We start from the raw sequence: 250,142 nt of genomic DNA, 5'->3' as shown, positions 1-250,142 counted from the left end.
ATTAATAGAAAACATCAAGCATAATAAAGACACAAAGAAAAAACTAATAAGAAAAAATTACATATATATGTATAAAATACATGTGTATATATGTATACAAATGCACATTTACAACCCAAATAAATGTGTTTTCGGTTAGACTTTCAGTTCCCTAAGACTTATGCACAGTTCAGTACTTTAGGTCACCATACCAGTCCATTTAGGGAAACCGTTGATTGTTAGCAATGAAGCTAGATTGCACCAGAGATCTGAAGTTCATCCATCAGTTATTACTGTAAATTTGGTGTGGGTCTGGCTAGATGACAGACATTCCTTAGAAATGCTGGTGAGGGTGTGTGTCTGAATAGTGACAGGTTCCCAGCACTTCACTTTGTCTCGGTAGGTTATCGACATCAGTGGCAGTTCCCATCATGGTTGGGACCTTGTGACCTTTCCAGTCAGCTGGCCCAAATGGTTATCTAACCTGTAATGTGGGACGCCCTTCAGGACCCCATTGGATGACTATGAGCCTGTAAACAGAAATCTGTAGAGCTAAACCACCTCCTCCAGGGTCTCTGCTTCTCTAGTCTCGCTGTCCATACAAGGGGGGTATAGTTGTAATGATCCTTCTTGAAAAAGCTGCTTTATTTACACTTAGTTTGCTTGCTACTAGTTAGTGGTGTGATGTGTCACCAGAAAGGGTTTGTCATGTCCCAAATGTTTTTAACAATGCTTTACAAAATAAAGCAACTGTGAATTAAATACCATATTGACAAATGTTGCTCTTTTAGGTGAATACCTCTTAGATTAGCTTTTTCTTCAGTACCCTCCCCTAGTTCTGTGAAATAAGCTATCACATATTTTATGAACTACTGTTATTTTGACGCTTATCGAAATAATTGGAAACAGCAATAATACGAGGGGACAGTAGAGGGCGACGAGCTGATATCTGCCACCCCAATCTCAAAAGAAGAGCTGGTAGTAGACAAACCGAGCTCAACAGTGAAACACAAATATTAAAGCTATCAGTTATTACACGCCGTTTGGGGCTTTGGGTTTCAGAATTAAGAAGTTAAACAACAGTATTTAACGCAAAAATACATTTAATGAATAGGTCAATACAAACTTCAATACGAACATCGACATAAACAAAGAATGTACACGTTAAAGAATTTTATGTAGTGGTTACAATAGACAAAAAAACAGTGGTTATACGATCACTTGTAATGCATGTCACTGGTACCTCTGCTATTATGTAGGACTGCTGACCAAAGAAAACACCTAAAAACTAGCTGGAAGTAAACAATGTTCTCCCCTACAAAAAGGGCCTTTAATAATTTCCTGGACAGCGCCTGTGTAGCTAGGAAAGCTGGCCAGAAAAAAAAAGCTAGCAGATGGATGCAAAGGATGTACTTCACTTACAACAAATGTAATGAATGATTGAGTATCCAAAGACTTCACAGCATTCAAGGTAAGACAGATATTCAAAACATCCCTATAAAAACGTATGTCTTATATTTGAACAGATAAATGCATAGTCATCCAAAATGTAACGTGACGGTTGAATACAAATAGTTGACATCCTATAGGTCTTATCATAAGACTTGTGACAACCTTTGAACACAATGATCTGTTTAAACATATATACAAGGGGACTTGGGGGGCTGTCTGTGTGTGCTCTTGTTGTTCTATCTCCCTCCCCACTAGCTACCCCCCCTCTCACTCTTGCTGTAGTTGGTGGGACAGATTTTTGATTGGGCTGGGGGCGTGGGAGGTTGTGTGGTCGGTTGCTTTGTCAGCTGTATTCTTTTCTGGGTAGGAGGTTCTGCGTGTGGATCTGCTGGAGTGTGGGGTTGGTCTCGTGGCAATGGCGGCTGCTCTAATGGTCCTTTAGGATGTAGTAGACCGACGTCCTATGGCCACATCTTTCAATGTCTTTGTCAAGGTGGGGGCTACCTATTTGTGTTCATAGAGGCAGTCCAGGTTTAGGGTAGGATGGTGGGCCAGGTGTACAGGTGCTGGTCATATAATAAGAACATCATCAAAAAGTTGATTTATGCCAGTAATTCCATTCAAAAAGTGAAACTTGTATATTATATTCATTCGCTGCACACAGACTGATGTATTTCAAATGTTTATTTATTTTAATTGTGATGATTATGATTATAACTGACAACTAATGAAAATCCCATATTCATTATCTCCGAAAATTAGAATATTACTTAAGAATGTTGGCCAACTGAAAAGTCTGAACATGAAAAGTATGTACAGCACTCAATACTTCAGCAGGGGCTAGCTCAATTTGCGGCATCGGCAGCTCGCAGTGGCATTTCCGGTGGCAGGTTGAGATGCCACGGCATCTTCCCCGTTAGCAGTGGCATTTTTGGTGGCAGGTTGAGATAGCAGTGGCATGTTGAGATGCCACGGCATCTTCCCCGTTAGCAGTGGCATTTATAGTGGCAGGTTGAGATGCCAACGATTTTTCCTGAAATGCCACGGCATCTTTTGCCGTTTATATGGTATTTCAGGTGGCAGCCTGAGATGCCACAAATTTACTAGACCGATTATGGGGCAGAACGGTGGCAAACAAGGGCTGCGTCCAAAATCACCCACTACTCAACATATACAACCAAACCAGTAGCCTGTCGTACTGTAGAGGAAAGAGCATATCCGACTGCAACTGCTGGTGTTTGTAGCATTTGCTAGTGAGATACCTTATAGTTTATAATTGTTAACATTTGCCAATATTACACTTGGTAGCATTTCCATGACCCTATTTCTTCATTTTTTTTCAACGTTTCTTTGATTATTTATAACATTTTATTTGTATTACAGTCTGTTATGTTGCAGTGCTAAGGAAAGAAATACCTTATAAACTATAAGGTATCTCACTAGCAAATGCTACAAACACCAGCAGTTGCAGTCGGATATGCTCTTTCCTCTACAGTACGACAGGCTACTGGTTTGGTTGTATATGTTGAGCAGTGGGTGATTTCAGACGCAGCCCTTGTTTGCCACCGTTCCACCGGATCAGATGCAAAATCAACAATTGTACTTGGATAAAGACGGTTAATGTTCATCAAGAGGAACGAGTGGATCTTGCCATCGGATTAGTTGAATAATTACATCAGACCTTTAGGCCAATAGCTGCAAAACTGTTAAGTCACCACAAGATGGAGGCATTTGATAATATTGATTCTGGCACTTCATGTGTTTAGATATAACCTTCTCATTATAATTTAAGCGAAATGGGAAATAGGTAACTGTACAGTTGTAGGACTGAGCAAAATATTAATATCGAGGTGTTGTCTCCTAGCACAGCGTTGTGGTCAAATTACTTCCTCTGTGTGACTTCTTAACTGACAGAAAAGCTAGTCTCTATGGCATTTTCTCTATTCGGTCTCTGTTGGTTTAAGTCAGTACTCCTATGCATTATGTTAAGCTTACTTTTATTACATCTCATGGCTATATAATCACAATTCCCCTATACATGTAAAACAAATAATCATAATCATGTGGATAAAACTATCGAAAAAGAAAGTTAAGATCCAATTCCTAATTAATAGAAAACATCAAGCATAATAAAGACACAAAGAAAAAACTAATAAGAAAAAATTACATATATATGTATAAAATACATGTGTATATATGTATACAAATGCACATTTACAACCCAAATAAATGTGTTTTCGGTTAGACTTTCAGTTCCCTAAGACTTATGCACAGTTCAGTACTTTAGGTCACCATACCAGTCCATTTAGGGAAACCGTTGATTGTTAGCAATGAAGCTAGATTGCACCAGAGATCTGAAGTTCATCCATCAGTTATTACTGTAAATTTGGTGTGGGTCTGGCTAGATGACAGACATTCCTTAGAAATGCTGGTGAGGGTGTGTGTCTGAATAGTGACAGGTTCCCAGCACTTCACTTTGTCTCGGTAGGTTATCGACATCAGTGGCAGTTCCCATCATGGTTGGGACCTTGTGACCTTTCCAGTCAGCTGGCCCAAATGGTTATCTAACCTGTAATGTGGGACGCCCTTCAGGACCCCATTGGATGACTATGAGCCTGTAAACAGAAATCTGTAGAGCTAAACCACCTCCTCCAGGGTCTCTGCTTCTCTAGTCTCGCTGTCCATACAAGGGGGGTATAGTTGTAATGATCCTTCTTGAAAAAGCTGCTTTATTTACACTTAGTTTGCTTGCTACTAGTTAGTGGTGTGATGTGTCACCAGAAAGGGTTTGTCATGTCCCAAATGTTTTTAACAATGCTTTACAAAATAAAGCAACTGTGAATTAAATACCATATTGACAAATGTTGCTCTTTTAGGTGAATACCTCTTAGATTAGCTTTTTCTTCAGTACCCTCCCCTAGTTCTGTGAAATAAGCTATCACATATTTTATGAACTACTGTTATTTTGACGCTTATCGAAATAATTGGAAACAGCAATAATACGAGGGGACAGTAGAGGGCGACGAGCTGATATCTGCCACCCCAATCTCAAAAGAAGAGCTGGTAGTAGACAAACCGAGCTCAACAGTGAAACACAAATATTAAAGCTATCAGTTATTACACGCCGTTTGGGGCTTTGGGTTTCAGAATTAAGAAGTTAAACAACAGTATTTAACGCAAAAATACATTTAATGAATAGGTCAATACAAACTTCAATACGAACATCGACATAAACAAAGAATGTACACGTTAAAGAATTTTATGTAGTGGTTACAATAGACAAAAAAACAGTGGTTATACGATCACTTGTAATGCATGTCACTGGTACCTCTGCTATTATGTAGGACTGCTGACCAAAGAAAACACCTAAAAACTAGCTGGAAGTAAACAATGTTCTCCCCTACAAAAAGGGCCTTTAATAATTTCCTGGACAGCGCCTGTGTAGCTAGGAAAGCTGGCCAGAAAAAAAAAGCTAGCAGATGGATGCAAAGGATGTACTTCACTTACAACAAATGTAATGAATGATTGAGTATCCAAAGACTTCACAGCATTCAAGGTAAGACAGATATTCAAAACATCCCTATAAAAACGTATGTCTTATATTTGAACAGATAAATGCATAGTCATCCAAAATGTAACGTGACGGTTGAATACAAATAGTTGACATCCTATAGGTCTTATCATAAGACTTGTGACAACCTTTGAACACAATGATCTGTTTAAACATATATACAAGGGGACTTGGGGGGCTGTCTGTGTGTGCTCTTGTTGTTCTATCTCCCTCCCCACTAGCTACCCCCCCTCTCACTCTTGCTGTAGTTGGTGGGACAGATTTTTGATTGGGCTGGGGGCGTGGGAGGTTGTGTGGTCGGTTGCTTTGTCAGCTGTATTCTTTTCTGGGTAGGAGGTTCTGCGTGTGGATCTGCTGGAGTGTGGGGTTGGTCTCGTGGCAATGGCGGCTGCTCTAATGGTCCTTTAGGATGTAGTAGACCGACGTCCTATGGCCACATCTTTCAATGTCTTTGTCAAGGTGGGGGCTACCTATTTGTGTTCATAGAGGCAGTCCAGGTTTAGGGTAGGATGGTGGGCCAGGTGTACAGGTGCTGGTCATATAATAAGAACATCATCAAAAAGTTGATTTATGCCAGTAATTCCATTCAAAAAGTGAAACTTGTATATTATATTCATTCGCTGCACACAGACTGATGTATTTCAAATGTTTATTTATTTTAATTGTGATGATTATGATTATAACTGACAACTAATGAAAATCCCATATTCATTATCTCCGAAAATTAGAATATTACTTAAGAATGTTGGCCAACTGAAAAGTCTGAACATGAAAAGTATGTACAGCACTCAATACTTCAGCAGGGGCTAGCTCAATTTGCGGCATCGGCAGCTCGCAGTGGCATTTCCGGTGGCAGGTTGAGATGCCACGGCATCTTCCCCGTTAGCAGTGGCATTTTTGGTGGCAGGTTGAGATAGCAGTGGCATGTTGAGATGCCACGGCATCTTCCCCGTTAGCAGTGGCATTTATAGTGGCAGGTTGAGATGCCAACGATTTTTCCTGAAATGCCACGGCATCTTTTGCCGTTTATATGGTATTTCAGGTGGCAGCCTGAGATGCCACAAATTTACTAGACCGATTATGGGGCAGAACGGTGGCAAACAAGGGCTGCGTCCAAAATCACCCACTACTCAACATATACAACCAAACCAGTAGCCTGTCGTACTGTAGAGGAAAGAGCATATCCGACTGCAACTGCTGGTGTTTGTAGCATTTGCTAGTGAGATACCTTATAGTTTATAATTGTTAACATTTGCCAATATTACACTTGGTAGCATTTCCATGACCCTATTTCTTCATTTTTTTTCAACGTTTCTTTGATTATTTATAACATTTTATTTGTATTACAGTCTGTTATGTTGCAGTGCTAAGGAAAGAAATACCTTATAAACTATAAGGTATCTCACTAGCAAATGCTACAAACACCAGCAGTTGCAGTCGGATATGCTCTTTCCTCTACAGTACGACAGGCTACTGGTTTGGTTGTATATGTTGAGCAGTGGGTGATTTCAGACGCAGCCCTTGTTTGCCACCGTTCTGCCCCATATTCGGTCTAGTAAATTTGTGGCATCTCAGGCTGCCACCAGAAATACCATATAAACGGCGAAAGATGCCGTGGCATCTCAGGAAAAATCGTTGGCATCTAAACCTGCCACCGACATCTCAACATGCCACTAAAAATGCCACTGTTAACACAACCTGCCACTATAAATGCCACTGCTAACGGGGAAGATGCCGTGGCATCTCAACATGCCACTAAAAATGCCACTGCTAACAACATGCCACTACAAATGCCACTGCTAACTCAACATGCCACTACAAATGCCACTGTTAACACAACCTGCCACTATAAATGCCACTGCTAACGGGGAAGATGCCGTGGCATCTCAACATGCCACTAAAAATGCCACTGCTAACAACATGCCACTACAAATGCCACTGCTAACGGGGACGATGCCGTGGCATCTCAACCTGCCACCGGAAATGCCACTGCGAGCTGCCGATGCCGCAAATTGAGCTAGCTGTCACTCCAATACTTAGTTGGGGCTCCTTTTGCCTGAATTACTGCAGTCGATCCGTCTGTGGCACTGCTCAGGTGTTATGAGAGCCCAGGTTGCTCTGATAGTGGCCTTCAGCTCTTCTGCATTGTTGGGTCTGGCGTATCGCATCTTCCTCTTCACAATACCCCATTGATTTTCTATAGGGTTAAGGTCAGGCGAGTTTGCTGGCCAATTAAGAACAGGGATACCATGGTCCTTAGTCCAGGTACTGGTAGCTTTGGCACTGTGTGCAGGTGCTAAGTCCTGTTGGAAAAATAAATCTGCATCTCCATAAAGTTGGTCAGCAGCAGGAAGCATGAAGTGCTCTAAAACTTCCTGGTAGACGGCTGCGTTGACCTTAGACCTCAGAAAACACAGTGGACCAACACCAGCAGAAGACATGGCACCCCAAACCATCACTGACTGTGGAAACTTTACACTGGACTCCAGACTTTGGGACCTTGATTTCCAAAGGAAATGCAAAATTTACTTTCATCAGAAAACATAACTTTGGACCACTCAGCAGCAGTCCAGTCCTTCTTGTCTTTAGCCCAGGCGAGATGCTTCTGACGCTGTGTCTTGTTCAAGAGTGGCTTGACACAAGGAATGCGACAGCTGAAACCCATGTCTTGCATACGTCTGTGCGTGGTGGTTCTTGAAGCACTGACTCCAGCTGCAGTCCACTCTTTGTGGATCTCCCCCACATTTTTGAGTGGGTTTTGTTTCACAATCCTCTCCAGGGTTCGGTTATCCCCATTTTTTCTACCACATCTTTTCCTTCCCTTTGCCTCTCTATTAATGTGCTTGGACACAGAGCTCTGTGAAAAGCCAGCCTCTTTAGCTATGACCTTTTGTGTCTTGCCCTCCTTGTGCAAGGTGTTAACGGTCATCTTTTAGACAGCTATCAAGTCAGCAGTCTTCCCCATGCTTGTGTAGCCTACAGAACTAGACTGAGAGACCATTTAAAAGCCTGATTAGAGTGTGGCACCAGGTGTCTTCAGTATTGAACCTATTCACAATATTCTAATTTTCTCAGATACTGAATTTGGGGTTTTCATTAGTTGTCAGTTATAATTATCAAAAATTAAAAGAAATAAACACTTGAAATATATCAGTCTGTGTGGAATGAATGTAAAACATTATACATGTTTCACTTTTTGAATGGAATTACTGAAATAAATCAACGTTTTGATGATGTTCTAATTATACGACCAGCACCTGTACATTTGGTATCAGGGCCCAGGCTCTGGAGAGGCTGGCGTTCATGCGCTGGATGTGGTTGGGTGGAATTCTGTTCTTAGGAGGAGGGCTGACACCACTATTTTTGTGTTGGGACGCTGGAGGTGGCCACTCTCTCTTGCTGTGCCCGCAGGTCATTGGTCCCAGTGTGTATTATAATGTGGTGATCTCATCTGGGCCGTACTGAGGAGGTCCATTGTACTTCAGTTTGTAGGGCACCACATCTTTTGGTTTTTTGATCAGGGAAGGGTTTCTCTTGAGTAAATTTACCATTGGAATCCATCAGCAGGATGATGTCAGCCTGTCTGTCCTCAGGTCTGGAGGGAGTAGATTTGGGGCTGTTAGATTTTGGGGCTGGGGTAGAGTGGCATTTGTGGTATGGTTGGGGTGTTGTGCGGTGGTGGTGGGAGGTGATGTCTAAGTTCAGATTTGGTTGGTGTTGGCTTCAGGCAGGTCTATAGTGTCCAACTGGGTTTGAAGGCACATCGTTGCCTCTGTCTTACAGTTCTCCATATCGCTCTCCAGCTCTCTCACCTCTGCTGAGAGCTCAGTCAATTCTTTCTTGGGTTTCACAACTGTGCTGTGGGTTCACAGTCATCTTGTCCTCTGTTTGTCTTCAGTCAGATGTCTTGTGTTCACCTTCTCTCTGAGCAGTACCTGTTCTACTTCTATCTGGGCAAACATTTTTGTCAGGTTGTTGATTAAGATGTAGAGGGCCTATTCTGAGATGGGGGGGTCACTCATGCCGCATTTCCACTGGTGCTTTACCCCGATACCAAGGCTGCACCAGTAATTTATGCTAATGTTGACTCTAGACTTGGAGTATACGTTTGGTACCAAGGACTTTAGAAAGGGCTCAGGTGGGGAGGGAAGAGTAAACATTTCAATGCGATTTGGCTTTGCAGTTATAAAAAGCTGAAATTGTTCTGGTAGTAAAATAAAAATAGCACCATGAGTGGCCAATTGGCGCTGTCAATGGACACAGAACACATTCTGAACTTTAAGGTAAAACACGAGTTTGGCACCTGTGGTTTGTTGAGTGTCTGTGGAGGAGCCTGGAGTAATTAGCTCACTCAGGCTGGGGAGGGCTTCTCTTAGACTGGACTTATGTTGGGCTCTCCTGTATTAAAATAAGTCTCAGGTTTCTGTTTGTGCTGTTTGCATGTATTTTTTAGAAATATTAAGTATTTTTAAGAGAGCGAGAGCTCTCCCCCCTCCTGCCCTCAGAGAGGGGGGAGCGAGGGGAGGAGAACAGAGAACATTTTAGAACATTGTTCTAAACTCACTTTACACTCTTATTAACGTGCTGTTCTCTTCAATAATTGAATATCCTTTAACTCCCCACTTCCGAAAAGGTCTGGACTTGCTCAGTGGCCTGACACCAGCAAGACAGTAGAGACAATTAGAGGAAGATTACTACACCTTGAAAACACCCTGCTGGCAAGACTGTCCTCTGTACACAGGTCAGCAGGTGGGCTGTCATCCTGAAGGACCATGGTCCCTGTGAAGACCCACAAAAGGTTTGGGGGTCAACCTTGACACAATGGTGAGTTATTAATACATTTGTGTTTTTTTTTTTATTTGTGGACTTCAGTGCTGGGACTCTTACCTTATTACTGATAAGATGCTCGATGTTTTCACAGGTTTAACACTCATGTCTTCCATTGAGAGGTTGACCGTTCATCGGGAAGTCCAGAGATGGAGTCAGGCCCTTTGCAAGCTGCAGTCAGGAACACAGCGCACAATCAACCAGCAGCACAGAACTCACAGTAGACAGAACATGGCAGGGTACATAATGTGGCAGAGCAGCCACCAATCAGCCATAGCCACCTACACCTCTAACAGCTACCCCACTGAGGGCCACCCCTAGGTTCCTGTCTTTCTACAGAGTAGCATAACATGTGCTTCTCTATAGCTTGTTTTTCTGGGTTTTAGGCTGGATTTCAAAAAGCTTTATAAAATGGATTTATTGAGATTGTATTCAATTAACAATATCATCAGAAGACTAAGTTAATTAAAATGTAAGATTAATTCCATGTATCGTTCCACTGGTCTTGACTCAACGCTTTCACACCAGGACAATACAGGGGGTGGACAAAATAACACTAAAACCTCATTAACATCAAGGACCTAATAAAGATTAGGGCCACAATTTTTTTGTCTTCATGTTAAAGATTTATCTACCAGTATAAAAAAGGCAGAGCCTACATAATGTTGAGTCTTATAGATCATGGCTTCAAGGGAACCACATGGCTCCTTTTCAGGTTTCCACTCATTTCCACACACTATTCTTAGGCCAATGTAAACTACTGTACTTATCAATGGTGGGAATTTCATTATGCATTTTAGCAGGTCATATTGACCTATAGGGGAGAACAAAATAATGGTAATGTCACATGAAAGACTTGAGTAACTATATCACAATTACAAATGCACCTGCAGAGGTCAATAGGTTGATTGTAAATTTTAGCAGTAAGCTAGCTTATCAGTGGGGGACAACATGAACGATATGCAGTCAACATGGGAATGCACTTCACCCTACAACAACCAGATAATGCAGAACTGAATTACCATACCATACCATCTTCTTCCGCTTATCCGGGGCCGGGTCGCGGGGGCAGCAGTCTAAGCAGGGATGCCCAGACTTCCCTCTCCCCAGACACTTCCTCCAGCTCTTCCGGGGGGACACAGAGGCGTTCCCAGGCCAGCCGGGAGACATAGTCCCTCCAGCGTGTCCTAGGTCTTCCCCGGGGTCTCCTCCCGGTGGGACGGGACCGGAACACCTTCCCAGGAAGGCGTTCCGGAGGCATCCGAAAAAGATGCCCAAGCCACCTCAGCTGACCCCTCTCGATGTGGAGGAGCAGCGGCTCTACTCTGAGCTCCTCCCGGGTGACCGAGCTTCTCACCCTATCTCTAAGGGATCGCCCGGCCACCCTGCGGAGAAAGCTCATTTCGGCCGCCTGTATCCGGGATCTTGTCCTTTCGGTCATGACCCAAAGCTCATGACCATAGGTGAGAGTAGGAACGTAGATTGACTGGTAAATCGAAAGCTTCGCCTTGCGGCTCAGCTCTTTCTTCACCACGACAGACAGATACATCGACTGCATTACTGCAGAAGCTGCACCGATCCGTCTGTCAATCTCCCGTTCCATCCTTCCCTCACTCGTGAACAAGACCCCTAGATACTTAAACTCCTCCACTTGAGGCAGGCACTCTCCACCAACCTGAAGTGGGCAAGCCACCCTTTTCCGACTAAGGACCATGGCCTCGGATTTGGAGGTACTGATTTTCATCCCCACCGCTTCACACTCGGCTGCAAACCGTCCCAGTGCATGCTGAAGGTCCTGGTTAGAAGGGGCCAACACGACAACATCATCTGCAAAGAGCAGAGACGAAATTGTGTGGTCCCCAAACCTGACACCCTCCGGCCCCTGGCTGCGCCTAGAAATTCTGTCCATAAAAATTACGAACAGAACCGGTGACAAAGGGCAGCCCTGCCGGAGTCCAACATGCACTGGGAACAAGTCTGACTTACTGCCGGCAATGCGGACCAAGCTCCTGCTTCGGTTGTACAGGGACCTGACAGCCCTTAGCAAAGGACCCAGGACCCCATATTCCCCAAGCACCCTCCACAAGATGCCGCGAGGGACACAGTCGAATGCCTTCTCCAAATCCACAAAACACATGTGGATTGGTTGGGCAAACTCCCATGAACCCTCCAACACCCTGTAGAGGGTATAGAGCTGGTCCAGTGTTCCACGGCCCGGACGAAAACCACACTGTTCCTCCTGAATCCGAGGTTCTACTATCAGAACTGAATTGAATAGCTTAATCTTAGTATTTTTTTAAAGTCACTGCCATAACAGTAACAAAAAAGCTAGCCTGCTAACCCTGTTGCCCCATAGCTAACGTCGATAGTAGCTGAAACGACCTAAAAACACTTGAAACTAACTTCAGTAATCTGTCGAATTTCTTGAATGCCTACTGATGAAGTAGCCGATTGAATTTGGTGACATCAAATTGGCACTACGCAAACTATTTTCTGTAGCCACCACATAGCATCTGTTATCAGGAAACGATGACATCGGTAGCCCAGCGAATGATGAGTAGGTGTTGACTTTTCCACTTCCTGAAAAAAACTATACCATTTGTGAACAAAACATACAGGTAAACATGGGAAGTGTCAGTTTGGTCGAAAATTATTATATCCAAAATGAAAACCTTGTTTGGAGGAATATTACACTGACAAGTTGTTTGAGGTAAACATCACTAGTCTTAGTTTGAAGTATATTTCCGCGTGCAATTCAACTTTGGTGGCTCGGGACGCACTTTCATGAAATTGGACGAAGCTATAGATTCTCAACCAGAAGTTCTGCACTTATCAGTAATTATATTGTAATATATTAAACATTGTGGTCAACAATGTACATTAATAAATCAACGTTTAATTACACGTTTTTCGGTAACTCCTTCCACTGTATTCAAACGGCCTGAACTTAATTACTTAACAGAAGTGAACTACAACGACGCTCATTAAGACACCTTTCTCATCAACGAAGGCATGTGTATAATCCTTATATAATATTTCAACATTGATATTGTTCGTCGCTATCAACATAAGGTGTTTAAAAAAAATCATCAGGCTTTTCATGCGTTTTATTGTCTAATGGACCATTAATTGCATTATTCAAGAGTGGGTCCCGAAATAAATGGCTTTATAACGATGCGTTCCGCGAATTTGTGCGATAAGTCAACTATTCAAAACCTCCCATTTTCAGCGTGGTTTTTAAATGTATGTTGTTCATATCTTCAGTTTCTGTAAGTAGAGCCGCTACAGTATTTCGTTCTACCTCAGTTCGGCATGAAACTTCAAAGCGAGTGGTTTCACATTTTCGCGGCCCGCCATTTTGCTACGGAAGCCAAAAGCGGGCTTTATGGGAATCTCCCCCTTTTAAGCTCTTACAGGGCACGTGCTTGCGAGTTTACTTTCAAAATAAAAGTAATTCTTAAAACAAATACTTCACTTTTACAAGACGTCTTAATTAAATAAAACATACACATACAATATATTCCACGATATATTCTTTAATAGTTTAAAGTTACTTTAACATACACATATTGAAACCTACACACAAAATATATTCCTTGAAAATAATTTACAATTAATTACCTCTTCATTGGACGTTTTCCCGTTAGTAATATCAATAACAATACTACAAACACTGTACCTGTAATAATTAATGCTATTAAGTACTGTAAACTTTAAACAGGTTTTAAGATTTTTTTTTAAATTAAATGTAATTTGGCCCTGCTCAGAGATAGCTTTGGATGGGCTCCCGGTCTCATTATCTCTGCAGTTAATTGTCAGTCTGCCAACATTTAGGCTAGGGCCATTCTGTATCAATATGATAGGATGTCAGGCATGCCATCTCAAATATTCTCTCACTCTCGTTGCCGTTTCTCCATATGTGATCTGCAGTATCAAACTAAATGCATGGCAATAAAAATCCAACTTACATGGACTCGTGTTTAATTATTCACCCTTCTCAAAGTCAAAGTGTTTTTATTTGTCAAATGCACAGAGTAACATCATTCTGAACAGTGAAATTCTTGTGACATGGCACATGACATCTACGGAGTAAGCATTAAGAACGAAATCAAGCAAAAATAATAGCAAAAATATACATAATGTAAACTAGCAGCAATTCCAAAGAGTGTAGAAAGGGGGTATATGGACAATATGGATAGAAATATTAAAAATTATAAATGTAAGTGTTGTAGTGGCTATGAATGAAACATTAAAACATATACATTGAATGTGAATAGAAAGTCATCAGAGCATTTGAAATGTTCATGTGATCAATATGATCATAGATCAGTGTTGCTGGTTGAGAAGCCTTACGGCCTGAGGGGAAAATTTTTTTTGTGAGTCTGGAAGTGCATGCTCTGATTCTCTAGTAAAGTCTCCCAGATGGCAGCAGTGTGAACAGACCATAGCCAGGGGGTCTGTAGTCTTTGATGATGTTCCATGCTTTCCAAAGGCATTGCGTGTGGTAGATGCCTTGCACGGAGGGAAGATGCCAGCCGACGATGCGCTCCTCTGACTTCACCACCCTCTGGAGGGCCTTGCGATCAGCAGCGGAGCAGCTGTCGTACCAGTCAGTCATGAAGCCTGAGAGGATGCTCTCAATGCTGCACCTGTAAAAGTTGGTGAGAGTTTTTGCAGACATTCCAAACTTCTTAAGTCTAGGAAGTATAGGCGCGTTTGGGCAGTTTTTACGGCTTGCCTGGACCAGGTGAGGTAATCTATGATGAACACACTTCAGCTCCATCAATGTGTATGGGGGCATGACCCCCCCCCCCTTCTGCCGCTTCATGAAGTCCACAATCATCTCCTTTCTTTTCATACTGTCCATTTCTACATTCTTTGGAACTGCTGCTAGTCTCTTTTGTTATGTACATTTTACATTTTTACTTTCTATATTTCTTAATGCCTACCGCTTGAATGTTGCTAGACGTGTCACAAGAAATTAATCGTTCAGAATGACGCCGTGTTATTTGCTGCATTTGATAAATAAAAGTATTTGACTTTGCTGAATGAGCAGAGGGCCGTGTTTAGACCCACGCTGCAGCAGGCCTACATCGCTGGACCACCCAAGGCCACATGATATGCAAATTCAACACATTTCTAACATCATCATGTTCCCAACAACACCACGGCAAAGAAGCATCAGGGAAAGACCATGGATTTTCTCATTGGTCCCTCAGCCAATATAGCCCACTGAATATCTTTTTATTTTTGTCAATGCAGTAATGTTCATGGTTATATAGAATGCTAATAAAAAAATGCTAATCGTATTTCATTGCAATGCTAGTTGTGTTTATTGAAGCATACTGATGGGTAGACGTCTTGATTTTACTTTTGTCCTTTCCAATGGTACACATTAAAATGGCTGCCAGTCCACCCCATTGCTGAGTTGAATGGGGATTTTATTCATTTTTATTTCTTAGAGCCTGATAAGCAATAATGATGAGTCAGGCTACAGGGAGAACTAAGCAAACCGGCATCATAGGGTAAAGATAACAACCTCACCCTTAACATGAGCAAAACCAAACAGAGGATTGTTGACTTTAGGATGTAGAGGGAACTCGCCCTGGTCCACATCTTTAGGACCTCAGTAGAGTCAACAATTGTTACGTTCTTTGCATCCACGTTGTCGAGGACCTGTCATGGGTCACCAACACCACCAAGCACTGTCAAGATGTTTGACAAGCCGACTTAGGCTCTCATGAAATACTAAAGTCTCACTCCTGAGAACGTTCCGACTGACTGCATCGCAGTCTGGAAGTGCATGCTCTGATTCTCTAGTAAAGTCTCCCAGATGGCAGCAGTGTGAACAGACCATAGCCAGGGGGTCTGTAGTCTTTGATGATGTTCCATGCTTTCCAAAGGCATTGCGTGTGGTAGATGCCTTGCACGGAGGGAAGATGCCAGCCGACGATGCGCTCCTCTGACTTCACCACCCTCTGGAGGGCCTTGCGATCAGCAGCGGAGCAGCTGTCGTACCAGTCAGTCATGAAGCCTGAGAGGATGCTCTCAATGCTGCACCTGTAAAAGTTGGTGAGAGTTTTTGCAGACATTCCAAACTTCTTAAGTCTAGGAAGTATAGGCGCGTTTGGGCAGTTTTTACGGCTTGCCTGGACCAGGTGAGGTAATCTATGATGAACACACTTCAGCTCCATCAATGTGTATGGGGGCATGACCCCCCCCCCCCTTCTGCCGCTTCATGAAGTCCACAATCATCTCCTTTCTTTTCATACTGTCCATTTCTACATTCTTTGGAACTGCTGCTAGTCTCTTTTGTTATGTACATTTTACATTTTTACTTTCTATATTTCTTAATGCCTACCGCTTGAATGTTGCTAGACGTGACACAAGAAATTAATCGTTCAGAATGACGCCGTGTTATTTGCTGCATTTGATGAATAAAAGTATTTGACTTTGCTGAATGAGCAGAGGGCCGTGTTTAGACCCACGCTGCAGCAGGCCTACATCGCTGGACCACCCAAGGCCACATGATATGCAAATTCAACACATTTCTAACATCATCATGTTCCCAACAACACCACGGCAAAGAAGCATCAGGGAAAGACCATGGATTTTCTCATTGGTCCCTCAGCCAATATAGCCCACTGAATATCTTTTTATTTTTGTCAATGCAGTAATGTTCATGGTTATATAGAATGCTAATAAAAAAATGCTAATCGTATTTCATTGCAATGCTAGTTGTGTTTATTGAAGCATACTGATGGGTAGACGTCTTGATTTTACTTTTGTCCTTTCCAATGGTACACATTAAAATGGCTGCCAGTCCACCCTATTGCTGAGTTGAATGGGGATTTTATTCATTTTTATTTCTTAGAGCCTGATAAGCAATAATGATGAGTCAGGCTACAGGGAGAACTAAGCAAACCGGCATCATAGGGTAAAGATAACAACCTCACCCTTAACATGAGCAAAACCAAACAGAGGATTGTTGACTTTAGGATGTAGAGGGAACTCGCCCTGGTCCACATCTTTAGGACCTCAGTAGAGTCAACAATTGTTACGTTCTTTGCATCCACGTTGTCGAGGACCTGTCATGGGTCACCAACACCACCAAGCACTGTCAAGATGTTTGACAAGCCGACTTAGGCTCTCATGAAATACTAAAGTCTCACTCCTGAGAACGTTCCGACTGACTGCATCGCAGCCAGGCACTGGACCTGCTCTGCATGCAACTACAAGGGCCTCCAGCAGGTGTGGATGACAGCCCGTCTCGTCGTTCAAACTGTGCTCTCACCCAGGATATCGGTGCGTAGCAAATGCCTAAACCAGGACCCGACGCTGCCACGCGCTGATCGTTCACCTGCTGATGGACAGTTGGGAACTGTATAGGAGCATGCGGCCTAATAGAGGTTCAGAGACGGTTTTTACAGCTGAGCACGTGACCTGGTCCGACCGCCTTCGACTCTGCTCAACGTCGAGTATCGAAAACAAACACACACCTCCACACTCCTCTCCCTGTGCAAATATTCATGCACATAAAAAGTATTATTACCATCACTACCTGTCTATTTCATATATTTGGTTCTTGTTGAGTAGAAAGTTGCTAGAAATGCATTGTTCACTTTACCCTGGTATTCTGTGCATCCTGTATATCCTGTATAACCAATATCACCGTCAACTAGAATGACTGAAATCTGAGTAAGATTGCGAAAAAAGACGTCAGCGCCACCATATGGTCCACACTGGTCCTCCTGCAGCCTGCCAGGAAAGTCTAGACAGCAATACCCTGCAAGGTCATTTATACACATTTTAGAGTAACTATTGCAGTTTACTCTTGTACACCTGACACTGTTCCCCTTTTCCTGCTATGAAAGATGTTTAACAATGTTGTTTCCAATGGCACTGTATGTGTGAGGGACAACATCTGCCAAGTTAATTGGCACTTGGTAGCCTAACAATTCTATGGATTAAAGTGTGCGGAGAAACAAAATCCTTGTAAATAACTTAAAAGAAGTATTTGAAGCAGCCAACGTTCAGTTACTATCCCAACACTTCAACTTTTAGACCTTTAAGTTACCAGCCCAACACTTTAACCACTAGGTTTTTCAGTAACTAGACCAACACTATAACCAATAGGTATTTCAGCTACTAGCCCCACACTTTAACCACTAGACCTTTCAGTTACTGGCCCAACACTTTAACCACTAAATCTTTCAGTTACTGGCCCAACACTTTAACCACTAAACCTTTCAGTTACTGGTCCAACACTTGAACCACTAAACCTTTCAACTACTAGCCCAACACTTTAACCACTAGGTTTTTCAGTAACTAGACCAACACTATAACCAATTGGTATTTCAGCTACTAGCCCCACACTTTAACCACTAAACATTTCAGTTACTGGCCCAACACTTTAACCACTGGACCTTTCAATTACTGGCCCAACACTTACAGCACAACAAATTACAGCACTTCTAAAAATGTATTATTGTATTTTGAATATGTGAGATATGTAAAGGAACTGTCTGTTTTGTGATTCTAGTTACAAAACAGACAATGTAGAAATGTTTGGCTAGTTTTTATGGTTTGTGATATCTCTGGACACCAGGAAGGGCAAATACAGCAGGAGCCAATTAAGATCCTTAGGCAGGAGCTAATCAAAACATTTAACAAATGAAATCAACACAACAAAACATGGACATAGTGAAAGGGTATGAACATTTCCGAACGCGCTCTATCTGCCCAGAAATCAGCTCCAAAAGGTTGCTCAAATGGTTCTTTGAGGAAACATGAAAAATGTGTTATTAGAAGAACCATTTCAAATTGTTATTTTAAGAACTAGATGTTCGCCCAACGTTTTAATGTGAAGGGGGTTATATAGGTCCTATATCACAGTATATGCAATTTGGAGAAAAAAAACATTTTGGGTTGGATAAAAAAGACTAAATGTAATCTTTAATTTGCTTCGGTGGATTAATTAACAACGTCGCTCATTTGGACAAGTGTGGACTAATATTCTGAAATATGAGAAGGGAAACACGTACATTCCGGATGTGCAACGTGGAAATTTGTTCGGCCTTATTTTCACTATACATTTGTCTAGGGTTCTTCTGGACACCCAACCCACTAATTTGCGCTCACCTGACGGTCAGTCACCCACATCAATTTCAAAATGACTCCGAAGTTCGAGCTCTGTCCTGGCAGAATGATTGGGGGTTCGAACCCCTGTTTCATTATTGCCGAAATTGGACAGAACCACCAGGGAGATATCAATATCGCCAAGAAAATGATCAAGATGGCCAAGGTAACTTTCGGTTAGCAGCAGTAGTACTGTGTAAATACGCCCATTGCTTGTTGTATTGCGTGTGTTCTGATAGCAAATGAATGGCCGATTGCAGTAAAAGTGCATCTTACCATTTCGACAGAATGAAACCTGACAGTCCCGTACTTTCCTTGCAGTAGCCTACGTTGCTTATTTCTTTGAACGGTATACTTATGACATTGCACATCTGTGTTGGAAAAACTAAATTATCTATTCCAATGCCAAAATGATTGTAAAACTACAGCAGATTTAATTTAAGACAAATGAGACTCGCTATTGCGACGTGACCACGACTATGATGACTGCCGCAATTGACTGGTAATGAGTAAACCTTCATAATAAAATTACTACTTATGATATAATTTCTATTTTATATTCATGTTTATTTAACCATTTATGGAGAACCAATTCTCATTTGCAATGACGACCTGGCCAAAGGTATAACAATTGCAAGACAAGCATTTTAAAACATTGCAATGTGGAAAATGTATGCACAATGTATATCTTAATTATGCAATAAAATATGCAAATGTTGTAATGTTTACAACATTGGACTGTCGTGAAAAAACGTTATGTGCAAAGGTACAAGTCATTCTGAAAATATACATTAGGGTCTGTAGAATATATAAATGTGGTGTCCTTTCTTTGGGTACTGCAGGAAATGCTAATTGGGGTCTGTAGAATTTATATAAGGTGTTAATTTTTACTAGGTTAAAAATAAAATTGTCCTTCAATGGGTAGGGCAAAGGCTGTCTCAGAACCTGTTAGTGTTTGAATGCTCTCAATACATATTTTTAATCGGTTATTGTTAAAGTCCCCTTTTGATTACTTTTGGCAACACAACCTAGAAGCAATGTGACCCTACTCGTTTTGACAATTAATTTACAGGACTGCGGGGCAGACTGTGCCAAGTTTCAGAAAAGTGAGCTGGAGTACAAGTTCAACAAGCGGGCCCTGGAGCGTCCGTACACCTCCAAACAGTCCTGGGGGAAAACGTACGGAGAGCACAAGCGACACCTTGAGTTCAGTCATGAACAATATAGAGAGCTCCAAAAATATGCAAAGGAGGTTGGAATCTTCTTCACCGCTTCTGGAATGGATGAGGTAAGAGATTGATGGTGATTTGATGTAGGCCTGTCAGATGGGCTTGTATTATTAAATGACCTGTATCCACATTTTGTTTTATTGTTCTGATTAGATGGCGGTGGAGTTTCTTCATGAGCTTAATGTGCCTTTCTTTAAAGTTGGTTCAGGGGACACTAACAACTTTCCCTACCTGGAAAAGACCGCAAAAAAAGGTCAGTGATTAAAGTTGAAACACTTAAGCAAATTTGAACGTTTGGCTTCTGAGCTGCTTAGAATGTTTGGTGTACTCGATACAAAAAAATGCTAAACTGTCACGGAAAAGCATAAATCTTTTGTGTGAAATGAATCTCCGGTTTATTTTGGTGTGATTCTAGGACGCCCCATGGTGGTGTCCAGTGGGATGCAGTCGATGGAGACAATGAGACGAGTCTACCAGACTGTCAAGAAACACAACCAGAGTTTCTGCATCCTGCAGTGCACCAGTGCCTACCCTTTAGAGCCCGAAGACGTCAACCTGCGAGTCCTCGCAGTGAGACGTTTTCATTGGTTTACCAAGGAGCAGTCAGACAAAATATGCAAATTACAGGGACTGACATTAAGCTCTGAAAGGCACTCAGGAATATTGTTTTTCTGTTGACTGAAGGTGATGCTCACATACCCCGACATTTAGTAGCTATTTCCACACAGAGGAACCAGGTGTAACACTCCTTTTGACAAAAAACACACACGTATGTACAGGTCATTATCTGTGAAGGGAAGTACAAATTCAAAGTACAAGTACAAAGTACATGAAGCGTCTCAGTTTTGACTGCTCAGTTTACTTGCCCATTGTTCTTTGATTCATTTCAGTCCCCGAAGTTGGCTGTTAACATTGTGTCATCCTAAAAAGGTGCATCTTATTCACCTTGTATGGACCTATTCAACACTGCAATCCATGGAGATTAACAAGACAAGTCTCGATTTTGTGCATGTTGTTGCACTGGTTAGCTGCATCCCTGACCCTGTTCACTTTAGTTTGATATGACGTTTGACTGGCTGGCTCAGCTACATCGTTAGCTAGCATGCTACGTTCCAGGACAGTCAAACTTGGCTAAGAAGCCCATTGGTTCACCTAGCCAGGAAAACGACCTTCCCAACCTTCGCTCACGTTTTCTCTTTCTTTACTCGCACACAGGAATACCAGAAGGAATTTCCTGATATTCCCATCGGATATTCTGGTCACGAGTCTGGGATTCACATCTCCGTGGCAGCAGTTGCGCTTGGGGCAAAGGTCATCGAGCGCCATGTGACCCTGGACAAGAGCTGGAAGGGAAGTGACCATGAAGCGTCTCTGGAACCGTCAGAGTTGACCGAGCTGGTGAAAGCCATCCGACTGGTGGAAAGGTCTCTGGGGACGGGCGTCAAGCAGATGCTGCCCTGTGAGAAGCCGTGCCACGATAAGGTTAGTTCCTGCATCGGCAAAACTCATTGTTTTACCGAGCTTTATTCAAATGCTTTTTCATGCAGAAGGCCATTGCTGTCATGAGTAAAGCAGTGGGTTACTTTTAAGTAATTTCATAATAATCAAGTCGGTTAAGTGTTCAGACTAGGATTGTTTTTCCCCCAGAGTTGGAATATATATTAGTTAAACATGTTTATATGTTTGTAGCCAAAAGCTTGGACCAATATTGGACCGAATATCTGAACCTGTCTAATACATTCATGCTGTTGTTTTCCAGCTGGGGAAATCTGTGGTGGCTAAAGTGGCGATCCCCAAAGGCACATTGCTTACTATGGAGATGTTGGGAGTGAAGGTGTGCGAGCCAAAGGGCGTTCCCCCCGAGGACATCTTCCAGCTGGTGGGCAAGGCCGTCACAGAGGACGTGGAGGAGGACGAGAGCATCACCCCGGACGTTGTAGAAAGCTATGGCAAGAAAATGAAGTGCTGAGATGTCGGCCGGCTAACACCTTGCAGTTGCCGATTATAACCACGTTGTCACGGGAACCACAATGCCAAACAACGAGTTTACAGGCCACGATATGTTGGCTTATGCAATGTACGCTAAGCCAGAGGTTATTGTTTTGAGTTTCAGGAGAGGGAACATTTTATATTTCTGACTTCATATTTCTGCAGGCTAGACTGCAAGTGCCTAATAAAAAAAAGAATATCCCTTCAGTACTGTTTCCGTTCTAATGTAATCTACCAGTGATATTGTTTGTTAAATTGCATAATTGCTTGACTACAAAAATACAAAACAAAAATACAAATGCCAAACATAATTGTCATCTTTACATGTTTTATACAAAATCACACTCCGCAACAGTTATATTAATTGTGCTTTTCCTGTTAAAAATAAGTTATGAAAACATACCTTATATTAGCAGAACAGAAATCCAGGAGAGCGTTGACATTCTTGTAGAATCTACCGTAATTGAATATGTGATTAAAGACAAAATGGGTTTCTTTGACATTAGAGCAGCTCTATTGATGAGATTCTGCAATGCAATGGTCAACAAACTTTGCCAACTCAATGTTGCAGTGGTTGTTTTCAACCACCAGGTAGCGCTATGGCTTATGTACTTCAATTTATGAATGTGCTTACAGCTCTGGAAAAAAATTAAAGAGACCACTGCAGCTTGTTCCTTTCCAAAAAAGTTTGAAAAGGAAGGTTTTGAGTGAGGACAGAAGGGTTAAAAGTAAGACCACTGCACATTGAACCCTTCTGTTCCTCACTTGGAACTTTCCTTTAGAACTTTTTTGGAAAGGGAAGAAAAGGGTGCAGTGGTCTCTTAATTTTTTCCGGAGCAGTATTAACAGAAACAGTGCTCTACATGGGCATTGTATTCCAGATTTTATCATTTACATGTTAGTAAAATACCAATATAATTGTAGAGAACAAATATTTTTCATTTTGTTTTGGGTGATTTGATTCGGAAATTGTCGTTAAAGAGCAAGATAGACCCTTCGATCAAAGTTTAATTTATTATATGACATTTTATACAGAATGACTGATATGATTTTTACATTATACAGGATTGAAGCATACATTATTTTGATTCATATACATGATTCATACTTAAATATGGTGTGTAACAGAAATATAAAAGCACTGCCACTCATTGTTTATGATTAATTAGTTTGACCATATGCCACCCATATGGTTCTGTATATTTACAGCTTTTCTTTACTACTCATCCATACAATAAATGTTACACAGCCATAAGATCCATTGAAAACAAAGATCAAGAAATGACACTAGTTATGGATGTTCTTTGCTACGTTAATGCAAAGTGAATGATAAGATGTTCTCTGTATTCTGAAAGTGTCCTTTGTCAACTTGAAACCTTGAAACAGTGGAAGTAATATTGATTTACAGGATGGAATGATGTCATACTTTGATTTTAAATTACAGAACAAAAGGTAAGAATACATAAAAATCACATTAATAAAGAACCAAACAATGACAGTGACATTGGATTTATCAAAAATGAAGGGGGATACAGTAATAAAATATCTTAAATAGAAAAATCCATTATGTTGGTGTCTTAGATTAGATTGCTCAATTAATCTGCCTATTTTCTCAGAAAGTAAATTATTGTTTCGTATGTGATTGTATAACAACGTTTCAACATTGTTTCAACTGCAACATAAGTTGAAAATGGTGTTTCACCTGCCAAACCGGTCATAAATGTAATTTTTACAATTCTTAAAATCTATACAGTGGAGAAAAACATTGAAATCAGGCTTGTTATATCAATGTTTATAAGAAAATGACTTAAATTTGGTGCTGTGCATATGGTTGGCGTAAAAAGTGTATGCCATTAACAGTCAAAGGTTAAGCACTCTAGAGAAAGGGTAATTCCACAATGCTGAATCAACTAAACAGTTTGATATTACATCATTCTCTGATAGATGTTACAGTGGAAAAGCAACCTAAGTTTTTTTTTTTTTTTTTTACAAAATAGTAGTATTCTGAGTATGTCATTCATGCTAATTTGCTTAATTCAATTTAAACACTTTATACCCCTATTCTTTTTAGCTGATTGAAACAGGATGTATTTCAGATATACCCGTTACTGTTTGCTGTATTATACAGAGAAAACAGAAAAAAATATATATATTAAAACTATTTAGATGTTCCCTATATGATTCTGTAGTATACACATATCAAACATGGAAAACTGATTTTGTGCACAACCTCCTTTAAATGTTTTCCACTAAACATTTTAAAGGGGCTATTGTATACTAAAAGTTTATATAGTGTGTTCCTTTTGTTATACAGCATGCTGAATTTCCCACTCACCAATCTCGTAAAATATTACAAATATTTTCATTACCGGTTTAAATGAAGAATAGACCTTACAAGAGTTGATTACTGTGCGAATTTCTATTGAAAAGAAATTGTGCAGTCACATTTTCAATCATAAAAATGTTCATGCATTTGGAGCAATAGATTTTAAACAAATAACTGCCCAGTGAAAATCTCAAATACAAATAATTTACTTTTCTTATACTTGTATTTGTAACCAATGCTTAAATTAGAGAGCAACAAAACCTAAACTTCAACAGACTTTTTGACATCATCCTCCAGAGGAGTTGAAGTTGCCTAATCAGCAGTCAAGGGAAGGAAGGGCTGGCCAATCAGCAGTCTATTTGCATTCATATTTTTATGACTGGTGTAAACTCCATTTCTACACTGCAAAGTTGCTTTATAACATTGTTTTTGTTGGTCACAGAAATCTGATAACACTGGGCAGGTAAGTGTTGGCCAATATGGGTGGGGATAAGAAACAAAAAATTATCTAACATTAGAAAGACGCTACTATTGCTACCATTTTCACTTTATATACATTTTCAAACTTCCAAACTTTCCATTTGACTTTGAAACTTTACAACCATATACCTGTTTTCCAACAAATCAGAACTGTAGAAATTCTTGATTTAGATTTAAAAATAGAAACCTTCTGGGTTTTGCAATTCGGCAAGTCTCAAACATATACAACTGAAAACTAACTTACAAAAATAAAATTAAAGTCTTCCGCTTGAGCCATGCAACATTCAGACACTTGCAGAAAGGACATGTGCGAACTGAACTCGATTCGCTGAAGCTCCTCAGTAAAAGCTGAGGGAACAAACTGCTGTATGAACTGCCTGTTGATGGATCCAACCATGTTCTTCATGCCTTATTATGCCTCTGACTGGTTCCACTTTTCTGGTCAGGACATGCAGGACCTTTTCCTGTGCTCCACTTCGTACAGCTATCAACATTTCTGAATCCCACTGACAGTTGGGCATTTGACACCCGACTAATTCAAAATAAACGATATTCCCTAATGGTGCCATGAAGTCTTCTGGATTGGAGCATCAGGACCCCCCTTCAATCCGTTATGGAGGGGATTGCCATGGTCAGAGTCAACCAATGGATGCTCTCAGATACGATCATCATGTGACGAGGAGAGAAATCCCTTCCACTGGGCAGTAGAATCATGAACCAGTCACTCAGACAGATCCAAGTTCACAATGTACAATCTGCCGGTTACGCTCAGACATTTGAAATAAATGAATCAGGTCAGTCTCGTTTTCTACCGCTCTTCCCAATGGAATCCCCATTGTAAAAAGGGGGACCATCTGAATGAGTGTGTACAGTGTGCTTGAAAGAATGTGTGTTTGGAGGGAGTTGGGGATGACAAAAGGGCTTCAGATGGAAATGGGACACATCAGGATCTTGTCTTCCAGCATGACGCTAGTTACCAGGAAGAAGATGTAGAGAACAAACATGAGGCCCCCCAGGACCTTGCTCATCTTCCACTTGCAGGCTGCGATGGAGATGATGACGAAGAGCAACATGAGGAAGAGGAGCACGATGGCGCAGAACAAGCCGTTACTGCTCACCTCCACTGGCCTGAAGCTGTTGAACAGGGCGTAGATGAGCCAAGGGAAGGGCAAGCTGGAAAAGGTAGATGGAAGAACAGAGAAACCACATTTAGCATCACTGTCTAGACTCCGCTCCAGAGCTTTTGTATCTTTTCAGCCAGCAGTTTTAAAAAACTCTTGAGGCAAAACATCTATATAATGTTAGAAGCTTTTTTCAATAATTTTATGTGAATGCAGCTTGTAACGACGTTACAAATGTGCCAAATGTTTAGCTTTTATAAAAAAGTAAAAAAAAAAAGGTGACACAGGGTTTTCCACATGCAAAATACTGCATCCATGCAATGGCTATGTAAAAAACACTGTAACATTTGAAATGTGCCACATGCTTTTGAACCAACTTACCCAACAGTTATGTCAAAAATGTTGGAGCCCACAGAGCTGGACACAGCCATGTCACCTAGGCCTTTACGTGCTACAATGACACTGGTGATTAGATCAGGGATTGAGGTGCCAGCTGCTAATATGGTCAATCCCATAATCTCCTCTGTAATCCAGAAGGTCTCTCCGACCTGAAAGTGAAAACCGGGTCAAAAGAGTTTTGAGGTATGATGTCTCGATATTATGGCTAGGGGGTCTGGTTTGGTTTGGCTCTTTTACTCTGCATTAAGATATACAGCGTTGATCTGACTGCGGAGCTAACCAGTGGAATTGCGGGAAGTGGTTGCTTAGCTTTTTAGGATTATGAGTCATGGTCACACATCAGTCAGACAATAGCTGAGGCAATGAGAGACCGACAGAGATTATAGATAGTTTAAATATCAGCAGAAGAGGATATCATTCTTGGCTTTATAGTTGTCTTTCTTCTAGAGCAAATAATAAAGCTCTATTAATGACATTTCTGACCCTATGTATTTGTGGACATTTGAGAGGGTTAGACAGGTGTAAACAATCTGGCAATTGCCCAACCTTGCTTGATAGCCTAGGTTTAAGATTTATCCTACTGCCTGTTCAGCCGGCTATTCAAATAATAAAAATCATAATAAGACTAACAGCCTGGCTGGAAGCAAAAGACCTCCTGGACACAACTCTTTGCACCACTTTGTTTTACTTGGCTAAAAAAACGATTAAAAGTGAGAGGCGTCAGAGTGGGGCTTACCTGATGAGCCCACCACACCATGAGGTAGGAAAATATAGCGATCCAAGAGATGGAACCCAAGAAAGTTATGGGAAAGAACTTTGTGGACGCCTGAAAGGAAAGAAAGTACGAACAACATGGCCGACGCGTTTTACGAAAACATGACATGTCTTTCTAATGCATCACAGATATTTACAAATCAATTAACCAACCAGTCAATCAAGCGACAATGGCTTCAACCCAAACTGTAATGTAGAGAAAAACAGCAGCACCGGTTACCTCTCTTCTGACATCAGGGAGTGTGAGCCACAGTGGGAAGACGATGGGGAAGATAATGAGGTACGTTAATTGTTTGCGGGGCGTCTCAGGCCAGTCCAGACTCAGGGGAGCATCCTCGTCCTCTTCTTCTTCTTCAACCTAGAGAGCAGGGTTGAGGTTGGTTGTTAAAAAGGGAGCCAGGAACAGAAATTCAGAGACTGTATTATATTTAGTCTTGTTAAACCGGGCTCTTCAACCTTTTCTTTCCAACAGACCCACACCCAGGCCATCAATCAAGACAGGGACCCCCACCCAGCCAGGCCATCAATCAAACCAGGGACCCCCATGTTGCACAAAATAAAATGCCACGTACACAAGCCATATTATGTCCATACAAACCATAGGTTTTTATGTACTTCTATTTAAAGCCTAAACATAAAAACAAACACAAATATACAGTGCAATATATCTTTTTTGTTTTGAATCAGTACTCCAGCACATTGGATATGAAATTACTTTGACTAAGATATTAAAGAGCAGGCTGGCAGCTTTAATTTGAGGGACTTTACATCCATAAACCATGAACCTTCTAGGAATTTATAGGAAAGCATGCTCAACTGGATTCAGGTTGAGTTACAGTCTCAGCCGCAAGGTTTCACGCTGATATATTATTGTGCCTGGGATTAGAGTCAGTTCTCCTGTCTCCATTGTAAATCCTTATTAATCTAAGGAATGCGCTCTATCATTTTTGCTTGTCTCCTGCTCCGTTTGATCTTAGGAGGATATGAGGTCTTGGCCCACACCTCAGGAGTACCAGGCTTGAAAGACTCGTAGCTGTCCCAATCCAAAGTCCTCCTGGTTGTGTTGCAGATCAAGACGATACCTGATAATTCCAGCTGCCACTCTGCTGACCATTCCTCCCCTCCCAGATTATCCCTGTCCTTGTCCATCTGGTCATGCTTCTGATCTGTATTATGTTTTGTAGACTCAAGACACAGCCCACATGCATTTATTAATTGCTAAAATGTGTACTCTTAAAATGTTCACCTGGCACAGCCAGAGGACTGGTCACCCCTCCAAGTCTGGTACCTCTCAAGGCTTCTTCCTAAGGTTTGGCCTCTTTTTGGGAGTTCTTCCTAGCCACTGTGCATCAACAATGTTGTTGCATGCTCATTTGGGTTTCAGGCTGGGTGTTTTGTAACTGCTGATGTAAAAAGGGCTTTATAAATACTAATTAATTGATTAATTTGGCCAGTCAAGACCATTACATTATTTGGCTCTGAAAATCTGCTTAGATGCTTTTGCTGTATGTTTCGGGTTATTGTCTTGCTGCAGGTCAGCAGTGTGGTCAGCAGTTAAATCATCAATGCAAACAAGTGAACCAGTCCCAGTGGCATACATAACCAAAACATAGCACCCCCCTGGGGTGGAGTTTGCTTTCACTCCCATGGGTGCAGGGCATGGCCAAGAACCCTCTACCACTGTGTAAAATGTTACGATCAATATCTGATTTCCCATGTCGTAAATATAGGCAATGTTGCTTTGTTATACAATTTGCCAATTATTTAAAGAAATCAACCATGAACCATAAAGCTACTGAAATTATTAACAGCAGTTACGAAGCATTGCTGCTAGCTGCTGTCGGACCTAGATCATCACTGTATTCTGCCCTTTCTACCTTGATGCTGCCATGCCAATGTCATTAGTACACCTACTAATGTTAGGCCTATTCATTGTCTCATACAGCTGCCAAACAGCTTTACTATAGACATTTGTCAAGGGCACATACGACAAATAATTTTTATAATTTACTAGATTTAATTTCTCTTTTGAGCACCAGAACTATCTGCTTTCCATTTTTATGTTATTTTAGGTTAGCTAGCCGACGTCCACAGCTCAGATTCTTCAGAGATAACCAGCCGTCTGTATCTGATGTTCTGCGGTCACAGATTGGTCGATCCTTTAAATACATTATGTAATCATGAAACAAATTCACTAACTATTACCTAAGTACCTATTTTCAAAAATAAATATTTAAAATCAACAAAAAATATTTTTTCTACAATGATATGACTAACATTCTTGTGGGCCTCTCTTACAGGCTACCTTGGATGCCAAACACCCATTTCACCAGCTGAAGCTTCGCCTCTTCCCGTCCATCTTATTTCACAAAGAAGTTGGTATGCCAGTTCCTTTTCTTTCTCCCTAATTTCCTCTTGCCATCACTCTGGTACATATAATATTAATATTAAAACACAAATCTGTGTCATTGTCCAAATACTTATGCATCATCTCGCTGATGTAGATCTGATTATTTCCACTCTAAAAATATTCTCTGATCTAGTTCCACTCTGAACGTTATGTCTCTGATCTAGTTCCACTCTAAACATTGTGTCTCTGATCTAGTTCCACTCTAAACGTTATGTCTCTGATCTAGTTCCACTCTGAACGTTATGTCTCTGATCTAGTTCCACTCTAAACATTATGTCTCTGATCTAGTTCCACTCTAAACATTATGTCTCTGATCTAGTTCCACTCTGAACGTTATGTCTCTGATCTAGTTCCACTCTAAACGTTATGTCTCTGATCTAGTTCCACTCTAAACATCATGTCATTGATTTCAGCTGATTTGGAAGACAATGCCTACCGGTCCGATGTTGCCGTTCGCAGGTGAAGTGACTTCTACTGTTACGTTGGAACTGTTGGGGATGTTTTTGTCTCCTTAAAGTGACAAAGAAAGAAGCCAGTAGTCAGACTTGAAAAAGGGTTATTCTAGCATCATGGACATCTGATGATGTTTCAAAATCTATGCAAATCTAAATGCAAATAAAGCTTTTTGACAAGACTGAAAATGTAACTAAAAGTCTTTAGATAAAACACAAATATCCATTTAGAAAAAGACGCATCACTTTTAAACTACATGTTTCATAATTTTTTGTGTGGATAAACGATTGTTATAAATGGTACACCCTCTGGATTAGTGGATGAGTCTGAAAGAGACAGATATTCATACATTTTCAGTATAAAATTTTAATGAATTAAATTAACTGTATCCCAAAATAAAGGCCTTAATGAAGTACTTTCCATTTGGAAATGAATTAAAACATTTCTTCCACATGATTATGACACATCTATTTTTTTCTTCTTTGTTTGGAATTGTCCAATAGAGGATGCTAGAACCTCTGAAGGATGTAATGCAATATGTAGAATATAATACAGCTTTGGAAAAATGTAAGAGACCACTACACCTTTTTCTTTCCTTTCCAAAAAAGTTAAAAAAAGGAAAGTTTTGAGTGAGGAACAGAAGCGTTCAATTTGCAGTGGTCTCTTAATTTTAACCCTTCTGTTCCTCACTCAAAACCTCCCTTTTCAACTTTTTTGCAGTGGTCTCTTCATTTTTTCCAGAGCTGTATACAATGTGTTTAAAAAACTGTCTTAAAAACGATTGAAAATGTAAAAGCCACCTGCAACACCGTTGGGTTTTTCACCATCCCCACCATCTTGACATTTCTGTTTGGCCATCTTGTGAAGAATGGAAGCCTTCTCTTTGAAGCGCCCTGAAACACATCCGTTGGAACGTAATCTCAGTGATATATCTGACTGATATCAACCTAGCTACTGAATCCCCACCAATGGAAGCTGAAAATAAAACATTTTTAATATTTTACTTTACACTTCCATTGGAGGGAAGTTGGTCAATTTTTACATTTCTTTCTTTTCTTTTCTGAGCTAATAGTTGTTCCCCCGATGTGTTTGTCAAACTGGTTTGTCACACTGTTTGCCATTCTAATTTGTCACTCTAATGTGCCTGGACAGATTTTATAGGGGAACAATTCACTGTCTAGGGCCCAGAAAACACTGAGCAGAAAACATGCAAAAATTGGTAAACTTCTCCTTTAATGGGAAATAATGAAACGCGTCTAAGCACTGAAACAGATTCAAACAAATACATCAGGTAAACATATCGCAAATGTGTCTATATGGAAGGTGTGTCAAAAAACCCTTGTGTTACCCCCCATTCCCTCACCCTCACCCTCACTGAGGGGATCCAGGGTGTGAATCATGAGCTGGAAGATGCTGTTCCTCATCAGGGTGTTGTGGAGAGACGCAGAGGATCCTCCTCTCTGGAGACGGGGCTTGGCCTGCAACAGACCGGAGGGCATAGGCTGCTTTAACATCTCGACACCAACTCATCTGTAGCTTCAATACTAGTTCATTTACAGATCCAACACGTAGCTTGAAACCACGGCTGCAAGGCGGTGGTCAAGTCGTTTTTTTTAAAGGAAGTTAGCTCAAATTCAATGCTTAATAGACACTGGGTATTCAAAAAGGCACAACAAAGTACAGATCAGGATGTCACAACAAGACATAAACATACCGTCAGCTTGTTCTCATCGTCACCAGAGCTTGCCTTCAAAGGAGAGAGAGAAAAAGAAAAAGCATTATAGCACACCAGGTAATGCTAGTTATTGCCAACGCAGTATGTAACATATTAAACAAAAGCAACCAAGACAATAAGTAACATAAGAAAAGCAGCCAAGACCATATGTAACACATTAAAGAAAAGCAGCCATGTCAATAGGCAAGCCAGTTTCCAAATGCTCCATATAGAATGTACAGGTCGTTCTACAGGAGGGAAGACATGGCGGCTCATGGCGTTGCCAACACAAAGCTAATAAACTCTACAGGTGCAGCTCCCCTAATCTAAAGCCAACAGTTCTTCAGAGGACATATACAAGACAACTGTTTGAGAAATTACATTTGGGAAAGCATACTGCTTTGTAATGTCTCATTCGAATAGGGACATGATTATACCCTAGCAAGCAGTAGGTTTCATTGTATAATATAAGAAAGAATAATTATTTAAATTCAATGTATAGATGTATAGTATGGGAAACGTTTTACAACATGCTGGGATAACAAGGTATGTTGGGAATGCACAAAGCCAAATATCAGACTGTATAAGAACATTGGAACCAGTCTTTACCATTTGACATATACAGTATCTATATACACACACACACCATTGTTCCAAAACGGAACATGCCCTTACTGTTAATGTCTTAACAGGATCCTATTATAAGTTCTATGACATTGACTTTATAGTCTTCAATCACTCATATCTGCAGAAGCACTTGTTAGTTTTGAGAGTCAGATGTTGAATAGACTGGCCTTGGGTAATGTTGAAATAGACCATTTCAGTGAATCCATGCTGTGAAATGAACAAATTATTTGAATACCACCCTTTGCAACAACAGGTCCAGTGAAGCTCAGTCGGTACAGAATGGCGATTGCAATGCTTCTGGCTTTGATTTCTATGGGGGGCCGGGTTGAATAAGAATGAATATGTATGTTTAAATACCTCAAAAGCAAATGTAAAAAAAGAAAAAAAGAAAAGAAAGTACAGGCGGTCGTTAACCTTACTGTTCAAAGCTACATGTAACCGTTAGTTAAGATTCCTAATTAAAATACTGAATATCATTTAACCCTGTTCCTTGCCTTGGAGAAACGGGGACATGGGTTACACAACCATTTTGTAACATACAATAGGCCTACTTGTATTAACCTAGTTTGTGCTGTTCGGTTCCCAGGGAGTTGGTTCACGCCTAATACTCACATGGCCCTCCGGGTGGCAGGTTTAAGCATTGAGCCTAATAACCTGCAGAGCATCTGCTACTGGAGCTTAGGGTTTGGAATTGATGGACAGGCGATATGTACCGATGTGTTCTCCTTTATCCCCTTTGACACCACCATGAAACGCATGAAACTCCATTGTGTCCCCGCTTGGTGTGGTTCTCACTTGTCCCGGTATCACCATACCAATCAGTTTACATAAGAGTAGGTCTACTGCGCATTATGTGATCTGAAATGGGCCTCCTTATCGTCACTTCTCAGCCCAGATGTTAACAATTACATCATTGTTACGAAGAAAAACGTACAAATCTATTTTTAGCTGAACTTCCACCTTTCATGGGAGTGCGCTGAAAGGTGAATACATTGAATACATTAATATATTGTGTCATTTTTCACATTTTAAAAGACATTTTGCACATTTGTTGCCTGACCCTAGAAAGGCAAATGGAGGTCAGAGCCTTCAGGTCCCAAGTGTATTAATCCTGTCCTGGGGCTGGTGAGAAAACAGAATTCCTAAATGCTAAATTAATACGCAAATGATGGCTTTTAATTTGAAAAATAAATTCTCATTTAGGGCTGCTATAATATCTTGCTGGTCATCATCCAACGTTCAATCGTGACAGCTAATCTTTCCAGATGTACATTTTTTTTAAGGTACGGCCAATTGGTATGGAACACCCTTAAACTCAAATTAAACTGTAATATGCGTCCGTCAATCATGTTGTCAACAATGCAGTGTGTTACACTGTCCATAAACATTTATTTTTTTTAATACGTTTTCATTTGATAGTAGTTTCATCTGGGAATGTAGATATGAAGGTTTTTTTGTCAAATGAATCGCATTTGCATGTGATAACACAGAATCCTACTTCACCTGCTTAGTTACGTCACTTTTGTTTTATGCAGACTGCGACATGGGCTTTCAGTGGGGCACCTGGCTGGCGTCCAGGAGGCAGACAGGTTCTAAAGCCAATGCAATCAACTTCTACTCTTTGTAAAATACCCAGATTCGTCGAAATCCCTCTGTCTGTCAGTAGATGACGCATTCGATGACGAAGCCTCCAACCATTGGTTGATGCATGCAACCACTGTGCTAAATCAAAGCTCAAACCCTACAGTACATACATTGGGACACAGACTCAATAAGTCTTCCAAGGTGATTTCGACACTGGATGATTGACATTATCCTTTTGACATTTTATATAATATTTTAACATTATCGCAGGACAACACATTTTCTGACTCGATGCCACAAATGTTGTTTTCAGGATAGAAGTTATTATTCCAGTTAATACTCACTTTTTAAATATTTTCTAGGTCCTGAAAGGTGCTGAATTCTTTTTTCTTTCACTATATTTGAATTTTGCATTTACATTTTGAGGACTTTAATAAAAATATGAGCATTTATAATAATAAAAATAATTTTAATAAAGGATTTAAAGAGCATGGCACCGCAAGAGTCCGTCGCCCGGAGAGGACAGCAGCCGAAATACTTAAACATAGCGTGTGTGTGTGTGTGTCTATGTTTGTGTGTGTGTGTGTGTGTGTGTGTGTGTGTGTGTCTATGTCTGTGTGTGTGTGTGTGTGTGTGTGTCTATTTCTGTGTGTGTGTGTTAAGCATAGGGTCCCAAAAAGGGTAGTCAGAATACAAATACAGCAATAATATTTAACAAATCCATCTTTGTTTACCTCAAAAGACATCAGCCGTATATCTGACACAGCAAATAATGAATTATAAACAACTTCTGTATCGCAACCAAAGAGCTAATAATCGTTAGGCAAATTCTGTATCAAGACCAAATGTTTGAGGTGAATTGTGAGACTATATATCCCCTAATATCAACATAATACCACAAATACAGGAGCACAGAATGATATGTGATTACTATAATCATAAAATAAAGGTTTTGTTATTCAAAGTGGAAAATGTGGTCTTTCAAAAATATTGTAACAGTACTTGGGGGGGGAAAAACGACAGAATCTGGCCTTAAGTAAACACTACACTAATTGTGGATCACTTTTAGCCACAACAAGGGTCATTTAAGTTGATCGATTAACAGGGATCAGTGGGTCAATTTCCACTTGGAGTAAGTCATATTCTTCACACTTTTATTTGCAATAGATGCATGTCAAAATATTAGCTATTTAATGTCATATTTGCCAAAATTCTGTGGAATGACCAGTTTTTTATTTTATGCATGCAAACTACAAACTGAACATACACCACCGTTTGTTTTTGAAAGAAAAGCTAATTTTTCGTACATTAAAATAACATCAAAAGAAGGCCAGATGTATTGCTTCTTTAAACAGCACAACAGTTATCAGCGGTAACTAACACAATCATAAAAGGGTTTTGTAATGATCAATTAGCCTTTTAAAATGATTTGGATTAGCCAACACAACGTGCCATTGGAACACAGGAGTGATGGTTCCTGATAACGGGCCTCGGTACGCCGATGTAGATATTCCATTAACAATTAGCCGTGTCCAGCTACAATTTTCATTCACAACAGAAACATTGTCACTGTATTTAACATTGTCACTGTAATACACTGTATTTCTGATCGATTTGATTATAAGGGACAAAAATTTGCTTTTCTTAAAAAAAAGAAAGAGATTTTAAAGTGACCCCGAACAGTAGTGTACAGGCACCCTGTAACACCTATGGAAAAATGAAAATATTCATCATATGAAGTTTATAGTATCGTATTTTAGTACCTCAGTCAATACAGGATATAGATAGGTCTGTAATTCAATTGAGCATACACTGCAAAACGTTACTGCAATGTTGGGAAGTGAATGTTGACTAATGAAAAGGTAATGAACTCAAACTGCCTATGTAAGATGCTCTGAGGTATTCTTTAGGACAGCGTGAAACCTTTCAGAGATATACATTTTGAATAACTGTAAATCCCAGTACCGTATGCTGCCGTTCTAAGTGCCTTAAGGTGAGTAACCAACCCAAGAGTCTCCCTGCAAGGCACCAGTCAACTGTGTCCACCTGACCCACCAAGCTCCCAGACTTACAGAGGATTAATCCACAGAGATAACCGCATTTAGAACAGTAATTTCTAACGCTTCGTGTGAAGACTCACAACAACCTTCACAGGTCACAACGTGATTTTTTGGACTCCCTATTTCTTCACACATATTTTCTATGAAGTTGAATGTTGGTTGTCCATCGGGTGGGGTTAAACAGCTATTAGAACAACGAAGAGTTTTTCCCAAGTGTTAATCAAAATAGAGAACTGCATTCATTGTTTGCTACCGGTAGCATTTCTACATGGCAAATCATTTTACACAAACTCCATACAAATTATACTTTGGTTACAATTCATAATAAAAGACCTGTAGATGTGTCATGATGAAGGGGGGCTAGACCAAATCTCCCCAGGCTAGACGCAGCACTGGCTTCATCACAAGAATAGTTTACAAACCCTCAAAATTAGGATGTTTACATACCGTTACATGCACAACAATGATTAGATGACAAGCTGATTATTAAAGCAGGCCTACTGTCCATTTTCAAGTAAAAACCTTAACTGCTTATGTTCATTAGCATACGTTCCAATTTAAAACTGATCTAAGCTAACCTTCTCAAATATTCTGGTTCATAAATTCAGCAATTAATTATTACCATATCCAATGATGGGTATTTAAAGGAGCAATATGTAGAATATTTACATGATCATTTCCAAAAATCTCTTTAAAATATCTCCAGAAATAGTGTAATTGTAGTGTTTCCAAACTTTTTGCTGGTAAAATAAATATCATTTTAACAAACACCAAAATACATAGTGATATATAGAGTGAAATTTCCCTATAAACACTCATGGACATGGACTAATTGAAGTAGTAAAACACTACTAAAAGAATACTACTCATGTGAGAAACAGGAGATGCTTAGGAGACGTCTGTGTGGGGGACCATAGAGATCACATTAAATTACTGGAGGGGCAATGTCATAATCCAAAGTTCCTGAAGTGGCTGCCATGTCAGTTAGGAAGAAATCTAAGCCAGTCTATTTGGATTCAGTGGCAGTAGACATGCATTTCTGGATTTTACTTACATCTCCAAAAAAGTTGGGATGATGTGTAAAATGCAAATTTAAAAGGAATGTAATTATGTGCGAATACTTAATCCCAATATTTACCTCAATATATTACAAAGACAACATATTAAATGTTGAACCAGAGACAATTAATAGTAAAAACAAAGATTTTGAATTTGATGTCAGCAACATGAGTTAGGACAGGGGCATGTTTATTACTGTGTTGCATCTCCTCTGCTTTTAACAACACCATAAGCATTTGGGAACTGAGGACTCCAATTGCTGTAGTTTTGAAAGTGAAATGAATAGTTTCCCATTCTTGCTTGATATAGGATTTCAGCTGCTCAACAGGTCCGGGCCCCCTAGTCATATTTTTCATTTCATAATATTCCAAATGATATCAATGGTTGACAGGTCCAGTTTAGCACCCAGACTCTTACTACAGAGCCATGCTGTTGTAATACATGCAGAATGTGGTTTGCTGTTGTCTTGCTGAAATAAGCAAGGCCTTCCCTGAAAAAGACGTTGTCTGGATGGCAGCATTTGTTGCTCCAAAACCTGTATATTTTGTTCAGCATTAATGGTGCCTTCACAGATGTGCAAGTCACCCATGCCATGTGCCCTAATGCACCCCCATACCATCATGGATGCTGGCTTTTGAACTGTGTGCTGATAAGAAGCTGGATGGTCCCTTTCTATTTACGGAGGATGTGAGGATGTGGGATCCATGATTCCCCAAAATTATTTCACATTTTGATTTGTCAGACCACAGGACAGTTTTCCACTTCACCTCATTCCATCATAAATGAGCTTGGGCACAGAGAAGGCAATAGCTATCTGGATATTGTTTATATCTGATTACTTCTTTGCATGTTAGAGTTTTAACTAGCATTTGTGGATGCAGCGACATACTGTGTTCACATACAGTGTTTTTCTGAATTAATTCTGAGCCCATGCAGTGATTTTCATTACAGAATCATATACAGTGGGGAGAACAAGTATTTGATACACTGCCGATTTTGCAGGTTTTCCTACTTACAAAGCATGTAGAGGTCTGTCATTTTTATCATATGTACACTTCAACTGTGAGATATGGAATCTAAAACAAAAATCACATTGTATGATTTTTAAATAATTAATTAGCATTTTATTACATGACATAAGTATTTGATCACCTACCAACCAGTAAGAATTCAATCTTTCACAAACCTGTTAGTTTTCTTTAAGAAGCCCTCCTGTTCTCCATTCATTACCTGTATTAACTGTACCTGTTTGAACTTGTTACCTGTATAAAAGACACCTGTCCACACACTCAATCAAACAGACTCCAACCTCTCCACAATGGCCAAGACCAGAGAGCTGTGTAAGGACATTAGGGATAAAATTGTAAACCTGCACAAGGCTGGGATGGCCTACAGGACAATAGGCAAGCAGCTTGGTGAGAACGCAACAACAGTTGGCGCAATTATTAGAAAATAAAAGACGTTCAAGATGACGGTCAATCTCCCTCGGTCTGGGGCTCCATGCAAGATCTCACCTCGTGGTGCATCAATGATCATGAGGAAGGTGAGGGATCAGCCCAGAACTACACGGCAGGACCTGGTCAATGATCTGAAGAGAGCTGGGAGCACAGTCTCAAAGAAAACCATCAGTAACACATTACGCCGTCATGGATTAAAATCATGCAGCACACACAAGGCCCGTCTGAAGTTTGCCAATGACCATCTGGATGATCCATAGGAGGAATGGGAGAAGGTCATGTGGTCTGATGAGACAAAAATAGCTTTTTGGTCTAAATTCCACTCGCCGTGTTTGGAGGAAGAAGAAGGATGAGTACAACCCCAAGAACACCATCCCAACCGTGAAGCATGGAGGTGGAAACATCATTCTTTGGGGATGCTTTTCTGCAAAGGGGACAGGACGACTGCACCGTATTGAGGGGAGGATGGATGGGGCCATGTATCGCAAGATCTTGGCCAACATCCTCCTTCTCTCAGTAAGAGCATTGAAGATGGGTCGTGGCTGGGTCTTCCAGCATGACAATGACCCGAAACACACAGCCAGGGCAACTAAGGAGTGGCTCCGTAAAAAGCATCTCAAGGTCCTGGAGTGGCCTAGCCAGGGTCCAGACCTGAACCCAATAGAAAATCTTTGGAGGGAGCTGAAAGTCCGTACTGCCCAGCGACAGCCCCGAAACCTGAAGAATCTGGAGAAGGTCTGTATTGAGGAGTGGGCCAAAATGTGTGCAAGTGTGTGCAAACCTGGTCAAGAACTACAGGAAATGTATGATCTCTGCAATTGCAAACAAAGGCTTCTGTACCAAATATTAAGTTCTACTTTTCTGATGTATCAAATACTTGTCATGCAATACAATGCTAATTAATTACTTAAAAATCATACAATGTGATTTTCTGGATTTTGTTTTTGATTCCGTCACTCACAGTTGAACAGTACCTATGATAAAAATGACATACTTCGACATGCTTTGTAAGTGGGAAAACCTGCAGAATCATCAGTGTATCAAATACTTGTTCTCCCCACTGTATATTTTTAATACAGCGCCGCCTGAGGCCCCGAAAATCATGGCCATTCAATATTGGTTTTCGGCTTTGTCTCTTGCAAGGCCTTGTTTGAAATTATATTATGTACCGTAAATGATGAGATCCCCAAACCCTTTGCAATTTTAAGTTAAGAAAAAGTATCTTCTTAAAATGTTGCTCTATTTGCCTGCGCAGTCTTTTACAAAGTGGTGAACCCCTCCACATCTTTACTTCTGAAAGACCAATCCTCTCTGGGATTCTCTTTTCCTACCCAATCATGTTACTGACCTGTTCCCAATTAACGTAATTAGTTGTAAGATGTTCCACCTGGTTCTTTTTTGTATTACACAACATTTCCAGTCTATTGTTGCCCCTGTCCCAAATTTTTTGAAATGTGTTACTGGCATAAACATTTAAGTGGGAATATACTTTACAAGGAACAATACATTTTTTTTTATTGTTGTCTTTGTAATATTTCCTATTGAATTTTCTATTGAATATAGATAATATAATATTTAAATGATTTGCACATCTTTGCATTCTGTTTTAATTTCCATTTTACACAGCATCCCACATTTTTGGAAACTGAATTGCCAAAGGAATATAAAATGCATATATTTTTGGAATGGTGTAATTTAATTATTGCGAACAACATTTACTGATGATAGAATTATCATCAACGGATGTTATGTAGAGTAGGACTGTGGATTGATTGTATTTTTTTTTTACAAACATTCTGGGACAGCGAAGGGTGCAGCAGTAACTGTGCAGTATCATGGTGCACCCACCCAGGGCAGAACAAGGCAGTCACTGCTTCATTTTACTCTAACTCATTCGCGTTGATAATGTTACCACAGTAGCTAGGAATATTCCATTAGTTTAGCATCACAAGGTTGTCAGCTTCTCCTTTGTTACGTTACATTGCAGGAAGAGACTGGATGTAATGGACAAGAGTTTGTATACATTATTTTATGTCAGAGAAAAGCTGAATGTGGAGCTCAACCTTGCAGTGATTTGATGCACACAATTGTAATGATTATTAAATGTGTGAGATTGTGCACCACCACAGCTCACATTTGACTGAATATTCCTAATGTTTTCTTCAAAAAAGCTAACTAGTTAATAGTTAAAAGCAAGAAATTTAAAATAATACATGCTTAATTCAAGCCCAAAACTACCACACTGAGAGCTAGCCATTTTCATTTAGTAATAGCTAGCAAACTAAATATTAGCTATCCAAGATGCCAAAAGGCTGTAATGTAACTGTTGTGCTCTTGGGTTTCATTATAAACAATGTAAAGAGAATTAACCTTTACTCAATAAATACAGTTTTTTTAAATATTGTCAGGCGGAACATGTTCCTATCATGGCTTAGTCAAGTTTAACCTCTTCATTAAGTTATTTGCACATTAGTTGTGCTGGTCATTCATGGTAATCACTTACATTTTGAGGTATGGCCTCGTAAGATTAGCGACTATCTAGCCACTACAATTAAGTGAACGCTACAAGGCCGCTCATTTTCCATGCACTCACAATGGCATAACATGATTGGCGGACCAGGAGTCGAATAGTGCACGCAGACATGTCCAGGGAACCGTGCAGAGGGCGACGTAATTGGTTAGCGCCATCCAAGTTTTGGGGTTACTATTGATTGAAATGCGATCTGCGCTGCCCGCTGCACTAACGGACTAGCCATTTCACACCCATTACACTCACCCCCCTTTTTCCTACTTCCTACAGCGACCGCAGCAGCTGTGCAGAGCAAATCAGCACAACCGAGGGCATGGGATTGTGGCACCAACCTGACAGATTCGCTCCAACCACCTGACGCGGGGCTCGAACCAGCGAACCAGCGAACCTCTGAACACAAAAACGACTCCAACAGGCCTAACTGATTGAAATACTATCTGCCGCCGACCGTGGCTCTGACCAACAAGCCATTTTCAACCTAATCAACTCAGTCAAGCTGTGGACAATTTTGGTTGAGCAAGCAGCATGTTAAGAACCATAAAGGCATCAGATGTGTTTCAGAAGACACATACTGTACCTGGCAGTCGAAAGCCTCAGGAATCCGCTGAAGTTGTTGCAATGAAGCATGGCTTTAATAACAAATTGGATATTACAGAAATGTGGATAGAAACTGGGTGAATATTGTGGGGGATAAATGTATTGGCTTTGTTTCCAAGCCAGATTGTTGTTTTAAAAGCAGACATTGGTTTACCACTTACAATCCTTAGATTACCTGCTCTTTAGAAATAGGAAATACTGTAATAAGTGATTGGTTGAACGCTAGTTTAGTTGCCTCAGAGAAACTTCATCAAATAAAGAGCCTGTATGGTTTGTTGCTAGTTCAGCAGACTTTTCTGTAACACTATGTCATAATGACCAGCCCAGGAGTCATTTGCTTTATATTCACTGCCTGTCGTCACAAATGGTAATCAGTTAATAAGGGTTTAAGAAGGATTGAAGTCTCAGAATAATCGAGCATGGTAAGTGTCCCTCTACTTCCAACATCTAACATATGTGCTTATATATAAATATATGTATATACACACACACAATGTATATCTCTGATAACAATGGTGTGTGTTAAAATCATAGACTTCACTTATAAATAAAGGGACACAATTGGTTTAAAACCAATCAGCGATGGAAGAGCTGTGATCTCCAAGCCAGCAGTAGCACCAGTCTATAATTAGCTAAGGTAAGTGGATTGGAGGATTTGTGGAGGGATTACTTATAGAACCACTGACATATGAGGGCAAGCAAGTCATATGTCAAGTACCTGCCTGTTGAGGGGGGGGGGGGAACTCAGAGAAGTCAGTCCAGAACATGAATGAGAGTCCCCCGTGAAAGAAGGAAAGCATAAAAAAAACAGCTTGGTGTTTCTCTATCAACGCCACTCTAAGTTGGGTTTGACAACAGCACTTGCGTCACAACAAGTTTCAAGTTGTAACCTGCCACAGATCAATCCACCGCAGATCCAATAACCGCAGATCGAATGTCTAGTTTGTCTTAAGATGAAGGAGAAAAGTTCACTGTTGTCTACTAATTACTGCTGTCTACTAGAACATTGGGTTTTCTACCAGTTGCACTTGCGTTTTAATCAAGTGCACAGTTTTAATCAGATGCATACAAATAAATGTTTGGCTGGTACTTTAATAATCACAAACTGATTTCCATAAGGATTTTGAAAGTACTGCTTGCTGGAATCACGTATTATACTTCATTTGTAGACAACCCTGATTGCAATTAATTACCACATATGATATACTTTTCTTGTAAATGGCAGATAGAGGTCTATAATCCAGTCCAAATCGCACATTATTATTGTAGTATATGCCCCTGAAGATCTGATATTGGGATGCAAACAGTTTGAAGCTACAGGTAAGCCCTAACAGTCACAGCCAACAGCTAGCTATCGGTTCACCTGCGCTCCATAAGAGTGCGACTCTGAGAAAATAGCATCTGAGAGCAATAAATCAGACTCCAACTGAACATAGAGACAAGAACACAGCAAGTCGGACACATTTAGAAGATATGTCACAACAGTAGATTTGAATTATAGTAATGATATTGCTTTGCTCTATTTACTGTATGCTCAACATTTTTTTGCTGGGTCTTTTAGGCTTGGATATATGTTATCCAGTGAAAATGGTAATTGACAAAATAGAGCAAAAAAGGGAAAGTAAGGAAGTCTTCTCTGGATAAGAGCATCTGCTAAATGAAAAAAAAGTGTAATGAAAGGATGTGCTTCTGCCATGTGTGAAATTAACTTCCTATCATGTACAGGGCTGTGGGTCTGACTACCATTGCTTGTGGAAGAATTGTGTTGCATCCCTCCACTAGATTTCCCAACTCCCAGCAAAGGCCTACTGAAGCTGTTCTGGTGGCTAATGCTAGCATAATGCCCTGTCAAAATACTCCGTTGGTTCAAGGCTTATATCCACATAGACGTGGCTATCCTTTGAAGAAATGTGGCCACACCAAACAACCCCTTAGAGCAATAATAATAACAAATAATTTATAATTGGACACTTGAAAAAAACATAGCTATAGCAGCTATAGTACAACAACAATCTTCCCCAAAATGCGGCCTGTTACAGGTTTCAACAATTCATTGGTTTCCATGTTTAAAACTCCCACAAATTGCCACAGGTCACCAAATTCAGTAAACAAGCTGCCATGTGGCTAATTTCCTATAGATCAATGTGAGTACATTTATCACAATGTTCATGAATGGTGTATTATAACAGAATCTATCAGCCACTGTATAAATTAGTCAAAATATGGATTAGCTTGCCCCAGGCCTATCAAACAGTGATCGCGTAAAAGTGTTGTGTGTGGGTCATTAAAAGAAGCATTAATGGGAAAATAGATTGCATCCGTAAGTTTGTCGACTGACAACGGTAAATCCGGCGTACGGCGCCCCGGCTTGGCAAAGAGCTCAGAGGTCTTGTTTTAAATTGGAGGGAATAGAAAACTGCATGGGGCCACTGGCTTGGTGATTTGACTTAGTCAGCACTAGTAGGCAGTGGCCATGCACAGGTGACATGCAGCTAAACCCAAAGTTAATCCCTGGGAATGCAGAGGTTTGCAATCCGTCTGGCTAGCTGCCCTGCAGGCCAACTTTTTAATGTGCTTCCCTTGTGGGGAAGGAAGAAAGCCTCCTGTCGGAAGGGAATGTGATTTAGAAACAGAGCTGTGGCTGAAAACGTGGCAGCAATACTCACCTTAGGAACAGCCTCCACCTCATCCACCTGGTTCTGGCCCAATTTACTCTTTATAAAGTTCTCTACATTTGCATTGAACTTCATAAATGTCACATAAAAACAGTAGCAAGAGAGCAAGGCCGTACTTTCCCACAGAAAGATTTGGTTATCCAAAAAAAACACAATGAGCATTAGAAGGCCCACGATGTAGAAGGTGACGTCTCTGAAGAGGGGCCACCAGGTCAACTGGAGAACCTCCTTGGAGAACAATGCGCACATCCCAATGACAAACAGGATGTTGAACACGGCCGAACCCACAATGGTCCCTATGCCCACGTTGCTGTGGGAGATGAACACTCCGATGACGGAGGTGAAGAGCTCCGGGGCGGAGCCTCCGGCTGCCATGAAGGTGGCGCCGGCGACGTCGTCCGAGATCTGCAGTTTCTCGGTGATGACGGTAAGCGCCGGGACGAAGAACTCGTCGCACACAATGGCTAAGGCGATGAACATGTACATCATACCGCACATGTGCAGGACTACAGCCCCCTGCCTCCGCTCCTCCAGGCTGAAGAGATCCGTCGGGTAGTCCCCCTGGTTCATCTCGATGTCCGAAGACCTCATGGCCACCGGCATGTCCTCCATCGTGGAACCGTTGAGGCCTCCCTGGTGCTTGGTGGAGAGTAGAGTTCTGATGGGGGCCATGGACATTGTAAGGGAAGGGGAGGAGGAGGACGGGGAGGAGGAGGAAGGTGGATCCCCTTCATTAAGCCCTGTAGTAGTCCACTGGAAGGCACCCAATGAGAAGACTGCGCTGAGGGCCACAATGCTGAGGACGAAGCCTAGAATCCTTATGGGTCTCAGTTTTCTCCGGACGTGGAGGTAAAGGTGCCTCTTGCAACTTCTGCTCAGGGGGAAAGAGTCCTTCTGGGGCCCCATGTCAGTGCCTGGGAGCATCAGTTCCATCACTGTTGCATAGGTGTGGATGCTGTCTGGAAGGTGGCTCCGGCCGGGCTCGTTCACGGCTTACGCTTGCCTTAATGTGTGGACCTGGGAGAGCATAGTCCCCTAAACACACCAGCTGAGTGGCCCCTGAGGTTCTCCGGGGTCTGGGGCATATAATGGCTTCCTCATATTAGTGTCTGGAAAACACATACACAGAAGAGAGGATTATGTCTAGGAAAACCATCTGTGGGAAAATATGTGAGATATATGTTAGGCCTAATGTGTAGCCCAGGTTCAGGCTAACTCATAAGCCTAAATTAACAAGCCCTGTGTCTTAAACTTTTTTGAAGGCCTGCTAAGGTATGCTATGGGCTGCATCTTTACTTCTTTGAGGGCCGCTTAGATGGCTGTTGGCTCGTTACCAAGGGCTAAATCAGTTTCAGGGATTGTTGAGAACTATCTGAAGGACAAGTACTAATCTACAGACCAGAGGTTAAGAAACAATGTTTACTGAAAACCTTTAAATCTAAGGAGCTGTAATCTATATGAATGATGGACCAGATATAAAACATTTTAAAAAGTATTATCCTAGGTGTAGAGATAGCTGCTTGTAATTGTTAAACCAATTATGCTAATTAAGAACCTGCAAGTTTACAGGACGCATTTCAGTTAAACCCATTGCAATTACATTTTTCACTATCAGTGTCACCAACTATAAAACTCATGACTAATGTAAAAAATTGTAAACAGCATGGAAACTGTATCACCATTCTCTTGCATTATTGCATAAACCATACAGAAGCAAGTCAACCAATCATCTGCTCCATCTTGTAAACCAGCATCCAAACCCGTGCAAAATCATTATAAAAATAAATATTGTCCAAACAAAAAAAAGAATCACCACAAAACAAGGTGTACCAAACGAATTAAAGTAATACTTTACCACACTTGCAGTGTCCTGTGGTGCTAAAGAAGTATGGAGGATAGGTGGTGCGGAATTTTCCTGTGAAGCCAATCCTGAGTGACAATGTCCCGTAGGCTCCAACCGTGATCTGTGAATAGCTAATATAAATCTGCTCTCGGATTTCCAAGCACCGAAGGGGTGGAGCTTAGAAACTCTAACAGTCAAGCCTGTGGTGAGATCACTCCTCCCGCTCAGAACAAGCACACCTGCCTACTTCACACAGAACAGAGCCTTACGTAAGGCCTTTATCCGGGTTGAGGTGAAACCGTGAGATCATGAAAGATCAGATCCCTACCTATAGTCAGGTCCTGTCCTACCGGGCAAACACACTGCCACCATTTCTTCAGTCACTGTAAATCTTCTACATTTGTGGCACATTTTCAAAGACATGCGCGTGAAGGAAATGTTTTCGAGCGGTGAGAATGAGATTTTCCCCTTTTATAAATACACACAAGCGAATGTGAGGTAAACAACACAGTAGCGTGAGCCATACTTTGTTCACTAAACTCCTCCAGTTTGATTGGATTTCTGTCAAACGCCTGTCTACAAGGAGGCTCATCGTTACACAGTGTTTTCAAGTCAGCACACTCGAGGGTGGATGTGGGGGGGTGTGGGGGGGGGTTGGGTTGGCGTTGGGTTAGAATCCTTCCAACAGCTTCTTCTTCTTCTTCTGGACATTAAAGCTTGCGGTGGCGAGGTCAGGTTAAACACGTAAGCCGGGAGCTCTGCCGTGCAGAAGCCTGAAGGTGAGTTCAACTTATCTGACCTGCTCTGACTTTCTTCAGGCCTCTCTCTCTCTCTCTCTCTCTCCCGTCTGTTCATGTTCTATATCTTTCTCTCTCTCTACCCCCTCCCACCCCCACATATACCTGATGTTCAGTCCTTTACATAGGAAGGCTTTGACCCGGCCCAGCAGGAAGGCATCGGCGGGAGTGTTAAGTCACAGTTCACTGACGAGCGGTCACATGTCAGAAAGGTAGACTGAGGTAAAGTACATATTGTGCTGCTCTGGGACCTGTTCTTCGACTGTCACCGCGCTGGACGGCGGATGCATTGCATATTGACTGTACATGCAAACAAAGCTAATTTGACACAGACACTTTTCCATTGTAGTACAATTGCATGTGTTCAGTGGGCCCAAAGTCCAGATCATATGTCGGATGCTTTCTTCCAAACACATCCGTGTTGAATTAACCATTTCCCTTTCTCTCTTCCATGTATCCTCCAGACAATACCTTACCCAAAACAAGGCAGGCTATTAACAAAAGGAACCTGTACAGCAGGCTTAAAAAGAATTACAACTGCTGTGTGAAATTATTTTAGGGTATTTTCTTTTTTTATGATTATCATTTTTAAAGGCATACAAGGTCAATGCCATTTGTTCAAAAGTCAACGGTTAAAAAGTCACTGCAGGAAGTAAAGATATTTAGCACATGAACTACCAATCTAGCCCACAGTTGGCCTCTGTTAAAGTATTTGTGTTGACTTCTACACGATCTGAATTGAATCCAAAGCTCTCAAAGAACAGTGTTTTCTATTAATAATCCACATTAAAACTGCTGTAGCCTAGTTCTAATATCCGGGGGAAGAGAGTCTCTATTTCAGTATACTGGTAGGGCACACTGTGATATGCTAAAAGAGCACTAGATTAATGCAACTCTGTGAAAACGAGATTAAGACGGTAATGACTAAAGCTCCTGTCCTGCATTGCTTTAAATAGATGCTAAGCATTGTGCATGGACACCCTTAATGTGTTAATGTGAGAATGTCTCAATGTTGCCGGCTGGGGAAAGTTACCAGATTAGCTCTGGGACTACACCTGATGAGTCTCCGGTATGAAATAGTACAGGGAGGTCATGGTAGAACGGAATAGAATTAGGAATGTCATTATTTCCCGGGGTCTGGGCAGCGTCATCCAGTACACATTTACTGCTGCAGGCATTAATTCAAGTCTAGACTCTGGCATCTGTCTTTCAAAGCTTTGCTGTCAAATACAGCATAAAGATGCCTGTACATGACCAATTCCATAATTTGACTTAATTTAAATTTGCACATTAACATTTGGATCTGTCACTACAACTTTGATGTAGTGTTTCTTTTACATTTTCAGTGGGACTGATTTAAGACCTCAGACATTTACCTGTTTGTTGTGTAAGCCTTGTGCCTGGGATCAGTTTTTTTTGCGGCAGGTAAGAAGCATCCCCACAGCCTGGTGCTTCCACTGCCACTGTAGGGATGGTGGCATGGCAGTGCTAGGTTTGCTCTACACATAGTGCTTTGCACATCTCAACCTTTTCCCATGTGGGAACTGGGTCACTCTCATGCTTTCAGATGTTTTTTTGAGTAACTGCTTCCTTCTTGCTTTCCTTCAACACAGGCCAATGCAGAGCTCTTGATATGGTTGACATTTACCCCACACCCAGCCACTGGAGTCTGTCGCTCCTTCAAAGTGATTGCTGGCCTTTCTGTGGCGATGCGTTCTGAAGGACAGGCTTATCACGGCATTGCCTAGATGGTTTGATGCATCTTCCACTTTCTGATTACTTCTCCAACTGGGATATCCAATTCATGCATGTGTTACTTTATGTTTAACTTCTGTAGAATGCTCTTTGGTCTTCGTATTCTTTCAGATTCACAGCCTGACCAAAGATGCTTCAACAGTGGTATATATTTTTACTTTAATTGATAACAAGCCTAAAACCAAAAAAGCAAGCGATAAGATTTTAAAGAACAGGAGCTAAGAACAACTCCCTAAAAAGTTCAGAACACAAGAAGAAACCTGTAGAGGAGCTGAGCTCTGGGAGTTACCCGTCCCAGAGAGTGCAGAAGTCAGACAGAAAGATCTGTCACTCAACCGACTCAAGAACGGTCAAAAGCCCGACATGATATGATGCAACCTCTTACGGAGAGCAGGGGGCGACACGAGTAAATCAGTGAGTCACCCCCTGTAAGAGCACTGAAGAAAGGGTTTCAATACTATTACGTGATTTGACACAGGGACGTTGGGACTAAAAGTTACAGATTTGGGCACTTTTACAGAAACCAGCAGGGGTCACACCAACGAGTAGAGATGTATATTTAAATTGGGCCATATAATATAACAACCCATACTATAAAATAATTACAAGGGAACTGTAAAACGTCACCCCCACATTACTGATGAGCATATTCAGTGACATTTTTAAATGCAGTTACTCCATGACAAGTCAAATCATTCCCCCAAGCAGTCAAAATCCTGCCAGTGGCATCTGAGACTAATGTTTGGTCAAATAACAAATACATCTTCTAACCATGTCTGTGTACTTTATATATTGAGTTGCCATCACATAATTCGATGTTTGGCTATTTTGTGTTAACAACCAGGTGTAATTAATAAACTGGCTACAGAGCATAGATTATATCAATTTAATGTTGATATACACCAGTGGTGATTGATATAAACCAGTGGTGACTGATATGCGCCAGTGGTGTGATGTATGGAATATTTTTACACAAATATGGAAGGTCATTATCAATACATAAAATCAAACTTTAAACTTCTCCTGCATTCTAACTGCATTTCAAGACACTGTAAATTGAAAAGAAAAGGGTAAACAAAGTTAGCAAATTTTGGATTTCTACTTTATAGCCTTATAATTTATGCTATCTTTAAAAACTATTACATTTAAAGAGAACAATAAGAAAACATGGTTGATCAACCATTGCAGAAAGTAAAAAATTAAAATGAAAACAAAACTTTTTTTTAAAATGATGGTTATTAAGACAACTAGAAAGTGTCCTTTTTGAAAATGTCATCGTTTAGCATGCCCTTAGATTTTGACAGGCTGAAAAGACAGGATCATATTGGCTGAGGCGTGCTTTCACCTTTGTTTTAAGCTTAGTTTGTCCAGTTGGGATGTACTAAGCAGAGATATTGCAACGACATTACATCATATATGGAACATTGCCAGTATATAGAGAGGACTTGGAAGGATGTGTTCAATGAGGAACAGGATAACGCTTCACCGAGAAGGGTGGGTATCGAATCTTCTTGCCTGGTTGTGACACCTTGTGGTCATACAGAGAAGCAGCAGCGGTTTCGTACAGCACTTTTATTTTGAAGGTTTAAAAGCCCGGAAGTTGGTTGTGCATGCAGGGAATGGCAGCCGCCAGCAATTGTTTTTGAAAAATACAAAACCAATTGTGGCAATCCCCCGTTATACTGTTATAATATCTAACAGTTGTTTTTCTGATAAACAAAAACAAATTCCATTCACTGCTATTTCCAAGACGATGGAGTAGTTTACAGACGACATCCAAGTGAGTACAGTAGTAAGAGCCTGTTTTTTCCTATGGATCTGGGAACGCCGGTGAAGAATGCTTCACCTCCGGATTCCAAAGACACGAACTGCGATCTGACCCCCGCTATGAGAGCGAAGATCGAAAGAAACAGACAGCGGGCTTTGATGCTGAGGCAGTCCCGGCTGGCAAGCAGACCATTAACGGGAGATGGGGGCGGATCCTCGGCTAAACTCACAAAGACAATCGACTCTGGTGGAGGGTTCTTCATCGATGAAGAAGAAGGACAGGAGGAGCAAAAGGCAAAGAAAGTGGTGCATCTACCTGGTATGTGGATTTATAATCAATCACTAATTGCAGGGGCGAGCATTTACACTTTTTGCATGGTGTGCCCTGGGCGTCCGGGGCTATAGCCCCGTTTCTCAAATGGGGCGGGAGGATGGGCTAAGCCCCGAATGTATTGAGATCCTTGCGACGCCTCTAGTTTTAACATTATAAGTATACTTATAATAAATAATCTGCAGGTCCGTGCATGTCATGTAGCCTATAATAGATAAGGCTTGATGGTTCAAGCCATAAGCCAGGGGTTTTCAACTCTGACCCTCGAAGCCAGCTCTTCTCCGTGTTTTCATTGCAACCCTCTAATTAGGGACTTATTTAGACCGGGGCCAACCTGGTCTCAGGGTATACGTAAAACGACCATAGAATAGGCTGTGTATATGATACGAATTACGGTTAACGTTTGTTATGTTACTAATTATATTTAGGGGTTAGGCATTATTGTATTGGTGTTAAAGTTAGAAAACGAAATGTTAAGGTAAGGTTAAGGTATGGTTCTACCATGGGCATCATTAGGCCTGGGTGGCCGGGTCTATAGCCCCAGATCTCGAATAATGTGTATAAAAAAATTGCCCTTGATCTATTTATCTATAATTCTGATCATGCATTAAAGCCCTCAATATGATATTGTTGATTAAAAAATACCAATGTTTTGGGACCTCAATTTGTCATTCAAGCAGCAGGTCTGCTTTGCACTATTTGGAATTTGCTTATTTTGTGTGATCCCGCTGAGAGAGAGAGAGAGAGTGAGAGCATCGGATAGAGGGATGATCGTTGATGGCATCTGATTCCGGCAGCAAATTTTAAGAGCAATATAAGAAGTGCAGCTGAAGAGTACGGCTGCACAATTAATCGAAATCATATTGAAATCGCAATTTGAGCATGTGCGATTTTGGCTTTTTGTTTTATTTGTATGCTTAATCAAAGTAAATATTTGTATTGGTGTATTGAAAGCAAGTATTCTCAAAATATCCCAATTCCGAGATGGCTCTATAACTAATGAAAGTAATAGCCACAACCCAATGACAGTAAGTAAAAACACCCACTGGTCTGGGAAACGATATAAGATGGGCAGGCACTCCGAACAGCAAATTCGAACCCAGAAACATGAAGACGCGGCGCAGAGGAGTAGGACATGCTGTTAGGTAGAGGATGAGGATCGATTAAGAAAATGAACCCAGAGGACAATGTGTTAGAGACTTGGGATGATTTGGTGCCGAACAATATTCAATCTTCTGTTGTTTGTGAATATTTCGGGTTCCAGAGAGATGTCACAATGTAATAACTAACCAATGTAGGCCCAATATAAAAAATCTGTAAGACGGTGGTTAATTAAAACACGCAGCATCACAACGAACTTATTTCAACACATGGGACAGCGACTTAGGGACTTCCGTGAGAAATATGTATTGTGATCCTAGCAACGCCTCTGGATACTACGATAACGTTGGGTAACCTCAAACAAAATATCTTACACGTGTCTATCAAAGATTTATGTAAAAATAACTTCTGTATTCTCCATGACTGCAATCATTCAGCCTGCATTGCTAAATCATTCCATCTGTTACAGCCAAGCCGATTATCATCAGTAGCTAGTAGTCATAACACCTTAATTAAGGCATGCTATGGGCGCCTGCCTTTTCTGTTAAAGTGGCGGGTTCAGAATCATTTTCATAGGTTTTTGCCACAATAAGTACAGTTGAAATTTCTTACTAGGTGACCAATCTACCGCCTGACCATCTACTTACCACCTAATGGCCTTTTTGTAGGCTGCTAACGGCTCTAGTGTGCTGCAGAAAGCGTGTACATCAAACCCACAATACTATCTTGCGAACTGGACCCGTTTCAGAAAGACAATTCCACAGGTAGAACTGATCTACTGTTGATCTGCTCTGACTCTGTCCTCCATGCAGCCCCGGTGATAGAGGCAGACTATCTGCTGTGTGATGACTGTGACAAGCCCTTTATGGATTCCTACCTCAGCAATAGCTTCGATCTGGCAGTCTGCGACAGCTGCAGGTAATTCTAGAACATCGTTAAGTACGTTGTTACACATCAGTCCAAAATGGTGCGTTTCTCTTTTAGTGGTCACACATTTGTGGGACAAGTTGGTCAGTAAAAGGTGATTACTGTTACAGTATTCGCTATAAATGGATCACACTGGATTATTACGAGTTTACAAATTACTTTGCGGATTGCTTCAATGGAGGAAAAAAAAATGCTAATCTCTTTTGTCTTTTTGCTCTGAAATGTTTCCCTGCCAGAGACAACGAGGTGAAACACAAGCTGATATCCCGTACCGAGGCTAAGCAGCTTTACCTGCTGAAGGATTGTGACCTCGACAAGAGGGAGCCAGTGCTGAGGTTTGTCCTGAGGAAGAACCCACACAACCCTCGCTGGGGAGACATGAAACTCTACCTCAAGCTACAGGTAGGAGGCGCTGTACCGAGTTCAACAATATCCCTCTTTGCGCTACTTAACATGGGACCGGGTTCTGTGTTTGGAGTGATTGGCAGCAGCCAGCAGCACATAAACATCATAGTGAGAAATAAACACAGTCATAATGGATTTCAGCAAACTAAAAACACAGGATGACTGCTTTACTGTGATTTTATTAAGTTGGGCTTTTAAGAGATATACAGCTCCGGATAAAATTAAGAGACCGCTGCACCTTTTTCTTTCCTTTCCGAAAAATGCCCCAAAGCACACATCCAAATCCATAAACGCATGGCTTCACCAGAAGAAGATTAACGTTTTGGAATGGCCCAGCCAGAGCCCAGACCTGAATCCAATTGAACATCTGTGGGGTGATCTGAAGAGGGCTGTGCACAGGAGATGTCCTCGCAATCTGACAGATTTGGAGCGCTTTTGCAAAGAAGAGTGGGCAAATATTGCCACGTCAAGATGTGCCATGCTAATAGACTCCTACCCAGTGCTGTGATAAAATCAAAAGGTGCTTCAACTAAGTATTAGTTCAAGGGTGTGTACATTTATGCAACCAGGTTATTGTGAATTTTTATTTTTCCCCCTCAAATATTTCAGTTTGTTTTTCAATTGAATTGTTCACATTATGGGTCACATTGAAGGTGGAAAAAGTTCTGACATTATTTATCTTTGTCTCATTCTTTGTCTACCTGGGATTTTAACAGGGGTGTGTAGACTTTTTATATCCACCATAGGTTATCAACGGAAACTTGGTGCTATGTGTTTCCAGGTGGAAAAACGCTCCTTAGAAGTGTGGGGCTCCGAGGAGGCCCTGGAGGAGGCCAAGGAGTCCAGAGAGGAGAACAAAGAGGTGCAGAAGCAGAAGCGCTTCAATAAAAAGGTCAAAGGTCAGTAACACTGTTCATCCTCACTCAAATGATTCTTAGACAAATGTCAACATTTTCTTGATACTACCAGAATGGTATGTTACAATAAAAATGAAACAAAAGCTCTTACTCAATAGGGCAAATTACCTTAAACGCACCAGTGTATTTCTTGTCTCTGTTGATAATTTATTCAATAGTTATTTTCATTGTTGTGTCCAGAGCTGCGTCGTGCAGTCAGGAGCAGCGTGTGGACCAAGGACACCAGCGCTCACCGACACGAGTACGGCCCAGAGGAACTAGTGGACGAAGAGGAGGACCTTTACAGGAAGGTCTGCAACACCTGCGGACACCAACTGACCTACGAGAAGATGTAGCTTAGTGTCTTCAAATCCTCCCAGGGGCCAACAGGATTTGTTTCAGACCACTGGCAGATGTTGGACGCTTAAACTTAGATTCAAATGATTGTTATGTCATAATGACCCTTTGAAGCTGATGTCAAGAATCTGAGCTGTTGTCTCGGCACATGCCACACACAAAGGTGCCACAAGAGGGCACACATTGACCTTTGTTGTACAGCCAGAAAACATCCTGAACTGTTAAAATATCGTCACGTTTAGCATATTAATTTTCCTGTTGTATATCGACCATTGACTTCATATATTGTGTCTGCATGGGCAAAATAAATATTTTTCCATAATGCAATAAATTTTTTTACATCTAGACTAATTTTAGTTCTGTAAAGTAGTTTTTAAAACAGTGCGCCGTTTTGTGCTCTTGGTTTAAAATGAACAGAAACATTTATTTGCTTGTTATTTTAATCCACAATTCAAATTTCCAACATTATGTAGCGAAAATGAAAAGGAGTTTGTGACTTCCTGATGGTTCTAAGAGGCTTGATTTCTGCACAAATCTGGTTCATATTTGGTCCATTGGGCAAAGCTTGAGTTCTGAGAGGCATTACTGGATCCAGCACTGGATTCTGGTGAGGTTGATGACAACCCTGTAGTGGCCAACATATTTTAACAGGGGCATATCCATTCAGGGTTTCAGCCATTGTAACGTACGTACAAGTGATAAAGCAAAAACCAACACAAGGGGCCTCAGCAATCGGGCCAACACGACCTGCTTGAAGAGCTTCATTGCACCTCAGCATAGATTATCCGAGTCTCCGGAATGGCTACTGGAAGGATTGAACACCATTCTTCTATAAAATATTACCTTATTTTGGTGTTTTGATGATGATGGTGGTGGAGAGCGCTCTCTAACGCGTATGTTCCAAAATGTCCCACAGGTGTTTAATAGGTTTGTGATTTGGTAACAGTGATGGCCATAGCATATGATCCCAAACATTTTTATACTCCTCAAAACCATCCAGCGAGTCCTTGTGCCCTGTGGATGGTGCCATTGTCATCCTTGTCATTCAAATCCTTGTCATCTTGATCCAGAGTAGAGGTTTACCGGGCCCGCTCAGCATTTGTCTACATGCCAGAGAGCATGATGGGATGTTAATTTGCTTAATTGTATCACGCAGTACACCTGAATGGAAGCATCTGGATTTATGTTCCTCCAGCTTATTTATTGAGATTTTTCCATGAATTTGTGACACGTCTGTAGTTTGCCGACCAGATAAACAAAGAGAATTACACAGAATGCAAACTCTTAAATAAATAAATACTAAATTACATACAAAAACAATTATTTTTGTTACCAAATCAAATGTACAGCCTTTGCCTAGCAGGATAATAACATGTTTGACATGAACTATTCCATAAGGAATATTTGCAACATCTTTCAGTTGATGTAGACATTAACCAAAACACTTTCAGGACAAGGGTTCCAAAACGCCAGTTAAATTTCTCAAAAATTCTCAAATCTACCAGAAATGTTAGTTGGAGAATTCATTGAACAGGAGCAAATAACCAACCTAGAAAGTCCTTCAGGATGGAGGGATTTCTGGAGAAAAAACTCAAGAAAGTAACCGTAACATCCAGTGATCCGGTACTGTTCTGTCTATAGGCCTATAATGAAAAGATGACGACAGATTTCATACAAAGGAAAGTGAAATACAGACAACAGAAAACTGCCTGTAAGTACATGCAGTAGTGCTGCACGTACAGTCTACATACCATGGTAGGTATACATTCAGATATAGGTCATGTAAGCCCCATTTATACCTGCCTCAAACATGTGTCTTTAAATGTGATCTGGACCTGCTACATACAGACGCATGTTAGAACCAGGTATAAATAGAGCTTGAGAATTATACTAAACAGAGATGACATGGCAAGACACATTTTAAGACGTTAAGATGTTGGTGACAGGAATATACATATATTTCTCACCTGAATTAAAAGGCACCCTTTTTCTACTTTGTGCCCTTGTTTTCACCTGTACTTGCTATACGGATTAGGGGTCATATTTTCCTACTTGGTGCCCTTGTTTTCACCTGTACTTGCTATATGAATTAGGGGTCATATTTTCCTACTTGGTGCCCTTGTTTTCACCTGTACTTGCTATATGAATTAGGGGTCATATTTTCCTACTTGGTGCCCTTGTTTTCACCTGTACTTGCTATATGAGTTAGGGGTCATATTTTCCTACTTGGTGCCCTTGTTTTCACCTGTACTTGCTATATGAATTAGGGGTCATATTTTCCTACTTGGTGCCCTTGTTTTCACCTGTACTTGCTATATGAATTAGGGGTCATATTTTCCTACTTGGTGCCCTTGTTTTCACCTGTACTTGCTATACGGATTAGGGGTCATATTTCAACGTAAACCTATAGATTCAGGATTTGATCTGATGGCTCCACTTTCTCCTCTGAAATAGTCTTATGGAGTGATATTATCCCAGAGTAGCATGTTGCTCTCTCTTTCTTTTCTTCATTTTCTGCAACATTCTTGGCCACCTCCTCTATCTCCTCCGCCTCTTTGTCTTTCTCTGGTTCTCCTCCCTCCCTCTGTTCCTCCACCTCTCCTTCCTCCCTCTGTTCCTCCACCTCTCCTTCCCTCTCCTCGTCTGTTTCTCCTTTCTTTACTTTCCTTCTTCTCCTCTCCCTCAGAGCGCAGGGAAGACAGTTCACAAGGAAGAGGACTGCCGAGAGGCAGAGGAGGGAGAGCATCGCGCCGACCCCCACCTCCAGCTCCCTCTCCGCCTGTTTGCCGTCCTCGTCTCGCTCCACCCCAGGAGCGAAGTACACAGCACTCTCTTCGTGACTGGGGGTCAACACTGCCCTCTCAAGGTCATTGCGGGCTACCATGACGTCGCCGGCCTTGTCGTAGTAGTCCTCGCCGTTGCCATCGGTGACGTTCCCTAGGATGACGCTCGAGTCCGGAAAGTTGCTGTACTGAATGTCCCTGTCTGACTCCACCAACATGTCCGAGATGTCGAGGAGCTCAAAGTCCGCCTCGTCGCTCCCCATTGGTCTCACGCCTGAGTCCAGGTTCACCCGGATCCAGCCGGATCCTTTAGCCAGCCTTCTGGTCCTGCTTCCTTCCCTCGGATTGGACAGGTCTCCGTCGATGGAGTTTGTGGTCGTCTCGCAGGTCGTGACCAGGAGTTCAGCTTTCAGTAAAGGCCCTCCCCCTTCACCCTGAGCGACAACACGCTGAGACTTCCCCGCCGTCACGGCGACCACTGTCTCGGCCAACGAGGAGAGGCGCAGGCTGAACGGAACATGGCTGAAGCTGGAGAGCAACACTGCACTGTCGTCGCTGAACTGGAGCCAGACACTGATCGAAGCTTCCTGGTGGAGAAGAAGACCAAAACACACAGAGCGATAAACACCCGAACTTAAAGGTCCTATTGTGATGAAACAGGCAGAGGTAATGAACAGCGTGGCATTGACTGTGTCAGAAAAGCCCACCCAAGTTGAAATTGATAAATACACTTCAACAAATCAAATCCTTCTTTAAATGTTACAGTGGAGAGAAAAACCCTAACAGAACTGACCTGGCCCGGGCTGTAGAGAATGTTATTGGCAGTCACCGAGGCAGTAATGACCGCAGGATGGGAGGGGCTTGCATTGATTGACATACTAAGTCCGCCCACCACCTGCACAGAGAGGTCACCCGGGGTCACAGGTTCCGAGGTGACGCTGACGTCACAGCTGCCCAGCACGCCATCCCACTGGCTTGATATGACCTTTGGGAAAAAAGAAGGAAGGCCACGCCATTGTTGGCTGATCGTCATGTCTTCAAGGTCAAGTTCTAGGTCACCTTCCACGCACATGTTATATACTGAATTGTACCCTTAAGAATCTTTTTACATTTTTCATCCCGACATCATTGGTTAGGACCGTCCTTCACCTGAAATATACCAGGCTATTGAAAATACCTTCTTTAACAGTTCCAATGATCTAATACTCACATGAACAGCCGTTTTCCCTGGCTGTAGACCAATTAGAATGCTCTGCTTGTCGAGGACAGCCACGCGGGGATTCTCCACTCTCAGCCAGTTACGGACCATCTCTGTGACGTCAACGAGCCACTCGGATGAGCCCAGCAGGTAGGCTAGCTGACCGTGACCCGCCTGGGCACTGAACTGGGTCATAACCTGAACTGTGGACCTTTGGTAAACTGGAGAACAACTGAGGAGAAGGGGGATATTGAGAAGGCAGAACAACATAACATTACTGGTCAGGGGTTTTAATACCTTTGCTGTTCTGTACATTTTTATCGGAGCTCTATATAAAGAATCACTCTCTCTAGGAATAATTGTTGGATTAACAAAGTGACTATAGAGTAGACTTAGTATTTAAGACCGTGTTACTATCCCCATGGACTTTCCTACTCAACGTTTCGGTCTTCTGCTTGGGACCGATACAGATGGATGTCAAAAGGGGATTATGTCATAAAGGAATGTAGCAGGACTCCAGGTCCAACTAGTCCAAACCCAATCATTCTAGCAGCGTCCATAGGAATTTAAGGTTAATGACATAGCCAAGTCTAATCCTGCTTTATGTAATTCCCCATCACTTGTTTCTACATCTTTTTCTAGAGACACACACACACACACACACACTCACCCGTTCTCTGTGTGATGCCTCCAGCCGTCGATGGTGCTCAGCTCATTGTCAGACAGCGACATGCGCAGAGGGACAACAGGAGCCCAGACGGACAGACAAAGGGACCCACTGAGCATGCCCAGGAAAAACTCCACCCCCACACAGGTGCTGCCCACGCCTGATTCGCTACCATCGACGAAGAGGGTGGAGCAATCACCCGATACCTGTTGAATCAAATGACACAGGGTTGAGGGACCGGATGTGTGTGTGTGTGTGTGACTGTGACAGTACGTAGAATCGTGCTTGGTTACCTTGACAATGTCATCGTTAGACGACTGACACTTGACGGCTGAGGTGACATCAGACACCTTCCCGTCATGCCCCACCGCCAGCACGATGACAGGAAGTGACACGGGCTCGTTGGTCAAGATGGCTGTGTTGATGATCATGTCAGTCTGTGAGTTGGAGACAAATTTGGGACAGTTTTCCGCAGAGGAAAGTACTTGGCTGTGTTCACTAAATGAGGGAAGTTCCTAATTTGGACCTCAATTACCAGGCACCACAGGAGTCATTCTGTGAATAATGGAATGTGTGGGTTTTTATTCCTCCTTTTCACGTCATTTATGTCATCGGTTAAGGTCACTGGTTAGTTGTGACCTCCTTTGACCTGGTAATTTTTGTCCCCTCTCACCTGGTGAGCACAGCCATGGATGTTTACTTTGTACCTTTGACAGGCCTTGTTCTGGACTATAAGGCAGCATAAAGGGTCCATTTAGGCAAAAAGGCCTGGGGGGGGTGTTGTGTACACCACAGCTTTCAGGCAATCAGCATTCAGGATTTGAAAAAACTCAGTTTATAATCTTCAATTACTAATTGCATAAACTGTTTACCAAAATAACTATAAGAGAAAATTCTTAATAACCTCAGTTATTGGAGTAATCCCCACAATCTCCCGGTCGGTGAAGGATAAACTGCTCACTACTCCGCCGTGTGGTGGCGGAGGGTTATTACGACCTGAGTACTCCACCCACCAGCTGGCCGACACCGTCATTGCAACACCGAAACTCCTTCGCAAGCCGTCCACTGACAGACAGGCAATCTGCTGCAGAGCAGAGGGACTGAGAGACAGGGAGAGAGGAGAGAGGAGAGGGAGAGGGAGAGGGAGAGGGAGAGGGAGAGGGAGAGGGAGAGGGAGAGGGAGAGGGAGAGGGAGAGGGAGAGGGAGAGGGGAGATGGAGAGAGGAGAGGGAGAGAGGAGAGGGAGAGAGGAGAGGGAGAGGGAGAGGGAGAGGGAGAGAGGAGATGGAGAGAGGAGAGGGAGAGAGGAGAGGGAGAGAGGAGAGAGGAGAGGGAGAGGGAGAGGGAGAGGGAGAGGGAGAGGGAGAGGGAGAGGGAGAGGGGAGATGGAGAGAGGAGAGGGAGAGAGGAGAGGGAGAGAGGAGAGGGAGAGGGAGAGAGGAGATGGAGAGAGGAGAGGGAGAGAGGAGAGGGAGAGAGGAGATGAGGGAGAACGGTGCAAAGGGGTTTGATTAAATAAATCACGTGACGTGGGTCTATTCACAAGAAGAAAGTTCTTTCATTTTGAATCACTTATACTGAATGTCATCTGAAAATGTCCCCAACGTCAGCCTGGTAAAATGAAACTGAAAAATAGGTAACATTGGGCTCTAACTGATGTACATCCCAAACGGCACCTCAATAGAATGTCAAACTTAATAAAAATGTAACCTAAAGAGAACAGAACCCCAACAGAACAACAGCCCAATCAAATGGCACCTGAATCAAATGGTTCCCTAAATAGTATGCCACCCAAATAGCTTGCCATTTAGGACTCTAACAAAATGATAATGTCCAGTAATCAGTTTATTGGAGTAATACCTATCACTGTCCAGAAGTCTGGAGACTTTGTGGCAGGTAATCGAGATCACGTCATGTCTGGAGCCCTGTGTTCTCTCCAGGGTTACGACCCAGAGGTCAGAGTTCGGTGAGCGCTGAGCCACCAGAGACAGCAGGCCTTTTTTCACCTTCAGTCTGAGGCACAGATAAAGTCAGTGAAATTATATTAAGAAAATAATGAAAACAACTTAAAGTCTTTATCAGGGCTTATCTCAGAGTAGACCTATCAATCCTTAAACCGTTTTCCATTTAAATTAGAAAGAGCCACTGTCCAGATGTGACCTTTTCCTAGCACTTCCTTACACTAAGAAAGTTTAGGCCCAAATGTCATGAATGCTTACCTGATAACAACAAACTCTGCACTGAAATTAGCCCTCAGGTTTACCGAAATCCCAATTGGTTGGCCGGTGCGGACTGGTCCTCTGCGATAGCGAATCAGCACATTGGAATCCAAACGCAGCTCCTCCTGTTCTTGTCCGCTGGAACAGCCTGTGTGGTCTCTGGTACCGTTGGCCTCCTTCCCTTTGTTGTAATCCCTCAGAGTGACAGCCCCAATGTAGAACAGCTGTCTCTGAGACTGTTGTAGTTTGCCTTCCACACACCTAGGGGGCACTAACTTAGGGTTTGACACAGTGCCAAACGACGAGTAGTACACCTGGACTCGTTCGCCGGATGGGCTGTATCGGAGGGAGCCCGGGGGTGGGTCCCCGTGCCGACGCCCCCGGTTCCGGACCCGGTAGCGGTTTGTGTGCCTGGCCCGCTGGTTGGGGCCGAGGTAGGCCTTGTTAGTCAGTTCGGACTCAAACCACTCCGTGGGCAGCGTCAATGTCACCACACACAGGCCGAGTGGAGGCTGAGAAAGGGCAGAAAAGTAAACGATGGGACGTGTGATGGCCAATGGTGAGAGAATGCTCTAGGTCCCCTCGGAACATTTCTCGAGTTGCAAATGTAACACCCACACCTGTGTGATACAAGAAGCTTTCTGTTCCTCTGTCTCTTTGAAGGCGTGGAGGGTTACACAGAAGCCTCGGCTTGGGTCCCCTCGCACTCGGAAAAACGCTCGCACTCTGTACCTCGACCTGCCCACTTCGTCTCTCTCTCTCTCCACGTGTTTAGAGATGAGGGACGCAGACAGACGAGGCGAGAGGGGGAGAATGGGCCCAGACACCGGCTGGGAGGAGAGAGACAGCATACGGTGGGGTTACACTTTTAGACACAGGGTAAGAGGAAGATTAAAGCTTTACAGATGATCTTGCAACTTAATCTAAGGACAAGAGGGATATTTTAGCTTGTCATTAATTTACCTGGCTGACAGAGAAAGGCCCGAATGAAGCCTGGACACCCGGTTTGGACGGCGCCCCATCCGGAGGCACCATGAGCAGGGACTGGGAGAAGGCAAAAGGGCTGGAGTTGGAGAAAATTGGGCCCAGATCGGCCTGCGAGAGGGGCAGAGCATGCCAGGGAGGGAGGACTGCAATTTTAGCCGGGAGGGAAAGAGGGAGGGGTGGCTGGGCTTGGGATGGGTGTACTGCTGAATAAGGAAGAAAGGAGAGAAAGAAATGAGAGAACCAGTTGAAATGTAAATGAACCAGTAGAATTGTCAGTGAACCAGTAGAACCAATAGAAATGTCTGTGTTTGTATCTCTTCAGTACGTGACCATTTCACATCCATTCTGAAACGTTCATTTACTATACATCTCAAATGTCCTTATTAACAGATTAAACAAGTACAGTGGATATAAAAAGTCTACACACCTCTGTGAAAATGACAGGTTTTTGTGATGTAAAAGAATGAGACAAAGATCAATCATGTCAGAACTGTTTCCAATTTTCCTCATTATATGTGATCTATAATGTGAACAATTCAAAACAAACAGAAATCTTCGAGGGGGAACATTTTTAAATAAAAACCTTACAATAACCTGGTGCACACCCTCTTATAACTTGGGGATGTGGCTGTGTTCCGAATTAACCAATCACATTCAAACGCATGTTAAATAGAAGTCATTACACACCTGCCATCAGTTAAAGTGACACTGATTAATCACAAATAAAGTTCAGCTGTTCTAGTAGGATTTTCCTGACATTTTCTAGGTTGCATCTCAGAGCAAAAGCCATGGTCCGCAGAGAGCTTCCAAAGCATCAGAGGGATCTCATTGTTGAAAGAAATCAGTCAGGAGAAGGGTACAAAATAATTTCCAAAGCATTAGATATACCATGGAACACAGTGAAGACAGTCATCATCAAGTGGTTATAAAATATGGCACAGCAGAAACATTACCAAGAACTGGACGTCCTTCCAAAATTGATGAAAAGATGAGAAGAAAACTGTTCAGAGAGGCATCCAAGAGGCCTACAGCAACATTAAAGGAACTTCAGGAATTTCTGGCAAGTGCTGGCTATGTGCTACATGTGACAACAATCTCCAGTATTCTTCATATGAATGGGTTATTGGATAGGGTGGCAAGATGGAAGCTTTTTCTTACAAAGAAAAACATCCAAGCCCGTCTGAAGTTTGCAAAAACAAACATCAAGTCCTCAAAAGCATGTGGGAAAATGTGTTATGGTCGGATGAAACCAAGGTTGAAACTTTTGGCCATAATTTCAAAAGGTATTTTTGGTGCAAAAACAACACTGCACATCACCCAAAGGACACCATAACCACAGTGAAGCATGGTGGTGGCAGCATCCTGCTTTGGGGCTGTTTTTCTTCAGCTGGAACCAGGGCCTCAGACAAGGTGGAGGGAATTATGAACAGTTCCACATACCAAGCAATTTTGGCACAAAACCTTCAGGTGTCTGTTAGAAAGCTGAAGATGAAGAGGAAGTTCACCTTTCAGCACGACAACGACCCAAAGATTTGGAGCACTTTTGTAAAGAATAGTCGGCAAATATTGCCACGTCAAGATGTGCCATGCTAATAGACTCTTACCCAAAAATACTGAGTGCTGTAATAAAATCAATAGGTGCTTCAACAAAGTATTCGTGTAAGGATGTGCACACTTATGCAACCAGGTTATTGTTTTTTCTTCTTTATTTTCTCTCAAAGATTTCAGTTTGTTTTTCAATTGAATTGTTCATGTTATTGGTCACATTAAAGGTGAAAAAAATTCTTACATGATTTATCTTTGTCTCATTCTTTTACATCACAAGAACCTGGCATTTTAACAGGGGTGTGTAGACTTGTTATATTCACTGTAGCTGATTTATTGGTATATGCAGTCAGCTCTTTCAAAACTGATGTGGAGGGGGGTGCACTTACCAGCTACCAGAAGCCAATAAAGTACAAGCGACTTTACGCCTACTGTCCCCCAACATGCATTGGGGCAGCTGATCTTACCCATCACTGTACCCCTGTAGGATCACAAAAATCACACAAACTCAAAAGTGTCAAAAAGCATCCTCACAGCTCTTAGAGATTAAGAGGACTTGTTATGATCCTCTAAAACACCCTATGGAAAGTAATGTTTACACAGCCCTCAAACTGTAATTCTAAATTCCTCATGAAATTAATAGATGTAGTATAAAGAATATTTTTGCTCTGTTCTCATCTGGCTAGTGGTTCACTTAACAGCATGCATCCTATAATCTAAACTACATGGACACAGACCTTATATACCTACAGTACCAGTCAAAAGTTGACAATAGATTGACTGATCAACTGTCATGTTTTAAAGGAATGATGGACGGTTGTTTCTCTTTGCTTGTTTGCGCTGTTCTTGCCATAATACAGACTACTACAGTACATACATAATGATGGTCTTCTGTATACCAGCCCTACCTTGTCACAACAATACTAATTGGCTCAAACACATTAAGGAAAGAAATTCCATAAATTAACTTCCAACAAGGCACACATGTTCATTAAAATGCGTCCCAGGTATCTACCTCATGAGGCTGGTTGAAAGTGCAAAGTGTGCCAACTTTGAAGAATCTAAAATACAGATGTATTCAGATTCTTTTGAATGAGCGTCCAAATATTTAACTAGTACTATATTTGACATCCTTCTGTTAAATTGTTATTTCCAAACGTTCCCTACCCGGTGTTCGGAACAGAACTCACCTGGAAGACGTTGTTCTGTCATTGGGAAGGGTGATGATCCAGAAATAAACCAATCTTTCCTCTTGCTTTCCTTCTTTCTCCTACGTCTGTGCACCTATGTCCACGCCGACCTTCTCTTTATTCCAGTGCCGTGACCGTTCTCTCCTTTCCCGTGTTCTGCGACGGTTTGTACGCTCAGGGACACAGTTTCAGGAACCATTCCAAAGTTGATTTTAAAGTAAGGTCTTTTATTTATTTTCTGGTTGTAGCCTACTTCCGAATTCAACGCAGTGAGATTTTGGTTAATAAAAAAATCACTTTTTGCTCTGCTTCCCCTCTCTTGAGGCTGTTGAGCTTTTTATTTTAATGAAATCTCTTTGATCTTTAGGGGTGGTCACTGTGATGTTCTCTCTTGCCCCCCCCCCCGCCCCTCTCTGTCTGCCAGACACACAATACGGATTTATTCATTTCAAACGGTAAATAATCCCCATCTCTCTCTTCCTCTATCTCTCTACCACATCTTTCCCCCTCCCTTCACCTCTTTCCAATCTTTCTTCTTTTCGCGCGCTCTCTTTTCCGTACTCCCCTGTGGTACTGCAAGATTGACTCACCTTTAAAGTTCTAGCTAAGCACTGGCCCTTCCCCACTCTTCATCCTTTCATCCTCTCTTCTCTCTCGCTGTCGTTTCCCTTCTCAGAAAGATTTCAGTACTCTGTTTCGAATCAGATGGTCTATGTATCTGGTGCATTAAGCTGCTAATGTTGCATAGTTTAATAATTTCATGGCTTAATTTTAAATGCAGTGCATTCTGGGTTGAAACCACTCTCCTCTCTCCAGTCAATCCCTTTCAACTTTTCTTTTTAAGCGAGGAACAGATTGTCGTTTATACCCTCTCTCTCTGAGACCTTAACAATTCCACACCTTGGCCACAATGGGAACAGCACCCCGTACCCCCTCTCCGTTTAGTTCACTCTGTAGGGAAGAGGGGGCTATTTTGGACGCAGGTCCTGCGCTCTGCCCACACGTCTCCCACAATCCCTTTCTATTATTTCTGTCAGTCTTGCTTTCAGTCTACCCAAAACAAATTGGACGTTTATCCTTCTTCACTTCCCTCACACGTCCTGTTAGCTCCCTCCCTCTCTCCCTCTCGCCCTCCTTCTGTCCATCCTTTCATAATCACGGTTTGATTAAATGACAGATCTGTAAGCGACCCCGCTAAACCTCTCTCTCTGTGCCTCTCCCACCAACCTCACCTTCTCCCCCCCCCCCCACACACACACACACACGCACACACACGCACACACGCACGCACACCTCTCGCTCTCTGCCGCTTTATCCCCCACGGCAGTTCACACGGCGTCCGCGGATGAGGTCACACTGCAAATCCATAACTGCGACATCCTCGTTCTCTAACGGCGGCCATTACGGGACACTCACTGACCGGACTGTGGGTGGGCCGACACCGTTAGGCTCTGAATAAGATTAAGGAGGTGGAGCACAAGACAGTGAGAGAAATAACTATGGATAGATGGAGAGGTTCAGTCGGGGCTCGGAGGGAGGCAAATGTTTTAATACTGGGTCATTCTGATCCCTGTCTATTCTGTGCAGTGATACATCCATAATAGGCCACCAGAAGGGGCTTAGGGACATGACTGGGTCCTAAAATGATGAAAAAAACCATCCTATTCCCTTCATAGTACACTACTTTTCAATAAGGGTCCATAGTCATGGAAACTTTTACTGAAGTAGAGCATTATATAGGGAATAGGGTGGAATTAGGGAAGGTGTCTCCCACACGGATGGATTACCATAAAACCTATAGCATTAAAATCCACAAAGCATTCCCTACATTAATATCAGTAGTGTATCCCATCTGAACACACTTTACACATATTTCATGACATTATGGTCGCTTTCCCTTTCTGACTCGGGTAAATTTCTTTCTTTTTCTTTCTCTTCCTTTAGTTCTTTTCATCCTCCTTTCTGTTTTAGTCTCACTCGTTCATTGTTGTAGCGGATTACCTCCGCTGCGGTTAGGCATTACATCCACATAAGTTAATCATCTTTATTATACATGAAAGGATTTCCACTGAGAACAGATGTATGCGTGCGTTTGTGTGTGAGTGTCCACTGTTTGAGTGAAGGAGATGTTTTAATTTCTGTACGTGTGGTGAAGCGTGTCAAACGTGTTGCTTACAATCACTCCGTGATGTCGGATCAGTGACTAGATTAACCGTTTTTTTTCCCCGCTTGATCATAATTTCGTCTTTCTATTCTCGCTCCTCTCTTTCCCTGGCTTCCCTCCCCCCTGGCGTCCCCCCCCCCCCTCTCGCCCCTCTCCATCTCTCCCTCTTTCTATTTCGGAGATAATCTCTCTGTTTAATCTGTTGTCATCTGTCATTGTTCCTACAGTGGGACAGATTTAATCCTCTAGTCTACCGTGACCTGACAGACAGGAAGACAAAACCAAAACCAAACACCATCGTTCATAGACAAATGCACACGCTCAGCGTTCCCATAGTTGACTCCACTCTGAAGCTAAGCAGTGTTGGTCCTGGTCACTGGCGTCGGAGGGCCAGTAGGAGGCACTCTTCCCTGTTTTCTGAAACTTAAATCCCAACGCCCCAGGACAGTGAAGGGGACATTACACCTACATGGGGTGTTGCGTATCAGATGGGACGTGGAACAGGTGTCCTGACTCTCTGGGCGTTATATTGTCATGGCGACACAATCTTCCCATCCTTTCAACGGGCGTGTTTATCCTGGCTCCTTCCCCAGTCGCAAAAATACATTTGAAAGTACGAATAAATTCAGACCCCTTCACTTTCGCCACACTTTCTTGTGTTACAGAGTGAACACATTTTAAAATATCTACATATGAAACAATTTAATGACAAAAGCAAAAACATGTTTTCAGAAGGTTTTGCCAATTTATAAGCACAGGTATTCAGAACCTTTGCCAGGACACTCCAAATTTAGCTCAGGTGTATCCCGTGTCCATTCATCAACCTTGAGATGTCTGTAGAACTTCACCTTCGGGAAATTCAACTGATTGGATATGATTTAGAAAGGCCCACGCCTGTCTATAAAAGGTCCCACACTTCACAGAGCATGTCAGCGCACAAACCAAGCAATTTTGTCACTAGGATAAAGAAAGAAATGTAAAAGTTCCCAGGAATGCAGTGAGCTCCATCTTTGTGAGACGGAAGAAGATTTGAACAACCAAGACTCTTCCTAGAGTTGTTCTTCTGGCCAAACTGAGGAACCAGGCAAGAAGGGCCTTGATCAGGGAGGAGACCAAGAACCCAATGGCCACTCTAACAGAGCTTCAGAGTTTCTCTGCAGAGATGAATAAACCTGCCAGAAAGACAACCATCTCTGCAGCACTCCATCAACCAGGCCTATATGGTAGGGAAGACGGGCAGAAGCCACTTCGGAGTAAAAGGCAAATTACATATCGTAATGACATATCGTAATGACATATCGTAATGACATATCGTAATGACATATGGACTCTGAGAGCATTAGAAAAAAGATTATCTGCTTAGATGAGACCAAAATGTAATAATTTGGCCTCAAATACAAATTCTACACCTGCCGAAAACAATGTACCGCCCGTCGTCTGGGTAATATCATCCAATAGTAAAGCATGGTGGTGGGAGCATCATGCCATGGGGTATCAAAATGTGGAGAAAGAGAAGGGGTCTGAATAGTTTCCAAAGGCATTCTTATGTACTTTGGCAGAGGGCTGCTAAATGACTTACATTTTTATATTTTACATTTAATGTAAAATGCCTCACTCTCTTTCTTCCACTGACTCACAAACAGTTGCCGAAAGAAATCCGAAGAGTAACAATCTCCGCCAATGCCGAAACCTAGAAAACACAACTGAAAAGTATCTCAGTGGAAAAGAAGATGGAGGAAAAGAACAGGTTCTAAAGAACGCGACTGATGGAGGAAGTAAGGAAGACAAAAGAATGATGGAGGTCGTTCCGGGATGAGAAGTAAAAAAAAAGGTAAGAAAGGTAAAGATATAGGTAAACATATATTTAGAGCAAGAGTCTGAGTGAATGAACGAGTGCCAGAAATAACACAAACAGGATGCTGGTGTCAACGGCACAGGAAGCTGTATCTCTGCAGAAACATGTGTGTGTGCAAGCGTGTGTGTGTGTGTGCACGCGTGACCACTTACTCACCACTTCCCTCATCTCTACATAATCCAGTTTATCACTCCTTCTTTATCCCCCTTTCACTCAATCTCTTTTATCTTGCAGTTCTTTACCATCCCTGAACCTTTTCTTCACACAGCAGTACAATCTGTCCAAATGTTTTATTCAACCGCATGGTTAAAGTTACACAATAAAAGCAAACGCTTGAATAACATACAAGTACGAAACATTATTATTAGGTATACAAAATTGAACATTTTTGGTAAAAAATATATAACAAAATATAACGAACACATGTACAGTGGTTCATAGTGTGAATGTAAAATATGGCATTGATGACGATGACTATAAGTTATACGAGTCATAGTCACTGTTCCTGTTAGACGAAGGTTCTCGGCTGTTGTTCACCGTCAGTCTCTCCAATCCTGGGAGAACGAAAAGGAATGTGCTGCTTTAGGGTCCAATTCTAACTTACAGGTCAGTGTCACTAAAAGTTGGCTTTAAAGTAACTGAGCAGTGAAACTCGAATCTGAAGTAGATTGTCTATTTCCTTATACAGGATGATGTCATCCTCCTGGAAAGATGAGCCAATCAGTCGTCTGCCCGGGCAATTCAAACACTTTCAAACATACCTAATTCTCATTTAAAGCGAACAACTTCATGATTTTAATTAATTGTCCTATTTTATAGAAATCAGTCTATAAAAGCCATGCATTCGTTGTGTTAGGCAAGGGCTGTGGTCTTTGCAGAGTAGTGTGTGGAGTGTTAGTGACTCACCAGGGAAGGACGTTCTTTTATCTGTTTTGTCGTTAAGTTGGATTCCAGCCTTTCCCCTATGGTAGGAGACTGTGACACAGAGACATGCAGCAGGACAAAGTCGAGGCAGTTATAATCACACAAAGTGTTATCTCTGACATCATACAAAGCATTACCTGTGATATCATACGAAGTGTTATCTCTGATATCATACAAAGCATTATCTGTGATATCATACAAAGCATTATGTGTGATATCATACAAACCGTTATCTGTGATATCATACGAAGTGTTATCTGTGATATCATATGAAGTGTTATCTGTGATATCATATGAAGTGTGATCTCTGATATCATATGATGTGTTATCTGTGATATCATATGACGTATTATCTGTGATATCATATGAAGTGTGATCTCTGATATCATATGATGTGTTATCTGTGATATCATATGACGTGTTATCTGTGATATCATATGAAGTGTTATCTGTGTGGGAACGACAGCAGTCTTTGAGTTATTGACTCACCACTTTGACTCTGTGTAGGCCCGATCCACCGACTCTGTCTCCTGTCTGACACTGAATCACAGACAGTAACATTTCCATTAGAGCTCATGTTTAAATGTGATGCAAGTGCCACAAAATAACACAATAACATGGCACCCCAGCACTGTAGAGACAAAAACTTTTGAGCCACAACGGACACCAAATGAACTGTGTAAATGGCACACGCGCCCAAAACAAATGCCCTGGTAAACCCATATGCTTTTCTTTTCTGCAATAACTGACACATTATTTGCTTAAGTGCTTTTTGGATTATTTTTGGATCGCTCCAAGTGCTTTGGAATGTATTATTAGAACCGCACAGCAGTTCTTGATTCTAATCTTAATGCGAGTTAAAATGTTAAGTTAACATCAGCGCCAGTATCCATAAAGCAGCTCAACAGTGCAGATATAGTTGGCGTTCATATACCAGTATAAATTACGATTTAAGATTTACCCTCCTACTCTGACAACATACTTTTCTTACGGAAGGCCTTAAGGGAGGGCCGTCCAAATCGAAGTATCAGCACCACCAATACCAGGACACAGAAGATGGAAACCACCACCTTGTAACCCACCAGCTCAGGATCTGGGACCACTGGAGAAAGGACAATGAGACATTTGACATAAATAAACAACCATACACATCCACAAGTCCCTAATGTCAAAATGACATCATTTCAATGCTAATGCAAGATGACATCAGGCACCAACATGTTAACCCATTAACATGTGATTAGTGACTGAAAGTAAATATAAATGCATTTGAATAGTACACTATATTAGACCTAACTCTGCCATCTTTATTGATTTACAGGAGTATTTATTATATGTCACGGAAATGTGAAAAATGACGGGTTTCAGAATTGCCAAAAATATTGTTCAGATAGTCAGCACTTAAATGCAAAAATGCTCTGAAAATGTCAAAAAACCCAAAACAACATGTATTAACTTCATTGAAGTTAATATACAAAATTATATTGACCATGTAACTTAAAGAAAATATCTATGTTTGAATGTTGGAACTTCATTCAGTAACAGAATCCATTGTCTCATGCTACAAAGCAAATTATGTGTGGTGCATTTGGGCATTTATATTTTAAAAGCAGACAGTTTCTCAAAACTACATTTTGACACTGACACACTGAACCCAATAACCACTTACGAGACACTTTCTCTTTTATGCAACTTGACGTTTCCTGACTGTGAAATTAACCTTTGAGCCAAGAGAAAATGTAATAAACAATTTAATTTTTTTAAATAGCCATGGCATACTTCAGCTAAATGCAGCCACAGCTAGCTAAAAATCAACAGAAGCGATATTTACTCCAAGTGGTCAATAAAGATGGGAAAAATAAGTCCAACAATTTTGTGTTAATACAAATAAATCTTTTGAATTCTATTTATATTTTCTAACACCAAAATGGACCAATCACATGATGGACTCAAATACATACCAGTACACTGGAAGGCAATGATGTCCATGGGTTGCTCGGTCGCCTCTCCAGAATCTCTGTTGGGACGTTTGGGGATTTTTATCTCTTTCCACTGCAGATTGCCTCCACAACCCTTTCGCTTACACAATCCCGACCATCCAAGACGTTTTACGCTTTCAGAAAAGCCGTTTGGCAAAGGTGTTGATGAGTTCATGTTAAAATAAGTCATCTGTAGGTTCCCCTCGCAGGCTCCATTCCAATTTGCTTTAAGAACCCCCAGTCTGAGTGGGGGAGGCTGAGGCTGAGGCTGGGTTGGAGGGGTCGAGGCAGTAGTGATGGGGCATTTACATGGGGTGGAGGGAATCGTTACATTGGCCTGAGTGCTGTTAGATGATCCAGGGGTCTGGGAGATCTTGGTACCATTGTTCCCTTCCACAGAGTCTAGATAAAAGAAAGGCACAATAAAGAAAGGTTCGGGATTCATTTGACATAAATGGCAGCAAAGAAATCTAGCCAATAATGTCGAGGAGTCTGTTACAACTGAAATCATTCTAATTATTCAGAATTTTTAAGTGTATAATAATAATAATATCAGATATCACAAGGTATTAGTTAATTATAAAGGCAGTATTTCAAATGACTAATGAGGGACCAGGAATCGTATGCTCTATTTCAGGAAACCTCCTCTGTTTGACCCCCTGCAGTGGAGACAGACGTGGACTAGACTAAACTCTCCCATATCCATCAATGAACCCCACAAATGAAGCTAACAGAAACACTGACCTCCTGAGGGATGAGGTTATGAGGGCCATTTTCAGGTCAATGGATGTTCAAAAGGTTTTTCACAGCCAGGGTTGACGTCAATTGCATTTCAATTCCAGTAAATTCCAAATTCTAGTTCCACTTCTTTTTAGTACTTTTTAATTAGAAGAAAATACAGGGATTGAAAAGGAATTGACCCCCAACGTTCCCAGCTACTACCATAACTGTAACTCGTCAACTAATATTGTATTATCCCTAAAATGTCTAGAAATACCAAGAACCATTTAAAAATATTTCCTAAATGTCTCCATGTCCCCTAAGTAGCCTGCCACCAGTAAATTAGTTTGGGATTTAGGCACTGATGCATTTGCTTACTTCCCTGAGGTCTGATGATCAGGTGCATTACATTTTTACTTCTCAGTGCAGTTTAAATTAAGTTTGTATTACAAGTCAGAGCAAATTACTAGAAGTCTACAGGAACAGCTAGCTAGCTGTTCCCAAATACTTTCAGTCATTGTGTTGATTCTATTTAAAGAGATGGCTAGCAAAATGTCTTTATATTAGACACAGATACATACAAATTGAATCAATAAGTCCATCTGACACTGGAAAGTAGATGAACAGTCTAACTGATCGAATCCCTTTAACTAGGGCCTATAGAGGAGACATTTCGGACACAGCCAATGACTACAACTCCACTGCTACAAGTTCAGCTCTCAGTACGGACAACCTACTGTGTATTGTGATGTATTCACAATAACATGAGACCATATTTAAATAAAGACATTGGACTTACCGATGTTTATTATACACAGGGCCAGGATGATCAGCATAAGCCTTCCATCCATTTTGGAAATTGACTGATTTTGAGAAAGACAGCGGGGAGAAGACAGACAGTGTGTGCAGAAGCTACCGGGAGACTGATGATAGAGGAAACAGTGCAGAGGTGTAAACCTAGTTTGTCTCCTTTCTCTTCTCCTCCCCCAGCTTGTTCTATCCCTACATCACATCACTCCAGCTTCAGGTTTTTGCTTTCTTTCTGCAAAGGTTTCTGCAAACTTCCTCCCTTCAAAGGCGTGAACTGTAAAATAAGAAGAAGAAAAAAAGAAAAGAAAAAAATATTGATGGCGTGGAGAATAGGTGGGAGGGAGAGGCAGAAAGAAATAGTAACCCAGTGAAATAAAGGGATTCATATTTTCCGAAGATAATTGAGTGTCTCATAAGTCATGATCGCGATGTCATACCTCTTTTAACCATTGTATGTCAATGTGTGTGTGTGCTAGGTCAAAGTGCATGTCAATGCTAGGTTATGTCACATTAAAGTGTGATTGAAATGAATGTCTTTTTTTTTAAACTGAGAATTGCAAGAGACGCAAGGTTCAACCTTGCACAAATATCTTATTATCACTGAGTTTATTATTATTAAAACTGATACAAATCCCACAGCTTTTAAGTTAGAGTTGTCACTGAAAAAATACAGAGTGGTCATGAATTATGTGATTCTATTCAATTTGTTGATATCTTTTATAACGGCAAAGGCATGATTAGCATCAAATAACCCTAAAACAGTATTTATTGAACCTTTCAAGCTAGACACCAAAGTTACTTTGTTATTCAGGCCCTGTCAACTTACAATTCAAAATATCATTAATCAGTTAAAGATCAAAGCAAACCCCAGATATTTAAGTTAATATTTAATTTGTCAACAAACTACCTTTTCTTTTTCAAAATGGAAGAAATATATATTTTTTAAATTACGGAAAAGCATTCATGTTAGAAGCAACTTAGAAGACCATTAGTCTCGTACAGTAAATTAAAGTATTGTAGTGTGAATCCGTTTATCATTTCGAAAGGTTTTCTGTACTTAAAACGGTGCTATATTTTCCCCAATATTCATTCCAACCCACTGAAAGCTCTATCAAGGTGTTGGGGATAATGGAAATGGTCAATTTGTTGGTGATAATGGAAATGCTCAAGTCTTGCTATAGACAATTCAAACAGATTTAGGTCACTTGCCCACTCAGAAACAGTTAAGTCTTTTTAAACATATTTCGCATATTTCGTCATTGTCCTGATGAGAAGGTGAACTTAAAAGTATACCCACACCATGATGCAGCAGCCATCATGCTTGAGAATAAGGAGGCAGTTGCTCAGTAATGTGCTGTAATGTGCAGTATAGGATACCATTTTATTTGCTATTGTGTATATATTTATAATTATCTTAAATTACATATTGTTTTAGGACATTTTTGTAGATCATTACAATGTGGTCGATTCATCAAGTACTCATTGTCCCTGCGTTTTCTTTCACACCTGCAGCCCAGTTCAGAAGGACGATCATATTGGTCATGCGACTTGGCAGTTTAAAACATGATCCACATCCCCATTTTCATTTTGACCATGCTAAAAGACATACTAAATGCCTGCTTTGTTAGAAGTGCAGTGATCTCCCTTCATGAAACTTCAAAAGAAAAATATCCCTGGTCTCTGTAGTTTAATTGGTGCTTGAAATGTTATACTTGCCTGAGACCGTACAAATGTGGTATATAAGGGTGACAGAGGAACAGGTAATCAATTAAAAACGGCATGTAAGTACCTATTATTTCATACATGATGAGTTCATGTAATATGTGACTTAAATCCTGAATTAATTTATCTTTTCTTAAAGTGAATACTCATGCAACAAAACTTTTGTAATAATTTGTAAACCTTTGTAGAATAGTTTGTGCTGATCAATCACAAAAAAAGCCCAATTACAATGATTTTGTAGTAAAAGACGCCAGTTTGTGTGAATACTTACACAATACACTTACTAACCTCTTAAATTGTTAATATCATCATTTTGAGACAGAATGATATCCATGCGTTTTTATTTTTAACAATTATAATTAGGGCGGATGATAGGCAGTTAACAGTCGGATGCCTGTTAACATTTTTCATCGGTCCTGGTTATAAGAGTCCTGAACGGTCTACTTTTTCAAGATGAAAACAGTATGGCTTGTAAGGCTCATGATCATATACAGTATGTGGCTTTTCTGCAATATCGTATGGCGCAAAACGCCCTGGAGGGCAGGCAGCGCACCCATCGAGGCGCATTTGGGCTGAGCTCATCACCTACATGAGCCTCCTGATCACGGGTGGAGTAGCTGTCTCACCAGGCACTGATGTAACCTGACAGTTGGCCCTCAATGGTGCATCGGCTGAAGTTTGTGGGGGTCCTCTGGGCCATGTCCACGCTTGATTGCATACTAGGAATATAGCACTCAATCCTTAACTTTGGACTACTTTAATACATATATGGGTCCCTTTTAAGAAATGTTATTTTTTTATATCATTATCAAAATGTCCTTTACTAAATTAATTTCATTCATGCATGTTACCAAAATGTCCACATTATTTTTGTAACATTGCTCTCTAATGTAAAGGCCTGAGTTGAACATCACATTGATATTTAAAATATTAAAACATTATAAAATGACTTGCTTATTGAAATTAGACCTTTGACCAATATTAGCTTTTCAGATATTTTAGTAATGGGTTAAAGGGAATGTTTAAAAATTCTGAAGACGTGTTTACACTAATGTTTTTTAGATTATATATTACGTGAGAATATAACTTTATTTGAACTAATTGGAATTCTTAAAAGAACTTTAAATGTTTTACAGTAATTACATTGACATTAATACAGTAATGTCACAAAATGTTTCCATTTAACATTATAGCTTAATGTAAACTTAAATCCATTTACATTTTCAGGATTTATGGATGAAGAGCAACAGTGTATTTTTGTAAAGTAAAATTTTTATTTTCATCAGGAAGCATTTTGGTCATTTGGTGAGAATGTAAACAATTCTGGACTTCTTTCTTTAAACCATTAGTTTATAATAAGTTTCTTTGAAACCAGACATCCTAGTGCTGAGAATAAGATGGTTTTTGCAGATGCGTTATACAGACGATAAAACTGGTTTCTTGAGAATTAATCCATTCATCTCCTAATGCTCAAATTATGTTTTCATCACAAACACCAAATTTTGTAAAATCAAGTTTAAATAAAATAATTAGCTAGGCTGTTTAAATACATATATATGGGACTGCATTTTGTTTTGGAATCTAAAGAAAACATATTTAATATCAATATATTATTAATACTGTATTAATTGTTTCAGGAATGTATTCCCTTTAACGGTTACTTAACACTGAAGTCATGAAGAACAGCATATTAATATAATACGGTAGACTTGATTTAATTAACATATTATGTTGCTCTGGACTCTACGTAACGCTTTGCTTTTCTGAATTACATTAATATTTTCTGTTCGTTCACACTTCACTCTCCCCCTCTCTTGCTCTCGTTTTCTCTCATCTTTCGTCTCTGGTTTACCGAGCCGTAAATGCGTAGAAAGCCCCGTAAACATTCTCCTCCGCCTCCTCCTCCATTCTCTCTCCGAGACTGAATATGCAATTTAGGGCCGTCCCTCTGTGCCAACCTCCTAGTGTGCCTCATGAGGGCCTAACGTAAGCTCTATAACCGGCAATACTGATTACATTGATCGAAATGAACACAGAGTAGGAATTTATGATACCTTACGAGGGAATTTCTTCTCATCTGAAGACACTTCTTTTCTCTCTTTCTTGTACTATCTTCTCAGCCCACATTAGAAACATTTGCTCAGTGATGTTTGAAAGAAGAGGGGGGAGAAAAAAAAAGATCACAAGCACTCAACATCACACAAAGACACCACTGAAGCATAGCCCTCACCTTCCAGAACAAATCAATTCAACTCAAAGTTACATTCGACTTGAATCGTTCGAGGTTGCTGGATTAAGAAGTCAGAAAAAGGACACCTTTAACGCTGTGAATGAACCACCAAAAAACAGACGATCAAATCAAGTGAAGTGGAGTCGACTCACAGCTCGTAGATCAAGTTCAGTGTTTAATATTATTCACATCAAAAGAAAAGAAAAAAGAAACACTTAAAACCAGCTACAGTAGTCATCAAGTCAAATCATATAGTTTTGTACATCCCTCTCGTTAATGCTGCTTAGCCCCTGGCCTTGTGCTTCTAAAACACTACTTTAGACTTCTCTTCTACTCTTTATACAGAGTAATAGGCTGCACCCATAATGCACCCCGTCTCCAACAGTCCACAAATTTTGACCAGCGCTGATAAGGTTGTATCACATAGGGAATAGGGGCAGCGTTTCTCACGCAGCTTTAGTGTGACGACACAAGTAAGACACCGCGTCCCGGTCTTAGACAACACCGGTCGAGACCAGTTAACCTGATAAAGAGGCCCTGTAGGAGCAAACGCCCACGGAGAAGCTTCACAGCGTCTTCATGACCGCTAATGTGATAGTGCATAGCCTGCGCGCTCCATCGAAGACCACTGATAGGGCTTTGTGATCTGCATAGGGGTGACGTGGCGGTGCGAGCACAGCTTCGTGACTTGGCGATGGCGCTGAGGTGTGTGAATGCTTCGCGAGCCATCATGAAGGCGCTGTGAACCTTTGTAGCGCAACCTGCTGGTTCCCGCCTTGCCTAGGTCACAGCCCTCGTTGTCCTAAACAACTATAAAGTCCTATTCTGACCAGAGGCCACGAGGCCCACTGCTAAACTCTCACTTTAATGTCATTTTAGTCGTTATCATCAGGATCTTGTTTAAATCATTTATACAAATCGCACGAGTATCGTCATCGTTGGTGAATTTACAGAAATAAACTATTCTCTCATTGTCAAGCATCAGTTCATTTTTGAACAGGCAGGAGATGGAGGGAGAGCGGGAGGGAAAGCGAGAGGAAGAGCGGGAGGAAGAGGCGAGACGAAAGTGTAGAGGGAGCAGAGAAAGACGAGAGGCGAGTTTCCCACCGACAGAGCCCGGGCGAGGAGGAGCGAAGGAGAGCGAAAGGCGGAGGAGACCAAGAAAGAAAAAGATGAAAGACACACAGGCGGTGTCCTTGACAGGCATTATTCTGTAAACAAGGACATCATTACTAATAGGCATCAGCAAACCTAATCAACCAACCAACTTGAATTCTGTCAGGAAAGAAAGGATTTGTAAGCTAAACACATCACTCATGCACGGCAAGTTAAGGGACTGAGGAGAATTAAGAAAAAGGTCTGTGACGTCTCCAGAACCACCGCAGATCTGGCCCCAGTGTTGGATCTAGGATCTGCTTAGCTCCCTTTATCAATAATGAATACAATAAGAAAGAAATGCCATGGTTTGGTAAGAGTTGCTATTTTTTTTCTGTAGCCTGAAGTGCTCTCTAACCTAAACGAAAAGCAACAGAGTGAGTACAAGAACTGTTATGAGTGAGCCACAAAATTCGACAAGGCTGAACAGACCTGTAAACGTTATGGTTTCAGGCGGGTTTCAAGCAAACCACCCCCCTGTAGTCATGAAGGAACGCATATGATTGATACATGTATCTGGTGCACTGGTAGATTGACATGGATGTTAGAATAAGTCCCAATGTGTATACAGAACACAGTGCCACAAGGGACAAACGCGTACCACAGTGTCCAACATCAGAGTGATAAGGAACACATGTATAGATATATTTTATGTAGAATGTGAACACAGCTCTTTAAAATGTAGAATAAAGAGTCACCTCAGCTCTTTTAGTGACATTTCTATCAGAAAAGGATGTGGCCACGGTCTTGCTGATTGGCTTTGTTCTACGGAGGGAGGGGAAAGTGAGGGGGCTGTCAGCCAATAGAAAGAGACAGGGTGGAGGGAAGGGGCCAACAGGAGAAAGGGAGCAGTGAAAAGATCAACAACCAAAGGGCGGGGTGAAGGAGCCCACACCATACAGGAACGGGGGAGTGAAGGGGCCGACAGCAAATAGGAGTTCTTCTAACAACACCCTCAAACACAAGGTGAAGTCCTGAGACAGCCATGCACGCAAGAACGACAGGGAGTGGAAAAGAGGAGGTGGACGAAGAGGGAGGAGAGAGATAAACATACAAGTAGAAGAGAGGCCGAGACAGAGGGGGGACTAGACTGGGGGTGGGATAAGAGATTTAAAGCAGAGATAAAAGTATAAAAATAAGTGAGGGAGAAAGAGAGCGAGCGAGCGAGAGAGAACGGAGTGGGCTAGAGAAGTGGGGGTGGGCAGGGCAAAGAGAGATTTCAGGAGTAGGGCTGTGGCACTCCAAACCCGGGCCGATACAAAGGCCTCCCTGTTGGAGACTGGGAGTTGGGTAGAGCCGGGACCCCCGGGTAATTATAACCCGCAACGGCGCTGTACGGGTATGGGGAGGGGTACGGGGCAGTATTGGGCCCACTGTACTGCCCGAACGCGGACACCGAGCCCGGCGCGCCGGGGAACGTGGGCTGGGTGGGGTACGGGCAGGTGGGGGCCGGAGGCCCGAAAGCGGGCCGGGCTGCGTAGCCCGCCGCTGGAGTGAATGAGGAGTTGGGGCCGGGATACGGAGGAAATGTGCCCGGGGGGTTGGATGGGCCCGGGCCCGGAGCGGCTGGGGCTGCTGTTGGGTTGGGGGGCGCGGCGGGGTAAGCGGAATAAGGAAGGGGGCAGCCGGGGCCGTTTTGGGAGTCGGGATTTTGGAAGCTAGTGTGGTTGTTGGGTTTGGAACACGGCTGCTGCGCCGCCAGGGGCTGCGGATTCCACTGCGCCGGCTGTGCCGCCGGCGCGTCCTGGCCGGTGCTCCCCTGAGACGGCACGCCGCCGGAGTCGCCCGCCGAGGCCGCCTTCCGTTTCTGGCGCAGGATCTCCTGCAGCTTCTCTATCCGTACTCGTCTCTTGTGTGCGAGGGAGCGTAGGGAGAGGAACCGGTCGAGGAAGGAGTCCAGGGACAGCTGGCCATCCAGAAACTCATCAGCCAGAGACTGAGGGAGAAAGAGAGGAGGAGAAATGTGGGGAATAGACCGAGGAAGAGTTAAAGGGAGAGACGGACCCGGAGGAATACTACTGAAAGAGATCAATTTCCAGTAATAACAACAATATGGAGACAGGGATTTTCTTCCTCTGGACTCCGTCATGGTGCCCTCTTACCTCAGACTCTGTCTCGGTGCTGGCGCCCTCTACCTGCAGCCGGGAGAACAGCCCCTCGGGAGACACCTGTCCTACCATGCCATCTAGAGAGGGAGACCGACGGAGGGAGCGAGACAAGAGGAAAGACAGAGGCAGAAGAGGGGGAGAAACAATGAGAGAGAAAAGAGAGAATAGAAGAAAAGGGGAAAAAAAAAAAGAGAGAAAATATGAAGTGTATGAAAAGTATGTGAAAAAACAGAAAGTGAGAGGATAAACAAGGGGGAGAAGAGAAAGAACAAGAACCTCAATCAGTTGGATAAACATGGACTGAAAGACATCCCTGCCAACCCTCTCAGCCAGGGCGAGCTCCCACCACACACCAGCACGGTGAACAACAAGCAGGACTGGTTTAGGGAGGAAACTACAATGCATTCCACATGACTTCACATTTAGGAATACGTCACTGACTGAAGCAGCAGACGTCATTAAAACACAGAGTTGGTGAAGTCATTGTGAAAAAATGCATGCACCCCCCCCCCCCCCCCACAAGAAAAATGTATCTCTCAGTATCTCATGAAAAGCACAGGGCTGAGGCCCAAACAGATAGACAGGAAACCAGGCAGGTGAAGTCCGAAGCATAGACATGTTTCGACGGGTAGTGAACCATACAGTCAAAAGAGCGCAATTTAGAACTCAACCCTGTATTTGACTACTACAGACCTACTAACCTAGGCTCTGAAGAGGTTAGACATGATTTATCCCAACTGCATCCAGATTTCCAAACCTTTACAAACATTCCTTTACTGTACCAGAGCACGCAGTATTACAGGCAGTTAACACCAGGGCACTACTTATTTCCAATGTTTCATTATTCTTACAAATGGTAACAAAGAGCCTGGTTCCTCTCTAGTTTCATTCCTAATCTCTGACCTGTTTCTGAGTTTTTCCTAGCCACTGTGCATAAACCCTGTTGTTGCTTGGCTTTTTGGGTTTCAGGCAGGGTGTCTGTAAAATCACTTAGTGATTATTGCTGAGGTAAAAAGGGCTTTATAAAATACATCTGATCAGTGGATATAAGCAAATTCCCATGGCTGACACTCGCAAAATGGTAACAGGCCATTATAAACTGAATGCAAGGACTTATAAAACAGCTTAAAACATCAGCCATCAAAATGCTGCTCCAACTTGTCTCTGGTGTAACCAACAAGCTTGAACAAGCTAGCTGTCTACCCTCAGCCAAATATAGCTAAAATGTCAGCAAAACTAATGCAAACCTGGAGCCTTGAGACAGACAAAATGTCGTTGGCTCATCTTAGAAGATATTTCACGGGCAAACATAAGTGAATTTCAAGTGAACGTCAGCATGTTGTGCTGCTCAACAGCGGAATTAAACAGTGGATTAAACTCTACAAGTAATTCGTAAACATTTAGAAACAAATTGGTTCTAACCCAGAATGCTGATTGGCTGTAAGAATGAGACAGTATGACCAAATATTTTTAAAAGGTTCTAATTGGGTCCGTTACCGGTTTATATCACCAATAAATGTATGACCAAATATTTTTAAAAGGTTCTAATTGGGTCCGTTACCGGTTTATATCACCAATAAACCACCTTGGGTGTTAGTGGTATACTGGCAATATACCACTCTACCACCCTAAGGGTTGTATCCAGACATTCTTATGTAAGTTTTTTACTGTACATCACCCAGGCCCATTCATAGATTCTCTCACATCCTCTTTCTGTCATGTGGCTTTCTGTCTCCTGTCAGCCTCTATTACCCATGCATAACAGAGGTGCCAGTACAACTGTCAGGGGCAGTTTGTTCTTCCATTTATTTCATACAATTCCTAGCTGTGAAAATTAGCAATGAAATTGTCCTCCATCTATCCGCTTCAGATTTTGATGAGCTCTGTCCAGCTTACATTTTGGAGATTGTGGATAGAGTCAAGAAAACAGATAAACCTTGGCCTACTGTCATTTATACAACCTTCAATTAGTCTTTCAGTCCGAAACCCATGTATTTATTAAATAAACCCCACGCGGGGCCCATGGGGCCCATTTCACACCTCCCTTCGCGTGCAGACTCAATTCAGATTGTCCCGGGCAACGCAAGTCAACTTCCCTCGTCCAGGGGGATTCCCGAAAAACCAACGTGGCGTAGTGGGACCTATTCTGAGTGTGGATGACTAGAAGTCAGGTTGGCTTTGCCATGCCCACCCACCACTTGTTTACTCCCATGCAGCGTGTCTAATGCAATCCCCAGAAATTGCCCCGCAATCCATTAGGGATCACTGCCCGTTGCCACGGCAACGTTCGGTTAAAACAACTCGCTGAAAGAACTACTGGCGTGTCCGTTCCATCCCCTGCGTGTAGGAAACTCGACTTCGATCGAGAGCTCACTCGAATGACCTCCAATGTCTGTCACATAAAAGGCTGTAAATAAATTGAGCGAGTAACTGGGAATTGCTCCAATTCGGAGCACTGGAACTGAGCCACAGAGTTGCCTAAGTCCACCTGACTTTAGGACATGTCTTCACTAGGTTCCCACCGTCATTTTCATGTGGAGGGCTTCGTCGGCCTAAGAAACCTTTGTTTCAAAGCAGGAAAGGAGAAAAAAAGGACGCTCCTCTCTCGCTCTCCCACCCAGTCAAATCCAACATCGCCCCAGCCCCCTCACCTCTCTGGGCACAGTGTTGTCTGTAGGTGTCTCTAACGGCCTCCAATTGGGAGTACTTTCCCACTAGGTGCTCCCTCTGTCTCTCCAGGCGAGGCTTCATGTCCAGGTTCTGCTCAGCCAGGCTACGGTTGGAGGCCAGGGCCATCTCCCTCTCCAGCTGGATGTTCTGGATCTGTACATGAGGAAGAGAAACAGTCAATAACACGGTCATGCCTGTTTGAGTTCCTTCATGAGGTGGAAGCGGAGTGACTTAGCATGACTGAGTAAAGAGCGGTTGATGTTAGGAAGAGAGGAGATGCATGCAGTGGTCAGAGTTACATTAAGTATAACCCTGAACGGTCTGGAGTAAATTAGCTAATTAATCATCAAACTTATGACTAGGAGGATCGGTTCATGATCATAACAAAAGTGGGAAAGTATAGGAAGGCCTGAGGAGAGGTTATTTGCTTAGGTAATGGCCTTAACAGAGGAATTTTAACAAGAGGCACATCTCTACTAGTAGACAGCTACAGTTATTGTCATGGCAAACATGGCAACAACACTTGGCACGACAGCAGTAGACGGCCATAGGAGTTAGTTACAACACAAACAGATCTGTTTACACAGCTGAGTAACAGCCAAAACATGACAGCTCACCTCATCAGATTCCAATGCCATGGACTCCAACCGCTCTGTGTTGCCCAGCAATTCCTGGAGCTCGGATTGACTGAGGTCCTGAAGCTTGTCCATTGATTTGCCAGGACAGCTGTCAATCAAATAAGGAAATGTGAGCAGTCAATGCTAAATCTCCTTGGAAAAGTCATCTGTCATTTCACATTGTTCCACTTCTTAAAGCTTGAGCTGCCCTTGGCTTAAATGTCTGAGAACTGTGCACTGCATTGTATATAACTAAGAAAATGTAGGTCAATCCACAGACATTACGTTGTACTTGAATGTGGCCCATTATTCCAAATGGTACATGGAGAAAATTGCGCAACGGTTAGTTTTTCCAGAACTTTTTTCCAAATGCTAGTTCTGAATGGAACTAGGAAACTCTGAATCTCCACACAGTAGGGTGGAGTGTATCCAAGACAGCCCTGGAAAGATGTGTACTCTGTTGCACAAAGTTGAATATCAACTTTAGTGCTGTTTTGTACAAATAATTGTCAGCAAATTAATTTGCTTTTACTTCTGTCCCTGTCGCAAAATTCTTCTTTACAATAAAATGTGGCAATATAGTACAGTCATTTAATTCCCTGCTTAATGCAAATCCATAGGCTATATTACTAATCTTGTCTGGAGTTGCCACTAGGTTATTTACGCTGTGCAACAATTAACGAGTAACCAAATATGCCTTTTCACCTTTTCATATTTCCAATTTAGAAATTTAAGTTCACCCAAATTTCTGATATTTTGAGAGAGACCGGAATTAAGATTTTTTTAAACCAAAAATGTTTTACAAATAGCATACTCTAAATGTTTTTTTGCGAAAGATTACAATGTCACTTAAACCCAATTCAAAGCGTGTTGAGAGTGTCTTTAAAAGAGCCCTTAAAACACCACTAATTTTGTCTTCACTTTTCTCTCCACCCTCGTCATGGGTGTTGAATATGTTTAACGGCAGGAAATAAGCTTCACAACACAGAAAACGTTTTTTTTCGGGGGGAAGCCCGGAGCAATGGGTAGAGACAATGACATTCACAATAAGACGTCTCTCTCCAATCCACCTTCAAAAGTTGGTAACACTCCCCTGAACAAACACGCAGGCTATCATCACAAGACAAGGTAGCTACATTACAGTCAGCTAAACAAAATACTTACGTTATGCAGCTAGCAAATCAAGAAATTCGTTGTGAAAGGGCACACAACATTGATGGGCATCAATCTAGTATGTTGTTGACGAATGACGTAAATCGGGCACGGGAGCCCTGACCCCGATTTAGCTACAGTAGAAGAATCAGAAATAAGGGAATCCGATGGTGTTGGGGAGAAAATAACCCGTAAAAGGCAAATACAACGTGATTTAACGAGTTAATTAGCCGGACTGGGTTTCCTGATTTCCGTGTATGGATGACAACATTCGGTTTCGCTATTTCACATTCTATAAAAAGCACACTTGCTAACGTCAACTTTGAGGAAAGCCCACAGCTAGCGACCCAAAAATCCCTAAAGAGCGATGTCAGTCAGTCGCGGTACTCAGCGTCAAATACAACTGCAGTCCAAAAATGATTTCTTCAATATCCCCAAGACGACAATCATCTAAACGTATCAAATAATACCTGTTTTTATTAGCAATATTGGGAAGTTTTACTTCACACTGACAGAAACCGCCGCCATTTTCAGAACTAACCATTTTCCACTTCCGCGGGGTGTTTGTATGCAGTTTCAATATAATAATGACCTTTTAAAAATACAAATGAAGACATATTGACGATCATGTTGCTTTAACCCTATATAAATGTACCCTTTAAAAGTTCATCGTTATACAGCATCAATTGTTTTCGGGGATAGTTTACCCAGTTCCTAGTGCAATGGTTTTGTCCAGGAATCAGCTGATTTGAAGGGAAACCCCTGCGTGACAAGAATATTCCATGAATTAGAATGCCAGGAGGGAGGTAAACCAATAACTCAAGAATGGTTGAAAAAAGTGGACCATAATGGCCGTGTTCGAGAGGATCAATACGACTGTAAGGGAGTGCTGATGAACTGATCTACAAATCACCTTATATAATAAATAAATACCCATTATTATATGTAGATCAGACGGACTCATTGCGTTTTTGATTCTCTCGAACAAAGTTTAAGTCAATGGAAAACGTGTCATTATGAGTACATGCTACTGATAAAGCACATTGGCAGCACTATATGCGTACCACATTAATGATTAACATCAAGTTACATATTCTAACAGTATGGAAAGAACACGTAAGTTTTTCTAATGTTTATAGGTTATTATAACAACACTATTTTCGATCTAAACAATTAAAAAAAAAAACAAGCAAACAACAGAGTTTATGCAAATTAGTTTAATAGGTTTCTAGAAAAAATATTAACTGATCCTATAAAGCTTGAAAGGCACAAATAAACTTAAAAAAAGAACAAACATAAAAAGTTGAAAAATTTAAAGGAAGGGTGACCAACAGGAATGTTCAAATATTATCAACTGGTTCATTGGTTTCATTAATTGATAATTCGGCACAGCCCTACTCTCAGGCCTTTCAATGCAGAAAATGAGAGAAGAGTGTGGAGGATTAGGGCTCCCAGGTCATAAACAATAAGCAGGGCTGTGATACTCCTGAAGAAATCCTAGAGGACAGACAGAAACACAATAAAGGATCAACAAAGACGACACATAGTAACCCAACTAAATGACACTAAGCCAATTTCAGAGAAGACAACAGCCACAACAGTGCAGGACATACAGTTCAAGATATTTGTGAATGTCAAGTGTGATTTGGATAATTCTGTATGACAGTGGTTCTCAAACCTCTCCTGGGGACTCCCAGCTGTTCCAGTTATTAGCTCTATTCCAGAGCTAGCACACCTGAGATGACTAGTCAAGTAATCATCAAGGCCTTAACTACTAGAATCATGTAAGCTTGTTCAGGGCTACAATGAAATTGAGAGTTGTCTTCAGGACCCCAGGAGAGGTTTGAGAACCCCCCCCTGTATAACACACATAAACACACGTTTGTATTACTATCCTTGTGGGGGACCAAAACATGTATTCCTCATCAAAATAATTTCACCCCCCCAAACCCAACCTCTAACCCCAACTGTACGTTTTACCCTAAATCAAACCACTAAGCTGAAAATAGCCACACAACACACACCCACAAATGCCCCCATCCCTCCATAAAAAATGTCTTACCTCCAAGAACTCTCCAGGGCATTTATCATCCAGTGACTCAGCTTTGTACAGAGTGCAAGATTCTGCAGAAGCCTGAACATTATTCAGAGAGACACTATATATACACAGAGCCAATAGCCCCGCCAGCAGGCTCGCCACATTAGTGTAGGCACAGCCTGTCAGCTGAGGAAGACAGTAACATAAAAGACACAGTGAGGGACACAGAAGGTAGAACGGTACCTTATTATAGAACTCCTGGTCTCAAAAAAGTAATTATATTTTGAACTTTATTCTTTCCAAGACTAAATTATATTTTTAATTTTTATATTTGTAACATGTTGTAACATGTTGGGCAGAAGTAATGCTGTTGTATTGAAATTGCCATGCACTGCTGGGATGACACCAGTATAGCAGGTTATATTCCAATGTCCGTTTGATTGATGTAATACAGTATCTTACCAGATGTCTGCTGGGAGTCTTCTCACAGGCAACGGCGAACGATCCTGCCATCACAAACTTGAAAAGAAAATATAAACAATGATGTTCCACGGTTTAGATGCGGGAAAAAATTACATAGTCAATGCATAACATAGTAAAATAGTCATCTGGCATCATGAAAAAATTATTTTACCAGGATGCCTATAAATAATGGAAGTAAAAATTGTGCTTTGGGTAAGCTGATGTCCATGTAGTAAAGAGGGACCGCCAACAACACCTGGAACACTCCTAGGAGAATCGCCACCACCTGGTGGAAAAAAAGAGAAAACAGCATCTAAAATGACTAAGGAACCTAGGACAAACGGTATTATATATTTCGTGATCATGGGTGTTCCATGAGAATAAGGTTTCTGATTGGTGACTATTGACAGACAGCTATTATTAATTCCACGGACAACTGAGTGAATGGTACAACTGTCAGTACAGTGACTGGTCGAAAAGTATTGAAAGTATATAAATGCGTGTTGCAGTGATTCATTTCCATAAACAATGAATTACGCTTACCCCTGTAGCCTCGGGGTCAAATTTGATAAAGAGGCGATGAAGTTTCGGAACGCTTGTTCCGGTCTCAGTGGATGACATCGCCCTGAAGGAGTTTGGCCCAGGTGAGGAGATAGAAAGCATAGACGAGAGATAGGAAAGGAAGACATCCTTATCAGAATAGACATACATATAATATAATAATATAACTGCAAAACGTTAACACGGGCGTTGAAATGCAGAAAAAACAATTAAGTGTTTTAGCAAATGTTTGGTAAAAGCCATGGCTTTTGCATGGCAGTGCATGACTTGAGCCGGAACCTCGTACCGGTACCTTATTAAGGCAGAAGAGCCGCCTGGGACGTCTGGGATAGGCTACATTAATGGAAAAAGCCTTATTAAAAGTTATGTATTGATGAACGTAGTCTAATGTGCGATTTGTCAGTTCTAGCAATGATTTCATCCGAAGTCAAGCGCTGGTAAAAGCTGAATGGTGGTTTAGGCTTCGCATTCCGAAATTATTTCTGAACTCTGCTAATAAAGCACGTTCGTCATTGGGTTAAAACTACTTATTGTAGAGTCAGTAGGCTAGTGTGCTTGGTCCATCTTCAGTTTTCTCCCATCACAAAAATGTAAACCAGTTTCATTTTAAACTCGCATTCTCACTGTAGCCTTGTTTACGCCATTCCTAAACCCTAATCCTTAACTATGCCTAACCTTAGTATATACGACATTTTTTAGATTGGAATTCTTAACATATCGTTTAGCAACTTATAGCTTACTGTAAGATATATATTTTGTACGAATTGCATTTTGTAAAATATATGAATAGTAATGCGTATCATATCATCATTATCAAATTCACAAGTATAATACGAAAACATTATAACATATAGTTAAAAGTCAAATTCAAAGTATTCTATTTATCAAGTGCATCGATTAACATGCGTAATTCTGAGAAATGGTAGGCATGTACCATTCTTGTGAAGTGGTACGCAACATCTACGCAGTAATTTAAAAGCAAAATTAATAGCAGAAAATAAAAATACAAAATCTATACATATTAAATAGTGACTAGAAGCAATTCCAGATAATGCAAAATGGAACATGCAAGACATATCAACACTGAGCAAAAGTTGTATATATGCAAAAATATCAAAGATTTTACTGAGTCGAGTACAGAATGAAGTTAATTTAAATAAAGAAATTAGACCTCAATCTATGGATTTCACATGACTGGGAATCTATTAATCACAGCTACCTTCAATTCAGAGCATCCCAAACACTGCGGCTGACGTGGAAGAAGTGGGACATTTTCATCTTCTAGGAGTTGTGTACAGATCGTTGCAACATGGAGCTGCGGATTATCATGCCGACACACGAGGGGACAAAGGTGGCAGAAAGCAAATGTGGCAACACCTAGTCTGCTTGGACTGTTGTACAGTTGTACTGTCAATTTCTCTAAAAAAGACGTTGGATGCGCCTTAGAGAAATTAACATCTATGGTAGCAGCTCTGGTGGAAATTCCTGCATTCTAAATGCCTTAAAGCTTAAGACGTCTGTGTCATTGTTTTGTATGACTTTTTTTTTAATAGAATGGCCTTTTATAGTCCCTAGCACGTAGCGCACCTGTTCAATCATCATAGAATGTAATCACCTTTTTGATATGCCGCACATTAAGTTGATTTTAACAGGGATGTAACATTTTTGTGCGCTACACTACATTTTAAGAAGAAAGATATAGAGAGAGAGAGAAAGAGGGGGAGGGAGAGAGGGGGAGGGAGGGAGGGAGGGAGGGAGGATGAAAACCACATGTCAGAGTCCCTATTGGGCATGGTGGAATGTCGCTTGTGGATGAAAAACAGATGTGCACAATACACGCGAGGAACTAAGGGAGGTGGGCGGGGGGATTACAATGAAATCAAGATATTGTCGCATGGGAAAATTCCAGTGCCAAACCAGCACCACCAAAAACATTCTTTCAGATCTTAGGCTATAACGCTTTTCAAACACAGTCCTCGCTGCGTGCGCTCTGTCTTCTTTTAAGTGGGTGATGTTTGCTTGTTTAGGCCAAGCAAAATAAAGAAGGGAAAGGGGGAAGAGCAAGCAGAGTAAGAGCAATGAACTACGGTACATTAACAACCAACAGGACTCAACTTTATTGACGCAACACGACAACTAGGAGGGGGATTGGGGGCTTGGCACAACGCCCAAAAGATTGTTATTTAATTTAATGTGCCCAAATTTTGTCAAACATTTATTTAAACAGTTCTTTATTTTAAAAACAAAGGTTGCTTATGCCTATTGTGTTGCTCTGTTCTAAACTATTGTTAAGCCAAACGTTGGAATAATCCTTTTATCATCCCTAAAGTTATTCGCAAGTTCATCATCCTACCATTCATCATCCTATACAAGTTCCAATATTAAAAATCGGACTTACCTTAACAGATAGTGTTCCTCTGTTGTCTGTAAAAAGTCAGTGATTAATGCAAGATGACCAGATCCACAAAACGATTGTTACGACTTTTTATTCTAACATCGTTAAAAAAAAACGGAGGTCCGCTTGAAGGACTGGGCTGGAGTTTTCGCTGCAGTGGAAGTAGGCTGTTGTAGGATACTCATGTTTCGTTCATGCCAAGAACAGGCGGAGACACAGAATGTGAACGGAACGGGCTCGGACAATGTTGTGAAATATATTTGTCTAATTCGCGGAATTTGTGTTTAGAATTTTAACTAACGTGTTTTTGTGCCTGAAAGCTGAAGGTAAGATTTATCGTTAATCATGATACGCTTTTTTATTGTAGGCTCTAGCCTGATGGTCATCCCTGTTGAAGGTTTCGCTAGGGTTTTGTAACTGATAATAACATAATATTTGTTGTTACTTTGTGGCTATCCCATGAAAAGTAGGAAAGGATACTTTATTATTACACCATGGAATCTTCATTTATTTCATATTTTTTCAGAATGTAATTTATAATCATGAGGAGAATATATATTATTTGAATTACAAATATTTTAAATGTTATTCCCGTCAGGCTACGCACGTTGGGTACAGTATTCATTAAGGTTGGAATATGGCTGTGTCTGTCTCGAATGACCTGTCGGTGAGTATTACGACCGATGTCAACGCGGATAAACTGGCAGACAAACGTCAGGCATTACGCGAGAGCATCAGGAAAGGAGAGCCGAAGGCTTTTGGGGTAATGTTACATACTTAACAATGTTAAATACTTAGAGTGACAAATGACTTAACGCACCTTCATTAAAAAAATCACATTTTAGTATCAAATATTTAGCATAGGCTGTTTGTTTAGAATGTTTTTTGCCAAGAATTGTAAATGTATTTACATACCCATTGTTTCCTAAGAAAATAAAGCTCGTTTTACATTAGCAGTGCACACAGGTTATTCATTGTCAACCCGCATGCACTTGCATGGGTAAGGTCCGTTCATCTGCAAGCCTTCATTTGGCTGCATGCAGCCTAGCTGTTAATTACAGCTATGGGCCACTGATAGGTCACCAGTTCAAATCCGGGTCTGATTAAGGTGAATTATCTGTATATGTCCATGTGTGATTAAGTTTGATACTGAACCATGCTAGTTGCCAAGCCAGGTCTTGGTGGTGACGAGTACAGTATGTGTAAAATACATTACAAGTCAAAAGCTTGGACACACCGATTCATCGAAAGATAGGCTACTCTATTTTTGCCACATCATAGAATAATAGTGAACACATCCAAACAATGAAATAACACATACTGTATTCAGTCACATAGGAACCAAAAAACTTTTTAAACAGATGAAAATACATTTAAACCTGTAGATTCATCAAAGTAGCCACCCTTTGCCTTGATTAGCTTTTTACACTATTTGCATTCTCTCAACAGGCTTCATAAGGTAGTCACCTAGAATGCCTCAGAAATTGTCAATTTACTGCACCTCAGATTGCAGCCCAAAATAATGCTTTATAGATTGTAAGCAACAGACACATTGCAACATCAACCGATCAGAGGATCGGTCTGTCAGTTGCTTAAATGACAACTGACAGACCAAAAAATTAAATAAACTTGCTTGCCCCAACAAACTTTATCATGCATCAGATGACCTGCCCTCCACAATCACCCGAACTCAAACCAATTGAGATGGTTTGGGATGAGTTGGACCTCAAAGTAAAAGAAAAGCAGCAAACAAGCGCTCAGCATACGTGGAAACTCCTTCAAGCATTCCAGGTGTCTTAACTCATGAAGCTGGCTTAGAAAATGCAGGTTTTGGTTAGTGCAAGGCTGTCATCAAGGCAAAGGGTTGCTAATTTGAAGAATCTAAAATATAAATGTATTTAAGACTTTTGGTTTCTATATGATTCCATGTGAATTATTTAATAATTGTAATGTCTCACTATTATTCTACAATGTGGAAAATAGTTAAAAAAAATAAAGAAATACTCTTGAATGACTGGTACTGTTTGTCAACTACGTGACCTACCAAATCATGATTGTGATTGTTATTAGTACAAACCCGATTCCAAAAAAGTTGGGACGCTGTACAATTGTGAATAAAAACAGAATGCAATCAAATTTCATTATTATATTCAGAATACAACATAGATGACATATCAAATGTTTAAACTGAGAAAATGTATCACTTTAAGGGAAAAATAAGTTGATTTTAAATTTCATGGCATCAACACATCTCAAAAAAGTTGGGATAAGGCCATGTTTACCACTGTGTGGCATCCCCTCTTCTTTTTATAACAGACTGCAAACGTCTGGGGACTGAGGAGACAAGTTGCTCAAGTTTATGATTAGGAATGTTGTCCCATTCTTGTCTAATACAGGCTTCTAGTTGCTCAACTGTCTTAGGTCTTCTTTGTTGCACCTTCCTCTTTATCATGCACCAATTTTTTTCTATGGGTAAAAGATCTGGACTGCAGGCTGGCCATTTCAGTACCCGGATCCTTCTTCTATGCAGCCATGACATTGTAATTGATGCAGTATGTGATCTGGCATTGTCATGTTGGAAAATGCAAGGTCTTCCCTGAAAGAGACGACGTCTGGATGGGAGCATATGTTGTTCTAGAACTTGGATATAACTGTCAGCATTGATGGTGCCTTTCCAGATGTGTAGGCTGCCCATGCCACAGGCACTCATGCAACCCCATACCATCAGAGATGCAGGCTTCTGAACTGAGCGCTGATAACAACTTGGGTTATCCTTGTCCTCTTTAGTCCGGATGACATGGCGTCCCAGTTTTCCAAAATGAACTTCAGATTTTGATTCGTCTGACCACAGAACACTTTTCCACTTTGCCACTGTCCATTTTAAATGATCCTTGGCCCAGAGAAAACGCCTGCGCTTCTGGATCCTGTTTAGATACGGCTTCTTTTTTGACCTATAGAGTTTTAGCTGGCAACGGCGAATGGCATGGTGGATTGTGTTCACCGACAATGTTTTCTGGAAGTATTCCCTGAGCCCATGTTGTGATTTCCATTACAGTATCATTCCTGTATGTGATGCAGTGCCGTCTGAGGGCCCGAAGATCACAGGCATCCAGTATGGTTCTCCGGCCTTGACCCTTACGCACAGAGATTGTTCCAGATTCTCTGAATCTTTGGATGATATTATGCACTGTAGATGATGATAACTTCAAACTCTTTGCAATTTTTCTCTGAGAAACTCCTTTTTGATATTACTCCACTGTTTTTCGCCGCAGCATTGGGGGAATTGGTGATCCTCTGCCCATCTTGACTTCTGAGAGACACTGCCACTCTGAGAGGCTTTTTTTATACCCAATCATGTTGCCAATTGACATAATAAGTTGCAAATTGGTCCTCCAGCTGTTCCTTATATGTACATTTAACTTTTCCGGCCTCTTATTGCTACCTGTCCCAACTCTTTTGGAATATGTAGCTCTCATGAAATCCAAAATGAGCCAATATTTGGCATGACATTACAAAATGTCTCACTTTCAACATTCGATATGTTATATATATTCTATTGTGAATAAAATATACGTTTATGAGATTGGTAAATTATTCCATTCCTTTTTTAATTTGTACAGTGTCCCAACTTTTTTGGAATCGGGTTTGTATGTATACTCAGTTTGTTTGTGTATACAAGGTCTCCCAGGTGATGCTGGGGTTGCTGGTGATGTCTTTCTCACTCCCCCTCCTTTTCACTGAGTTCACTGAGGTTGTGTCCTTCGGAGTGCCTTGGTGGAGCAGCTTAACGGTAATCTTATAACCTAACTTTCTGCTATACTCACTGTACTGAGTGATGACTGGATCACACCAAATTTGGTTATTCTATCAAAAACAGCTATGTGATCACCAGGATTATTTTCAAATGGTTTCCACCCACTAGAATGATTAGTTTACCAGATAATTTGATCAGATTCGCACATTATTCCTGTAGTTTACTCTTAGCAAGCATATGCTCTTATCGGCTGATTGGGCATTTGTTGTTCATGTTTTGTGTAGTTCATAACGGCAGGAGTCATTGCCATAGTGCTGGAGAAGCGCACCAGTATGAAATCGGTGAGTTTATGAACACCACCACACCTGTGCTCACACTTAAGCAAAAGCAAGTACAGTAAGCACACCCTACAGTACACAGTGATCTCTAAGGTCGGGCATCGCTCTACTTCCCCAGCTGTGTGTGTGCATGGGGATGACACTGGTGGCAGCCTTGGTTTCCTTCCTGGCCTTCATCTTTTACATGATCGACCTCCACAACAACCCAGAGACAGCCTGCAACGAGGATGTGGGGCACAGAAGCTATTTAGAATCAAGCTGTGAAGATCAGCACTTTGCTACGGTCGGTGCCCCTTTAATAATAATCATAATAATAAAGATAAATGTGGTCTAGGGTGGTCGGTTTTCAATCCAAAATTATTTGCATTTTATATTCAAATTATCGGCATAACGCATTACTATAATTTAGTTGGTGAAAAGTGCAATTTGCCAAATGTCATACTTGGGGGTGGTTATGTTGTCCCTTTTTACACAGAGTGAACACATCACATGTTTATTAAATAGACACAAATTTGCTTATTCAAAGTTTGTGACAAAGGCTTATTTTTATGTGTACAGAACACATCTGCACTGAAACAAAAAATATATGCACTAGATACAATCGTTTTGGATGTTCAAAGAAATTAGTGTACAGTACATGTTTTTTCAAATATGACCTAAAGGAAGAAATGTTAGATAACAGTTAAGGGTAAGGTAATGATTAAGGTAAGGATTTTAAGTAGGAACAGGGTCTAAGTTCTCGCTAGCCTGTTCGAAATGCAAGCTCTGCCGTCTTCCTGGTTGAATGCAAGTTGAGTCAACTTATCACATGCCAACATTTGAAGGAAAAAAATAACCTGACCATAAAAACACCTCATTAACAAGCAGTTTGTGTCAGGAAAACCTGTGGTATATGATGACAAACAAATAGAGCCCCACATTGTGAACTGTTGCAAAACACAGTTAGTAGCTGCTAGCTAACATTGTCATGAGTTTTCATGAAGCCAGCTGCCTGCTGGCTGTTGTTGCCATTAAGCTAGCAGACCCCTCTGTCACCTGCTGCTTTGCGTAGCTGATTAAATGTACAAAAATCCCAAAGAAACATTTTCATCTACTACTGACTGATTTCTGAAGCAAAGTTAAGCATGATGTAAGAACAAGCAATACTAACACAGTTTGTTGTTAGCTAGACATCTATGCTTCTTGGAAGTGAAGTCTTAGGTTAATTGTGACATTTATTTTGGTTAGGGCTATGGCGTATAGTGGCACTGTTATTGTTTTGTACGTGGGGGACTTTTGGAAAGCAGCAATATTCCCAGAGGCAACTATGTGTATCAGGCTAGGAAAAGAGATTATGCATAGTGATTTTCTCCATAGTGGAGAAATTATACTACATTGTGTACATTATTTTACTGCAGAACCCCACATGTCCTCTGGGGGACATAGCGGGAATCTTTTACAACCAGAATATTAAGAGTTAAAGAAGCATGAGATATTTCCACATCCAGAAACATAAACAACTTAAACAGATGTACACCATCTATGTGAAAATTAAGGATTTGTTCACCTGATTGAACATTGTGTTCCTGGACCTCAGTCACAATGCTTAACAGTGTAGTGTGTGAAAGTGACGACTTAGCATTGCACTCCATTTACAAAAAGTTTCAGAACTTTGCAGAACTAATCACTCAGTTATTTGCCCAAAAACAATATATGGAATTTGTTGACAACATGTCTTTTGAGTAGAAATAGGGCAAATAATGAATGGCATGGTCAAATTGCAGAGTTTTAGGCTAGGCAAAGATGGCTTGGTTTTCCGTCTAACTATTTAACTCTTCTTGGTCTCTTTCTCAGATGATGAGCTATGGAGTGAAGTCGTCCCTCCTTTTCTTCACCATGATCCAGGTCGTGATCTCGTCATCGCTCTCATACATTCTGTTCAAGGAGAGGAGGAATTATGGACAATATGCAGTAAGACAGACATTAAAACATACAACTTTCAAGGGAAATTCAGTATTTTATTCAGTTGTAGTTACAAGATCATATGTATGTTGAATCTTAATTACAGTTGACACATTATTATGGTTCATTGCTTTTTTGAGGTTAAGAGAACATCTAACATCAAGTAGGAAAGTATTGAAACTGTGGGGAGGTTTTACAGACCAGGGGTTCATTGCTTATCAGTCACGGGCACATGTTTAGGGTGTGGGTGTTTTCATTAATTTATTCATTTAAGTGGCATTACATTACATTAAGTCTAATAAATACCTTTGTTCATCTCTGCCTCTGTCCATCTGTCCATCTCTTTTTCTCTGCTTCTGACTTTCTGTGTTCCAGTCTCTGGGTCAAAGTTTTCCCAGCTAGCCAATCTCAGCTACGGACAGTTGCTCCAAACGTTCCCAGGATTCCCCAATATACTGCACATTTGGCTTTGAATGTGTGACATGAAACTGTGGAATAGGTGTGAGAAGTTGGGTATGTGTCAAAAGTATGCACAATGTTGTAATACAATGCAGTTTTCATTATCGCTTTAGTTTCATCTAAAACCCTCATATACTGTATGTTTTGTGTATTTGTTGCCTAAATAAAATAATTAAAATCAAAAGTGTGGTGTGCCAAATTGCGTTCGTACCATTACTGCTGTGTGTTCGTAGGTTTCATATGGCTAAGTGGTGGAATATAGAGGCAAAACCTCTTTAGCACGTCCCAAATACTTTTGGAGTTCACTATATCGTCAGGCAACAACATGGAGACTCGAGTGGATGGAACTGAAGGAAACATTTGGCCCCAAGTAGAGTATAGTTTCTGCAATCTTTTGAATCAAATTCTACTTGGTCTTTTATTCAAGGCAATTGGCCAAAGATTTTTCCCTCTCCGTCCACAGAAAACCCCCCATACAAAGACCCATACACTGTGTAACCGGTCCAGCTGCTTGACCATTTGAACTCTATGATGTTTTCAGTCTCCTCAAAGGCACCCTATTCTCTTAGATAGTGCACTATTTGAAACGTGGTCACTGTGGGGTCACACTTAGTGCACTATGTAAAGGAATAGGATGGCATTTTGGACACAGCTGAAGTTACAGAGTAGTTCAGCAGCTCAGCAAGCAGCACATTGTTTGTCTGATGGAATCCAGACTTCAGATGACTCCAAAAAATTAACTGTTCCTTTCTTCTCTAGCCCCCTCTACCATTCGCAAACACCGCCCTCTCGCCCCAAAGACACACACGCACACACACACACGACCCCCTTTGTCTTCATCCATTCCATCTATCCTTGTACCATCAAATGATCTTCCTTCAGTCTACTTACATTGCTGAAGCACACAACATCTATGTTGCAACAAATCTATTTTGCGATTGGTTTCTCTATTCCTCTCTGTACTCTGTCCGAATCTTGGCTGTGTCAGAAGCAAATATATATTAATGTGTACCTTGAGTAGCCCTACATAACTCTCTCTTTTGCCAAGGAATTTCTCAGTGCACAGAAAATGACTCATGTTGCCCCATGCGCATAGTAGATTCATGGTTGACAACACACCATTGCTTTTACTCACATACTACTTTGTTTTGTTTAACTGCCTAAGTTAACCAGTGTTGTGATCAATCATGACTTGTACAAATTACATTTCCGGATGAAGTAGATAAAGTACCAAGCCAAAGACTCTTCAATTTCAATACATTGTCATTCTTACCATCCAATGGACATAGTGAGTAGTTATCATCTCAATCTCTCAGGTACTCCTAAAGGCAGTTAGAGGACATAAAGACCATAGCAGTAGACTAGGGGTGTCAATTCTTACTCTCCATTCTCAGCCAGCTGGGCGTAGTCATGGTGTATTTAAGCCAAAATATTCCTGTAGGGTATATTATATCCAGCTCAGTTACTTTTGAAGTTTTTAAGTTGTGGAGAGAATCACTCTGTATGACCCTGCCACTTCCAGATTCCTGCCTTTTTTAAATGTAACTGTTCTTCTCGCCTCATCCTGAGAAGGCTTCAGGGATTCTTTATGATTGGCTTGGGCCAACATTTTGTGAAATTCACAAGGGGATCCATCCAGCCATAGGGTCATACTGTGGCTCACTAATTTATTTGAGTTTTGTCATCAAACTGGAAGTACATTTTTATATGATGAAAGGGTTTTACATATTTTGGCTATTAGAATGTGATTACAATTTTAAGTTACATTTGGTTAAATTACAAGCATTCTCCTCATCCACCATCTATGGATTGGCCAATGACTGATTTTGAATACCAACATGTTGATGGGTATAAATGAGTTGAAGGGGTGTGAGAAAGTATTTTGGCAAAATAGTTTTGTTTACCTTATTTTTTATTTTATTTATACAGGGAAAACAAGCTAAGACCAAGGTCTCATTTACAGTGGTGCCCTGTATTACAACAACAAACAATAAAAACATGAATAAGAAAATATTTTAAAACCGATATAAAACACAATTACACAAACAAGTACAATTTACTGTAAAATGTTCAGTCAGACACTTTTTAAAATGTGATATTGACACGATATCCTTCAACCTAAAGTTATCCTGCAGATTAATCCAGGTTTTAGCGGCACAGAAGGAAAATTATGTTGTACCGTCTTAAACTTGGTCCGGGGTACCTTGAGAACTATCCAGTCTTGTGATCATGTTTGATGAGAGATGTTTTTCAATATAATTTTGGAGGTAAGATAATTTGGTAGTTTCTGAAGGACGGCTTTATAAACAAACAATAAAAAGTGTCTTGCCCTTCTGAAATGCAGGGAATCCCAGCCAACAGCAGAATATAAAAGACAGTGGTGTATATAAAACCTGCCCCAGTAATATAACATAATGCGGCATGATAAACAGAGTCCAGGCTTTTTAAAAAGAGTCATGCATGTATAGTATATCACCATAATCTAACACCGACATAAAAGTGGCCTGAACAATTTAATTTCTCTGTCGAGAAGACAAGCATGCTATAAAAGACCAATGTTTGTCCTGGACAAAACCGACACTTACGTGAGAATGCTTTTCATAGACTTTAGCTCAGCATTCAACACGGTCATCCCTTCTCGGCTGGTCAACAAACTCCATGACCTGGGGATCAGCCCCTCTCTCTGCAAGTGGACTTTGGACTTCCTAACCAACAGGTTAGACAACCAAGTCTGTCAGGTTAGACAACTTCACCTCCTCCACCCTGATCCTGAACACTGGCGTTCCACAAGGCTGTGTGCTGAGCCCCCTCCTGTACTCTCTCTTCACCCACGACTGCGTTCCTGTACACAGTTCCAACACCATCGTCAAGTTCGCAGACGACACCACAGTGGTAGGCCTGATCAGTGACAATGACGAGTCAGCCTACAGGGAGGAGGTCAAGTGTCTGGCGGCATGGTGCGCTGACAACAACCTGGCCCTGAACGCAAAGAAAACCAAGGAGCTCATTGTGGATTACAGGAAGTCTAAAGGCTGCAGTTATGCCCCAGCTCTCACCGGTGGCACTGAGGTGAAGCAAGTGTCCAGCTTCAAATTCCTGGGTGTCCACATCTCCGAGGACCTCTCCTGGACCCTCAACACCTCAACCCTGGTCGAAAAGGCACAGCAGCACCTGTACTTTTTGAAGAGGCTGAAGAAGGCCCTCCTGTCTTCCCAGGTCCTTGTGAACTTCTACCGCTGCACAATCGACAGCATTCTGACAAACTGTGCCACAGTGTGGTTTAGCGGTTGCTCCGTAGACGACCGGAAGGCTCCGGAACGGGTGGTGAAAACCGCCCAGCACATCACTGGTGCCCAGCTCTCAGCCATCGCAGACCTCCACTGCAAGCGGTGTATGTGTGGATCCATCGTCTGACCTTACGCTGCTGCAGTGGGCCCCAGGTTCCTCCTGATTTTCGTTGTGAGTTTGAATCCAGCCCTCAATCGGTTGGTGATTTTGATTTCCAACTAACACAAAGCACAGTAAGGGTTTTGATCTTTAATATATTTAGTTCATCGAGATCTGATGTGTGATTTATGTGTTCCCTTAATTTTTTTGAACAGTGTATTTTTGTTGTGACTGTAGAAAGAGTGATCACTAAATCTGTCCCAGCCATATGGGACAGGCATGAGGGCAAACGCGCACACGTATCTCTTGTCCAAGTGTCATGACCTTTGTTCGGCTTTGTTTACAGTGCGCGCATGGGATTTTTTTTTATCCCTACAACGTAACGCACTTTGAAAGCCCGCTTCGCTATTTATATCCATTGCATATTTGTTCATTTTTAAATATACCAACCAACTTTTTCTAGTGATGCATGTTTAAAATGTTGTTGGGATAAACATTGGCCGGTTTTGCTTTTTTCTATATACATCAAAACTTGTGATGTCGGTTACTTAACATTGGGTGGCGTACGTACCCTTCGTCTCTACATATTACATTGGGTACTGGTATACTTTCAACTTGGAAATCTACTGCGCCTACGTTTATCAACTTCTTTTATTGCAAACTGGAGCAAAATTCCATCAAGGGGTAACGCATGATAGCTCAATTAAATACACGTTGAACCTGCTACTTTCAATTTCTTTTGACACTGCTTTCGGAAACTATGACGCGGACATCCAGAAATGTTGTATTTGCATGTGGCCAGATAATGAGGGCTATATTGTAACCAAGATTCCGCATCCGTAGCGTGGTCAGTATAGGCCTAGACCCAATTTACATTGTACTTTCTCGGTGCTCATTTAAAGTGTTGGAGATGTTCAAGGAAATTCATAACTTTTTCGGTTTGTGTGTGCTGAGCAACTTTGTATTTTCTTGTTCGGGAGAAAACACCAGCTTCGAGAAGTCATCCAGGTATTTCCCGGGAATGATGCATGGTCTCCGTGAGACGCTGGGCGATTTGTCCGAGGAGATACACGGTTACCTGGTCCACCTCATAGGTGCGCGTTCAGTTGAAACGACACAAAAGGTAAGGAAATACAATTGTATCGCACTGCTTAGTAGTTAGAACAGAGATAGTTAAAATAACCCACTCGTTTCGCCCGAGAGGCTTAAAACCGCATTGTATCATGGGTAAATTCTGACAGACACTAATCTATTAAATCCTGTTGTCAAATTAGATACGTGTAACCCTACCAAGCAAGCTAAATGGAAAAATATGTTTTATCTTTGCATTTAATGGCCCGTGAGTTTATGTTAATAACTATAGAACAATACCCTAAACCAGACACTCTATGGTCACGTGTTGCTGACGAAACTCTTGAGGTTGATTTCCAGAGTGGTGAGGGGTCCCTACGCGAAGGACACGGGTGATGCAGTTCATGTTCCATTTTTAAATAATAAAACAAAGATGTAAATTCAAATGGTCGAATCCCTCTTATTGTTATAGAAGAAAGTAACACCAGTAACAGCTCAACATTGAAATTAGGAGGTCCTTCGTTTTGTTCATAATGTGTCAGGAAAAAATGAAATGCATGTCACAGCACTAGGTATGCCTATCCATTGTTTTTGCTGTAGTTATGCAAGCTCAAAAAGAAATTGGTGCCTTCCAGCCACCTTTCATTTCTGCCCACTTGCTGGAAGGGGCTTCTTCAGTCTGATTTATCCATACACCCTTGATCATTTTCACTCCCTCAGCTTTGGGACAGTTGTGCAAATGGAAAAGGGTGAATGGGGTCCAATTTGGGATTTAGTATATCTTGTCCACTCTCCCCAGCCCTCATTTTGCATTTTTAATTGCATTAAAAAAATTATTAAAATAGTGAAATAAACAATCAGAAATGTAAATAAAAATTTCCTTCTCTCTCTCTCAGTGTTTCTTCCTGGGTGTCGGATACTTGGCTGAGGCAGTGGCCAGTGGAGCAAATGTGATTATGTTATATGTCACACAGTTCCTGAAAGCAGCGGGAGTGGATGGTAAAGAGCTTATCAAGGACCTAATAGACAAAACTAAACTGAGACCTGCACTCCTATTCTCACTTATTTCAGCACAGACAAGACCCAGAAACCTGTTATAATACACCAGACAGTTAATGTCAAATTCTGTTTCAGAAATTGAACAGCTGCCTAATTGCAAAACCTAACAATCTATTCATTGCTCCTATAGAACTATTGCGCACAACACAATGCACAGTAGTCTCAGCGATATCACGTTCCCTGTAGACATAATGACTCAGTCTGACATCATATGGTAATATATATTGGCTAACCTCTATTTATACATTGCCAATGGTAGACCTACAGTGAATCAAGAACAGCTAAATAGCCAAATTACTTTGTTATAACTTCCAGCACATAGCAACGTAGTGAGTTTGTTCCATGTCTTAGAGTGGAGAAAACTAAAGAACAGAACATGAACTAAAAGCATGACGCATCTTCCTCTGTTTCTCTTCAGTTGCAATGCCTTTTAACAGTGTCACACCAGAGGCTGTGGTCTACGTCGGTCAGTGGCTTCTATTGGCTCTCATTGGATACTGGCTTCTCTCCCTGGCATTCCGATTGGTGGCGTCCACTCTGAGGCGGGTCCTGTGGCTACTGAAGCTGGGTGTGGTTCTAGGTCTATTTGGCTGGATTCTAAGTGATCACCAAGCCGAAACAGAGACTACTGCGCTGCGATTGGCCGGCCTTGTGGTTGTCTGCGTCCTCTTGGGTATCGGGCCATCCAGGGGCAACAGCACTGAGGACATGGAGGATCACGTGAAGGTGCTGGAAAAACGAGTTAAAGACATGGAGAGGATGATGGGAAAGGTTCGGGACAGACGACCTTAGTTTAATCTAGGAGTTTCAATCTCAACATTTTTGTACATAGTAAAGCAAATTGTATACTGGTACCACTTAACACTATAAAGCATTTCCATTTTTTTCCACCAAGATCTCTTATTTTGTATGTGACAAACATAACTGACTGGAGATAGGATTCTCAATAAAGGTAAATACCAGTGAATAAGTATAGTTCTCTTGTATTTATTGAGTTGTATAAGTGCGTTTCATACATAGTTTACTAGAAACGATCAATATTCATAGAGCATATACACTTGCCTCTCCTGTTATGGAGAGTGACTTACAGTCAATGCATTATTATGCATTATTATTAAGCACCAATAACCACGTTGTTAATTACACAACAGACACTACATACTTCCTATTACCTAAACTGTAATTTACAGATTATAATAGTTTTTTAAAAACAGCATCTCTGTAGATAAGGTACAGGTGAATGAATAAGAGGTAAAATGGTTGAAAGATAATCTATGCCGTAAAGTCATGAGGGTTATGAACAACTGCGGCCCTGAGTTATTCCCGGTCTGGTCCTGAGGAAAATAAATGCTTCTGACACTGAATATTATGTTCAGTCATTTTCATAAAAAAGTTAAAATAAACACCTAGAAATAACCAGTTCCAAAAGTTAAGAGCTAGCTTTAAATGTTCCAAAATGGTTTGCACTGTAAAACAAAATCCTTGGTAGAGGAGGTGAAGGGACTAAAACCGTCAGGAGGATAGGATACATAGGATTTTATCCTATCATTTAATAGGATACATAGGATTTTATCCTATCATTTAATAGGATACATAGGATTTTATCCTATCATTTAATAGGATAAATATGATTTGTTATATCACCAACATTTACCGTCTTATAAACAATTCTACAATGCACAACTTCTGAAGGAGATGCAGTCTCCAATTAATTACTAAGCCGCTAGAAATAACAACAGTTTCATATGTGGTACTACAATTGTAATCAATCATGCAGAAAATAACAAACAGCTATATTTAGTACTTAAAGGCATTGGTGACTATATTTAAATGTTCACTCAGAGACCAATTCATTAGGTACACCAGCCCTTTCTTCAAAATGGACTGTTGCTACAGACAGCGAGTCAAAAGTCCTTGCTGTATAAAGCAGGCATTGAGGCATTCAGTAAATGTTCATGAATGTTAGAATTGGCTAGACAATTGACCTAAGTAGCTTTGGGCATGGTATAATTGATGGTTCCAATTATCTCAGAAATGTTTTTTCCGCCAACCTCTAGAGCAGGGGTGTCAAACCGGTTCCACGGAGGGCCGAGTGTCTGCAGGTCTTTGGGTTTTCCTTTAAATTGGTTCCCAGGTCAGACCTGAACAACCAGGTGGGGGTCGAAATTAACCAATTAGTGAACTCATTAATCAATCAGGTACAAGGTGAGAGCGAAAACCTGCAGACACTCGGCCCTCCGTGGAACCGGTTTGACACCTGTGCTCTAGAGGGTCTAGGGTTTACCTCGCTGGGCACAACAAATGAAAAACCTTTTAGCAAGAGGAAATCCTGAGGTTGAAAACAGCTTGTCAACGACAGAGGTTGCAGGAGAATGACAAGAATCAGGTCAACTAACTGGCAGGACAGAAATTGGGATATTACAAGTGGTGTGAAGACAGGCACCTGTGAAGGCACACGTTCTCTTTCCTTGTCAAGGCTGAGTTATTGCTGTGGATGACCAAACTAGGCTCCGCAAAACAATCACCTAAAACAAGTAGTAGCTCCGTCTGAGTCAAATGCCCCTTCCTGCCTGGTGTCAACAGTATAGGCGAGTGGTGGTCTAATGCTGTGGGGAAAGATTTCCTGTCACACATTAGATCGCTTGATACCAACTCAGAAATGTTTGAATGCTTTTAAATACATGCCTCCAAAGAATTTGAGCTGTTATGGTGGTAAAGGGAAGCGGTGTGCGTGTGTGTATTACTTGTAACTGACACATATTAAAATGAGATTCTGGAATATTGACTTAACCTGATTCTACAGTGGGCTGAATACCACAGTGCTTTTCTGAACCTTGCGGTAACAATTCATAAATGCATTAGTCCCCTTTTGTGACTACCCCACATTTTGTCAACATGTAGCCAAAAAATGGAGCTGGTAAATTGACCCAATCTGGTTTTAGAGTAAAAAAGACCCCTAAAGGTAGTTGTTGGTGGTGTTCTTTCCTGTGTCAACATTAAACTGGTAGGCTTCTCCTGAGCTTTGAAGACCATCATAGTAGGGTGGAGGGACAGGGGCAGGGGGCATTGAAACCTGGGGTAGGAAAACAACATATGAGAGTGTGTTTGTGAGTGTACAAAACTGTATATACGAGCAACATAAGTTGAGGGGGAGGACTGACCTGGGGGGGTTGTGTGGGGAGCAGGGGATCAGCAGGGGTCCTGTTCTCCATCTTCATCTCCTCCCCAGAAGATAGGGCGTTGTATGTCACTGGAGTGTACCCCTGAAACACACAGTTCCATTGACAAACGTAGACACCAGGCATAGAAACAAAGTATGATGTGGAGTAGAGAGTAGATAAGAGAGTAGAATAGAGGTGCGTAAAGAATATGGGAGGGTAGATTAATAAAGTAGGATTGAGTTGACTGGAGTTGTGTAGATGAAGACCATTACAGAGTACAATAAAGGTACAACAGAACAGAGTAGAGAAAGCTAAAATCAAATAAAGTAGGATTGAGTTGACTGGAGTAGTGTACTTGAAGACCATTATAGAGTAGGGTGGAATAAGGTTGTATGGATGGCAATGGAATTGATTAAAAAAAAGGGGAAAAATAAAATAGAAAGCAGTAGTATAAAAGTAGGCTAGAGTAGAATAGAAGTGAGGTAGAAAAAAGTAGATTAGTACATAAAATAGTAAAATTAATCAAGACAGAAGAATAGACTCTGTGCACCAGTAGTGAGGAACTTCCGTTTTTGTCTAGAAGTTGGTATTGCAGTTTCTGGTTTACTTACTAATACTCCGCGTTAGTAAACACCTAAACTCACAACAAGATGAGTGATGCTGTTGTACGGGAAAAAAGAAATATAATGTACGTGACTCATTTAAGTTTCAAGGTACAAGTGGGGCATCATTTTAATCAGGAGAATGTCCTCTTTTTAATAAAATATGGCTTGCTCCATTCAATGACTTCAAACGCTAGACTAGAAATAGTCAGAAAAGGCGATTTTTAATATACTTCCACGTAACGCAGGTTTAAGCGCAATTAATACCATATAGGGCCAGATGTTTACTTCCTATGCCAGTTGTTATTTTTCAGTTACTTTGTGAAATGAGGTTACAGTAGTAAAATAAAAGAGGACACCTGTTTTGGTGCTTTTTTGAGGCTATGGAATTTTAAGCTTCATTCAGGTTAGAAGAGGCTGAACGAAGGTTCGTTTCAATTCACTTGCTATGGGGACACGCTAGCGTTCCAGCTCAGCCAGCGTTCTTTTGCCATTTTTGAGGCTAGGGTGAATTTGTATGCGTTCTATTGTCCTGCCTAATACTACACTAAAAAGGAACACATCGCTAACCAGCTTAGCCGATAGCCGGCCGGCACACCACAGTAAACTACTTACCCTCGTAGTTGTGCAGATAACTCGATACGTAGAGTTTGAATCCCTTGTTCCGCTTGCTTGTTGGAGCAGGGCACCAGGCATCAACAATTCAATGGACATCACTAATGCTTATTTTTGGCAGGTCTTGGAGACATCTACTAAAACTGACATTTTGGGCGACGCGGGTGATCGCCTTAAGTAAACCGGAAACTGATATGCCGACATCTGGCTAAAGCGTAACTTCGTCCATACACTTGTGCACAGAGCCTATAGATTATAATATAATGAGCTAAAATCAAGTACAATCTACACAGGGTAGAGTATAATAAAGTAGAACAGTATAGTAGTAAATAATATTATAATAGTAAAGAAGAATATACTGGAATAAAGTACAGTATGGTGAATTAGGGTGAAGTAGAATATAATAAGGAACAGTAGAATAGTTCTGAGTACAGTAAAACACAATACAAAGTAAAACAGAATGCAGTAGATAAGAACACAATGATGGGATGAAGAGAGGAATAGAAAACAATAAAGTAGATTAAAGCACAATACAGTAGAGTAGAATAGGATAGGATATAAAAGAGAAGAGTAGGGATCCTCTGGGAGCTCTAGATATTTTACCCTAATTTAGAGTAGCCCTGAACTGGAAGTGCTGATTCCATTAGTCAAGGCTTGGTAACATTGCCTCATTTAATTTGGTTCTTCAGTTTAGGGCTACAACCAAAATGTGAAAGGTGGTGATCCCAGAAGAGGATGCTGGGAAGTTCTGGAGTTGCTACACCTACCATAGTAGGTGCATTAGGATTGTGTTGTGGCTGGCTAGGCTGTGGACCGTTCCACTGCTGGGGCTGGGCTGGAGGGTACATGGGGTCCTGGGTGGGGTTGGGTGGTGGTCCATTCCACTGCTGGGGCTGGGCGGGGGGGTACATGGGGTCCTGGGTGGGGTTGGGTGGTGGACCGTTCCACTGCTGGGGCTGAGCGGGGGGGTACATAGGACTGAACCCCTAAAACACATGAAAACAAAACATCTTAACAAAAGTCTTATTTGTTCTTTACATATCTTATAGGTGGACTCATACCAAGATTTCCCAACATTAACCACACACAGACACACCCCCCCCCCACCCACACACCCCCCACCCACACACACACACACACACACACACACACACCTAGTCCAATGAAGAGAAGAAGATAGCAATAGTGAAGAGAAACGTACTGTAGAATAGTGACAGAACCAGAGAGTGAGAGAGCGAGAGAGGAATACAAAGTAGACAAAGAGGAGAGAAAAGAGAGATGGGTGGACTTACTGGTTGAGGTGGGGGTCCGGTCCATTGAGGCTGGCCTGGTACTCCGGGGTTTGGGGGAGGATGTACCTGAGGGTAACCTCCCTGAACATGGAGAACCACAGTTCCCACAGTCAGAGTCATATACACATTGAACTCAGAGCATTTGGGCAGTGAATCTTGTTTCTCCCTCTGTATTCCTTGAACTTGAAATGACACAATGTATGGCGTCAAAGTCAATCTTTGGCTAATTTGTCCATTAGACTTTGTTGCAGAACTCTACAGGGTCTTTGCAGTACTCTTTAGCTCACTGTCCTTAAGGGGTACTGGGGTTTGGAGTGTACCATCTGAAGTTCTGCCTGTACTCGTCTGCATTTGATGACTAATCTTCGACTACCTCGCCAGATTGTGTTCCTGATCTCATCACCATCATCTTCCGCTTATCCGGGGCCGGGTCGCGGGGGCAGCAGTCTAAGCAGGGATGCCCAGACTTCCCTCTCCCCAGACAATTCCTCCAGCTCTTCCGGGGGGACACCGAGGCGTTCCCAGGCCAGCCGGGAGACATAGTCCCTCCAGCGTGTCCTAGGTCTTCCCCGGGGTCTCCTCCCGGTGGGATGGGACCGGAACACCTTCCCAGGAAGGCGTTCCGGAGGCATCCGAAACAGATGCCCAAGCCACCTCAGCTGACCCCTCTCGATGTGGAGGAGCAGCGGCTCTACTCTGAGCTCCTCCCGGGTGACAGAGCTTCTAACCCTATCTCTAAGGGATCGCCCGGCCACCCTGCGGAGAAAGCTCATTTCGGCCGCCTGTATCCGGGATCTTGTCCTTTCGGTCATGACCCAAAGCTCATGACCATAGGTGAGAGTAGGAACGTAGATTGACTGGTAAATCAAGAGCTTCGCCTTGCGGCTCAGCTCTTTCTTCACCACGACAGACCGATACATCGACCGCATTACTGCAGAAGCTGCACCGATCCGTCTGTCAATCTCCCGTTCCATCCTTCCCTCACTCGTGAACAGGACCCCTATATACTTAAACTCCTCCACTTGAGGCAGGCACTCTCCACCAATGTTCCTGATCTGTTAGTTCTTATTTATGTTCTGCTACAAGACTGCCAGCTTGATTTGCAATGACAAATATTTGGTCATCATGCTGTCAGACACCAGCAACGGACGCCAAATGCAAATTAAAAGTCTTGAATTAAAGACTAGACAATAAATGCTCTTGTGCATAGGCCAACCATGCAAATATACACACCTGCTATAAAAGAAACAGCTGTGAAACTAACTGACAAAATACTTCAACCCCATAGAAATTATATCATTTCAAATGTAAAGACTTGGAATACAGATTTTTTTTTCATTACCATCATCCAAATTATTTTGGAGTTATATACAAACTATTGGTGCTGAGTAGCTGGGATTACATATCTGCCCTCCTGCCAACATAATTGCTTTTAAACGCTACATAATTATTATACAGATATGCAAAGTTTCCAAAGTTAGAGATGCTTTAGGACATCCCAAAAATATACTCAAACATAAATGGACAAAAAATACAAATCAGGAACCACGGCCTACACAGACAGAAAAACATCAAATGTCTTTCAGATCAGAGACACCTTGCCTGTGATAAAACACAAAGGACCCGCAATTCGGACAGCGAATAAACAGGGAAATAAACGGAACAGGGAGCAGCAGGGAAACAGGAAGCAACTATCCCTTACTGGTTCACCAGGTCCAGGGTAGACCCCACCTCCGGGCACGTTGTAGCCTGGGGAAGGACCCCCGGGAGGAGGGGGGTGCAGGATCTCGGTGGTCCCCCCCTGAATGACGGTGGTGGTGTGTTGGGCTTTCTTCTGGAAGATCTTCTTCCGGCAACAGCAGCAGATACCAGCGGGGATCCCCAGCAGGAGGAGGAGGGCCATGAGGGGGTTGCCTTCATACTCATGTTTGTCTGGATGGATAGAGGGATGGGGAGGGTAAAGGGGGCAAAGGAGTGGGGCGGCGAGGAGGAGCTTATTTTTAGCAGACGTACCAGGGAGGGGGTGACTGACGGGTGACATGTTCTTCAGTAGGTGCCGAGTATAATATTTCTATTCTAAAAACAGGCCTATTTTTAGTCCGACCTCACAGCCCTCCCTAACTCCTTCCCAATAGCTAATGCTGCTCCCGCAATTAGCGGTAGCGTTCCTATGTCTCTCTTCAACATCTGTGGATAATCTAACCAAGAGTCTAAACATAAGCCTGCATAATAACCAACACGCAGTTGCACTGTTACAAACTATACAACTCCCTTGATACAGGAAATTCCAGAGCCTAAAAGGAAGCTTACAAAAAACACAACAAAGAATGAACTGCAGATATCTTTTGTTCTTCCATGCTTGTATTTCTGCCAGTAGCACTGTAAAAATCAAACACATGGTTTCAGTCACAGTGCGTTTAATGCATTTGTGCCCTACTGACCATGACCCTGGGCACTGTCAGGAAATGCAAACGTTTAAGGCTTCGTCCTGAATGCCAACCTGTCTTTGATCCTGCAGTCCTACTGACCAGGGCCAATATGGACACCATTTTTTAAATAAAAAATAAAACCAAATGCAGAATGAACAAGCCAAATCGGAGAATGTGAGTGCTTCATTCCAAAACGGAATCAGAATTATTGAAGCTATTTGCTACATAATTTCTGCGGTGCAGACTTCCTGTATGTATTTTGCCAACAACAAAATCGATCTATAGTCTAGCCTCAGAATGCTTAGACGCTAACAATAGTTTGAAAGTATACCTATGCGTTTTCTTCCATTTGCAATTCGCCAGAAGGAAGTCTCAATTCTCGCTAACACCTTCGCAGGTATCAGTTACAGACCAACAGAGAGTAACTATGCAATCGAAAACTTAACCTGAGGATAGAAATGTGGAACCTGCCCAAAATGTGGGGTAACTATATATTGTGGGGGAGAACATGAAACCCTCAGACAGTCAATGACCTACGTTCTGCTTTCGAAGAAAATGTCTCTCCGACTTTGAGAAAGTGAGGGTGGCAAACACACAACCACCGCCCAGCCAGCCGCACATACACACGCACACGCATGCACACATGCACGCACGCGCGCGCACACACCTGTAAGTTCCATCTTGACTATGGAGATCACTCTGTTTTTCCTGTCAGTCAGCCTGTAGGTCCCAACGTCCGAGGTGTTGACATTCTGGATTCTGATTTTGTCGGAAAAAGTTTTGACCCTGTTCCAGTAGGCCGGGAGGTCCTGGGCCACCACCGCCCCGTGTTGCACCAGGGTGACGTTGGCTTCAGCGCCCGAGAAGAAGAGATGGGCATCTTCCTTGGCAATGCCAGCCAGTGAGATAGAGAGGTCCTCGCCAGCCACACACTTCTCATATACACGAACGACTGAGTGAAAGAGATAAGAGGAAAACATTAACATTTAAACATTAACATTTAAAGGAGAGAGAGTATGAGTTTGAGTAAAGGGAGAAGTGAGAGTAAAAACATTAGGACTAGAAATCATGAAAAACATAATCTCTCCCACAACCCCTCGTCTTTGTACTTACTGGTCACAGACACTTTCAGCGAGGAGACCACATTTTGCCAGTAGTTTTTCTGGACATAGGTGCCCATATCGTCGAATGTCACCTTTACCGGACAAAAACGGTTAACAGGGATGATCACAGAAAATGAAACATTACCTAAAAGGATAATTCACTGTGGCTCTACTTGCCTATATACAGCACCAGTCAAAGGTTTGGACACACTTGGCCACAAAGGCCCACGATAATTACAAAAATGTAAAATCCCTTCACAGTACAAACAATAACAGCAGCAAACAAGATCGTGTGACTTAAAACAGTAAGCTGCTTCATTTGTGTACCGGTCACACGTGGGAATCAAAGCCACCACCCTGGCACACAACTGCCATGCTATACCAACATAGCCTCAACGGGACACAGTGACAGAGGTTGAATAGTTGCATTGGTTTGGTATGTTTTAGTGTCCCTGAGGGGAAGTGTGACTTTTAAATAGACATTCACTTACCTTCTCCAGAATCCAGCGCCTATCGGATCCTTTCCCAGACACATGTCCTTTGTTGGTCTTGTCAAACACAGAGCCGCGTTTCCAGTAATGATAGGTCTGTAGTGGCTCATTGGCCGGGATGAACTCCAGAGTCTCAGCAGTATTTGGGAGGTTGATCTTCAGTTGACGCCCGTGGGACAAACTCTCGTGCTGGTCGGGCACAAAGTAGCCATCTGAGTGCGAGATGGAGAAAGAAGGCTGATGGTAGCAGAGGGAGAAAGAGCGCTTCGTCGGCTGCCATCTACCCTCCGTGCAAGGCATCTACCATACATGATGACTGAGGTAAGCACGAAACATCATTAAAGATCATCGCCACCCAGGTTATGGTCTGACTCTGTTCACACTGCTGCCGTCATGTTTTCCCCCTCAGACCAATTGGCAACACAGATCCATGATCACACAAACTTTCCAGATGCTCTGAGGTACATTTAATGTACGTTAGAATATTCCTTTGCATGTACCATTCATAAGCATATTACATGCATATGTATCTATAATATTAAAAACCTCTACCATACGGTTCATACTCCCCTTCCTACTCTTTTTCAAAATTGCTGCTAGTTTACATTGTTATGTATATTATTGCCATACCTGCCGTATCTAAAATGCTCAATACTACTTCCCATATTGCTGCTAGTTTTACAGTGCTCCTTTTAAAACTGCTGCTAGTGTACAGTGTTATGTATATTATTGCTTTAATCTTGCTATATTGTTCTTCTTATTTCTCACTACGTATTTGTTGGGTGTCATGTCACAAGAATTTCATTGTGCAGGATGACGCTGTGTTGCTTGGTGCATTTGCAGTTCTCGGACCGCTTCTGTTCAATCTCTATATGCTACCTTTGGGCCAAATTCTATAGAACAACAACATTAACTACCACAGCTATGCCAATGATACTCAAATATAAATGGCTCTCGAACCATATGACAACAGCTCAATAGACTCTCTGTGTCACTGTATAGAGCACATAAATACCTGTATGAACCAAAATTGTCTACAATTATTGTGTTTGGCAACAAAAATAAAAGATCCCTTAAAACCAGGGATCAAATGGGTAATCTTGATATTCTGATAGACTCAGATTTCACATTAAACAGTCATATCAAAGCTGTCACCAAAACAGCATTCTATCATCTAGGAAATATAGCCAGAATAAAAGGCTTGGTGTCCCAAAAAGACCAAGATAAGCTCATCCATGCTTTTATCTCTAGTAGGGTAGACTACTGTAATGGCCTCTTAACTGGACTCCCCAAAAGGACTGTAAAACAGCTGCAGCTCATTCAGAATACTGCTGCTGGAATGTTAACCAGTACCAAGAGAACAGAGCACATCACTCCGGTTCTTAAATCTTTGCATTGGCTTCCAGTCAGTTACAGAATAGATTTCAAAGTGGTGCTTTTACATTATAAATCTCTGAATGCTTTAGGGCCCAAATACTTTTCTGATATGTTTGAAGAATATAAACCGAGCAGGGCTCTTAGATCCATGAACACAGGTCAGCTAGTAGAGCCCAGAGTCCAAACTAAACATGGAGAAGCTGCGTTTAGCAGTTATGGTGTACACAACTGGAATAAGCTACCAGTAGATCTTAGACATGCCCCAAACATATTAATTTTAAAATCCAGGTTAAAAAACACTTCTTTCCACGTGCCTATGACTGAGCACATAACCACACTGTTTAGCCTTATAGCTTCCTGTTTTTATCCCGTTTTTTTAAAATTTTATATTTTCTTATTAAATTTTTTCTTATTATGATGTTTTCATTTGTTCTGATGTTTTCATTTGAGTATTTGTTTTATGTTATTGTATATTTATATAAATATTTCTTTTTTCTTTGTAAAGCACATGGAATTGCTTTGATGTATGAATTGTGCTGTATGAATAAACTCGCTTGCTTGCTTGACAAATAAACCATGAAACTTGAGGAAAGAGTCAGAGAAAAAGAGAATACTTTTTACTCTTGTGGATGGCCAAAAAGACCTATCTGAAAGCCATGCCCCTACTTTGCAATTCCTTAAGTCTTCTGAGCAGACCCAATGAGCTAGATCTAACTAATACTGTATTTTTAAGAAAACAAGTCAACTAAGTGACCCAACCTAGGACACCCTAATTGAAATTCTGTTTATCTATGGAAATTCCCATGTGATTTAAATGTTGACACTCTGTGGACTGATTCCATGTTAATTTGTGTGGGGAAAAGTGCCACTCAATCTCTTCTGTTCATTTCATTACTTCTGTTTTTGTAAAAAAAAATATTTATCATCATTACACTGTGCAAATTCCTCTGTAATTCCACCAACTTTTAGGCAGGCTTGATCTTGCTGGATGAAATGCGTCATTAGAGTTGCGAGAATTTGCTTGTCAAAAAAGAACGTGTTGCTGAACAGTATTTTCTGGTAGGGCAGCAGCCCACACCTTGTGGCACACCCATGTTCACTGTTCTAGATGGGGAGATTGTAGAGGTCAACAACCCTGCTGGCTGAGATGCACAAGGAAAGTACTCATTTTGGTAAATCCTCACCCCCGCTTCCACTTTCCGTTGAATTGCTTGGGTGGTCGAGAAGATGTAAATTATTTAGTGAGTGAAAGTGTCCTCAACACTTTCCTTTATCGAGGATAGTAATGTGTATCGGTAGAGATGAACACACCACCGAGATTGATTGAAGTTGTGTTATCTGGCCGTCAAATTTCCCTCCCAATGAAGCTGGTCCCAATGCACAACTTGACAGTGTGACCGCGGCGCCCATATCACAGATTTGACTGGCACAAGAGAAATGCTAACTGTGGGTGACCTTAATTAAGGTCTGTGCAAAGGAGAAAGATTTTAAAGTGCCTCTACATTTTACATTTAGTGGGTATATATAAAAGGCACCACACCGTTTCAAAATATTTAGCTTTTGTTGCTTTACGGCCTGAAATGAAAGCACATAGAATCAGACTTTTCCCAGCTATATTTACACAGTAACCCAGAAAAACATGAAAATGAATTACACTTAAATCAGTAACATTTATAAATCCTATTTGTATAAGTGAACCCCCCCAGATTTAAAACTTGGTGGGGTCCACCTGTTGCTTGAGTTACAGCCGAGTCTCTTTGAGTATATCTCGAATAACTTTGCACACCCAGACTGTGGTAATATTTGCCCATTCTTCCTTGCAGAATTGTTCAAGCTCAGACAAATTGACTGCTTAAGTCCATTCTGAGGAACAGCAGGGTTAAAATTAAGAGACCACTGCAAATTGAACGATTCTGTTCCTTACTCAAAACGTTCCTTATCAACTTTTTTGGAAAGGAAAGAAAAAGGTGCAGTGGTCTCAAAACAAATTCCGGAGCTGTATATATAGCTCTGGAAAAAGCTCTTAAAATCAGCATCTCTACATGTATGGCAGCCATTTCATTCCAGTGTCTGTTAAATTCCAACACAGCCACAACGCAATTTACTTAATGAGGTACTGATTAGGTGATTACCTGAACCGAATCTAATTTAACGAGGAAAAGCCAGTGCTGTGGTCATCACTATCCTGTTGCAATAGGACTAGCCGGATGGAAAAAACAGTGCAAGAAGTAAAAGGTTATTTGAATTTAAAAAAATACTTTTCAGCATGACAAAAGAGTTGAAAAGAAAAGCTTTGAGTGAGGAAAAGAAGGGTTAAATTCTGGCTTTATTGGTAGAGGGATACAGTGAGCGTCAGGTTGCTTCCATCCTGAAAATTTCAAAGACAGCGGTTCATAAGAACAAAGTCAAGCTACAGACATTGGGGACAAGAATGGCAAACAGCAGCTGGGGTGAAGTGCACGGTGAGGACGGTTCGAAACAGGCTCCTAGGGGCGGGGCTAAAGTCGTGCAAAGCTAGAAAAAAGCCCTTCATCAGAGAGAAGCAAAGAAGAGCCAGGCTGAAGTTTGCAAAAGACCATAAGGATTGGACCATAGAGGAATTGAGTATGGTCATCTTCTCTGACTAGTAAAATGTTCAGCTTTGCCCAACACCTGGTCGTCTAATGGTGAGACGGAGACCTAGAGAGTCCTACAAGCTACAATGTCTCGCACCCACTGTGAAATTTGGTGGAGGATCGGTGATGATCTGGGGATGCTTCAGCGTCTTTGTGAAGGACGCATGAATCAAGTACAATGTTATCCTGGAAAAACACCTGCTTCCTTTTGCTCTGACAATGTTCCCCAACTCTGAGAATTGGTTTTTCCAGCAGGACAATGCTCCATGCCACACAGCCAAGTCAATCAAGGTGTGGATGAAGGACCACCCAGATCAAGACCCTGTCATGGCCAGCCTAATCTCCAGACCTGAACCTCATTGAAAACCTCCTGAATTTGATCAAGAGGAAGATGGATGGACACAAGCCATCAAACAAAGCCAAGCTACTTGAATATTTGTGCCAGGAGTGTCATAAAGTCACCCAACAGCAATGTGACAGAATGGTAGAGACCATGCCAAGACGCATGAAAGCTGTGATTAGAAATCAGGGTTATTCCACCAAATATTGATTTCTGAACTCTAAGTTAAAACATTAGTATTGTGTTGTTGAAAAATGTATATGAATTTGTTTTCTTTGCATTATTTGAGGTCTGAAAACAATGCATCTTTGTTTGGTTATTTTGACCAGTTGTTATTTTACAAATAAATACTGTAAATCACAATACTTTTATTTGGAATTTGGGAGTAATGTTGTCAGTAGTTTATAGAATAAAACAAAACTGTTCATTTAACTGAACACATACCTATGAATAGTAAAACCAGAGAAACTGATAATTTTGCAGTGGTCTCTGCAAAATTATTGTAACAATCACTAACATTAGTGATTGTTACTAATGTCAGATCTTCACAAGTGCATCAGTCCAACGGTTTTTTCACAAGCCCAATACACAGTACACTACAACTCACCCACACTGAGAGCAAATCCCAGCAGCATCCAGAGACTCCACATCATAGGCATGGAAGAGAAAGATTTCTGTAAAAAAAAAAATAACAATCAGGCCACTCAAAAAAACAATATGACATAGAAAATAAGGCCCCAACAAGAAATTATTCATTTCATTTCTTTGTTTGTGATTAATTGAATGAATAATTTCATGTTTTGGGTAGAACACCACTGAAAATAAAAAAACAACAAAGCAACTCAGTGATTAATATATAACTAACCCTTTGTAATCAGTATTACAATTAAACTTTTGGAATGAGTATTACAACTAAATTTGCAGAATGTGTTAAACTAAGTATGTTGCTCTGGATAAGAGCATCGGCTAAATGTCCAGAATGTAAGTTTACTGCAGTCGCTATTTCTGTTTTGCATTATTTTGAATATAATGAACTATTATTATTATGTAAGACATCCTTGAGAGTCCAGAAAGGCATCCACCAAATAAAATATTTTTTCATTATTTTACCACGTATGAACACATCTACTGGGTCAGAGAACATGTGAAATGAACTGAGATCCAAAAACAAGGAACTACTGACTAAAGGCCTTTCATGTATTTGTCCTTTAACTTTTACAATTGAGTCATTTAGCAGACGCTCTTATCTTGAGTAACTTCCAGTAAATGCAGTGATATATACAGTGATTATGCAGTGATTATGCAGTGGCCAGGGATAATGGCGCATTGCAATTTATTTGAAGCTGCAAAACCCTTATGCATCATTGTACTTCATATGCTGGGTTTGGCTGTCCTTCTTTAGTCACCTGTAGTCTCAGTCACTGGTATAATCTTATTTACAAAGCCATTCGGACATGCTACCATATTTTCTGTGTATTATTATTCTTCCGAAATTCTTCTTGGTTCGCAGGACTTTATCTTGCTGACTGTCCCAAATGCCAAACTACATTTGGAAAATGGTCTTGGGTCTTGGGAACACCTTAGAAAATGGTTTTAAATTGGAAGAAGTTGTCCCCCTTTGTGATGAAGGACTGTGAGACTGATTCCTTAACCTGTCAATGTTTTTAATTTGCTGTATTTATGTTGTCTGTAATTATGAAATAATTACTTGCTGTTCCATATCTTGAAAAGGGCAGTCTTGAAAAAGAGATTTCAACCTCAATGATCCTTCTCTGGTTGAATAAAAAAAAAAGAAAATATTGTAACTGAGAGCCGACCACACTTTGCAACACCCGCTGTCATTTACTGTCCTTCATCCTTGTCCCTCACAGCCACAGCTGAAACCGGTGCAAACAACCTGTGTATTTTAGAATGTGAAGTTATCAGTCAGGTTTTAAACCGGAAAGATGTAAAAAGCTGTAGGGTAGTTTGTATGCATACTTCAGACCTGGAATGCTGGAACACATGATGCATCACTTCCATGACCTCTGGCATTCTACCTATCCCACTTTGTGCATAACTAATCTAAAACAATCTCTGTTCTTCTTGTAACACTAAAAAGATTAAAAAAATAATAATTGGTGTTTAGAATGAAACTGATAATTTCCATGATTCAATCAACCACCATTCCACAATATATAATGAACCTCAATTTGAAAAATGTCTACAAATGATTTAGTATTCATGGTGGTTTGTGGTTTACATCATAAATGCTGATTAGCATACCAGTGATGTCATACCAGTGATATATGGTCAAAAAAACCAGGTGTCCTAAACCACGGCTTTCAACCAATCAGCATTCAGAATTCAAACCACCTAAAAGACTATAGACTTTTTTCGCCATCTTGGTTCCATTTGTCACGTGACCTATTCATTTTTATATAAGACGTATCAAAAAAGGACTGGTTATGGACGTTTGGAATGATCAATCAGTCCACAAAGCTGTCAAGTGAATGATTGCCTTAAAACCTCGGAAATCACTATTGCAAAATGTTGATATATTGGAAACAAGTAAAGGATACAAGATTGCGTACCCTTCAGAGTGTGCATGGGAAAATTAACTACTTATCATATCAACCATTTGTTCTGTAGTGTCCAAATCACCAACTAATACAAGTCACCTGGCCTATCTCCTCATAGAGTGCGCATATAAATCTGGTGTGCAACTACTGATGTTGGGAAGGGGGGTGCAGAATGTCAGTGGCCAAGTCGCGTTATATGTTGTATTCTAGGAGAGAGGGGAGTAGGATTGTAGCTAAGGCTGTATGTCGTTTTCTCAGGGCTACAGGTCTGAGCGGGAGGATATAGGAAAGGCAGGCCGTGAGTGGTCTCACACTATACCGTAGCGGTATGTGCACCTTCAATGGATGCGATCAGCCATTACTTTAAGAGAAGAAAAAGAAGAAGATGTTGGGAAGCTACCAGCTAGCATAACTTCGTTTGGTAACTAGCAGTGGTTAATTCTTCCAGATCCTGCTGGGACAGTCTTTTCCCATCCCTGTTTTTGCTTTGCCCTGTAAACATTCCACTAGAAGCAATCAGAGTTCATAAATATTCCTGCAGCCTCAGCACTGCCTGACAAAATTGTGAAAGTTTTAGCTTTTTGTTGTCCGCTGTTTGAACTACCAATGTGCTTTATTCACGTTGATTTGCCCACCAGGTCCATGTCTCTTGCGTGCCCCAATGTGTTCTGGGACCTCCCGGTTTACAAATAATCACTGGTAACTAGCTACAGTGGGGAGAACAAGTATTTGATACACTGCCGATTTTGCAGGTTTTCCTACTTACAAAGCATGTAGAGGTCTGTAATTTTTATCATAGGTACACTTCAACTGTGAGAGATGGAATCTAAAACAAAAATCCAGAAAATCCCATTGTATGATTTTTAAATAATTAATTTGCATTTTATTGCATGACATAAGTATTTGATCATCTACCAACCAGTAAGAATTCCGGCTCTCACAGACCTGTTAGATTTTTGTTTAAGAAGCCCTCCTGTTCTCCACTTATTGCCTATATTAACTGCACCTGTTTGAACTTGTTACCTGTATAAAAGACACCTGTCCACACACTCACTCAATCAAACAGACTCCCACCTCTCCACAATGGCCAAGACCAGAGAGCTGTGTAAGGACATCAGGGATAACATTTTAGACCTGCACAAGGATGGGATGGGCAACAGGACAATAGGCAAGCAGCTTGGTGAGAAGGCAACAACTGTTGGCGCAATTATTAGAAAATGGAAGAAGTTCAAGATGACGGTCAATCTCTCTCTGTGTGGGGCTCCATGCAACATTTCACCTCGTGGGGCATCAATGATCATGAGGAAGGTGAGGGATCAGCCTAGAACTACACGGCAGGACCTGGTCAATGACCTGAAGAGAGGTGGGACCACAGTTTCAAAGAAAACCATTAGTAACACATTACGCTGTCATGGATTAAAATCCTGCAGCGCATGCAAGGTCCCCCTGTTCAAGCCAACGCATGTCCAGGGCCGTCTGAAGTTAGCAAATGACCATCTGGATGATCCAGAGGAGGAATGGGAGAAGGTCATGTGGTCTGATGAGACAAAAATAGAGCTTTTTGGTCGAAACTCCACTTGCCGTGTTTGGAGGAAGAAGAAGGATGAGCACAACCCCAAGAACACCATCCCAACCGTGAAGCATGGAGGTAGAAACATAATTCTTTGGGGATGCTTTTCTGCAAAGGGGACTGGACGACTGCACCGTATTGAGGGGAGGATGGATGGGGCCATGTGTCGCGAGATCTTGGCCAACAACCTCCTTCCCTCAGTAAGAGCATTGAAGATGGGTCATGGCTTGGTCTTCCAGCATGACAACGACCCGAAACCCACAGCCAGGGCAACTAAGGAGTGGCTCCATAAGAAGCATCTCAAGGTCCTCGTGTGGCCTAGCCAGTCTCCAGACCTGAACCCAATAGAAAATCTTTGGAGGGAGCTGAAAGTCTGTATTGCCCAGCAACGGCCCCGAAATCTGAAGGATCTGGAGAAGGTCTATATGGAGGAGTGGGCCAAAATCCCTGCTGCAGTGTGTGCAAACCTGGTCAAGAACTACAGGAAACGTATGATCTCTGTAATTGCAAACAAAAGTTTCTGTACCAAATATTAAGTTCTGCTTTTCTGATGTATCAAATACTTATGTCATGCAATAAAATGCTAATTAATTATTTAAAAATCATACAATGTGTTTTCTGGATTTTTGTTTTAGAATCCGTCACTCACAGTTGAAGAGAACCTATGATAAAAATTAGACTTCTACTTGCTTTGTAAGTGGGGAAAAATCGGCAGTGTATCAAATACTTTTTCTTACCACTGTATATAGTTATATATACACAATGTGCAGCCATGGTTCAGTGTTTTGTACCAGGTTGTTATCATCGCTATTGAGTGAGTAATTGCAAATCATTTTACAGTTTTTTCCAACAACAAAGCTAACACAGCTAAGTTGGATCAGACTGATCAGACTTTCATAAGTTAAAAATATATAGGGTAGAAGGAGGTATCTAGCCCTCTGGGGTAACTTGCCCCCGCATGCAATTCACAAAAATCCCATAAGGTGTGACCACAGTTTTTGCCGAATGCTTTCCCTGGCCCATACTGATCTTGCTTAACTAAAAATGTGTCATCACAACTTTTTGACATATATCCACAAAACGATTCTGATGTAAGTTGATCAAATGTTTAAAGATTTCCAAATATGTTTCAATTAAGTTAGATCTATACATCTTTTTTATGTACAATTAGTAAAGCCTTCAGATAAATATCCACTTGTTAAGATAGAAAATGTTGAATACTTGTTAAATAAAGTAGTAATATGTTTGATGAGAGTGTTGAGGATAACTGGACCCCTTCTACAAGGGGTAACTGGGTAAATTACCCCCTTTATGTTTATGCATGTCATTTGTACAGTCACAAGCTCAGTTTGTGCTTGCTAACTGTAATTGGTATTTATTACAAAAAATGTATGCATAAAACCGATTAAATGGATTTTAATACATGTGTAAAACCTAATTGGGGTAACTATCCCCCCTGTTACTCCAGTACAATTATTTTTTTCTGAAAACAACATTTCATCAAATATCTAAAAAAATATAAGTTGCATCCATTTGGTTCCCCTAATAGCTTGTTCGCCTCAGCCTAATCCTCATCCACATACCTTTTCCCCAAACATTTTAAATCGTGTCCCTAGTAGACAATGTTCTTTTCGGTGGGGTGGGGGGGGGGGGGGGGCTAATTACCCCATCTTAACTCTAATATGCGGAGAAATGTCCACCAACATCCATGTGAGTCTCTCAGACCAACGTCCCCCAGCCTTAACAACATAACTTGTTGATTAAACTATAAGCCTAGATGTGTGGTTGATTTAAAGTCATGTTACATGACTACGGATGCAGAAATTCGGACCAACCGGATGGTTGTGCGAGTAAAGAGGGGGGAAAGCGAGAACAACACCGTACACCCCACCCCTTAACCCCTAGTCGCCCAAGACATCCCAGCGTTGATTGATACGCTCAAATAGGGCGAACAACCTCTATGTAGACAATCAAACATCACCGAACAAGGCGATGCAAGGAAATCATACAAAGAGAAAGTAGGGTCAATAAACTAGTGGCTTCAACAAAGCTGGATCGCTGAGCATCCCTGAATCTAACTGCCCGAGAAACCTATTCGCAATTGATTTTGAGCTGTGAACTGTTATAATCCACACAGATTTTTTTGTTTCAAATATGAGTTACCAATTGTTGGCCTTACATACCTTAATAAAATGATCCAGGTGATTACTTTCCGGTTTTCTCCGTACATCTATGTAAGGCTTCAACTCCAGCCTGTGTTTTTGGACTGCAAACAGTGCCAGAGAAATGTTGAATAGCGCCAGAGTAGTCCGGAAAGATGGCCTCTGGGCGTGTATGGGGCTCAAATTGCGTGTATGAGGCAGGCAGCAGAAATTCTTCGACGGCACACGTGATTTGGAACATTGTATTGCATTAGACTAGATAACCCAACCAAGTAAAAGATACGGAGTGCCCAATTAATTTGCATATAACGTTTTATTAGGATTTTTTATGATATATTAGTATATGTTTAATAAGTTAATTCTCAATTGCTGATTGAGGAAAGCATGCACTTCAGTATATTCCAGTAGTCTACTCAAACAGAATTGAATCTAACCTAATTAGAAGGACATTTTTATAAATCCATAGAAATACTCTAAATGTAAAGTCAGTTTTGGATCTGGTCCTCTTCTCCAGGCTATTTTCTCTAGGTTGCCATAAATGATCAAAGTAGATTCACAAAAATGTTGGTGCTTCCTGTGATCGATTTGTATTATCTAGAGGTGGAAAGTAACAAATTACATTTACTCGCGTTACTGTAATTGAGTCGTTTTTTTGTGTACTTCTACTTTATAAACTATTTTGCCAGCAGAAACTGTTGAAGATAAATGCAAGCTCCAGCTCATCCGCCCAAATCAGACTAGGTGGAACTCTACATACATGGCTGTGGAGAGAATCTTAAGGATCATACAAGACAAAGGCGAAGACGCTATCAGAAATGTCTGTGAAGAATTCAAAGTGAAAATGTGAGTTTTTTTAAAATATAATTTAATCAATATAATCAAATAAGTATAAAATAACAAATTAAAATAATTTCCCAAAGTTCCCCTTCTTATATTTTGTTTATATTTCATCCACACCTATTCCTGCAAGAAATGTCTAAACATTTGCATTTGTTGTATGTCCTACAGGCTGAGTCCAGCTGAAATTGTTTTCCTGACTGAGTATTGCACTGTTATGAAACCTGTTGTGAAGGCATTGAACATTCTTCAGTCTGAGACCAACACACACATGGGGTGGCTCCTGCCGGTGATCTTCCAGTTACAAGCAAAACTCAGCAGATTGGAGACATCCTCCAAAATGTGTCTGCCCCTTATCAGAGCAGTTCAGGATGGTGTCCAAAAGTCTTTTGGTGGGATGATGCAAGATCCTGAACTGATTGCTGCAGCAATCCTTCTGCCAAAGTTCAAGAACACCTGGACTGAGAGGACTGAAATCATAGAAACAGGTATGATTTCATTGTTTTATATCATAGTGTAATCAGTTGCTAATTATCTATCCCAGTTTTGTCTATTTTGTTACTACTCAATAATCCAGTGTTGTGTAAGTACAGTCAAATGAATCTTTGCAGTTTCTGCATTGACAGAAATATTAAATATGCATTGTTGTGTTGTCGTTCAGCAGGTCTGGTCTATGTGAGACAACACATTGACCAGATGGCAGAGGCAGAAGTGGAGCAAGTCGGGCAACATTCATCAGATGAAGAAGATTTCTTCTCCTCAATGAAGTCCAGAAGGTCACAAGGTACAGGGGAGCTAGATGGGTACCTTGCTTGTATCTCAAACAAAATGGATCTGTTGAACTCATTTCCACACATCAAAAACCTCTCTCTCAAACTCAACACTGGTCTTCCTGCCTCGGCTGCCTGTGAGCGTCTATTCAGCAGTGCTGGACTGTTATTCACTGCAAAGCGGGCAAGGATGAAATCTACTAACTTTGAAAACCAACTGCTACTCAAACTTAACAAAAAGTTCATAGTGTAAAGATATACAGAAAAGAATAGACCACGTTGTTCATTTGATGTTTTGTTATTCGACAGGTCTGTTATCTGACAATGGCACAGTTGGGTCTTTAAATACATGAAGGTCCCTGACCCAATTTAGATGTAATGTTTTGTAGTAAGTCTGTCTTTTCTGTTTAAGAAAAGGATGCTCTACTGAATCCACAGTTCATGCCATATTTAGTGGTTTTAGTAATGTTTAAAATGTTTTATTGGATGATCTTTACTAAAATCATCTCTGTTTTATTTTAATTTTATTATTTTTGCTATTACACTAATTTGTAAAGGTCTTCCTTCATTTAAAAACAACTAGATTGAGATTTAGACTGGTAACTTTACTTGTACTTCAGTAAAATTTCACTTAAGTAACAGTACTTTTACTTGAGTATAACATTTTGTTACTCTTTCCACCTCTGGTATTATCATAGTAGGCCAACTCCTATCCATAATTTGTTTTCTCAATCAATATCAAAAGGAACCGAAACGGAATGGATTACAGAACAGGGGGCGGGGTTGTATCCCGTCATGCAAGTGGTAGGCACGCCGCAGCGGAGTAACGTGCGTGAATACAGCTTTTTTTGTTTTGTTGCGTGTACATTTTATTTCGTTACAATCGCTCTATAAACACAATAAAAACGCATATTTTGATAGAGCAGAGCTTCGAATAACATATTTTGTTTCATACTAATACGGTGATATTGGCTGGAACAAACGAACGAGGGTTAAGCTAGCTACTGAAAATGTCACTGTTTTGTGCAAGTAAGTTAACATGAGTTGACTTCTATACAGTACAGTACCTTGCTTATAGCTAGATATCACTATCCCTTTTTCACATTGAGGATCAGTGTCGTAAATTGCTAGCCAGGAAGAGCATCCTAGCGCGTGAATTGAAAGGCTAGCTCGCTGGAACGATAACGGAAACATGGCAGCCAAGCAGCTACTGTAGTTTCCTAACTTGTTGTGATATCAGTTTATATAGATAGCTACTGTAACTACATAGAAAACCTATGCAATATTCCCTTCATTTAAATCATTTGGGGACTTTTCTATTTGAATGTGCATCTCTTAATCTATGTACTCAGTCTCCAATGAGGTCCCGGAGCATCCGTGCGTGTCACCGGTATCAAACCAGGTGTTCGAGCGGCGTCTGATCGAGAAGTACATCGTGGAGAATGGAACAGACCCTATGAATGGACAGCCTCTGTCTGAGGAACAACTAATAGACATTAAAGGTGAGAGAGACGTGACGTTGAGTGTTCAGACGCGTAGCAGCACTACACAGGTAATCCTAGTCTCGTCAAAAAACAGGATTTGTGATTTTTTATGACTACATGACATTAGGCTTAACAATATAATTTCACACCCAACTCTTCCCCCATGTGCATAAATATTGCTTCTGGCCCTGTCCTTGCCCCTGTAAGCACCAGGGAATCTTGAGGACATCAACAACTGTCACCCAGAAAGCATTGTTACCATCACCTCCAGAGAATCTGCAGCCCTTGTAAAGCAATTTGCAGCCCTTGACAATATTCTAAATATAATCACTAAGGTTATTTGGCAATGTAAAATCAATATATTCAAATCAATAAGATTGTGTTAATCGCATCAGGGGTCGCCAGAGAATGGCCTCTCGAGACTGTCAGAAAAAAAATGTATCCCCTCTAAACAAGCTTGAATACCAATGTTCTAGCCATTTCACACCAGTAACACATGATACCCAGTCAGATCTAGGCTAGAGGGCATTCTGACACTTCAGCAACAAGGACACCCAGTAGCCGCTGGTTAAATGATGTCACCCAACAATCAACTCCTCTCCCTCCGTTTCAGTCTCTCACCCCATCAGACCCAAGGCTCCCTCGGCCACCAGTATCCCAGCCATCCTCAAGTCTCTGCAGGACGAGTGGGTGAGTCCGCGGGATGTTCCCGTTTGAGCGCTTCCCGTGACTTCCCTCCTCACCTCATTCTCAGACCCCCCTTTCTCATCCAATGGGATCCTTCCCCCGTTCTCTGCTCTCTCCCAGGATGCTGTGATGCTCCACAGTTTCACCCTGAGACAGCAACTGCAGACCACGCGCCAGGAGCTAAGCCACGCCCTCTACCAGCACGACGCCGCCTGCAGAGTCATCGCCCGTCTCACCAAGGAGGTCACTGCTGCCAGGGAGGGTGAGAGAAGGACACATGGGCGCGCACACTTTTGTACACCCATTATGCACACGTAATACAGTTATAAGGGACATTTTACAGGCACACCCAAGTTCTTTGTGAATATTGTGGCCTCAGTTGTTATTTATTGTCTGCGTTTGACCCTTCTCTCTGCCCGTAGCTCTGGCCACTTTGAAGCCACAGGCGGGTCTGGTGGTGGCCCAGGCAATCAGTGCTCAGCCTTCCGTCACGGTCAGTGATTGGCTCGAAGGCTACTCAATCGCTTTGTTTGACGGTTAATCACTGGTTTGATTGTGTAAACCCATCAGCTCATGTTTATTTTGTGTTTAAATGTTTTTTTCTAATTTATACTGAACAGTTTCTAATTAATCTTCAGTAATGGACTAGCTAATGACCCCTAAATGGCTACAGTAAATGTTTCTGTGTGAAGAATTCAGTATTGTTATTTGTTGGTTCATCTAATTACATAGTAATGTGTTCCTAATTCATAATCAGCACGCATGTTCTTTTCTCCATACAGGCGGGAGGAGCTGCAGACGCCATGGAAGTCAGCGAGCAGGTGGGAATGACGATGGACATCATCCAGAAGGTAAAAGATACACCCGTACATCAATAGCCTACCGGCCAATCGGTCACGCTGTCGTTGGGTCACACGGTGCGACACAGAGTTGCTAACGTCTTGGTGTCCACTCCTCTCCACAGCTCCAAGACAAGGCCACCGTCCTGACCACGGAGAGGAAGAAGGTAACCTATAGCGGTTCTGTTTAGCATGTTCAGTCATAATGTGTTGGTTTCGGTCTTTGCTGAGTATAACGCTAAAGCGTACATATTTGCGATCGAGCCATGCGGTCAGAAATGTTTTTCCTCAATGTTTTTGTTTCCCTCCCCCACCTCTCACCCACAGAGAGGAAAGACCGTTCCGGAAGAGCTTGTCCGATCGGAGGACCTCGGGAAGTACAGACAAGTGGCTACCCATGCTGTGAGTTGCCTGTTCCGTAATGCAGTTCATATTCAAGTGCTATGGAACAATGTATTATTTTTGGTTTTTTGCCATCATTCTGGTACATTTTCTCCCGTAGCGTGTTTCAAGCCCTCTCTCCGTCTACATTTTTCTCCCTGTCTCACTCGGTTTCGGTTTCTCTATCAGGGTCTCCACAGTGCCAGTGTTCCAGGGATCCTGTCTCTAGATCTTTGTCCAGCCGACACCAACAAAGTGCTCACTGGTGAGAGGGACTGTTTTTCCCTGTACAATCGTTTCTCATTCTACACACCCTGGGTTCCCCAATAGTCAGCCAAATTCCCTGACTATAAATCAAATAAAAAAAATAAAAAAAATCAGATTTATTTTCCCCATTTATTTTAGAAAATAATTCCACGCATAAATAGTTCTGATTGTAGCCCAATGTAATCAAGTTTCGAAATGGTAATCTGTCAACTGTGAAGTCTTTTGTCTATATTAGTCTGTTTAGGATTCTTGTCGAAGTATTTAGAACAAAATTGTCCCACCAGATGATTTGCTCATGGAAATGTTTATCTGTGGTGGGATGGAATTAGGGACCCTCTCAGTCTTTCTTCGTCGATCCGTCTCCCTCTACAGGTGGGGCTGATAAGAATGTGGTGGTGTTTGATAAGAAGGAGGAGCAGATTGTTGCCACCCTGAAGGGACACACCAAAAAGGTTACCTCAGTCATCTTTCACCCCTCTCAGGTAACACACACCCCCACCCCCCTATTAAATAGTCAGCAAGTGTCTTGCATTGGCATGACACACTGTGATTCTCTCTCCCCAGTCGGTCGTGTTCTCGGCCTCTCCGGACAGCACCATCCGCGTGTGGTCAGTTACGGGGGGCAACTGTGTCCAGGTGATACGGGCTCACGAGGCCGGCGTTACCGGGCTCTCGCTCCACGCTACCGGAGACTACCTGCTCAGTTCCTCCGAGGACCAGGTAACACACAAACCAGTGTTGGTCACTATACTGCATTTGGACACAGCTCGCTGGTTACAGTAAAACAGTGTCTTCAAAAGTGCAGGAATAGAAGAAGCGTGAATATTTTAGTGGTGTTTTGGCCGCCTGGCACAGGTTTAACACACAAAGAAACTAGTGCTTCCCTAATTAAGACTGTTACATCACAATTTGTTGTTATTATTTTAAATAGCTCTGTTTGCTCTCTCTCAGTACTGGGCCTTCTCTGACATCCAGACGGGTCGTGTCCTCACCAAGGTCACCGACGAGGCAGCGGGATGTGGTCAGTGGTTCTCTTTTTTGTGGTTGTTGTTTATATTGAGAACCTGAGTGGACTCCATAGCGGCGCGGTTTCAGTAGTATGAGGAGGCTTGATGTGCAACCACTCCGGATAGGCAGGATGTGCAGCCATGTCAATCTGGTGTGCATGTGCTGTGGATTATCAAGTCTAGCCAACTCAGGATGTCTTTAGTCACTTTTCTTTCCATTTTCATTCACAACATGTTGCAATAGAAATGCTTCCTTTTATTGTCTTTTAGAAAGTAGGGCTTCCTAAATGGAGCAGAGCCAAAGACCTTTGTGAAGCCCGCCAATTATTTCCCATATAATAGACCCCTAACATGCTAGGTTATCTGTCCTATCTAAATAGATAAATTAACACTGTCAATATTTAACCAACCCTGATCTATTCTAACCTGGCTCTGTTTACCACGAAGCCTCTCAGACTAGCATCAGTCCAAATGATGTTGTTCGTTATGATGTAAAAGACTAAACTGATCTTAGAACAGCAATCCTATTCTAAGAGGCTTTGTGCATTCATTTCGGAACCCCAACCAGAGTTTCCGAAATAAATACAACACCACATTCTTAACCACCCTACCCGCTGAATTCACTGAAGAGCCCACCGTTAACAATGTAAGGGCATATTCACCTTGTTTCCCTCTGCTTCACTGTGCCCCCGTCCAGCTCTGACCTGTGCCCAGTTCCACCCGGACGGTCTGATCTTCGGGACGGGCACGGCTGACTCTCAGATCAAGATCTGGGACCTGAAGGAACGCACCAACGTGGCCAATTTCCCTGGCCACACCGGGCCCGTCACCTCCATCGCCTTCTCTGAGAACGGATACTACCTGGCCACAGGTGAGGCCACTAGATGTCCTACGAACCACAACACAACCACCTAACAATCAGGGGGACGCCCTTACAAGGACGCCCAGCGTGTGCGTCACATTGTTCCACCTGACACGTCCTCCTGTCCTGTCATCCCTCCAGGAGCCCAGGACAGCTCAGTGAAGCTGTGGGATTTGAGGAAACTGAAGAACTTCAAGACCATCACCCTGGACAACAACTATGAAGTGAGAAGACAATGAGTTATTTCCACAGTATTGCACTGTGTAGGAAATGAATAAAATGTGTACCATGTAGCCTGCTAACCATCTTGCCTGGCTCCTGAACATGTCCTTGTGCTCTTGCCAAATGCTCCATTTCTGTAACTGGCCTTACAGATCCATCAGAAATTGTTTTTTAAAAAGTGCAGTAATTGCATACGTGTCGTACACATATTGTAAAACTGTTAATATGTACGACACTGCAGAGTGCCTGGACACAGCACTAAGTCATGGTATATACGAAGGCTTATCAGCATTCAGGGTTTGATTTACCAGGTTTTTTTAAATAATATGCGGACCTCTCCTGTCCATCAGGTGAAGTCTCTGGTGTTCGACCAGAGTGGCACGTACCTGGCTGTCGGTGGCACTGACATTAGGGTCTACATCTGCAAGCAGTGGTCCGAGGTGCTCAACTTTACAGGTAAGAAAAACTGTTAACTCCTGTGAATAGTCAGTAGCCTAGCATTTTGGAGCTGTCGTGGTGAGGAACCCAAAGGTTGCTGGTTTAAATCCCTAAGGTGACAAACTGTGATTGCCTATGAGCAAGGCATTTAACACCTACTAGATGATAACAGCTAGTTAATACCACATATAAACAATCATAATTTTCTCTGGTTTTTCAATTTTACCCAGAACACACCGGGGTGGTGACTGGTGTGGCGTTCGGGGAGCACGCCCAGTTCCTCACCTCCACCGGAATGGACAGGAGCCTGAAGTTCTACAGCCTGTAACAGCAACTGGATTCAAAGGACATACCAGGGGGCTGAGATAGGCCGACCTCAGCCAGGTCACAGTGGCAAAGACGGCAGGGGAAAACACCACGGGCATGTGTAAATGGCACCTCATTGTCTATATAATGCTTGTCTGGCTACCCAGTATCCTTGCCCCAGCCAAGCGCCAAGCCCATGAAGGGGATTTCCACTCCACTGTGAGTCTGAATTACCACCTTCCAGTGGTTTAGGAAGCAGACAAGTTCTAACTGGTCCTAGAACCTGATTTGATGGGCCAGTGCAAGAACACCCACATGCAAATAGGGTTTTGATTGCCGCTACCCTTTTCCCTTATCACCACAAAATACTTTAACAGTGTCACTCGAAGACTGAATTATGTATGGAGCAATGGAGCAGCATAGGAATTCAGTATGTCTGGCAAATATAGTGCCCTGTACACAAGTAATGATCTAAATAGGGAATATGGTGCCATTTGGGACACACAAGTAGTCAATCCAAAGGGTAACAGTCTGATTGGATAATTATCTCAGGCTAAAATGTAAGCCAAGACCAGGGCTGCCCATCCCTGTTCCTGGAGACTTACTCTCCTGTAGGTTTGCTCTCCAACTGATTTAGCACACCTGATTCTTATTATTAGCTGAATGAAAAGCTTAAGTCATGTTAGTCACAAATAGGGTTGAAGAAAAAAACCTACAGGACAGTAGAGTTACAGGAAAAGGGTTGGGCAGCTCTAGCCTAGAGTCGTAATTGATATGCTCTGCTGACAATAGTTCAAACAGGTCAGATCAGTTTAGATTTCAGGCTACTTGGAATGTACATGTTGGGTCTTAGAAGAATCCTGGAGTCGTTCACCCATACATTTAAGTAATTAAGCATATGCTCGTATCTACAGAGACATACAGTGTTTAAGTGCATACATTTTCATATTATTACCAGTCATGGGATATTGTCCATAGTGCATACTATTGTCTAAAGTAAAGTAGTGCAATGTGTAGGGAAATGTGTGCAATTTGGACCTAAACAGCTATGGACAGCTAACACAGATCATATTGTAGATAGGTTTTTAATCAAAATATGAGTAGAACCTTGTGTAACACACAGAGAGGGAGCAGCAAAATCACTGCGCCAACAATGTAGGATGGAGATCAACAATGATTTAACGCTTAGTGACTCATTTTGTTGATTTGTAGTCGCAATGTGGTCCTCATTTTACCGTTTGTGATTTCATGCATTACATTGTCTCCATCCATTTACTGATATACCTTTTTAATTTTTCCCACCGTTTTGGTAAAATGTGAATGATTTTATAAGAGCATTGTTTTCATTTTCAAAGATGATTTACTGTTGAAAAACAAAACATGCTAATTGTCCCTTTCTCCCTCTTAATAAAATGCTTGTTTTATGCATGTTTTTCATTTACCTTATTAGTAATTCAAGTGAAGACTGGTTTTGGATAATAAAACTACAAAACTGTCAAATCCCAGTGCGTGTACTTAGAAATATCTCCTGCCTTATTTTAATTACATTTCAGCAAAATCTTTAATCCGACAGTGACGGAATATAAAATATCTTGGAGACGCCACGTTAGTTTGAGATTGGAACAGTCAACGTAGAAAACGAAACACAAGGAAAAACTGTTTTCAAGTCTAAACTCGTTATCTACCAAATTTAACCTTCGCGTGTACCGCCGACTCCCTTTGTTTACATCTCTGCTAGTGCAGTGGTACTGAGTGCACAAACCTGAAGCGAGGAGGAAAAAAATGCTGGGATAGCAGCAAAAACAACGGATATCTATGCTGCGAGCTAGCTACTACACTAGTAGTTGATCGTTAGCTCTATAACAGTAAGTTTCACCGTTCATATTATTGCCAGTGAAGCCATCTAGTACCTCACGAAGACATTTGTTTGATGAGAGTTCAGAATTGTTGATGTACCCGGCATGAGTACAGACATGTATGCTTGCTGTCTAATGTTAGCATTTAAACTTAGTTGCTAGCTAAAGACAACGTTACGTTAGCTAGCTGATGACAGCCAGAAAGAAGTACACTAATATCTCTGACATCTACGTTAGCTAGCAAGTAGCTTACGTTACTGGACGTTTTGGAACATACATGTAAAGCAGTGACTCATGAGTAACAGTACGTTAGTTAGATATTCGTGTGATGTGTCTAATCGTATCCTAGTTAGTTACTGTACTGTAATATTATTTCTCCCCTATCTGGGCTGCATCTAATTTTGCTAAAGCTAGCCAACACCGCGGTAAATATGGTTTCATTTTCGATATTCGATCTTGGCTTGTCAATAGTTCTCATCTTAAGATTTTAAGCATTATATATCAAGCTTAACATGAGGTAGAGAACAAGGTACACGTGTTTTTGTGTGGATAGTTTGTTTATATTAGCTGGTACTAAGGGAGGGTTTGACTAATGAGGCTTTGCTGCTTTCTAGCGCAGCGGTTGGGTTAGGGACCGTCTTAGAAGTGCGTAAATATGTGTAAAAAACGATGTATTTTTTCTGTAAATAAGTCCTGCTTAATGGATCTTTAAGATGGTCTCACGGCTGTGAGTGCATATCTAATTACTTGAAATGAACATAGTCACTTTTTGAAAATGGAACGAAAAACGACTTTTCCTCTATCTTTCTAGCTAGATATGTCACTCGTTGACAGTTTTTGTTACGAATATCGGAAGTAAAAACTATTTTGCGTCTGAAGTTACCCAGCTAATCACTGCCCCCAGGATTTCGTAAACAAATCACTGTTTGTGATGTTACAACTATCTATTTGTACAACTATTTACACACCATGCAGTTCAATACTTTAAAGTTGACCCCATCCAGGCATCAGCTGACTTTGATTTAGGATTGAGTGAATGTGTTCTCTACTTCTCTCAAACACCCTCTTTATCTCTCCATCCGTTTATGTCCCCTTTCCTGTCTCTCTAGTTGCCATCACATGTGATAGTGTGCTGTTCTCTTCCCCTTATCCTAAACTCAATTACTGTCCCGCCATCTGTGTCATATGAGAAATTAGCTTGTATCTATTCAGTTGGTAGCCACACTGCTTCTGACTGGTTGTAGAATTCCGTACCCATCATCTTCCCCTGGATGCCTACAACTTATTATTAGCTCTAGTTTATTAGCTTCTTAGTTTGAGATTTAATCAGCCGCTTGGTAATATTCAAAACTACTACATTTGCTTTTTAGCCTGGACCCAGCTCATTGTCACTCTCACAGTGCAGTGACTGGAAGTTTGTATGATAGCACGAACAAATTGACACTCAAGCTATTCTCCTTTTAAACAAATGTTACATATCTGTCGTTTTTAACCAGTAGTCTACAATATCTTTTCAAACTCATTGCTTAATTCGCCACTCGTTTCCGCAGGTCACCATGGGCGCGTTCTTTCGGAGCGAGGAGGTTTGTCTCGTTCAGCTGTTCCTCCAGTCGGGCTCTGCCTACAACTGCGTCAGTGAGCTCGGAGAGTTGGGACTGGTCGAATTCCGAGACGTGAGTCTTAATAATAAAGTTGTAAAAGTGCTGAGAAGCCTTTTCAGTAAAAATAAAAGACGATAAGCTTTATTTTCTATGTTGCTTATGAATGTGTAATCAATGTTGATTCTTACCATATATCATCTCTCTCTGATTTTTCCTTATTCTCTGTCTTCTCTAGTTGAACCCCAATGTCAACTCGTTCCAGAGGAAGTTTGTGAATGAGGTGCGGCGATGTGAGGAGATGGAGAAGACCTTCAGTAAGTTCCTCTGACCGTGGCCCCGTTAATGTCAGACCATGTTTGCATATGCAACATTGGCTTACATCAGGCCTCCTCTTCGCGCCGTTGTCTTCCTCTCCCGACCATCCTTCTGTCCATCTCTCCTCTTCTCCTTCCCTTCCTTCCTCTTCTCCTTTAAATCCTTTCTTCCAATTCCCTGCTCGCTCGCCCTCAGCCTACCTGGAGATGGAGATAGCCCGTTCCCTGTCCCCGCCCCTGACCGGTCCGCTGCCCAGCCCTGTACCATATGCCCCCCAGCCACGAGAACTCATGGCCATCGAGGAGGAGAGCGAGAGGTTGGCCAGGGACCTACGAGAGGTGAGGCAGAGGGGAAAGGGAGGAGGGGATAATAGGAGAGAGGGGTTACGACAGAAGTGAAATGCACAAACAGCTGTGGGACTCAATACTAGTGCGTGGCTGGGTATTTCCACTGTGTTTTGAATCTGCTGCTCTCTGACTGGTCCAGGTGTCCAGGAACAGAGACAACTTAAGGAATCAGCTGACCCAGCTCAGTCAATACAGAGGGGTTCTGATCCAGACACACCCCCTCACTGTCTCACAGGTAGGAACTACAGCTCCCTGCATGCTCCTTCAACCTATCATAGATAGGACCTAAAGCTTTAAGCCTACTCTCTTACTATATCATAGGTAAGAACTACATATTCCAGCATGCTCTCGCTGTTTATCTACTAAACACATGTCTCTAAACCAACATTTGAATTGGTAACTATAAACCTGTTCTGTCAGATAAGGTTGGTTCTGATTAAGATTTCCAGGTGAACACCAAGTAAATCTAGAATCGCACAAGGGGTACAACATACATAAAGACTGCTGCTTGAAAGTATGTAAGTATCTATGTACTGTGTGTGTATGTATGAAGCAGTGTTGATATCCGTCGTTCCCCTGTCCTTCTCAGGTTCCCCGGTCCTCTCTGGAGACTGTAGCCTTGCTGGACAGCCGACAAGACATCAGGTTGAGGTGAGAGATGTCCAAATATCCAGAATGTACTAGTTGCAAATGAAGTGCCGTATGTAGGGAATAGGCTGTCCTTCGGGAAGCACTCAGGGCCGCTCTTCTTCACCGGTTTCCCCAGTTTTGTGGCAGGCGTAGTCCACCCGTGGAAGGTTCCGTCGTTTGAGCGGTTGCTATGGCGAGCGTGCCGCGGTTACATCATCGTCGACTTCCGGGAGATGGAGGAGAGACTGGAGCTACCTGATACGGTAAGACATGGAAAAAATTACGATGAACATGGCAGGATGACTACGAGGGAGGGATGGAAAGTAGAGAAGACCAATGAAAGGAAAAAAAGAAGAATGCTACGGGATTCGATTATGAAGAATATAATTTCCTACATTGTTAAAGGGGTACAATATTGTAGCTCAAAATATTCTTTTAATTTCAAAGTATTTTAAACATGGATTTTTTTCCAAAACCTCTTGCCAGTTCTATGCCAAAAATGTAGATTTTTGAATTTGTTTCTAATTCCTACTTCCTCCCTTTTGACCAATCTCAGGGCGAGGTGATACAGTGGACAGTCTTCCTCATCTCTTACTGGGGCGAGCAGATTGGACAGAAAGTCAAGAAGATCTGTGATTGGTTAGCGGGAACAGATCCAATCATCATTATTACTTGGAATTTTGAATTCCTTATCTGATGTCATTATTCTTGGCCTTCTTTTCTCCTCCCTCCCTTTCTCTCTCTCCACCTCTCCTCCACTCAGCTTTCACACCCGCACCTTTGTTTACCCAGAAGGAGCGATGGAGAGAGAAGACATTCTGGACCGGCTGCAGGGAAGAATACTGGAACTCAAAACAGTGAGTGGGACAGATTCAAACAGGAATCCCCTGGGACACCACTCCTCCCTCCTGATTTCCCCCCCGGGCTCATTTTGGAGCAGCAATATTCTGCAGACACGCTCCTAACCCCTCCCGTGGTCTCCTTCAGGTCCTCTCCCAGACGGAGGACTATCTCCAGCAGCTGGTGTATCGCTCAGTGGCAGCCCTCCCACAGTGGAAGGTCAGCGTCCAGAAGTGCAAGGCCGTCCAGGCCGTGCTCAACCAATGCAGCCCGTCCGTCACCGACAAGTGTCTGATCGCCGAGGCCTGGTGTCCCGTCCGGAAGCTACTGCTCCTGCAGAGCGCTCTGATAGAGGGATCGGTAAGATAAGGGGGAGGTCAGGGGAGAATACAGGATTTGGGTTAGGGGGATACATCATTAGACTGCGGATATATAGGTTACAGTTACAATTATTTTATTTTCTAGGTAATTACGAGAATCTCTCTCTCTCTCATTTTCTCTTTCTCAGAGGAAGAATGGTAGCGGCCTGGACTCATTCTATAACCGCCTCCCGGACACCAGCGCTCCACCGCCCACCCTCTTCCACACCAACTCCTTCACATCCGGCTTCCAGAGCATCGTAGACGCATACGGGGTGGCCAGCTACAGAGAGGTCAACCCAGGTACGCACGCGCACGCACACGCGCACACACACACACACACACCAGCTCCTCTCTGTGTTCTGAGCCGTCCCGTGTCTCCACCCGCAGCGCTGTACACCATCATCACCTTCCCTTTCCTGTTTGCCGTGATGTTCGGGGACGTGGGTCATGGCCTCCTCATGACAACGGCCGCCCTGTGGATGGTACTGCAGGAACGTGACCCCAAGCTACGGGCCAGCGATAACGAGGTACGTACACACACACACACACACATACAGGAGAACAGCCTTCTAATGTCAAGACTCGTATCAAAACAATCCCATACAACCATCTCAGTTTTTCGCTACACCCTAGAGACGCTAACCGCTCCGTCAGCCCCCTCTGACCTCAAGTTTCCAGTACAGCTCTAGATAAAAGCGTCTGCTAAATGAACTAAAAATAGAAATAATCCTGAATTACTGCTGAAAGTTACTTCAACCGCCCCAGTCATTCCCTCCGTCCCTGTGCGTCTGTCTCAGATCTTTCAGATGATGTTCGGCGGTCGGTACCTGATCCTGTTGATGGGTCTGTTCTCGGTCTATACGGGAGCAGTCTATAACGAGTGTTTCAGTAAAGGCCTGAGCCCCTTCCCCTCGGGCTGGCACATACAACCTATGTTCCAGCATTACAACTGGAGGTCGGTGGACGCACGCACGCACGTACGCACTCTCTCACACACACACACACACACACTAATATATTCCTCTCCATTGTGTGTCAGTGATGAGACTCTAAAGGGGAACCGGTATCTAACTCTGGATCCCAACGTGACCGGAGTGTTCCTGGGACCGTACCCGTTTGGCATCGACCCGGTAACAGCATCATTTAACATTTCATTCAGACAGGTGATAGGGGCCTGGCGGTAAACCACTGATTTAGCAGGCAGTCTTATCCAGAGGGATTTGCTGGACTGATTGGGTCTTGCTCAGAGTGCGGGCTTCACTCTGGGCCTGTTCCCATGCCGGACTGGACCTCTGTCCTTGAAGCAGGGCTTTGGGTTGGTCAGCAAGGCAAAAGTAGATGCATTGTCAAGTCCAACCTTTTACTAACACATCCAAAGGCTAAATAGCAGTCCAGAAGCAATGCCCTTTTATTGTACTGCGATTCTTTGGATGCTAAAATCAACAAAAAATTATTCTTCCCCATTCTCCATGGTCTTTCCCCCTTTTGACCACAGGAAATCTTGAATTGAACACATTCCAAAATGGCTGTGATTTGTCTTACCTTTGACCTTTAGATCTGGCGGCTAGCCAACAACCATCTGACGTTCCTGAACTCCTACAAGATGAAGATGTCCGTCATCATTGGGGTCATCCACATGACCTTCGGAGTTTGCCTGTCATTCTTCAACTACATGTAAGTTTCGGCTTCCGCTGTGACCGCCAAGTTCTTTCAAAAGACAACCTTTGAATATCGGTGGAAAATACATTTTTGACCCCAAGTATTTCTGCTTCAAAATCTATAGTTTTTGGCTGTCAGTTCATAAAAGGAAACTATTTAAAATAAATATCCGTATCTATGGATTTCTCGTGAGAAATAAGCTTTGGTCTTTATGCATTTTCTGAAGTATTTTTATCAGTTTGTGTGATCCTGAAGTTATTCTCTCCGTCTCCAGTCACTTCAACCAGCTGAGCAGTGTGTTTCTGGTACTAATCCCGGAGCTGCTGTTCCTGCTGTGTCTCTTCGGCTACCTGGTCTTCATGGTGGTGTACAAGTGGCTGGTGTTCGGCCCACGGGTCTCGGACCGGGCTCCCAGCATCCTCATCCACTTCATAGACATGTTCCTCTTCGCCGAGAACAAGGACAACCCGCCTCTCTACAATGGACAGGTATGGAACGCACAGAAACTAACAAACAACTAGTCGAGACACTTAGCAAACATCGTTTTTTTGTTGTCGTCGTAATGCGTGTCTTCTCTTCTGCTGCCCCCAGATGATAGTCCAGAAGGTTCTGGTGGTTGTAGCTCTTGCCTCAGTGCCTGTCCTGTTACTAGGGAAACCACTCTATCTCTACTACAACCACAGAAGAAGAGCTAGCATCAGAGTGGTGAGTGGACTGAAAGAGTATTGGAAGTGTGTAGCTACGTTCTTGCTTGTAAGTAAACAAGTCAAACTGCTACTGTCCAATGACTGTTTTCCCAGCTGAGGTAATGGTTCTAGACTTCAGCCCTCTGACAGGAAGTAACGGAAGCCACATGTCTTGACTAGGGAGAAGCTCGCCAGGGAGAGGAGCGCCCTCTGGTGTCAGAAACCAGCTCCATCAACACACTACAAAGCGACGTTGAGGGAGGAGGAGCGGTAGAGGCAGAGGTGAGAGGAGAAAAAGGAGGAAGGGGGTCGTGGTGGAAAAGGTGGATGAAAGGCAGGGAGGTTTAAGATATTAAACAGGGTGTTCATTAACATACACATGGAAACATTAGACTGGTTGTGTTAGGCCCATCTTGTATTTTATGTGTCTAGTGAAAAGGGGGATATGCAAAACGATGTGAGAGTAAGACAAAACTAGCACATTCCTCCCTCAGGAGTGGGGCCATAAAATCCTGAACCAGACATCCTGAACACTGGTGGTTCTCTGCTATACCTCATAATTGCACCCCCACTGGTGACCGGGGACTGAAATAGTCTGTGATCAGACGGGGAACGTTGTATACTGAACCGAAATATAACGGCGCCCTATAAACAACTCTCCCTGCAGGACTTCGATACGGCGGATGTGTTCATGCACCAGGCGATACACACCATAGAATATTGCCTGGGCTGCATCTCCAACACGGCCTCCTACCTACGACTGTGGGCCCTCAGCCTCGCGCACGCACGTGAGTCACGCACAGACACAAACGTCACCCGTCTTATTTTCTGAATACACGTCTCTGTTCTCCGTCGTCGTGCCGACCTTGTGTGCGCGCGCGCGCGCGTGTTGCAGAGTTGTCCGAGGTGCTGTGGGTGATGGTGATGCGCGTGTCGCTGTCGTGGCAGGGCTACGTGGGTAGCGTAGTTCTCGTCGTAGTCTTCTCCTTCTTCGCCACGCTCACTGTCTCCATCCTGCTCATCATGGAGGGGCTGTCGGCCTTCCTGCACGCGCTCAGACTGCACTGGTAGGTCGTACACGAATCGGTGCCCCCTCAATGACTTGAATCTCTCCCGACCACACAGTGTACAGGAATACAGACCGACAAAGCCAGGTGGCCTCAACCTCTTCACAGACCAGATGCTTGGAGTGGTGTTGGTGGGCCAGTAGGAGGTGCTCCTCTTTCTGGGTCTTAAGATTTGGTGTCTTCTGGATGGGACACTAAACCGGTCTCTCTGACTCGGTGATCTCTCTCTCTCTCACACACTCACACTCACACACACACACACACACACAGTCTCTAATGATCTTCTTTCTTCCCAGGGTGGAGTTCCAGAATAAGTTCTACAGTGGAGCAGGGTACAAGCTCCACCCATTCTCCTTCTCCACAATCCTGAACCCACAGTAGACTGGGGTTTCAACACAGACAAACCTGGACCTCTACAAGCTAGTTTTTTTTACTTGAGTTTTTGTTTTCTACCCTGGACATTGTTACATGGGAAATACCATATTAGGGTGTGTCTGAAATGCCATCCTATTCCAAGGCACCATGGAATGGGTTGACATTTGGGACATAATGCTAATATCAGCTTGCAAGTTGTTTTAGACTTAATCTTTTTTACTTGAATTTTATCTTGAATTTTTGAAATGGGGGATCTAATGTAGAGTTCGCATTTTGGTTGTTGTTTTGCTTGGGAGGGGGCTGGACTTTTAATAAGCACTACAGCAGAGATGGCTACTTCTGAAAAGTACATTTCCCAGGGACCACTGCTATATGTTATAACCACTAATGAATGAATGCCATTAAACAGTTGTTTTATAATTCCTAAAAGCTTATGGAGTGAACGGATTACAATGCCAAGTATATACACTGCACCCCCACAAACATCATAGGTTGTGGAAACTAAGCCTAAATCTGTATTTTAATCAAGACACACCCACTCATTTTAGACTTTTTTTTATTTTCTTGTAAAAACCACAAATGAACAGAAAACAAGTTATTTTCAGAAAATAATATCCTTAAATGCAATACTACAGCATGTACAATCCTACTGAGCAGCTGCAGTAGGGCACCAGGAACAATTCTCCAAGAGAAATATCTCAAATGGCACCCTAATACCCTAGAAAAGGTCTATATAGTGCACAACAGGCTTCCATTTGGGACTCGTCCTCCGGTTCAACACATAACATTTGTGCGGAGGAAGAACAAAACTAAACAGTGTAAAAGGCAACGAGAAGACAATCAAATCTTTAAAATTAAAAGACAAAACACCAGTCTAGGAAAAAACAGGAGGGGGCGGTTAAATGACAGAACACATTCTTTCAAATCAGTTTATTTAAAAGGAACGACTAGGAAGTTTCAAGACCTGCGCTTGCTGGTGGTAGTGATTGAGTTTGTTAAAGAGAATGCATGCACCCCAAATTGCACCCTATTCCTTGTTTAGTACACTATTTTTGACCAGAGCGGTGTACTAAATGGGGGATACAAATAATGACATGGTACAGTTTCATCCAATAAGATTGACAGCAGCATGTTTTCAACAGATGAGGGAAATGCATTTCTGAGGATGAGAGCTGAAAACCAAGGGATCTTATAAAAAAGGGATGGCACTTATCTAAACTCCTAAGTGCATTTGATCATTGTCACCTCTCCTGTGCCTCAAAGTTACAACTATTCAGTTGTTCATGAAATCCACAGATGTATGGGCAGTCAAGTCCTTAACACTGGGCCGGAGTCTCAACTGGCACTACTCTCTACAGGGTGCCTTGTGTTTGACAAAAGCGCTAGGGGCACTACATTGGGCATAGGGGCACTACATTGGGCATAGGGTGGGGTTTATGAAACCCCACCCTCTGGAACGGGAAACCTGATTTACTCGGGGGTGGTAATGCTTGATGTCTCAACAACCTTGAGACCGTTTCACTCAACCTCTTTCACTCATGAACGCACGCACGTTTCCATTTAGCGGCCAGAGGCCACGTGTGTTTTGGACAAGACAGAACAACCCAAATGCGGGGTCGCGAAACACGTGGAATCGTTTGGAAATTAGCAGAAATCTGTGGCCAGGAAATGTTGGGGCACAGCAGACCTACCTGCTAGTCCTTTCCCAGGAGGTCTTCATGGAACCGACGGTTAACACCCCAGTGGTGCGTTGCTAGCCCCCGTTTAACCTTAACATCAGCCTCCTATCTCCCCTTTCAGTCTGGGAGGGCGGTGAGAAAATACCGCCTTTTCTCCGTTCCTGGGGTTTCCAGTTGGAGCGCTTCCTCTCAGTTTCAGGGGAGGGGGGTCCACAGCAACGTCCTGCCTGGTCGGTCTCCACATGCCCCCCAGCCCCCTGGGGTAGAGCGTCTGTATTGGGGTCTGAGCGAGGAGCGGGGGTGGGGTTCTTGTTTTAGGATATCCTTTGTATGAGTTTCTCCTCCATCATGCAGAACAGGGCGCAGTGAGAGAGGTCGGAGATGAAGGCCTCGCAGGCCCGCCGTGTCACGGCCTTACAGCCCCGCAGGTCAAGCAGCTCCAGGCTGGGGGCCCTCTTTAGGTAGGCCAGGCAGGTGTCTGTCAGCTTGTTACAACCTGGGTGGGGGATCAGAATTTGGGGAATAAGAGTGAGCGTCTAACTGCTATACACAAGGATACCAACTCATGGAAAATCATGACTAGTGGTGATTTTACTGGTCTTCTTTAGTTTACGCCACCTATCCACAATAAGTTGAATATGGGTTTTATAACTCCATTAGGATCTGACACTATCATTACTAAGAGCATACTGACTGGTCTGATACAGTGTAAACTGCAACTGTCGATGCTGGAGCAATGAACACACACATTCGTTTTGGATGGGGTCGAAGTTGATGGGTCCGTTCCATAACTTCGGAACACAGAATAAACGAAGTAAACAGCCAAACCAATCAAAACGTCATCGGGACTGTATGTATTGCGTTTCTGAGACTCGTTGAGGGCTTTCTATGGAACATGAAACCCCAATCGGAATCTGGAACAATATCAGCATTTTGACCAGTTTGCACAAGGCTGAATCTAGCTAAAATGCTAAGTAATTGCTTCTTCCAAGCAATAGTCGCTTATGTATTAGGTTTGGTCAAATGCATGCTAGTGTTTTTGTCTTTTGCATAGAACACCAGATTATAACACGATTTTCCAGCAGCAAAAGGAATCATTACTTAGCTAACTAACGTTAGCCTTCCGTCTGGGCCGACTGGAGAAACCTTCCTAAAACGGATTTGCGCTCATACAAATAAACAAGACCATCGATTGCTTTTCTACATCTAATAATTGTTTCTCTGTCATCGTCAATCTAGTAACTGGCACTAATCTTTCCTTGACTATCTAGCCAACTGGCTAAATGAGGTGACGTAACCTGCTTGTCAAGTAGAAACGTAGCCAACTCTGCATCACTGTTCACACAAACTTCAGCTCTCGCCATCTAATAAATGCTAAATTCACCCTAATTTTACCGCTGAAACTGATTAATTTCTGGTGCGCTCTGTGTAGGCCTACCACCACGAACAAAACTTGTCGTGCACGTACCTGCGAGGATGATCTCTGTGAGCGTATTGCGGGTGTGCGTCCCGGCTGAGGTGAGCAGGCACACGGACTGGTCGGTGAGGTCTTTGCAGTGGGCCAGGTCCAGGCTCTCTAAGAGGGGCATGTGTCTCAGGATCAGCCTCAGGGTGGAGTCGCTGATGTCCAGGCCGGCCAGGCGAAGCACCGTGCAGCCACGTAACCGCGACCGACTGTCGGAGCCTGAGGGGAAGGGTCGACGACGTACCGGGTGTTAAACGCACCAGAGCCAGATGTATGACACGCGGTTCAATACAAACGCTTAACCGTCACCCCGAAACACTCGAATCTAACCACTAACCTAACCTACTCACGCCCGATTGGCTCAAACATGTAAAGGCATTGAGTGAATCTCCAATCCTTTGACTCCTTGCATCATGTCTTTATCTGAATAGACCGCCGTCATTGTGGCTCCACTCACCTGGAGGTGTGATAAGGTCCCTGATCTGGGAGTCTTTGACCCCCTCTGCCCAGCGCAGGTCCAGGGAACGGAGGCACGGCAGGCTTGGGGTGGACAGGGCTGACAAGGAGCACCAGGAGCAGCCAATCATCTTTAACTCCTTCAGGCCTGACGGGAGAGAGGGGTCATTGACGGGAGAGAGGGGTCATTGACGGGAGAGAGGGGTCATTGACGGGAGAGAGGGGTCATTGACGGGAGAGAGGGGTCATTGACGGGAGAGAGGGGTCATTGACGGGAGAGAGGGGTCATTGACGGGAGAGAGGGGTCATTGACGGGAGAGAGGGGTCATTGACGGGAGAGAGGGGTCATTGACGGGAGAGAGGGGTCATTGACGGGAGAGAGGGGTCATTGACGGGAGAGAGGGGTCATTGACGGGAGAGAGGGGTCATTGACGGGAGAGAGGGGTCATTGACGGGAGAGAGGGGTCATTGACGGGAGAGAGGGGTCATTGACGGGAGAGAGGGGTCATTGACGGGAGAGAGGGGTCATTGACGGGAGAGAGGGGTCATTGTGGCATAGTGTGTTTACTGTTTTATCTACAGTGAATATTGAAACTTTTTAACGGTGCCTCAACATTTCACACGTTTCATGCACTTTCTTTCTACACACCAACAAGCCACACTCAACACTTGAGGCAAAGGTTTTTTTGTCATTGTAAAATAATTATATTTTATGAATATAAAACTGAAATAATTAAGTCGCCAACCACTAGTAACATCAATCACACACCGAGTTAAGTAGCCTCCACCTGTACATGAGGTCCAAATCAATGCAGTATTTTCTGTCGGTTCCCTCTGCTGGGTGGTGTGACTTAAAGCAAACACTCAACCATGAAAATGTAAGTGTCCTCGAGTGCCCAGCCAATCCAATCCTCCACAAAATATGGAACAGTTCGAGGGGGTTGGAGACTCTCTATAGACGCCATGGATTTGTGGCTGTTTAGTCCTACAGACTAGTGGGTTGAGTGGACGTGCAGCTGTTTAGTCCTACAGACTAGTGGGTTGAGTGGACGTGCAGCTGTTTAGTCCTACAGACTAGTGGGTTGAGTGGACGTGCAGCTGTTTAGTCCCACAGGCTAGTGGGTTGAGTGGACGTGCAGCTGTTTAGTCCTACAGACTAGTGGGTTGAGTCGATGTGTAGTTGTTTAGTCCTACAGACTAGTGAGTTGAGTTTAGAGTTAGGATAGGTTCCTACCTGGCAGACGGTGTGTGAGCAGTGTGATCTGTTTCTTGGACACGGGGGTCCAGGAGAGGTCCAGGGAGGTGGGCTGGCGTTTGATGATGCCCTGCAGGGCCTGGGTGCTGAGACAGGGACGCCGTGACACGTCCACACTGCTCCACAGACGCTTGTCACAGCTCCTGGAGACGGAACGGCTCGTCACGTCAAAAGTCAACACAGTCGCAATACACACTTTCAGGCATTTTATGCCTCACTGACAGGAGCGACGAGGCAGTGGCTGGGACCACGACCCCCGGCTAGGACATAAAACACCAGAAACGGTACAGTGTCGTTGCAAACACACAAAAGCGCGGTCAAACTTGAAAGTCCATCGGTGTAGCAATGACGCACCTGCTGAGAAAGGGGATGAACAGACGCGACAGGCGGTTGGGCCACTCACCATTTGTACCAGGCCTTGCAGACGGTCATACAGCCGGCCAACTCCGCTCTGCTCAGGTATCGGAACACCGCCACCCACACCTCCTTCTCGCCCACTTTCTCATTCCCCGCGTCCTTGAAGGAGGGCAGCGACAGGAGCGAGGAAGGAGACTGGGAGGAGTGGGCCGGAGGGGCGGGCGAGGCAGACGAGTCTGACGAAGAGGAGGCCGTTTCCCTCTCCCTGTCGGCCGTGCCCCCGTGGGGGTTGCTGCCGCGGTGACGAGGGGGCCGGCCGACCGGATTCTTCGCGGGCTGAGCCAGGCCGTTGCCGGCGGCGACCGCGCCATTTTTGTGCCGCGTCTTGCCGAGGGTTTTGCGCTGGACGTAGCCAGGCCCGTGGGCTCTGGGGGACATGGCGGCCTCTAGCTTGGGCACGATGGAGCCGGGGAGGCGTTTAGCCCTGGGGGGGCGCTGGAGGGTCACAGTCAGGTACGAACCGTTTAAGAGGTCGTCATTGAGGTCAGACACCAGCAGGACAGGAGGCTCGGTGTCCTCATCCGACCGGTTCTCATCGTCCTCATCTTCCTCGTCAACGTCCTCCATCTCCTCGTCCTCGCCGTCCAGCTCCCGGGCCGAGCTGTCTTCGTCGTCGTCTTCATCTTCGTCATCTTCCTCGTCCTCCGTTCTCCTCCGCTTGCGCCGGTGGCGCTGGTCTTTGTGGCGCCGGTGATGCTGCTGGTCTTCCTCGCTGTCATCGTCGTCATCGTCTTCGTCGTCGTCGTCATCATCGTCGTCGTCGTCTTCCGACTCATCCCGGCGTCTCTGCATTCTGTTACCGCCCCGGAGGCGTACCCTCCCACCCCTCTCCCTGCGTCCCCCCTCTCGGTCCCCTCGCCCCATTCCCCGCCTCATCTTCAGGGAGGTCAGCCCAACCCCCCGGCTTGTCCCTCCTCCTCTGTGGGAGGAGCCTCTCCACATGCCCCGCCTCCCAGACCCATAGCCTCTCCTGGAGGCGGAGCCACTGCCACGTGGATGGGGTCGGGACATCTTCCTCCCCACGCCGCCTCCAACCCTGGAGCTTTCATCATCGTCATCATCGTTGCTGCCAGAGTCGTCATCGTCGTCGTCGTCTCGGCTGTGACCATGACGACGGTAGCTTTTTGCAATGCGACCGTCTAGGGACGATGAAGACTTGCGTTTCTGGAAGGAGAAACAGGAGTGGAACAACTAAAAAACAACTGATAAAGGATTAAATGCTCTCCTGTTGGTTTGAATAACTGATAAAGGATTAAATCCTGTTGGTTTGAATAACTGATAAAGGATTAAATCCTGTTGGTTTGAATGGGTTTCAGTGTGCCAGTCTTACCGCATGCAGCATCTTATTCTTGTCCACTTTCACCTGGAATTACAGAAGAGAGAAACATCAGAAGCCAAAATCTTTTTACAGGTAAAACACCTCCAACATTTCTGCTGCACTGAAAACAGAGGCTGCCCACAGACATTACAGGCCCTTCCTCTAAACTACAGCATGTATGGGCCACAAAGACGTTCCTCTCCTCACACGTGGTCTCAGAAATGCATGCTGTAGAGACCTGGGTTAAATATATGAAAAATCCTCTCCATTACTTGGAGCAGTGGCTTGAGTCACCCTGGACTGCCTGATGGTCAGGACTGGCAGTTTGATGACTATTACAACCTAGATGAAGTACTGGAAATGACTTGTCAAGTCAATGGGGGATATCAGCCCAAAAGCAAAGGTTAAGGGTTAGGCATCGGACCAGCACACAAAGCCGCCCCCCTTCATTTGTTGAGACCCTTCCCCTCTGCCGCTCAAAGCAGTGAGGGGCATGTAATGATGATGTAGCGTGGAAGGACTCTGACAGTGGAGCGGACAGTTGTGTGTGTGTGTGTATACAGGAGAAGTGTCTACCTCGGAGCTGACGATTCCAAGAACACACTTAGGACACTCCCAGCAGCTGGGCAGATCTTTATTCACCACACCGTCCCCTGTCACCTAGAGACACAGGCAGAGTGAGAGACTAGGCATGTACAGCAGGGCTAGTTACCCCCAGTCCTGGAGGGCCTAAACACTTCCTACAATCACCTATTCCCCCAGCTCTGAATCATCCCCCCCAGCTCTGAATCATCCCCCCCAGCTCTGAATCATCCCCCCCAGCTCTGAATCATCCCCCCCAGCTCTGAATCATCCCCCCCAGCTCTGAATCATCCCCCCCAGCTCTGAATCATCCCCCCCAGCTCTGAATCATCCCCCCCAGCTCTGAATCATTCCCCCCAGCTCTGAATCATTCCCGTGTTGGACGGAAAGAATGAAAACCAGGAGTGTTTTGGCCCGGCAAAACCATAACAAAACAGCCCTGAAGTACAGTAAGCCATTTAATTCAAGACTAATTGCATTCATTCATGGGAATCAAACCCACAACCCTGGTGGCACAATGCTCTGGTTTAAAGCTTCTTCGGTATGAGCGTGGATTAGTTTGTAGAGCCTGGTGCTCACTAAGTCAGAGTTGTGGTTTTGATTCCTATGGAGGATCGGGGCGACGTCGACGCTTTTACGATCAGAGCGTCTCCTAAAATAACACACTGCAAAATGAACTCGAGCTGGGGGTCATCTGTAGAGCCAGCGGTGTGTGATTACCCTGAGGCAGGCGGGGTGGGCTATTTCGGCACAGTTGGAACATTCCATCAGGGTTAGGGCGAAGACGGGCCCCTCTCCAGCCTCCTGGTTGCCTTCTCCACAGATCTCACACACTGCTGACAGGGGCAGGCCCGGCTGGATGGAGGGGGGAGACAAGTTAATACCCACACACCCCAACACACACACCCCGACGCCCGACACACACACACACACACACCCGACCCTCACCGCTAGGCACTGGCGGAGCACGCATGTCTGTTTGAGCTTCCCCGGCCCGCCGAACTTCTTCATGTCCCGGCAGAAGTTACAGTCCCCGCACTCGGTCCTGACGCACGCCTCGCAGCGCTTGCACCGGACCCGGCGCCGCCGCAGCACCGACATGGACGAGGCGGGCTTCTGGGGCCGCGGGGTCACCACCGTGGTGGCCAGCTTGGGACGAGCCGCTGGGGGCGGAGGAGGGGGGGGGCTGGTACCACGACGGCTGGATGGGAAAAGAGGTACCGGTTAAGACGGTTTACATCTTCATCCTAGTGGTCTGATTTGACGACATGCGCGTCCGGGAAACCACCCCTCCGTGGACTCACAACGACACGTTGGTTTAGGAGCGCTCGTTTGAAGGGTTCGAGCTTGTGTCGAAGTCGAGCTATGAGCTGTGCCTCTTAACATGGCATGAGCCAGAGTGTGTTCTGGTTCGTGTGTGTGTGTGTGTGACCGTCTCACCCTCTTGGGCCATTTGACGATGGGCTTCCCGGTGTAGGACAGTTTGGGGATGTCGTTGGCGTGGTCCTTCAGTAGGGCCTGGCGGAGCAGACGAGAGGAGGTTGGACGAATGGGAGGGACACCGGAGGAGTCCGATTAACACGTTGAGAAACAAACCAACAAGGCCTACATTTACAATCTCTCTGTTCTCAGGCACTCGCATGCATTTACATTTCAGATTTAGACGAAACATTACAACCCTAGTGTTAGGTGCCTTTCTTGTTTCAAATGAAACATTTACGGACTGAAACGTATTTCGGACTAATCATGGTACAACAATAACACGACGGACTACTGAAGTAGGGGTCACCTGCATGCCAGCACTCACCCTCATGTCGTGCAGCAGGGCGGGGGCGTTGTGGATCCCGGCCGGTACACATTTCTTCGGCGAGGGCAGAGACTCGAGCTTCCCCAACAGGTTCCACAACCCCTCCAGCTCAAAGGGCGTCAGGTGAACCTTGGGGCCTCGAGACAGTGGAGCCTCCTCTTCGTCGTCCTCTTCCTCTGCCCTGGTGTGGCCGTTGACTGACTCGCTGGTGGTGGGCTCCCTCTTCAAACCTGGCGGGGGGGGGGGGTCCATAATTTAATGCAGGAAATGTACAAGTTATAAATCTTGTGTGGTCTTAAAAGCATAATAAGCTCCTGGGCTGGCTACTGACAGCACAATGCTGATGACAGTGACTGTCTGTCACCTAATGAGAGAACCAACACGCTTCAATCTACAGTCATGCTGAACTGGGAATCTTTTTTTGATAAAAAGGTGGCATGAAAACAAGATGTGCCTGTGAAAGGACATTGTCCACAGACCATTTGTTCACAAATTGTTTCTGTAAAATTATGATTCAACTTGGAATCATGCAATTAATATGATCAGTGGTCTTCACACTTTTTTTCTTGCTTTCCTCTGTTCTTTTCCCTTGAAAACTGACCACTCGCATCAAAACCTCGCCGTCCGGGAGCTGGACGGCGAGGACGAGGAGATGGAGGACGTTGACGAGGAAGATGAGGACGATGAGAACCGGTCGGATGAGGACACCCACCCATCCCACTAGATAAAAACCGAAAATAACCCCTCTAACCATCCATTGTTCAGTCAGTAGTTAATTTAAAATCCCCCCCCACTGTCCACAAATTAGCCTGACTTTCCCAGTATTATCATTTCTAAGGGTATCATTTTGCAATACAATCCTCCAATTTACCATGGTGTTTCAGGAGGGTCTTGGGCTTGAATGAAACTGGTAGATTTTATGGTTTGTTTTAAAAGAAACAGTTTTAACTCCACAGACTTAATCAGCTAATTATTTTTGTATTAACAGAATTTCAGTTTTGCAGTGATGCTTTAACAAGTAGATTATACTTTGGTACTGTACATACTTTAACACAGAAAAATGTCCTGCGAGACATTATTTAACAATTTAAATTTAAAACGCTTTTTTTTTAGCATCTGTTCTGTTCTTACTAGTAGATTGAAAGTGAGACCAAGTTGGTATACTGATTTATATAGAATGGTGGATACGAACAGGGACTCATTTTCAAAATCACTGGATGTACACTGAGCCTAATTTTAATGTATTACATTTTTTAACAGGGTTTAACCAAGAGAGTATGACTGAGAACACTCATTATCAGCAATAACTTGGGAGCATTTTGGTTTACCTGTCTTGCTCAAGGACAGAACGGACCGTCCTCTCCCTGGTTTCAGAATAGCAACCGTTCGGCCATGGGCGGAGATTGAAAGCCAAGCGTTATTTTTATTTTTTTTAAAGACAACTCACACCATTGCCAAGGCTGCCATCTCAATCTTCTGTTCCAATCTCTGTGCTTACCGATGCCCAGGGAGTGTTTCTGGAACTCTGGCGTGAGATAGGAGGTGTTGGTCAGGCTGAACAGGTACCTCTCCAGCACATACCAGCACATCTCGTAGTAGAATGGATAGCGGAACTTAGCTGGCACCTGCAGAGACCACAGACTCAAATGTCAGTTATTTACCATTTAAGTAAGTTCAAGTGCGTACATTAGAAGTGGGTGTACAACATTTAAAAGCGAAGAGTTGTGACCCACTCGTGTTCGGTCCTCAATGCTGCAGATGTTGAGCTGCATGGGGATGTTAAAACTGTGAAGGAAGTTCCCGCCGAAGACCAGGGTGTCCACTGGGGTATAGACAGCATGGATCCAACCTGAAAGCAAATGAGAAGAAGTTCTGACTAAAAGTTGGTTCAAACAAACTTAGAAACAGTTGAAAATCTGTGCGTGTGTGTACCAGAGGGGATCATAAAGGTATAGCCCTGCTTCAGCTCTATCCTCTGACAGTCCTGGGCCTTGTCCCCGAGGAAGATGTCTCCCTGTTTCCCCGACAACACCCAGTCCTCGTACAGCTCCAGGTTCTGAGGTGTGGGCGGGATCAGCCAGAACACCTGACAGGAAGCAAGACGTCGTGTCACTCTCTTATTCGAGTCTCAAGTGGAGGCCAGAGCCGGGATGGGCCGAGGCCATAGGACCGGCGTCTCACCTTGCCTCCACGCAGTATGTGATACCAGACGGAAGAGCCCCCAAAGTCGATGTGGAAGTCCGTGTAGCAGCCTTGAACGCTCATCAGACAGTACCTGGATGCGAGCAAAGGAAAACGCCCCATTATTCAGGTGTGCACGCGTGCTGACACGCCCTACTTAGGGAAAAGGGAACCGTTCAGGACACCGACACCAGCCTTACTTTTGGACTTTGGGATACTGCATGTCGGTGATGGAGTTGGTGGAGTCCCTCTGTCTCTCTTTCAGGTGGCGCGGCCACATGTTGTCCACCCAGTCGATGATGTCCACCTGACCGGACGCAATACACAGGTGGGGGTTTGGGGAGATCCACACACACTCATTACTAACCCACAAGGACAGTAGAAAGAAGACGTGGCCTCGTGGGGGACATTGGGTCGGTCCAACAAGGAATAGGGCTATTAGAATGATGTTTTAAGGAGGATGAGTGTGTGTGTTTGTATGCGTGTGTGTGTGCATGCGTGTGCATCTTGACTGACCGACGTGGGCCTTTGGACCAGGTTCTCCAGCTTGGTGTGGCTGAACTCCAGGCTGATGACGTTGTAGAGCTTGTCCCTCTGGGAGGGCGGCGTCTCGTAGTAACGTCTCCACTGGGCCATGGACATCTCGATGCCTTTCTGAGTGCTCACGTCCATCACATCGATCATACGCCTGCTCCCTGGAGGTAAAGACGAGGGAGAGATGGGGGTCAGCATGTAAAGGGAGGGGGGGGGGGGGTAGAGAAATTGGGGGGGTTCGACGACAACTTACCGACGAATATCTTGACGTCATTGACACTGAAGTCCGGATCTGGCATCCTGTCCAGAACGAACAAACCAATCAACCAGAAACAACCGTTACACAGTAATCTGCAGAGGCTCACTAACAAATAGAATTTCAGTCATCCTGATTGCCCTAGAGAGAATGCAGTGCGCTGTAGAGTGGTAAAAAGGGACGTACTTGATGCCCAGTCCATCTGGCTTCTCAAAAATAATGGGGTCCCTCAGTCCACCTCTCTGGATGTACTCAAACGTGAGGTCTGGAATAACATACAATAAGCAATCAACTTGTGGTCAAGGTCTTGAACATACACAATTAAATGACACCGATTTAGTCACCCCCCACACCGACCTTTGCCCTCCATCCGTTTGACCCTGTCTGAGGTGAACCTCTCGCTCCTCAACTTCTCCTCCAGGTCAAAGGTCCTTCTGCCCTCAATCTCGTCATCCGAGATACCATCGTCATGGTAGCGCCGCCGCGTGCCCGACCGCTGGAGAAAGCAGGAGGAGGGAAGAGAGGAGAAAAAAGGAAAAGATGTGGAAGAAGGAAAAGGATTAGTGGGAGCAAGCAGATTAAACTCCACAAGTTCTGCAGCAGTGCAGTGTTTAGGGTATTTACGGTAGGCTATTTATGGAATATAAAGGTGCCATAGCCCTTCTCTTAGGTTGTTTAGGGTAACTTGCTACTTTAAGACAGTGGATGTTGGCTGTGCTAACAAAGTTCACACACAACAACCCACTCCCTCCTATAAAAAGCCTGCTGTTTTTCCAAGACTAGAACCTATAAAATCTGCTTTTCTGAAAACACAGACAGGCTTGCAGGACCCAGACATTAAAATAAAAACTTTTTTTATTGAACATAATAGGAAATCAGCTAAAAGCTAAATGCACATACACTATAAAACATGACTAGAATGTATCAGTGATGAATATCTCCTCAAATCATCTGAGTGAGAACGAGAATGCCTGCTTTGTTTGTGCATGCAACTACTAATTTGCGCTGCAGTTACTGATTATGCCCAAGACAGCAGTCTTCTTGTAAATAAAGGCTTTCCCGAAAACCATGATTAATTTTAACTTGTCAGATTTGTATCATGTTTACTTCCATCAATCCAGTACTAAAAAAATCCATGCTATAAAAACAAAGCTAAACATCAACGTTTGATAGGTGCAAACTTGAATTAATGAGTAACCACACAAAAGTATTTCCCCCTAGACCTCAAAAAGTGGTCTCCTGGGGTGGTTTAAACGTTGTTGTGGACTAAGAACATTCAACGTTGATGTTTTTCAGTTGAAAATGAGTCAGAAATGTAAAACAAACTGGGAAAATAAATCAATTTGACCTTTTTACATCAGTTGTCACAAAGCACTTTGACAGATACCCCGCCTGAAACCCCAAAGAGCAAGCAACAACAAACAGAGCAAAAACGCTTGAATAGAAACCTATAGCCGCCAGACTCCGGGGCAGACAGTTCTCTTTTGGCTATGCCAGGAGAAGATAATAAAATAAGAACATTTCTTCTTAAGGAATCAAGCAAAAGAATAGACCACATTTTATAGGGCCTAAATGTTTGAGTGTCTATATCCACACCAAGGTATTTGTTATCAAACATCTCTCACATGGCATTCCCTTCCACACACAGGCCTTTCTATAACCTCCTTACCTCATAGTGATGAGGGTAACGAGAAGGTTATAGAAATAGAGTAAATAGATACTATGAGAAAGCTACAGACTCACAGGGTGAGGGACATGTTTATTAGAGCATTTCTTTGCCCAGCACCCTTGAGCAGGACAGATGAAAAAATCCATCCACCTACCTCTGTTTGCCTCTCCCCAACTAGCCCACTCAACACGGGCTGGTTACCCAAAACCACTCTACTTCTCCACCCCAGCCATCTGTCAACCAAAGGCGTGAGGCACCACTGACAGAGGCGCTACTCCGACTGCTCACGCTGGGAGAACTCAGGCTCGACTTCCACGTCAAATGAAACGTTTCAAGCCTAAACGTCTTCGCTCGGATGAAGGATCGGCGACCGATGGCTTCAATAGGTAATTTTTTAAAAAGAAATGTTTTTTTCAGAACGCCTTCAAATCAAATGGGACTTGGTCCTACACAACCCTTGTGGAGGAGGGTGTAAATAGAGGGGGATATGGTCACGCCACTGATCCACCATCCCAAAGTCCACCCGCAAAAATACAAGCAGAGTTATAAATAAAGCCCTCACGACAATCCATTCCTCACCCACTCTGATTTGCCCCGCCGCCTCCATTCAAACTTACCATGCTTTTTCAAAAGGACATCGCTTGTTTTTTGTCTTCAAGAAATGAAGGTGGAATACAACACAGAGAAAAGGCTAGCCAATCCAAGTACGACCAGATGGAGACGGAGTGAAGCAGTCACGTCAATACGCATTCATCACCTCATCCTGTGCACAACACGTCTACGAGCTTAAGTCTCCCTCACGTTGCCAAGTGGACCGGGGTTGCCATAGCGATGCACCAGCTGACCCAGGGAGGGGAGACAGCAGCCCAGAGCTCTGCGATAACAATGAGAGACGGCTGAGGAGCCCTCCCTGCCCGTCTCACAAGCAACCTCTAAACTGCCTCAGCCTGAAGCTGCAGGGAGACAGGCAGACACACACACACACACACACACACACACACACGAAAAACAAAAGAACCTACAACGTCAAAACGGCCTCCAGCCGGTCGCAAGCTGGTGACACTCCACAGCTCTGCGGCGCAGAAATCAATGAGACAAGACGCAGCCGGCAACACACGCCCTACCTCGAATATCCCCCCGCCCATCTAGACAGCCGGCCGCGGCAATCCTCCCTGGCTCCGGGGCAGCCCAGCCCTTCGGAAAAGACAGAACGACTCGCCGGAGAGGGAAGATCCATCCCCCGCCCGCGCGCCAGATTGACAGCCGTCCTCGTCGGGCGGGTGAAACGCGGGGCACTGCGGTGAGCGGTTGCGCCAGTCTACGCCGCGCTTTATTGGGCCGCTGCCCAGCACAGCTTGACAGCGCCTGCGTCCCAAATGACGCCCTGCCCCCTGCACGGTGTCCTCCTTTTGAGCGCCGGCGCACAGCGGCTGGAGTCGTTGGGAGACGCGTGACCGTCCCTCGGCGACCTTTGACGGAGACCGCGTGAACACACCGGCCGGCCCCGAGCACACCGGCACCCAGCCCTGTCTGCCCGCCTGACGAGGGGCGCTACGGAAAGCGACGGGCTGGCGAGACGAGCGGAGGGCGCGGTGCAAGGACACGGCGGGACCCGCATTGACGCCTTCTCGGCCGGGAAGCGGCAGACAGACTGGCCGCCCCGGCTGGACCACGTCTGGAGTCTCCTGGCCACCCGCGGAAGGAAAACGATGAAGTCCAACCACAACAACAGTACGACCAGCGTGGGTAACGGGCAGGTATTCTCCAGTCGCACGGGCCGGGGGTTTTTGTTTTTGCAGGCGGTCGCAGAGAGATGGGGGGGTCGAGACAGAGCCGGAACAAGCGCGACTAGGGGCGGTTACCACTGCAGCAATCCGCTAGTTCGTCTGCTCCACGTCTCCTTGCTCGGTCAACGCGTCCCCTCACTCCTACAGCGCCTTCGGGAACCAACCCTGTGGGAAGGAGCCCGAAGACGTTACGCACCTCGCACCTGCAGTGTCACCGCGGCTTCCCTCCCCATCCACCGCTTCATCCCGCCGGCGTGCGTCTCCCTCCTCCGCTCTTCCCGCGCGCTGCCAACCCCGGCGCGCGGCGGAACAGCCTCCCGCCCGGTCTCCATCCTCCGTTCGCTCTCTCTTGTCAGAGAGAAAGAGAGGCCTGCGGTCCATCATGCGCTTTCATTCCTTCACCCCTGCAGTATCCCCTCCCACCCACTGCGCGCCTCTCCTACACCCCCCCCCCACCCCCTCTACTCGCATGGCCGGCCAACCACTCAGGTAACACCATCTCTTCCAGCAGAGCGCACTCACCAGCGCCTCCCATCACAGGCACGAATGCCCCTGACCCATCCCCCACAGTTTTTATTCATCACATCCACTGGCAGTACAGGCAAAGTAAAAATATACAGTCTCCCCTGAGACTGTGACAGACCACCAGCAGAAATCTCCTCCCATTCATAATAGATAGCTTTTTTCCTGCTTCAGAAGAGCAATTTGGACCACTTCTGCCTTCATACATGTTTGGTGCCAGCTGATGTGACTACTGAGAGACAACTTTTAATGCACACACACACACACACACGTCCATTGCATAGTAACAGCGTGTCACCTCACCGGTAACCATAGAGATTATACGGTTGGCGGACGAGCTGGAGACCCTATTCAGTACTTGTTCAAAATCACTCTGTAATCCTCCAGAAAATGTAGATTATGTCCTCTTTAACTCAATGTCTTTGGCACAGTTTGCTGTTGAGATGTTTTGGAGTGAATGTGACATGCCGAATCCTCAAATGAACCTGAACTCATCTCACAAGGCACCCTGCTCACTTCAGAGCGCTGTACTTAAGACCACAGCCCTGCTCAAAAGTAGAACAGTATGAAGGGAAAGGGGTAGCATTTGGGACGCAAGTTGCTGTACTCAAATTACAGCAAGTTAATCAACTGCGCCAAGCTGCACTTCAAGGCAAACCAGTCATACGTCAGTTTCTCAACCATTTGATTTTCGAAAAACATTACTATAAAATAAATGAAAGACGAGGGGCCGACGCTACACGTTTTTTAACCAGTGTTTTTTTTTTTATAGAACAGACAAAACAGAAATAACGCTGGGGTAAATAGCTACTTACCAGTCGCTTGCTAAATCGATGTGGACGCAGGTCGTCCATTTATGAATCAGTGATTGCAGTGCTTATTTTGTAGGACGCGCATGCACGTGGGGTATTTGACGGCGCTGTCCAGCTGATGGACACCGGTTTAAACTTCCACGGTAGCTAATGTTAGTGAACGTTACTTGGTGGTAAAGCTTTAACCTAGATCATTAAATCCAATATGGCATAAGAGAAAAAATAAAACTTTCGACTAAGTAATATAGTAAGTTCATTAACTTTATATATATATATATATATATATTAAACGTTACATTACACTAAGCTACCACACGTTAATAACCACTAACACTAACAGGTTAGGACACAGCTAACTATCTTGCTAGTTAAAGTTGGAAGTGAAATTATTATGGCTAGCATCTTTTACTAGCTTTGCTAGTTACCCCGCACTAAAGGGAAGCATTGTTGTTTTGACACACAGCCAAAACAAACTCCAACATAGAGAATGAATTAGATAGCTAGCGTCGCTAGCATTAGGGGACGTATTTACCGCCAATCTCTCATTTGGGATAATGTTTTTCATGAATCGTGTTACTACTAACTATTTAACATTAGGTAAAATGAAGAGTAGCTAGCTACTGTGGCTTGATAAAATACTAAGCTATCATTTTTAGACACTGAAGTCTGGCGAGTTTAACAGATGTAACGTACCAGTCGTGGGTTACATTATTACCTACTAACAGCGAAAGTGTTTAACATTTCCTTATTGCTGAATAACAAACTGATAACTACTGTAGCTAAACTGAAAGGAGCAGTCGTATAACGTTTAAGTTAAAAATGCCACCGCAGACAGCGAACAATATTATTTCCAAGGAACTTTCCGCTTTGTCCTTTGGGAAACTGTAATAAACCAAAGATGTGTCTAGAAAATCCTTAAAATCGGTAAATATTAAATAGCATGTAATTCCGTTCAAATCGTCAGAGAGCGCGGAATTAATTCGCAATCTTATACGTATAATATCCGATAAACTTAATGTGGTCAGCCATCCGCCGCCATTTTCGCCTCATCACAAAACACCAATACCTTTTCTCAAGACACGCCTACAACAAAGATCGTCCAATGACAGCAAAGCCGGCGCGGAGCTAATTGGTCAGTAAAAATGTCAGTCATAAATATATTGAGTCGATAAGGATTGGACAAACATACAACAAAAAGTAAAAAAGACATCAATGACCAATTAAATTTCAAGTTATTGAACGAACCCAACTCCAATTTGAGAGCATGTTGCAACTATATTCAAAGCAAAATAATAATTGGTTAACATATATAAAGGGTCAACAAGCAGCCAAAACACAATCGCTCTATTCAGCGACAACGTGTTAACTAACTCAACCTTACAAAATACCAGTCGTGTCATACAACGTATGAACATATAAAATAGAATGTATTTCACTTAACACACCACCATGGTTGAGCGGGACAGTTCAAGGACGGTTAGTAGTCCGAGTCTGCGTAATCTGCCTCCTGGCTTCTGTTGTATCTTGACTACCGGAGCCTTGCATCGCTGAGACACGTTTTCTGGGTAGCTACATCGGTTTCGGGTTGCTATATCAAAGCCCGCCCATTCATGACTATTTCAATCCGGAAGTAGCTGGCTATTGGTCAAAGACTTGGGTGGGTGTCAGCGATTGGAGAATATCATCTGTCAGTTAAACAATTTACAGACGGCGAGAGTAAGATGTCAAAGGCAGTTCGTTTCGTTTTGCTCCGGTTTTTAAAAGCATTTTAAAAACATTGAATGATAAAAACGTACATATTTAACACTTGAAAAGGGTTTTGACATGTCTTTTATTAATTGTAAACAGAGTGGCAAAGCTACAAAACAGGAAATCTGACCTTAAATATTTATCAGATATAATGCCCCATATACAAAATCGTATGCGACAAAAGACACAAACACACAGTTCTTCTATTTATATAATACTGCCTGCCCGGTTACTCATATCGCTACAAAAAGTCACTACAAAAATGCTGGGGTTGAGCTCTTATGACAGTTTTATGACACAGGAACGCCCCCTGGTGGTCCATGCGTCAACACATAAAAAAGAAAAAAAGAAAAACGAATGCAAAATTATGCAATAACTTTAAAAAAACAACAACTAAAATATAATTTAAAAACGGGCATCCATGGTAGGTTTACTGTGATTGCTAGCTGTAAATAGGGCGGTGAGAAATTGTAATCATTGTTTTAATATTATTTCATTTTATTAAGCAATATCATTATGGTATTGTTGCCCTGCCTCATTAAAATAGTTAGAAACCACACTACCAAAACAGATCTAGTCTAGAAACATGATTGACGTGAGAAAGGCAGCTGTTGAGGACAGCATGCCAGATAGAGAGAAAAAAAAGGGAGAAAAGAGGTTGAGAAAAATACCATGTGAGCATCTGCATGCCTGCGTGTAGTTGTGAGCATGTGTGAACACATGCATGCCTATGTGTTTAAGAGCGAGAGCGTGTGAGAGATAAAAACAGAAGACAAAAGAATTGCAGGGCGGAAGGCCTGCAGCCTGACTGGAGATTCTCTCCTCTGATTAGAGCTGCATGAATCTCTGGACAGACAGTGACCACTGCAGGTCCATCCATCCGAGTTAGACTGGGGATAATCTGGGATGCTCCTCTTCAACGTCACCTGAGACCAGAGTCACAAGCGACAAACACCTTAAGAGGCCAATTCAACAGCCTTAGGCTGCTTTTCAAATGACTCCCTTGGGCCGGAGACAAAAAAAAAACTGGATCTAATGTGATCTAACCTGTCTTGAATAAATGAAGCGTCTTAGAGAAGGAGTGATCTAGGACCCTGTTCACAAGATCCTAGATCAGCACTCTTTTAGAGGCGTTAAATAAGGACCATATCTAACGTGGATAGATTTTGCATCGGTCTAGCCTGAGGGCCAGCCTGTTTTGTGTTGTCATGCTGAAAACCCAGTCTTGTTGAAATTGACTGTGTTGGCTCAGTACCACAAACCAATCTGGGACCAGGCATTCTTCATGAATTCAAGATTTTAGCATTTAAGTGGGGAGTTTTGAGCGCATTTCTGACAACAGCTTTTACACAATGACAGTTTTACCCAGCAGCTCCTATTTGATAAAGCTGTAGAGAAAAGAGCCCACGATGACACAGAGAATCAGACAGCAACATGCGATCATCATCTGCTTCTATAGTGCAGAAAACAGAAAAAGGACAGAGGATGCAAAACAGTAAGAGGAAACAGGGAGTGTAGGAAAGGATGGGGAGTGGAAAGAGAGTGAATAGGAGGAAAAACAAACAGGAGGAAAAACAAAGGGAAGTGGATGACAAGAAAAGAGAAGAGAATTCAGAAAAAAGGGAAAATGAAACTGTGCATGTACAGTGATGTCAGGAAATATTTGGACACTGTCAGGATTTTCATAATTCTTTGCTCTGTACGCCACCACAGTGGATTTGAAATAAAACAACCCGAGATGCAATTGAAGTGCAGACTTTCAGCTGTAATTGAAGGGGCTGAACAGAAATATTGTAGGAAACGTTTAGGTATTGCAACCATTTCCATACACAGTCCCTTATGTCAGGGCCTCAAATGTAATTGGACAAATTAACACAATCAAAAATAAAATGTTCATTTTTAATTCTTTGTTGAAAATCCTTTACAGGCAATGACTGCTTGAAGTCTGGAACGCATGAACCTTTGTGATGCTTTGCCAGGCCTTTCTCTGCAGCTGTCTAGAGTTGCTGTTTGTTTGTGGGTCTCTCTGCCTTAAGTTTTGTCTTCAGCAAGTGAAATGCATGCTCGGTCGGGTTAATCAGATCCGATCAGGTGGTTGACTCAGCCACTGCAGAAAATTCCACTTCTTTGACTTAAAAAACTCCTGGGTTGCTTTCACAGTATGTTTTGGGTCATTGTCCATCTGTAACATGAAGTGCCATCCAATCAACTTCACTGTATTTGGCTGAATCTGAGCAGACAATATATCCCTATACACCTCAGAATTCATCCGGCTGCTTCTGTCTTCTGTCAAATAATCAATAAACACCAGTGACCCAGTGCCATTGGAAGCCATGCATGCCATTGTCATCTGGCCTTTCTGTTTGTGAGGCTTATTGCACCTTGTGGTGAACCCTCTTTATTTGCTCTTGTGAAGTATTCTCTTCATGGTAGACTTGGATAATGAAATGCCTACCTCCTGGAGAGTGTTCTTTGCTTGGCTGGATATTGTGAAGGGGTTTTTCTTTACCATGGAAAGGATCCTTACGATCATCCACCACTGTTGTCTTCCGTGGACATCCAGGCCTTTTTGTGTTGCAGGGCTCACCCGTGTGTTATTTTCTTCTCAGAATGAATCAAACTGTTGATTTGGCCACTCCTAATGTTCCTGCTATCTCTCTGATGGATTTTTTTTATTTATTTTGCAGTCTAAGGATGGTCTGTTTCACTTGCATTGAGAGCTCCTTTAAACGCATGTTGTGGGTTCACAGCAACAGCTTCCAAATGTGAATGCCACACCTGGAATCAACTCCAGACCTTTTACCTGCTTAATTGATGAAGAAATAACGAAGGAATAGCCCCCACCTGTCCATGAAACAGCTTTTGAGTAAATTGTCCAATTACTTTTGGTCCCTTGAAAATGAGGGGGCTACATATTAAAGAGCTGTAATTCCTAAACCCTTCCTCCAACTTGGATGTGAATACCCTCAAAATAAAACTGAGGGACTGCACTTTAAGTTTAATACATTCAAGTTACATTATTTAACTGTAACTTGAATATATTTTGGTGAACAGCCCAAATAACAAAACCTGTGTCAACGTCCAGTTATTTCTGGACCTATCCTTATAGCGATGACTGGCAATGAAAATGACCTGTTATGGTGTAATTGGCCTAAATGGAGATGCCCGTTTTACCTGTACCAGTTAAATTCTTCCCAGCCAACTCACCCTGCGAGCCTCCTGTTGAAATTTGGCTGCCTTCTTGGTGTCGGCCACCGCCCGCTCTACAAAGCCCACCGATTGGTCCATGTTGCTCTCAATCCTGTCAATCATACCGCCCTTTGGGGAGGGTTGTTGGGACAGTGACAAGCAGGCCGTGGTGAACCAATTTTATCGCGACATGAAAGCACTATAAAAGGCAAACAGGTGCGAATTGTCATGCAGTCTAAAAGGTCACCTGGTTTTCCACCAGCATAGCGATGTCCACGAACATATCGTGAAGCTCTTTGATGCTGCTCTCCAGCCGAACAATATCTTTGTGCCGTGCCTCGATTTCATTCAGCGCCTGTTTCGATATGCCCGACTCCATGATCTACAGAACAGTGGAGGGGATGACACAAAATGGTTTTCAAGCACATGCTAACACACACACACACAAACGCACACACTCTCACACAGGACCACTCCTGTTGTACACATGCACATAACGCACACACCCCTGCGCTGAAGACAGCTGCGTTCCCTCCTTCCAGCATCTCTTCCAGCTCCTCGTCGGTTGTCGTCTTCCCCGCTGTGGAGGTCAAAGTTCACAGGAAAGGGTTAAGGACATGCAAAGACCGTTAATAACAGGTTTGAATAAGTTAAAAAAATAGTGTGAATGAGTTTATAACACGTATACAATTAAATAACATGCATTATTTGGGGGTTAGTGCATTATTTGGGGGTAAGTTAATAACGTCTATCAAAATGGTTAATAACATGTATGGAAGGATGTAATAGTAGGTACATACAGGTTAATAACATGTGCAGTAATAAAGGGTTTAATCATGAAGTGAAATAACAGATGAGAAAAGGTTAAGGGTATGTATGAAAGGGTTTGATACAAAGCTAAGCTTTGTAATGAAAGTTTATCTAAATGTGTATGTTACTTACGAGTAACCCAAAGTAAGTCAACTTAATTCTCTGCATGTCCACAATGTTGTAAAAAATCTAAAACATGAGACAATAAGCAGATCTTTCTCAATATTGTACCTGATTTAGATGTATATTACAATGCTGTTGTATGGTATTTCATGACTGCTGGAAACACATTCGCAATCCCTTTGCTTTTGATGAAAACAATCTTTTGAAATTCTGTGAATAAAACCCTTTGCACTGATGTTTCATTTTTGACAATTGTACTAAAATGTTTGCAAAGCTGAGTCTAAGATAACCTACCCAGAAAAAGGCAAGAAAACAAACTGAAACACAGACCACTGAGTCCGGTGCACATGTACTGCTGCAGCATGGGTTTGAATCTGGCCCACTGGTCTTTCAGCAAAACCCCCCTGCTTTGTCTCTCCCCCCTATCTGTCTAACAAAGCTTAAAAATGCCTGAAAATACATATAAAACAAAGGGGAAGCGTTTAACTGCTATCGTTCTGCTTTTGGTATAGCCAATGACAGTTCGTACATGCATCAAATGCTGCAGTATGGAAGGGCAACAATCCAATATAGTTACATTGACAAATGCAATTTAGCATGTAGGAGTTATCAACAATCTCAAATTTGAATTTGTATTTTGCATTAATACATCTGCTGAATGTTGGTTATGGTCAATTCAAATTCATGGGTTGAACTGAATTTAAGTCAGAAATTCCAAATCTGACTGCAACCCAGTTATCTTGTATATACTGATTAGGTCATGGTTTTGTCATGGTCATGTTATGGTTATGATATGTTAATGTAATGGCTATGATATGGTTATGAACATTCATAGGCCTCAGACTCACTGATCTCCAGCTGCCGAGCGATGCGACCTTTGCTCTTGTCTCTGAAGTCCGTCTGAGCCTCATTGTATTTGGTCATCACTTCCACAAACTTCTTGGCCAGGATGGCATGCTGGGAAAATTGTGAGGGGGCAGGGCATGTTATGGTAATAAGTGGGGATCACACTTTCAGAACCCGGTCTCAAACATGAAAAACAAGGTTAGTGTAAAAGATATGCTCAAGAGTTTGTTTATGGTTCATTTTAAGGATCGGGTTATGGATAAGGTCTATCAGAGAGTTAAAACTGTCCCCAGGTCTTTCATTTCAAGATCCTAGCGGTTACCTGGGACTTCCGTATTCTCATGTCTGCCGATGACCGCTCTTCTGTGTTCGTCTCAAGTTGTTTCTCGATACCTGCAAGGGATGGAGCCATAAAAGTGACATGACTATGACAACAACAAAAATGACAACTGTATTGCATTCCATGGCATTCCATAAAATGTACGTTGACAATTGGATTCTCGTCAGAAAACCTTTGGGTTGGATATGGTACATCTGTAATATTGAATTGGGCAAGCAGGACTCACTCTTGAGTTTGTTACGAGCAGTGCCTGCTGCTTTCTTAATGTCGTTGGTGACAGCTTCCAAATCATCTTGAGTTTCTAGTGAGCACAGACAAAAGAAAACATGAGTGGTTGCAATGTAGAAGTATTAAAATGCCCAAAATAATTTTGAATATGAAATGGAAACATAATGTGGAAAGAAACTAGAGAGAGAGAGACAGATCGAAAGAAAGAGTGAGCGGGTTAGATAGAGTAAATGGTCATGTTTACTCTGGTCAGATGTAGGGGCGGAGAGGATGGTCGAGTACAGCTTCTTAGCTTGTGCCACACTCTCATCTATTTTATCAATGCTGCCGCGAATCTCCTCAATCTGAGAGAGACACAGGCAATGGATGATAAACTGGTGAATGAACACACACACACACACACACACAAACAAACACACACACACCAGAAGTCTGATAGAAAATACCTGGGCGAAGAAGTCATCCATAAAGGCTTGGTTCTCCACTGGAATCTCCACATCATCCCCTGCCACATCACTTTTCTAACACACACAAAGAGAGACAGACACAAACCCACTACAGTTTTAAACGAGACTTACAGTGCATACAGGCAACGATAGGCTACTAGGATGTGACTTGGACATTGGGAGAGGTGAGCAAATCAGGAGAAAACAATCCTTTCATCGTCCCTTAATCACCCCTTCTGTTCTCTTTTCTGTACCCATCCCCCCTGGACAGTAGGATATCCCCTCATCCCAGCTACCCCTCCCCCTTCCTTCATCCCTCCTAGAGGTTGTTCGTCACCTTTCAGTACAAACTCCTACGTGTTTTCATGTTATCTTGCCTTTGGATCGGTCCCTACCATTAGAGAACAGACCCTCTATTGTACCACTGCCCAGTAAAGAAAAACTTGATGGCTGACTCATTTGTGATGCGCGCTTTCAATGCCGGCGTATTCCAACACCACCTCGCCTGTCCATCTGCGCTTGTGGTGAAACTTGCAGCGCGCATCACCCTCGTATCCTTTTTGAGTATTGATCCCTGAAAAAGTAAAAAGTGTGCAGTATGGCCTACACATGATTTGACCGCCCCCCCCCCCCAAGCCCAACGTATTAGAAACATAACTTTTTTAACCCAATTATTAAATAGGTAATTTATATTTCCGCTTTTTTAAGATTGAACGCGATCGAAACGGAGATAAAACTGCTCATCAAAACGAACATTTAGTGCGCAAAAATAACCATTAAATATCAGATACAGGAGTTTCATCATATATAGGGGGACTACGATTGGTAACGACTCTATGACTACTTTAGAGCAAGAACTCAAAAAGTTGGTTAAATGAAAACTTACCGCCTTTAACTGTTCCAATCGATCCTTCATATTGAAAACTTTTGTCACACTTTAACTGCCAGAATCAATGAACTAGTGGCTACCAAATTGATTACGCTACAAATTAATCTAGAGAATGGCCAGAAATAAATTTCAGTTATTTCAAGTTATTTGTAAAAAGATTAATGCTTATTGGTCATAAAAGGTGGTAATCAAAGGTCAAAATGAAAAAAAAACAAGCTTTTTTTACATAGTCTGTTCAATATGGCTGCAGTTACATCTCTACTAAGCCTATCCTCTCAAGGAGGATTAAAGCAACAGTTGTGTACAGGGCAGTTAATCTCCCTCTTTCCTGTCAATACCTAGCGTAAAACGTAGTACAATCACGCATGCGCTGTCTCAACCCCCTCTCATTCGGTATTTTAAATTCTGAATTTGTCAAAACTCGGAGTGGGGAATAATAAAAGTTGTCAGGTCACTTAGGTAGTAAAATTAGTTTTTCTGCTAAATTGCAGTCAATGTGGTTCACATTAAATGACACTGAAACAGCATAAAGCTTATATTCAAATAGTTTTTATTTTGCGTGATTATATCACCCTCGGTCAGTCTCATACAGTGTACAAACTCTTGCATTCGTATTTTTTTTTTTTTTAAAGAGAAATTGTGTGTGTGTGTGTGTGTGTGTGCGCGCGTATGTGTGTGTTATGCTATGAGCACTCAGAAGTTTTACTTATGTTTGTCACTAACAGAATTTGTAAGCTACCAAACACTACGTTTGAAACACAAAAACAAAACAAAGCCAAAAACAAATGAACAGCCATAAAAACGTTGAGGGTGGGGTGGGGGGGGGTGGTTTACAATAAAATGATAACGGTTAATATCAGCAATTGCAGAGAGAGGTCACGGGTCACAAGTTAAAGGTCGTCATCTTCATCTGGTAGTGCCGTTTCTGCTGCAACCTAGAAAAGGTGGGGGAAAATAAAGATGGTCAGAAATCCTGTCCTAGCATGTGCTTCCCCATTAAAGGAATCAGCCATTTTAATGCAGTCAACTGGATGGGACTCCTAATTTCATTGTCTTCTTTCCTGATGACCCGTTTGCTCATAGGCTCATCCCTCCTGATGACCCAGTTGGTGTTGTAATCACATGAACAACCCAGTCATCAGGAGGAGTTAGCCACTTAACGACAAAGACGAGCTACAACAGAGACCCAGGATTAATGTAACATATTCCGATTTCTCTTCTTTTGTCAATACCACAAACAAGATTTACAGAGATTATAAAAATGTCTTTATTGAGCCGTTACAGCTAACCCTGTGTTACATTAACCCTGTCCCCCAAAACAAAACACTTGCACGTCACAGATATAATCAAATGACACTTCACACTCAATGAACTGTTTTGTATGAAGCTCTATACTCCAGGGTCTCCAAACCAGCCGTCAGGAACAGGTTCCCTCTGTGTCCTCACTCACCTTCAGGTCGTTCTCATACTGGGCCGCCAGGGACGCGTCCATGACCACCTCCGGGGGGGCCAGAGCGGGCATCTCCACAAACTCCAGGTTGGGATCTCCTACCAGCTTCCTGGCCAGCCACAGGAAGGGCTTCTCGAAGTTGTAGTTACTCTTGGCCGAGATGTCGTAATACTGAGAGAGAGAGAGAGAGAGAGAGAGTGTGAGAGAGAGTCGAACTGGATTCCATCATTCTCAGCCATTTAAAAATGAATACATTCCCCTAATAATTTGGCAAAAAGAATGGCAAAGCAAACACAGCGAAGGAATACAGGTTTGTGACGGACATTTGGAGGTCGGCACGTGAAACCAACAAGGCTGCATCACTGACAGTTGCCACGGCTACCTGGAGGTTTTTCTTGCGGTGGAACACGATGCTTTTGGCTTTGACCTTCCTGTCCTTAATGTCCACCTTGTTGCCGCACAGGACGATGGGTATGTTCTCGCAGACTCGCACCAGGTCCCGGTGCCAGTTGGGCACGTTCTTGTAGGTGACACGGGATGTGACGTCGAACATGATGATGGCACACTGGGCTGGAGAGGAGGAACAAGGGACGTAGAGAGTGACCGTTACATGACGACATGCTGACGACCGGTCCCTGTCAGAGTGACAGCGACACACTGCTTACACAAACGCCCAGCCTAAAACCAAGTAACAAGATACAGTATTAAAGCACAGTGTCCAGTAGGGCTGGAACCTACAATTGGACGATTGAAGGAACAACTAAACTGACTAAGAGATTTAGTTTAGGACGCATCCAGTCTCAGACAAAACAACACACAAGTCATGGAATAAAGTACAACCCAATTCTTTCGTGAATCCTGCAGTGCTTTATGGGATTTCATTCATAAACACAGCATTGTTGCACACTTGCAGGAAATGCCAACTGGAAAGTCTCGATAAGCCCCTATACGTACGATTATATTCACTCAGCTTCTACTCAGGTTCTACATATGTGAACAAAATACACTGGAGGCCAAAAATATTGCACTCTAAATAACTTACAACTGTTTCTAATAGTAAATACATGGGTTCCAATACTTTTTGCCACAACTATAAAACAATACAGAGAAATTCAACACGGGCACAAACACACAACACACCCTGTATGTAGTAGCCATCTCTGAGACCCCCAAACTTCTCCTGGCCGGCTGTATCCCAAACATTGTACTTGATAGTTCCTCGGGTGGTGTGGAAGACCAAAGGATGCACTTCTACTCCCAGAGTCGCTACAGGGGAAGACAGAAGGACATTAAAGTGGCTTCAGGGACCTGGAAGGTTTAAACTCTTATATTGACTATGTACTTTTGATCAAGATGGCCTCTGCATGGTCCTTTTCCAAGTGCACAGTCCAGAACGTTGATGAAGGGATCCTTCAGGCCCTGGTGCTGAATACAGTCTTAATAGAAGACTTGACATAACATACTTTACTGCTGAAACTGATACATGAGCCAGATTTTCACTGGTTTACAACTAAACTACTTACACTTTTAAAACTTGGTTTGTGTGTACTTTCCCTGTGGGATTTAAATGATTACATTCCAGAATGGAAACATGTTCCAGACGATCCCCGGGCAAAGGGATGAAAAGCTTAGATGAAGGGGGTGGCATTTATCTGTACTCCCAAGAGACTCACCAACATACTTCTTCTCAAACTCTCCTGTTAAATGCCTTTTCACAAAGGTGGTTTTTCCTGTGCCGCCATCCCCACACAAGACTAGCTGAAAGAGAGACAGTAAAAACAAACATTCATCAAAAGGAAGAGCTTAAGGCCAGTGGAAGACCGAATGACTACATTCATTATTCTCTATATTAAGGCAGATCCCGCCCACCTTTGTCTGACCAATAATAGTTATTTCGACCAATCGACTGGACTTTTGCATTGAATGCAAAGAGTTTGACACCTGCTTTATGAGCATGACTTACAGAACTATATTGTATTTTTATTAGTAGTGATCAAGATAAACCCAGATTCTGCTGGGAAGCTCGTACAGTTTACGCACGCACGCACACACACACACGACAGCCAATGATTGCATTGCTGTGAACAGCAAGATTTTTTATAACACACGATTGGTTTTAGACCAGATATTTTGCATAAGTCATTCAATGTTAAGCAGATAGTTATCTATTGATATTGTATAACTAGTCCAAAACTAGCAGAATAATCCAGCCAGCCAGTGATTGTTGCCACTGGGTCAGTCTCCCTTTTTCCTTTTTGAATACCACAAGATATTCCCCAGAATAGGTAACATCTTCCTTCATCCTCTAATATTGAAGGCAATGTGATTTTCCAGACAAACAGAGCACAAACAGAGTAGTCAAATCATTCAACCTATTGTAACTCAGTCAAACATATGTCTGTAATGGATTTGTAAACTCTGTCAGGTCAAATTAGGAAAAATTTTACAAAAGGATGAGCTGAGTTTTTCACACCAAAGCTGATGGCTGGTCACAACAAATACATTTTTGGTTCTTAACAAGCACTCAGACTATTAAAACCTGTAGGCTATTCAATATGATGCATTTGAGCACCAATCAAAACTAATTTTGTGACCACTTGGAGAACTACTAGGCTACCACAGTGCTTCCCAACCCTGGCCCTCCAATAAACCCTGCATATTCAAGTCAATGAGAGCCTGTTAATTAGAGTTTACAAGCTGAATCCGCTGTGCTTGGTCTAGGCTGCAATACAAATATGTACGGCTGGGGTTACTTGGGGACCGGAGTTGGGAACCACTGGCCTACAGGGACAGACCCACACCCTCCGCAATGAATAAGTCCACCAATTAAGCAGTGAATCAGACCAGGGTCTAGAAAGAAAATATATAATTTAGACTGTTGAAAATAACTCATTTTTTATTTTTTTATCCTACAAAGGGACTATACCAAAGAATAACATTAGTGGGGTCTCCTCACCCCTGCACTGTACACTACTTTTGACCTGAGTAGGATTCCATGAGACACAGCCAGAGACAAACCTTAAATTGTACATCTGGTTCTGCCATAGTGCTCTTTTCACAGTAGTAGTGAAGATACGCTGAAATAACAGGGAGAAAGAAGAAAAAAAACAGGTTAACATCACTCAGCAGTGGGTCCCAAAGGGCACCTTGTTTACTATGTTTGACCAGGGCTTTCCACAAACGAATCCATCAACCATCAATAAAAGCCACAAGGGGTGCTGGAGCAACGACATGGATTCAAAACAAGGCATGGCGAAAGTTACAACAACAGTGTCTTAGAAGTGTTGAACGTTTGAGTAATTCGCATATGATTCGGTGATTGACGCCTGGTTTAAATGACCATATCGCTTCTTGACACAAATATAATTGTAATCATTTCTGGACATGGTGGGGGAAGAGGCTTCATTCTTCTCAGGCGCAGGTGGCCGACAGGATATGATTTTCTAAATTGACACTTCCGAACTCGACATGGAAACATCTGTCACGTCAAAAGATGCATTAGACCACCACTCTTTCATAAGTCACACTGAAAAATTCTAGCAACTTCCAAACAATAGCGCTAAAATGAATGTGCACACCTCCAAAATACCCCAGCGAAATCAAAGGCGCCATCACTACTTATTTGACTAAGCTGTTACACTGGATTGGCGTGCAATAAATAAAGTATCTTCTCTTCGTATTAATATAGCTGGGTACAACGGCGTGAAACACACAGGACACCGCGTATTGCATCAGCGAGCTAGCGAGATATGTATAGTGTAGTTTCAGAATGTCTAATGCCATTCATTGGTAACGGGGGTTAGTTCAACCTGCTTCCTCTGGGTACAGTAAACAGAGTACTTATTTTAAGCGTACACGTAGATAAATAAATAAACGTGTTAGGTTTAATTGTTCGTACATACAACACTGTACGGTACACCGACATTGCAGCTCGACCAAAACACCTTTACATGCTAGCTACCTCGCGCGCCACTGGGAACCGCTGTACTCAAGCTGAGAAATTAGCTAGCTAGCAAGCTAGCCAGCAAAATAACAGAATTCAAAACTTAGTTTGTAACGATGCTTAAGTGTCAACACATAGCAACAACACATTTCAAGTACTCAGAGCGTAGACGTAATGTCGGTGTTTTGACATCACTGAGTAAATGTAAAATATTTAAAATATATATACATTGTGTCCTCACTTACCCTAACGGTTTCTGATGGGATAGCCAGTTAAGCGCTAAAGGTGCTATGGGGCCTTGAAGTTGAAGCGCCTCCAATGAATTTGGCTCATGCTAATAACGTGTCTGACGTTCGTTCCTTCATCACGTGACTACTGGCATGTTGTTATCTTTATTTTTTTACTCAAATGAACTATAAATAGTCAATCAACTAAATATATATTGGTTTTTAATGAAGGTGCTCGTTTTTGTGCTGTTTAGAATATATATTCCTGCTAGAAACTATATACATAAACAATATTGTTTGTATATATATATATATACACACACACACACACACAAAATAAATAAAAAAATTAATTGAGAAATAACCTGTGCAATAACCTACATGTTTTGCTTTATTGAAAAAAACTGGGGAAATGTAGGGGAAATAGTATTGGTTGAAAGGGCCGTGGGTCACATACTGCAGCTGTACATATACACCAAGGGCAGCATTCTAGGTCACTGGACCAGCTCTTGGCCACAACACTATATTAAATTAAATCTTACCACAACACACTTAAATGTAGATGGTATAAACAGGTTCAAGCCCCCATAGAACTGGGACTAAGACTGGGTGACTCCTCTGACATTTTCAACCATCAGCCCATTATGATAACAGGCTTTAAACAGACTGTCCTAGTCCTTGTACCCAAGGAGACAAAAGCAACCAGCCAATAACAACATCACCTAGTGGCCCAGACATCTGTAGCTATGAAATGCTTTGAGAGGCTGAGCATAGTCGAGTTGAACTCCATCATTTCCGCTTGCCAAATGTACAGTAACCATTACCTTGTAACCCCTGATACCATCTCCGTAGTAGTCCTGCCTATGTAGTTAAATTGTTCTTATTTGTGTGTATCTATATCTTATTTTACAGTGTATATACAGTGGAGAGCATTAATGTACACCTGCAAATGACCTGTGAGGTTTTATGGCAATCTGAAACTAACATTTATTCAGTTGGGATTTTCTGACACCAGAGGCGTTGCTAGGATCACAACATATTCTGGTCTTAGCCCCCCCCCCCCCCACCCTGCCCTGCCCAGGACAGAAAGTACAGGGTTTTGAATGTACATGCTAGTGGCCTACATGTCTACATTGTCACAATTTGCAAACATAATTATAGATTAATAGATCAGGGCTATTTTTTCATTCTTCTTTTTGGTCAATTTGAGATCTGGGGCTATAACCCTGGATGCCCAGGCCTAACGACGCCACTGTCTGACACTGATCTACAACATTAAAAGTCCAATGCTGGGTAAGTGTAAATCTATTTAGACACAATCCCGAAAGAAATCCATAAGGTTCCAGAAGGCAACGGAAAATGGCAGCAGGCATGTCCGAACTACACAACCATGATCACCATGAAAAAGCTATCAAACAAGTACTAGAGAATGTTCTGGAAAAGCACCACTTATAGTTGAAATATTAACAACTAAATGTGTACCTCCTTGGGGAGGTGAATATTTACACGATTCACTGCATTCCTTTTATTGCAGTTTTCTGTCTTTTATTTGACTTTGATTGCTCCCCTTCTTTTACTTTTATCTACTTTATGGAAAGTCCCCATAAGCAAGCACTTCATTGTTAGTCCACACATGTTGTATGAGAAAATGTATTTCAATTGAGATGCAGATCTATCAGAGAACAAACCCTGATGGGTCATGTTGAAAAGACGACACCACAGGCTATTTGGAAACTTAGGACAGAACATTTATTTATTCCACATCATTCAAAGTCAACGAGTATTTAACCTTTGTACAATTCTTATGACAGAAAACCAAACCACCATGTTCCTTTGGATCCACAGGCTAACATCTATTAGAGTCTGAAGGTAATAATGACAGTTAAAATAAAGACAAGTGCCTGAGTCCATCATGTGCCAACAGGATGCGTAACACTGCCCCACAAAATAACTTTAACAGAGTAGCCCAGCCTTCTAAATGGCACCCTATTCCCTGCCAAGCACATTACTTCAGAGCAGAGCACTATGAACCTGTAGAGCAATGTAGAGCAAAGGCTGCCATTTAGACCCAGAATAGGTAGCCAGTGCTAACTCTTGAAAGTCACAATGTAATCAGGTTACGCCAATACAGGGTAATATGATCCTGGATCTCGGGACAGCATCTTACCTCAAACCAGACAAACGGTCAAACTGACGAGACCAAGGTTGGGGTGCGTTCAAAGGGCACAACGTTGTAAAAACGCCTCTGTTAAATTAAGCCAACTCTACATGTTGTAGCCCCAGAGTAGGCATCTGCGGGCTGGCTGCTGGGAGAGGAAAAGGAGGGCTATGAGACAGCGGCTCACACGCAGACCTGGTTCAAGAGACATGTGGCTTCTTGGTGTTCATTCAGCCAAGTCACCTTCGGCATCCATGTCACGTAGAAGGGTGTGAACCAGATAACCTGTGTCGCCTGGGTCTCTGGAAACAGGTCCGGGAGTGAACCGCTCATCCGCATATTCAGTACAATATATATGTGCGTGGGGGCGATCTTTCACATGGCGTCCGTTCAGATACGAAGTGTGCGTTTGCGATAATCCACAGAGTCCTGTCAGTCGGTGGTTGTGTGTGTATAGGGTGGTCCGCAGGGTACAGTTGGTCAGCCGGCTTTTGGGGGTTTGTATATGTGTGTGCGCGTCAGCCTGTCTATCTATAAAGGAAATCAGCTTGTAGGTTGGCAGCGATCTCTGACTCCCACTTATCCCCGTTGTTCAGGAGCTTCTCTTTGTTGTAGAGCAGCTCCTCGTGGGTCTCCGTAGAAAACTCAAAGTTCGGGCCCTGAAAGAGAGAGGAAAGAATGCGCCGGAGACAATTAAATTCAGAGACACCAAAACCAAAGACTTTTACGCGTCTTCCCTGCACAGGGAAGCCACAGCGGGAGGTCGTCCTGCTCACCTCCACGATGGCGTCCACCGGACAGGCCTCCTGGCAGAAGCCGCAGTAGATGCACTTGGTCATGTCAATGTCGTAGCGCGTTGTCCTCCTGCTGCCGTCGGCCCGGGGCTCCGCCTCGATGGTGATGGCCTGTGCACGGGGCGGCGGGGTGAAAACATCTTAGGGGTAGTCATCTAGAAGAGGTTCTGGTCTAGCAGGCGCGCGTGTGTGTGTGTGTGTGTGTGTGAGTGCGATGGGGGCGTTCAATGTACCTGGGCAGGACAGATGGCTTCACACAGCTTGCAGGCGATGCAGCGCTCCTCCCCAGAAGGGTACCGGCGTAGAGCATGTTCGCCGCGGAAACGGGGCGACAGGGGTCCCTTCTCGAAAGGGTAGTTTATCGTGGCAGGTTCCCTGAACAGGTAGCTCATGGTCATGCCCAGTCCTAGAGAGGCGGAAAACAACTGGTGAACAAGGGCGCACGTCGGGAGGGAGAGTACAAAGGACTAGTATGTATAAATGTATTTATCCTGTATACATCCAGAATCCAACGCATGTTTGGCAAAAACGGTATGAGTGTATTATTCTGTCGTACGAGTCTAGTAGAATTGAGTAAGCTAGCATGCTCATCCTGTAACGGTCACGTTAGCTCTAATAATACAGTTGTTTCCATCCTACAGAAGCATAATGTCCCCAAGCACATCTAATGGGCCGACTTTGCATTTGCTATCAGAAATATTCAACCAATAAACTGGGCCCGGTGTCAGAACATGTAGTGTGTCGTAACAATAATAATTTCTGAACAAGGGCTTTTTTCCAACATGCTCAAATATGGCAAAAACATCCAAATGGTATTTATGACCACCACTGGTTTATTCCCACCTCCCACTCATATACAAATGCAGCTTAATTTAAATGATATGCATTTTTGTGGAGGCAGGAGGTAATGTATGACTTCAGGTAAGGATTAAGACTGGAGGTCAGCATCAGGTCAGAAGTGCAAAGGGAGCCGAGCGGACCTCTGAAGAGCTCCGTCCACAGCAGGGTCTGAGCTGCTCGGTCTGTGATGGTCTTCATGTCCGTGGTCAACTCCTGAGCATTCACATACTCTGCGGACAGAAACACAGAGTGAGATGGGGATTGAACTGCGTATTTAATTAAACAATCTTAATTAGCAAAGACAAACAGCAGTGTTACTCTGGAAATAACATTCAACCCTCCTCCACAATATAACAATTTGAACCTCAACAGGCAGTACTTACTGTATCCCTCTCTCTGGGCTGACAGACTGATTGGACGCACCAGATTGTGTCCGGCCACAAATGTGCCTGCGAGAAAAGACAGAGGCACACAAGAGGCAGCGAAGCGACACTGACGGTGACATTTTCACCACAAGAGGGCAACATTCTGCAAGTCCATTAGAACGACAGCTACCAAATAGCAGGGAGTGCATTCAGTTGGCTTGAACATTTTGCCAAACAGTAAGAACAGAACCATGCATTCCCCAAAACAGTCTTAAACATACTTTCCAATGTGTTTGCGAGGTGACTTGAAGCGATTAAGTAGTTAATAATTACTAGAGAGGAGGCCATGTTGACAGTATTCCCCAACCCACAACACATCCCCTCCCCGTTGTTCAAACTTTTTATTACAGAATAGTTTCCTCTCAATGAAACAACCAGAAAACGTGCTGAACTCAGCCTTACCTGGCCGAGACACAGAGTATAGCACACGCAACGCTGCTGACATCACACCTTGAACACGCTAACACCACAGAAAGAAAAACACAATAACGTTAATCATGTGACACAACATGTATGTGCATATCATTTGGGGAATATTTTATCAAACAAAATCTGTTTGGTATTCAATGAAGTAAATTTAAAAAAGGGGTCTGGTGTTTGTGTATTTTTCACAGACCCACGCCATAACACAGGTCATGTTAATAGCTACTAGCAACTGTTTGTCAACAGTGCCTACCAACCATAGCAATCTTAGTGATGACAAGATGCTATGGGATGCAATTGAAACAATATAGTTAACTACTGTACTACCACTGCCTGGCTGAATATCTGTCGACAACATAGGTAGTACTGTAGCTAACTACTTCAGAGGACAATCGTTTTCCCTAAAAAGAGAAAATACCAAGCGTTTACATACGTGACCCATGCCCTAGTCGGCGCCAATTACTGTACACCCTGTCAATTCGATATAATAGAAAATATTTTTGAATTACAGTACTAACAAGGAACGACTTCACGGCAAAAGCATGTTGCTAGGTAGGTACCGTACTACTAGCTAGCTATATTTATTAGCGAGCCGGCTAGCCAAAATCCTCAAGGACTTTCCCAATGACTGACGTTATGTCCCTTTAGTTGTGAAAGAAGCGGTCATACAAGCACCAAAATGCTCTAGAAACATCCACAAATGTGTAACATGGTACAAAATATATTTAATATAATTGCAAACACTGATTTAATTAACTAAAATAGCTGAAGCTCACCAACCTGTCGCTATTTGGCCTTCTAAACCAGAACAGCGGACGATTTGCGAAGTGCAATTTGCGTGCACAGGAAGTGAGTGAACGTAAGGACAGAAAAAATTTAGTACTTAGAAATAATCGCCATGTTTGATGTGGCAGCAGGTGGTAAGGTAACAATTCTAAGGAAATATGTATGAAATTAATATTCTGTATTTCTTTTTACAGTCTCTGCCTAAATACAGAACTACATTAAAATATTATGTTGATTGTCGATCTGCACAGAAAACCTAACCCTAACCTAGCTATAACCTTAACCTCAATAACATAATCTTTATGCCAAACCTAACCTAGCCCTAATGCCTAACCCGTAATGACTAAACTGAATAGTAACCCCAATTTTAACACTCTGTCCAATTCTATATTTATCTCCAAACCTAACCCAGCCAGAATTTTCATTTTCTCCAGTGGTAACCTGCCAAAAAATCTTCTGGAAACTGATTTGTCAGATTTGTCATTGGGTCCCCAAATTTAAACATAGATCTGGATCTTTCACTCACTCACACGCACGCACACACATACACACAGCTTAATAAGGGATACGGCAGTCAAGGCAAATGAAGCAGGACAGTTTTAATTGGCATGTTGATGGTGTTTTGATGACAATCTGGCTGAGTAATCTTTCCTCCCATATTCATAACTCCCTCTTTGTCGCTTCCCATTGTTCTGGATACCACCCCTCTTAAAAGTAAGTGTAATACTCTATTATAATGATTATCATACATAAAAAAGGGCAGAATGAGAGGCTATCAATACTGGGCATAATTTAAGTCAAAGAGTGCATTTCATTCTTTCTAACTAAAGATCGCTGTGCTTCCTCTCCATCTCTTCTTCTCCTATCAATCTCGGCGTCTCTTTCTCAGTGACGGAGTGGGCCAATGGCACAGAGGTGGTGTTGGAGCGGTCCTGGACTGAGGTTGAGAGGTTAGTTCTGGTGGGGGTTCTAATCTTGGAGATGGTGCTGGGGGTTATTGGGAACAGTTTGACTCTACTGATCAAAATCGCGGTACGTATTAACTATAGCTCCCATTTGTGTGTGTTTGTGTTGCCTGTTTCTATTGTCACAAATCATGGTAAATAATAAAATGGTGATGAGCATTATTCTTGGGCGTAATCGATATCACAGTTTTGCCCCAGCCCTAGATAAAATGCCTGACTCCAATAATCAGTTGGTTGTAAACAGACTCTAATAATCAGTTTTGAATAGAATTTGTTTAGTAGACTGTGTTAGCTAGGGACAGGGGGGAAAGTGTGACATCAATCTAGACCCTGAGGACTGGAAATGCCCTTGACAAAACGCCAGACTGTTATCATGGATAATCTGCCAGGATAATCAGTCAAGAAACAAGCCAGAATGCTAAATGCAACGATGATTAAACATATAAGTTAAACAGAACTGTTGGAAATTCAAATTGGAAATTCAAATTAAATAATAAAAGTTGTCTTACTACAGCAAAGTATATGATGTTTTTTATAACTGGCTTGGGTGTTTGATCCAAATACCAATCAGTTGCTGGTCAGATGCTCTAACTGTAAGCCTACGTTCTGCCTCCCACTAAATAGTCACTCTCTTCATATTTTTCCCTCTCAGTGTAGGGATTGGTTCCCCTGTAAATACTGGGTCCCTTTCGTCAGTCTGACCCTCTCTGACCTTTGCTCGTCCCTGCTCCTCACCTCTGGCTCCCTACTGGCTATACTGACTGAAGGTCAGAGGTCACCGTGGTGTGAGGTCGTCTGCTTGCTCAAATTTGCCTTCATCACTTCTTCTATCGGCAGTATAGGTGGGACTCTCCATAGGAAACATTCAACCTTGCCTCTTATCCAATAGAAAAGCACCACTTGCACATACCCACACAGGTACTGGAAGGGAGGACACAGCAGGCCAACATGCTATTAACATTCCATTTGTATTCTCACAATTCACTTTCAAACACTCGCTGCCCTCTAACCTGCATCTCTTACGACACGTTCCACAATCCTGAACCCATTTACATGTTTTGTGTGTTCAAAATATCATTACTTTTAAAAAGCTCTGTTTCCTCTCCCCAGCGATTCTTTGCGTCCAACGGGCCACTGGCGTCGCCTCAACAGGAAGTAGCACCTCTGTTGTCATGGCAATGGCTTGTCTGTGTCCCTGGGTGACCGGGGTGGTGTGTGGAAGCATCCCTGTGGTTTATCACTGGGTCAGGTGAGGGAGATGGGCGGTCGTGTCGTTATTTGGGTCATCCATATGCTTGCACGCGCACGTACGCGCACACACCAATCGGAGGAAGAGGAAGAAGATTATTCTTCTCCTTCTCTTTCTCTAACGCATCTTTAGCCCAGGGTTGGTAATGGGGAGTTTTGGACTGACTTGTCTTTAATGGGCTAATAATGAGGGCTGGTGTGGGTTTGTTTTCCGAATGTCTAGATTTCTGGTCCCAGTCTGCCCCTGCTTCTGAACTGAGTCTGTTTTTCTATCTCTCTGAATCTCTCTGTCTTGCCTCCTACTGTATTTCTCTCTCTGTCTGTCATGCTAAGGTATGACCCGGCCGAGATGCTGTGCGGAGTGTTCTGGATGAACAGCTACTCCGACATGCTGGTCTACATCCTCAGCGCTTTCTCCGTCTGCATTTTCCTCCCCTTCCTCCTCATTGTCTCCTGCTCTCTAGTCACCGCTGCAGGCTGTGGGAGGCACAGCGACTGGTACGTCATGATTTTCTGACCCATATGTGTGCATCCATGGCAATGGTCAGAAGAGCTCTCCGAATCCAGATCATTGCGGAGGACGGGAAGGCAAGGGCGGGCAACTTCACATAGGCAAACAGGGTATTACCCATTATTCTTCCTAACCGCTCTCTTTTCTTCATAGTGATCTGGATGACCTCTCCTCTGTAACTCCACTGGTGGTGGTCTTCTACCTGTTCTGCTACACTCCCTTTGCTGTGTCTGAGGTGACCCCACACACACACACACACACACACACTCCCAGTTATGTAAGACCTGTTCATTTGGCTCCCTGATTTCCTGACTTTTATGCTCTTTTTTTTTAAGTATAACAAACATTATATGCCAATAGCTTACAAGACAACTCACTATAGATAGAGTATCCACAGTGTAAAAATAAATAGTGGGATAGAAAACGTTGTATTGGTCCGGCATAAAGTGACAGTCAAAAGTTTGGACACAAGTTTTCAATCAATTCATACTTCTTTATTTTGACTATTTTACTTATTGTAGAATAATAGCGAAAACAACTATGAATGAACACATTTGGAATCATGTAATAATATGAAAAAAGTTAAACCAAAATACTCGATATTCGATTTGAAGTTCAGAGAATGCTAAGAGTGTGCAAAGCTATCATCAAGGCAAGCTACTTAGGAGGCAGGGTGGCTACTTTGAATCTACAATATTGTATTTTGTTCTGTTTAACACTTTTTTGGCAGCTAAATGAATCATGTGCAATTTCATAGTTTTTATTTCATTATTATTCCACAACGTGAAAAGCAGTAAAACTAAATATATACCCGTAAATGAGTAGCCGTGTCCAAATCTTTTACTGGTGCTGTTTCATGGTTCTGGGTTCATGTTAGTATTTTCTTTAATATTTTTTAATAAGAACTTTAATCGTTTTTTTTTTTCATTTTGAATGAAGAGCCTTTAGGGGAGCCAAGCTGAACATCTCTTTACTTTAATGTGAATGTAGCCACATTAGCAGGCTAGCTGAAAAGACCCAGAATGCCAGTCACTACTCTGGAGCTCAAACAACGGTTACATGTTTTGACCCCTCCCCACAGCTGATTCTCCTGGGTAGACTGGACCTATCTCCGGCTCCTTATTGGATTAGAACCCTGTCGTCAGTGATGTCATACCTAGACTGTGTATTGAACCCCATCATCTACGCCACCAATCAGGACTTCCGTGTGGCAGGGCTCGCCTTGTTCTGGAGCAGTTGTAAGAAGCCTTTACAATCAGAGCCTGTGTTGACAGTCATGAACAGACTGGAACTGTAAACATTGAACATCGAAGTAACGAATGTACATTTAACACATTTAGTATAGATTTGTTTTAATTGAAATATTATGGAAATGACTGTATTTGAAATATTATGTCTTTCTTGCACTTGTTGACATTTCTTAAGAGGGATGTTGATATTTCCAATCTTATGAGTATGCATTCCTCATATAAAGTAATATAATCTGACAATTGTCTAACTCAGCTTTCTGAAGTGTTGCTTTCCTGTTTTCACAGTCACAACTGTCATTGAAGTGGGCTTTGTTTCTTTCACACAATTTATCAGTGTATGAACTAAACTGAATCAATAGTTGCGGTTAGACGATCAGCAACGTAAGTAACGGTTAGGTCAGACCTATTCAGTCCGTTTTAAACCTCTGTTTGTGAGGTGCGTGAGAAAGCAGAAACTGTAGTGGAACTGCAGGATGTCACACACCTTGGACCAGAAGTGTCCAGTGAGGTGTTGGAACAATCGGTACTTCGCCAGGGTGTGATCCAACACCTTCAACACCACGAACCCGCTGCAGGACAGCAGCGCGAGAACCAAATATCTCTGGGAGCGGAAATCTCCATATTTTCGATGCACCCCGAAACCTTTGATGACTGCGAATGTCACTTGAATTCCGAGGGCCACCTCGAACCCTTGGTCGTGCAACAGCGAAAGACCATAGCTGAGAATGGCGCACAACTCAACCGCAAACGTGTACCGTGGCCGCCAACCATTCTCTATAAACTGGCACCACACCGGTACCCACGCAAAGATGGGAAGCGTGACCCATTGGTCCAACACCGAGGGCGCGCGTCGGAGGGTTGCGAGGCGCACCCACTGCACTGGTCCGTAGGCAATAGCCATAAGTGCGAATACATCTTTAACGTAACCTGCCTTAGGGTCTCCTTTGCTGTCCGTTTGTTGTAGTAGCCAATAAATGCCAATGTAAAGGTATCCCAAGTTGATCAAAGAGTTGAATGGCATTGCCAGGTAACAGGGTAGGGATTCGAGGTTCTTCTCTGCGTAGTGATCATAGTTCATGTCCACAAGAACGCTGTCGAAAAGACTTGTGTTCGCCAAAGCAAGACAAAAACAAAGTGGCAATAAAACGTGTATGAATGCCGACTTCATTGTAAGCGGTTATATTTCTTTGCACTTATATGAAAATGTTTTTTTTAAAGACAATGAGAAACTGAAATGTGTTTACACACTCATTTTACTTCATTTGTTTTTCCGGGGTTGCTATCACATGATAGCATATCAAGCAGTTGATTGGATACACGTTCTGAACTTTGGAATTCTTCAAATATTAACGCAGATAGAAGATTTGAACGTTTGTATTACTTTATATGGAAAATACTTTGTTGTCGTACACTGTAATAAAGTGTGCACGAACAAGCAAGTTGTCGAAATGTGTGTGAGTGTATAAGCCTCCTGTGCACTTTTAATGTGAAGCTGAAGCATGTGAATTACACATACCTTACCAGGTATGTGTCAGGAATGATTCTATGACAGTTGGTGTAAGATATATCTCATACACTTGGTGTAAGAGATATGACAGAAAGTACATTTGCAAACGTTATTCTCTAAAATATTCTCTTTACTTACGGCACATCATTCAAAATATCTATCATCTTTGATGCAAAATCTATCTTTCACAACAGTTCAGTTAAAAAAAAGAAAAACTGCTGTCTAAAAAAATTCCTAAAAGAAAACATATTTTAGTGTTTTGAATCTTTGTGCCAAGTATTGCATACAATGTTATACTTTGAGAATCACAACCATGCAACAATGTGGGGAGAACTGGTTGAGGCAGTTTCAACTGTCCTAGGTTAGATTCTGTAGCATGAGGGGAAAATAATACATGCAGGCAGGCAGAGAGTAGGAAGGAGCAGAAAAAATACAGGAGAGATGTTAAAGTTTTGTCTGTTAAACACATATGGCAAAGAGAGAAAAATGGAAAGCACTAGTTTGATGGAACCCTTTTAACGGACCTAAGAAAATTTGAAGAAAGACAAGAAGAATATGTCAGATACAAATCCAGAGGAAGAGCATAGACAAGAGGTGAGAGACTAATGGTTTGCGTCTCAATTGGCACCCAGTTCTGTACATATTCCACTGTTTTTACTAGGACCCAAAGTAGTACACTAGTGGAAATAAGGGACCATTTGTGATGTAGTCCAACTATTATAACAAACACTATAATGTATATGTTACAAATCAGTTATTGAAAAGGACATTATATTGATAAAAAGATGTACTACTACGACTGATATTAATTTGTGGGATTTAAAGCAACTTTTAAAATGATCGAGGACACAGAAAAGAGGATGAAATCAATTACTGTCCACATAATTAAAGTTAAATAGAAAAGCTACATAATTTAGCATGTGCTGTGTGAAGGGTAGGGCTACGTTTAGGGGGAAGACTAGACGGAACAGGTGTTTGAAAACTTTGGTCTAGGGCACTCTCAGTGCGACGCTTCGGCCCACAACGCTAATTGGAGAGTTTCAAACAGGACATTGTCGGACTGCATTTGGGTGTCAAGGGCCTGCTTCAAAAAGTATGCTTAAAACGGGAGTTTGGAAATAAAGCAGCTACCCGAAAAGCAAATGCGGGTCCAGTATTGTTTCATTATAATGGGTGCGACCGGAGTTTAGATGAAGAAGGAACAGTGTCAAGCAGAAGAAGCGTACCCTCAGCAAAAATGAAATCTGGTGACTCTGTGATATGGGATGAGTCAACAATAGTAATACCAGCAGGTTGTTGTTGTTACAGCAATAATGGCCGATGCTGGCAGACTCCAGAAGTGTCCGGTGACCCCACATAACTTATATAGTGTATTTCTTTCAAAGGCACATAGGTCCAATTGGTACACAGGCTCACTGTCTTTCCGTTTCTCTCTTCAGATGTCTGAAGTGAACAGTCCGTCCAGAAGTAAATCACTGATCCAGTCCATGCTGCAGAGACTAAGCGATGCAGAACACAACGATCCATATCATAAACGCCCGAACACCCCCCCGTACCGTTGCCGCGCAGCCTCGGGGGAAACGGACGCTGCTGACATACTTCGAGCGGAGGTTGTCGCGGTGACTGAGGAAGATGATAATAGTAATGATGTTCAGCAATCGGAAGTTCCGACCGAGACGCACGAAGACCTGAAATCGCCTTCCATGGAATCGGAGGAGAGCGACGAGGGGAATTCTGGTATTCATATTTTGCATGCAGTCTTGGAAACACCCGTTGTGGGAGAAGAAACCAGCATCCCCCCCGCTGTGATTCCGAGATGGGAGAGAAAGGTGTTTAAACCCTGTCCTCTTGTCCTAGACACCAGGCGCCCTCCTCCACCCATACCCTCCAAGAAAAAAATTCTACCTACACCCCCTGTCCTAAACACCAGATCCCCTCCTCCACCCGTATACCCCAAGAAACCATTTCTACCTACACCCCCTGTCCTAGACACCAGACCCCTTCCTCCACCCATACCCTCCAAGAAAAAAATTCTACCTACACCCCCTGTCCTAAACACCAGATCCCCTCCTCCACCCGTATACCCCAAAAAAATGTTTCTACCCAGTCCCCCTGTCCTTGACATCAGAACCCCTCCTACACCCAAATCCTGCAAGCGATCGTTTTTACACAGCTCTCCTGTCCAAGACCCCAGAACACCTACACCACCAAAATCCCCAAAGACAAGGTTTCTACCTCGTCTGCCGGTTCAGAAGGAGGATGTGTTGCTGTCCCCTCGAGACAGTCTTTTTATGAACTCTGTCATCACTAAGTCCCAATGCCAATTCTTGCAGCCACTGCTGGATCCTCCTCCAACCTGTACATCACAAGGCAGCGAAGTAGTGCAGAAAATGGAGCCAACTGGGTCCATTATGGAGCAGGACCTTATTGAGCCGAGGGGGAAGGTTTTAGGGAGCCTCCCAAAAGCCTCAATGCCAGAGGAGAAGGGGCTAATGGGAGAACCCAAACTTTTGTCCAAACCTCCAAGCAGAAACAAACATTTATCCCTTGGGCTTGAGGGGAGATCAAAGGACAGCCTAAATGGAAGTACCTCTTCTGGGCCTGAAACAAGAGAAATTTCCCCTGACCTCCTGCCTGTACCGCTTCCGAGATCACGCTTCCTCACTCCCATAGTTGACAAGGAGAATTCAGGAGTAGAAAGCGTATTGTCAGACAGGGATAAAGACCAGATTAATGTGGAGGTAGGAGGGTTGTTGCAGCCGGTGAGAAATGAAGGAGGCGCAGAAGAAGCTGTGATTCAGGACACCGTGCTCAGGTCAAAACACCCCAACATGAATATGAAAGCAGACAAAGTTACAAAATCTGCCAGGAAGATAATCGACAGATGGAAGGAGAACATAAGGAAGGAGAGAGGAAAAGAGGAGATACGTGGGGAGGATGTAGAAAAAGAGACAGAAAACAAACTGCATTCAGTGAGTCTTTTTTGCTCATCAAATGTGATCAAATGTCATTGGTATTCTTTCTTTCACTTAATAAAATGTTACTGTTACAAAACACACAAGAAAAAAACACCAATGAACTCCAATATTATTTTAATAATAAATACATTATTGCATATGTTTTACCTGTTTCGTCTGTGTTAAATTAGCTTTACTAGAAATCCAAAACGTTTTTTGAACCAAAGTTGCCCTCTTTTTTATTTTGGGAATTATTCGGGGTGATCAGGGCATGTTTATTCTGGTCTTTTTTTCTCATTGTGACAGGTGAACCTCCATCGAGGTCAAAATTCAGTAAGGTTGCAGGCCCAAATGACAGCCATTGAAGAAGAGGAGGGCGGCAAAGATGAGGAGGAGGACAGTAATGAGGAGGATGACAACGATGAGGAGGACCAGGAGGGGGAGGACCAGGAGGGGGAGGAATTTAGCAGCGTTACCTGTATGCAGCAGTCACCAATGAGTGAGCAGCCCAGCCAGGCAGAGTCATTTAGACGTCAAGGAAGTATCATTAGGTGAGAGGGAAAGACCGGGATAGAAAAAGAATGACTAAGAGAGAGAAACAAAAATGTGACCGTGGTGCTAGAAAGTGAATCTTTCCACCATAAAAATGTATCATCTAATTTGTTTCCCCCATCTGTTTTAATTTGTCTGTGGTTTAGTAACTACTTATGGTAATTCATATGACTGGAAATGCACTAGATGTTTGTCATTGAAAAACACACACCCTTGGCCTTAGCTTCTATATTGGTGTGTGTGCGTGTCGTTCCCTAATAGTTAACCAAAAATGTCGCTCAAATAGGTCAATACAAAGCAATTACTGACGCCCAAAATCAAAGAGGTGGGGATGTGTTCTGAAAGGAGTGCACTGGGTAATTTACTGGAAGAGGCCAAATAATAAAATGAGCCCTTCAAAGAGCTCAGGTGAAACATGCTGACTCATGAGAAGACTGTAAACAATGTCAAGCCTAATCAGCTGACCTGAATCCAAACACCATTTCAAATCAGCCAAGATCAGTGTTTGAGTGTGTGTGTGTCCACTACATGAGGTCACGGAACACATCATTTTCACAATAACAAAGCACTAGAGCCCACCTGTATTTTGATAAAATGTGTAGACAGGGCAAGGCAAGACCATCAAATATGGCAACATTATAGATCAAAAACAAGTGCGCATACACACACACACACACACACAAAAAGGTCTCAGCCACACAGTTTAGCATTGTGGTTTTTTTTAGCATTGTTGGACTTGGGCTGTACTAACACCTCAGACGTTCTGTTGCTTTAGCTTCCGCTCCTCTTAAAAAAAAGCTTGTGCATGTTGCGTCGCGGTTGCAGTGACTCAGACATTACTTTCCGGTAGAAGTCACAACTTCCTCTGTGACTGGAGTTCAGCACGCATACACAGACGCACCCACATGCTTTGCTCCAAGTTCTTAGTTGTCAATCCAGTTGAGTGGCATTTTTGCCATAAGAATTGTTTCACACGTAGCCCTACGACTCATGGCGTAATATATCTGGGATCCCTTTATAAGGAATAGATTGTGATTTGCCAAACTATTCACTTCCATCTTTCATTCTTTATCATTCAGCTCCTTCAAGTTCAACTTCAGTCCCGTTAGCTTGATGGACGAAATTCTAACAGGAGAGGAGTGGGCACCCTTCCTGTCCCCCAACAGCAGACGCTGTTCCTCACCATCTGTTGATCAGTCAGAAAGGACTAGCCAACATGGTTATAATGACAACAGCCAAATAAAAAATGAGCCAGAGCTGGGCTCCCTGAACAATGTTGAACAGAACCTCATGGACACAGATATTTCTGTATATGAGGAAGTAATCGTCAACCTGTCAGATAAGACTGTGGAAAACCAATATGATGCAGCACAAAAGAAAGTAAAGTGCAATGACAATGGAGTTAAGGCTATCCTTGAATCAGAGACTCTATTGGACTATGGTGCAGCAGGACGGAGTAAGCTGGACCGATCCAGAGCTAAATCTTCTAACGGGAGCAATTACTCTGTGGAACCAATAAGGAACCAACCCCTTGACCTTTCCTGTGTTAAGGTGAGTCACACTGCAGTCATGTAAAGTGCAGTCATGTAAAGTGCAGTCATTTAAAGTGCAGTCATGTAAAGCCCAGTCATGTAAAGTGCAGTCATGTAAAGCGCAGTCATGTAAAGCGCAGTCATGTAAAGCGCAGTCATGTAAAGTGCAGTCATTTAATGTGCACTCATGTAAAGAGATGTAGCAGACCTACAGCTCCAGAAAGAATTAAGAGACCACAACACCTTTATCATTCCTTTCCTCGAAAGTTTTTAGTGACGAACAGAAGCGTTCAACTTGCAGTGGTCTCTTAATTTTAACCCTTCAGTTCCTCACTCAAACCTTCCCTTTTGACTTTTTTGGAAAGGAAAGGTGCAGCGGTCTCCAATTCTTCCCGGAGCTGTATATTTCCATTTCAGTAAAATCTCTCGTCCTTTTTTCTTTCCCTCCCACGCTCACACACCGTCTCCATCCTCTCGATTTCTCAGTCGCATGAAGTTCTGGACAGCTCTGCGCAGAAACACCGCATTGAACTGAACAAAAAAAGAAAACACAGAGTCCCTAAACTAAAGAAAGGTGAGGCTGGGAAGGGTGAGGATCGATGGGAGGATGTACATGTGAGGTAAACGGGTGAGAAGGAGAATCTATTCCAATGGAATAAGCCTCAAATCCCTCTTTTCTGCCCTTCACGTAAACGAACAGGCTTCTTCAGGATAGGACGCACGACCATCGGAGCCCCCGACATCCAGGTCAAACAGTCTTCCCCCAACTCTTCCGCTGCCAGCTCGACTCCCTGTGACATCTTTCCCACATCTGTTTTCTACAGCATCCCCCCGTCCATTGAACAACAGGACACTGTAGGCTCCCCGACACAGGGCAATCTCCCCATAAAGGTCGGTGTCTGTTTCCGCCGGGACCACTGGCAAGATTTCAAACTGTATGTCAACTGGAGTAGGAGTAGTTTACCCTTTCAAACCTGGATTTACGCAACCGTTCAAAAGCTTGGGGATACTTAGAAATGTCCTTGACATTTTTTGTCCACTAAAATAACATAAAATTGATCAGAAATACAGGGTAGATATTTTTAACATTGTAAATGACTATTGTACCTGGAAACGGCAGATTTCTTTTAATGGAATATCTACATATGAGTACCGAGGCCCATTATCAGCAACCATCAGTCCTGTGTGCCAATGGCATATTGTGTCTGCTAATCCAAGTTTATCCTTTTAAAAAGCTAATTGATCATCAAAAAAACCTTTTTGTGATTATGTTAGCACAGCTGAACTGTTGTGCTGATTGAAGAGGCAATTAAACTGTCCTTCTTTATACTAGTTGAGTATCTTCAGCATCAGCGTTTGTGGGTTTAATTTAAGGCTTATAATGAAGTGAAGAGGCGACTCCGGAATGCTGGCCTTCTAGGCAGAGTTCTTTCCTCTGTCCAGTGTTTGTCTTCTTTTGCCCATCTTAATCTTTTCTTTTTATTGGCCATTCTGAGATATGTCTTTTTCTTTGCAACTCTGCCTAGAAGGCCAGCATCCCAGAGTCGCCCCTTCACTGTTAACGCTGAGACTGGTGTTTTGCAGGTTAAAGCATCCATTTTCGAAATAGCTTCTTTCTACCGTGGAAGTGTTCTGCATGGACACAAAGTGTAGCTGAGTTCTTATATTCTAATTTACATGTATATGGAGGAACAGTCTGTTTGCTAACTAGTTTTACCTTCATATCAGGAAGAACTACAAAAGAACAACATTCATTATCAGTGGTGAGACAAAAGGTCACATAGGCATAGTAAACAGATGTTTTCTCCTGGCCGACATGGTACTTTGATGACCCCGTGAAGATAAAAAGGTTTACACAAGAACATTTCCCGCTCTATGTAAATACTAGTTAACACTTCTTGCCGGTTGATAGGGAGGTTAGCACGTGTGATTTAATTTCAATCTTGAAGATCATTAACCTTGTAAAAAGAAACTAACAACTTCACACTATACTATCTTTAACAGAGCTCCTTGACAGTGCTAACACATGACAGTGCTAACATATGAACAGTTAATAGTTTATTTTAATACATAAGTACTAACACATTGATTTAAAGAAGGATATGATAGTGAAGGATAAAGTAAGCATAAAGTGCTAGTTCAATTTCTCCCAAATTTCCTTATTTTCTGTCCACCCCCTCACTGTATCTTTCTTTCTCTTCCTCAGAGCTCTGATGTGCACAGTTCCATTGTCAACGTCAGTTCTCCACGCTCCAACGTAATAACAGCCCTACGGAACTGGGCCAAGAGGAAGCCTTTATAATGAAGACCACAGTTGTTGGTGATACACCAAAAACCATAGTACATTCTCCTAGCCCCAACCACTGGACATTACCCCTATGAGCCTAGACCCCTACACTACCCCTCTGACCCTAGACACCTTCATTACCCCTATGACACTAGACCCCCTACATTACCCCAATGACCCTAGACACCTTCATTACCCCAATGACCCTAGACCCCTACATTACCACAATGACCCTAGACACCCTACATTACCCCTATGACCCTATGCAAGAGCCACCCTAAGTGGCATCCCCTGGACGATGTCCAAAATGTTTGACCAAAAAAGTTATATCATTTGTTTCAAGTTGTTTTTTTACTTCATTGGTTCTCAATTTACACTTGACAGCTAGACAAATGAGGCAATAAATTATAATTTGCTCTCCAATCGGCATTCTCACTTCATCCACTTAGCACTCCTACAACTCAAAGATATTTGAATAAATTAAAGGATATTTGAACAGTTTATACATTTTCTAATTTTTTCTGAACCCACCTTCAACCCCTTCCCTTTGACAAACAATTTTATTACAACCGTTTCCAAAAAAGTTGGGACGCTGTGTAAACTGTAAAGAAAAACAGACTACAAAGATGTTCAGATAATTGAAACCAAATATTCAATACAAAATGGTACAAACACAACATATCAAATGTTGAAACCGAAACATTTTATTATTTCTTGAAAAATACATGCCCATTTGAAATTTGACGCTTGCAACAGGTTTAAAAAAATGCTGGGACAGGGGCGTCAGTAGACTGGAAAGGTTGAGTAATGCTCAAAAATAAACCTGGAGGAACATCCCACAACTAATTAGGTTAATTTGAAACTAATCAGTAACATGATTGGGTACAAAAGGAGCATCCCAGATAGGATAAATCTTTCAGAAGTAAAGATGGAGAGGGGTTCACCATTCTGTGAAACACTGCGCAGGCAAATAGTGCAACAATTTAAGAATAACATTTCCCAATGTAAAATTTGTTTCACAATGTAAAAGAGTTTGGGGATCTCATCATCATAAAATCACTAAAAGATTCAGAGAATCTCTATATGCAAGGGACAAGGCTGAAAAGCAATATTGGATGGCCGGGATATTCAGGCCCACTGCATTCAAAACCGACACAATTCTGTAGACATCACTGCATGGGCTCAGGAACATTTCTGAAAACCATTGTCTGTGAACACAGTACAACGCTGCATTGACAAAAGCAAGTTAAAACTCTACCATATAAAGAAGAAGCTAGATATAAACAAGATCAAGAACCGCAGCTGCCTTCGCTGGGCTCGAGCTCATTTAAGATAGACTGAGGTGAAGTGGAAAACTGTCCTGTGGTCTTATGAATCAAAATTAGAATTAATTTTTGGGAATCATTGGCGCCGTGTCTTCCGGACTATAAAGGAGAAGGACCATCAGGCTTGTTATCAGCACAGAGTGCTGATGGTATGGGGGTGCATTAGAGCACATGGCATGGGTAACTTGCACATCCATGAAGGCACATTAATCCATCCATCCATCTTCTTCCGCTTATCCGGGGCCAGGTCACGGGGGCAGGGGTCTATCCGGGGCCAGGTCCGGGGGGACACCGAGGCGTTCCCAGGCCAGTCGGGAGACATAGTCCCTCCAGCGTGTCCTAGGTCTTCCCCGGGGTCTCCTCCCGGTGGGACGGGCCCGGAACGGGAAGGCGTTCAGGAAGCATCCGGAACAGATGCCCAAGCCACCTCAGCCTCAGCCACATTAATCCTGAACAATATATACAGGTTTTGGAGTAACAAATGCTTCCAACCAGACAATGTCTTTTTCAGGGAAGACCTTGCTTATTTCAGCAAGACAATGCCAAACCACATTCTGCATGTATTACAATTCAGACCTGTCACCAATTGAAAACATTTGGCACATTGTGAAATGAAATACATGACAAAGGAGACCCTGAACTGTTGAGCAGCTGCAATCCTATATCAAGCAAGAATGGGAATACATTCCACTTTCAAAACTACAGGAATTGATCTCTTCAGTTCCCAAACCCTTACAGAGTATTGTTAAAAGAAGAGGTGATACAACACACTGGTAAACATACTCCTGTTGATGGCATCAAATTCAATACGGGTGTGTATTTTTCCAGAAATAATAACATTTCTCAGTTTCAACATTTTATATGTTGTCTTTGTACTATTTTCAGTTAAATACAGGGATAAATGATTTGCACATCATTGCGTTCTGTTTTATTTGCATTTTATGCAGCATCCCAACTTTCCTGGAAACAAGGTTATATTGTGAGGAATTGTAAACCATGATCGAATTTAATTAAATTGGTAATTCAGTCAAGTTGATTGTTAGCTTACATTTCAATTTTTTATACCATAAATGTTAGAATTTTTCAATATTTTTATTTTGCTGAACCTTCACTTGATATACCTCATGCCAAAGTATATAGAATCACAGCAACTTAGTTTTTATAACTGCTTCATTTGTCATCACACTGTGGCACACAAACTGTGTAAAACGGCAAGGAATTAACTTCAACAAATTCAACAAAAACAAAAGATTCACCTAATGTCAAAAGATGACTTTAGAAAAGCTTGGTCAGTCAGTGTTCACTCCAGCCCATAGCAAAATGTGTAACATTGCAAAAAAATACTTTAACACTGCATAACAACATGCTTAGGGACCCCAAAAGACTAGATGTGGGAGGAGGTGACAATGGATTTGATATAAAAGAAAGTACCAAACGAAAAAAAAGACAGGGAGGCAAAGAATCAACCTGGGCCGCTGGTAAGATTTTCTTCTGTCCTTTTTGTAACGGCATATAAACTACTGCGCTGTTGACTTGTGTTTTAAATTTTCTGTTTGGTCACAATTTAAACAAAACATATATTTTGTGACTACGTATACTACTCATGAAAAGTTTTAGAACCCCTCAATTGATCCAGTTTCTATCGCAATCCATGCAGTTTAGTCCAATCATGTTAAGCTGTGCTTGAAGCTGTTGTCCTGTGAGCCGCCTGTCCAACAAGCTGTTGACTCTCAGAAATGTGTCTTCCGATTCGGTTTTGGCCTTGGGTCTGCCGGAGCTCTTCCTGTCAGAGTTTAAACCAGTTTCCAAGTGCCTTTTGATGGTGTAGGAAACTGTACTCACTGACACTGACTTTCTTTGCAATTAATATGAAGGAAAGACCTACACGTTACAGGGTTATAATTGTCTCAATTCCAACACTGCTTTCATACAGACAGAGGGTTTGTATCTAATCAACAAACATAGAGACACCTGCAGGAATTTCAACTTTCAAGGGCTTAATTGACTTCCTTTGCTGCACAACAGCTGTAAGTTGTTAATTCATCAAAAGGTGTTTTTACCTGAAAGTCTTTTGGTAACCAAAACCATTTTTTTAACCTGTCAGTTTACAGTTTATCTTTGTACCATTTCAGGTTATTCACTGGACTCGAACTGCTTAAATAAAAACCAAAAACAGGATTTTAATTAATTTAATAGTAATTTTAATAGTAAATTAAATGTAACTGACCGAGGCTGTTCGTTAGCAGAGCTGAAGCAGAATCGGGGAAAGCCAATATGAAGTTCGTCACTGTCACGGTTGTGGGATGAAGAGGACACAGGCGCAGAGTAGAGGTAGGTAAGGTAATCCATTTAATACAAAATAAAGAATGCAGGACTCCAACAAAACAAAAAGCAGCAACCAGTGACGTGGGTATTCCTTACACAGGATAAACAAAACCAAAATGAACCACGCCTTGGGGCCTACAAACTAAACTTAAATAGGGTCCCCAATTGGAGGCAATGACTAACACCTGCCTCCAATTGGGGAAACCAAAAAAAGGAGTAGAGGTGGCTAAAGGCCACCTCCTGTCCTGTCCTGGCTATGCCCCGAGCCCAGCGCAGAGATGGCTAGGGGCACAGCCAGGACGTGACAGTACCCCCCCCCAAAGGCGCGGGCTCCCGACCGCAAGACCGGGACGACCATACCCGGACCGGCGGAGGCTCAGCGCCCGGAGCCGCCGGCACAGGCCGGGGAGGCGGAGCCGCAGGGACAGGCCAGGGAGGCAGAGGGTCAGGAGACGGGAGAGCCGGCGGAGGGACAGGAACCGGCAGGAGAGCCGGCGGCGGGTCGACAGCCGGCGGAGAAGCAGGAGCCGGGGGAACCGGCGGAGGGTCGACAGCCGGCGGAGGAGCAGGAGCCGGGGGAGCCGGTGGAGGAATAGGAGACGGGGAAACCGGCGGAGGGTCAGGAGCCGGCGGAAGAGCCGGCGGAGGAGCAGGAGACGGGGGAGCCGGCGGGGGAATAGGAGCCGGCGGAGGAGCAGGAGCCGGGGGAGGCGGCGGAGGGTCCGGAGCCGGCGGGAGAGCCGGCGGAGGAGTAGGAGACGGGGGAGCCGGCGGGGGAATAGGAGCCGGCGGAGGAGCAGGAGCCGGGGGAGGCGGCGGAGGGTCCAGAGCCGGCGGAAGAGCCGGCGGAGGAGCAGGAGATGGGGAAACCGGCGGAGGGTCAGGAGCCGGCGGAAGAGCCGGCGGAGGAGTAGGAGCCGGCGGAGGAGCAGGAGACGGGGGAGCCGGCGGGGGAATAGGAGCCGGTGGAGGAGCAGGAGCCGGGGGAGCCGGCGGAGGGTCCGGAGCCGGCGGAAGAGCCGGCGGAGGAGTAGGAGCCGGGGGAGCCGGCGGAGGAATAGGAGACGGGGGAGCCGGCGGAGTGTCAGGAGCCTGCGGAAGAGCCGGCGGAGGAGTAGGAGACGGGGAAACCGGTGGAGGGTCAGGAGCCGGCGGAAGAGCCGGCGGAGGAGTAGGAGCCGGCGGAGGAGCAGGAGCCGGTGGAGGAGCAGGAGCCGGGGGAGCCGGCGGAGGGTCCGGAGCCGGCGGAAGGGCCGGCGGTGGGTCCGGAGCCGGCGGAAGAGTCGGCGGAAGAGCCGGCGGAGGGTCCGGAGCCGGCGGAAGAGCCGGCGGAGGAGTAGGAGCCGGGCGAGCTGGCGGAGGAATAGGAGCAGGCAGAGGAATAGGAGACGGGGGAGCCGGCGGGGGAATAGGAGCCGGTGGAGGAGCAGGAGCCGGGGAAGCCGGCGGAGGGTCCGGAGCCGGCGGGAGAGCCGGCGGAGGAGTAGGAGCCGGGGGAGCCGGCGGAGGAATAGGAGCCGGCAGAGGAATAGGAGCCGGCAGCAGGTCGGCAGCCGGCGGAGGAGCAGGAGCCGGGGGAGCCGGCGGAGGGTTGACGGCCGGCGGGGGAGCAGGAGCCGGCGGAGGAGCAGGAGACGGGGGAGCCGGCGGGGGAATAGGAGCCGGTGGAGGAGCAGGAGCCGGGGGAGCCGGCGGAGGGTCAGAACCCTGTGGGAGAGCCGGCGAAGGAGCCGGAGACAGGGAAGCCGGCGGAGGGTCAGGGAGAGCCGGCGGAGGGTCAGGGAGAGCCGGGACAGGCGAGGGCGCCGCTGAGGCCGGGACAGGCGAGGGCGCCGCTGAGGCCGGGACAGGCGAGGGCGCCGCTGAGGCCGGGACAGGCGAGGGCGCCGTAGGACGATGCGGGGGCTCCTGGGCAGGTGAAGGCGCTGCGGGACAAGGCGGCCAGTCCACCGCGGGCTCGGGCGGCGGCCAGTCATCCGCGGCCTCGTGCGGCGGCGGCCAGTCATCCGCGGCCTCGGGCGGCCAGTCAACCGCTGGCTCGGGCGGCGGCGGCCAGTCATCCGCGGCCCCGGGCGGCGGCGGCCAGTCATCCGCGGGCCCGGGCGGCGGCGGCGGCCAGTCATCCGCGGGCCCGGGCGGCGGCGGCCAGTCATCCGCGGGCCCGGGCGGCGGCGGCCAGTCATCCGCGGGCCCGGGCGGCGGCGGCCAGTCATCCGCGGGCCCGGGCGGCGCCGGCCAGTCATCCGCGGGCCCGGGCGGCGGCGGCCAGTCATCCGCGGGCCCGGGCGGCGGCGGCCAGTCATCCGCGGGCCCGGGCGGCGGCGGCCAGTCATCCGCAGGCCCGGGCGGCGGCCAGTCCACGGCGGGTCCTGGCGGCGGCGAAAACAGGGCAGCGGGAGGAGCTGGCGGCTGAGGCCACTGGGCAGCGGGTGGAGCTGGCGGCTGAGGCCACTGGGCAGCGGGTGGAGCTGGCGGCTGAGGCCACTGGGCAGCGGGAGGAGCTGGCGGCTGAGGCCACTGGGCAGCGGGAGGAGCTGGCGGCTGAGGCCACTGGGCAGCGGGAGGAGCTGGCGGCTGAGGCCACTGGGCAGCGGGTGGAGCTGGCGGCTGAGGCCACTGGGCAGCGGGTGGAGCTGGCGGCTGAGGCCACTGGGCAGCGGGAGGAGCTGGCGGCTGAGGCCACTGGGCAGCGGGAGGAGCTGGCGGCTGAGGCCACTGGGCAGCGGGTGGAGCTGGCGGCTGAGGCCACTGGGCAGCGGGTGGAGCTGGCGGCTGAGGCCACTGGGCAGCGGGTGGAGCTGGCGGCGGAGGCCACTGGGCAGCGGGAGGAGCTGGCGGCGGAGGCCACTGGGCAGCGGGAGGAGCTGGCGGCTGCGGCCACTGGGCAGCGGGAGGAGCTGGCGGCTGCGGCCACTGGGCAGCGGGTGGAGCTGGCGGCTGAGGCCACTGGGCAGCGGGAGGAGCTGGCGGCTGCGGCCACTGGGCAGCGGGAGGAGCTGGCGGCTGCGGCCACTGGGCAGCGGGGGGCACTGGCAGCGCTGACTGCGTCTCCCAGGCAGCGGGGAACGCTGGCTGCGGCTCCCAAGCAGCGGGGGGCGCTGGCTGCGGCTCCCAAGCAGCGGGGGACGCTGGCTGCGGCTCCCAAGCAGCGGGGAGCGCTGGCTGCGGCTCCCAGGCAGCGGGGGACGCTGGCTGCGGCTCCCGGGCAGCAGGGGGCGCTGGCGGCGCTGGCTGCGGCTCCCAGGCAGCGGGGGGCGCTGGCTGCGGCTCCCGGGCAGCAGGGGGCGCTGGCGGCGCTGGCTGCGGCTCCCAGGCAGCGGGGGACGCTGGCTGCAGCTCCCAAGCAGCGGGGGGCGCTGGCTGCGGCTCCCAAGCAGCAGGGGTTGCTGGCGGCGCTGGCTGCGGCTCCCAGGGAGCGGGGAGCGCTGGCTGCGGCTCCCGGGCAGCAGGGGGCGCTGGCTGCGGCTCCCAGGCAGCGGGGGGCGCTGGCTGCGGCTCCCAGGCAGCGGGGGGCGCTGGCAGCGCTGGCTGCGGCTCCCAGGGAGCGGGGAGCGCTGGCTGCGGCTCCCGGGCAGCGGGGGGCGCTGGCGGCGCTGACTGCGGCTCCCAGGGAGCGGGGAGCGCTGGCTGCGGCTCCCGGGCAGCGGGGGGCGCAGGCTGCGGCTTCCGGGCAGCGGGGGGCGCAGGCTGCGGCTCCCGGGCAGTGTGGGGCGCTGGCGGCGCCGGCTGCGGCTCCCGGGCAGCAGGGGGCGCTGGCTGCGAGAAACGGTACGGCGGGTCCCGATAGCCCCACCAGTCCTCACATCTCCCAACATCAGGGAAAGCCCTCATAGGCCCCCCCGGCGTTGTTGCCCGACGCCTAGGAGCTGGCACCGGGCAGGGCTGGGGCACCTGGACTACCCCACACGTGAGCACGGGTGGCACGGCCGCGTCCTTCCATTCCGCCTGCCCCCACAGCACCCCGCCAAGAAATTCTTGGGGCGGACACACGGAGGTTTGCTTACGTCGCCTCCGTCGACGTCTCCTCCGGGGTGGATGCTGTGGAGGCCCGGTGTGCCGCAGAGGACAGTAGGGGTTCTCCTCCTCCTCGGTGTCGCTGTCCGGCCAACCGAGGAGTTCCCCTACCGTCCATTTCTGCTGTGTCTCTTGGTGGTGGTTCATTCTGTCACGGTTGTGGGATGAAGAGGACACAGGCGCAGAGTAGAGGTAGGTAAGGTAATCCATTTAATACAAAATAAAGAATGCAGGACTCCAACAAAACAAAAAGCAGCAACCAGTGACGTGGGTATTCCTTACACAGGATAAACAAAACCAAAATGAACCACGCCTTGGGGCCTACAAACTAAACTTAAATAGGGTCCCCAATTGGAGGCAATGACTAACACCTGCCTCCAATTGGGGAAACCAAAAAAAGGAGTAGAGGTGGCTAAAGGCCACCTCCTGTCCTGTCCTGGCTATGCCCCGAGCCCAGCGCAGAGATGGCTAGGGGCACAGCCAGGACGTGACAGTCACCTTGACTGTGATTATGTCATTGCTCGGGACAAACATGGCGTTGGTCTTAAACAGAAAAACAGGTATGCAAGAAGCCTTGACATTAACATTATTGGTTTTGATGGTGATGGGGTGACAATAAAATGCATTGACATTTACAGTTTTGGTTTTGAGGATGATGGGGTGACAGTAAAAAACAATAAAATTTGCAGGATATTTAAACAAACCTTCCGATTAATTTCATTTTTTTGAAGCCAAACATTTTCTTAGCAATTTTATATCCAAATCAAAAGAATCACATCATTCAGTTTGCCAATAATTGGAAAAATATAAAATTGGCCTTCTTACAGATAAACTACCTAACCAAAAAAGGTATCGAATCCAATTACATTGGTGTCATTACCTCATTATACCTTAGGTGGCGCTGCCGTCCCATTAGATGTCCAGGAGGTTGCTTGTGAAATGCCCCGAGCCTGTAACATGAGCAAATACAGTGACTGGTACAGAGTGGGATCCACCTGTGTCAAGTACTTCAAGACTCCTCTCAACTTCAGTATGGCTGAGGTGGCTAACATTGCACATTACATTACACAGTTACGCAAACAAGTGCAGACATTTTCACTCTTTTCACAATGTGCCCAACATGGGAATCGAAACTACAGCCCAGGCAAACAGCATGCTCTGCCAACTGGATAGAAATGAGGATATAAATACATTATAAGACTATCACATATAGCATGTTATTCATCTACCCGTAAAACTGTAAAATGTGTTCAAGCCCAGTTGATCCAATGTCTTAGCTTGGTCTCACTCACTCTCCCTGACTCTCCCTGTCGCTCTTCACATCAACTTCCTTCAGATGGAGTGCAGGTCTGCTGCCCCCAGTGGCCACCTGGTGTCAGTGCACAACTGCATGGACAACTCGGATCTCCTCTGCCTGGTGAAGAAGCATAACCCCCAGAACCTTCGCTTCTGGCTGGGCGGATTTGAACTCTTCCAGGTGGGATGGAGAGATTGATGAAGAGAAGGCGAGAGTTCGACTTACAAGCTATTTTCTTACCGCCTGTTTTTCTCCTCTCTTCCCCTCTGCCCCTTCCCTCTCCTCCTTACAGTCTGGTCAGTATATGTGGACGGACGGGTCCAAATGGGATTTCGAAGAGTGGACCCCAGGAGAGCCCATCTCACGGTGGAAGAACCGCGAGGACTGTGTGGAAATGAACTGGAGCCGTAAGAGATTCAGAGAGGGCTGAATGGGGGGGGGGGGTAAAAAGAGAGAGGGGTTTTACATGCAGCTATGATGTGTGGATGTTTTTTCATTTCCATTATTGTTGTCTCGTTTTCCACACGGCCTTCACCTTTCAATAAGGACTTACATCTTTTGGAAAGAATTCATACCGTAGAAAAAAATGAAGCCAAACGCACGGTTCTTAAAAAGTGCTTTAAACGGAGGGGCCGAGTGTGAAAACACTCTGACATGTGAGATATGTAGGAACGAGGGGGGAAGTTGAGAGGACTGACATAGAGGAGCGATGGTACTTAGAACGCACATTGACACATCTCCCTCTTGCCTTCCTCTACTTTACTTCTCTAAGATGTCGGGAAGTGGAACGATGACGCCTGTTCCAGAAAGAAGGGATACATGTGTGCCTTCAAGCATTCTCATTCTTCCTTGGACGGAGCTGTTTGAAATGGTACCCTAATCCACACATAGTGCACACATTTTGACCGAAGTCCTATAGGCGGTGCAATGGAAAGGGTCCCATGTGACCCCCATCCAGCTTTCTGACACTGAAACCGAACCACGGATGGGTGTCTGCTTCAAGCCAACTAAAAAAAACATATAAATAAAGTGTTAAGCAATTGAAAACTGTAGTTTTTGTTTGTTTATTTGCAAACTTGAGCTTTTTGGCAGAATCAAACAAGGGCATGAGAAATATTTGTGACATTATTTATTTTTTGTTGTGGTTAGGTAGATTTAGATACTATGAAATATTACATAGTAATATTATATATGAAATATAACAGTTCGTGGTTGGTTACATGCTAAATTTTTTATTACACGTAAAACATTCACTATGAAAGTATGGCAGGTAAAATGTGAAATATTAGTAATGTTAGCTACAGGTCTAGGATCAGCTTCCCCTCCCCGACTGCTAATCTCACACATTAGTGGGGAAAAAGCTAAAACTTCCTCAATATCGACATTTAGGGGGGGAATTCACTTATAGAGGTGGATATGAATCAACTTAGATGTAATGCCATTTAACACGCAACCATTTCAAAGTAGTGAACCAGGTTGGGATTTCAGATGGGTTTTTAAGATCATATCACATGACTCCAAATGGGCCAGCAACTAGCCAATGAAAGACAATTGATTACATCAAAATCCATATTGCCTCAATAACATTGCCTGTGTTCGCACAATAAAGAGACACATTTACACATGACATCTCCAGCCAACTCAGAGTTTGCCATACTAATAGATTTGCAGCCGAACCTCCAAAATTGCCATTTCCCCTTAGAACATGCCATCTGATTGGCTCTCTTAGCCATATTGACCAATGGAGAATGCCCCGGAGTCGTTTGACCGATTCCCGACCGCAATCAGCTCTCTACTCCGATACAGCCCGTTGCTGGATATGGACCTCTTAATCTGCGTGTCGGATACCTAATGGAGCAATGGATGGACAGAGAGAGACAGGGAAAATGTATTTATTGAAATGGATACGCATCACAGTTGGTTATATCCTGTTTTGTAGTTTTGTTGTATGAGCCCAATTCAATCAAACCTCACATCACAGCTTTTACGCAGAAGCTAATTCTACTGGTGGCCCAGTGATCTCACCGGCTGATCATGAGTTGTATATAAAACCTATAACTACAACTGGGGTGATTCCCTAACAGGCCTGGGTTCAGATTTGCAGGTGTGTGGACAGGATCAAAATAGTAATAAAAACGTAGCGAGAAGCACAGTTTTGGTGTTGAATCAGTCCTAACCCAAGTCCACTCAAGTCATTTTAGCTCAATTGCCATTTGCCATCATTCCATGACTTTACTGCGAGTTTCCAGTCTTCCTCTGGTACCGCATCATGTTCAAGGCAAGACACAGTAGGATTGCTGACCTGGTATCAGTTTAGCCTTTAAGACCACAACGTGTAGGAGTCAAATGGACCGACTTAAACAGATCCGAGGTCCTCCCACATCTACAGTGTGTACTAATATGCTGGGTTGTTGTCTTGCCTTAAAATTTACCTCCTCAAACTTCTTAGCCTTGTATTGCTCCGCCCCCTTCAGGAAGTTCAAAAGTATTATGTCACAAAGGACAGTGCCCTGCAAAGAAACAGAAAGTTAAAGCTGTATGACAGAACAGAATGGGACCGAACAAGGAGGATTTCTTTTTTTGTTAGAGGGAACTTCAGTTAACAAGATTGTAGGGAACACACACAGAGATGTTCAATATTTAGAAAACTAGCCTAAAGACTGTGCTGATGTTGTGTACATGACTTTTCTACAAAATACTGTGTGTAAAAATTGTATAACTAGTTTTCATTAGGAAGGCAGATGTCAGAATCCAACTAATTTCTCCACATGTTAATTGCGTACGGAATACTGATATGCAAATCACATTGTATATTTTTTTCCGGTTGCCTTGGCCAGCTAACAGAGCTCCCTCGGGGTCAGGAAAGGAAGAGACTGAAAGAAGTGCTCACCACACCAACGGACGTGAAGGCAGCCACCATGTTGATGAGGGTCGGGATCATGTCAAACTTCCCTGCCTGGAAGAAACACGAGTTATGCAGAGATAAACATGTACACGTATGCACACTTACCACACGGGATAGATAGACGTGTTTTAAACCCAGACACGCCACCGTACCCAATCACAGGTTTCCATTTTTTAACCCGGGGCGACCTGAAAAATGACTCCCTATCCCCTAACCCTCAACCAAACCTTTATGACTAACCTTAATCTAAACCCTAAGGGCCGGTTAATCCAGACGTGGATTAAGCCTAGTCAAGGACAAAATAAATTCTAGTTCAATGGAAAACTCCATTGAGCTTGTTCAGTCCGAAACCAGGCTTAATCTGTGTCTGCGAAAACCGGTCCAAATTGTCTGAACCCAAAACTAACCCCAATTCCAACTCCAATAGTAAACCCCTAACTCCGACATTAAATCCCAGTTCTAACTCGGATTATAAGTTTCACCCAAAACCTAACCTCTGCAAATAGCCTTTGTCCTTGTTGGAACTGGTTAAGAACCACCTGGTCCCGACAGGCACTAAAACCCGGATCAGACAGACAGGAAACGAAAAACTCACATTTCCATTGACCAGCACGTCAAACCGGATGGCGGTGGCCTTGATCAGAGTACGATAGTCAGTGCCGTTGTCCATCTTGTAGTACTTGGCGTACCTATCAGCAACACGCCCCAAAAGAGAATCAGGACCTGGCATGTGCCGGAGCGGCAACACCGCCCGCCACTCAAGGTCGATGAGCGGAAGGTCAAAGGTCTCGGATGCGAAAAGTCAAAAGTACCTGAAGTTGTACCCGACGGAGACCTGGTTCTTCTCCGACATGGCATCCAGACGGGTGAAGGAGTAGGAGGGGCTACACTTGTCCTCTGACTTGTCCAGGTCGCACACCCAGCCAATTTTAATTCCTATCACCCCTCCCTGAGAGCCAGGTGGGGATGAGGAAATACACGGTTGTCACCCCAAAAAAAACCTGAATCTGGTATTTCTCACTCTCTTCATGACTTAGTTAGAATATGCAAAATGACTAGCGTGGATGGAAAGAACTGGATGGTTTAATGTGGACGATGATCTGGTGAGGAATACCTAGTCGTACCTTTTGTGCCAGCTTGGTGAAGTTCTGTTGGGCATAACGGATGACGTCCCCCACCTTGAAGATGGGGCAGTAGGTGTTGTTCTCCTGGTCAAAGTTACACGTGTTGATGTATTGAGTAGTTATGGTAGGCAGGAAGTTGCCCCTGAGACACAAGACAGGGTGAAAGAGACAGGATAATTAAGGCCTTAGAGAGAGGGAGAGAGGGGGGAGGGCAGAAGGAAGTGAGGAGAGAGACGTTGTAATGTAAAGCGTTATAATCACCACCAGCACTCACTTTGTAAAGTTGAAGAGAGGGAAACGGATGCTGTTCTTGATGAAGATTGTGAAGTTCTCCACCTCCATCATGGGAGACCTGAGGAAAGGTACACCAATGTATATTACATTATATATTATTATGGGGGATTGATAGTTAAGGTCTATAGCGATTTCTTCTTTACTATACTGACATGTTAGCAATCTGTGTATGTGTACACAGGTACAGTGGATATAAAAAGTCTACACACCCCTGTTAAAATCCCAGGTAAAAGAATGAGACAAAGATAAATCATGTCAGAACTTTTGTTGAAAAAGTTGAAAAATTCAATTGAAAAACAAACTGAAATATTTGAGGGTGAAAAATAAAACATAAAACTCACAATAACCTGGTTGCATAAGTGTGCACACCCTTAAACTAATACTTTGTTGAAGCACCTTTTGATTTTATTACAGCACTCAGTCTTTTTGGGTAGGAGTCACATCTTGATGATATTTACCCACTCTTCTTTGCAATAGCGCTCCAAATCTGTCATATTGCGCGGACATCTCCTGTGCACATCCCTCTTCAGATCACCCCACAGATGTTCAATTGGATTCAGGTTTGGGCTCTGGCTGGGCCATTCCAAAATGTTAATCTTCTTCTGGTGAAGCCTTGCTTTTATGGATTTGGATGTGTGCTTTGGGTCTTTATCGTGCTGAAAGGTGAACTTCATCTTCAGCTTTATAACGGACACCTGAAGGTTTTGTGCCAAAATTGCATGGTATATGGAACTGTTCATAATTCCCTCCACCTTGACCAAGGCCCCGGTTTCCAGCTGAGGAAAAACAGCCCCAACGCATGATGCTGCCACCACCATGCTTCACTGTGGGTATGGTACGGGAGATATGAAGAATACGGGAGATTGTTGTCACATACAGCACACAGCCAGTACTTGTCAGAAATTCCTGAAGTTCCTTTAATGTTGCTGTAGGCCTCTTGGAAGCCTCCTTGACCAGTTTTCTTCTTGTCTTTTCATCAATTTTGGAGGGAAGTCCATTTCTTGGTAATGTCTCTAATGTGCCATATTTTCTTCACTTGATGATGACTGTCTTCACTGTGTTCCATGGTATATATAATGCTTTGGAAAATGTTTTGTACCCTTCTCCTGACTGATATCTTTCAACAATGAGATTCCTCTGATGCTTTGGAAGCTCTCTGCGGACCATGGCTTTTTCTCTGAGATGCAACTAAGAAAATGTCAGGAAAATCCTACTAGAACTAAGCAGGTGTGTAATGATGTCTACTTAACATGAGTTTGAATGTGATTAGTTAATTCTGAACACAGCCACATTTCCAGTTATAAGAGGGTGTGCATACTTATGCAACCAGGTTTTTGTAAGGTTTATTATTTTTTCCCCCTAGAAGATTTCAGTTTGTTTTTCAATTGAATTGTTCACATTACAGGTCACATTAAAAGTGGAAAATGTTCTGACATGATTTGTCTCATTCTTTTACATCACAAAAACCTGGCATTTTAACAGGGGTGTGTAGACTTTTAATACCCACTGTATGTATAGATGTTTGTATGTGAACACATTTATGTATATGAGTGTGTATGTGTACATGGATGTACAGGTGTGTGTGTATGTGAACACGTATGTACAGGTGTGTATGTATGTGTACACATGCATTTATAGGTGTGTGTATGTATGTTTATGTGTATATGTGAGTGTGGGGGGGGGGTACATCATTTTCTGAAGAAATGTGGGTTTGTGTATTGGATGTGAAGCGTATGTGTATACATGTACATGCATTGTAAAGTGTGTGTGTTTGTGCATTATGAAGCTAATTAGGAATGTATTAGAGAAGTACTGTTAATATTTGGCCTGTAACCCCTCATTGAAAAAAAAAGATGATCAAATAAAAACATGGCTGGAAAAAAAACAAAAAAACAAATGTATATTACAATACTGATAAGAACCTTTTTACATGTACATGTTTGTCATTTAGCAGACACTCGTCCAGAGCCACTTACAGTAAGTGCATACATTTTAAAAGAGCTATGTGAAACAACCACACTGCTTAGTGGGAAGTGCATTCTAATCAATGGATTAGTTAATCGGCAAGTCATTGCTGGAAAGAAGACCATACAAATAATAAACATAAAGCATGAGACTGAGCTGCAGTAATCAAGACGTGAGAAGACAAGTGCCTAGATAGGTTTTTGGGACCAAAATGTATTTCCATACAAAATACTTTCATTGTCCTTGATCTGTCAGAGGACTTCTGTACAAATAAACACAGACTCACGTCTTCACGTCATCAATTTCCGCAGGGCACCAGCCTTTTATCTCACAGGTGTTATGAGTGTTGTTGAAAGGAACACACCTGCCCGTTGGAAGACCTGAGAAATAAAGAGGGACATTAGTGAGAAAGAGAGCGAAAATAGACAGAAGAGGAAAAAAATAAACTGGGAAGACAGAGGGACAGAGGGACTTTCACCCCTTCGTCTTTTCTGAAGGCCGATTCGGCTCTTCGCGGCAGCAACTCCCAGCGGTCCCGGCGGAGTGGCAGACTGAGACGCTTCTTCCCATCGCACTTCTAATAACACCCCTCGCTCAAACCAGGAAGTCAGCTGGGACAAATGAGCTTGGGTGGGAGTGCCCCTCCGGTTAACAACCACAATTTGCAAGAGCGCGACCTGCTAAGGGCACACCGTGGTTAGTCACCCTTATCTGACCATCCTCACTCTGGACGGAGCTTAGATGATGCTGAGGCAATTTGAACCGACCCACGTGCACCAACCTGTACAGGACTCGGTAATGCTGCAACCAAAGAATGGGCCTGGTGTGTCAGTGGCACACGCCGGAGGCCAACAATTCCTTTCCTTACATTCGTTCCTCACATTCCAAATACAAATGACCTAAATGACAGGCCGCTTTGGCATTTATTAGGAATTCCTATCTTTATTGGCAAAATAGTTGAGCGATCAAATGAGCAAACACTGGATTCGAATGACAGTATCTCACAAAAGTGAGTACATCCCTCACAGGTTGCCACTGGATAACAGCACATTTACACTGTTATACAAGCTGTACACTCACTACTTTACATAGTAGCAAAGTGTCATTTCTTCAGTGTTGTCACATGAAAAGATATAATCAAATATTTACAGAAATGTGAGGGGTGTACTCACTTCTGTGAGATACTGAAGGAGGCCAGTGTAGATGAAAATGCATGTGCTCTAGAGCCTAGGCCAAAGAGGAGGAAATAGACTCGTGTAAATAGACCTTTCCATGTCACCGACTTGGCCTTTGATGAAGATAATGATTAGAGGATATGAGTAGAGCCAAAAGCGTTTTCTCTCTCAAGAAACATATTTGAAACAGCGTCACTCCAAAACAGTAAAGATAGTCAGGCAGCCATAACAAACATAATTTGTTTATAATCCATATAAATTGAATGGCATATAGCCTGGGTATGTCAGCCGAAACATTTCTCACATGACCTCTATCATAAGAACCAGCGGCTTACTCAGAAATGAGTTGGTATTGAGTTGGTAAATTTTACCACTCAAATCGTCAATAAATGATCACATAAAACACAGAAGGTTAAAACTGCACACGAACAATGTAACGCCTAATTGTTCGGACCTAGCATTGACTTATTACTATGATGACGTAATGGTCCAGCACTTCACCGTCATGTAGAGATATCACCAAGAAACAGGGAAATGACGTTTTTGACTGCCCTAGTACCTTAAGGAATGGGGAGGAAAAACATCACAAGCAGCGGGTGACTGCAAAACTGGTGATGCATTTTGCTGTATTATAAAACTTCACATTCATGTTTTGGCTACCCTTGTTTGAACTTCATTGGGTAAGGTGTACTAACTATTATTTAATTGCTCTGTTTCCCTTGCTCCACAAGAGCTGCAGTGTTTGAGGGTAGATATTAACAATGTTTTGTGGGTAACACAAAACCGTTGCCATGGCGTTCAGAGAACGGTGTACTAATTATCGCTGAGTTCCAACGGCTCTTACGCACAGTGCATTATCATCATTTTCAAAATGTGTGGATTTTTCACCCTCGTGATGTGGAGATTTATCACCAATCACATTTTTGACTGCCCTAGTGCCTTAAGGAATGAGGAAGAATAAGAAGAAAGTGACAGAAAAATGTTGCGTCTCACCATTTCCTCCAGCCTTGTTGAGGAACCTGGTGCAGTTGTCGTTATGCGTACATATAAACTTCTTCTCACTCTGTGGTGTCAGACAGGCCAGAGTAAGATTAACGTATCACTCCAAGGTTCACTATTAGCCAGGTATTTCAATTACCTCAAATACATTTGTAACTAAATAAATGATTATATTACAATTCAAGCACGAAAATATATAATGTACATGAATTAATGTTTTTTTTCAAAGAAAATTGTAAAACCCAAGTCTGCAAAAAAAAATGCATGAGACAGACAAACAGACAGGAGAGAGGAAGGAAAAAGCAAGTTGGGAAAAGAAAGATAAAAAGAGATGTAGAAAACGAAATAGATGGAGAATAAGAGAGAAAAGGAGAGAAAGGGATATTGAGAGACAATATGCATTCTGTCCTGATTAAGAAAACGAAAGAGAGATACACAGAGATACGTAGAGAGATACATAGAGAGATACACGGATAGATACATAGAGAGATACATAGAGAGATGGAGAGAAAGATACATAGAGAGATACATAGAGAGATGGAGAGAAAGATACATAGAGAGATACATAGAGAGATGGAGAGAAAGATACATAGAGAGATACATAGAGAGATGGAGAGAAAGATACATAGAGAGAAACATAAAGAGATGGAGAGAAAGATACACAGAGAGATGGAGAGAAAGATACATAGAGAGAAACATAAAGAGATGGAGAGAAAGATACATAGAGAGATGGAGAGAAAGAGGGACATAGTTAGAGAACATGGTACAGTGGTTTGACAAGAGATTGGATATTTTGAGGCGTCTCACCTCAGGACATTCTCCCTGCATTTGGTTTTCTGTGGTGATTACTTTTGTGATGATGCAGAACACAGAGGCCCCCTGTCAGGGCATGTACACACACACAATATCATCACAAATGATACAGACATGTTTGTTATTATGTGAGTTTTTTATGATCCAGTCCTCCTGGACAACGACCGAAAAATAACGAGCAAACAGAGGAGAGTCACTACAACAACCAAACAAACGCATATTAACCAATGGAAAAGGCCTCCAGGAACATAAGGAATCAAAACATCAAACAACTACAGTGTGTGTGTGTGTCGTGTTACCTGGGATGGAGTGACATATTCTGCTACGTCCATGACTCTGTTGTTAGACAGCCCAAATCCTTTGACTTTTGTCATCACAGAGGACTCTATGGCCGTGTCCCTGATCTGATATGCCTGCTCGTGTACAAACACCCACCTGAGAAACATACAAGCCCACACGGAGAGACGGCGAGAGAATGATGAGAAAGTTAGAGAGAGATAAGGAGAACAAAAAAGAAACATACAGGCCCACAAAAAGATACAGCACCAAGTCAGAGACAGAGATACAGAGAGAAAGAAACTGAGACAAAGATATATATATATACAGTGGGGCGAAAAAGTATTTAGTCAGCCACCAATTGTGCAAGTTCTCCCACTTAAAAAGATGAGAGAGGCCTGACATTTTCATCATAGGTACATTTCAACTATGAGAGACACAATGAGAAAGAAAATCCTGAAAATCACATTGTAGGATTTTTAATGAATTTATTAGATAATAGATTTTCAACTTCCTCCAAAGATTTTCTATTTGGTTGAGATCTGGTGACTGGCTAGGCCACTCCAGGACTTTGAAATGCTTCTTATGAAGCCACTCCTTCGTTGCCCGGGGTGGTGTGTTTGGGATCATTGTCATGCTGAAAGACCCAGCCACGTTTCATCTTCAATGCCCTTGCTGATGGAAGGAGGTTTTCACTCAAAATCACGGATCAGTCGTCCTGGTCCCTTTGCAGAAAAACAGCCCCAAAGCATGATGTTTCCACCCCCATGCTTCACAGTAGGTATGGTGTTCTTTGGATGCAACTCAGCATTCTTTCTCCTCCAAACACGACGAGTTGAGGTTTTACCAAAAAGTTATATTTTGGTTTCATCTGACCATATGACATTCTCCCATTCCTCTTCTGGACCATCCAAATGCTCTCTAGCAAACCTCAGAGAGGCCTGGACATGTACTGGCTTAAGCAGGGGAACACGTCTGGCATTGCAGGATTTGAGTCCCTGGCGGCGTAGTGTGTTACTGATGGTAGCCTTTGTTACTTTGGTCCAAGTTCTCTGCAGGTCATTCACTAGGTCCTCCCGTGAGGTTCTGGGATTTTGCTCACCGATCTTGTGATAATTTTGACCCCACGGGGTGAGATCTTGTGTGGAACCCCGGATTGAGGGAGATTATCAGTGGTCTTGGATGTCTTCCATTTTCTTATAATTGCTCCCAAAGTTAATTTCTTCACACCAAGCTGCTTACCTATTGCAGATTCAGTCTTCCCATCCTGGTGCAGGTCTACAATTTTGTTTCTGGTGTCCTTTGACAGCTCTTTGGTCTTGGCCATAGTGGAGTTTGGAGTGTGACTGTTTGAGGTTGTGGACAGGTGTCTTTTATATTGATAACAAGTTCAAACAGGTGCCATTAATACAGGTAACGAGTGGAGGACAAAGGAGCCTCTTAAAGAAGAAGTTACAGGTCTGTGAGAGCCAGAAATCTTGCTTGTTTGTAGGTGACCAAATACTTCTTTTACAGAGGAATTTACCAATAAATTCATAAAAAATCCTACAATGTGATTTTCTGGATTTTGTTTTCTAATTTTAACTATGATGAAAATTACAGGCCTCTCTCATCTTTTTAAGTGGGAGAACTTGCACAATTGGTCGCTGACTAAATACATTTTTGCCCCACTGTATATATATAGATATACAGGCAAAGACATGCTATTTGTGTACACTTAGTATTTTTCTTATTTTCCACTAGCGTTGGGAATGTAAACAAATGTTTCCTATGCCAATAAAGGCTTTTCAATTAAAATGTATTTGAGAAATACCAATGGGAAAATCATGTAATGATTATGTCATTGTAATGATTATTCCTACCTATAAGTATTTGATATTAGATAATATAACAACTGTAATTGATGGTCTACGAGGTTTGGATGACTGATTACAGACCGCAGTAAAGTTTTTCTTATGTGAAGACATTAAGAAATTTCTCAGAAGTTTAAAAACCATTGAAAATACCTATTTTAGGCTGAAAAGACACTGAACACCATTTTAATTTTAAAACTTGTTTTTTGTTAATTGGTTGTTGGAATCCCAAACAATTGGACCGAAAAAACACACCATTAGTCTAATTTTAAATGCACCATTCTGGAGATCCAGACGGGGTAACGGTACTGACCCGATGAAGTAGATGATGATGAGGAGCTGCACGACTCGATTGATGATTCCGATGGTCCAGCTCTTCACCACCACAGACTTAGTGGTCTCGTAGGTGAAGAAGTCTGTGATGCACGACCACATCCTGGTGTTCAGCCGACCGGGCACAGCCAGTGAATCCAACTAGTCTGTCACTGACCCCAAAGCTCTGGAACAGTCCAGAAGGTGCCTCTGTAGTGTTTCTACGTGAGCTAGTTATCCGGCCACACATCAAGGCCAAGCTTCTTTCTAGGCGTGTTTGTTTCCCTACATGCTAAAACAGTTTTTTGTATCCAAAAAGCAACCTAACTACTTCTTTCAATATGGTCCAAATAACTGACTTCAGTCTCAATGATGTTACAGCATCCTTCCTTAGTCCATCCCTCCCTCTCTCTCTCTCCCTCCCCACCCTCCCTCCCTCCCTCCCTCCCTCCTCCTACTCATCTTTCCATCCCCATACCCAATCAACTCTCTCCTCGCTGTCTTATCTAACTCCTTTTTGTGTCCATTTAAGATGATAAAAGGTCTGGTGGTGGAAAAACACAAATGAACTACCATTGTAGTATTATTTGAGATATCTGGCAACACACACATCACACACACACACACACTCCACAAAGAGGCAGTTGTCTAGATATCGGTGTCAGTGGAACCAGTGTTCTATTTAACCTCTGGGGTTTGAGATGCTGCGTGCTGTTAATACACGAGCAATCACACACACACACACATAAACAAAATAAAAAAATCTAATGAAATCAATTAAATTTCATTAAAGTGTAATAAATGCTGACTGGCCTATAGGAGGAAAGGTGGAAAGATCCCACCATCACCCAATGTCTTCAATCCACAGAGCAAACACACTTAGATTCTTATTGTTATTTCCTAGATCCGCTAACCTAATCTACAGTATGGGAAACCCTTACTGAGGAAAGGGGAGGGGAGGGAGAAACACCACAGAAAAGCAACTGAAGGATTGCCAGAGTTCACACTAAGTCATGTAGGGAGAAATAGACTAGATTGATAGATAGTCCATTTCCTGACTGATTCCAGTCAGTTGTGTTAGGATCCTCGGTAAAATGACACCCTGTTTCCGTTTTCTCTCAGACAGATATTATAGTTCTCATACCATGAAAGGCTCTAGTTTCCAGCCGAATCTCTATGCAGTATATCACTAAACAGAAAAAAATACAAAGACTAATCTGAGTAAGTCTTGACAGTATTCTGAGAAATGCTACATGTCGTATAACCACCAGTGTCACTGTGTACTACAAATGGGACAGCAGCATTGACAAATTGTGTTTGTACGTGTTAGTGAGTGTATGTGTGGTTGTGTGACAAGTGTGCGTGCGAGCTAAAGGGTGTGTTCCTCTGAGCGTGTGTGCATGGGTAGATCTTTGCTAAAGATCTCTAAGGTGCAGGTAGGATAGCGATTTTAAAAGTGTCTCATCCCTGATGTTTATGCATAACGGCACAGGAAGTCAAAACATATCCTATTACACAAATGACTTTTAAGGAGAAGTTACCCTAATTGACCATTTCCTAATTCTTTGCCTGATCAGTGGTTAACACCTTAGGTCAAGAAGTCAATTCACTTCTTTTATGCATCCTAGTATGTATTGATTATTTAACCGTGTCTACTTATCAAATGGACCTTTGTTTCTTCTACACTGCTCTACTTAAGGTTACAGCGGCTCTCAAAATTATTCTCCTCCCTTGGTCTTTTCCACACTTTAATGTGTAACATGCAAGCAAAATGGTTTTAATAAGATGTTGTTGCCAGTGATTTTCATGTAACAATTGTCACAGAGAACAAGGAAATCTGCAAATTGTTCCAAGGTTTTGGAAAAGTGTTCACTACTTTGCTGTGACACACCGGAATGAGCTGTGGTGTATCTCATTCAGGTGTCATATTAGTCGTTTTACATAAAGATCCCATTCTGGAAGATGCAATATATTAAAATGTTATATTTGTTTGGACTGCTTTTTATGCATGGTTTCACTCTGGTTCGATATCACAGTGAATATTAAATAAAACATTTTAGAGTGCTTTCTTACATACTTAGATACATTTTTCATAAAGCCTTGAAAAAGAATTCTCTGCATATTGTGAAAACCAATTCACAAGATTTCGGGGTTCAACCACAAACAGAGAAAATTGTGAAAATAAGGCCCACATTTCAAAATGTGTTGTGAAAACAGCTGTCGCAAACACAACTTGCGGCTGTGATTTCCTCTCAACAGACTTGATGCGCTCAGTTTTCTTGCAGACGAGTACATATTAAGATAGACTGAGGTGAAGTGGAAAACTGTCCTGTGGTTTTCTGAATCAAAATTAGAAATAATTTTTGGGAATCATTGGCGCTGTGTCCTCCGGACTATAAAGGAGAAGGACCATCAGGCTTGTTATCAGCACAGAGTGCTGATGGTATGGGGGTGCATTAGAGAACATGGGATGGGTAACTTGCACATCCATGAAGGCACATTAATCCATCCATCCATCTTCTTCCGCTTATCCGGGGCCGGGACGCGGGGGCAGCAGTCTAAGCAGAGATGCCCAGACTTCCCTCTCCCTAGACACTTCCTCCAGCTCTTCCTGGGGGGACACCGAGGCGTTCCCAGGCCAGCCGGGAGACATAGTCCCTCCAGCGTGTCCTAGGTCTTCCCCGGGGTCTCCTCCCGGTGGGACGGGCCCGGAAACACCTTCCCAGGAAGGCGTTCAGGAAGCATCCGGAGCAGATGCCCAAGCCACCTCAGCCTCAGCCACATTAATCCTGAACAATATATACAGGTTTTGGAGCAACAAATGCTTCCAACCAGAAAACGTCTTTTTCAGGGAACACCTTGCTTATTTCAGCAAGACAATGCCAAACCACATTCTGCATGTATTACAATTCAGACCTGTCACCAATTGAAAACATTTGGCGCATTATGACATGAAATACATGACAAAGGAGACCCTGAACTGTTGAGCAGCTGCAATCCTATATCAAGCAATAATGGGAAAACATTCCACTTTCAAAACTACAGGAATTGGTCTCCTCAGTTCCCAAACCCTTACAAAGCATTGTTAAAAGAAGAGGTGATACAACACACTGGTAAACATACCCCTGTCGATGGCATCAAATTCAATACGGGTGTGTATTTTTCCAAAAACAATAACATTTCTCAGTTCCAACATTTTATATGTTGTCTTTGTACTGTTTTCAGTTAAATACAGGGATAAATGATTTGCACATCATTGCATTCTGTTTTATTTGCATTTTATGCAGCATCCAAACTTTCCTGGAAACAAGGTTATATTGTGAGGAATTGTAAACCATGATCGAATCTAATTAAATAGGTAATTCAGTCAAGTTGATTGTTAGCTTACATTTCAATTTTTTATACCATAAATGTTAGAATTCTTCAATATTTTTATTTTGCTGAACCTTCACTTGATATACCTCATGCCAAAGTATATAGAATCACAGCAACTTAGTTTTTATAACTGCTTCATTTGTCATCACACTGTGGCACACAAACTGTGTAAAACTGTGTTAACTTTCACCTAATGTCAAAAGATGACTTTAGAAAAACTTGGTCAGTCAGTGTTCACTCCACCCCATAGCAAAATGTGTAACATTGCAAAAAATTACTTTAACACTGCATAACAACATGCTTAGGGACCCCAAAAGGCTAGATGTGGGAGGAGGTGACAATGGATTTGATATAAAAGAAAGTACCAAACGAAAAAAAAGACAGGGAGGCAGAGAATCAACCTGGGCCGCTGGTAAGATTTTCTTCTGTCCTTTTTGTAACGGCATATAAACTACTGCGCTGTTGACTTGTGTTTTCAATTTTCTGTTTGGTCACAATTTAAACAAAACATATATTTTGTGACTACGTATACTACTCATGAAAAGTTTTAGAACCCCTCAATTGATCCAGTTTCTATCGCAATCCATGCAGTTTAGTCCAATCATGTTAAGCTGTGCTTGAAGCTGTTGTCCTGTGAGCCGCCTGTCCAACAAGCTGTTGACTCTCAGAAATGTGTCTTCCGATTCGGTTTTGGCCTTGGGTCTGCCGGAGCTCTTCCTGTCAGAGTTTTCTCCAGTTTCCAAGTGCCTTTTGATGTTGTAGGAAACTGTACTCACTGACACTGACTTTCTTTGCAATTAATATGAAGGAAAGACCTACACGTTACAGGGTTATGATTGTCTCAATTCCAACACTGCTTTCATACAGACAGAGGGTTTGTATCTAATCAACAAACAGAGACACCTGCAGGAATTTCAACTTTCAAGGGCTTAATTGACTTCCTTTGCTGCACAACAGCTGTAAGTTGTTAATTCATCAAAAGGTGTTTTGGAATTGAGAAAGTCTTTTGGTAACCAAAACCATTTTTTTAACCTGTCAGTTTCCCGGTTATCTTTGTACCATTTCAGGTTATTCACTGGACTTGAACTGCTTAAATATAAACCAAAAACAGGATTTTAATTAATTTAATAGTAATTTTAATAGTAAATTAAATGTAACTGACCGAGGCTGTTCGTTAGCAGAGCTGAAGCAGAATCGGGGAAAGCCAATATGAAGTTCGTCACCTTGACTGTGATTATGTCATTGCTCGGGACAAACATGGCGTTGGTCTTAAACAGAAAAACAGGTATGCAAGAAGCCTTGACATTAACATTATTGGTTTTGATGGTGATGGGGTGACAATAAAATGCATTGACATTTACAGTTTTGGTTTTGAGGATGATGGGGTGACAGTAAAATCAATGACATTTGCAGGATATTTAAACAAACCTTCCGATTAATTTCATTTTTTTGAAGCCAAACATTTTCTTAGCAATTTTATATCCAAATCAATAGAATCACATCATTCAGTTTGCCAATAATTGTAAAAAATATATATAAAATTGGCCTTCTTACAGATAAACTACCTAACCAGAAAAAGGTATCGAATCCAATTACATTGGTGTCATTACCTCATCATACCTTAGGTGGCGCTGCCGTCCCACTAGATGTCCAGGAGGTTGCTTGTGAAATGCCCCGAGCCTGTGACATGAGCAAATACAGTGACTGGTACAGAGTGGGATCCACCTGTGTCAAGTACTTCAAGACTCCTCTCAACTTCAGTATGGCTGAGGTGGCTAACATTGCACATTACATTACACAGTTACGCAAACAAGTGCAGACATTTTCACTCTTTTCACAATGCGCCCAACATGGGAATCGAAACTACAGCCCAGGCAAACAGCATGCTCTGCCAACTGGATAGAAATGAGGATATAAATACATTATAAGACTATCACATATAGCATGTTATTCATCTACCCGTAAAACTGTAAAATGTGTTCAAGCCCAGTTGATCCAATGTCTTAGCTTGGTCTCACTCACTCTCCCTGACTCTCCCTGTCACTCTTCACTTCAACTTCCTTCAGATGGAGTGCAGGTCTGCTGCCCCCAGTGGCCACCTGGTGTCAGTGCACAACTGCATGGTCAACTCGGATGTCCTCTGCCTGGTGAAGAAGCATAACCCCCAGAACCTTCGCTTCTGGCTGGGCGGATTTGAACTCTTCCAGGTGGGATGGAGAGATTGATGAAGAGAAGGCGAGAGTTCGACTTACAAGCTATTTTCTTACCGCCTGTTTTTCTCCTCTCTTCCCCTCTGCCCCTTCCCTCTCCTCCTTACAGTCTGGTCAGTATATGTGGACGGACGGGTCCAAATGGGATTTCGAAGAGTGGACCCCAGGAGAGCCCATCTCACGGTGGACGAACCGCGAGGACTGTGTGGAAATGAACTGGAGCCGTAAGAGATTCAGAGAGGGCTGAATGGGGGGGGGGGGTGTAAAAAGAGAGAGGGGTTTTACATGCAGCTATGATGTGTGGATGTTTTTTCATTTCCATTATTGTTGTCTCGTTTTCCACACGGCCTTCACCTTTCAATAAGGACTTACATCTTTTGGAAAGAATTCATACCGTAGAAAAAAATGAAGCCAAATGCACAGTTCTTAAAAAGTGCTTTAAACGGAGGGGCCGAGTGTGAAAACACTCTGACATGTGAGATATGTAGGAACGAGGGGGGAAGTTGAGAGGACTGACATAGAGGAGCGATGGTACTTAGAACGCACATTGACACATCTCCCTCTTGCCTTCCTCTACTTTACTTCTCTAAGATGTCGGGAAGTGGAACGATGACACCTGTTCCAAAAAGAAGGGATACATGTGTGCCTTCAAGCGTTCTCATTCTTCCTTGGACGGAGCTGTTTGAAATGGTACCCTAATCCACACATAGTGCACTCATTTTGACCGAAGTCCTATAGGCGGTGCAATGGAAAGGGTCCCATGTGACCCCCATCCAGCTTTCTGACACTGAAACCGAACCACGGATGGGTGTCTGCTTCAAGCCAACTAAAAAAACATATAAATAAAGTGTTAAGCAATTGAAAACTGTAGTTTTTGTTTGTTTATTTGCAAACTTGAGCTTTTTGGCAGAATCAAACAAGGGCATGAGAAATGTTTGTGACATTATTTATTTTTTGTTGTGGTTAGGTAGATTTAGATACTATGAAATATTACATAGTAATACTATATATGAAATATTACAGTTCGTGGTTGGTTACATGCTACATTTTTCATTACACGTAAAACATCCTCTATGAAAGTATGGCAGGTAAAATGTGAAATATTAGTAATGTTAGCTACAGGTCTAGGATCAGCTTCCCCTCCCCGACTGCTAATCTCACACATTAGTGGGGAAAAAGCTAAAACCTCCTCAATATCGACATTTAGGGGGAGAATTCACTTATAGAGGTGGATATGAATCAACTTAGATGTAATGCCATTTAACACGCAACCATTTCAAAGTAGTGAACCAGGTTGGGATTTCAGATGGGTTTTTAAGATCATATCACATGACTCCAAATGGGCCAGCAACTAGCCAATGAAAGACAATTGACTACATCAAAATCCATATTGCCTCAATAACATTGCCTGTGTTCGCACAATAAAGAGACACATTTACACATGACATCTCCAGCCGACTCAGAGTTTGCCATACTAAAAGATTTGCAGCCGAACCTCCAAAATTGCCATTTCCCCTTAGAACATGCCATCTGATTGGCTCTCTTAGCCATATTGACCAATGGAGAATGCCCCGGAGTCGTTTGACCGATTCTCGACCGCATTCCGCTCTCTACTCCGATACAGCCCGTTGCTGGATATGGACCTCTTAATCTGCGTGTCGGATACCTAATGGAGCAATGGATGGACAGAGAGAGACAGGGAAAATGTATTTATTGAAATGGATACGCATCACAGTTGGTTATATCCTGTTTTGTAGTTTTGTTGTATGAGCCCAATTCAATCAAACCTCACATCACAGCTTTTACGCAGAAGCTAATTCTACTGGTGGCCCAGTGATCTCACCGGCTGATCATGAGTGGTATATAAAACCTATAACTACAACTGGGGTGATTCCCTAACAGGCCTGGGTTCAGATTTGCAGGTGTGTGGACAGGATCAAAATAGTAATAAAAACGTAGCGAGAAGCACAGTTTTGGTGTTGAATCAGTCCTAACCCAAGTCCACTCAAGTCATTTTAGCTCAATTGTCATTTGCCATCATTCCATGACTTAACTGCGAGTTTCCAGTCTTCCTCTGGTACCGCATCATGTTCAAGGCAACACACAGTAGGACTGCTGACCTGGTATCAGTTTAGCCTTTAAGACCACAACGTGTAGGAGTCAAATGGACCGACTTAAACAGATCCGAGGTCCTCCCACATCTACAGTGTGTACTAATATGCTGGGTTGGTGTCTTGCCTTAAAATGTACCTCCTCAAACTTCTTAGCCTTGTATTGCTCCGCCCCCTTCAGGAAGTTCAAGAGTATTATGTCACAAAGGACAGTGCCCTGCAAAGAAACAGAAAGTTAACAAAGCTGTATGACAGAACAGAACGGGACCGAACAGGGAGGATTTCTTTTTTTGTTAGAGGGAACTTCAGTTAACAAGACTGTAGGGAACACACACAGAGATGTTCAATATTTAGAAAACTGGCCTAAAGACTGTGCTGTTGTGGTGTACATGACTTTTCTACAAAATACTGTGAGTTAAAATTGTATAACTAGTTTTCATTAGGAAGGCAGATGTCAGAATCCAACTAATTTCTCCACATGTTAATTGCGTACGGAATACTGATATGCAAATCACATTGTATATTTTTTTTAAATACACCTATCCGGTTGCCTTGGCCAGCTAACAGAGCTCCCTCGGGGTCAGGAAAGGAAGAGACTGAAAGAAGTGCTCACCACACCAACGGACGTGAAGGCAGCCACCATGTTGATGAGGGTGGGGATCATGTCAAACTTCCCTGCCTGGAAGAAACACGGGTTATGTAGAGATAAACATGTACACGTTTGCACACTTACCACACGGGACAGATAGACATGTGTTAAACCCAGACACGCCACCGTACCCAATCACAGGTTTCCATTTTTTTAACCCAGGGCGACCTGAAAAATGACTCCCTATCCCCTAACCCTCAACCAAACCTTTATGACTAACCTTAATCTGAACCCTAAGGGCCGGTTAATCCAGACGTGGATTAAGCCTAGTCAAGGACAAAAAAATTCTAGTTCAATAGAAAACTCCATTGAGCTTGTTCAGTCCTAAACCAGGCTTAATCTGTGTCTGCGAAAACCGGTCCAAATTGTCTGAACCCAAAACTAACCCCAATTCCAACTCCAATAGTAAACCCCTAACTCCGACATTAAATCCCAGTTCTAACTCGGATTATAAGTTTCACCCAAAACCTAACCTCTGCAAATAGCCTTTGTCCTTGTTGGAACTGGTTAAGAACCACCTGGTCCCGACAGGCAGTAAAACCCGGATCAGACAGACAGGAAACGAAACACTCACATTTCCATTGACCAGCACGTCAAACCGGATGGCGGTGGCCTTGATCAGAGTACGATAGTCAGTGCCGTTGTCCATCTTGTAGTACTTGGCGTACCTATCAGCAACACGCCCCAAAAGAGAATCAGGACCTGGCATGTGCCAGAGCGGCGACACTGCCCGCCACTCAAGGTCGATGAGTGGAAGGTCAAAGGTCTCGGATGCGAAAAGTCAAAAGTACCTGAAGTTGTACCCGACGGAGACCTGGTTCTTCTCCGACATGGCATCCAGACGGGTGAAGGAGTAGGAGGGGCTACACTTGTCCTCTGACTTGTCCAGGTCGCACACCCAGCCAATTTTAATTCCTATCACCCCTCCCTGAGAGCCAGGTGGGGATGAGGAAATACACGGTTGTCACCCCAAAAAAAACCTGAATCTGGTATTTCTCACTCTCTTCATGACTTAGTTAGAATATGCAAAATGACTAGCGTGGATGGAAAGAACTGGATGGTTTAATGTGGACGATGATCTGGTGAGGAATACCTAGTCGTACCTTTTGTGCCAGCTTGGTGAAGTTCTGTTGGGCATAACGGATGACGTCCCCCACCTTGAAGATGGGGCAGTAGGTGTTGTTCTCCTGGTCAAAGTTACACGTGTTGATGTATTGAGTGGTGATGGTAGGCAGGAAGTTGCCCCTGAGACACAGGAGAGGGTGAAAGAGACAGGATAATTAAGGCCTTAGAGAGAGGGAGAGAGGGGGGAGGGCAGAAGGAAGTGAGGAGAGAGACGTTGTAATGTAAAGCGTTATAATCACCACCAGCACTCACTTTGTAAAGTTGAAGAGAGGGAAACGGATGCTGTTCTTGATGAAGATTGTGAAGTTCTCCACCTCCATCATGGGAGACCTGAGGAAAGGTACACCAATGTATATTACATTATATATTATTATGGGGGATTGATAGTTAAGGTCTATAGCGATTTCTTCTTTACTATACTGACATGTTAGCAATCTGTGTATGTGTACACAGGTACAGTGGATATAAAAAGTCTACACACCCCTGTTAAAATCCCAGGTAAAAGATTGAGACAAAGATAAATCATGTCAGAACTTTTTCCACCTTTAATTTGACCTATAAAGTTGAAAAATTCAATTGAAAAACAAACTGAAATATTTGAGGGGGAAAAATTAAAAATAAAAGTCACAATAACCTGGTTGCATAAGTGTGCACACCCTTAAACTAATACTTTGTTGAAGCACCTTTTGATTTTATTACAGCACTCAGTCTTTTTGGGTAGGAGTCACATCTTGATGTGACAATATTTACCCACTCTTCTTTGCAATAGCGCTCCAAATCTGTCATATTGCGCGGACATCTCCTGTGCACAGCCCTCTTCAGATCACCCCACAGATGTTCAATTGGATTCAGGTTTGGGCTCTGGCTGGGCCATTCCAAAATGTTAATCTTCTTCTGGTGAAGCCTTGCTTTTATGGATTTGGATGTGTGCTTTGGGTCTTTATCGTGCTGAAAGGTGAACTTCATCTTCAGCTTTATAACGGACACCTGAAGGTTTTGTGCCAAAATTGCATGGTATATGGAACTGTTCATAATTCCCTCCACCTTGACCAAGGCCCCGGTTTCCAGCTGAGGAAAAACAGCCCCAACGCATGATGCTGCCACCACCATGCTTCACTGTGGGTATGGTTTTCTTTGGGTGATGTGCAGTGTTGTTTTTGCGCCAAACAAACCAAGTTCAACCTTGGTTTCATCAGACCATAACACATTTTCCCACATGCTTTTGTGGGACTTGGTGTTTGTTTTTGCAAACTTCAGCCAGGCTTGGATATTTGTCCATGTATGAAAATGCTTCCGTCTTGCCACCCTACCCCATAGCCCATTCATATGAAGAATACGGGAGATTGTTGTCACATGCAGCACACAGTCAGTACTTGTCAGAAATTCCTGAAGTTCCTTCAATGTTGCTGTAGGCCTCTTGGAAGCCTCCTTGACCAGTTTTCTTCTCGTCTTTTCATCAATTTTGGAGGGAAAGTCCAGTTCTTGGTAATGTCTCTAATGTGCCATATTTTCTTCACTTGATGATGACTGTCTTCACTGTGTTCCATGGTATATATAATGCTTTGGAAAATGTTTTGTACCCTTCTCCTGACTGATATCTTTCAACAATGAGATTCCTCTGATGCTTTGGAAGCTCTCTGCGGACCATGGCTTTTTGTCTGAGATGCAACTAAGAAAATGTCAGGAAAATCCTACTAGAACTAAGCAGGTGTGTAATGATGTCTATTTAACATGAGTTTGAATGTAATTAGTTAATTCTGAACACAGCCACATTTCCAGTTATAAGAGGGTGTGCATACTTATGCAACCAGGTTTTTGTAAGGTTTTTATTTTTTCCCCCTAGAAGATTTCAGTTTGTTTTTCAATTGAATTGTTCACATTACAGGTCACATTAAAAGTGGAAAATGTTCTGACATGATTTGTCTCATTCTTTTACATCACAAAAACCTGGCATTTTAACAGGGGTGTGTAGACTTTTAATACCCACTGTATGTATAGATGTTTGTATGTGAACACATTTATGTATATGAGTGTGTATGTGTACATGGATGTACAGGTGTGTGTGTATGTGAACACGTATGTACAGGTGTGTATGTATGTGTACACATGCATTTATAGGTGTGTGTATGTATGTTTATGTGTATATGTGAGTGTGGGGGGGGGGGTACATCATTTTCTGAAGAAATGTGGGTTTGTGTATTGGATGTGAAGCGTATGTGTATACATGTACATGCATTGTAAAGTGTGTGTGTTTGTGCATTATGAAGCTAATTAGGAATGTATTAGAGAAGTACTGTTAATATTTGGCCTGTAACCCCTCATTGAAAAAAAAAGATGATCAAATAAAAACATGGCTGGAAAAAAAACAAAAAAACAAATGTATATTACAATACTGATAAGAACCTTTTTACATGTACATGTTTGTCATTTAGCAGACACTCGTCCAGAGCCACTTACAGTAAGTGCATACATTTTAAAAGAGCTATGTGAAACAACCACACTGCTTAGTGGGAAGTGCATTCTAATCAATGGATTAGTTAATCGGCAAGTCATTGCTGGAAAGAAGACCATACAAATAATAAACATAAAGCATGAGACTGAGCTGCAGTAATCAAGACGTGAGAAGACAAGTGCCTAGATAGGTTTTTGGGACCAAAATGTATTTCCATACAAAATACTTTCATTGTCCTTGATCTGTCAGAGGACTTCTGTACAAATAAACACAGACTCACGTCTTCACGTCATCAATTTCCGCAGGGCACCAGCCTTTTATCTCACAGGTGTTATGAGTGTTGTTGAAAGGAACACACCTGCCCGTTGGAAGACCTGAGAAATAAAGAGGGACATTAGTGAGAAAGAGAGCGAAAATAGACAGAAGAGGAAAAAAATAAACTGGGAAGACAGAGGGACAGAGGGACTTTCACCCCTTCGTCTTTTCTGAAGGCCGATTCGGCTCTTCGCGGCAGCAACTCCCAGCGGTCCCGGCGGAGTGGCAGACTGAGACGCTTCTTCCCATCGCACTTCTAATAACACCCCTCGCTCAAACCAGGAAGTCAGCTGGGACAAATGAGCTTGGGTGGGAGTGCCCCTCCGGTTAACAACCACAATTTGCAAGAGCGCGACCTGCTAAGGGCACACCGTGGTTAGTCACCCTTATCTGACCATCCTCACTCTGGACGGAGCTTAGATGATGCTGAGGCAATTTGAACCGACCCACGTGCACCAACCTGTACAGGACTCGGTAATGCTGCAACCAAAGAATGGGCCTGGTGTGTCAGTGGCACACGCCGGAGGCCAACAATTCCTTTCCTTACATTCGTTCCTCACATTCCAAATACAAATGACCTAAATGACAGGCCGCTTTGGCATTTATTAGGAATTCCTATCTTTATTGGCAAAATAGTTGAGCGATCAAATGAGCAAACACTGGATTCGAATGACAGTATCTCACAAAAGTGAGTACATCCCTCACAGGTTGCCACTGGATAACAGCACATTTACACTGTTATACAAGCTGTACACTCACTACTTTACATAGTAGCAAAGTGTCATTTCTTCAGTGTTGTCACATGAAAAGATATAATCAAATATTTACAGAAATGTGAGGGGTGTACTCACTTCTGTGAGATACTGAAGGAGGCCAGTGTAGATGACAATGCATGTGCTCTAGAGCCTAGGCCAAAGAGGAGGAAATAGACTCGTGTAAATAGACCTTTCCATGTCACCGACTTGGCCTTTGATGAAGATAATGATTAGAGGATATGAGTAGAGCCAAAAGCGTTTTCTCTCTCAAGAAACATATTTGAAACAGCGTCACTCCAAAACAGTAAAGATAGTCAGGCAGCCATAACAAACATAATTTGTTTATAATCCATATAAATTTAATGGCATATAGCCTGGGTATGTCAGCCGAAACATTTCTCACATGACCTCTATCATAAGAACCAGCGGCTTACTCAGAAATGAGTTGGTATTGAGTTGGTAAATTTTACCACTCAAATCATCAATAAATGATCACATAAAACACAGAAGGTTAAAACTGCACACGAACAATGTAACGCCTAATTGTTCGGACCTAGCATTGACTTATTACTATGATGACGTAATGGTCCAGCACTTCACCGTCATGTAGAGATATCACCAAGAAACAGGGAAATGACGTTTTTGACTGCCCTAGTACCTTAAGGAATGGGGAGGAAAAACATCACAAGCAGCGGGTGACTGCTAAACTGGTGATGCATTTTGCTGTATTATAAAACTTCACATTCATGTTTTGGCTACCCTTGTTTGAACTTCATTGGGTAAGGTGTACTAACTATTATTTAATTGCTCTGTTTCCCTTGCTCCACAAGAGCTGCAGTGTTTGAGGGCAGATAATAACAATGTTTTGTGGGTAACACAAAACCGTTGCCATGGCGTTCAGAGAACGGTGTACTAATTATCGCTGAGTTCCAACGGCTCTTACGCACAGTGCATTATCATCATTTTCAAAATGTGTGGATTTTTCACCCTCGTGATGTGGAGATTTATCACCAATCACATTTTTGACTGCCCTAGTGCCTTAAGGAATGAGGAAGAATAAGAAGAAAGTGACAGAAAAATGTTGCGTCTCACCATTTCCTCCAGCCTTGTTGAGGAACCTGGTGCAGTTGTCGTTATGCGTACATATAAACTTCTTCTCACTCTGTGGTGTCAGACAGGCCAGAGTAAGATTAACGTATCACTCCAAGGTTCACTATTAGCCAGGTATTTCAATTACCTCAAATACATTTGTAACTAAATAAATGATTATATTACAATTCAAGCACGAAAATATATAATGTACATGAATTAATGTTTTTTTTCAAAGAAAATTGTAAAACCCAAGTCTGCAAAAAAAAATGCATGAGACAGACAAACAGACAGGAGAGAGGAAGGAAAAAGCAAGTTGGGAAAAGAAAGATAAAAAGAGATGTAGAAAACGAAATAGATGGAGAATAAGAGAGAAAAGGAGAGAAAGGGATATTGAGAGACAATATGCATTCTGTCCTGATTAAGAAAACGAAAGAGAGATACACAGAGATACGTAGAGAGATACATAGAGAGATACACGGATAGATACATAGAGAGATACATAGAGAGATGGAGAGAAAGATACATAGAGAGATACATAGAGAGATGGAGAGAAAGATACATAGAGAGATACATAGAGAGATGGAGAGAAAGATACATAGAGAGATACATAGAGAGATGGAGAGAAAGATACATAGAGAGAAACATAAAGAGATGGAGAGAAAGATACACAGAGAGATGGAGAGAAAGATACATAGAGAGAAACATAAAGAGATGGAGAGAAAGATACATAGAGAGATGGAGAGAAAGAGGGACATAGTTAGAGAACATGGTACAGTGGTTTGACAAGAGATTGGATATTTTGAGGCGTCTCACCTCAGGACATTCTCCCTGCATTTGGTTTTCTGTGGTGATTACTTTTGTGATGATGCAGAACACAGAGGCCCCCTGTCAGGGCATGTACACACACACAATATCATCACAAATGATACAGACATGTTTGTTATTATGTGAGTTTTTTATGATCCAGTCCTCCTGGACAACGACCGAAAAATAACGAGCAAACAGAGGAGAGTCACTACAACAACCAAACAAACGCATATTAACCAATGGAAAAGGCCTCCAGGAACATAAGGAATCAAAACATCAAACAACTACAGTGTGTGTGTGTGTGTCGTGTTACCTGGGATGGAGTGACATATTCTGCTACGTCCATGACTCTGTTGTTAGACAGCCCAAATCCTTTGACTTTTGTCATCACAGAGGACTCTATGGCCGTGTCCCTGATCTGATATGCCTGCTCGTGTACAAACACCCACCTGAGAAACATACAAGCCCACACGGAGAGACGGCGAGAGAATGATGAGAAAGTTAGAGAGAGATAAGGAGAACAAAAAAGAAACATACAGGCCCACAAAAAGATACAGCACCAAGTCAGAGACAGAGATACAGAGAGAAAGAAACTGAGACAAAGATATATATATATACAGTGGGGCGAAAAAGTATTTAGTCAGCCACCAATTGTGCAAGTTCTCCCACTTAAAAAGATGAGAGAGGCCTGACATTTTCATCATAGGTACATTTCAACTATGAGAGACACAATGAGAAAGAAAATCCTGAAAATCACATTGTAGGATTTTTAATGAATTTATTAGATAATAGATTTTCAACTTCCTCCAAAGATTTTCTATTTGGTTGAGATCTGGTGACTGGCTAGGCCACTCCAGGACTTTGAAATGCTTCTTATGAAGCCACTCCTTCGTTGCCCGGGGTGGTGTGTTTGGGATCATTGTCATGCTGAAAGACCCAGCCACGTTTCATCTTCAATGCCCTTGCTGATGGAAGGAGGTTTTCACTCAAAATCACGGATCAGTCGTCCTGGTCCCTTTGCAGAAAAACAGCCCCAAAGCATGATGTTTCCACCCCCATGCTTCACAGTAGGTATGGTGTTCTTTGGATGCAACTCAGCATTCTTTTTCCTCCAAACACGACGAGTTGAGGTTTTACCAAAAAGTTATATTTTGGTTTCATCTGACCATATGACATTCTCCCATTCCTCTTCTGGACCATCCAAATGCTCTCTAGCAAACCTCAGAGAGGCCTGGACATGTACTGGCTTAAGCAGGGGAACACGTCTGGCATTGCAGGATTTGAGTCCCTGGCGGCGTAGTGTGTTACTGATGGTAGCCTTTGTTACTTTGGTCCAAGTTCTCTGCAGGTCATTCACTAGGTCCTCCCGTGAGGTTCTGGGATTTTTGCTCACCGATCTTGTGATAATTTTGACCCCACGGGGTGAGATCTTGTGTGGAACCCCGGATTGAGGGAGATTATCAGTGGTCTTGGATGTCTTCCATTTTCTTATAATTGCTCCCAAAGTTAATTTCTTCACACCAAGCTGCTTACCTATTGCAGATTCAGTCTTCCCATCCTGGTGCAGGTCTACAATTTTGTTTCTGGTGTCCTTTGACAGCTCTTTGGTCTTGGCCATAGTGGAGTTTGGAGTGTGACTGTTTGAGGTTGTGGACAGGTGTCTTTTATATTGATAACAAGTTCAAACAGGTGCCATTAATACAGGTAACGAGTGGAGGACAAAGGAGCCTCTTAAAGAAGAAGTTACAGGTCTGTGAGAGCCAGAAATCTTGCTTGTTTGTAGGTGACCAAATACTTCTTTTACAGAGGAATTTACCAATAAATTCATAAAAAATCCTACAATGTGATTTTCTGGATTTTGTTTTCTAATTTTAACTATGATGAAAATTACAGGCCTCTCTCATCTTTTTAAGTGGGAGAACTTGCACAATTGGTCGCTGACTAAATACATTTTTGCCCCACTGTATATATATAGATATACAGGCAAAGACATGCTATTTGTGTACACTTAGTATTTTTCTTATTTTCCACTAGCGTTGGGAATGTAAACAAATGTTTCCTATGCCAATAAAGGCTTTTCAATTAAAATGTATTTGAGAAATACCAATGGGAAAATCATGTAATGATTATGTCATTGTAATGATTATTCCTACCTATAAGTATTTGATATTAGATAATATAACAACTGTAATTGATGGTCTACGAGGTTTGGATGACTGATTACAGACCGCAGTAAAGTTTTTCTTATGTGAAGACATTAAGAAATTTCTCAGAAGTTTAAAAACCATTGAAAATACCTATTTTAGGCTGAAAAGACACTGAACACCATTTTAATTTTAAAACTTGTTTTTTGTTAATTGGTTGTTGGAATCCCAAACAATTGGACCGAAAAAACACACCATTAGTCTAATTTTAAATGCACCATTCTGGAGATCCAGACGGGGTAACGGTACTGACCCGATGAAGTAGATGATGATGAGGAGCTGCACGACTCGATTGATGATTCCGATGGTCCAGCTCTTCACCACCACAGACTTAGTGGTCTCGTAGGTGAAGAAGTCTGTGATGCACGACCACATCCTGGTGTTCAGCCGACCGGGCACAGCCAGTGAATCCAACTAGTCTGTCACTGACCCCAAAGCTCTGGAACAGTCCAGAAGGTGCCTCTGTAGTGTTTCTACGTGAGCTAGTTATCCGGCCACACATCAAGGCCAAGCTTCTTTCTAGGCGTGTTTGTTTCCCTACATGCTAAAACAGTTTTTTGTATCCAAAAAGCAACCTAACTACTTCTTTCAATATGGTCCAAATAACTGACTTCAGTCTCAATGATGTTACAGCATCCTTCCTTAGTCCATCCCTCCCTCTCTCTCTCTCCCTCCCCACCCTCCCTCCCTCCCTCCCTCCCTCCTCCTACTCATCTTTCCATCCCCATACCCAATCAACTCTCTCCTCGCTGTCTTATCTAACTCCTTTTTGTGTCCATTTAAGATGATAAAAGGTCTGGTGGTGGAAAAACACAAATGAACTACCATTGTAGTATTATTTGAGATATCTGGCAACACACACATCACACACACACACACACTCCACAAAGAGGCAGTTGTCTAGATATCGGTGTCAGTGGAACCAGTGTTCTATTTAACCTCTGGGGTTTGAGATGCTGCGTGCTGTTAATACACGAGCAATCACACACACACACACATAAACAAAATAAAAAAATCTAATGAAATCAATTAAATTTCATTAAAGTGTAATAAATGCTGACTGGCCTATAGGAGGAAAGGTGGAAAGATCCCACCATCACCCAATGTCTTCAATCCACAGAGCAAACACACTTAGATTCTTATTGTTATTTCCTAGATCCGCTAACCTAATCTACAGTATGGGAAACCCTTACTGAGGAAAGGGGAGGGGAGGGAGAAACACCACAGAAAAGCAACTGAAGGATTGCCAGAGTTCACACTAAGTCATGTAGGGAGAAATAGACTAGATTGATAGATAGTCCATTTCCTGACTGATTCCAGTCAGTTGTGTTAGGATCCTCGGTAAAATGACACCCTGTTTCCGTTTTCTCTCAGACAGATATTATAGTTCTCATACCATGAAAGGCTCTAGTTTCCAGCCGAATCTCTATGCAGTATATCACTAAACAGAAAAAAATACAAAGACTAATCTGAGTAAGTCTTGACAGTATTCTGAGAAATGCTACATGTCGTATAACCACCAGTGTCACTGTGTACTACAAATGGGACAGCAGCATTGACAAATTGTGTTTGTACGTGTTAGTGAGTGTATGTGTGGTTGTGTGACAAGTGTGCGTGCGAGCTAAAGGGTGTGTTCCTCTGAGCGTGTGTGCATGGGTAGATCTTTGCTAAAGATCTCTAAGGTGCAGGTAGGATAGCGATTTTAAAAGTGTCTCATCCCTGATGTTTATGCATAACGGCACAGGAAGTCAAAACATATCCTATTACACAAATGACTTTTAAGGAGAAGTTACCCTAATTGACCATTTCCTAATTCTTTGCCTGATCAGTGGTTAACACCTTAGGTCAAGAAGTCAATTCACTTCTTTTATGCATCCTAGTATGTATTGATTATTTAACCGTGTCTACTTATCAAATGGACCTTTGTTTCTTCTACACTGCTCTACTTAAGGTTACAGCGGCTCTCAAAATTATTCTCCTCCCTTGGTCTTTTCCACACTTTAATGTGTAACATGCAAGCAAAATGGTTTTAATAAGATGTTGTTGCCAGTGATTTTCATGTAACAATTGTCACAGAGAACAAGGAAATCTGCAAATTGTTCCAAGGTTTTGGAAAAGTGTTCACTACTTTGCTGTGACACACCGGAATGAGCTGTGGTGTATCTCATTCAGGTGTCATATTAGTCGTTTTACATAAAGATCCCATTCTGGAAGATGCAATATATTAAAATGTTATATTTGTTTGGACTGCTTTTTATGCATGGTTTCACTCTGGTTCGATATCACAGTGAATATTAAATAAAACATTTTAGAGTGCTTTCTTACATACTTAGATACATTTTTCATAAAGCCTTGAAAAAGAATTCTCTGCATATTGTGAAAACCAATTCACAAGATTTCGGGGTTCAACCACAAACAGAGAAAATTGTGAAAATAAGGCCCACATTTCAAAATGTGTTGTGAAAACAGCTGTCGCAAACACAACTTGCGGCTGTGATTTCCTCTCAACAGACTTGATGCGCTCAGTTTTCTTGCAGACGAGTACATATTAAGATAGACTGAGGTGAAGTGGAAAACTGTCCTGTGGTTTTCTGAATCAAAATTAGAAATAATTTTTGGGAATCATTGGCGCTGTGTCCTCCGGACTATAAAGGAGAAGGACCATCAGGCTTGTTATCAGCACAGAGTGCTGATGGTATGGGGGTGCATTAGAGAACATGGGATGGGTAACTTGCACATCCATGAAGGCACATTAATCCATCCATCCATCTTCTTCCGCTTATCCGGGGCCGGGACGCGGGGGCAGCAGTCTAAGCAGAGATGCCCAGACTTCCCTCTCCCTAGACACTTCCTCCAGCTCTTCCGGGGGGACACCGAGGCGTTCCCAGGCCAGCCGGGAGACATAGTCCCTCCAGCGTGTCCTAGGTCTTCCCCGGGGTCTCCTCCCGGTGGGACGGGCCCGGAAACACCTTCCCAGGAAGGCGTTCAGGAAGCATCCGGAGCAGATGCCCAAGCCACCTCAGCCTCAGCCACATTAATCCTGAACAATATATACAGGTTTTGGAGCAACAAATGCTTCCAACCAGAAAACGTCTTTTTCAGGGAACACCTTGCTTATTTCAGCAAGACAATGCCAAACCACATTCTGCATGTATTACAATTCAGACCTGTCACCAATTGAAAACATTTGGCGCATTATGACATGAAATACATGACAAAGGAGACCCTGAACTGTTGAGCAGCTGCAATCCTATATCAAGCAATAATGGGAAAACATTCCACTTTCAAAACTACAGGAATTGGTCTCCTCAGTTCCCAAACCCTTACAAAGCATTGTTAAAAGAAGAGGTGATACAACACACTGGTAAACATACCCCTGTCGATGGCATCAAATTCAATACGGGTGTGTATTTTTCCAAAAACAATAACATTTCTCAGTTCCAACATTTTATATGTTGTCTTTGTACTGTTTTCAGTTAAATACAGGGATAAATGATTTGCACATCATTGCATTCTGTTTTATTTGCATTTTATGCAGCATCCAAACTTTCCTGGAAACAAGGTTATATTGTGAGGAATTGTAAACCATGATCGAATCTAATTAAATAGGTAATTCAGTCAAGTTGATTGTTAGCTTACATTTCAATTTTTTATACCATAAATGTTAGAATTCTTCAATATTTTTATTTTGCTGAACCTTCACTTGATATACCTCATGCCAAAGTATATAGAATCACAGCAACTTAGTTTTTATAACTGCTTCATTTGTCATCACACTGTGGCACACAAACTGTGTAAAACTGTGTTAACTTTCACCTAATGTCAAAAGATGACTTTAGAAAAACTTGGTCAGTCAGTGTTCACTCCAGCCCATAGCAAAATGTGTAACATTGCAAAAAATTACTTTAACACTGCATAACAACATGCTTAGGGACCCCAAAAGGCTAGATGTGGGAGGAGGTGACAATGGATTTGATATAAAAGAAAGTACCAAACGAAAAAAAAGACAGGGAGGCAGAGAATCAACCTGGGCCGCTGGTAAGATTTTCTTCTGTCCTTTTTGTAACGGCATATAAACTACTGCGCTGTTGACTTGTGTTTTCAATTTTCTGTTTGGTCACAATTTAAACAAAACATATATTTTGTGACTACGTATACTACTCATGAAAAGTTTTAGAACCCCTCAATTGATCCAGTTTCTATCGCAATCCATGCAGTTTAGTCCAATCATGTTAAGCTGTGCTTGAAGCTGTTGTCCTGTGAGCCGCCTGTCCAACAAGCTGTTGACTCTCAGAAATGTGTCTTCCGATTCGGTTTTGGCCTTGGGTCTGCCGGAGCTCTTCCTGTCAGAGTTTTCTCCAGTTTCCAAGTGCCTTTTGATGTTGTAGGAAACTGTACTCACTGACACTGACTTTCTTTGCAATTAATATGAAGGAAAGACCTACACGTTACAGGGTTATGATTGTCTCAATTCCAACACTGCTTTCATACAGACAGAGGGTTTGTATCTAATCAACAAACAGAGACACCTGCAGGAATTTCAACTTTCAAGGGCTTAATTGACTTCCTTTGCTGCACAACAGCTGTAAGTTGTTAATTCATCAAAAGGTGTTTTGGAATTGAGAAAGTCTTTTGGTAACCAAAACCATTTTTTAACCTGTCAGTTTCCCGGTTATCTTTGTACCATTTCAGGTTATTCACTGGACTTGAACTGCTTAAATATAAACCAAAAACAGGATTTTAATTAATTTAATAGTAATTTTAATAGTAAATTAAATGTAACTGACCGAGGCTGTTCGTTAGCAGAGCTGAAGCAGAATCGGGGAAAGCCAATATGAAGTTCGTCACCTTGACTGTGATTATGTCATTGCTCGGGACAAACATGGCGTTGGTCTTAAACAGAAAAACAGGTATGCAAGAAGCCTTGACATTAACATTATTGGTTTTGATGGTGATGGGGTGACAATAAAATGCATTGACATTTACAGTTTTGGTTTTGAGGATGATGGGGTGACAGTAAAAAACAATGACATTTGCAGGATATTTAAACAAACCTTCCGATTAATTTCATTTTTTTGAAGCCAAACATTTTCTTAGCAATTTTATATCCAAATCAAAAGAATCACATCATTCAGTTTGCCAATAATTGGAAAAATATAAAATTGGCCTTCTTACAGATAAACTACCTAACCAAAAAAGGTATCGAATCCAATTACATTGGTGTCATTACCTCATTATACCTTAGGTGGCGCTGCCGTCCCATTAGATGTCCAGGAGGTTGCTTGTGAAATGCCCCGAGCCTGTAACATGAGCAAATACAGTGACTGGTACAGAGTGGGATCCACCTGTGTCAAGTACTTCAAGACTCCTCTCAACTTCAGTATGGCTGAGGTGGCTAACATTGCACATTACATTACACAGTTACGCAAACAAGTGCAGACATTTTCACTCTTTTCACAATGTGCCCAACATGGGAATCGAAACTACAGCCCAGGCAAACAGCATGCTCTGCCAACTGGATAGAAATGAGGATATAAATACATTATAAGACTATCACATATAGCATGTTATTCATCTACCCGTAAAACTGTAAAATGTGTTCAAGCCCAGTTGATCCAATGTCTTAGCTTGGTCTCACTCACTCTCCCTGACTCTCCCTGTCGCTCTTCACATCAACTTCCTTCAGATGGAGTGCAGGTCTGCTGCCCCCAGTGGCCACCTGGTGTCAGTGCACAACTGCATGGACAACTCGGATCTCCTCTGCCTGGTGAAGAAGCATAACCCCCAGAACCTTCGCTTCTGGCTGGGCGGATTTGAACTCTTCCAGGTGGGATGGAGAGATTGATGAAGAGAAGGCGAGAGTTCGACTTACAAGCTATTTTCTTACCGCCTGTTTTTCTCCTCTCTTCCCCTCTGCCCCTTCCCTCTCCTCCTTACAGTCTGGTCAGTATATGTGGACGGACGGGTCCAAATGGGATTTCGAAGAGTGGACCCCAGGAGAGCCCATCTCACGGTGGAAGAACCGCGAGGACTGTGTGGAAATGAACTGGAGCCGTAAGAGATTCAGAGAGGGCTGAATGGGGGGGGGGGGGGGAAAAAGAGAGAGGGGTTTTACATGCAGCTATGATGTGTGGATGTTTTTTCATTTCCATTATTGTTGTCTCGTTTTCCACACGGCCTTCACCTTTCAATAAGGACTTACATCTTTTGGAAAGAATTCATACCGTAGAAAAAAATGAAGCCAAACGCACGGTTCTTAAAAAGTGCTTTAAACGGAGGGGCCGAGTGTGAAAACACTCTGACATGTGAGATATGTAGGAACGAGGGGGGAAGTTGAGAGGACTGACATAGAGGAGCGATGGTACTTAGAACGCACATTGACACATCTCCCTCTTGCCTTCCTCTACTTTACTTCTCTAAGATGTCGGGAAGTGGAACGATGACGCCTGTTCCAGAAAGAAGGGATACATGTGTGCCTTCAAGCATTCTCATTCTTCCTTGGACGGAGCTGTTTGAAATGGTACCCTAATCCACACATAGTGCACACATTTTGACCGAAGTCCTATAGGCGGTGCAATGGAAAGGGTCCCATGTGACCCCCATCCAGCTTTCTGACACTGAAACCGAACCACGGATGGGTGTCTGCTTCAAGCCAACTAAAAAAACATATAAATAAAGTGTTAAGCAATTGAAAACTGTAGTTTTTGTTTGTTTATTTGCAAACTTGAGCTTTTTGGCAGAATCAAACAAGGGCATGAGAAATATTTGTGACATTATTTATTTTTTGTTGTGGTTAGGTAGATTTAGATACTATGAAATATTACATAGTAATATTATATATGAAATATAACAGTTCGTGGTTGGTTACATGCTAAATTTTTTATTACACGTAAAACATTCACTATGAAAGTATGGCAGGTAAAATGTGAAATATTAGTAATGTTAGCTACAGGTCTAGGATCAGCTTCCCCTCCCCGACTGCTAATCTCACACATTAGTGGGGAAAAAGCTAAAACTTCCTCAATATCGACATTTAGGGGGGGAATTCACTTATAGAGGTGGATATGAATCAACTTAGATGTAATGCCATTTAACACGCAACCATTTCAAAGTAGTGAACCAGGTTGGGATTTCAGATGGGTTTTTAAGATCATATCACATGACTCCAAATGGGCCAGCAACTAGCCAATGAAAGACAATTGATTACATCAAAATCCATATTGCCTCAATAACATTGCCTGTGTTCGCACAATAAAGAGACACATTTACACATGTGTCAACTCATTTACACACATCTCCAGCCAACTCAGAGTTTGCCATACTAATAGATTTGCAGCCGAACCTCCAAAATTGCCATTTCCCCTTAGAACATGCCATCTGATTGGCTCTCTTAGCCATATTGACCAATGGAGAATGCCCCGGAGTCGTTTGACCGATTCCCGACCGCAATCAGCTCTCTACTCCGATACAGCCCGTTGCTGGATATGGACCTCTTAATCTGCGTGTCGGATACCTAATGGAGCAATGGATGGACAGAGAGAGACAGGGAAAATGTATTTATTGAAATGGATACGCATCACAGTTGGTTATATCCTGTTTTGTAGTTTTGTTGTATGAGCCCAATTCAATCAAACCTCACATCACAGCTTTTACGCAGAAGCTAATTCTACTGGTGGCCCAGTGATCTCACCGGCTGATCATGAGTTGTATATAAAACCTATAACTACAACTGGGGTGATTCCCTAACAGGCCTGGGTTCAGATTTGCAGGTGTGTGGACAGGATCAAAATAGTAATAAAAACGTAGCGAGAAGCACAGTTTTGGTGTTGAATCAGTCCTAACCCAAGTCCACTCAAGTCATTTTAGCTCAATTGCCATTTGCCATCATTCCATGACTTTACTGCGAGTTTCCAGTCTTCCTCTGGTACCGCATCATGTTCAAGGCAAGACACAGTAGGATTGCTGACCTGGTATCAGTTTAGCCTTTAAGACCACAACGTGTAGGAGTCAAATGGACCGACTTAAACAGATCCGAGGTCCTCCCACATCTACAGTGTGTACTAATATGCTGGGTTGTTGTCTTGCCTTAAAATTTACCTCCTCAAACTTCTTAGCCTTGTATTGCTCCGCCCCCTTCAGGAAGTTCAAAAGTATTATGTCACAAAGGACAGTGCCCTGCAAAGAAACAGAAAGTTAAAGCTGTATGACAGAACAGAATGGGACCGAACAAGGAGGATTTCTTTTTTTGTTAGAGGGAACTTCAGTTAACAAGATTGTAGGGAACACACACAGAGATGTTCAATATTTAGAAAACTAGCCTAAAGACTGTGCTGATGTTGTGTACATGACTTTTCTACAAAATACTGTGTGTAAAAATTGTATAACTAGTTTTCATTAGGAAGGCAGATGTCAGAATCCAACTAATTTCTCCACATGTTAATTGCGTACGGAATACTGATATGCAAATCACATTGTATATTTTTTTTAAATACACCTATCCGGTTGCCTTGGCCAGCTAACAGAGCTCCCTCGGGGTCAGGAAAGGAAGAGACTGAAAGAAGTGCTCACCACACCAACGGACGTGAAGGCAGCCACCATGTTGATGAGGGTGGGGATCATGTCAAACTTCCCTGCCTGGAAGAAACACGGGTTATGTAGAGATAAACATGTACACGTTTGCACACTTACCACACGGGACAGATAGACATGTGTTAAACCCAGACACGCCACCGTACCCAATCACAGGTTTCCATTTTTTAACCCAGGGCGACCTGAAAAATGACTCCCTATCCCCTAACCCTCAACCAAACCTTTATGACTAACCTTAATCTGAACCCTAAGGGCCGGTTAATCCAGACGTGGATTAAGCCTAGTCAAGGACAAAAAAATTCTAGTTCAATAGAAAACTCCATTGAGCTTGTTCAGTCCTAAACCAGGCTTAATCTGTGTCTGCGAAAACCGGTCCAAATTGTCTGAACCCAAAACTAACCCCAATTCCAACTCCAATAGTAAACCCCTAACTCCGACATTAAATCCCAGTTCTAACTCGGATTATAAGTTTCACCCAAAACCTAACCTCTGCAAATAGCCTTTGTCCTTGTTGGAACTGGTTAAGAACCACCTGGTCCCGACAGGCAGTAAAACCCGGATCAGACAGACAGGAAACGAAACACTCACATTTCCATTGACCAGCACGTCAAACCGGATGGCGGTGGCCTTGATCAGAGTACGATAGTCAGTGCCGTTGTCCATCTTGTAGTACTTGGCGTACCTATCAGCAACACGCCCCAAAAGAGAATCAGGACCTGGCATGTGCCAGAGCGGCGACACTGCCCGCCACTCAAGGTCGATGAGCGGAAGGTCAAAGGTCTCGGATGCGAAAAGTCAAAAGTACCTGAAGTTGTACCCGACGGAGACCTGGTTCTTCTCCGACATGGCATCCAGACGGGTGAAGGAGTAGGAGGGGCTACACTTGTCCTCTGACTTGTCCAGGTCGCACACCCAGCCAATTTTAATTCCTATCACCCCTCCCTGAGAGCCAGGTGGGGATGAGGAAATACACGGTTGTCACCCCAAAAAAAACCTGAATCTGGTATTTCTCACTCTCTTCATGACTTAGTTAGAATATGCAAAATGACTAGCGTGGATGGAAAGAACTGGATGGTTTAATGTGGACGATGATCTGGTGAGGAATACCTAGTCGTACCTTTTGTGCCAGCTTGGTGAAGTTCTGTTGGGCATAACGGATGACGTCCCCCACCTTGAAGATGGGGCAGTAGGTGTTGTTCTCCTGGTCAAAGTTACACGTGTTGATGTATTGAGTAGTTATGGTAGGCAGGAAGTTGCCCCTGAGACACAAGACAGGGTGAAAGAGACAGGATAATTAAGGCCTTAGAGAGAGGGAGAGAGGGGGGAGGGCAGAAGGAAGTGAGGAGAGAGACGTTGTAATGTAAAGCGTTATAATCACCACCAGCACTCACTTTGTAAAGTTGAAGAGAGGGAAACGGATGCTGTTCTTGATGAAGATTGTGAAGTTCTCCACCTCCATCATGGGAGACCTGAGGAAAGGTACACCAATGTATATTACATTATATATTATTATGGGGGATTGATAGTTAAGGTCTATAGCGATTTCTTCTTTACTATACTGACATGTTAGCAATCTGTGTATGTGTACACAGGTACAGTGGATATAAAAAGTCTACACACCCCTGTTAAAATCCCAGGTAAAAGAATGAGACAAAGATAAATCATGTCAGAACTTTTGTTGAAAAAGTTGAAAAATTAAATTGAAAAACAAACTGAAATATTTGAGGGTGAAAAATAAAACATAAAACTCACAATAACCTGGTTGCATAAGTGTGCACACCCTTAAACTAATACTTTGTTGAAGCACCTTTTGATTTTATTACAGCACTCAGTCTTTTTGGGTAGGAGTCACATCTTGATGATATTTACCCACTCTTCTTTGCAATAGCGCTCCAAATCTGTCATATTGCGCGGACATCTCCTGTGCACATCCCTCTTCAGATCACCCCACAGATGTTCAATTGGATTCAGGTTTGGGCTCTGGCTGGGCCATTCCAAAATGTTAATCTTCTTCTGGTGAAGCCTTGCTTTTATGGATTTGGATGTGTGCTTTGGGTCTTTATCGTGCTGAAAGGTGAACTTCATCTTCAGCTTTATAACGGACACCTGAAGGTTTTGTGCCAAAATTGCATGGTATATGGAACTGTTCATAATTCCCTCCACCTTGACCAAGGCCCCGGTTTCCAGCTGAGGAAAAACAGCCCCAACGCATGATGCTGCCACCACCATGCTTCACTGTGGGTATGGTACGGGAGATATGAAGAATACGGGAGATTGTTGTCACATACAGCACACAGCCAGTACTTGTCAGAAATTCCTGAAGTTCCTTTAATGTTGCTGTAGGCCTCTTGGAAGCCTCCTTGACCAGTTTTCTTCTTGTCTTTTCATCAATTTTGGAGGGAAGTCCATTTCTTGGTAATGTCTCTAATGTGCCATATTTTCTTCACTTGATGATGACTGTCTTCACTGTGTTCCATGGTATATATAATGCTTTGGAAAATGTTTTGTACCCTTCTCCTGACTGATATCTTTCAACAATGAGATTCCTCTGATGCTTTGGAAGCTCTCTGCGGACCATGGCTTTTTCTCTGAGATGCAACTAAGAAAATGTCAGGAAAATCCTACTAGAACTAAGCAGGTGTGTAATGATGTCTACTTAACATGAGTTTGAATGTGATTAGTTAATTCTGAACACAGCCACATTTCCAGTTATAAGAGGGTGTGCATACTTATGCAACCAGGTTTTTGTAAGGTTTATAATTTTTTCCCCCTAGAAGATTTCAGTTTGTTTTTCAATTGAATTGTTCACATTACAGGTCACATTAAAAGTGGAAAATGTTCTGACATGATTTGTCTCATTCTTTTACATCACAAAAACCTGGCATTTTAACAGGGGTGTGTAGACTTTTAATACCCACTGTATGTATAGATGTTTGTATGTGAACACATTTATGTATATGAGTGTGTATGTGTACATGGATGTACAGGTGTGTGTGTGTATGTGAACACGTATGTACAGGTGTGTATGTATGTGTACACATGCATTTATAGGTGTGTGTATGTATGTTTATGTGTATATGTGAGTGTGGGGGGGGGGTACATCATTTTCTGAAGAAATGTGGGTTTGTGTATTGGATGTGAAGCGTATGTGTATACATGTACATGCATTGTAAAGTGTGTGTGTTTGTGCATTATGAAGCTAATTAGGAATGTATTAGAGAAGTACTGTTAATATTTGGCCTGTAACCCCTCATTGAAAAAAAAAGATGATCAAATAAAAACATGGCTGGAAAAAAAAACAAAAAAACAAATGTATATTACAATACTGATAAGAACCTTTTTACATGTACATGTTTGTCATTTAGCAGACACTCGTCCAGAGCCACTTACAGTAAGTGCATACATTTTAAAAGAGCTATGTGAAACAACCACACTGCTTAGTGGGAAGTGCATTCTAATCAATGGATTAGTTAATCGGCAAGTCATTGCTGGAAAGAAGACCATACAAATAATAAACATAAAGCATGAGACTGAGCTGCAGTAATCAAGACGTGAGAAGACAAGTGCCTAGATAGGTTTTTGGGACCAAAATGTATTTCCATACAAAATACTTTCATTGTCCTTGATCTGTCAGAGGACTTCTGTACAAATAAACACAGACTCACGTCTTCACGTCATCAATTTCCGCAGGGCACCAGCCTTTTATCTCACAGGTGTTATGAGTGTTGTTGAAAGGAACACACCTGCCCGTTGGAAGACCTGAGAAATAAAGAGGGACATTAGTGAGAAAGAGAGCGAAAATAGACAGAAGAGGAAAAAAATAAACTGGGAAGACAGAGGGACAGAGGGACTTTCACCCCTTCGTCTTTTCTGAAGGCCGATTCGGCTCTTCGCGGCAGCAACTCCCAGCGGTCCCGGCGGAGTGGCAGACTGAGACGCTTCTTCCCATCGCACTTCTAATAACACCCCTCGCTCAAACCAGGAAGTCAGCTGGGACAAATGAGCTTGGGTGGGAGTGCCCCTCCGGTTAACAACCACAATTTGCAAGAGCGCGACCTGCTAAGGGCACACCGTGGTTAGTCACCCTTATCTGACCATCCTCACTCTGGACGGAGCTTAGATGATGCTGAGGCAATTTGAACCGACCCACGTGCACCAACCTGTACAGGACTCGGTAATGCTGCAACCAAAGAATGGGCCTGGTGTGTCAGTGGCACACGCCGGAGGCCAACAATTCCTTTCCTTACATTCGTTCCTCACATTCCAAATACAAATGACCTAAATGACAGGCCGCTTTGGCATTTATTAGGAATTCCTATCTTTATTGGCAAAATAGTTGAGCGATCAAATGAGCAAACACTGGATTCGAATGACAGTATCTCACAAAAGTGAGTACATCCCTCACAGGTTGCCACTGGATAACAGCACATTTACACTGTTATACAAGCTGTACACTCACTACTTTACATAGTAGCAAAGTGTCATTTCTTCAGTGTTGTCACATGAAAAGATATAATCAAATATTTACAGAAATGTGAGGGGTGTACTCACTTCTGTGAGATACTGAAGGAGGCCAGTGTAGATGAAAATGCATGTGCTCTAGAGCCTAGGCCAAAGAGGAGGAAATAGACTCGTGTAAATAGACCTTTCCATGTCACCGACTTGGCCTTTGATGAAGATAATGATTAGAGGATATGAGTAGAGCCAAAAGCGTTTTCTCTCTCAAGAAACATATTTGAAACAGCGTCACTCCAAAACAGTAAAGATAGTCAGGCAGCCATAACAAACATAATTTGTTTATAATCCATATAAATTTAATGGCATATAGCCTGGGTATGTCGGCCGAAACATTTCTCACATGACCTCTATCATAAGAACCAGCGGCTTACTCAGAAATGAGTTGGTATTGAGTTGGTAAATTTTACCACTCAAATCGTCAATAAATGATCACATAAAACACAGAAGGTTAAAACTGCACACAAACAATGTAACGCCTAATTGTTCGGACCTAGCATTGACTTATTACTATGATGACGTAATGGTCCAGCACTTCACCGTCATGTAGAGATATCACCAAGAAACAGGGAAATGACGTTTTTGACTGCCCTAGTACCTTAAGGAATGGGGAGGAAAAACATCACAAGCAGCGGGTGACTGCTAAACTGGTGATGCATTTTGCTGTATTATAAAACTTCACATTCATGTTTTGGCTACCCTTGTTTGAACTTCATTGGGTAAGGTGTACTAACTATTATTTAATTGCTCTGTTTCCCTTGCTCCACAAGAGCTGCAGTGTTTGAGGGCAGATAATAACAATGTTTTGTGGGTAACACAAAACCGTTGCCATGGCGTTCAGAGAACGGTGTACTAATTATCGCTGAGTTCCAACGGCTCTTACGCACAGTGCATTATCATCATTTTCAAAATGTGTGGATTTTTCACCCTCGTGATGTGGAGATTTATCACCAATCACATTTTTGACTGCCCTAGTGCCTTAAGGAATGAGGAAGAATAAGAAGAAAGTGACAGAAAAATGTTGCGTCTCACCATTTCCTCCAGCCTTGTTGAGGAACCTGGTGCAGTTGTCGTTATGCGTACATATAAACTTCTTCTCACTCTGTGGTGTCAGACAGGCCAGAGTAAGATTAACGTATCACTCCAAGGTTCACTATTAGCCAGGTATTTCAATTACCTCAAATACATTTGTAACTAAATAAATGATTATATTACAATTCAAGCACGAAAATATATAATGTACATGAATTAATGTTTTTTTTCAAAGAAAATTGTAAAACCCAAGTCTGCAAAAAAAAATGCATGAGACAGACAAACAGACAGGAGAGAGGAAGGAAAAAGCAAGTTGGGAAAAGAAAGATAAAAAGAGATGTAGAAAACGAAATAGATGGAGAATAAGAGAGAAAAGGAGAGAAAGGGATATTGAGAGACAATATGCATTCTGTCCTGATTAAGAAAACGAAAGAGAGATACACAGAGATACGTAGAGAGATACATAGAGAGATACACGGATAGATACATAGAGAGATACATAGAGAGATGGAGAGAAAGATACATAGAGAGATACATAGAGAGATGGAGAGAAAGATACATAGAGAGATACATAGAGAGATGGAGAGAAAGATACATAGAGAGATACATAGAGAGATGGAGAGAAAGATACATAGAGAGAAACATAAAGAGATGGAGAGAAAGATACACAGAGAGATGGAGAGAAAGATACATAGAGAGAAACATAAAGAGATGGAGAGAAAGATACATAGAGAGATGGAGAGAAAGAGGGACATAGTTAGAGAACATGGTACAGTGGTTTGACAAGAGATTGGATATTTTGAGGCGTCTCACCTCAGGACATTCTCCCTGCATTTGGTTTTCTGTGGTGATTACTTTTGTGATGATGCAGAACACAGAGGCCCCCTGTCAGGGCATGTACACACACACAATATCATCACAAATGATACAGACATGTTTGTTATTATGTGAGTTTTTTATGATCCAGTCCTCCTGGACAACGACCGAAAAATAACGAGCAAACAGAGGAGAGTCACTACAACAACCAAACAAACGCATATTAACCAATGGAAAAGGCCTCCAGGAACATAAGGAATCAAAACATCAAACAACTACAGTGTGTGTGTGTGTCGTGTTACCTGGGATGGAGTGACATATTCTGCTACGTCCATGACTCTGTTGTTAGACAGCCCAAATCCTTTGACTTTTGTCATCACAGAGGACTCTATGGCCGTGTCCCTGATCTGATATGCCTGCTCGTGTACAAACACCCACCTGAGAAACATACAAGCCCACACGGAGAGACGGCGAGAGAATGATGAGAAAGTTAGAGAGAGATAAGGAGAACAAAAAAGAAACATACAGGCCCACAAAAAGATACAGCACCAAGTCAGAGACAGAGATACAGAGAGAAAGAAACTGAGACAAAGATATATATATATACAGTGGGGCGAAAAAGTATTTAGTCAGCCACCAATTGTGCAAGTTCTCCCACTTAAAAAGATGAGAGAGGCCTGACATTTTCATCATAGGTACATTTCAACTATGAGAGACACAATGAGAAAGAAAATCCTGAAAATCACATTGTAGGATTTTTAATGAATTTATTAGATAATAGATTTTCAACTTCCTCCAAAGATTTTCTATTTGGTTGAGATCTGGTGACTGGCTAGGCCACTCCAGGACTTTGAAATGCTTCTTATGAAGCCACTCCTTCGTTGCCCGGGGTGGTGTGTTTGGGATCATTGTCATGCTGAAAGACCCAGCCACGTTTCATCTTCAATGCCCTTGCTGATGGAAGGAGGTTTTCACTCAAAATCACGGATCAGTCGTCCTGGTCCCTTTGCAGAAAAACAGCCCCAAAGCATGATGTTTCCACCCCCATGCTTCACAGTAGGTATGGTGTTCTTTGGATGCAACTCAGCATTCTTTCTCCTCCAAACACGACGAGTTGAGGTTTTACCAAAAAGTTATATTTTGGTTTCATCTGACCATATGACATTCTCCCATTCCTCTTCTGGACCATCCAAATGCTCTCTAGCAAACCTCAGAGAGGCCTGGACATGTACTGGCTTAAGCAGGGGAACACGTCTGGCATTGCAGGATTTGAGTCCCTGGCGGCGTAGTGTGTTACTGATGGTAGCCTTTGTTACTTTGGTCCAAGTTCTCTGCAGGTCATTCACTAGGTCCTCCCGTGAGGTTCTGGGATTTTTGCTCACCGATCTTGTGATAATTTTGACCCCACGGGGTGAGATCTTGTGTGGAACCCCGGATTGAGGGAGATTATCAGTGGTCTTGGATGTCTTCCATTTTCTTATAATTGCTCCCAAAGTTAATTTCTTCACACCAAGCTGCTTACCTATTGCAGATTCAGTCTTCCCATCCTGGTGCAGGTCTACAATTTTGTTTCTGGTGTCCTTTGACAGCTCTTTGGTCTTGGCCATAGTGGAGTTTGGAGTGTGACTGTTTGAGGTTGTGGACAGGTGTCTTTTATATTGATAACAAGTTCAAACAGGTGCCATTAATACAGGTAACGAGTGGAGGACAAAGGAGCCTCTTAAAGAAGAAGTTACAGGTCTGTGAGAGCCAGAAATCTTGCTTGTTTGTAGGTGACCAAATACTTCTTTTACAGAGGAATTTACCAATAAATTCATAAAAAATCCTACAATGTGATTTTCTGGATTTTGTTTTCTAATTTTAACTATGATGAAAATTACAGGCCTCTCTCATCTTTTTAAGTGGGAGAACTTGCACAATTGGTCGCTGACTAAATACATTTTTGCCCCACTGTATATATATAGATATACAGGCAAAGACATGCTATTTGTGTACACTTAGTATTTTTCTTATTTTCCACTAGCGTTGGGAATGTAAACAAATGTTTCCTATGCCAATAAAGGCTTTTCAATTAAAATGTATTTGAGAAATACCAATGGGAAAATCATGTAATGATTATGTCATTGTAATGATTATTCCTACCTATAAGTATTTGATATTAGATAATATAACAACTGTAATTGATGGTCTACGAGGTTTGGATGACTGATTACAGACCGCAGTAAAGTTTTTCTTATGTGAAGACATTAAGAAATTTCTCAGAAGTTTAAAAACCATTGAAAATACCTATTTTAGGCTGAAAAGACACTGAACACCATTTTAATTTTAAAACTTGTTTTTTGTTAATTGGTTGTTGGAATCCCAAACAATTGGACCGAAAAAACACACCATTAGTCTAATTTTAAATGCACCATTCTGGAGATCCAGACGGGGTAACGGTACTGACCCGATGAAGTAGATGATGATGAGGAGCTGCACGACTCGATTGATGATTCCGATGGTCCAGCTCTTCACCACCACAGACTTAGTGGTCTCGTAGGTGAAGAAGTCTGTGATGCACGACCACATCCTGGTGTTCAGCCGACCGGGCACAGCCAGTGAATCCAACTAGTCTGTCACTGACCCCAAAGCTCTGGAACAGTCCAGAAGGTGCCTCTGTAGTGTTTCTACGTGAGCTAGTTATCCGGCCACACATCAAGGCCAAGCTTCTTTCTAGGCGTGTTTGTTTCCCTACATGCTAAAACAGTTTTTTGTATCCAAAAAGCAACCTAACTACTTCTTTCAATATGGTCCAAATAACTGACTTCAGTCTCAATGATGTTACAGCATCCTTCCTTAGTCCATCCCTCCCTCTCTCTCTCTCCCTCCCCACCCACCCTCCCTCCCTCCTCCCTCCTCTTCCCTCCCTCCCTCCCTCCCTCCCTCCCTCCCTCCTCCTACTCATCTTTCCATCCCCATACCCAATCAACTCTCTCCTCGCTGTCTTATCTAACTCCTTTTTGTGTCCATTTAAGATGATAAAAGGTCTGGTGGTGGAAAAACACAAATGAACTACCATTGTAGTATTATTTGAGATATCTGGCAACACACACATCACACACACACACACACTCCACAAAGAGGCAGTTGTCTAGATATCGGTGTCAGTGGAACCAGTGTTCTATTTAACCTCTGGGGTTTGAGATGCTGCGTGCTGTTAATACACGAGCAATCACACACACACACACATAAACAAAATAAAAAAATCTAATGAAATCAATTAAATTTCATTAAAGTGTAATAAATGCTGACTGGCCTATAGGAGGAAAGGTGGAAAGATCCCACCATCACCCAATGTCTTCAATCCACAGAGCAAACACACTTAGATTCTTATTGTTATTTCCTAGATCCGCTAACCTAATCTACAGTATGGGAAACCCTTACTGAGGAAAGGGGAGGGGAGGGAGAAACACCACAGAAAAGCAACTGAAGGATTGCCAGAGTTCACACTAAGTCATGTAGGGAGAAATAGACTAGATTGATAGATAGTCCATTTCCTGACTGATTCCAGTCAGTTGTGTTAGGATCCTCGGTAAAATGACACCCTGTTTCCGTTTTCTCTCAGACAGATATTATAGTTCTCATACCATGAAAGGCTCTAGTTTCCAGCCGAATCTCTATGCAGTATATCACTAAACAGAAAAAAATACAAAGACTAATCTGAGTAAGTCTTGACAGTATTCTGAGAAATGCTACATGTCGTATAACCACCAGTGTCACTGTGTACTACAAATGGGACAGCAGCATTGACAAATTGTGTTTGTACGTGTTAGTGAGTGTATGTGTGGTTGTGTGACAAGTGTGCGTGCGAGCTAAAGGGTGTGTTCCTCTGAGCGTGTGTGCATGGGTAGATCTTTGCTAAAGATCTCTAAGGTGCAGGTAGGATAGCGATTTTAAAAGTGTCTCATCCCTGATGTTTATGCATAACGGCACAGGAAGTCAAAACATATCCTATTACACAAATGACTTTTAAGGAGAAGTTACCCTAATTGACCATTTCCTAATTCTTTGCCTGATCAGTGGTTAACACCTTAGGTCAAGAAGTCAATTCACTTCTTTTATGCATCCTAGTATGTATTGATTATTTAACCGTGTCTACTTATCAAATGGACCTTTGTTTCTTCTACACTGCTCTACTTAAGGTTACAGCGGCTCTCAAAATTATTCTCCTCCCTTGGTCTTTTCCACACTTTAATGTGTAACATGCAAGCAAAATGGTTTTAATAAGATGTTGTTGCCAGTGATTTTCATGTAACAATTGTCACAGAGAACAAGGAAATCTGCAAATTGTTCCAAGGTTTTGGAAAAGTGTTCACTACTTTGCTGTGACACACCGGAATGAGCTGTGGTGTATCTCATTCAGGTGTCATATTAGTCGTTTTACATAAAGATCCCATTCTGGAAGATGCAATATATTAAAATGTTATATTTGTTTGGACTGCTTTTTATGCATGGTTTCACTCTGGTTCGATATCACAGTGAATATTAAATAAAACATTTTAGAGTGCTTTCTTACATACTTAGATACATTTTTCATAAAGCCTTGAAAAAGAATTCTCTGCATATTGTGAAAACCAATTCACAAGATTTCGGGGTTCAACCACAAACAGAGAAAATTGTGAAAATAAGGCCCACATTTCAAAATGTGTTGTGAAAACAGCTGTCGCAAACACAACTTGCGGCTGTGATTTCCTCTCGACAGACTTGATGCGCTCAGTTTTCTTGCAGACGAGTACATATTAAGATAGACTGAGGTGAAGTGGAAAACTGTCCTGTGGTTTTCTGAATCAAAATTAGAAATAATTTTTGGGAATCATTGGCGCTGTGTCCTCCGGACTATAAAGGAGAAGGACCATCAGGCTTGTTATCAGCACAGAGTGCTGATGGTATGGGGGTGCATTAGAGAACATGGGATGGGTAACTTGCACATCCATGAAGGCACATTAATCCATCCATCCATCTTCTTCCGCTTATCCGGGGCCGGGACGCGGGGGCAGCAGTCTAAGCAGAGATGCCCAGACTTCCCTCTCCCTAGACACTTCCTCCAGCTCTTCCGGGGGGACACCGAGGCGTTCCCAGGCCAGCCGGGAGACATAGTCCCTCCAGCGTGTCCTAGGTCTTCCCCGGGGTCTCCTCCCGGTGGGACGGGCCCGGAAACACCTTCCCAGGAAGGCGTTCAGGAAGCATCCGGAGCAGATGCCCAAGCCACCTCAGCCTCAGCCACATTAATCCTGAACAATATATACAGGTTTTGGAGCAACAAATGCTTCCAACCAGAAAACGTCTTTTTCAGGGAACACCTTGCTTATTTCAGCAAGACAATGCCAAACCACATTCTGCATGTATTACAATTCAGACCTGTCACCAATTGAAAACATTTGGCGCATTATGACATGAAATACATGACAAAGGAGACCCTGAACTGTTGAGCAGCTGCAATCCTATATCAAGCAATAATGGGAAAACATTCCACTTTCAAAACTACAGGAATTGGTCTCCTCAGTTCCCAAACCCTTACAAAGCATTGTTAAAAGAAGAGGTGATACAACACACTGGTAAACATACCCCTGTCGATGGCATCAAATTCAATACGGGTGTGTATTTTTCCAAAAACAATAACATTTCTCAGTTCCAACATTTTATATGTTGTCTTTGTACTGTTTCAGTTAAATACAGGGATAAATGATTTGCACATCATTGCATTCTGTTTTATTTGCATTTTATGCAGCATCCAAACTTTCCTGGAAACAAGGTTATATTGTGAGGAATTGTAAACCATGATCGAATCTAATTAAATAGGTAATTCAGTCAAGTTGATTGTTAGCTTACATTTCAATTTTTTATACCATAAATGTTAGAATTCTTCAATATTTTTATTTGCTGAACCTTCACTTGATATACCTCATGCCAAAGTATATAGAATCACAGCAACTTAGTTTTTATAACTGCTTCATTTGTCATCACACTGTGGCACACAAACTGTGTAAAACTGTGTTAACTTTCACCTAATGTCAAAAGATGACTTTAGAAAAACTTGGTCAGTCAGTGTTCACTCCACCCCATAGCAAAATGTGTAACATTGCAAAAAATTACTTTAACACTGCATAACAACATGCTTAGGGACCCCAAAAGGCTAGATGTGGGAGGAGGTGACAATGGATTTGATATAAAAGAAAGTACCAAACGAAAAAAAAGACAGGGAGGCAGAGAATCAACCTGGGCCGCTGGTAAGATTTTCTTCTGTCCTTTTTGTAACGGCATATAAACTACTGCGCTGTTGACTTGTGTTTTCAATTTTCTGTTTGGTCACAATTTAAACAAAACATATATTTTGTGACTACGTATACTACTCATGAAAAGTTTTAGAACCCCTCAATTGATCCAGTTTCTATCGCAATCCATGCAGTTTAGTCCAATCATGTTAAGCTGTGCTTGAAGCTGTTGTCCTGTGAGCCGCCTGTCCAACAAGCTGTTGACTCTCAGAAATGTGTCTTCCGATTCGGTTTTGGCCTTGGGTCTGCCGGAGCTCTTCCTGTCAGAGTTTTCTCCAGTTTCCAAGTGCCTTTTGATGTTGTAGGAAACTGTACTCACTGACACTGACTTTCTTTGCAATTAATATGAAGGAAAGACCTACACGTTACAGGGTTATGATTGTCTCAATTCCAACACTGCTTTCATACAGACAGAGGGTTGTATCTAATCAACAAACAGAGACACCTGCAGGAATTTCAACTTTCAAGGGCTTAATTGACTTCCTTTGCTGCACAACAGCTGTAAGTTGTTAATTCATCAAAAGGTGTTTTGGAATTGAGAAAGTCTTTTGGTAACCAAAACCATTTTTTTAACCTGTCAGTTTCCCGGTTATCTTTGTACCATTTCAGGTTATTCACTGGACTTGAACTGCTTAAATATAAACCAAAAACAGGATTTTAATTAATTTAATAGTAATTTTAATAGTAAATTAAATGTAACTGACCGAGGCTGTTCGTTAGCAGAGCTGAAGCAGAATCGGGGAAAGCCAATATGAAGTTCGTCACCTTGACTGTGATTATGTCATTGCTCGGGACAAACATGGCGTTGGTCTTAAACAGAAAAACAGGTATGCAAGAAGCCTTGACATTAACATTATTGGTTTTGATGGTGATGGGGTGACAATAAAATGCATTGACATTTACAGTTTTGGTTTTGAGGATGATGGGGTGACAGTAAAATCAATGA

General features: G+C 42.9%; 27 protein-coding genes, 1 long non-coding RNA gene and 1 pseudogene across 60 annotated transcripts; 13 read left to right on the top strand and 16 right to left on the bottom strand.

Annotated features, from left to right (window-relative positions):
* Positions 1-4,636: 4,636 nt before the first annotated feature.
* LOC105022902 lies at positions 4,637-10,895 on the bottom strand. Of its 3 annotated transcripts, XR_004575495.1 has the most exons (4): positions 10,852-10,895; positions 9,890-10,000; positions 9,703-9,781; positions 4,637-5,534 (listed from the first exon to the last, which is right to left on the bottom strand). It is a non-coding gene; the product is annotated as an uncharacterized LOC105022902 (long non-coding RNA). The 3 variants fall into 3 exon arrangements; XR_004575494.1 differs by having other exon boundaries at positions 9,890-10,888; XR_004575496.1 differs by lacking the exon at positions 4,637-5,534 and adding an exon at positions 8,242-9,400 and having other exon boundaries at positions 9,890-10,888.
* Positions 10,896-18,888: 7,993 nt separating this feature from the next.
* nansa (N-acetylneuraminic acid synthase a) lies at positions 18,889-22,491 on the top strand. The gene is made up of 6 exons (XM_010891661.5): positions 18,889-19,133; positions 20,040-20,255; positions 20,350-20,449; positions 20,612-20,766; positions 21,412-21,678; positions 21,956-22,491. The coding sequence occupies exons 1-6, from the start codon at positions 19,002-19,004 to the stop codon at positions 22,163-22,165; spliced, it is 1,080 nt and encodes a 359-aa protein (XP_010889963.1). The 5' UTR covers positions 18,889-19,001; the 3' UTR covers positions 22,166-22,491.
* A 689-nt stretch (positions 22,492-23,180) lies between these two features.
* On the bottom strand, positions 23,181-46,634 carry slc24a2 (solute carrier family 24 member 2). Of its 6 annotated transcripts, none has more exons than XM_034291163.1 (11): positions 46,307-46,634; positions 44,443-45,560; positions 43,140-43,202; positions 31,863-31,895; positions 31,497-31,626; positions 30,949-31,041; positions 30,128-30,205; positions 27,506-27,636; positions 27,248-27,337; positions 26,494-26,660; positions 23,181-26,164 (listed from the first exon to the last, which is right to left on the bottom strand). In XM_034291163.1, the coding sequence occupies exons 2-11, from the start codon at positions 45,382-45,384 to the stop codon at positions 25,915-25,917; spliced, it is 1,977 nt and encodes a 658-aa protein (XP_034147054.1). In that variant the 5' UTR covers positions 45,385-45,560; positions 46,307-46,634; the 3' UTR covers positions 23,181-25,914. The 6 variants fall into 6 exon arrangements, with proteins under 6 accessions (XP_034147054.1, XP_010889958.2, XP_010889960.2 ...); XM_010891656.3 differs by having other exon boundaries at positions 27,506-27,643; positions 30,132-30,205; XM_010891658.3 differs by having other exon boundaries at positions 27,506-27,643; positions 30,132-30,205; positions 31,518-31,626.
* xpa (xeroderma pigmentosum, complementation group A) lies at positions 46,575-54,952 on the top strand. Of its 2 annotated transcripts, none has more exons than XM_010891655.4 (7): positions 46,575-46,743; positions 47,011-47,073; positions 47,208-50,932; positions 52,858-52,963; positions 53,209-53,374; positions 54,159-54,276; positions 54,475-54,952. In XM_010891655.4, exons 3-7 carry the CDS (start codon positions 50,659-50,661, stop codon positions 54,627-54,629), a joined length of 819 nt encoding a protein of 272 aa, XP_010889957.1. In that variant the 5' UTR covers positions 46,575-46,743; positions 47,011-47,073; positions 47,208-50,658; the 3' UTR covers positions 54,630-54,952. The 2 variants fall into 2 exon arrangements, with proteins under 2 accessions (XP_010889957.1, XP_034147055.1); XM_034291164.1 differs by lacking the exon at positions 46,575-46,743 and adding an exon at positions 46,842-46,905.
* Positions 54,953-55,057: 105 nt separating this feature from the next.
* Positions 55,058-66,334, bottom strand: tmem132a (transmembrane protein 132A). Of its 4 annotated transcripts, none has more exons than XR_004575509.1 (13): positions 65,220-66,333; positions 64,419-64,510; positions 62,461-62,687; positions 62,118-62,327; positions 61,498-62,009; positions 61,139-61,291; positions 60,183-60,378; positions 59,572-59,715; positions 59,282-59,484; positions 58,624-58,843; positions 58,207-58,398; positions 56,969-58,000; positions 55,058-56,910 (listed from the first exon to the last, which is right to left on the bottom strand). XR_004575509.1 is itself a non-coding variant. In XM_034291161.1 (13 exons), the coding sequence occupies exons 2-12, from the start codon at positions 64,498-64,500 to the stop codon at positions 57,035-57,037; spliced, it is 3,105 nt and encodes a 1,034-aa protein (XP_034147052.1). In that variant the 5' UTR covers positions 64,501-64,510; positions 65,220-66,334; the 3' UTR covers positions 55,058-56,933; positions 56,992-57,034. The 4 variants fall into 4 exon arrangements, 3 of the variants coding, with proteins under 3 accessions (XP_034147052.1, XP_034147053.1, XP_034147051.1); XM_034291161.1 differs by having other exon boundaries at positions 55,058-56,933; positions 56,992-58,000; positions 65,220-66,334; XM_034291162.1 differs by lacking the exon at positions 55,058-56,910 and having other exon boundaries at positions 56,946-58,000; positions 62,461-62,684; positions 65,220-66,334.
* Positions 66,335-69,509: 3,175 nt separating this feature from the next.
* LOC105022896 lies at positions 69,510-73,858 on the bottom strand. Its single transcript, XM_034291149.1, has 6 exons — positions 73,778-73,858; positions 72,124-72,543; positions 71,145-71,264; positions 70,652-70,702; positions 70,145-70,213; positions 69,510-69,792 (listed from the first exon to the last, which is right to left on the bottom strand). Exons 2-6 carry the CDS (start codon positions 72,329-72,331, stop codon positions 69,713-69,715), a joined length of 528 nt encoding a protein of 175 aa, XP_034147040.1. The 5' UTR covers positions 72,332-72,543; positions 73,778-73,858; the 3' UTR covers positions 69,510-69,712.
* Positions 73,859-73,889: 31 nt separating this feature from the next.
* Positions 73,890-86,160, bottom strand: vps37c (VPS37C subunit of ESCRT-I). Of its 3 annotated transcripts, none has more exons than XM_010891652.5 (6): positions 86,033-86,160; positions 84,174-84,282; positions 83,538-83,709; positions 80,881-80,963; positions 77,448-80,714; positions 73,890-73,945 (listed from the first exon to the last, which is right to left on the bottom strand). In XM_010891652.5, exons 2-5 carry the CDS (start codon positions 84,264-84,266, stop codon positions 79,998-80,000), a joined length of 1,065 nt encoding a protein of 354 aa, XP_010889954.2. In that variant the 5' UTR covers positions 84,267-84,282; positions 86,033-86,160; the 3' UTR covers positions 73,890-73,945; positions 77,448-79,997. The 3 variants fall into 3 exon arrangements, with proteins under 3 accessions (XP_010889954.2, XP_010889955.2, XP_010889953.2); XM_010891653.5 differs by lacking the exon at positions 86,033-86,160 and adding an exon at positions 85,796-85,884; XM_010891651.5 differs by lacking the exon at positions 86,033-86,160 and adding an exon at positions 85,338-85,870.
* Positions 86,161-86,527: 367 nt separating this feature from the next.
* Positions 86,528-90,959, bottom strand: si:dkey-9i23.16 (uncharacterized protein LOC571915 homolog). Of its 3 annotated transcripts, XM_010891647.5 has the most exons (7): positions 89,606-90,066; positions 88,679-88,719; positions 88,369-88,450; positions 87,998-88,111; positions 87,826-87,882; positions 87,388-87,549; positions 86,528-86,822 (listed from the first exon to the last, which is right to left on the bottom strand). In XM_010891647.5, the coding sequence occupies exons 3-7, from the start codon at positions 88,444-88,446 to the stop codon at positions 86,697-86,699; spliced, it is 537 nt and encodes a 178-aa protein (XP_010889949.2). In that variant the 5' UTR covers positions 88,447-88,450; positions 88,679-88,719; positions 89,606-90,066; the 3' UTR covers positions 86,528-86,696. The 3 variants fall into 3 exon arrangements, with proteins under 3 accessions (XP_010889949.2, XP_010889948.2, XP_010889950.2); XM_010891646.2 differs by lacking the exons at positions 88,679-88,719; positions 89,606-90,066 and adding an exon at positions 90,785-90,959; XM_010891648.5 differs by lacking the exon at positions 88,679-88,719.
* A 16-nt stretch (positions 90,960-90,975) lies between these two features.
* Positions 90,976-97,454, top strand: tmem176 (transmembrane protein 176). The gene is given in 7 exon segments (NM_001304060.1): positions 90,976-91,107; positions 91,380-91,544; positions 94,461-94,571; positions 94,820-94,876; positions 94,992-95,156; positions 96,707-96,823; positions 97,190-97,454. Coding segments are annotated over 6 exon segments (603 nt in total). The 5' UTR covers positions 90,976-91,107; positions 91,380-91,418; the 3' UTR covers positions 97,217-97,454.
* A 3,635-nt stretch (positions 97,455-101,089) lies between these two features.
* tmem109 (transmembrane protein 109) lies at positions 101,090-103,765 on the top strand. Of its 3 annotated transcripts, none has more exons than XM_010891645.4 (4): positions 101,090-101,344; positions 101,641-101,783; positions 102,628-102,730; positions 103,209-103,765. In XM_010891645.4, the coding sequence occupies exons 2-4, from the start codon at positions 101,682-101,684 to the stop codon at positions 103,580-103,582; spliced, it is 579 nt and encodes a 192-aa protein (XP_010889947.1). In that variant the 5' UTR covers positions 101,090-101,344; positions 101,641-101,681; the 3' UTR covers positions 103,583-103,765. The 3 variants fall into 3 exon arrangements, with proteins under 3 accessions (XP_010889947.1, XP_010889946.1, XP_010889945.1); XM_010891644.4 differs by having other exon boundaries at positions 101,090-101,507; XM_010891643.4 differs by having other exon boundaries at positions 101,096-101,783.
* A 1,215-nt stretch (positions 103,766-104,980) lies between these two features.
* wu:fc21g02 lies at positions 104,981-123,323 on the bottom strand. The gene is made up of 10 exons (XM_010891635.4): positions 123,130-123,323; positions 117,423-117,489; positions 112,484-112,695; positions 112,003-112,084; positions 111,557-111,841; positions 110,163-110,392; positions 108,461-108,541; positions 107,936-108,154; positions 105,952-106,053; positions 104,981-105,863 (listed from the first exon to the last, which is right to left on the bottom strand). The coding sequence occupies exons 2-10, from the start codon at positions 117,472-117,474 to the stop codon at positions 105,747-105,749; spliced, it is 1,380 nt and encodes a 459-aa protein (XP_010889937.2). The 5' UTR covers positions 117,475-117,489; positions 123,130-123,323; the 3' UTR covers positions 104,981-105,746.
* Positions 123,324-124,035: 712 nt separating this feature from the next.
* LOC117594121 lies at positions 124,036-124,972 on the top strand. Of its 2 annotated transcripts, none has more exons than XM_034291102.1 (2): positions 124,036-124,433; positions 124,610-124,972. In XM_034291102.1, the coding sequence occupies exons 1-2, from the start codon at positions 124,106-124,108 to the stop codon at positions 124,966-124,968; spliced, it is 687 nt and encodes a 228-aa protein (XP_034146993.1). In that variant the 5' UTR covers positions 124,036-124,105; the 3' UTR covers positions 124,969-124,972. The 2 variants fall into 2 exon arrangements, with proteins under 2 accessions (XP_034146993.1, XP_034146992.1); XM_034291101.1 differs by having other exon boundaries at positions 124,607-124,972.
* A 331-nt stretch (positions 124,973-125,303) lies between these two features.
* On the top strand, positions 125,304-132,632 carry LOC105022889 (pre-mRNA-processing factor 19). 2 transcript variants are annotated; one of them, XM_010891638.4, is made up of 16 exons: positions 125,304-125,543; positions 126,068-126,217; positions 126,813-126,889; positions 127,007-127,148; positions 127,309-127,379; positions 127,669-127,737; positions 127,851-127,892; positions 128,053-128,127; positions 128,296-128,371; positions 128,746-128,855; positions 128,938-129,093; positions 129,325-129,394; positions 130,078-130,251; positions 130,384-130,466; positions 130,815-130,920; positions 131,133-131,230. In XM_010891638.4, exons 2-16 carry the CDS (start codon positions 126,172-126,174, stop codon positions 131,228-131,230), a joined length of 1,395 nt encoding a protein of 464 aa, XP_010889940.1. In that variant the 5' UTR covers positions 125,304-125,543; positions 126,068-126,171. The 2 variants fall into 2 exon arrangements, with proteins under 2 accessions (XP_010889940.1, XP_010889939.1); XM_010891637.5 differs by having other exon boundaries at positions 125,305-125,744; positions 131,133-132,632.
* Positions 132,633-132,788: 156 nt separating this feature from the next.
* tcirg1a (T cell immune regulator 1, ATPase H+ transporting V0 subunit a3a) lies at positions 132,789-141,375 on the top strand. Of its 3 annotated transcripts, none has more exons than XM_010891641.5 (21): positions 132,792-133,073; positions 134,615-134,737; positions 134,901-134,979; positions 135,176-135,318; positions 135,467-135,562; positions 135,917-135,978; positions 136,094-136,220; positions 136,514-136,596; positions 136,721-136,814; positions 136,945-137,157; positions 137,306-137,459; positions 137,547-137,686; positions 137,957-138,114; positions 138,199-138,289; positions 138,715-138,833; positions 139,093-139,306; positions 139,410-139,523; positions 139,685-139,786; positions 140,172-140,292; positions 140,400-140,571; positions 140,868-141,375. In XM_010891641.5, the coding sequence occupies exons 2-21, from the start codon at positions 134,621-134,623 to the stop codon at positions 140,950-140,952; spliced, it is 2,484 nt and encodes an 827-aa protein (XP_010889943.2). In that variant the 5' UTR covers positions 132,792-133,073; positions 134,615-134,620; the 3' UTR covers positions 140,953-141,375. The 3 variants fall into 3 exon arrangements, with proteins under 3 accessions (XP_019899342.1, XP_010889943.2, XP_019899341.2); XM_020043782.3 differs by lacking the exon at positions 132,792-133,073 and adding an exon at positions 134,123-134,401; XM_020043783.3 differs by lacking the exons at positions 140,172-140,292; positions 140,400-140,571; positions 140,868-141,375 and having other exon boundaries at positions 132,789-133,073; positions 139,619-139,709.
* Positions 141,376-142,937: 1,562 nt separating this feature from the next.
* On the bottom strand, positions 142,938-156,759 carry kdm2aa (lysine (K)-specific demethylase 2Aa). Its single transcript, XM_034291099.1, is given in 22 exon segments — positions 142,938-143,121; positions 144,094-144,309; positions 144,548-144,694; positions 145,781-145,944; positions 146,205-147,382; positions 147,549-147,581; positions 148,113-148,196; positions 148,839-148,973; positions 149,067-149,303; positions 149,305-149,319; positions 149,559-149,636; positions 149,926-150,155; positions 151,424-151,550; positions 151,659-151,774; positions 151,858-152,011; positions 152,107-152,200; positions 152,307-152,413; positions 152,623-152,801; positions 152,894-152,940; positions 153,083-153,161; positions 153,254-153,392; positions 156,556-156,759. Coding segments are annotated over 22 exon segments (3,870 nt in total). The 5' UTR covers positions 156,685-156,759; the 3' UTR covers positions 142,938-142,939.
* A 2,739-nt stretch (positions 156,760-159,498) lies between these two features.
* zgc:165520 (SynN and SNARE domain-containing protein) lies at positions 159,499-166,629 on the bottom strand. 3 transcript variants are annotated; one of them, XM_010891630.4, is made up of 11 exons: positions 166,304-166,627; positions 165,418-165,492; positions 165,216-165,315; positions 164,970-165,044; positions 164,726-164,796; positions 164,406-164,514; positions 163,131-163,204; positions 162,872-163,006; positions 162,643-162,753; positions 160,801-160,888; positions 160,250-160,361 (listed from the first exon to the last, which is right to left on the bottom strand). In XM_010891630.4, exons 1-10 carry the CDS (start codon positions 166,331-166,333, stop codon positions 160,811-160,813), a joined length of 858 nt encoding a protein of 285 aa, XP_010889932.1. In that variant the 5' UTR covers positions 166,334-166,627; the 3' UTR covers positions 160,250-160,361; positions 160,801-160,810. The 3 variants fall into 3 exon arrangements, with proteins under 3 accessions (XP_034146991.1, XP_010889931.1, XP_010889932.1); XM_034291100.1 differs by lacking the exon at positions 160,801-160,888 and having other exon boundaries at positions 159,499-160,361; positions 166,304-166,629; XM_010891629.3 differs by having other exon boundaries at positions 160,244-160,888.
* Positions 166,630-166,876: 247 nt separating this feature from the next.
* On the bottom strand, positions 166,877-172,071 carry LOC105022884 (GTP-binding nuclear protein Ran). 2 transcript variants are annotated; one of them, XM_010891628.3, is made up of 7 exons: positions 171,945-172,071; positions 170,775-170,833; positions 169,430-169,514; positions 168,897-169,022; positions 168,139-168,326; positions 167,757-167,927; positions 166,877-167,241 (listed from the first exon to the last, which is right to left on the bottom strand). In XM_010891628.3, exons 2-7 carry the CDS (start codon positions 170,799-170,801, stop codon positions 167,197-167,199), a joined length of 642 nt encoding a protein of 213 aa, XP_010889930.1. In that variant the 5' UTR covers positions 170,802-170,833; positions 171,945-172,071; the 3' UTR covers positions 166,877-167,196. The 2 variants fall into 2 exon arrangements, with proteins under 2 accessions (XP_010889930.1, XP_019899339.1); XM_020043780.2 differs by lacking the exon at positions 171,945-172,071 and adding an exon at positions 171,659-171,681.
* A 1,581-nt stretch (positions 172,072-173,652) lies between these two features.
* On the bottom strand, positions 173,653-177,425 carry ndufs8a (NADH:ubiquinone oxidoreductase core subunit S8a). The gene is made up of 7 exons (XM_010891627.5): positions 177,347-177,425; positions 176,546-176,603; positions 176,102-176,167; positions 175,859-175,948; positions 175,112-175,284; positions 174,861-174,989; positions 173,653-174,743 (listed from the first exon to the last, which is right to left on the bottom strand). The coding sequence occupies exons 2-7, from the start codon at positions 176,586-176,588 to the stop codon at positions 174,612-174,614; spliced, it is 633 nt and encodes a 210-aa protein (XP_010889929.1). The 5' UTR covers positions 176,589-176,603; positions 177,347-177,425; the 3' UTR covers positions 173,653-174,611.
* Positions 177,426-177,472: 47 nt separating this feature from the next.
* Positions 177,473-181,499, top strand: si:dkey-9i23.8 (opsin-1, short-wave-sensitive 1). Of its 3 annotated transcripts, XM_020043779.3 has the most exons (7): positions 177,511-178,066; positions 178,242-178,302; positions 178,970-179,159; positions 179,428-179,566; positions 179,899-180,063; positions 180,230-180,311; positions 181,158-181,499. In XM_020043779.3, exons 4-7 carry the CDS (start codon positions 179,490-179,492, stop codon positions 181,371-181,373), a joined length of 540 nt encoding a protein of 179 aa, XP_019899338.2. In that variant the 5' UTR covers positions 177,511-178,066; positions 178,242-178,302; positions 178,970-179,159; positions 179,428-179,489; the 3' UTR covers positions 181,374-181,499. The 3 variants fall into 3 exon arrangements, with proteins under 3 accessions (XP_034146989.1, XP_019899338.2, XP_019899335.2); XM_034291098.1 differs by lacking the exons at positions 177,511-178,066; positions 178,970-179,159 and adding an exon at positions 177,473-177,491 and having other exon boundaries at positions 178,250-178,302; XM_020043776.3 differs by lacking the exon at positions 178,970-179,159.
* On the bottom strand, positions 181,415-182,595 carry tmem187 (transmembrane protein 187). Its single transcript, NM_001310979.1, is given in 1 exon segment — positions 181,415-182,595. A coding segment is annotated over 1 exon segment (765 nt). The 5' UTR covers positions 182,495-182,595; the 3' UTR covers positions 181,415-181,729.
* Positions 182,596-183,196: 601 nt separating this feature from the next.
* On the top strand, positions 183,197-190,915 carry LOC105022880 (bromodomain-containing protein 4). The gene is made up of 7 exons (XM_010891624.5): positions 183,197-183,427; positions 184,273-185,805; positions 186,097-186,341; positions 187,422-187,893; positions 188,361-188,448; positions 188,575-188,765; positions 190,081-190,915. The coding sequence occupies exons 1-7, from the start codon at positions 183,389-183,391 to the stop codon at positions 190,174-190,176; spliced, it is 2,664 nt and encodes an 887-aa protein (XP_010889926.3). The 5' UTR covers positions 183,197-183,388; the 3' UTR covers positions 190,177-190,915.
* Positions 190,916-194,411: 3,496 nt separating this feature from the next.
* On the bottom strand, positions 194,412-195,503 carry LOC117594141 (vegetative cell wall protein gp1-like; the record flags this gene model as incomplete). Its single annotated transcript, XM_034291227.1, has 1 exon — positions 194,412-195,503. A coding segment is annotated over one exon (1,092 nt), but the record flags the coding sequence as incomplete, so codon positions are not given.
* A 2,824-nt stretch (positions 195,504-198,327) lies between these two features.
* Positions 198,328-200,124, top strand: LOC117594140 (C-type lectin lectoxin-Thr1-like). The gene is made up of 5 exons (XM_034291226.1): positions 198,328-198,385; positions 198,721-198,866; positions 199,162-199,302; positions 199,415-199,529; positions 199,895-200,124. The coding sequence occupies exons 1-5, from the start codon at positions 198,337-198,339 to the stop codon at positions 199,987-199,989; spliced, it is 546 nt and encodes a 181-aa protein (XP_034147117.1). The 5' UTR covers positions 198,328-198,336; the 3' UTR covers positions 199,990-200,124.
* A 145-nt stretch (positions 200,125-200,269) lies between these two features.
* Positions 200,270-211,234, bottom strand: LOC117592754 (P2X purinoceptor 3-like). Its single transcript, XM_034291064.1, has 12 exons — positions 210,840-211,234; positions 208,697-208,832; positions 208,392-208,463; positions 207,579-207,648; positions 205,697-205,790; positions 203,426-203,503; positions 203,152-203,293; positions 202,840-202,976; positions 202,623-202,716; positions 202,013-202,078; positions 201,555-201,632; positions 200,270-200,970 (listed from the first exon to the last, which is right to left on the bottom strand). The coding sequence occupies exons 1-12, from the start codon at positions 210,959-210,961 to the stop codon at positions 200,848-200,850; spliced, it is 1,212 nt and encodes a 403-aa protein (XP_034146955.1). The 5' UTR covers positions 210,962-211,234; the 3' UTR covers positions 200,270-200,847.
* A 3,061-nt stretch (positions 211,235-214,295) lies between these two features.
* Positions 214,296-217,282, top strand: LOC117594142 (C-type lectin lectoxin-Thr1-like). 3 transcript variants are annotated; one of them, XM_034291230.1, is made up of 7 exons: positions 214,296-214,625; positions 215,081-215,172; positions 215,395-215,498; positions 215,839-215,984; positions 216,280-216,420; positions 216,533-216,647; positions 217,015-217,282. In XM_034291230.1, exons 3-7 carry the CDS (start codon positions 215,423-215,425, stop codon positions 217,107-217,109), a joined length of 573 nt encoding a protein of 190 aa, XP_034147121.1. In that variant the 5' UTR covers positions 214,296-214,625; positions 215,081-215,172; positions 215,395-215,422; the 3' UTR covers positions 217,110-217,282. The 3 variants fall into 3 exon arrangements, with proteins under 3 accessions (XP_034147121.1, XP_034147119.1, XP_034147120.1); XM_034291228.1 differs by having other exon boundaries at positions 215,022-215,172; XM_034291229.1 differs by lacking the exon at positions 215,081-215,172.
* A 98-nt stretch (positions 217,283-217,380) lies between these two features.
* On the bottom strand, positions 217,381-228,581 carry p2rx3b (purinergic receptor P2X, ligand-gated ion channel, 3b). Of its 2 annotated transcripts, none has more exons than XM_020043646.2 (12): positions 228,187-228,581; positions 226,043-226,178; positions 225,736-225,807; positions 224,923-224,992; positions 223,041-223,134; positions 220,561-220,638; positions 220,287-220,428; positions 219,975-220,111; positions 219,758-219,851; positions 219,148-219,213; positions 218,662-218,751; positions 217,381-218,089 (listed from the first exon to the last, which is right to left on the bottom strand). In XM_020043646.2, exons 1-12 carry the CDS (start codon positions 228,306-228,308, stop codon positions 217,967-217,969), a joined length of 1,224 nt encoding a protein of 407 aa, XP_019899205.2. In that variant the 5' UTR covers positions 228,309-228,581; the 3' UTR covers positions 217,381-217,966. The 2 variants fall into 2 exon arrangements, with proteins under 2 accessions (XP_019899205.2, XP_010889922.2); XM_010891620.3 differs by having other exon boundaries at positions 218,674-218,751.
* Positions 228,582-231,861: 3,280 nt separating this feature from the next.
* Positions 231,862-234,622, top strand: LOC105022879 (C-type lectin lectoxin-Thr1-like). 4 transcript variants are annotated; one of them, XM_034290878.1, is made up of 7 exons: positions 231,862-231,971; positions 232,427-232,518; positions 232,740-232,843; positions 233,179-233,324; positions 233,620-233,760; positions 233,873-233,987; positions 234,355-234,622. In XM_034290878.1, the coding sequence occupies exons 3-7, from the start codon at positions 232,768-232,770 to the stop codon at positions 234,447-234,449; spliced, it is 573 nt and encodes a 190-aa protein (XP_034146769.1). In that variant the 5' UTR covers positions 231,862-231,971; positions 232,427-232,518; positions 232,740-232,767; the 3' UTR covers positions 234,450-234,622. The 4 variants fall into 4 exon arrangements, with proteins under 4 accessions (XP_034146769.1, XP_034146768.1, NP_001290954.1 ...); XM_034290877.1 differs by having other exon boundaries at positions 232,368-232,518; NM_001304025.1 differs by lacking the exon at positions 232,427-232,518 and having other exon boundaries at positions 231,942-231,971.
* Positions 234,623-235,245: 623 nt separating this feature from the next.
* On the bottom strand, positions 235,246-245,726 carry LOC117594070 (P2X purinoceptor 3-like). Its single transcript, XM_034290887.1, has 12 exons — positions 245,332-245,726; positions 243,188-243,323; positions 242,883-242,954; positions 242,070-242,139; positions 240,188-240,281; positions 237,914-237,991; positions 237,640-237,781; positions 237,328-237,464; positions 237,111-237,204; positions 236,502-236,567; positions 236,031-236,108; positions 235,246-235,446 (listed from the first exon to the last, which is right to left on the bottom strand). The coding sequence occupies exons 1-12, from the start codon at positions 245,451-245,453 to the stop codon at positions 235,324-235,326; spliced, it is 1,212 nt and encodes a 403-aa protein (XP_034146778.1). The 5' UTR covers positions 245,454-245,726; the 3' UTR covers positions 235,246-235,323.
* A 3,149-nt stretch (positions 245,727-248,875) lies between these two features.
* Positions 248,876-250,142, top strand: part of LOC117594143 — a 2,818-nt pseudogene continuing 1,551 nt past the window's right edge.

Source organism: Esox lucius, chromosome 25 (genome assembly GCF_011004845.1).
Source record: "Esox lucius isolate fEsoLuc1 chromosome 25, fEsoLuc1.pri, whole genome shotgun sequence".
Classification (NCBI taxonomy): domain Eukaryota; kingdom Metazoa; phylum Chordata; class Actinopteri; order Esociformes; family Esocidae; genus Esox; species Esox lucius.
The sequence above is the reverse complement of the archived record's forward strand: the minus strand, read 5'-3'. Positions and strand labels throughout refer to the sequence as shown.

What these genes read in the sequence shown, in the direction of transcription:
- nansa (XM_010891661.5), top strand. Translation starts at nt 19,002, where the DNA reads ATGACTCCGAAGTTCGAGCTCTGTCCTGGCAGAATGATTGGGGGTTCG. An exon ending in CCGCTTCTGGAATGGATGAG is followed by an intron (nt 20,256 to 20,349) that starts GTAAGAGATTGA and finishes TGTTCTGATTAG; the next exon opens with ATGGCGGTGGAGTTTCTTCA. An exon ending in GGAAAAGACCGCAAAAAAAG is followed by an intron (nt 20,450 to 20,611) that starts GTCAGTGATTAA and finishes GTGTGATTCTAG; the next exon opens with GACGCCCCATGGTGGTGTCC.
- slc24a2 (XM_010891656.3), bottom strand. Translation starts at nt 45,384, where the DNA reads ATGGAACTGATGCTCCCAGGCACTGACATGGGGCCCCAGAAGGACTCT. An exon ending in CGAACGGCAACATCGGACCG is followed by an intron (nt 27,644 to 30,131) that starts GTAGGCATTGTC and finishes CCTGCTCTCTAG; the next exon opens with GTTGAAGAAGAAGAAGAGGA. An exon ending in TCCCTGATGTCAGAAGAGAG is followed by an intron (nt 27,338 to 27,505) that starts GTAACCGGTGCT and finishes CTTTCCTTTCAG; the next exon opens with GCGTCCACAAAGTTCTTTCC.
- xpa (XM_010891655.4), top strand. Translation starts at nt 50,659, where the DNA reads ATGGATCTGGGAACGCCGGTGAAGAATGCTTCACCTCCGGATTCCAAA. An exon ending in GAAAGTGGTGCATCTACCTG is followed by an intron (nt 50,933 to 52,857) that starts GTATGTGGATTT and finishes TCCTCCATGCAG; the next exon opens with CCCCGGTGATAGAGGCAGAC. An exon ending in AACTCTACCTCAAGCTACAG is followed by an intron (nt 53,375 to 54,158) that starts GTAGGAGGCGCT and finishes ATGTGTTTCCAG; the next exon opens with GTGGAAAAACGCTCCTTAGA.
- tmem132a (XM_034291161.1), bottom strand. Translation starts at nt 64,500, where the DNA reads ATGGGTAAGATCAGCTGCCCCAATGCATGTTGGGGGACAGTAGGCGTA. An exon ending in TTATTGGCTTCTGGTAGCTG is followed by an intron (nt 62,688 to 64,418) that starts GTAAGTGCACCC and finishes TTCCTTATTCAG; the next exon opens with CAGTACACCCATCCCAAGCC. An exon ending in CAGGGAAAACGGCTGTTCAT is followed by an intron (nt 58,399 to 58,623) that starts GTGAGTATTAGA and finishes TTTTTCCCAAAG; the next exon opens with GTCATATCAAGCCAGTGGGA.
- LOC105022896 (XM_034291149.1), bottom strand. Translation starts at nt 72,331, where the DNA reads ATGACTTATTTTAACATGAACTCATCAACACCTTTGCCAAACGGCTTT. An exon ending in CATTGCCTTCCAGTGTACTG is followed by an intron (nt 71,265 to 72,123) that starts GTATGTATTTGA and finishes TCCTTTCTCCAG; the next exon opens with TGGTCCCAGATCCTGAGCTG. An exon ending in TAAGGCCTTCCGTAAGAAAA is followed by an intron (nt 70,703 to 71,144) that starts GTATGTTGTCAG and finishes TCTGTGATTCAG; the next exon opens with TGTCAGACAGGAGACAGAGT.
- vps37c (XM_010891653.5), bottom strand. Translation starts at nt 85,869, where the DNA reads ATGGTTAGTTCTGAAAATGGCGGCGGTTTCTGTCAGTGTGAAGTAAAA. An exon ending in ACAACACTGTGCCCAGAGAG is followed by an intron (nt 80,964 to 83,537) that starts GTGAGGGGGCTG and finishes CTCCCTCTCTAG; the next exon opens with ATGGCATGGTAGGACAGGTG. An exon ending in GCACCGAGACAGAGTCTGAG is followed by an intron (nt 80,715 to 80,880) that starts GTAAGAGGGCAC and finishes TTTCTCCCTCAG; the next exon opens with TCTCTGGCTGATGAGTTTCT.
- si:dkey-9i23.16 (XM_010891646.2), bottom strand. Translation starts at nt 88,446, where the DNA reads ATGTCATCCACTGAGACCGGAACAAGCGTTCCGAAACTTCATCGCCTC. An exon ending in CATTATTTATAGGCATCCTG is followed by an intron (nt 87,883 to 87,997) that starts GTAAAATAATTT and finishes TTTCTTTTCAAG; the next exon opens with TTTGTGATGGCAGGATCGTT. An exon ending in GCCCTGGAGAGTTCTTGGAG is followed by an intron (nt 86,823 to 87,387) that starts GTAAGACATTTT and finishes TCTGTCCTCTAG; the next exon opens with GATTTCTTCAGGAGTATCAC.
- tmem109 (XM_010891643.4), top strand. Translation starts at nt 101,571, where the DNA reads ATGTTCAAGGAAATTCATAACTTTTTCGGTTTGTGTGTGCTGAGCAAC. An exon ending in CAGTTGAAACGACACAAAAG is followed by an intron (nt 101,784 to 102,627) that starts GTAAGGAAATAC and finishes TCTCTCTCTCAG; the next exon opens with TGTTTCTTCCTGGGTGTCGG. An exon ending in GAAAGCAGCGGGAGTGGATG is followed by an intron (nt 102,731 to 103,208) that starts GTAAAGAGCTTA and finishes GTTTCTCTTCAG; the next exon opens with TTGCAATGCCTTTTAACAGT.
- wu:fc21g02 (XM_010891635.4), bottom strand. Translation starts at nt 117,474, where the DNA reads ATGCCTATGATGTGGAGTCTCTGGATGCTGCTGGGATTTGCTCTCAGT. An exon ending in CCGGACCCCCACCTCAACCA is followed by an intron (nt 108,155 to 108,460) that starts GTAAGTCCACCC and finishes CATGTGTTTTAG; the next exon opens with GGGTTCAGTCCTATGTACCC. An exon ending in ATCCTAATGCACCTACTATG is followed by an intron (nt 106,054 to 107,935) that starts GTAGGTGTAGCA and finishes TGTGTGTTTCAG; the next exon opens with GGGTACACTCCAGTGACATA.
- LOC117594121 (XM_034291101.1), top strand. Translation starts at nt 124,106, where the DNA reads ATGTCCTACAGGCTGAGTCCAGCTGAAATTGTTTTCCTGACTGAGTAT. An exon ending in GACTGAAATCATAGAAACAG is followed by an intron (nt 124,434 to 124,606) that starts GTATGATTTCAT and finishes GTTGTCGTTCAG; the next exon opens with CAGGTCTGGTCTATGTGAGA.
- LOC105022889 (XM_010891637.5), top strand. An exon ending in CACCAACAAAGTGCTCACTG is followed by an intron (nt 128,372 to 128,745) that starts GTGAGAGGGACT and finishes CTCCCTCTACAG; the next exon opens with GTGGGGCTGATAAGAATGTG. An exon ending in CCCTGGACAACAACTATGAA is followed by an intron (nt 130,467 to 130,814) that starts GTGAGAAGACAA and finishes CCTGTCCATCAG; the next exon opens with GTGAAGTCTCTGGTGTTCGA.
- tcirg1a (XM_010891641.5), top strand. Translation starts at nt 134,621, where the DNA reads ATGGGCGCGTTCTTTCGGAGCGAGGAGGTTTGTCTCGTTCAGCTGTTC. An exon ending in GAAGAGCTAGCATCAGAGTG is followed by an intron (nt 139,524 to 139,684) that starts GTGAGTGGACTG and finishes TGTCTTGACTAG; the next exon opens with GGAGAAGCTCGCCAGGGAGA. An exon ending in CCTCAGCCTCGCGCACGCAC is followed by an intron (nt 140,293 to 140,399) that starts GTGAGTCACGCA and finishes CGCGTGTTGCAG; the next exon opens with AGTTGTCCGAGGTGCTGTGG.
- zgc:165520 (XM_034291100.1), bottom strand. Translation starts at nt 166,333, where the DNA reads ATGAAGGATCGATTGGAACAGTTAAAGGCG. An exon ending in CGCTCGGCAGCTGGAGATCA is followed by an intron (nt 163,205 to 164,405) that starts GTGAGTCTGAGG and finishes TGACCTCCACAG; the next exon opens with CGGGGAAGACGACAACCGAC. An exon ending in CTATGCTGGTGGAAAACCAG is followed by an intron (nt 162,754 to 162,871) that starts GTGACCTTTTAG and finishes CCCTCCCCAAAG; the next exon opens with GGCGGTATGATTGACAGGAT.
- LOC105022884 (XM_010891628.3), bottom strand. Translation starts at nt 170,801, where the DNA reads ATGGCAGAACCAGATGTACAATTTAAG. An exon ending in AACCAGATGTACAATTTAAG is followed by an intron (nt 169,515 to 170,774) that starts GTTTGTCTCTGG and finishes TCTCTCTTTCAG; the next exon opens with CTAGTCTTGTGTGGGGATGG. An exon ending in GTTTGAGAAGAAGTATGTTG is followed by an intron (nt 169,023 to 169,429) that starts GTGAGTCTCTTG and finishes CTTCCCCTGTAG; the next exon opens with CGACTCTGGGAGTAGAAGTG.
- ndufs8a (XM_010891627.5), bottom strand. Translation starts at nt 176,588, where the DNA reads ATGTCAGCAGCGTTGCGTGTGCTATACTCTGTGTCTCGGCCAG. An exon ending in GTGGACGGAGCTCTTCAGAG is followed by an intron (nt 175,285 to 175,858) that starts GTCCGCTCGGCT and finishes CCGCCTCTCTAG; the next exon opens with GACTGGGCATGACCATGAGC. An exon ending in CGGTGGACGCCATCGTGGAG is followed by an intron (nt 174,744 to 174,860) that starts GTGAGCAGGACG and finishes TCTCTCTTTCAG; the next exon opens with GGCCCGAACTTTGAGTTTTC.
- si:dkey-9i23.8 (XM_034291098.1), top strand. Translation starts at nt 178,257, where the DNA reads ATGGCACAGAGGTGGTGTTGGAGCGGTCCTGGACTGAGGTTGAGAG. An exon ending in TGTGGGAGGCACAGCGACTG is followed by an intron (nt 180,064 to 180,229) that starts GTACGTCATGAT and finishes TTTTCTTCATAG; the next exon opens with TGATCTGGATGACCTCTCCT. An exon ending in CTCCCTTTGCTGTGTCTGAG is followed by an intron (nt 180,312 to 181,157) that starts GTGACCCCACAC and finishes CCCTCCCCACAG; the next exon opens with CTGATTCTCCTGGGTAGACT.
- LOC105022880 (XM_010891624.5), top strand. Translation starts at nt 183,389, where the DNA reads ATGTCAGATACAAATCCAGAGGAAGAGCATAGACAAGAG. An exon ending in CAGAAAACAAACTGCATTCA is followed by an intron (nt 185,806 to 186,096) that starts GTGAGTCTTTTT and finishes TCATTGTGACAG; the next exon opens with GTGAACCTCCATCGAGGTCA. An exon ending in AGGGCAATCTCCCCATAAAG is followed by an intron (nt 188,766 to 190,080) that starts GTCGGTGTCTGT and finishes TCTCTTCCTCAG; the next exon opens with AGCTCTGATGTGCACAGTTC.
- LOC117594140 (XM_034291226.1), top strand. Translation starts at nt 198,337, where the DNA reads ATGTCATTGCTCGGGACAAACATGGCGTTGGTCTTAAACAGAAAAACA. An exon ending in GGTCTTAAACAGAAAAACAG is followed by an intron (nt 198,386 to 198,720) that starts GTATGCAAGAAG and finishes ATTATACCTTAG; the next exon opens with GTGGCGCTGCCGTCCCATTA. An exon ending in TGTGGAAATGAACTGGAGCC is followed by an intron (nt 199,530 to 199,894) that starts GTAAGAGATTCA and finishes TACTTCTCTAAG; the next exon opens with ATGTCGGGAAGTGGAACGAT.
- LOC117592754 (XM_034291064.1), bottom strand. Translation starts at nt 210,961, where the DNA reads ATGTGGTCGTGCATCACAGACTTCTTCACCTACGAGACCACTAAGTCT. An exon ending in TCACCAAGCTGGCACAAAAG is followed by an intron (nt 202,977 to 203,151) that starts GTACGACTAGGT and finishes CCTGGCTCTCAG; the next exon opens with GGAGGGGTGATAGGAATTAA. An exon ending in TCCGTCGGGTACAACTTCAG is followed by an intron (nt 202,717 to 202,839) that starts GTACTTTTGACT and finishes TGTTGCTGATAG; the next exon opens with GTACGCCAAGTACTACAAGA.
- LOC117594142 (XM_034291229.1), top strand. Translation starts at nt 215,423, where the DNA reads ATGAAGTTCGTCACCTTGACTGTGATTATGTCATTGCTCGGGACAAAC. An exon ending in TCAACTTCAGTATGGCTGAG is followed by an intron (nt 215,985 to 216,279) that starts GTGGCTAACATT and finishes AACTTCCTTCAG; the next exon opens with ATGGAGTGCAGGTCTGCTGC. An exon ending in TGTGGAAATGAACTGGAGCC is followed by an intron (nt 216,648 to 217,014) that starts GTAAGAGATTCA and finishes TACTTCTCTAAG; the next exon opens with ATGTCGGGAAGTGGAACGAT.
- p2rx3b (XM_020043646.2), bottom strand. Translation starts at nt 228,308, where the DNA reads ATGTGGTCGTGCATCACAGACTTCTTCACCTACGAGACCACTAAGTCT. An exon ending in CAACAAGGCTGGAGGAAATG is followed by an intron (nt 223,135 to 224,922) that starts GTGAGACGCAAC and finishes TTTATTTCTCAG; the next exon opens with GTCTTCCAACGGGCAGGTGT. An exon ending in TTGAGGAGGTACATTTTAAG is followed by an intron (nt 218,090 to 218,661) that starts GCAAGACACCAA and finishes TTGCTCCATTAG; the next exon opens with GTATCCGACACGCAGATTAA.
- LOC105022879 (XM_034290878.1), top strand. Translation starts at nt 232,768, where the DNA reads ATGAAGTTCGTCACCTTGACTGTGATTATGTCATTGCTCGGGACAAAC. An exon ending in GGTCTTAAACAGAAAAACAG is followed by an intron (nt 232,844 to 233,178) that starts GTATGCAAGAAG and finishes ATTATACCTTAG; the next exon opens with GTGGCGCTGCCGTCCCATTA. An exon ending in TCAACTTCAGTATGGCTGAG is followed by an intron (nt 233,325 to 233,619) that starts GTGGCTAACATT and finishes AACTTCCTTCAG; the next exon opens with ATGGAGTGCAGGTCTGCTGC.
- LOC117594070 (XM_034290887.1), bottom strand. Translation starts at nt 245,453, where the DNA reads ATGTGGTCGTGCATCACAGACTTCTTCACCTACGAGACCACTAAGTCT. An exon ending in CAACAAGGCTGGAGGAAATG is followed by an intron (nt 240,282 to 242,069) that starts GTGAGACGCAAC and finishes TTTATTTCTCAG; the next exon opens with GTCTTCCAACGGGCAGGTGT. An exon ending in CCTCTCTTCAACTTTACAAA is followed by an intron (nt 237,782 to 237,913) that starts GTGAGTGCTGGT and finishes CTTGTGTCTCAG; the next exon opens with GGGCAACTTCCTGCCTACCA.